This window comes from Dama dama, chromosome 2, assembly GCF_033118175.1.
Source record: "Dama dama isolate Ldn47 chromosome 2, ASM3311817v1, whole genome shotgun sequence".
Lineage (NCBI taxonomy): Eukaryota > Metazoa > Chordata > Mammalia > Artiodactyla > Cervidae > Dama > Dama dama.
Window position 1 is genome coordinate 44,558,599 of NC_083682.1, and position 288,358 is coordinate 44,846,956.

At 38.9% G+C, this 288,358-nt stretch overlaps 6 protein-coding genes, 2 long non-coding RNA genes and 1 pseudogene across 12 annotated transcripts; 4 read left to right on the plus strand and 5 right to left on the minus strand.

Moving 5' to 3' along the window:
* The first annotated feature begins 496 nt into the window (after nt 1-496).
* On the plus strand, nt 497-5,706 carry LOC133068711 (tripartite motif-containing protein 64-like). The gene is made up of 6 exons (XM_061159759.1): nt 497-907; nt 1,400-1,495; nt 2,161-2,404; nt 3,210-3,219; nt 4,526-4,623; nt 5,207-5,706. Exons 1-6 carry the CDS (start codon nt 497-499, stop codon nt 5,704-5,706), a joined length of 1,359 nt encoding a protein of 452 aa, XP_061015742.1.
* A 5,098-nt stretch (nt 5,707-10,804) lies between these two features.
* LOC133068727 (tripartite motif-containing protein 43-like) lies at nt 10,805-16,775 on the plus strand. Its single transcript, XM_061159760.1, is given in 6 exon segments — nt 10,805-11,215; nt 12,083-12,178; nt 13,422-13,652; nt 15,049-15,317; nt 15,929-15,945; nt 16,276-16,775. Coding segments are annotated over 6 exon segments (1,524 nt in total).
* A 2,800-nt stretch (nt 16,776-19,575) lies between these two features.
* LOC133068743 (MAU2 chromatid cohesion factor homolog) lies at nt 19,576-20,964 on the minus strand (annotated as a pseudogene).
* A 626-nt stretch (nt 20,965-21,590) lies between these two features.
* Nucleotides 21,591-22,832, minus strand: UBTFL1 (upstream binding transcription factor like 1). The gene has a single exon (XM_061159761.1). The coding sequence runs from the start codon at nt 22,818-22,820 to the stop codon at nt 21,591-21,593; it is 1,230 nt and encodes a 409-aa protein (XP_061015744.1). The 5' UTR covers nt 22,821-22,832.
* Nucleotides 22,833-37,372: 14,540 nt separating this feature from the next.
* LOC133040599 (uncharacterized) lies at nt 37,373-48,300 on the plus strand. 2 transcript variants are annotated; one of them, XR_009689015.1, is made up of 4 exons: nt 37,373-37,759; nt 39,730-39,884; nt 41,553-42,289; nt 44,923-48,300. It is a non-coding gene; the product is annotated as an uncharacterized LOC133040599 (long non-coding RNA). The 2 variants fall into 2 exon arrangements; XR_009689014.1 differs by having other exon boundaries at nt 37,373-37,755.
* Nucleotides 40,297-49,205, minus strand: LOC133040596 (tripartite motif-containing protein 77-like). The gene is made up of 6 exons (XM_061120507.1): nt 48,364-49,205; nt 47,067-47,162; nt 44,230-44,460; nt 42,903-42,925; nt 42,111-42,208; nt 40,297-40,852 (listed from the first exon to the last, which is right to left on the minus strand). The coding sequence occupies exons 1-6, from the start codon at nt 48,817-48,819 to the stop codon at nt 40,359-40,361; spliced, it is 1,398 nt and encodes a 465-aa protein (XP_060976490.1). The 5' UTR covers nt 48,820-49,205; the 3' UTR covers nt 40,297-40,358.
* Nucleotides 49,206-83,392: 34,187 nt separating this feature from the next.
* Nucleotides 83,393-88,827, minus strand: LOC133040620 (uncharacterized). The gene is made up of 3 exons (XR_009689017.1): nt 88,731-88,827; nt 85,592-85,694; nt 83,393-83,424 (listed from the first exon to the last, which is right to left on the minus strand). It is a non-coding gene; the product is annotated as an uncharacterized LOC133040620 (long non-coding RNA).
* A 7,117-nt stretch (nt 88,828-95,944) lies between these two features.
* Nucleotides 95,945-145,263, plus strand: NAALAD2 (N-acetylated alpha-linked acidic dipeptidase 2). 3 transcript variants are annotated; one of them, XM_061120543.1, is made up of 20 exons: nt 95,945-96,067; nt 97,031-97,142; nt 105,663-105,849; nt 107,336-107,437; nt 108,118-108,243; nt 111,901-112,087; nt 116,734-116,827; nt 117,943-118,041; nt 122,706-122,791; nt 123,222-123,341; nt 123,446-123,528; nt 126,714-126,777; nt 128,277-128,344; nt 128,912-129,003; nt 130,656-130,746; nt 132,541-132,805; nt 135,740-135,821; nt 136,985-137,077; nt 143,694-143,894; nt 144,418-145,263. In XM_061120543.1, exons 1-19 carry the CDS (start codon nt 95,986-95,988, stop codon nt 143,881-143,883), a joined length of 2,223 nt encoding a protein of 740 aa, XP_060976526.1. In that variant the 5' UTR covers nt 95,945-95,985; the 3' UTR covers nt 143,884-143,894; nt 144,418-145,263. The 3 variants fall into 3 exon arrangements, with proteins under 3 accessions (XP_060976526.1, XP_060976517.1, XP_060976534.1); XM_061120534.1 differs by having other exon boundaries at nt 143,694-145,263; XM_061120551.1 differs by having other exon boundaries at nt 95,960-96,063; nt 143,694-145,263.
* Nucleotides 145,264-177,189: 31,926 nt separating this feature from the next.
* On the minus strand, nt 177,190-201,027 carry CHORDC1 (cysteine and histidine rich domain containing 1). Of its 2 annotated transcripts, none has more exons than XM_061120582.1 (11): nt 200,786-201,027; nt 197,363-197,412; nt 194,637-194,693; nt 193,246-193,403; nt 189,918-190,021; nt 189,216-189,271; nt 185,546-185,616; nt 184,475-184,580; nt 182,618-182,737; nt 181,881-181,943; nt 177,190-181,599 (listed from the first exon to the last, which is right to left on the minus strand). In XM_061120582.1, the coding sequence occupies exons 1-11, from the start codon at nt 200,847-200,849 to the stop codon at nt 181,453-181,455; spliced, it is 996 nt and encodes a 331-aa protein (XP_060976565.1). In that variant the 5' UTR covers nt 200,850-201,027; the 3' UTR covers nt 177,190-181,452. The 2 variants fall into 2 exon arrangements, with proteins under 2 accessions (XP_060976565.1, XP_060976557.1); XM_061120574.1 differs by having other exon boundaries at nt 189,216-189,274; nt 200,786-201,026.
* Nucleotides 201,028-288,358: the final 87,331 nt, after the last annotated feature.

Consider the following 288,358-nt stretch of genomic DNA (forward strand, 5'->3'; position numbering starts at 1 on the left):
TCACTGTCCATGGCATTTCCCAGGCAAGAGTACTGGGACCGGTTGCCATTTCCTTCTCCAGGGGATCTTCCCAACCCAGGGCTCCAACCCACATTTCCTATGACTCCTAAATTGTCGGCAAATTCTATACCCACTGAGCCACTGGGGAACTCCAGGTGCAATCGTGGTAAAGAACCCACCTGGCAATCCAGGACACATAAAAGACATGGGCTCAGTCCATGGTAGCAAACATCCCCTGCAGGCAGGCACAGCAACCTACTCCAGTATTCTTGCCATGAGAATCCCATGAACAGAGCCTGGTGGGCTATAGTCCTTAGGGTCACAAAGAGGTGGACACAAGGGAGCGATTAAGCATGCAAGTTAGTGTTGGGTTTAGCAAATATGGAAATTAGAGCTCAAGACAGGACTGTGCCAAAAGTTTAATTTTCCCTGATCAGGGCAGAAGAAAGACTTTTCTCTCTTACCATTTCTATTTCTATCTTTAATTTTCAGAAACATGGATTCAGATGAGCTGGAAGCCTTCCAGCAGGAACTCACCTGCTCCATCTGCATGAACTGCTTCCTGGACCCCGTCACCATAGACTGTGGGCACAGCTTCTGCCGTCCCTGTCTGAGCCTTTGCTGGGAAGAAGGCCAGACTCCAAGGAGCTGCCCTGAGTGCAGGGGAATAGCAGAGAGGCCCCATTTCAAAACCAATATTGTTCTCAAGAGGCTGGCCTCCCTTGCCAGACAGGCCAGAGCCGACCACGACCACCGCTCTGAGGAGCAGATCTGTGAGACACACCAGGAAGCCAGAGGCCTCTTCTGTGAGGCTGACCAGACCCTGCTCTGCGGGCCCTGCTCTGAACGCCCCGAGCACGCAGCTCACAGCCACAGTCCCATACACAGGGCTGCTGAGGAGTCCCGGGTAGGTGATGCCTCTAGGGCAGTTTGGGATCGAGAGGCTCCTAAGTCAGAGAGAAAGATGAGGGTGCTATGATGGTGATGGGATGGAGACAGTGGAGGTGGGATTTCTGAATGTGGATCCTCACATATAATGTGTCCTGTCAGGGTTGTTGCCCAGTTGTCCACATGCGTGGAAACGCAGCCTCCCGGGGCGGGTGGCACCAGGGACACAGGCTTCTGCTGGGAGCGTGAGGCTTTCTTAATCAAACTATATAAATATGTGAGTCTCAGTTTCTTAGGGATTAGATTTCATGATCTGTAACATTTCCCCAGTTCTGTAGCATACACTTTGTCACTATCATCTTGGTGTTAGATTCAGATTAATGTGGGAAAATCTGACCACAACATTCTAACTCAAGGTTTCTGTGTAACCAACAAGTGCCTTTGTTCACGAATAAGGGGATGGAATTTACAGTGTCATCTTCTCTGTCTAAATCCCCTGGGTATTTTGCAGGAGAAACTTCTAAAGAGAATGGGCTCTTTATGGAAAATCAGAGAAGAAATGAAAATCATTCTGAACCAGGAAGCTAAAAAAACAAGGTCATTTAAGGTAAGAATAAAAACGCTCCTATTTATTTCTATAGACAGTGATATAATTCTAGCTTTTAGGTCTATTTACATTCCCATCAAAGAATATTGATCTCTTCCCTTGAAAAGGCGTGGTTTCAAAGAACCTATCAGTAATCACAGGTGGAACAGGTCAATACATGCTAGTTCAAGGAATCCTAGTACATGGGAAAAACCTCGGCATGAAAAGTGTTCCTAGGCCAAATTTTGAGGATTTGAATAAAACTCAGAAATGGAGTATAAGACAACACTACACCAAGTGTTACTCTGTAGTAAAAGAGAGGAATATAGGAGTACCTAGAGGGAAAATAGAGCATCTTTTAAAACTATACAAAATGGGGTTTACCCCATTAAAGAATATTTAGAAAAATCAGGGCAAGGAATAAGAGAAACACGATCCAAATTAAAGAGAACATAACTGATAGAGTAAGAACCCTGAAGAATCCTTCTAAAGGGAGAGCTTGGGACCCCTCAGATGGCTTGATTCAAACAGGGAAAGACACTAGGAACTCAGAGAAACCATGGACAGGAAGATACTTGAGGCCAACAGCTTGTTAAGAACGTTCTTGATGACATCAAGGAAATAATATTTGAAGTTTTCTTTTGAATGTGAGCATAAGCAATACTTCGAATACACTGTCCCCACAGGACTATGTGGCCCTAAGGAAGGAGATGATTACAGCTGAATATCAGAGGATGCTTCTGTTGCTCCGGGAAGAGGAGCAAGTGCATCTGGAAGCCCTGGACCGAGAAGCCAAGGAGATTTGTGAACAACTCAAGCAGAGTGTGCTCAGAATGACTCAGTACAGAGAACATCTGAAAGACATATACAGAGAGCTGACTGCGATGTGCTGCAAGCCGGACAGGGAGCTGCTCCAGGTGAGAAAGGAGGGTCCGTCCTCAGAGAGAGAAACACTCTTCTAGACGAGCTGCTATGACACTGAAATATTGCCTCATATATGGTTACTCTCAGCTGAGGGATGGTGCTCCTTGACCCCCTTTATTCTATTTGTCCAGTCCCCTAGTTCAACATATTTGGTAATCTTTGCAAGATTTTTGTCCATTTCTTAGCTAAAATAGGACTATATTTTTCCAGTGTGATCAGGAGTACTATCCAGACAGATGATCTAAAAGCAGCAAAATTCTGTGACCAGTGGAAAGTTAACTTTCTTGGAGTAAATCTCAGTATGTGTTCCCCTAAACCTTTGTCACTCCCCGTTATCCCAAATTTTCCAGAGACACTGAAGTTTCACCTGTTCTCTAGGCAAGGCTGTTAAAACTAGTCCTCAGTTTCACTCTATAATTAAATTCGGTTCCCTGTTTTCGCTATTGCTTTGTTAAATGGTGAGCTCTGTCCTTGAGAACAGCGCTGGCAGAGGGTGATACTGGAATCCTAGATGTTGCCGCATCATTACACAGACTCTTCTGACCTCCTCCCTTCCATAATGTGCCCTGAGGAAGTCCCCCAAGTTTTAGCTTAGGCTGTGTTATTAGGATGCCTTCTGAGTATTCCTTAGAAGATGATTTAAAAGACAATACCTTATGGAATAAAGAATAGAGAGGAATATGCAAAACAACAGAAGTCTCATGATTAACATGATCTTTGTTTTTCTTTGCAGGTCTTGGTAAATGTATTGAAAATGTGAGTATACACTAATTTGTTTATTTCTGGAAATGTTGTTCTCTTTTTGGTGAAGTAGATTCACGGTGCCATGGGAGATTGTTTTTGGGTCCTCCTCAGTATTTAAATTCCAGGATGCAGGATTCCTCATACAAAATGCCATAGTATTTGCAGTTAACTTACAAGTATACACTTTGTCATCTCTAGATGACTTATAACAACTAACACATACAATGTAAATTAAATGCGTTGTAAATAGTTCCCTGGTATGAGGCATTTTCAAGTTTTACGTTCTGGAATCTTTTTCTGAATATTTTCCATTCAGAACCAGGAGTAAGGATGGGGGAAATGGATAGGGTGGGACTCTGGGGTTGACATACATACACTGCTGTATTTAAAATATATTTAAAATAGTTGATCCAAGAAGCACCTCCCATGAAATAAATAAACGTGTAAATAAACAAGTACATAAACCAATAACTGCGAATTTATAAACTGAATCCATGTGTAAATCCATAGGTGCAGCACCCTCATATATAGATGACCGATATTGTCTTTTTGGCTATTTTCTGTTTTATTTCAAAAGAATTTCAATCCTTGGCCTCAGAAGTTTCCTTTTCATTTGGCTGAAATCCAATATACCTGAAAACATTCTGACATTCTGGGCTTTATTTTACCCACTCACTCCATCCTCTCCAACCTCACCAAGTTAAGCTTAGTGAAGGGATTTTCTAAGATATCACAGAGGAAGCACCTATGCTAATGAGTTGGAAAGTGGAAAAGGCCTGAAAGAGGCAAATTCCCTAAGAATGAGAAAAGAATTGTCCTTTTGTTTGGAGGAGTAGCAGTGACTCAGCTTGTTCCATCATTGCAAGCTCCCTTGTAGGCAGAACCTCAGAGGGAGTGGCTTTCTGCTGCCCACTGAGCAGGTAGACTTTTTGGACCAAAATAACCAGGTTGGATTTGGAGTCCTTTGCTGGGCTGACAAGAGCAAACAGGTCTGGCTCAATGAACTCTTCCTTGTAGACACTGAATGTATCCTTGGTGACTACTTACTGACTGAAGTCTCAAAGGCCTAGCCGGAATTTTCTGTCTGTAAAATGCCCAGTATCTTTGACTACCTGATATGGAATAGAGGACGGTAATGAGGTGAAATGAGTTGAAAACTGGAATAATATCTGAAAACAATGGGGAAGTTTAAATTTGATATAATTTATACTTAGAAAAAAATCTGGTAATGTTTTTATATTCCAAACTGTGTAAAATATATTGTATATGCAATTAACCAAAAATAGAATTCTAACAAAATTTCCTGGGTTAAAAACTGCTTTTTTTGTAATGGTCATGTGATTGGCCTTTGACCTTGACATGTCTGTATGTCATTTGTTACAGGACTGACTTGGCAGAGATGCAGAAGCCTCAGCCAGTGAACCCAGAGCTCACTTGCTGGCCTGTCACTGGAATCCTAGACATGCTGAACAACTTCAGAGGTGAGGGTCAGCCCTGTGGTGATCAGGACTGAATTTCCTTAGAGCTTCCTAGGAAGGAGCCTCCTTTTAATGTTATTTTATTTTTATCTGAAATGATGATACTATATGATTTTGTTGCAAGTTGTTGCATCTTTTCTGCCTGTACATTTGTATTGCAAAGATCAAGGCTGCACTTTCCAATCTATAGTTTAATGAAAACGCAAGTCATATACATATATTTAGTTACATCTGACATAGAGTGAAAGAGAGCAATCAAGTTGCTCATATGGTTATAAAGAAATAGAATATTCAGTTTTCAGAGTGATCATCAAGAGACTGAGATTAAATCAGACTTCATGCAGTTCATGATATATCTTTTTCTTTTTTGATATGATTTGAGGTGTTTCTATATGCCATATATATAGTAGTAACTCCTCCTCTTCTTAGAAGGGCAGTCTGAACTCACTTTGCTGTCTTTGTTTTGGGTTTCCCTGGAAGAGGGAAAATGAAAAAAAAAAATCTCAGTGGGTAGGGAACCTCTGCCTTCTGCCTCTCAAAGACGTGGAAATCCCACTTGCTAACCTGATTTCTGCTCTTTCTGCAGTGGATAACATTCTGAGTCAGACAATGACCATTCACCACATGAGCCTTTCTGAGGATGAAGATGATGCAAGTGTGATGTTCAGAGATGAGCACCACGGCGTGTCCAGACAACCTCAGATTGTGGAGAGTGTCGTGTCCTGGGGAGCTCGGGCCTTCACCTCTGGGAGGCATTACTGGGAGTTGGATGTGACGCAGTCCTCCAGCTGGATTCTGGGCACCTGCAAAGATATCTCGATAACTGAAACTAATATCAGCATTTATTCTGAAGAAGCATGTGTTCTGTTTTCCAAGAAGGTGAACAATCATTATAGTCTCTTCACCAACACCCCACCCTACATTCAGTATGTGAAAAGGCCTCTGGGTAGGATTGGGGTGTTTCTGGATTATGACAATGGAGCCGTGAGTTTCTATGATGTTTGCAGAGGATCCCTCATATACAGTTTCCTTCCTTCCCCTTTTTCCTTCCCTCTGAAGCCTTTCCTTTGTCTTAGGTCTCTATGAATTGTCAAATTCTGTGACCATTATTTTTACTTCTCCTCTGAGGTAATTGCTTTCCAAAACCTCATGTGAGGCCACAGGATAATCCCTGACTATCTCTGAGCACGTTGTAATTTAATGAAACATAGTGACTGTATGTTTATATAAAATGGCATGACCATGTTGAATGTATAAGTTTGTTAATTAAATTTTCTTCTAATAAAAATTTATTATGGAGTGTTTCATAGAATATAATCAATTGCTTTTCTCTTTTAAATAATAGTTCTATTAACATAAAAGTTACATACCTTAACGATTACTACCTTTAAAGTACATAATTCAGTGTTTTTTAGTAATATACAAAAATTTGTGAAACAAGAACTGTCTAATTTCAGAACATATCCATCACTCCAAAAAGAAATCAATGCACATATTTACTCCCCATATCCCTTCCCCTGTCTTGTCACCCCCTTAATCCAGTTTTATTTTTCACGAATTTTTCTATTATATAGTTTCAATTAAATGGGTTCACACAATTTATGACTTTTTATATTTGGTTACTTTCACTTAATGCTTTCAAGGTTCTTCTACATTGTAAGCAGTGTGCTTTACTTGCATAAATGAACCAGACTGGGGTGCAGGAATGAAGTGGTATACTTATTTATATCAGGTTAGTAAACAAAAGGAATGGTGTTTAGTGTATAGTTCAAATCATGGTGGAACTTGTGATATCCACTCATCGGGGGCTTCTTGGGCTTTCCAAGGAATTATATAAATCTTTTGACCTAGCAACATCATCTCTAGCATTCTTTCCAATAGAAATTATAACAAACAAGGATACATGGACCAAAGAATGTACTACATAGCATTTTCAATAACTAAATCAGTAAATAGAAAATCAATCAAAATTTCTTAAATGTGGGATATCATTGAACAAATTATGCTACATATTAAACTATATAAGTAACAATAGTTTGTACTTAGTCTATGATGTCCTGTATATTTTTTCACTAGTTAATATTCTAAAACAGTTGACTCCATATGACAGCAAAAAATACTGAAAAACAATTCACCATACTGAATGTTATAAGGTTAAAAATAGAAATCTACTGAAATCAGTCAAGTTGGCAAACAGTAATCTTAGTGGACAAAATTTTAGCTTCTTTCTCTTGCATTCAGAAATGTGTATGATCAAATATGATCAATTTATTGAGTTCCAGGCTATCTACCTAGTGCACTTATTCAGTGTGATCTTCATAGTAAACTTAAAATGGAACAAGGAGGTGTTTTTATATTTGATAAATTCTTTGGCATATAAACTCACCATGACTTTGTGACATGCCAACTTGGCAGGGCTACATGACAAAGGGGAAGTGAGGGCAGAAGCCAAGTTGAAACATGCCCACTGGGTCACCGTCTATGATTATTCACACAAGCACTAAGCGAATCCAAGGGCTATCCTGAAGGGAGTTTGCAGACATAAGTCTCTTATCCTGATTCTAAACTAGAGAGCTTACACTAATTTATCTTCCTAGCTGCTGTCTGAACAGCCGACTTTTTTTAAGTATATTTTTAATTGGAGGATGTATATGTGTATATATATATATATATATATATACATATATATATATATGTATGTATGTATGTATCTCCTCTCCCTTAAACCTCATTCCCACCCACCCCACAGCAGGCACAGACTTTTCATTGAACATGCACTTACAGGCCTAATGTCATCCACTTCTGAGAACTCTGGGCTAACACCGTCATCAAACTCTTCCACTAAGGAGATCCAGAGTACCCATGTCTTCCAAAGAGAAACTATACTTGTGTCTGGTGCCCTGATTTTTGTGACTGCTGCAATTTGTAAATACAGAAGAACAGAAAGATAATATAAAATCACCTTTATGTCAGCATTCCTAAAAACTCTTTATGACTAATTTGGAACACAAAATATTATTGTAGATAGTAACCTATACTGCCATACTTCACTTACTAAAGAACGGTGCTAGGGAAATTGGTTAAGAATTGAAAAATAATGACCTGGTGGATGCTTATAACAATTGTGGGACCCCATAAGACAGTGGTTGTGCTTTTGCAATTCAAGATCATTTTCATTTTAAAAAAACTTTTTATTTTGCATTGGAGTATAGCCGATTAACAAACAATGTCGTGATAGATCCCAGTGAACAGCAAAGGGACTCAGCCATACATGTACGTGTATCCATTGTCCCACAAACCCTCCTCCCATCCAGGCTGCCACATATCATTGAGCAGGGTTCCGGGTGCTATATAGTAGGTCCTTGTTGGTGATCCATTTTAAATGCAGCAGTGTGTACCTGTCCATTCCAAACTCCCTGACTATCCCTCTTCCTCCCATTCTTCCCCCTGACATCCATAAGTTCATTCTCTAAGTCTATGAATCTTCAAGATTATTTTTAAATGCACATTCATAAACATTTAGGAGCATCAACGCCTTACCTGCATGCATGTTCCATCATTTCAGTTGTGTCCGACTCTTTGTGACCCTATGGGCTGCAGCCCTCCAGACTCCTCAGCCCATGGAATTCTCCGGGTAAGTATACTGGAGTGGGTTGCCATTTCCTTCTCCAGTGGATCTTCCCGACCCAGGGGCCAAATCTGTGTCTCCTGTGCCCCCTGCATTGCAGGTGGATTCTTTACCACTGAGCCACCTGGGAAGTCATCAAGTCCTTAAAATGTATAGAAATAGTACAGGTGTCTTGAAAGAGTTAAAAGCAGGGTCCTGATTCCCACTCTTTCCAAAAGTTCTGCATTCTCCAGCTGATTGTCCAATGGGAAATATATCAGGACAGAAAGGTGAGGATATGTGTTATTTCTTCAAAATATGTCTTTGTCCTAATTTTCCCACTGTGGTCACTAATGTTTGCTTTGTTGCAAAGCAACCTTCTAATGTCATTGGCCTGAAGGGGTGTCTGAGCTGGGGCCTTTCTCTACTGTCCCGCATGAGCTGGGTGGGGAGCACCAGGCAGAAACCCCTGTGCTGTTGTTGCTGGGGGGCACAGGGGGCTTGAGGGGCAAGAGATGTTTCCATTCTGCAGTGGTGACCACAGGAGTTCTTACATTACAGTGTTCCTTTAAAATCCAAAGATCAATCAATTGATAAAATAAAGCTCCTCCTCCATGACAGAACATATTTAAACTAACTTCAAAAAAACAGATTTTCAAGATTTCCAAGACGTTAGCTAAACTCTCGAAGTGATGAAATTATCTTTCCAACTTTTTTGGTAAATTAAAAATAAAAATGATTAATATTCAGAAAGTCACAATTCAATATATTTCAGGGTGGGTTTGTAGTATAGACAGTGACTTTTGACAAGAGGATGTTTGCAGAGACTTGTTTATGAAGATAAGCCGGGGTGTTAAAGCAATCTTATCTTGTTTCAGGGAATCTCATCACCCGTATTAATCCCATTGGAAGACTGATGAAATACGGTCATTTGGAACAAATGGGTGGGGTTCAGAGATTCAGTATAAAAGGAGACTCCAGGAGCCAAAGTTTTCTCCAGCATGGAGAGGGAGCTCACCTGGATCTTGAGACTTCGGAAAGCTATCACAACCACATTGGAACTCTTGATCCTTAAGTCAACTTTACATTATTCTCCAGGGCGAACTGTTTCTACATCTCCTTAGGTGAGTACAAAGTATATCACAGAGCAGCTCCTGGGAATTTCTTGAGAAAGGGAGAGAAAACAAACAAACAAAAAAAAAAAAACCACAATTTACTAATTTTAACAGAAAACTGAGGTTGTTTCATTGAAGTAACTGTGTGTGCCAACTTAGTAAAATTATTGTATTTCTATATTGTCTAAATGGCATACATGTTGGAATTAATGGTGACTAATTTTAGTTCTCTAATTTTGTTCATCTCTTAGTTATTCCTATGCATTATGAGGACTCAGAAAGTGGTATAGATCCTAAAAATAATTTTTAGAGCTATTTATCTCCATGTGTAATACCTACAATGGTCTACTTTAAAAATGGAGTGTGCCTGTATACACAGGAGAGATAATACTGTCCACTATTGTATTCTATTGAACTAGGTAAGGATTGTAATAATTTGAGAAAAATATTACTTTAAAGTGAAGTAAATGTTTTCTCTTCAGAAATGTGAGTTTTTATGGCTGAAATTTTAAAGAAACTAGGAAATAATTTAGCAGGCAGAAAAGTGACACTTGAGATGTCTGAGGAATTTCTGTACTTAACTAGTACAGACACAAGGATCTGATATTTTAGGAAAGTCAGTTTTAAAGAGTATGATTTGTTTCTTGGTGCTGATTATCACCATTACATGCAAACTGCATCTTACCACAGGATGAAAGGGGTGTCTGATAATAGTTTTAAAGACTTGGAAGATATAACTCTATGGTTTCATTTTTGGTTTGATTAATGAGTGTGATGCAGATTAAACAGGAAGGCAAAGGCAACCAATCAGAATATGTTACAATTCATGAAGGGCTTCCCTGTGGCTCAGAGGTAGAGAATCCGCCTAATTAGTTTATGTCAGTAGTTTCTGTTACATAGGATCCTGTTTGACAAAATTTCGTCTCATCTTCATTATTTCTGAACGTATTCAGAAAGTGTTTTGGAGAGGAAAGAGTGATTGTGGATGTGAATTTAGACTGAGATAAGACAAAGGACATCCAATCACAGGAATACTGACGATCACAGGAGGTAATAAAATACGAGCTTAGTCAAGTGTCTTGTGCTAAATCAAGGACTGGCACAGAGTATTGTGACTGATTGCTTAGGGCAGTCAAGACCCGCAACAAAGAGCTATAAATTAGGTCAAACTCCTGACGCTCATGCTACTTAGACGAAAATAAGACCTCAACAAAATTGACGTTCTCTTCTAGGTAGAGGAAAGTGGGTAGGAAGTGGACAGTGTTGTCTGGCAGTCAAGAAAATTTCCTGCAGCTCTTGAGAGCTCTCTCTGTCTCAGTTTTCCATTTGTGTCAAAGCAAACTCCAGTCTCTTCTGTTCCCAATGCAGTTCCACAGGTGAGTCATCCCCTAAGTCTAATTTGCTTGTTCCTTTATGTCTTGGGGAAAGAGGAATAAACTCCTGATATTCTTCCCTCAGGAAAATGGACTCAGAAATCCCAGAAGCCTTCCAGAAGGAGCTCACCTGCCTCGTCTGCCTGAATTTCCTTCTAGACCCAGTCACCATAGGCTGTGGACACAGCTTCTGTAGGTCCTGTCTTTGTCTTTTCTGGGAACAAGCCGAAGCCCCTGCCAGTTGTCCGGTGTGCAGACAATGATCAGAACAGACAAACTTCAAAACCAATTTTCTTCTGAAGAATCTGGTGTCCACTGTCAGAAAAGCCAATCTCAGGCAATCCCTGAAGTGTGAGGAACAGCTGTGTGGGACCCACAAGCAGACAAAGACGATCTTCTGTGAAGCTGACAAGAGCTTGCTCTGTTTGGTCTGCTCTCAAGGTCAGGAGCACAAGACTCACAGACATAGTCCTGCTGAAGAGGCTGCTGAGGAATCCTGGGTGAGTGATGCCTCTGAGACATGTAGGAAGCTTGGGGATGGTACACCTAGAGACTGAAAGGATATTATGATCATGATGATGATTAAATCTTCTTTTTACTGAGTGCCAGTACAAATCTAGTTAGCAGTGATAAAGTTGTGAAGAAAATGCCATAGTTCACCTGCCTTTAAGGAACTTGTATCCACTGGCTTGGTTATGAAGTCAATTTATTGTAAAGTCATGTCTGACTCTTTGTGACCTCGTGGACTGTAGCCCACAAGGCTCCTCAGTCCATGGCATTTCCCAGGCAAGAATACTGGAGTGGGTTGCCATTTCCTTCTCCAGGGGATCTCCCTGACGCAGGGCCTGAGCCCACATCTCCTGCATTGGCATGTGGATTCTTTACTGCTGAGCCACCGGGAAGCCCCCATGATTATTTGGATGATGCATTATTATGCTCAAGGCTCTGTAAAGCCTTCATTTTGAGAAAAAGTCTTTGACTCTAAGATCTACAAGCGTAAAAAGTCTTTTCCATTGGATTGGTTCCCTAACCCTGGACAAAGAAGGGAGATACAGGATGTTGGATTTAACAGGGGACAAGCATCACTAGAATCACACTCTGATACAAGATGCCACAGTATCTGAAAATTAGCTATCTTCAACAAAACTTTGCTCCTTTCCCTAAACGGATGATTCCCTGGGTGTGGTTCTGTGGTGCGGAAACTCCTGAAATTGATCATTAGTGAGGAAGAACAGGGAAATGTGGTGATCTGTCATAGCCTTGCTAGTCTTCCTCCAGTTCCTGTATCTGATATTCCCTAGTACACTCCCTCATTTGAAGTCTGAAACCTCATTCTTTTCTGGCACTAAAATTTAATTCTTTTACAGGAGAAGTTGGCAAACCAAATGAGATCTTTATGGGAAAAGATACAAGATGTTGAAAGAAACCTCAAAAAATATGACGAACGAGCTGATGCTTGGATGGTAAATAGGAGAATGCATTTGTCTTTGGAAAAGTTCGAGGCATACATGCTAGAAACTTGTCCCTTAATAGACTGAGGTGAAATAATCATGTGCTAAAAAGTTCAGAGAATGGGTTGAACACTATCTAGAATAATATTCCATGTACCATTTCAACCTACATTCCCAAGCCTCTTGGGCTTTTTGGAATCTAATGGATCAGGAACTACAGCAAAAGATCCATTAGAAGCACGTGGCACAAGTGCTAAGATGGAGACACAGGATGGGACGTGGACAACTCCACACCCGGGACTCAGGATCTCAGGGAAACTTCTCAGGTTTAAGATCAGTTCTCATTCTGAAGATCAAGGGGGCATTTAAAAATTCCTGGGTTATTTCAGGCACAGATTTCTGTGTAAGTCATACATTCTAGGAAGTAAGGGACATATTATTGAGAAACACAGGTATTTTCAATCTGATTAGTGCATGAGCTCAGGTGGATACAAAGGAAATTGAACTGCAATGTAAGGGGTGTGAATATCATGGTGAAGAGTGACAGCTAGCGAGTAAGCAAAAAATGTGACATGTTAAAGAAAAACCTCAGGAGGGAAAGGAATAAAGAGAAACAGATAAAGAGTGAGAGAGTGAATTCATCAATACTGGGAAGGAAGGAATATGCAACGGAATGAGGATGAATGACCTCCTTAACAATGTGGGTAGGAGTCTGTGACCTTACAGAACCTGCTTGTAGAGAAAAGGAGGGCAGAAAGAAAGGACTGGGAGGATGAGCATCTGTTTGAGGGCAGTAGATGAAAATCTGAAGTTCTTTCCTTAGGATACCAACCCCGAGGGTAAAATGGAACATAGCTGCTCAGAGAGAAGTCAGGTTAGGGAGTTTGGAAGGTTTGAGATGAGACATCAGTTTACTTCTTAATATTGAAATCAGGATACTGCACATGATGCATGAATTACCCATAGATTTCAATTGCTTGCACGGGTCTTTCAGATTTGTTAGGAGGCATATGAAAGAAATGACCCATGAAAAGATTTTCTCCAGCTATTTCAGAAACATCTGTATGAAATGGATGGAAGTTATTTGAGAAAAGGGTGGGTTTGACTCTTGACCTAGTCAAAAACCATGGAAAATAAGTGAAGGAAAGAAGATTTCTGAGAAGAGGGAAGATATGACTTTAAGATGGATGTAGCTTCTTGGTAGACAGAATGAGTCAGAGCAAACTAAATGCTGTTGAAACCCCTCTCCCAACAGTTTTCTGTGAATGGACATGGAAACATGATTAGGAAAACTTATCAGATGTTAACTCCAATTCTTCAGGAGGGAGAAAATTACTACAAAGGGTTTATTACAAAAGAAGGCCAAAAGATTTATAAGCAAATCAGAAAGAGACAAAAGGAACTGAGTGGAAAGAAGACAGATCTCAAAATAATATACACAGAATTCAAGAAAATGTCCTATAAACCAAATGTGGAGCTGCTCCAGGTAAGGACCGAGGGCTGAAAATATATTATCTGAAGCTCACACTTTCGATGCCCATTAGATGGTACCAGGAGTCTATTCTTTCATCTCTTTCATCCTAAGGTTGGAGTCTCTCCTAGTGGGAAATATTATAGAAAAACTGCTACTCATGCAAATCATGATTAAGCAAGCTTTGCAGAATTGTGATGATGGAGACTCCTCAGGGAATATTCCCTTCTCAAAATCTTTTGTAAATTGATTCTGTAAAAACCAGAAAGGAACAACTTTTGCACTGCCATTCAATGTTTTGATCTCCAATTGGGCAATGGGAGAAATTTTAGATACATTCATAACTTTTCACCTCCTGTTGGAATATGCCAGGTTTGAGTTGCCTTTAGTTTGGGGCATAATAAGCTTTTAGGACAAGCCCTAGGAAACATCAATTTACAGAGAGCTGAGGGTTGTCCAATCACTACCCTTGTACTTTCTCTCTCTTCTTCTCCCTCCGAGTTTCTTAATTGATTGAGAATTTGGATTCTCTCAACAAGCTGTGTCAATTTCCTTTGGGGAGAAAAAAGACAATGGGTTTCCCGACTGTTTCCTCATGGTGGTGATAAGAACTTTTCTGAAGTTTTCCCGACACAAATATTGGTTGGCTATTTATGAAGAGGTCTTGTCTTATGTTTCCTTATTTTATTTTTGACAGGAATTGGGAAACAAACTGAAATGGTAAGTCTGATCTTGCGATGCTGATGATGGCACTGTGAAGGCTGTGTAAGAGATCAAGTTGCATTTAGCAAAGGGAACACGTAGCGTGTCAGACATACTACATTACTTGTGTGTATATGTATCTATGGGGCTTCCCAGGTGGCGCTAGTGGTAAAGAACCCGCCTGCCAATGCAGGAGACACAAGAGATGCAGGCTCAATCCCTGAGTTGGGAAGATTCCCTGGAAGAGGGCATGGCAACCCCCTCCAGTATTCTTGCCTGGAGAATCCCACGGACAGAGAAGCCTGGCAGGCTACAGTCCATAGGGTCACACAGAATTGGACGCAACTTAACACACACATATCCGTGTCTGTTTTGTTGAATATAATTTCCTGTTACACTTGAGTGGAAGTAATTAATAGCATATTTTGCTCCTGTGGCTGAGGGAGGTATGTGTTGCCATGCCCAATGCAGACTTTTCCAAAAGACCAGTTTTTACTGATTTAAAATTTCAAGATCATAAACATGTTGAAGCTCAAGGACTAGTATTTCCAGGCATTAGGTGAGAAAAGTAAGTACCTCTGGAGGATAGGAGTGAAAACAGACAATGAGAAAAAAATGTCCCAAGAAGAGCCTGGTCCTATCCCATGCTTGTGGGGAAAAGGACTTAGATGAAGAGTGTTGAGCTGAAGGATGCTGTCTTATCGTAAAGGCTGTGTTCACGAAGCCCTGGGCAGCAGAAGGATGGACTGCATCTTCCTCTTACAGGGGTGAGTCAGCACAGCTGCACGTGCCTCAGCCTCCGCTCCCAGGACTCCCTGCGCGACCCGTGGCCGGGCTGATGGACTGGCTCCACCGCTTCCGGGGTGAGCGTCACCCCGCCGGTGCGTCTTCCCTGCAGGGTCCCTCAGTGTTGGTTTCTGCAGACAGTCTTTCCCGCTTCATCTCTCAGCCTGTGCAGAACAGCCTGCAAATAGGCAGGTACAGACATGTGCGGTCACAGAGTCACGAAAATCCTCTACAGGATACACACAGGCTGGTGCAGGGGCTGACGCGATTCATGCCTCATCGATTACTTATAAATTTGAATAATCTGTATAATGAAGAAACGGACATACTCCAAAAATGGCTCCTGGGTCCCTAGAAATATCATCATGTACCTTGTCAGTTGTTCCACTGAAAACTGGTTATTAATCCAGGATATTCCAGTTTCAGAGTTTAAGTGCAGTTACATAGAGAAAGTTTCTTAGCAATTGAATGTATGATGTTTTCCCATTGATATAATCCAGAAAAACATATAAGCCTCAAAAAAGTATGGAAACCACAGGGAAGCAAATGGTTGGTGGATGGGCCCCACAGAGCTCCATGATAAACCTCCTCCTGGAGGGTGATTTGTCAGGAAGTGGAAGATTCCAGACCTTAGGCTGGAACCGCAGATCAAAAGCAGAAAAAAGCCTATAAGGAAATCACTTATAAGAAACCATCCTTAGGTTTTGTTTCCTCAATGTCCATTTGCTAATTTAACTGAAATGGAAGAATGATCATCAATTCTCTATTCTACAATGTATTTTTTTTTTTTTTCCCTTGAGCAGGAGTAATGGAGGTGGAGGTAAGATATACTGTCATGATCTTGGAGATGATCAATGCCTGTTGTCCAGTCTTTTAGATGTAATAAAAAGTACCCAGCCAGAAGTAGACATGACCTCCCTATTGTTTACAATCTCTGAGTTTTTAAGCAGTTTTTTCCATGGTAACTAATAATCTATTTCCTTGGCAGATATCCTGGCAACGTTTGAATTCAATGTTTTCCAGTTAAAACTACATTTCTAATAACCTTAAGACTTTTCACCCAGTGAGACTCTAGATAAACCCTCTTCTCTCATAGATCATTTTATTTTAATATTCATTTTGACTGGCATTTTCTGTCATCTCTCCACAGTCAATTTTTCTTTCAATAAGGAAGTAAGCAGTCAGCACATCAGGCTGCTCGATGATGCAAGACGTCTGACGTATGAACATTCCAGCCTCCATGCATCTTTGGATGGTGAAACATGGAAGTATTTTGCTGCATGGGGAGACCAGAGCTTCACCTCTGTCAAACAGTACTGGGAGATGCTCGTGGACAGCTCTTGGGACTGGGCTGTAGGCGTCTGTAAGGATTCCTGGATAAGGAAGGACGATGGCATACTGGACGAGTCCAACAGGGACAAGTTTCTCCTTCTGTGTGTGAAGCAGGATGACCATTACCAACTCTGGACCACCGCCCCCACCACGCCTCTGTACATAGAGAGACCTCTGGACAGGGTTGGGGTGTTCCTTGATTGTGACAGTGGGAGTATTAGTTTTGTGGATGTTACCAAGCACTCCCTCCTTTGGAGGTATGATGATGGCGTGTTCACTTTCCCTGTCAGGCCCTTCATCTGCACTGGCCACAGGTGAGGAGGCTGAGTCACGGCCCAGATAGGATGCTCAGGATCCTTCTCTGTGGGAGCTGCAAAAGAATCCTTCATTGTCTTTAGGCTCTTTCTACTGTAATGGACACTCCTTTTTACTGCTGTGTTATAAAGCAGGTGTCAACTGCAAACTTTTGTTGGTTTCTACTATCATCTTGACAGTGAAATTTTCCTTTATAGCCATTTGTCTGGAATATATGAAATATATTCACCTGTGTTGTGAGCTTGCTGGACTCAACAAAATATGACCTTGTGCTTCCCATTTCCTGCCCCCCAGGCCTTAAACAACATGGACAGACCTGGTCCCTAACCAGATCCAGGTCAGCCTCCAACCTTCTTCTCCTTCCTCACAAACTACTCTGTCCTACACATCTATTCACCCTCCGGGAGAAAACAGATTTGCAGGGAAATCTCCACTGACCCTGGAGACTGGGATAAGCATTTCTTTCAGAGAATCCAGAATTAGCAGGTCCTTTTTTTTGTACAATAATAAAAAGAAAGTGCTTCATGAGGGGCACTGGAGAAATCTTTGCCTGAAGAAATTAATAAATACTCCTGATTGGAAAAGAGTTTTGCAGTAAAAGTTAGGGACAAGAGTCTAAAAGTTTAAGCTTTCAGAATTTAAAAGTGGATGTTAAAAACTAGATTACACACATTGAGCCTAAGTGTATTTGTATGTTGGAGGCTCTGTTAAGTGTAGATATTATAAGTGTGGGGGTGACTGTGGGCATTGCAATCATACTGGTGGTATGTTACACTTTTATATTATTTTAATTTAGGATTATCACCTGGGCATGAAGGATGGGATGGGAGCATTGTCTGTTCCCATTTTCCAATCATACAATAGAGCACTTTTTCTTTCATTTAAATATTTTTGCCTCACACTGAATTACATATTCACCATTGTATTTCTAGCACTAAAGATAGTTTCTAAATATATATTGATAAGTTTTTCAGTACTGGTTAGTTAAACTTACTCTCTAGCTCATGTTGAAATGTTGCCGAAACCAGCAGTCGAGAAACCAAGCACCATCCTGGGAGAGTTGGAGAATCAGGTTTATTACACCGGCGGGTCCAGAGGAGTTAACACTCCAAGCTCTGAGCCCAGAACAAAGGGGTTACAGAGTTTTTATAGACAGACTGTAGTGGGCAACACTAGCTGTTAATAGGCTGGTTTAAACTAAGGGGTTTTGCCTGCAGGAACAGCGGCCAACATGGGGAGGGGGATGTCTGACCTGGACAGGCATGAGTAAGCAGGTTGGCAGGGGCTGGGTGACTGCAAAGAACAGGACAAGGGTGGGTGAGATAAACTCCAGTTCCTAGTATTGCAAGTCCCCACTTTCTGAGACTACATGACCTATGTGATCTAGACTTTGCAAGGGGCAAGCGGAGTTACAGAGGCAGAAGGAGGAGGAGGTTATGTAAAATTTTAACTTTTCTTCTTCAATAAATCTTACTACATCTTAGTAGCTAGAGTCTCCTATATTACCTGCTATTTGAAATAAAAAGAATCATGTCTTAGGTGCTAATTTTACAAATTTCATATTGAGCAGAGAAGCAAATTATATAATTTGCAGCATGGTTTTCCAAATACATTCAGCATTTCAACCATTTAGAATTCATTTAAGTACAGATATTACCTCATAGCCATGAGAATGAAAGTGTGTTTTTCTATTTACCACAACACCAAAAGCACCTACAAGAATTGGGGGGGGGGGGGGGGGGGCGGAGAAGTACTTCATTTTATTTTTTCAATGGCTGCTTCAAGTTATCTTACTTGGAACACACAGAAAAAAATCCACAAGTGAGAAGTTGTGTTCTATGGTTATGTCTTTTAAACAATATTTTGTATTTACAATTTTTTTTTCCCTAATTAAAAGCACCAGCTGCAGATACAGTCTGCTAAAAACGTAAGACATTACAAATCCATTGAAAGACAGCTTGCCAAACGTGACTCAATGGACATGAATTTGAGCAAACTCCAGGAGACAGTGAAGGACAGGGAAGCCTGGCGTGCTGCAGTCCACGGGGTCGCAAAGAGTCATACATGACTGAGTGACTTTCGCTTCACATTAGCTGTATGAGACTGGCTGTAATGGCTCCCTGGGGGCTTGCTTGCTGTCTGTTTTAAATTCTTATGATTAAAAAACTGTGAGGCACTGAACTGGGACTCATCGGATGGTATTTACGACAGCTTTACATAACTGAAAGGTGAAGAAAAGGCTCAAAGTTCACACAAATGTACACATGCATGTACTCTTGGGTTGGCCTCTGTGAAGCTAGAGTGGAATATTAAATATCAAGTACTGAATTTTGGCGGGGGGCTTCCCAGGTGGCCCAGTGGTAAAGAATCCACTTGCCAGTGCAGGAGACATGGGTTCGATCCCTGGATTGGGAAGATCACCTGGAGGAGGAAAAAGCAACCCACTCCAGTATTCTTCCTGAAAAATTCCAGAGGATCCTCACAGGCTACAGTCCACAGGGTCACAAGTTGGACACAATTGAGTGTCTGAGCACCCAGGCACAGACTGAATTTCTAACTGTACACTTGAGAGCTTATCCCTAACTTTACACGTATGCAGATAACAGAATGGTCACCACAAGCAATTTCATATCAAGACAGGTGTTAACTGTTAAGGTTCTTATTTAATCGGCTCTACATACAAAGTGCCCTAGAAGCAAAGAAAGGCTTAAACATAGATAAACATGATGGAGAGCGTGTCTGACCTCCTTGTATCGGCTCTGGAGGAAGGAGAAGAGCACACACAGGTAGAAAAGCCACACACTCAGAGGTAGTAGGAGCTGGCAGCCAGGCTGTGGTCTGGACTGACCCTCTCCAGCGAACTGTTCGGTTCCCTATGGGTGTCTGTTTCCCTCCTTTACATACCTGCTCACCAGGTTGGTGACGATGAAGGCCCACAGCTCCCAGTCACTGGTGAGCCTCAAAGCTGTGGTGAACTGGGCTTCAGCGCTGTCCATGCCGTTGGCAGAGACACAGGCCAGGCCCGGCAGGGTACGCAGCTGAGCTGTGTGGCTAGGAGGGTGGGAAGGCGGGGGTCGCATTGCCGGCGCAGCCAACAGACCTGGGAGATCTCCTGCAGCCCAGCGGCCCATATCCTCTGCCCAGCCTGCACGTGCCAGGGTACTCACGCAGGATTATTTGGAAGGAGGACAGGACGGGCTGGAATCGAGCATCTTAAGCTTCTCCAGCCGCAAGAGGACAAGTCTGCGTGCTTCTGCGCCTTCTCTCGGTAGCTGGCTTGCATGGAGTGCATGTTTCCACATTGACAAGTGCGCATGCATGCTCCTTGGGAAACGGGTGGAAGAGGTCGGCGGGTTTGCTGGATCTGCAGGATCAGCAGGATCTCTTCGAGCACAGTGTGGTGACGACGGTCTAGATGCACTGCTGTTGCTGCTTCTTACTCTTTACCTGCCTGGCATCAGGAGCACCTACCTGGAGCACCAAGAAGAAGATACACAGAGCCTTTCTGAGTGGGGTTCCCTTGTGGGTGCTCTATCTGTTCACCGAGGATCAACAGTGGGTGGACTTCCTGCAACAGCAGCCACATCCCTTGCTGAGCAGGAACAGCACCCGTGTGTACTCAGATCTCATCACCCGGGCGTTCGCGGCCCCACACGCAGGAGGTAGCAGGCTGATATGGGGTCCTTCTCAAGTGTGTGCAGTCGTGTAACCTGGAAGACCAAGCTTCAGTGCCAGGACAGGCTCTGCGGTGAGATCTAGGTTGCTTCTCACAGCAGCGACTTTCTTGAATCAATGGACGTCTCTTGACAGCATAATTCAGACAAAAGCCTTGCTGCTTCAGATTTAGCATCTTTGAAACAGCGGGTTTTGCTGCGATGTCAGCCTGCCCTCTCCAGGTGGCTACTTGCCTGCTCTCTGTTCTCAGTGTGAAGGCAGAGCAGGGAGCCAAGCTGCAGGTGCGTTTGGGCTTCAGTGGGTTGCAGTGACTTTAAGGAGAACATGGCCTTCAAGCAGTGCATGCACAGGGCTGAAGTGCTCCTTGAAGCCCAAGACTCCAGGTACCACTACTCAGCCTCCAGGCATCATCAGTGGAAACCCTGCCTTAATGCTTTGGAGCATCAGCTTTAAAGTCACAATCAGGACAATAACATAGCTTCACTATAAACATCACTTTAGACATATGGCAAGACATAGTGTGAAATAAATTTCAGGTATAACAAGTGTAAATATTATCATTATTTCTGGTATTATAATTGTTTACTGAGAAACACAGTTATGAACAATAAAATAAACCTCTAAGATTTCTAGCAACAAAATTAACACTCAAACCTATTTTTGCATATATAAAAGATGCAACTATTTAGTAAATGCAAGTTTTCATGAAAACAAAAAATGAAAGAAGCCAGGAACTTTTAGGGGGAAAAACAGAAAGAATAACGAGAGGGCATTAACCTTAAACAGATTTTCAAATATATCCTGGTTCACAGGAGGAGGGGTGGGTGGTATTGGAGGTTGGAGCAACACTAGTTCATATTTACAGTTATTTTCCCAGCAGTGTCCACTCCTCTCGTGTATATGACTTGATGCAGTGAATACTTCTCAAGTTCTCTTCTTCCCAACCTGTCCTCCTTTAGATGGAGGAGAAAGGGAAAGGAAAGAGAGAAAGAAGGGAGGAAGGAAAAGAGGGAAGGAAACAGGCAAAGAGGAGACTCCACACTCCCTTTGACATAGATTCCCTAGAGTTTTGCTGGAAAGTCCTTTGTTCCACCATTTAAGGGATAAAAAATGAATTTTGGAGTCTGAATCAGAGGAGTCCCCTTAGGAAGCCGAGTTAGAGACAGTGCTCTCACCATCACAATCTTCATCTTCATCCCCACTGCTTTCAAATTCACAGCCTTCATCTTCTCTGCACTGGTCTGAGGAGTTAGTGGCATCCTCCTCTGCATCTTCCTCATTTTCTTCTGATCTCCCTGAGGCAGGAGAATGTTCTCCAATCGTGTCTGATGATGCTAACTCTGCAGCCTGAAGCCCCAGGTCCTCTCTAAGCATTCCTTGCGGAGTCCCTGATGATGGGGACTGCAGCTCCATCCTTCTAATCTTGGGGTTTGGGTCCCCCGTCACGCTCATGTTCTTACGCTTAGCACAGGTCGCCTCTCTGTAGGCAGTGTATTCTTCAGGAGACAGAGTTCTGAGCCAGAGATCAAGGTCCACCTTGTACTGTGTCTGCAGTTCCTCTGCCTGCTTCTTATAAAGCTCCTTCTGGTCCTGGGGGACCCGCTGCCAGCGTCTACTGATCTCCACCATGCGCTCCCTCGGGGGAATCACTTTCAGCTCCCTGCTCGACCAGAGATCCTGGTGGAACTTGTGATAGCCATTCATCGGGGGCTTCTTGGGCTCTCCGTGGAATTTCCTTTCCATGGATAATTTGTTTTCTGAAGGAGACTTTACTTTTTGCACATTTTCCTGAAACTTCTTTGGCACTTTGCTTTGACTTCCTTTGGGGACATAGGGTTTCTTGGAGTTCTGGACTAGATCAGGGTGCTGTTCTCTGAACAGAGCCATTTTCTCCAGAAACTCCTGTTTCTCTTTCTGGAAATCTTTAAGGTATTTCAGCTTGAACTGTTCCGGCAGCTTCCTGTATTCCTCAGACAGAACCTTGGTCAGCTCCTGGTTGCTCATCTTGGGGTGTTTTTGGAGGTACTGAGGTCTCATCTCTTTAAAAAAGCGGAGGTAAGCTGTCAGGGGCTTCTTGGGTAGATCAGGATGTTTCTTGTGTTTTCTGCTTTTGGAATTGTTAACATTTTCCTTAGCTTCCAGGACTAATTCTTTCAAAGTGCGAAACTTTCTCAAGTTATAGGAAACCTCTAACCATTTAAGTTTGCACATTTCCCCAGAAAAATCTTTAAAAGCTACTTTACCCCAGTCCATCACTGACTGAGTTGTTTTGAATGTATGCCTGTCATTGGATGGAATGTTTTTCTCCATACATTCTAGTAACTGCACAATGTCTTCCTTGGACCAGTCATCTTGACTTTTAGGCATCATCATTTCTGGGTCTTTGGGACACTTAAATGGTCCCAGCAGTTCAGACACCTCAGCAGAATTTTCAGCTTCGTCACTCCCAAGATTCAGCAGGTGAGTTATTTCTGAAGACTGCAGTGTGCAATTCTATCTTTCTGTGGAGAAAGAAAAGGAAAGTTCTCCTATGTGATACATGAAAGAAGCATACCCCACTTGAGATATATCCTTTCTATCATTTCATTTACCCTGAAGAATGTAAATGAAAACTGGCCCAACCTCTGAGTTGAGACTCTTATTGAACCTTATGAAGCTTCTTTTGCATAATTAAAAATCCTCAGGCGCCTTCCCAACATGCTTTCCAATCAGTCTTGCCACAGGTTGTTTTACATACAAATGAACAAAACAAAAGACCGGTTCCCCCCTCAGGGGCAAATAATAAGTGAAAATGAAACAAAATTTCAAAAATTAAAATTCCTGAAAAGGAAAGGACTTTAAAATACCAATGAGATACCGTGGTACATGTATTGGAATGTCCAAAATCCCAAACAGTGACATTACCAAATCCTGGAGAGAATTTGGAAAAACAGAAAGTTTGATTCATTGTTAATGGGAATGCCCAATTATGCAGGCATTCTGAAAAATAATAGGGAACCTTCTTATAAAACTAAATATCCTCTTAATATTATTCAGTAATCATATTTCTTTGTATTTAACCAAATTGGCTGAAAACCTGTGCTTCTAAAAAGAAAAAACTGCACAGAGATGCTTTAGCAGCTTTGCTCATAATTGTCAAAACTTGAAAGCAACCAACATGTCTTTAGATAGGTAACTGGATAAAGAAATTACACTACCTACAGACAATGGAACATTATTCACTGCTGAAAAGAAATGAGAGATGAAGCTAGAAAGAGACATGGAGTATACCTGAATACATATCACTAAGTGAAAGAAGCTGATCTGAAAAGGATATGTATTTCATGAGTCCAACTGTAAGGCATTCTAGAAAAACAAAAGTATGGAGATGGTGAAATAACTTGTCATTTTCAGGAGTTTGATCTTCCCAGGTGGCACTAGTGGTAAAGAATCAAATACACCCGCCAATCCAAGAGATGCAAAGATGCCAGTTCGATCCCTAGGTCGAGAAGATCCCCTGGAGGGGGAAATGGCAACCCACTCCATTATTCTTGCCTGGAAAAATTCCATGGCAGAGGAGCCTGGCAGGTTACAGTCCATGGGGTCGCATAGAGTTGGACACGCCTGAACACACATGGTGATGATAGTGATTTCAGAGGTTTACGGTGGGGGATTGATGAACAGGTGATCACAAAATAATTTTAGGGTGGTCTAACTCTTCTGTATGTTATATCTATTTGCTCTCTCTTTATATATATAGGCCTATATTTTTATATAGGTCTATATTTTATAGGTCTTTATATATATATAGGTCTATATTGTATATTGGCTTAATTCAGAGGAATTAAGCCAATACAAAGGAGGGGGGAAATGCATGTTTTTCTACAAATGGTGCAGGAAAAAAAGATAGCACATATCAAAAAAAAAAAAATCTAAGCACAGATCTTACACCTTTCACAAAAATTAACTTAAACTACATCATAGATCTGGGGCATCCCAGGTGGCACAGTGGTAAAGAATCCACCTGCAATGCAGGAGACCTGGGTTCAATGGGTTTGGAAGATCTCCTGGTTGAAGAAATGCCAACCCACTCCAGTATTCTTGCCTTGGAAAATTGCATGGACAGAGGACTCTGGCGGGCTACAGTCCATAGGTCAGAGTTGGACATGACCAAGTGCACACACATGCACATACACACATCATAGATCTAAATGTAAAACTATAAAACCCTTTAGAAGATAACAGAGAAGAAAATGTAGATAACTTTGAGTATGTTGATGACTCCTAACATGTAATGCCAATGGCATGATACATGAAAAAAATAATTCATGGGGTAGATTGCATTACATTTTAAAAACGTCTACCCTGCAAAGGACATTGTCAAGAGGATGAAAACACAAACCAAAGACTGAGGGAAAGTGTTTGCAAAGAACATATATAACACAGCACTTTCAAAAAAACGCAAAGAACTCTTAAGACTCAACAGAACTCAAATGAAAATAAACTTATTTAAAAAGTGGCGGAGGACCCGAACAGTCACTAAACCATACACGATATACCAATGGAAAGTAGCATGTAAAACAATGTTCAACAGCATGTATCACCAAGCAATGTGTCAGATTAAAACAATAAGATACCACTACATACTTCTTAAAATGATGAAAATGCAAAACACTGGCAACAACAAATGCTAGCAAGGATGTGGAGCCACAGAAAAAAACAGAAATTCTCATTCATTGCTGATGGGAATGGGAAATGGTACAGCCACTTTGGAAAAAGAGTTTGGCATAGAGTTTCTCCATGGGGGCTTTAGTTAGAAAACAAAACATAAAGTTAGCATTCAATCCAGCAATCATACTTCTTGGTGTTTACCCACCATGAGTCAAAAGCTTATGTCCACAAAAATACCTGCATGTGTAGGTGTGTAACAAGTTTATTCATAATTGCCAAAATTTGAAAGAAATCAAGAAGTCCCTCAGGATAGGTTAACAGATAAACTGTGGTACATCAAAACAATGATATATAATGCAGTGCTAAATAGAACAAGCTATTAAGCCAGCAGCAGACATGGAGAGATTTTAAATGTTATTGCTGACCCAAAGAAGCCAACCTAAAAAGACTTAGGTTAATTAAAATTAACATAAATGGATTAAATTTACCAGTTAAGAAATGCTTTCTTTTTTTAATGTTGAACAAAAAGAAAGTATATATATATTTGTGATATATATTTATAAGAGACACTAGTACATGATAGAGAAAACTTGAAAATACAATAGTAGAAGATGGTAAAGTGAGAGAAAATTAACAGTTTTGATTTGCCATCAGATAAAATATTAAACATTTAGTGTGTCTTGAAAGGTGAATACACAATAAAAAATATTCAATTCAATAATATATATGAAATAGAAACATGTAGACAACTGATAGAATGAAAAAAAAAAAAAAAAGAAAGATAGAGGGCTTCCCTGGTGGTTCAGTGGTTAAGAATCCGCCTTGCAACGCAGGGGTCACTGGTTTAATCCCAGGTCCCAGAGATCACAACATTGAGCCTGTGCTGTAGAACCTGTGAGCCCAAACTACTGAGACCTAGCACTGCAACTACTGGAGCCTGCGTGCTCCAGAGACTGTGCTCCACAGCAAGAGAAGCCACTGCAATGAGAAGCCTGCCCTTTGCAACTAGAGAAGAGCCAGTGAACAACAGTGAAGATCCGACTCAGCCAAAAATAAATACATAAATAAAAACCTGAAAAATCACTTTAAAAAACTGATAGAAACAATGGCAATAAATCAGTGTATCCCAGTTTATATTGTATATTAAGCAATGAACATATATCTCATTTATGGATAAATTAAGCTGGGAAAAAAGTTTCAGTAAAGACATTAAGGAATTGAACTACTCAGTTAACAAGATTAACCTTATTAACAGAAACAAAATCCAATAGTTACCAAATACATTATTCTAAACACATGTTGACAATTTCCTAAGACCTAAAGGAAGTCTAAAACAATATGACATATTGTCACAATAAAAACTTTTAGAAAGGTGTGAATAAAAGGGAATATTATTAAATCTGAGAAAGTATAAGATTAAAATAAATATAACTAATGTCATTGTAAATGGGGAATCACTAGCAGCATTCTCTTTAAAACCAGAAATAAGATCAAGGATAGTCACTATCACTTTGCTGGTGTCTCAGATGGTAAAGAATCTGCCTGCAATGCAGGAGACCTGGGTTTGATCCCTGGGTTGGGAAGATCCCCTGGAGAAGGTAACAGTTACCCACTCCAGTATTCTTGCCTAGAGAATTACATGGAGAGAGAAGCCTGGCAGGCTACAGTCCATGGGGGTCACGAAGAGTAAGACACAGCTGAGGGATTTCACTTACAGCCACTGTCACTGATTCCACGCAATTCTCTTGGGAGGTCCAAGCTGATGTAATCTATAAAAATGGTGGTGGGAAAGAGAAGGAAACAAAATTATAGTATTGAAAAGAAAACTGTGCATAAGATGATATCTGTAGGGGACCTTATAAGGAAGAAAAACTATTATACCAATAGATAATTTTTCAAAAGTAGCAAAGAAGTATGAATACATAGTCAAGATTAAAATACTTTTTGAGTCTAACAAAACTCTGAATATTTAGGCCTTTGTTGGTGATATTTAGTCATGTTCAACTCTTTTGCAACTCCGTTGACTGTAGCTGTCAGACTCCTGTGTCCTTGGGATTTCCCAGGCAAGAATACTGGAGTGGGCTGCCATTTCCTTCTCCAAGGTATCTTCCCGACATGGGGATCAAACCTAAGTCTCCTTCATTGGCAGGATTCTTTACCACTGAGCCACCAAGGAAGCCAGTTCAGCCTTACTTACCTCATTATACTTTTGTTTTCTTGCTCTGTTTGACTCAATGGCTTTTTCAGCCATGTACGGAAGAGTATCAAAGCTCTTTCCCACCTCAGGATCTCCACCCACCCCACCCTATTTATCCTTCAAGTCTGTCTTCAGATGCCACTCTCTTATGCCACTGCCTTAAGTTTATACTTCATTATGTATTCCTTTAGCACATTCCTTTTCCCCCCTTACACTGATCCAAATTGTAACTAGAATTCCTATAGCTTTTATTCAATTCCTTGCTCCCTGACTATAATCTTCATAAAAGTAGGAAGGATGTCTGTGTTGTTCATAACTGCCCCTTGGTACTTAAAACAAATGTTAATACATAAGCAACAGAATAACCCAAGAATGCATTCAGATGTGTTATTCACAGTATTGAAAACATGTTTACAGACTGAAAGGCAAAGTCTCAAGTCAAAGTGACAAAATCTCAAGTCAAAATACTGTTGGCTAGTAGATGTGAGTTTAATAATCCAGAGTGATTTCAAGGAATTCCACATAAATCTTAGGCAAAAAAAAAAATAAGTTCTCTTTAAAGTCTTAGCTTTCCATTTATTCAGGACTTTTTACTGATTGCCTGTTTCTTCAGGAACTGACTAATTAAAAGTCTTATTACTAATCCACGTTAAGATTCTCTAGCTCAGGGATTTTCTAAAATCAGAACAACGACATTTGGAACTGCTTATTTCTTTCTTGTTGGGCTCTCCTCTGCCTTGTAGGCTGCTTAACAGAATCCATGGTGTCTACCCATGAAATAATAATAACATCCAACTGTGACAACCTAACATTTACCACATATCAACAATTGCCCTCTGGAAGGAAAAATCACCCCCAATTGAAACCACTGCAGCGTAAAAGGTAAATGAGACATTGCTCATGATAAAATTTGTATTTTTAGTTATGACGAGAAAATTTAAACAAAGTTCTCTTCCAGTGTTCATCTGGGCCTGCTCCCTCCTTCCCTAGTGTGCAGTGTCCATCTGCATTCCACACTAACCAGATCTCCTCAAAGATGCCGGTGTCCACCCGACCATAAAGAAATTTCTTTTCCCTTTTTTCTAATGCTAGTAATGTAACTTCTTTGAAAGTGTCAGTCCCCCAGTCGTGTCCGACTCTTTGGGACCCCATAGACTGTAGCCTGTCAGGTGCCTCTGTCCACGGAATTCTCTAGGCATGAACACTGGAGTGGGTAGCCGTCTCCTTCTCCAGGGATCTTCCTGATCCAGGGATCGAACCCAGGCCTCCCACATTGCAGGTGGATTCTGAGCCACCAGTGATGCTCATAGTCTAGGTAACAACACACAAAATGAGTAGCAAGTCATCATGACACCCCGATACAGAGCTGGGAAAGAACACTCTTCTTTAAAAGGTTACACTTCTAGTGTTAAAGAATGGGGTTCTCCTACTGTCCCTCAGATGGTAGAGAATCTGCCTGCAACATGGGAGACCTGGGTTTAGTCCCTGGGTTGGGAAGATCCCCTGGAGAAGTGAATGGCAACCCACTCCAATATTCTTGACTGGAGATTCCATGGACAGAGGAGCCTGGCAGGCTATATTCCATGGGATCGCAGAGTCAGACATGATAGAGTGACTAACACTTTCATTTTTCACCTGGACTATATATCTTTGGTGAACTTTATATAAAATATCAATATATAGTTTTAATGTCTGTTACTTTGTCTTGAAAGATTTGTGACTGTGTCTTCCACTTCTAACAGGCAGAATAATTCTCAGAGCTTCTGCAATTCTGTCTCCTGAGTTATACTCCTCAGCTTGGCTTGAGTAAAATGCTCTTTTTTTCCCCTTGATTGTTAATTGAATTTTCAACAACAGTAAGATCCATAACATAGTTTAGATATGTTGATATTTAAAACTGTAAAATCTAAAGCATGCAAGGCAACAGTACAGAAGCTAGTGAATCAAATAAGTAATAACATGAAAGAGAAATACAAAAACGGGACTTCCCTGGGGTGGTCCAGTGGTAAAGAATCTGTCCCTGGTCCAGGAAGACCCCAGGGCAACTAAGCCCCTGAACCACAATTATTGAAGCTGCAGCACCTAGACCCCGTGTTCTGAGAAGCCACCACGAGAAGCCAGCCCACTGCAACTAGAGTAGCCCCTAGTCACCGCAACTAGAGAGAGCAAGACCCAGCTCAGTGAAATAAATAAATGAAATGAAAAGAAGAAAAGAAATACCAAAAAAATTTATATAGTCCAGTCACATATTTCCTAATATTCCCACTTTTCATACACACAGAATTACAGATTTGTGTTCAAAGATAAGATGTTGAGGGAAATAATAGACTCTATGGTATCTTCTTACCTGGTTGATGAAGAACAATATTTGTACAAAATCATTGAGAAATGCTGTTGGATTAGTAAACTTATATGGAGGCAATCCTTCCCTTACTCCATGTAACTTCTTACTTCTTTTCTGGATTCTAGCTCTCTAGAAACTGTGTTGATCTTCCAACCACAAATCAGGCAAATTTTTTCTCCATGTCCTTCTTTGATTCTTACTGGGCTGCTTTCTTTCTGTAAATGGAAGGAAGATAAATATTTTTCTTCTTAAAAGGATTATGTTAATACAGTACTTAGTTGTGGGTGTTTCCCAGGCATCTTTGGAAATGAACTTTTAGTGAGGAGAAAAACTCATCAAGGAAGATTTCCTAGTAGCTGGGGATAAAGAAACAGAATGAATGAATGACAGTTTTTCCTAAAATGAGATTGAAGGGAACAACTGCTACTAATCTCCTTTCAACATAGCAATAACTTGTCCCTCCTCCCAGTTTTTTTGCAGATCTTATGCCTATCTTTTCAAAAAAGAAATTTCCTTTATTATTTTCTCTAGTAAGAAAACAATAAACTCAAGCCCTTCCCTTTAAAACAATGGCATGCTTGTAGAATTCAGAGTCCCCCTCCCCCTCCAAAGTTTGAAAGTTTCCATAGTCTAAAAGACCACTGTTTTAGGTGACTGGAAATTAAATCCTATTAAAGGGACAGAAACTTAGATAAAATGCTTAAAAAATGTTTTATTAAACATGCAATAAACAAGGGACTTCCCTAGTAGTTGAGACCCCACCTTTCAATGCAGGGGCTGTGTTTGGATCCCCGGTTGGGGAACTAAGGTCTGAAGTGCCATGAAATGAAGCCAAATTTAAAAAGGAAAGAAAAAAAACTTTTTTGTAATCAAAGAGATATGAAGAAGTTTGACCAAAATCATACTTACATCAGTAGTAGAAGTGGGGTCAAAAAATCACATTTTTCTGCACTTTTCATTATCTAATAACAACAGTAACTATATTTAACATAGTCTTGAATTCTTAGTCACTAGTGACAAATCAAAGAAAAGGTGACAGGAGGAGAACCTGGGAAGTACACACTCTGATTCATTTAAGTTTGGGGGTGTTAGAGAAAATTAGCCTCTCCTCTAACTTGTTTGAGAGCTTTTCACTTGCCTGAAATATATGTAAGAAGTGAACTCCCGGTTTCATGGAATTTAACACATTACAAATTGTGTAATTTTTTCACATTTCAGTCATCATTTATCCCAAGGCCATGTTGGTATTCAGTCGCTAAGTCATCTCCAACTCTTTCTGATCCCATGGACTGCAATACCCCAAGCTTCCCTATCCATCACTATCTCCTAGAGTTTGCTCAAATTCCTTCCTTTGAGTCAGTGATGCTATCTAACCATCTGATTCTCCGCTACCCTCTTCTCCTTTTGCCTTCAATCTTCCCCAGCATCAGGGTCTTTTCCAATGAATCAGTTGTTTGCATGAGATGGTCAAAGTGTTAGAGCTTCAGCATCAGTCCTTTCAATGAATATTCAGAGCTGATTCTCTTTAAAATTGACCAGTTGGATCTCTTTGCAGTCCAAGGGACTCTCAAGAGTCTTCTCCAGCATCACAGTTCATCATCAATTCTTTGGCACTCAGCCTTCTTTATGGTCCAATCCTCACATCCATATATGACTCCTGGAAAAACCATAGCTTTGACTAGATGAACCTTTGTAGGGAAAGCGATGTCTTTGGTTTTTAATACACCATCTTGTTACTCAGTTGCTCAGTCATGTCCAACTGTTTGCAACCCCACCTACTGCATCACACCAGTCTTCCCTGTCCTTCACTATCTCCTGGAGTTTGCTCAAACTCATATCCATTGAGTCGGTGATGCCATCCAACCATCTCATCCTCTGTCGTCCCCTTCTCCTCCTGTCCTCAATCTTTCCCAGCATCAGGGTCTTTTCCAATGAGTCAGCTCTTCGCATCAGGTGGTCAAAGTATTGGAGCTTCAGTTTCAGCTGCAGTCCTTCCAATGAATATTAATATGCTGTCTAGGTTTGTCATAGCTTTCCTTCCAAGGAGCAAGTGCCTTTTAATTTCATGGCTGCAGTCACCATCTGCAGTGATTTTGGAGCCCAAGAACCAAATCCCAAAGCATTTTCTTTGCTCTTCTTTCTTGTGAGGCATGTTATCATTTGGTTTATAGAAATGTGAATTCTCAGTCATGTGCATCATTCTTTCAAAAGCAAATCTGTTTTGTTTTTTCAATGTGTAATGTTTATATCATCTAAAGCTTTAGTAAGGATTCTTTTTTTTAATATTTGCTTATTTGGCTGTGCTGGGTCTTAGTTGTGGCATATGGGACCTAGTTCCCTGACCAGGGATCAAACCTGGACACCCTGGATTGGGAGTGCAGTCTTAGCAACTGCTACCAAGAAAGTCCCAGTAAGTGATTTTGTATATATGCCTATTTAAATCCTGACTGTCTGAAGGAAGACAAATATCATATATCACTTATATGTGGAATCTAAAAAAGGGGTACAAATGAACTTGTCTCCAAAACAGAAATAGAGTTATAGATGTAGAAAACAAAACTATGGTTACCAGGGGTAAGTGTGTCTGTGGGATAAAGTGGGCTACTGGGATCAACATACACACACTACTATATATAAAATAGACACCTAAAAAGGACCTACTGGATAGCACAGGGAATTCTACCCAGTATTCTGTAATGACCTATATGGGGAAAGGATCTAAAAAAGAGTGTATATATGTATAACCAATTCATTTCACTGTATACCTGAAACTTAATTACATGACACTGTAAATCAACTATACTCCAATAAAAACTTTAAAAAAAAAATAAAAATCCTGACTGTCTCCTTCTAAGTACTGTTTTCCATTTTCTTAACCACTAGGAACATTATCTTCCATAATATATATTTGCCATCCCTGAAAGTGAAAGTCACTCAGTCGTGTCAGACTCTTTGCGACCCCATGGAATTCTCCAGGAAGAATACGGGAGTGGTTACCTTTCCCTTCTCCAGGGGGTCTTCCCAACTCAGGGATTGAACCCAGATCTCCCACATTGCAGGTGGATTCTTTACCAGCTGAGCTACCGGGGAAGTCCAAGAACACTGGAGTGGGTAGCCTATCCCTTTTCCAGTGGATCTTCCCAACCCAGGAATAGAACTGGGGTCGCCTGCATTGCAGGCAGATTTTTTACTTACTGAGCTATCAGGGAAGCCCATCCCTGAGGAAATCTCAAAATCAAATGTGTAGAATAAAATTATAGTATAATCATTTCAGATCTCAAAATAATGGAATTTCCTTGGCCTATCAATCTGGAAATCAATTTATGACTTGACTTCTGTTGACATTATGCTTTATTATTTTCAATCCTATTTTGTTAGCTACATTTTGGAAAACTTTGTTAATGCCAGAATAATATTGTTTATATTCACTCTTTCATTCATTTATTTATTTACTCATTCATTCACCACATTTTTATAGTATTCTATGTTCAAAGCATGTATAAGATAGTGGGAATAATAAAAAGTATTTTCCCTACCCTCTTGGGATTTTCAGTCTAGTAGCATCAAAACGGGGCTTCCCTGATAGCTCAGTTGGCTAGGAGACCCCACTTCGATTCCCAGTTTGAATCAGGGAGAACTGATTTGACCCAGTTCGAGTCAGGAGAACTGCAGGTTATGCAGTTTCCTCAAGGTTACAGCCCACATTACCTACACTCGTCACACACTCTGGTTACCTGCTCAGCTGGGTCTCCTGCTGAAGCCCCGTCCTCTGGTCCCAGAACCAAAAAGCACCTTCTGCCTTAACCCTGCATAGCTAACCCCAGGGAAGCTCCCAGACCTCAGAGGAATCAGAGCAGTGGTCCCCAACCCTGAGGCGTGGACGGAACCAGCCCATTGGCTGGAAGGAGCCAAGCCACGATGCAGGAGGCGAGCAGTGGGTGAGCAAGCAAAGGTCGTCTGCCCATCCCATCCCTCACCTTACCGCCTGCACCATGCCCCCTCCCAAGTCCATGAAAAACTGTCTGCCATGAAACTGCCCCTAGCACCGAAAATGTTGGGGACCTCTCCCCAGGATGGAGGCTTTTCTGTGCTTCCATTTCTTGTAGGCATGAAGCCAGCCTCATGTTCCCTGAGTTTCAAAGGGCTGATTCAAACAGTTGCTAATCAAGGGAGGAACAGCCAAAAACCATCTAGGTAAGATTAAAGGGACTGGAGAAGCTCATTAAGATTAGGAGACAGACTAGCTGAGAGGAGATTAGATGAGAACAAGCTTTGCTCACACCCTAATTTTGTCAGACCCCACCTTTGATCCAATGTTATAAAAAACCCTTCATCAAATCCTCTGGGGTTTAGGCACATAGTTTATTGAGGCAGAAGCCTGGTATGTCTCCCTTTGCCTGGCAAGGCAATAAAGCTATCCTTTTCTGCTTCACCGAAAACTCTGTCTCTGGGATTTGATTTGGCACAGTTATTCAGAGGCCAAGCTTTCCTATAACAAGCTGAGGTTGTTTCTATGTAATGATCTCATTTGTCAAATTTTTAAAAGTATTACATTCTTTCAACCTTTCTATAAATTAAACCATTTTGCCATCTTGTCTTGCTATATATTTTTGGAATAATTTGATGATTAATTTTAAGTCTGTTATCCATGAATTCCTTGGTCGTTTACATAGGTTTTAAGGACTCAGAAAGTAGTTTCCAGGTACTGTTTAGTTTTCTATTTAGTGTAGCTCCTGAAAAGGGCATCCTGCTCTACTCATATAAATATATTACAAGTGGTAATATGTGTGTGTTAAAAAGAATGTTTAGCAATAGATAAGGAGATAGTGCAGTAAATGATTTGAGAAAAAAAAAGAAGTTGGTTTTGAGTGTTGGCAAATGACTCTTCAGAAAACTCTGACTTGGAGCAAGCAATAACGAATGTATCTATAGGAAAGTGACATTTGTAACTGTGCATAAATATGAGAAATTAAAGTGACCATTCATGGGATGTAGAAATTAAGATCAAGAACTGATGGTTTTGAACTGTTGTTGGGGAAGACTCTTGGAGTCCCTTGGACAGCAAGGAAATTGAACCAGTCCATCCTAAAGGAAGAGAAAGAAAGAAAGTGAAGTTGCTCAGTCATGTCCACTCTCTGTGGCCCCATGGACTGTAGCCTACCAGGCTCCTCCATCCATGGGATTTCTCCAGGCAAGAGTACTGGAGTGGGTTGCCATTTCCTTTTCCAGGGGATCTTCCCAACCCAGGGATTGAACCTGGGTCTCCTGCATTGTTGACAGGTGCTTTACCATCTGAGCCACCAGGGAATTCCTCCTAAAGGAAATCAACCCTGAATGTTCATTGAAAGAAGTGATGCTGAAGCTGAAGCTCCAGTAACTTTGGTCACCTGATGCAAAGAACTGACTCCTTAGAAAAGACCCTGTTGCTGGGAAAGATTGAAGGCAGGAGGAGAAGGGGACGACAGTGGATGAGATGGTTGGATGGCATCACCGACTCAATGGACATGAGTTTAAGCAAGCTCTGGGAATTGGTGATGGACAAGGAAGCCTGTCGTGGTGCAGTCCATGGGGTCCCAAAGAGTCAGACAGGACTGAATGGAACTGAAATGTTTTTTACAAAATAAAAGGTTAAAAGGATTTGTTTTCTGGTATTGCCTGTTAGGAATGAGAGTTACATCACAGTGGGGAGGAATTCTTGATAACAGTTTCAAAGAACTTCAGAATAATCCCTTCTCCTCAACATTTTGTTTTTAAATGCAAAGGTGTCAATAATAAAGATAGAAGGGAAAATTTTAAAATGTAGCTCTACTCATATAAGAAGACTTTAGTTGAAATCTAACCCACTTTTACAAAAATTAATCCCATTAATTCATATATTCAGAAACTGATTTTTAATGACAAATTCTATTTGAGATAAAGGACATCAAAGGAAACCATAGTTTGTGACTATATCTTGTGTATGCACACTTTCCTGCATTTTAATCAGTGGGTTGCAATCAAGGCATTTTTTACATTTTTTTTTTATGTTACTTTATTTATTTATTTTATTTTGGCTGTGCTGAGTCTTAGTTGTAAGCACACTGGAACTTCGATCTTAGTTGTGGCATATAGGATCTAGTTCCCTGACCAGGGATGGAACCTGGGCCCTCTGCATTGGGAGTGAGGAGTCTTAGCCACTGTATCACCAGAGGAGGCCTTTAAGCATTTTCTAGATCATGGATGAGGGCAGAAGTACAGATCAGTGGCACTGTGTACATTTCTTCATTTTAACAGCTGTGTTTTTTTTTTTTTAATCTCTGATTATCTCTTATAAGAATGTTGTTTTATTAACCATTACATCCTCAAGCTGGTAGATTGTCCCTTGAACTGTCAACTTGCCAGAAAACACTTAGTGATTGAATTAACATAGTTGCTTAGAAACAACATGTTGCTTGTATTTTGCCTGATCTAGGAGACTTGATGACTTGTGGATTTTAATTTGGATCAAAAGTGATTTCTTACTCCCACACTTCTCAGCAGGGTGATTTTGAACAAGAAATCCTGCTTGGATGGTTGTGAAATTTAAATGAAATAATGGAAGTAGAAAAGTTTAGTTAACTACTCTTTGTTAAACCAGTCCCTGGCTGGTACTATAATTGTTTGATTTTTCAGACCAAATAGGACTCACCACCTGGAGCTATAGGATGAATCAAACTGTGGAAGTCCAAGCTATTTGGAGGAAACTAACACCAACAACAAAACCGTATTTTTATTTTGTTTTGTGTTTTTATACAGGAGGAGAACCGTTGGAGAGGGGGATGACTCTTAGTTAGGAAACCTTTATAATAATTCAAAATCTGACTTTGACTGGAATATTCTGCTTTTGCCACAGTGGCAAGTTCCTTCAGTTAAGAAATAACCAGTCACAATACCAAGCTGTTTAACAATGTGAGAAATTTGAGGTGTGGACACGGCCAGCAATATCTTTGAATTCTGAAAGATCTAAACAGTTTTTTGATACTGTCTGCTGTATTGTTAATTGATTATTACTGTATTACTGAATTGACGCCTTCCAACTGTGGTGCTGGAGAAGATCCCTGAGAGTCCCTTGGACAGCAAGGAGATCAAACCAGTCAATCTTAAGAGATATTAACCCTGAATCCTTGTTGGAAATACTGATGCTGAAGCTCCAGCATTTTGGTCACCTGATGCAAATAGGCGACTCACTCTGAAAGTCCCTGATGCTGGGAAAGATTGAGGGCAGAAGGAGAAGAGGGCGTCAGAGCATGAGATGGCTAGACGGCATCACCATGAATGATCACGAATGGGCAAACTCCAGAAGACGGTGGGGGACAGGGGGCTGGCGTACTGCCATCCATGGGGTTGCAAAGAGTCCCAAACGACTGGGCCCCTGAACAACTGTATTGCGAAAGAAAATGTTCCCCTTCTTTTTAAATTGAAGAATAGGTGGTTTGGGGTTTCCCTGGTGACTCAGATGGTAAAGAATCTGCCTGCAATGCAGGAGACCTGGGTTGGATCCCTGGGTGGGGAAGATCCCCTGGAGGAGGGAATGACTACCCTGTCCAGTACTCTTGCCCGGAGAATCCCATGGACAGAGGAGCCTGGGAGGCTACACTCCATGGGGTCACCGAGAGAAGGCCACGACGGCAGTCAAGGAGCACAGACGTTTGCGCATGCGTGCATAGGTGACCGACAACCTAGTAAATTCTTCCGGGTGCGGGGAAGGGAGGCGGCCAGAGCGGCTGCAGCAGTCACGGGGCGCATGGCGGACTCGGCCGAGCACAGTAGACCGAGCCGGCTCAGCGGGGACCTCACGGCGCCGGGACTCAGACAGCGGCCGCGACGCTTACCGAGCCCTGGGGCGGCGCGACGCTCCGGGAGGAGCGGAGAGGCCGGTGGCGGGGCGCGCCCGCCTCCTAAAGGGACCTGAGGCCGGCGGGGGCCGCTGGGAGCCGGGAGGCCTGCCCTGGAGGTTCTCTGACCAGACAGCGGGCGTCTGTGTGTGACCTTTTGCTGCATGCTCAAGTTGTGCAGACCAGAGAGCGCTGTCTCCCTTCCTTTCAGTCAATGCCCGCAAAGAGAAGCGGAAAAACAGTTCCACAAAATCCAACTCCATTGTGGGTAATGATTCCAGTTTTAACTTCTCTCATTTCACTTTCCACTTTTAATTTTTCGCAGTCCTCACACAGTTACTGTTTATAGTCGATTCTGAGTTTTCAGTTATCTGTACATAAGACATACTATTGGCAATTTATCCCATTTTGGCCGGTGCCAGAATCAATCTAAAAAGTTTAGGTATGCAACAATTTTTGGATCCCTTCCAAAAATAACGGCATTGTGCGTGTGTGCTAAGTCACTTCAGTCGTGTCCAACTCTTTGGGACTCTATAGGCTGTCGCCCGCTAGGCTCCTCTGTTCTTGGGATTCTCAGGCAAAAATACTCGAGTTGCTGCGCCCTCCTCCAGGGATGAACCCTCATCTCCTTCTCCTGCACTGGCTCGCGGTTTCTTTACCACTAGCGCCACCTGCCCGCAAAGGTCGGTCTAGTCAAAGCTATGGTTTTTCCAGTAGTCACGTATGGATGTGAGAGTTGTACCAAAAAGAAAGCAGAGCGCCTAAGAAATGCTGCTTTTGAACTGTGGTGTTGGAGAAGACTCTTGAGAGTCCCTGGGACTGCAAGGAGATCCAGCCAGTCCATCCTAAAGGAGATCAGTCCTGAACATTCTTTGGAAGGATTGATGTTGAAGCTGAAATTCCAGTACTTTGGCCACCTGGTGCAAAGAACTGACTCATTGGAAAAGACCCTGATGCTGGGAAAGATTGAAGGCAGGAGGAGAAAGGGAGGACAGAGGATGAGGTGGTTGGATGGCATCAGCGACTCAATGGATATGAGTTTGAGTAAACTCCGGGAGTTGGTGGTGGACAGGGAGGCATGGCGTGCTGCGGTTCATGGGGTTGCAAAAAGTCAGACAGGACTGATCGACTGAACTGAACTGAGTGCCACCTGGGCATTATTAGATTGCTTTAAGTAATCCCTAAGCAAATACTTGAAACTCTAATTAAAGTTTATTTTCAGCTACAACCTCATAGAAATACATTTAATGCGGAGATTATTCCCTAAGCCACTTTCTCTGTAAAGAGAGTGAACAAAAGATGCAGAGATGGAAGAAAGAAGAGTGGGAAGAGAAATATTTATATGTGTATATATGGGCTTCCCTGCTGGCTCAGCCAGTAAAGAATCTGCCTGCCATGCAGGAGATTCCAGTTCTGTCCCTGGGTTGGGAAGATCCCCGGGAGGAAATGGTTACCCACTCCAGTATTCTTGTCTGGAGAATTCCATGGACAGAGGCTACAGTACATGGGGTCAGAAAGAGTTGGATACAACTGACGGAATCAGTCAGAGTCAGACTATAGAGTGACTAACACTTTCACACTCCACTTCATATATATATATATATGAAAATAGAAGAAAAAAGAAAAAACATTCTTTATGATAAGATCTCTTAGAATCTACTCTTTTAGCAGCTTTCTTATCCATCATACAACAGTGTTAACTAGAGTCATTATGTTGGGCAATACATCCCCAAAGAGATGGATTTCAATGTCTGATTATTTTGCAAAGTTTTAATCTCTAAGTCAGTAACACTCTTTGAGATGAAATTTGTTGACAGCTTGGATGTTTTGTATATGTGAGAAATAAAGTTCATTGTCCATCCTTGAAAATATATATTCAGAGGATTTTCACTCTGTGTGTCTTCCTTGAAAATACTGCAGATTCCAAGCAGCTAAGCCTTATTAGCTGTACTTCTATTGCTCTGGTAAAAATATGTATGTATTCCTGAAAATCTGTTCATCATTGAGAACTACTAAGAGCAACACTGAGGGAATCAAATCATACACTAAATCTATATCTTGCCCATTAAAATGAATTTCTGAGCCACGAACCTGGACAATAACTTAATTCACTTCTTTAATGTTTCTCATCACTTCTTGAGCTACTGACTGTGTCTACACGATAGTAAATGTTTTTGGTTATATAGCCTTTGCTTTCAATGTTTTTCCTACATATTCATTTGTTCAAATATTTTTCAGATGTCTTTCATATCCTTAACCTGGTGTTTTGTCCCTGGAATGTGGTTATGAAGAGGATGGATATCGTCCTTCCTTTTTTGCAGTCTGACCACTACAAAAGAAGATCCAAAATCTACTGTGAGCTTTGCAAAGGGAAAGAATAAGCTGTTCTTGAGGTCATATTATAATTGATCTACTTTACTTAAGTAAAGCGAGGATTAAAGGGGGAATAGAATTTAGCCAGATGAGTGGAAGGAGAGGAAAGTTCTATGCTGCCCTTGAGTTTTGACAAGGATTCTCTGGAAGAAGAATCCTCTGTGCTTTGCATTCATGCATTTGACTGGGTTTCCACACCCATGTGTTCTTTGATCTCTAGCAAGTTCAGATGGCAAATGAAAAGTGCCTATATCCTACCCAATAAAATAAAAGTGATTGCTTTTATTTAAATAAAATATAAAAGACAAATGGACATCATTAACATTACCACCGCTTTAAAAAATGATACAGCCATTGTAAGTCCTAAAGGTAAAATGCAGTTAAACACAGTGAAGTTATAATTGATTTTCCCCATTCTAGAAGTCACCAGGATAGGAGCCCCCTCAGCTACTAGAATTACCAAAACCTTGGTCAGGTTTGTGGCCTGTTCCTGATCATTTGGGTCCACACCAAATGAAAGGTCTGAGAGGGAAAGAGAAAGATCGTGAGAGGAAATTACAGATGAGGGAACCTCTGGCAACATTAATAAAGCTTATCATACCACATTCATAATCTAGAAACACCCCTATGTAGCCCTGGGGTCTTTGAATATAGTGGGGTAAGAACGGGAAGGTAGAAAAGAGACTGAAATGGCCATCCTTCCTGACACACAGAAGTAGAAAAATGTCCTCAGAGGTCAGCAGCATATCACTCCTGCCTGTCCAGGACTCCTTGCAGAGTCCTATAACCCAATCACAGGAGTTGCCCACATTCACCTCCCAGTAGTGTTTGCCAGTGGTGAAGGTCTGAGCACCCCATGTAGGAGTGTTCTCTGGACGTGCTGGGTCCCAAGGCACATCTCGATGGACAGGACTGCATTGTAGACATCTCAGGGCTTCAATCAGAGGCGCGTGACAGTTTCTTATTTTACCATCCAACGTAATATACACTTCAGTAAAACGAAAGCAATGAAGTCAGGGAACAGCAGTTTCAAGTTCTGAGGAACATATAAGTGCAGTGGTGTTGTGACAAATGTTTAGCAACCAAATCTCTGAAACGAAGCAAAACTGATTTGTCTTATTTGCTGGGAATATTTCAACCCACCATGACCAGTTTCAAGGTGCCAATCCTTAAGTAATTGCTTCTAAAATTCTGGAGCTTGTAACAATTAGCTCCCACGAGTGTGGCAATACTGGCTAGTTCCAGAACCCTTTAATCACAGATATTAGAAACCCTGTGTCACCACACCCTTTTATACAGAGTGTGTGCTGGAAATACATAGAAAGAACAGGAAGGGCTTCTTATCTATCTAAAGAGCCAGAAAATCTCTAATTGTACAACTGAAGAAAGGAAAACTTTGAGAATACATAAAGATAAGGATGTCAGACTCTTGGCTTATTTTCACTACCTCACCAAAAATTTGGGAGTCCATTCATAGATGTCAAGAAAATAGCAAAATGGCCCTTAAGTCATCTCATTAATCAATCATCACAAAATTAAAAATAATCATAATAAATATATATTTCATATGACATTGTTGCTATTTTTAGTCCTAAATAGGGATCACATTGCCTAGGCTATAAGGGCTTAACATTTAAGGAAGTAAAAATAAAATAAACCAAATATCTATATGTGCTCTTTTTTTGCAGTGATTTCTCTCAGAATTTCTAATGGAGTCTCTGCTAAATCAGAATCCAACTCATCCCATCTTAGTCCAGCTTCTCCTTTGTCCACTGGGCTCACCTCCAATTGCATTTGTCTCAGGGAGGCCTCTACACAATGAATTAAGGATTGTTTTCAAGCTTTATGAAAGGCTTGTGATTTTTCACATACAATCATTACCTTTAATATTCAGGTAAAAATTTAAATAACAGCATTAAGGTGATTCTAGGAATCTCAATATCCACATAAATACACTGAATGGATATGCATTTTTATAAGTCAAAGTGTTCTTTTTATTATTATTTTAACTCACTGCAAGTAGCTATATAAAAAACTATGTGTCATATTCGATTGTTTTTGACAGGCTTCAGTTAACTTTTCTAACTGATAATTAGCAATAAAATAAATAAGTTATAAGGGTTTGCATATGTACCTGCTCCCCTGTTCTCTACAAAGAACAGACAGAGTGATGAAGAGATATCATCAATGTGTTATCTACTCATGTAGGAAATGTGATTGCCTTCACGCAGAGTGCCGCCTCTCACCTCGGAAGCTGTTAAGCCTTTCCAACATCCCAGTGATGGTCCATGTACTGAGCTGTGGCTCCAAAGGCTGGGGAATGTACAGCTGCATTAACTGACTCCTGTAAAGAGAAAGGCCCAAAGGTGTCATTAGCAACCCACTGATGATGCTTCAACAGAATCCTCATAATTACCTTTAAAGGGTATGAATTTAACTGCTCAGGTGGAGGAACACCGCAGTTGCTATTATATTTTATAATCTGCTTCCTTGCTTTTGACATATCAAACCTAGTAGAATGTGACGCCTCAATCAAAACTGTGTCTGTTTCCTTCCTTCTAGCTCCCCTAGGAGATCCACACAGCAATTCTCATTTAATTCCTAAAATCTAATAGGCGGAAAATTATTGGAACTTGCCATTTAATACATATGAAACGTCAGCACTATTGTATGTTCTTTCTTGATGAATTCTACCTCACTCCTTTTCTCAGCATCCTTCTACCTACTCTTTCTCTGAGTTTATCTGCCTTTCCCATGGATGACTAGGAATAATCCTTGGATAACTAGGATTTGGAAATTAGGGGCAGGAAAAATCGTCTTTTTGCAACTTCTACAGAAAGCCTTGCAATAGAAACTGCGCTCCTCTCAAACATACTGTCATCAAAGGGTAGACTATATAAAACCTGGCAGACTATTAGAGAAGGAAGGAATAAATACAGAGAGAAAGAAACTTCTCATTGAAAGGGAGGGTTCATCTTAGCAGAAATAGCCTGATCACTGTCACAATTATCATGATTTAAATAGAGGGGCAAACTTACCTTTTCATTGTGTCTTCCACACCCTATAAAGAAAAAGAGAGGAAGGCTTAGTTTTCAGCACAAACTCTCCTGTTAAGTCTAGTTTGAGGATATGAGATTATACTGGGAAATTGATTATTTCCAGTTTTCTTCCTTGGATAAAATCATTTGTCATTTCTCTTCTCCTTATAAATATGAAATCCAGTCTCACATTTACATACACTTGACAAGATCATAATCTTGACAAAACTGAAAGTCAAATGTTCTTAGGGTGCATAAATGACTGTTCTTTGTCTTGATATACAGAAGTATTCACAGGGGTTTCCCCAAAGTTCTTTGGTGTGTGGACTCCAAATCTCGAATTTCACAATAGAAAGGATGAATGCACCCTACGGTTACATGTTACACGTATTATCAAGTGCAAATATAAATTATCTGTTTAACACAGTCATCCCTCATCATATGAGGGGAATTCATTCTAAGATCCCCCTTGGATACTAAAATCCATCAGGTGTTCAAATTCCTATATACAATGGCACAGTATATCCATATAATGTATACACATTCCTGTATACTTTAAGCATCTCTAGATTATTTAAAGGCTTCCCAGGTGGCTCAGTGGTAAAAAAATGTACCTGCCCAGCTGGAGACAAGGGTTAGATCCCTGAGTTGAGAAGATCCTCTGGGGAAGGAAGTGGCAACCCACTCCAGTATTCTCCGGGAGTTAGTGAAAGACAGGGAAGCCTGGAGTGCTGCCATCCACAGGGTCGCAAAGAGTCGGATACAACTTAGCAACTGAACAATGAACAGCCAGTTTTCTTGCCTGAACAGAGAAGCCTGGCAGGCTATAGGTCATGGGGTCGAAAAGAGCTGGACATGACTTAGTGACTAAATAACAAGATTACTTATAAGATCTAATATAATGTAAATGCTATGTAAATCATTGTCAGCATTGGTAAATTCAAGTTTTTCTTTTTTGAAATTTCTGAATTTTCTTTAAAAATATTTTCCATCAGTGGTTTGTTGAGTCCCCAGATGCAAAACCTGTAGAGTTGGAAGGGCAACTGTATGGTAGATGGATATAAGAAGGTTTGGGAGATTTTTTTCCTGTCTCTGTTACTTGAATCTTTCCACATAGCCCTCCTTCTTCCGTAGAAGGCAAAACTGATGTTTTGTCTCCAGGTTATGCTGGAGGAACAAAACCTGCCATCACAGAGGTAGAAGAGTCAGAATCTGGACTTTGGAGTCAGAAAAATAACGGAAGTCAAAGAGGATATAATGTCAAATGATATAAGTGCTTTCCAAGCAGGTTGCTGTTCTGCACCCAACATCCTTCCTTAGTCCTTACCTGGAGCATGTCCACATCTGCTTTAAGGCACATTTCCTTCAGTTCCTCATATATTTTTCTCAGGAGTTTCCCCATATGAATCATTCTGGCTACGTTTCTATGGAGTCGCTGAAAAATAACTGTGCCTTCAATTGCCAACATCTCTAAATGTTTTTGTTTTTCTTCCTGGAGATACTGACACACTTTAGGGTATTCAGCTCGTATCATCACCAGTCGTAGATTTATAAAACCCTGCAGTGACATTGGATTAATTAGATCACGTATTTGGATGGTTTTATTCTTCCCTTATCATCTGTTGTCTATGTGTTATATATAGAATGCTTGTCTTAGTTCATTTGGACTACTATAACAAAAGTACTAAAGACTGAGTGCTTATAAATAACAGACATTTACTTCTCACTGTTCAATAAGGTAAGAAATACAAGGTTAGTGCCAGCAGGTTTGGTGTACAGTGAGAGCCCACCTCTTAAATAGGCATCTTTTTTTTCCCACTTAATAATAATTAAAATATACTCCACTTTACAAAGCACATTCACATACTTGGTTTTCTTTTTTTACCATATGCATGTATTTTTTGTTGAAGTATTATTGATTTTCAATATTGTGTTAGTTTCAGGTATACTGTAAAGTGATTCAGTTATCCATATACATGTGTATAGCTATATTCTTTTTTCTAACTCTTTTTCACTATAGGTTATTACAAGATATTGATTGTAGTTCCCTGCTGAGTGCTGAAGAGTTGATGCTTTTGAACTGTGGTGTTGGAGAAGACTCTTGATAGTCCCTTGGACAGAAGGAGATCCAACCAGTCCATCCTGAAGGAAATCAGCCCTGAATATTCATTGGAAGGGCTGATGCTAAAGCTCCAAAATTTTGGTCATCTGATACAAAGAGCCAACTCATTAGAAAAGACACCGATGCTGGGAAAGATTGAAGGTGGAAGGAGAAGGGGATGACAGAGGATGAGATGGATGTGAGTTTGAGCAAGTTCTGGGAGTTGGTGATGGACAGGGAAGCCTGGCATGCTGCAGTCTGTGGGTCGCAAAGAGTTGGACATGACTGAGCGACTGAACTGAACTGATAGTCCCCTGTGCTATAAAGTAGGTCCTTGTTGTTTATCTATTTTTATGTAGAATAGTTTATATATGTTAATCCCAAACTCCTAATTTGTCCCTCCCCTCACTTTCCCCTTTGATAACCATAGGCTTGTTTTCTGTGACTCTTGGCCTATTTCTGGTCTGTAAATAAGTGTAATTGTATCATTCTTTTAGATTCCATATGTAAGTGATAGCATATGATATTTTCCTTTCTCTGATTTACTTCCCTTAGTATGATAATCTCTAGATCCATTCATGCTACTACTGCAAAGGGCACTATTTCATTCTTTTTCATGGCTGAGCAGTATTTCATTGTATAAATATACTACATTTTCTTTATCAGCTCATCTGTCAATGAACATTTAGGTTTCTTCTATGCCTTGGCTAGATAGCCATTCTCTGGTTGTGTCCTCACATGGCAGAAGGGGCAAGTCTCTACTAAGCTGCTTTTTTTTTGTTTAGGGCTTCGTTTATAAGAATCCCATTAAGAAGGATTCTTTCCTAATGACCTAATCACTTTCCAAAGGCCAAACCTCCTAACACTATCATTTTGGGGGTTAGAATTCAACATTTGAATTGGGGGGGACCCAGACTTTCAGACCATAGCTTCTGTCTTCTGTGCTCCTGAAGGATGTGTTCTCAGAGAGCTTCTGGCTCACTACCTTTGTAATCTTGTAGATCTCTACCCGGATGTAATCGTCACGATGGGTGTTCTCTGGCCAGCATACATCCCCCAAACCTGTACTATTTATATATATATATGCTTTAATTTTCTTCCAAGAACTTTACAAATGTGATGTATTATAAATGTTATTCTTCTTTATTTGTTATGTGACTCCTCTTACAAGATTATATCCTACTGAAGTCATTGCTTTGTTCCTTTTTGCTCATTCCCATATCTCTCTGTGGACCTAGAACAGTGAGCAATACATCACATGCCCTCCTATGAAAGAATGGTTCATTACGAAAGCCATCCTAAATGATCAGGGTAATTTTGTTATTGCCCAGTATTTTTACAGTACTACATACAGAATATTTACAGAAATATTCTGTAAAATAGCCTGCAGATATGTCTTCTTTAGAAGTGACTGAGTTCTTTGAAAATGAAAATGTAGTTAAACTTCTTTAGTTTCAGGTTCTCCGTTCATAAATGTGAATCAATAAATAATAAAACCCCAAATCCTTAGCTTGGCATCTTGCCATGGCTATAATTACCTTGCCGGCCATGTCTCTCACTGCCTACCTCACAGCCTGTATACTAATTAATAGGAGCTATCTACATGCCCCAGATAATTCCATGATTTTTTCTCATATTTAGCTTTCTTGTACCTTAGGTCTCTATGTTATGAATTTACAGGTTCTACTAAAACATTAGCTTCAGGATGATTTTTATTTGTTTGAGAAGCTTAACATTCAAAGTTTGTTAAGCTCCTACAGAACTCTTTTTTTACCTCCATCTGAGTGACCATTGCATTTTGTTTTGTGATACTACATTTTCTTGTCTCTGCTGAAATATTAGTGGTAGATATTGCTTTATCAAGAAAATCAGGAAAAAATTTTTAGTTACTTATTGGGGTCATTCAACATGAAATCATACGTTGAAGGTCATGTTTTTCCATATGCAGCTCTCTCTGATCACCCTCTCAGGCGACATTATGATTTAATTCAAGTTCTTCCACCGTAAGTTACCAGGATATTTGTTCCAAACTGGCTTCAAGGGATTCAGGGTCTGTGACTTACCTCCCATGCTCTGAATATGTTGGTCACTTTTTTTATATTTTGTTGATTTTCCTGTTTCTTTTTCCAAATAGACTTCATTTGCATCAGAAGGTGCTCCTGCAAAATAACTATAATTTGGAGCACTAGAAAAGCAAAGTTAGTACATTTCAGATACCTAAAAGAAGATATAAAGGGATGAACATGGGACAAACAGTAAAGAGAGCAGAGAGGTCAGTGATTTTCCTTTGGAATACTAACTCCTAAATCTGAGGAGATCAAGCAAAGATAGAATGTCTAAATTTGAAAAATGTAATCCATTATCTGAGGAATCTAGCATTGAATTTATAATAACCTTGTCAATTTTCAGAAGTGAATCTTGCTTTTGTTTTGTTTTTTTCACATTATGCATTCAACATGAACAAATTCCTAGAAAGACACAAATTACCAAAATTAACTCAAGAAGAAATGTGAACAGACCCATATGTAGTAAAGAATTGAATCGATAATGAAAAATTTTCCAACAAAGAGAAGCCCAGAATCAGATGGTTTCACTGATGAAATGCACCAATCATTTAAAGAAAAATCAACACTAACCTTTCTCCAACTCTTCTAAAATAATAGAAGAGGAAGGAATACCTTTTAATTCATTCTGTGAGGTCTCTTGCTTTATATTTAATTGTGAAATATTAGCCCTCAGTTTTCCTGTGGCACTGTTAGAAAATGTTGGCCAGTGTTTCTAAATCTGCTGTAGTTATAACGGGCTCATTATAATCATGTTTATAGTAGCCAATGACTCTTACTGAAACTAGATATTTATCTCCCACATTGTGTGCATGCTTAGTGGCTCAGTTGTATCTGACTCTTTGCAACCCCATGGACTGTAGCCCACCAGGTTCCTCTGTCCATGGGATTCTCCAGGCAAGAGTATTAGATTGGGTAGCTCTTCCCTTCTCCGGGGGATCTTCCTGACCCAGGGATCAACCCCAGGTCTCCTGTATTGCAGGCAGATTCTTAACGGTCTGAGCCACCAGGGAAGCCCATCTACCACATTACTTCTGAAATACCACCATCCTAATCTTCATCAATTTCATAATCATTCCTCTCAGCCCAACAGAATTTAAACATCAGGAGAGCAAGGATGTTACCTAGTTTCTTCACTGCTTTATCTCTAGATTTCAGAATAGTGCCTGGCACATGGTGTTCAGAAATTGTATTTGTTAATAGCATAAAATGATAATGGTTATTAACCAATTATCCTCAGTGCCTATCAGATACAGGGTCCTCCACATTTTAAAGTGCAGTCAGAGATATTACTTACCCTGTAGTGCTCTGCAACCTGCATTATTGAATGGTGTTCGTGAGTGGCATGCTGTGCAGAACAAGAGCAGAACAGACACAGCAGGCTTTTGTCGGCTTCACAGAAGTAGAGCTTTATCACTTGGTGTGTCCTACACATCTGCTTGGCAGAGCCAGGTAACTGGCAGACAACTGAGTTTCCAGTAGAATGAATATGTTTCTTAGCAAGAATAATGCTCTTGAGGTCCATTTTCGGAGACACCGCCTTGCACACAGGACAGCAAGTAACTGTTGGGGCATCTTCCCATAAGAGACAGAGGCAGGGAGTGCAGAATCGGTGCCCGCACCTAATGGTGGCAGGGTCTGTGAACGTGTCCTGGCAGATGGGGCAGATGATCTCACTGGGGAGACACTGTGCCGAGGCAGATGCCATGTTTCTAAGGAAACAAAAGGAAAGGACTGTGTTTACCCTTGGCATGTGAGCTGAGCTTAAGCTTTCTCTCGCTAATGCACATATGTACTGTAGGAGGACAGCCCGTGTTTTGAGGATGGTGAGGAAAAGAGAGTCCTACAGACCAGTAAAATGCATTATTATTTTCCATCATTGGCCTCCAGCACTACTTCTCATTTCCCTATTGGAAATCCAGTGTTTTCCACATATGTTATCTCTTTTTCAAAGACAAAGAAATCAGAGGTTCTGGGCTCATTCCTAGGCAGCGGGTCACATTGTGTCCAAAACTATCACAATTTTCCCCTTTTTTACTCTCTCTGATTGGTTAGCACTAGGTATTTGTTCCAATCCTGGCCAATGAAATAAGACACTAAAACTCCTAGGACAATTTTAGGAAAAATTTTCTTGTTCCAGAGGAAATGCATGGAATAAACAGATGGCTTTTTCTGTTTCTGGACATTTTGCAGATATAATGCCCACTTGCATAGCCATTTTGTGACCACAGCATGAGCCAGCCTGAAGAGAAAAGCCAATAGTCTAAGCATAACAAAAACATAGAAAGAAACAGTTTTTGACAATGGCATTGAACAATAGTTACCTAATTCTGGAGAGGCCAATTCCAGACTAAATTAACACAAATCTCTAAACTTAAAATCCTAGCAGAAGAAAGTTTGTGTTTACCACCGCATACAAAAAGAACCATACAGTATCTACGGCCATATATAATATGTCAGGGGTTCAACAAAAATCATGAGGCATGTCATAAGGCAAGAAAAATTTAGTCTAAACATACAAAGCAATCATCAGAACCAGACTTAGATATAAAACAGATATTAGAACTACTAAGATAACGAAGATAGTAATGATGACCCTATATGTGAGACAGCAAAAGAGACACGGATGTAAAGAACAGACTTTTGGACTCTGTAGGAGAAGGCGAGGGTGGGATGATTTGAGAGCATAGCATTGAAACATGTATATTATCATATGTGAAACGGATCGCCAATCCAGGTTTGATGCATGAGACAGGGTGCTCAGGGCTGGTGCACTGGGATGACCCAGAGGGATGGGGTGGGGAGGGAGGTGGGGTACACCCATGGAGGATTCATGTCATTGTATGGAAAAAAAACCACTACAATATTGTAAAGTAATTAGCCTCCAATTAAAATAAATAAATTAATTAAAAAATAATAACTATGATTAGTATATTAAAGACTTTTATTAAAAAAATATTGACAACATGCAAGAAAGGTAATTTCAGGAGACAGATGAAAAGTATAAGACAAGCAGATAGGCTAGATATAACATATGCAGAGAATTTTATGTTTGGGTTCAGAAGTAGGTGAAATACAAGTAAGAAAATTATCAGTGAGCACGGCAGTATGTCAGTGTAAAATACAAAAACTAAACACAAAATCCAAGGGTAAAATGTTACAACAGAACAGAGCATCAAAGAGCAGTAAGACAACATTAAATGTTGTTTAACATTGTTTAACATCTGTGTGATTAGATTTCCAGAAAGAAAATGAAGATATAATGGGGCAAAGTGAAGTGAAAGTCACTCAGTCATGTCCGACTCTTTGCGACCCCATGGGCTATACATACAGTCCATGGAATTCTCCAGGCCAGAATACTGGAGTGGGTAACCTTTCCTTCTCCAGGGGATCTTCTCAACCCAGGGGTCAAACCCAGGTCTCCCACACTGCAGGCAGATTCTTTACCAGCTGAGCCACCAGGGAAACCCAACAGGGCAAAAGAAGCATTTAAAGAAATAATGGTAGAGGCTCTTCCAAAATTAGTGTCAGTCACAATAAAACAGATCTGTGATATTCAGAGACTATCAAACAGGAAAATACAAAACAAATAAGCAAACAAAAACACAACTAGGCAAGTTATATTGAAACTGAATAAAAACCAATAACAAAGAGAAATTCTTTTTTTTTTTTTTTTTTTACAAAGAGAAATTCATTAAGGAGCCACAGAAATAGGAAAAATAAAAATAAAGATTATGCACAGAAAAATAAAGATAAAAATTATAGCAGAAAACATGCAAACAAGAAAACAATTAAGTGACATCTTTAGATTGCTGAAAGAAAACAAGTATTAACCCAAAATTCTCATAGCTAGTGAAAATATACTTCAAAAGTAAAACACTAGAATTTTTCACAAAGAAGAAAGAAAACTTGAGGGAATCCAGTGCTATCAGGTCTAATCTACAAGAAATACACAAAGAAGCTCTTGATTTAAAAGCATATGATACTAAGAAGAAAATTGATCTACTCACAAAAAACAAATGACACTGGAAATTGAATACAGGCAAAACATAAGCTCTTATATTTTTATTTCTTTAACTTACTATTTAAAGCAATAGTTAACAATGTACCATATGTTTATGAAACTTATGACAAAAATGACACAAGAAATAGAAAAGAGGAATTGGAAATATTATATGGATTTTACATTAAATGAAAAGCAATATAGTATTACTGAAAGTGGACAAAGATTATTTAAAGAGGTATATTTTGAACGGGGCTTCCCTGGTGGCTCAGTGGTAAAGAAACTGCCTGCAAAGGAGGAGATGCATTTTCCTGATCCTTGGGTCAGGAAAATTCCCTGAAGAAGGAAATGGCAACCCGTTCCACATTCTTGCCTGGGAAATCGCATGGACAGAGGAGCCTGGCAGGCTACAGTCCTTGGGGTCGCAAAAGAGTCGGACATGAGCTAGTGACTCAACAACAATATTTTAAGCTAACTACGTATATTCATAGATGATAGGCTATGAGTGTAGAAAATCCCAAAGAATCTACTAAAAAACATCCTGGAAGTAATAAGCAAATTTATCAAGGTCAGAAAACAAAGGGTCAATATATAAAAATTGATTTTAATTCCTCATACATGTATGAAAAATCTGTATTTGAATTTTTAAAAACCTTACATTTATAATAACTTCAAAAAATGAATTAGCCAAATGCAATAAGTTCTAGAGATTTTATAAACAACATTGTACCTATAGTTAATGATATTGTATTGTATCATTAAAAAGGTGTTAAACTAGTAGATCTCATGTTAAGTGTTCTTACACTACAACTTAAAGAAAAGGGCAAAGGAAACTTTCGCAGGTAATGCATTGTTTGCATTATGTTATGCATTATGCATAAACATAATGTTTATGTTCATTATCTTGATTTTGATGGAGGATTTGTAAGTGTATACATGTATCAAAAGATTGTCAAATTGTACATTTTAAGTACGTAGAGTTTATTTTCTGTCAATTATGTCTGAACACAATTATTAAATTTTAAGAAAATGAAGGTGGCACTAGTGGTAAAGAACATGTCTGCTAATGCAGGAGACACAAGAGACGCAGAGTCAATCCCTGGGTCAAGAAGATCCCCTAGAGGAGCATGTGGCAACCTACTTTAGTATTCTTGCCTGGAGAATCCCATGGACAGAGAAGCCTGGGGGGCTATGTCTATAGGGTCACAAAGAGTTGGATACAAGTAAAGTGACTTGGCACATGTGCATGCCAAAAAAATGAAATAACTAGTTATAATTTTAATAGAATATCAATGGAAGAAAAGACTTAAGATCTAGATAAATGGAGAATTATATCATGTTTATACATTGGACAATTTAATACTATTAAAATGGCAATCTTCCTCTGTATGATCTATAAATTTAATGTAATCTCTAATAAAACTCTAGAAAAATTTTATGGTATATACAAACTGGTTTTAAAATGTATTGCTGCTAAGTCACGTCAGTCGTGTCTGACTCTGTGTGACCCCATAGACAGCAGACCAACAGGCTTCTCTGTCCCTGGGATTCTCCAGGCAAGAACACTGGAGTGGGTTGCCATTTCCTTCTCCAGTGCATGAAAGTAAAAAGTCAAAGTGAAGTCGCTCAGTCATGTCCGACTCTTAGAGACCCCATGGACTGTAGCCTACCAGGCTCCTCCATCTGTGCGATTCTCCAGGCAAAAGTACTGGAGTGGGTTGCCATTGCCTACTCTGTTAAAATGTATTATGGCCTACCAAACAAATAGAATAGCCAAAACAATCCTAAGAAATAAAATCAGAATACTCACATTACTTGATTTTAAAAGTTAGTAGAATTCTATAGTACTAAAACACACACAGTATTGGGAAAAGGAAAGACATAGTGATTATTAGAACTAAACTGAAAGTAGAGACCTGCAGAGATATAGTCAGCTGATTTTTTTTTTACAAGTGTAATGGTAGCCAGTATTCTTGGGCTTCCCTTGTGGCTCAGCTGGTAAAGAATCCACCTGCAATGGGGGAGACCTGGGTTCCATCCCTGGGTTGGGAAGATCCCCTGGAGAAGGGAAAGGCTACCTACTCCAGTATTCTGGCCTGGAGAATTCCATGGACTGTATAGTCCATGAGGTCGCAAAGAGTCGGACACGACTGAGCGACTTTCACTTTCACTTTGATCAGCACTTCACCGAGAAAGAATAGCCTTTCTCCAGATAAAACACCAAAAGCACAATCCATGAAAGAAATTAACACACTAGGCTCCTCTGTCCATGGAGTTCTCCAGGCAAGCGTACTGGAGAGTGGGTTGCCATTCCCTTCTCCTGGGGATCTTCCTGATCCAGGGATCAAACCTGGGTCTCCTGCATTGCAGGCAGATTCATTTCACTCCAATGTATTTATCCAAATGAACCGAATAGACTGGCAAGACAGAAGATAAGACTTCTCTGTATCCACAGAGATTACAGAGGTATCTCACTCTTCCTATTAAACCTGGAACTGCTATGTAGACACAGTAGAGGTTTCTCCCCTAAGAGTCAATAGGGAGGGAGCCCTTCAGATTCTCTCCTGGCTTCTTTAATCCTCAGCAAAACCTAACCATGAAGACATTGGGTCTAACTGAGAATTAAGGGACTGTATCCCAAAGAAGCTGGGAGAATTATCCAGTGTGCACTGGCAGAGATTGTGAGTTCCCTTAGGACTAGATTTTGAAATACTTGATCAAGGGGCTGGGATATAAAACAGAATAAGAGAGAGTTTACTGGTCTGGGGACACTTCCTCAGAATACAGAATATAACAGTCTGACAAGGACATTAGAAGATGGGGCACATTTGATGCTTGCAGGCTCCTACAAGTCTGGAAAAATGATGGTCCATGCTTAACAATGAAATGCAAAAATTGCTGTGTAAGATGGGACAGGGCAGAATTTAAAAGCAAAAGGGCATTTTCATGTTGAAGTGAATATGTTATGAAATCAGAAGATCAGTCACAGCATTGTGTTTATCTATAAAGCCAAGAGGATACACTATCCACCCAGATTGTCACAAACGTGCTGCTGAGAGAGATCTAGCTTCAGGATGAAGTTCAATGGTAGCTGTCCTCTCCAGCATTGGCATGGTGATAAAAGTATTTACAGAGCTTGGCTACTGATCTCAATCAGATGATAGGGTATTTAACTGCCAGATGCCAGCAGACTGCATCTGTGTAATGACTAGCAAGGGTTAAGCAGGAACCAAGATGACTTGAGCCACATGGAATTGCAGAGATAGTTAATAAAATGAATAGCACCCCCAGGGGCAGAAGAGACACAAGAGCAGCCCAGAATACTGCTGTAAGATATAAACAGAAGAAATCAAGAAAGCATTATCAGGAGGCAGAGGGGTTTTTTTCTGTAATTAATCATCCTTCTTTCCAGACTGAGATTATTTTCAGACTTAGAGCTCCTTGATTGATAAGGTGACCACTCCCTAGGAGTAAGTTCTCTGTGACATCATGACAAGTATGTACTGTAGAGATGACCCAGTCCTTATCCAAAGGGACCTATGGTCAATGACTAAAGTGACTTAGGAAAATGGGAATATGCATACAATTTGATTTCACACAAGGTAGGAGTTTTAATTGATACTTGAAGACCTGAAGCATAATCCTCATCTCATGTTAGACTAAAGACAAATGAGGATCATTTAAGAAGAGCAGCTCTGGAAGACTCCCGGGTATCCTGAGTCTCTTGGGTCTATAGACCCACCTAGTAGTCATTCTCTTGGAAGCTGAACATGTACTAGAAACACGAAAGACCTCACTCACAAGTCTGGCAGATGACACCATCTGGGTTGCCTCTGCTGGGGCTGTTGCCCAGAATATCTCCACCTAATCATTCACGTAGCTTCATGGGCTTCCTCACAGCCTGGTAGTCAGTTTCCTAGTTATTTCCATCCCAATATTGTCAAGAGGAATTGTGCAACTCAGAGTATCTCACCTGTTGTGGTCATAACCCTACCCAGATTCAAAGGGATGGGACACCTCAATTGTGAGCAGGACTGAAGTTACATTGTAGGAAAAGAATGGGAAATGGGATATTGTTGAGTCTCTTTCGGAATGAGGAGGGGAGGAATAAGTCTTGCTATATCTGCTCTTCCTGATAAGTTGACCTCAGGGATCTGGATCCAGAGAGTGAAGGCCCTGGATTCAATGAGTCTTTTATAGATCTACCTTTCAAGCTCCAGGTTTCTATTAAATGGTTCTCTAGCTCTCTGGAAATTTGGCACAATAAATATTTTTTATTTAGGAGGGTCCTTTAAGGGTTTGGTGTCAACTGGACAGTCACTCTGAATACAACACAGTAAAAGGCATACTGATACAGATAAGCACAATACTGAATGGGAGAGATGTTCCTCTCCTCACAGGGCACCAGGAACAGACTTAGTAATTCCAGGCCAATGGAGTGAAGAAGGTCAGAACCTCTCTTCAGCAGGAAGCCCCTTCTGATGTCTCCATATTTCACTAGAAAGTCTCATCAATACAGGTCTTGGGGCTTCCCTGGGAGCTCAGTGGTAAAAGAACCTGCTTGCCAATGTGGGAGACACAGGTTCAATCCCTGGTCCGGGAAGATCCCACATGCCAAGGAGCAACGAAGGCCAGGTGCCACAACAGTGGAAGCTGGGCTCTGGACCTGGGGAACAGCAACTCCTGAGCCCATGCGCCAAAACTACTGGAATTCATGCTCCACAGCAAGAGAAGCCACCGCACTACGAAGCCACACACTGCAACGAAGACACGGCACAGACAGAAATAAGTAAATAAAATGATAAAAAAATAAAAAGACAGGCCCTGTGGACTTCTGTCCATGTGCGTCTTCCTGAGGAGAGAGTGGCATATCCTGCCTGTAACAGACAGATGTTCAAAACCCGTAGCTGACCATCCCCTGGACCTTCCCAGTCAGTGCGGCCTGCAGAGCTTGAAACGTGGCCCCATCTTTAGAGACTGCTCTGTTCACACCGTCTCTGTGTCTCCCATACTCTGAGGGCCAGTCAGGCGAGTGCTTCTGACCTCCCCACTCTTCTGGGCTGTGGAAATTTCCACTGCGGTCTCTGAGACGTGGCATCTCTCCTAAAATCTAGTGTCTGTATTACCATACTGCTGTGAAGGAACAGGCCCCGTCCTTGCCACACTGTTTTGACCATGTTACTATGTGTATCTCTACTCTGGTCCTACCGAACCAGGATGTTTGACAAAGCCACCCTGCAATCCTCTCCCTTCTCCTCCATCCCCTGTCTGACCCAGACCTCAGCAAAAACCTCGTGCCAGGGCTCTGCTCTTGCTGTTCGCTCTCATAACATAAAGTGTGCTGATCATCTAAAAAATCCCAGAATGAGGAATCAGGGCCGCCAGTTCTTACCTGAGAACCAGCAGTAAATACGTAGGATCCTAAAGAGGAGATGGCAAAAGGTGAAGCTTTCCAGAATGTTCAGTTTTTTTTTCCTATGATGTGACTTCAAGAAACTGGAGTGAAGGTTCTGTTCTGACTGATTCCACAAGCATGTGAGGAGGTCGTGACTTACAGGACAAGGGATTTGGGGTATTATATCATAGGAAGAGAAGAAGAAGAAAATATAAGTCCAAAGGATCAGAGATGAGAGTGAAACAAAAGAGATACCGGGAGTCGAGAGGCACTTAGAGAAAGCAGTACAAAAAAAAAAAAAAAGTAATTGTAGAGAAAGTTGTGTAAAAGGGTTACAGTGACCTTGCTGGCAGTTATAGAGAAAAAGGGGTTCAAACAGTGCCTGGTCCAAAGTAAACTGCCCTTGTTTTAATTGATAAACCCAAGAGAAAGATAGTCCTTGGGCAATATCAGCAAAGTTGTAGAGAATAAGAGATACTGATAAAGGAGGCAACAGGCAAAATTTTCTGCACATTTCAAAACTATTCTCGGTGGTTAATGTTTAGTTGCTGAGTTGTGTCCAACTCTTTTGTGACCCCACGGGCTATAGCCCACTAGGCTCCTCTGTGCATGGGATTTCCCAGGCAAGAATACTTGGAGTGGGTAGCCATTTCCTTCTCCAATTCTTGGTGGTAGAAAACTCCCATTTCAAGAAGTTGGCATGAAGCTTCTGCAGTTTTTGTTTTTTTTTTTTCCCTAGTACACAAGCTCTTTTTATTTTTTTTATTTTTTTATTTATTTATTTTTTTATTAGTTGGGGGCTAATTACTTCACAACATTTCAGTGGGTTTTGTCATACATTGATATGAATCAGCCATGGATTTACACGTATTCCCCATCCCGATCCCCGCTCCCACCTCCCTCTCCACCCGATTCCTCTGGGTCTTCCCAGTGCACCAGGCCGGAGCACTTGTCTCATGCATCCCACCTAGGCTGGTGATCTCTTTCACCATAGATAGTATACACGCTGTTCTTTTGAAATATCCCACCCTCACATTCTCCCACAGAGTTCAAAAGTCTGTTCTGTATTTCTGTGTCTCTTTTTCTGTTTTGCATATAGGGTTATCGTTATCATCTTTCTAAATTCCATATATATGTGTTAGTATGCTGTAATGCTAACAAACACATGAAAAGATGCTCAACATCACTCATTATTAGAGAAATGCAAATCAAACCCACAATGAGGTACCATTACACGCCAGTCAGGATGGCTGCTATCCAAAAGTCTACAAGCAATAAATGCTGGAGAGGTGTGGAGAAAAGGGAACCCTCTTACACTATTGGTGGGAATGCAAACTAGTACAGCCGCTATGGAGAACAGTGTGGAGATTTCTTAAAAAACTGGAAATAGAACTGCCATATGACCCAGCAATCCCACTTCTGGGCATACACACTGAGGAAACCAGATCTGAAAGAGACACGTGTACCCCAATGTTCATCACACCACTGTTTATAATAGCCAGGACATGGAAGCAACCTAGATGCCCATCAGCAGATGAATGGATAAGGAAGCTGTGGTACATATACACCATGGAATATTACTCAGCCATTAAAAAGAATTCATTTGAACCAGTCCTAATGAGATGGATGAAGCTGGAGCCCCTTATACAGAGTGAAGTAAGCCAGAAAGATAAAGAACATTACAGCTTCTGCAGTTTAACACCCAAAGTGAAAAAGACATTAGAGACCACTGTGGTCTGTGGTTAAGAGTACAGATTCTGAAGTTAAATTGCTGAGTTAGACCCATTGTTCTCTAGACCCTGCTGTCTTGAGAAGATTCTATATCTCCATTTGCAAAACAAACCAGGTACCTATTTCAAAGAGGGGTAATTGGATCAGCGCCTTGTAGAAGAGTTAATTGCTACTATTATCAAGTATAAAATGACAACAAAAGAGAGAGGGAGCACAGTCACAAGAAAGACAAAAATGTAAGAATTGGAAGAAAAGTAGAGAGGCTTAAGGAAAAGCTAATAAAAATAAAGCAACAGAGAAAAGAAAAACCAAATTTGAGATGGTAGTTGATGAAAGGAAAACAACCTCATCAAAGGGTAGCTGAGTTCAGGAAAAGCATTTAAAAGATTTTTGAAACTTCTAAAATTTATTATAGAAGAATGATGTAGGAAAACAGATATATCTGTGTTTATAATCCAGGTTGGAGATTTCATTTGTTTTCCACACTCAGGGTTCTAAGTTCCTGTATTCAGGGATGATTGATGGACTATGGGTCTCATCAAGAAAAAGGAAAGCTGAATTCTGATTGTGGGTTGAGTTGGGTCTTTGGGGAAAAGAGGATCTTGTGCTGTACTTGGTCGCTCAGTTGTGTCCGACTCTGTGAGCCCATGGATTATAGCCCACCAGGCTATTTTTCTTCAGAGACAAGAGTCCCCTCAAAGATGACAAAATCTTTTGGAAAGGTGGGAATATCAGACATTTAAAAACATTATTTAGTGGAGAAGGAAATGGCAACCCACTCCAGTATTCTTGCCTGGAAAATTCCATGGACAGAGGAGCCTGGCAGGGTTACAGTCCATGGGGTTGCAAAGAGTCAGAGACGACTAAAAAAAAAGAAAAAAAAAAAAAACATTATTTAGATATACAATGGAAAAAAGACAACCTCTTTAACAAGTGGTGCTGGGAAAACTGGTCAACCACTTGTAAAAGAATGAAACTAGAACACCTTATAACACCATACAAAAAAACAAACTCAAAATGGATTAAAGATCTAAATGTAAGACCAGAAACTATAAAACTCCTAGAGGAGAACATAGGCAAAACACTCTCCGACATAAATCACAGCAGGATCCTCTATGACCCACCTCCCAGAATATTGGAAATAAAAGCAAAAATACACAAATGGGACCTAATTAAACTTAAAAGCTTTTGCACAACAAAGGAAACTATAAGCAAGGTGAAAAGACAGCCTTCAGAATGGGAGAAAATAATAGCAAACGAAGCAACAGACAAAGGATTAATCTCAAAAATATACAAGCAGCTCCTGCAGCTCAATTCCAGAAAAATAAATGACTCAATCAAAAAAATGGACCAAAGAACTAAACAGACATTTCTCCAAAGAAGACATACAGATGGCTAACAAACATATGAAAAGATGCTCAACATCACTCATTATCAAAATGCAAATCAAACGCAAATCAAAACCACGATGAGGTACCATTACACGCCAGTTAGGATGGCTGCTATCCAAAAGTCTATAAGCAATAAATGCTGGAGAGGTGTGGAGAAAAGGGAACCCTCTTACACTGTTGGTGGGAATGCAAACTAGTACAGCTGCTATGGAGAACAGTGTGGAGATTTCTTAAAAAACTGGAAATAGAACTGCCATATGACCCAGCAATCCCACTCCTGGGCATACACACCAAGGAAACTATATTTGAAAGAGACACTTGCACCCCAATGTTCATTGCAGCACTGTTTATAATTGCCAGGACATGGAAGCAACCTAGATGCCCATCAGCAGACGAATAGATAAGGAAGCTATGATATATATACACAATGGAATATTACTCAGCCATTAAAAAGAATTCATTTGAATCAGTTCTAATGAGATGGATGAAACTGGAGCCCATTATACAGAGTGAAGTAAGCCAGAAGGATAAAGACCAATACAGTATACTAACAGATATATATGGAATTTAAAAAGATGGTAACAATAACCCAATATGCAAAACAGAGAAAGAGACACAGATGTACAGAACAGACTTTGGGACTCTGTGGGAGAAGGCGAGGGTGGGATGACCTGAGAGAACAGCATTGAAACGAGTATACTATCAAGGGTGAAACAGATCACCAGCCCAGGTTGGATGCATGAGACAAGTGCTCAGGGCTGGTGCACTGGGAAGACCCAGAGGGATGGGATGGGGAGGGAGGCAGGAGGGGGGATTGGGATGGGGAACACATGTAAATCCATGGCTGATTCATGTCAATGTATGGCAAAAATCACTATAATATTATAAAGTAATTAGCCTCCAACTAATAAAAATAAATGAAAAAATAAAATAAAACATTATTTAATCCCTAGAATATGTGCTTGGGTGTTTATTGGAAGGACTGATGTTGAAGCTGAAGCTCCAATACTTTGGCCACCTGATGCAAAGAGCTGACTCATTTGAAAAGACCCTGATGCTGGGAAAGATTGAGGGCAGGAGGAGAAGGGGATGATGGAGAATGAGATGGTTGGATGGCATCACCAACACAATGGACATGAGTTTGGGTGGACTCTGGAAGTTGGTGATGGACAGGGAGGCCTGGCATGCTGCAGTTCATGCGGTCGCAAAGAGTCGGACATGACTGAGCAACTGAACTGAACTGATAATGTGCTTCAGAATTTTTCCCAAGAAGGATATCAACCCTATAACTGATTTCACACCATGAGGATCTTTTCTATTTATCTTCCCCTCAATCCTTATTTCAATATATGTGAAGGCAACCTTACCAGTCCATCTCAGTAAATTTTGTTGGCTAATTTTTTTACTAAAACTTTCTCCAATGAAACACAAAATTAAAATAAAGAAAATACTCATACCAAAAATATTAACAAACATTAACAAAATCACTAATAGATGCTATTTATGTATTATGAGTTAAAGTAGTTTATTTTTGTTATTTGATACTTTACAAATTTGCAAGTAGCAAAAATATGAGTGCAAGACTGTATTAGGAAAGAGGATGTAAATGGCTGTCTCTGCGGTATCCACAGACCTTAGAATGAACTGTAATGAAGCCTCCTTCATTAATGGAAGCAAACTCAGAACCACTAAGGCATCCAGAGGGCAGTCTCCAGGTGCAGAGAGCAGCTCTCACCACAACTCCACTTCTTTGAAGATTTTCTGGGTAACCCCCATTGAGGGGACCACGGGTGGTGGTGTTCCACATAATATGATCCTGGTTTCATTTTTATTCAAACAAGGATCAGAGAGGAGGCTGAAACTTTAATTTACAGGCTTTCTTAAAAGCTCAATGAAAACTACAAGGAAAGACAAACACTAACCAAAAGCAAGGCAGTCTTGTTTTATACAACTCACATTTCTCACCTTTCAGTTGGTGCTTCTTCTCAAGGAACCGCTGTTGCCTGATTTTGTCTGTCCCCAGCACCAGGAACTGATTCTCTGTCTCTGCCCCCTGTCCACGTTCAGGAAGGCAAGGAGACGAGAGCGAGGAAGAGAAGCTGCCCTTCCCAGCTATGCTGCTTCCTTTCTGAGAAGGGATGCTAGGCCGGTTTGATGTTAATCGTCAAGGCTGACGTAGCCTAGTAGGTACATCAGAATCACCTGCAGGGCTTCGTGGACCACAGGCTGCTAGTCTTCAGCCACAAAGCTTCACAGAGTTTGCATATCTAATGAGAGGTGAGTTTGCATATCTAATGAGAGGCGAGTTTGCATTGCTCACAAGATGCTGTTCCAGGACCAGTGCTGCTTCCAGGACCATAATTTGGTGCTGTTTCCAGGACCATAATTTGAGAATCTCTGACTGAGTCTACGTCTATTACAGGTGATACTTTTAGGTTGTACAAGGAAGGATAGTTTAAAAAGAATCTTATTGGAAAGCACAGGCTGGAAGCACACTGTGACCTTGCTACTGTTGCCTTTTATAGTCTGTGGTGGAAAGAGTGAAGTGGCCAAAAATGCTGGCTCTCTCGCCCATATAGCTACAGGGCCTCGGGAGGAGTGCAGGAGTACCACCGTGGATCCTTAGCTTGCAGGGCCCAGAAAATCAAGCAACAAGGTTCAGGCCTCTTGTCCAGGGGCCCAGGCAGTCCACCTCTGGATCATTCCCTTCCCTATCCCGACTTCACAGGAAATACGTCCTTATTTCATAGGTTCTCAAAGTGTGGTTATGAGAACTGTGGGAGTCTGTGAGGTCAAAATTATATTTAAAATAATATTTAAAGAATATTTGTCCTGTGGCCTAGGTGGTTCTATAGATGTTATTTTAAATTAGTAAATAAATATTTAGTTATTTTTAGGTTTAATTTCTAATACAGCGTGTGTGTGTGTGTATGTGTTAGTCTCTGTCGTGTCTGACTCTTTGCAAACCCATGGACTGTAGCCCAAAAGGCTCCTCTGTTCATGGAATTTTCCAGGCGAGAATACTGGAGTGGGTTGCTATTCCCTTCTCCAGGGGATATGGCATGGTCTGACATTTAAAAAAAAAAAAAAAGGAGCCCAGTTAACAAAAAGCTTTTGGGACTCCACAATAATTTATTTAACTGAGGTACAATTTATATACCATAAAATTCACCCACCTAATAGGTACAGTTTAATGACTTATAATAAATATTTAAGTTTATTTTATTCAACCATCATCACATCCACTTCTAGAATACTTCCAAAAGATCTTTCCAAAAGGCCTTTGCAAAAGATCCCTCCTGATCTTTCACAGTCAGTCCCTACTCCCATCCTCAGCTCTATGCAACCAGATAACCTGCTTTCTGTCTCTATGGTTTTGTCTTTTTAGAATCATCACATGTATGAAATCATACTACACATAGTCCTTTGTGTCTGGCCCCCTTCACTTAACAAAATGTTTTGAGTCTATTATGCCTTTTTCATAAATGTAGTTTATTCATTTATTCCATTTTAGCTAAGTAGCCTTGTATTTTATGAATATATTGTAATTTACATAATTATTCATTAAGTGATGGGCATTTGGATTATTTTGAGTTTTTAGCTAATATGAATAACACTGCTATGAAATTTCACGTGTCTTCCATTTATTGTGGGTAGATACTTATGTGTGGAAGTGCTGAGTTACTTGTTTTATATATTTAATCATTTAAGAGCCTATAAAACTGTTGTTCAGGATAGCTGGACCATTTTATTTGGGAACCATTTTATTTTGCTACCAGCTATTTATAAGAGTTCCAGTTCCTCCACATTCTCAGAAGCATTTAGTATTGTTTGCCTTCATTACTTAAGCCATTTCATTTTTTACTCTGTAGTGGGATCTCATTGTAGTTTTAATTTGCACATGTATTACTAATAACTTTGACTGCAAGGAGATCCAACCAGTTCATCCTAAAGGAGATCAGTCCTGGGTGTTCATTGGAAGGACTGTTGCTGAAGCTGAAACTCCAATACTTTGGCCACCTCAGGCAAAGAGTTGACTCATTGGAAAAGACCCTGATGCTGGGAGGGATTTGGGGGCAGGAGGAGAAGGGGATGACAGAGGATGAGATGGCTGGATGGCGTCACTGACTTGATGGACATGAGTCTGAGTAAACTCCGGGAGTTGGTAATGGACAGGGAGGCCTGGTGTGCTGCGATTCATGGGGTCACAAGGAATCAGAAACAACTGAATGACTGAACTGAACTGAACTGAAGGATGTTGAGCATCATTTTATGTATGCTAAACTAGATGTCTGTTTCCCTCAAAATTCATATGTTAAAGCATAATCAGGTTTCCATGGTGGCTCAGACAGTAAAGAATCTGCCTGCAATGAAGGAGACCTAGATTCAATCCCTGGGCTGGGAAGATCCCCTGGAAATGGGAATGGCTACCCACTTCAGTATCTTGCCTGGAGAATTCTGAGGACAGAGGAGCCTAACAGGCTAATCAACATTGTGATACTTGGAGGTAGGACTTTTGGAGATGACTAGGTTATAAGGGTGAAGCCATCATGAAAAGAATTAGAGTCCTATTAGAGAGAGACCCTTACTCACTCTAACATGTGAGGACACCAGAAGACCCTGTGAACCAGGAGGCAGGCCTTCAGCAGACAGCAAATCTGCCAGCATCTTGACCTTTGACTTTCCAGCCTCTAGAACTGTGAGATATAAGTTTCTGCAGCTTAAAAGCCATCCAGTCTATGGTATTTTTGTCATAGAAGCTAGAACAGACAAAGGCAATGTTCTTATTTGCCATCTATACATTAACACCTTCTTTGATGAAGTGTCTACTCAAGTCTTCTAGTTTGTACAGTGGTTTCCTTTGAATTATTGGTCTTATCAAATTGTAAGTGTTCTTTTGGATGCAAAACCCTTAGCTGATATTTGTTTTGCAAATTTTTTCTTTCAATCTGTATCTTATCTTTTAGTTTTGTTAAATACCTCATTTGAAGAATGAACATTTTAATATTGATGAATACAATTTGGCAGTTTTTTATTTTCTGTTTCATTTTGGTGCCATGTGCAAGAAATCTTTGTTAACACAAGGTCACTAATTTTTCTTTTTTATAAATACAATTAGATCAACAATCCACTTTTAGTCAAATTTTTGTATGGTATAATGTGAGGATGAGGTTCATTTTGCATATAGTCCCAATGTTTAAGCTCTATTTGTGGAAAATATTTATCCTTTCCATTTTTTATTTATCTTGGTATCTTTGTTGAAAATTAATGGACCATTGTGTTATCTATTTCTATTTCTGGATTCTAACTCTGCTTCATTGTTGTACATATTTATATATCTCACTTTATGCTAACACCGCATTCTGTGTTCATTAATAGTCTTCATTACAGTAAATGTATTGTACATTTTTAAGCTGGGTAATGTAAATCTTCTAACTGTTATTTTTGAAAAATATTTTGAGTACATTAGGACTTTTGTATTCCATGATGATTTTAATAATTTATTAGCATATCATTTTTACAGAGCGCCCAGAGAACCCAGAATCCCTGACCTGAGTTTTCCTACAAATACTGATGAGACCAATTATAGGAATTTAACAAGTGAGCACACTCGTGCAAGTAAATGACTTTTTATTTCTTTCCTTTAAAAATTAAAAAAGGAATTTAACTGTCAGCAGGCTTAAGACTTTCCTAAGCAGATTTATATGGTTAGTAAAACTTATGTAATTACTTTCACTTAACTCTGAACCATAGGTTTTTATCTGTTATTGTTTTGACATTTACAAATTTATATGTTTTCTTTAATTTAATTTTGATATCTAAAGAAAAGTTCTAGATTTTGTGTAGTTTTGTATTTAGCATTGGAACCTAAAAGTTAACTGTTAAATGAGGAACAGTTAAGCCAAATAAAATTATAAATGTTCTATAATTCTCATTTGGTCCGTGACATTTGAAGGGAGAAGTACAGTTCATTAGAAAGCATTCATACTCCTGCACAAGGTCCTATATATATCAGTATATATATATACTGAATAATCTATATATCAGTCATTTACTACAAGTTTAGTCTCAGTCATAAGAAGACCACGGTGGGATGCATCTGTGGAGGAGCTCCTTGGCTTGTCACATTTTATTTATAACTCACACCATCAGTCATGGACACCTGGGCAGCACTTAGAAGGTGGCCATACTCAAAGTACTAGAGAACAAAGGTCTTTTCCCTTTTAGCTCTTTCTCTTTTCATTGTATATTCTTATACTTCTTCCCCAAGTATAAGGGTGGTGTGGCCATAGACTCCCCAAGTCTTTTTGTGCAGCAGAGTCATTACTTTGCCAACAAAGGTCCATCTAGTCAAAGCTATGGTTTTTTCAGTAGTCATGTATGGATGTGAGAGTTGGACTATAAAGAAAACTGAGCACCGAAGAACTGACGCTTTTGAACTGTGGTGTTGGAGAAGACTCTTGAGAGTCCCCTGGACTACAAGGAGATCCAACCAGTCCATCCTAAAGCAGATCAGTCCTGGGTGTTCAATGGAAAGACTGATGCTGAAGCTGAAACTCCAGTACTTTGGCCACCTGATGTGAAGAGCTGACACATTTGAAAAGACGCTGATGCTGGGAAAGATTGAAGGCAGCAGGAGGAGGGGACGACAGAGGATGAGATGGTTGGATGGCATCACCAATGCAATGGACTTGAGTTTGAGTAAAACTCCAGGAGTTGGTGATGGACAGGGAGGCCTGGCGTGCTGCCATCCATGGGATCATGAAGACTTGGACACGACTGAGCAGCTGAACTGAACTGAACTGAGCTTCTTAAGAGAGCAGCCAGTTTTTGGTCTTACTTAGTTGTATTTAAGACAGAACCTGGTGAGGTTTGGCAGAAGGCAGGCTGGAGTGGAGGGTGATACTTTTGAAAAGTGCAAATGTGGCACATGAAACTGAACATCAATTTCAATTTAGAATAGGCAATATTCCATTTATATTGTTAGGGAGATTTAATTATACAAGGGACATAAGCCAAGTGGGGTTGTGATCTTGTCATTCATTTCCTCTCTTTCTCCTCAGAAATATGAAATTACACATACACACTTCCAAAAATAATTCACCTGCTGGTTTTGAGAATGAAGACGTTTGAGCTCTTACTGAAATGTCTGCACAACTGGGATCTTACAAATGGCCCAAATACCTAAAGATAATGTCTAACGGCCAAGACCAGTGCTCCAAAGAAGACATTATAAAGTCACTAGTATACGAGGATGTTGGGAGCCACCAGGATGAGAAAGGAACCTGCAAGGCAGCTCTTCCCCTCGAGGTTGTCCCAGGGGCCCGGTATGTCCCTTTCTTCCTTCTATCTTACTGTTGTTGGGCTTTCTATTAATTTTTGGAAATTATAATATATAGTAATAAGGCCTCACTGGAAAAGTCCAAGCCTTTTTGGAAATGCTTAAGATTGCTCTGGCTCAGGACACGACCATAAACATCAAGTCATAAAAGAAAAGGCCACAGGTATAGTTTGGCTGCTTGCTTAAAAGATTATAATGTTCTAGAATAGAAAAGAGTAGAGGTGTTTAGATTTAGAAGTAGATATACTGCTTTAGTTTACTTTCTCCTTGGTTGAAAGGGTTTTCACTATTGCTATTTCCTTGCTGCTACTTGTTCATTGTTTCCCCTTCTTTAAACAACATGGGATATTATGGGTATTTTTGTAAAGTTAGAAAATGGGGTATATAAGATTTTAATAGAAGATTTATTATAACCAGCTTTACTGCCATTATTTTACTATTAATAGAGGTGTTTTGCTGCTTTAGAGGTGTTTTCGCTGTTTAATAGTTAATCGTTGTAAATTGAGATTTTGTGGTTTCAGGTAAAGAAAAATATCAGGTTTTTCTCATGGTACTATTTTCATTTTTTTTTTTTTTTTTTTTGGTACTATTTTCAGAAATGTCAAACATGTTACTGTAACCCTTCCCATGTATTGTTTTATTGTCCAAAGAATCTACACTATACCTGAGATTTATGAAACATTGTTTTTGTTAGAGTGAGAATGTTAGGCCATTAGGCAAGAAGATTATGTACGGGATATTTAAGTATAAACCCTGTAATTGGAAACATTCTAGATGAATGCTTAGGGGGAAAACATGGAGAAAAAAATATTGACAGAAGCATAAGCCAATATCTGATGTAATATGTGGTGATTTAAGGGGGAGGTAACATTCATTCTATAAAAACTGAGCTATCCTAAAAATAAAAAAAGAAGCTACCTCTTCTACTCAATGTCTCTGTGTGTCTGTCTGTCTTCTCTCGCCGACGCCATTCATCCTGAGGGTTCCCTTGGATCCTGCTGGGGCTGGACCCCGCCACGAGGAGAATAATCTTCCAACCAATGACAACCACTTCAAGTCTACACAGTCACTAAGGGACTGGGAAAAAATACCTTTAAATTTTTTTTCTGAACAAACATGCAAACTTAAATAGTTAGACTTATAACCTGAGAAAGTTTCGCTCTTTGACAGAATTAGTTCTGGAGGCTTAAAAAAATGTTTAAAAAATCCCTCCAGAAGCGAAACACACAAGAAGCATTGAGACTTGAGTAGGGAGCAAGTGGGAAAAGGGCTGGCGGAAGTGACGTCCAGACAGAGGATGCGGCACGTCCCAAGCTCACAACAGGGGAGGACGTCTGCAAGCGAAGCAACTGACAAATGATTCATCTCTGAAATATACAAGCGGCTCATGCAGCTCAATATTAAAGAAATGAACAATCCAATGAAATAATGGGCAGATACGAAGATGGCAGAGGAGTAAGTGGATGTGGAGTACATCTCTCTCCACGGATACATCAGGAATACAGCTTCAGACACAGAAGTGCATGCAGAATGCCAGCTGAGATGGGCAGGAGGACCTGACCAGTGGAAATGAATACATAGAACACACAAAACTCAGTAGGACAAAGGAACTAGGGGGAAAAACAGGAGTATTAGTAGGACTGGACCTGCCCTTGGCAGGTGGGGGAACTGAAGCAGGGGTCCAATCCCCACATCAGGGCATTTGTCTGAGTCAAAGGAGAAACATTTAAGGCTGAAAGTGAAACAGCTGATCTGTGGCAGCCTAAATGGAATGAGAATCAGACAGTCCTTGCCGCAGCCGTACATACAGTCAGTTCAGTTCAGTCACTCAGTCGTGTCTGACTCTGCGACCCCATGGACTGCAGCACGCCAGGCCTCCCTGTCCATCACCAACTCCTGGAGTTTACTCAAACTCATGTCCATTGAGTCGGTGGTGCCTTCCAACCATCTCATCCTCTGTCATCCCCTTCTCCTGCCTTCAATCTTTCCCAGAATCAGGGTCTTTTCAAATGAGTCAGCTCTTCGCATGAGGTGGCCAAAGTACTGGAGTTTCAGCTTCAGCATCAGTCCTTCCAATGAACACCCAGGACTGATCTCCTTTAGGATGGACTGGTTGGATCTCCTTGCAGTCTCAAGAGTCTCCTCCAACACCACAGTTCAAAAGCATCAGTTCTTTGGTGCTCAGCTTTCTTTATAGTCCAACTGTCACATCCATATGACTATGGGAAAAACCATAGCCTTGAATAGATGGACCTTTGTTGGCAAAGTAATGTCTCTGCTTTTTAATATGCTGTCATATTATATGTTGGTCATAACTTTTCTTCCAAGGAGCAAGTGTCTTTTAATTTCATGGCTGCAGTCAACCATCTGCAGTGATTTTGAAACCCAAAAAATGAAGTCAGTCACTGTTTCCACTGTTTCCCCATCTATTTTCCATGAAGTGATGGGACCAGATGCCATGATCTTAGTTTTCTGAATGTTGAGTTTTAAGCCAAGTTTTTAACTCTCCTCTTTCACTTTCATCAAGAGGCTCTTTAGTTCTTCTTGACTTTTCTGCCATAAGGGTGGTGTCATCTGCATATCTGACATTATTGATATTTCTCCCAGCAATCTTGATTCCAGTTTATGCTTCCTCCAGCCCAGCATTTCTCATGATTTACTCTGTATATAAGTTAAATAAGCAGGGTGACAATATACAGCCTTGACTTACTCCTTTTCCTATTAGGAATCATTCTGTTGTTCCATGTCCAGTTCTAACTGTTGCGTCCTGACCTGCATACAGATTTCTCAAGAGGCAGTTCAGGTGGTCTGGTATTCCCATCTCTTTTAGAATTTTCCACAGTTTATTGTGATCCACACAGTCAAAGGCTTTGGCATAGTCAATAAAGCAGAAACAGATGTTTTTCTGGAACTCTCTTGTTTTTGTCTTTGTTTTTTATGATCTTACAGATGTTTACAATTTGATCTCTGGTTCCTCTGCCTTTTCTAAAACCAGCTTGAACATCTGGAAGTTCATGGTTCACGTACTGTTGAAGACTGACTTGGATAATTTTGAGCATTACTTTACTAGCATGTGAGATAAGTACAATTGTGTGGTAGTTTGAGCATTCTTTGGCATTGTCTTTTGTAGGGATTGGAATGAAAACTGACCTTTTCCAGTCCTGTGGCCACTGCTGAGTTTTCCAAATTTGCTGGTATAGTGAGTGTAGCACTTTCACAGCATCATCTTTTAGGATTTGAAATAGTTCAACTGGAATTCCATCACCTCCACTAGTTTTGTTCTTCATGATGCTTCCTAAGGCCCACTTGACTTTGCATTCCAGGATGTCTGTCTCTAGATGAGTGATCATGCTATCATGATTATCTGGGATCTGAAGATTTTTTTGTATAGTTCTTCGGTGTATTCTTGCCACCTCTTCTTGCCATACATACAGCAGACAGGAACTGTGGTCCTCTGGAAGGCGCAGCGACTGGGAGCTGGAGTTTGGGGTCATGGAGCAATCCCAGGGTGCAGGCTGCTGTTGACTGTGGAGATATGGATTGTGGGAATGTGAGGGAGGAGATGGTGGTGGGAAATGCCTGAGGAGGAAAGCCAGGCAGACATGGAAGCAAGCTGATAATTTGAGCCACGCTTAGAGGGTGGAGCCATCACCATAGCCTCTCTCTCTCCACACTCCAGCATTGGCAGCAGAACAATAGAGAGGCTGGCCCATCAAACGCCTGACGCACAGATCTACAGAATAGGACCCCAGCCAGGGGAGCCCCTCTATGTGCCTGACACACCAAACAACAGAGAAGGACCCCAGGCAAGGGAGCCCTCCAAGTGCCTGAACGGGTGGAGCTATGGAGAAAGACTGGCCAAAGAGGCCTTCTGATCACCAGCTACAAGAGGCTGGAAGAAAGACTCTGATCCAGCCATAACTCCTGCAGTGGAGACAGCCTGTGGCCCTGCACGCTTGATGCCACCAGGGTCCCCACAAGCCAAGCAGCTGCCCACATTCACAGTCAACCCTCACTGGGGCAGAGCTGCCACAGGCAAGAAAAAAACTCTTGTGTCTACGTGCTCAGGGTCATTTCTGTCGTGCCCAACTCTGCAACCCTGTAGACTGTAATCTGCCAGGCTTCTTTATCGGGGGGGGGGGGGGGGGGGGGCGGGGTCCTCCAGGCAAGAATACTAGAGTGTATTGGCCAATACTGGTTTCCATACCCTTCTAGAGCACTGTATTTCCTGCTGCCCTAGCCACCCACTCCCCTGAGTACCTGGTGCTGCCAGAACCCCTGAGGCCCAAGCAGCTGCACCATCTCCACACCTGGCCCTCACTGGGAAAGACCCAAGTCCTCCAGGGCAGCCTCAGGAGCAAACCCCAGTGGACGACCCGCATGCAGAGGTGGAAATAAAACTACAACTGAAATCCAGGGGCAGTGGGGCTAAGGAAGAAGACCCAAAACCTTCCCACCAGCTGTACAAGCTGCAGATTAAATCCACACGATCAACTAGGCAGACTCTGTGTCTATGGAATATATAAAAGGCCTTTGAGAGCTCCCACAAAGGAAAATGAATTACTTCTGATAGCTGTGGACATTGGAGGCAAGAACACACAGGGGTAGGACCAGATTAGGCTCTGAGCTGCCCCCACAGCAGGTCCAGAGATCAGCAGAGTGTTGGAGGGCATCATAGGGAGGTGAGGTGGGCTGTGGCTCCCAGTGAGGGAAAGGACTCAAAGCAGTCACTCAAGAAAAACATTTATTATTATTATTTTTTGAATTATTCTGTAAATTCTTTTGGATTTTTTTTCCTTTATCTTCCCCCCCCCCCCCGCCCACCCTCTGTTGTAGTTGTTTATTTTATTGACACTAAGAAATCCAGTTAAGCTTTTGAGCTTTTTTGTTCTCAGTCACATTTTTTATTGTTGCTATAAACCTCTGCCTCTAAGTTGGGCTTTTGCAGTTCTGTGGAGTTTCCCACACCTCCCCTTTTTTTATATTTCTCATTTTTAATTTTTCAGACCTAATATTATTTTTTCTACATGTATTCCTTTGTTTTCTTTTCCTACTCTTCTTTCCCTCTTGCAATTAATCTTTAATGTGCATAAATCTTCTTTACCTACCTCTATTTAACTTTGCATATCTATTCTTTCTTTCTTTTCTTTCTCTCTTTTCCTCTCAACATATTTATTAGTTTTATTTTCATTGCTTTATTCCCCAATTGGCACCTTGCTTTAGTTTTGTTTTCCAGTTTGTGCTTTAGTTAGTTTCGTTCTGGTAGATATAATTTTTGGTTTCCTTTGTTCACTAGGTCAGTCTATTGTACTTTATTTTTGTTGGACTGTATTGATTTTAATTATGGGTATATATGTATACATCTATATTCAGTCACATTTTTTATTGTTGTTATAAACCTCTGCCTCTATGTTGGGCTTTTGCAGTACTGTGGAGTTTTCCCTTTTTTTTTTCTCTGTATTTTTTTCTTTTCTATTTCTTATAATTTTAATTTTTAATTTTTTAAACCTATTATATTTTTCTACAATTATTCCTTTGATTGCCTTTCCTACTGTTCTTTTCCCTTTGCAGTTAATCTTTAACATATATAAATATTTTTTATCTACCTCTATTTAAATTGTATATCTATTCTTTCCTTCTTTTCTGTCTTTCCTTTCCTCTCAACATATCTGTTGGTTTTGTTTTCATTGCTTTATTCCCCACTTGGCACCTTGCTTTAGTTTTGTTTTCCAGTTTGTGCTTTAGTTAGTTTTGTTCTTAACTGGTAAATATAATTTTTGGTTTCCTTTGCTTGCCAGGTCAATCTACTGTACTTTATTTTAGTTGGACTGTTTTGACTTTGCTTATGGGTGTATATGTATATGTGTATGTTCCATTAATTTAATTATTATTTTGTAACTGCCATTTGCCTGGGATTTATCTTTGGTTTCTTGTTTTTGGGTATTTGTTTCAATCTCACTTAATGCCATAACAAACCACTTGTGAAATCTTTGTTCCTGACCAGAAATCAAGCCCTGAGCCTTTGGAGTGGGAGCACTGACTCCAAGGCCCTAGATTACCAGAGAATTAACCCTAAGGAGTATCAAATAGTGAGAACTCACATGAAGGAAACCACTTGAAAACAAAACCCAGCATCACCCAACCACCAGTAGCACCCTGTTCAGGATGCCTCATCTAAACAACAAACGAAACAAAAACGCAAACCCAATCATCAGCAGATAGGATTACTACCTAACTCAGCTTTGCCCAACAGAGGAAAAATAAACAAGCAAGCAAACAGAAACTCAGCACAAATCTCACCCTATATGAAGCTCACACAAACCACTGGACCAATCTTAGGAGGGCAGAAACCAAAAGGAAGAATTCAACTTTCCTCAAGGAAAGAATTCAACTTTCCTTGAAGCCTGGGAAAAGGAGACCTCAAACACAATAACTTAAAAAAATAATAATAATAATGAAAAGGCAGAGAAATACTACACAAATCAAGGAACAAACTAGAAACACAGAACTTCAAATAAATGAAGAGGAAACAGGCAAACTACCTGAAAAAGAATTCAAAGTAATGATGGTAAAAATGATAAAAAAAAAAAAAAAAAACAAAAAACCCTGAAAACAAAATGGAGAAAATGCAACAATCAGTTAACAAAGACCTAGAAGAATTAAAGAATACAAAACAAACAACACAATTACAAAAAATAAAAATACTCGAAAAGGAATCAATAGCAGAATATCTGAAGCAGAAGAACGAATCAGTGAGCTGGAAAATAAATGGTGGAACTAACTTCTGAAGAGCAGAATAAAGTAAAAAGAAAGAAAAGAACTGAGGACAGTCTCAGAGACCTCTGGGACAATATCAAGTACACCAACATTTGAATCATAGGGATCCCAGAAGAAGAAAAGAAAATTAAAGGATCTGAAAAAAAAAATTTGAAGAGATTATACTTGAAAATTTCCCCAACATGGAAAAGGAAATAGTCAGTCAAGTCCAAGAGGCACAAAGAGTCCCATACAGGATAAACCCTAGGAGAAACACTCCAAGACACATACTAATCAAACTAACAAAGACTAAATACAAAGAAAGAATATTAAAAGCAGCAAGGGAGAAGCAACAAGTAACAGCAAGTGAAACCGCATACACTTAACAGCTGATCTTTAAGCAGAAACTCTGCAGGACAGAAGGGAATGGCAGGATATATTTAAAGTACTGAAAGGGAAAAATCTATAACCAAGATTACTGTACCCAGCAAGGATCACATTCAAAACTGATGGAGAACTAAGATGTTTTTCAGAGAAGCAAAAGTTAAGAGAATTCAGTACCATCACACGAGCTTTACAACAAGTGTTAAAGGGACTTATATAGTCAAGAAATACAAGAGAAGAGAAAAGATCTACAAAATCAACCCAAAATAATTAAGAAAATGGCAATAGGAACATATATATCAATAATTACTTGAAATGTAAATGAATTACATGCTCCAACCTAAAGACACAGACTGGCTGAATGGATACAAAAATAAGACCCATATACATGCTGTCTACAAGAAACCCACTTCAGACCTAAAGACACATATAGATTGAAAGTGAGAGGATGGAAAAACATATTCCAAGCAAATGGGAAGCAAAAGAAAGCTGGAGCAGCAATCCTCATATCAGACAAAATAAACCTTAATATAAGGAAGTTTATAAGAGATAAGGTAGGACACTACACAATGATCAAGGGATCAATCCAAGAGGAAGACATAACAATTGTACATATCTATGCCCCCAACATAGGAGCACCCCAATACATAAGACAAACACTAACAGACATAAGAGGAGAAATTGACAGTAATACAATAATAGTAGGAGACTTTAACACCCACTGACACTAATGGACAGATCATCAAAATGGAAATTAATAAGGAAGTACAAGTCTTAAATGATATGTTAGATGAGGTGGATCTCATTGATATCCTCAGGATTTGCATTCCATCCAAATGCAGAAGAATACACCTTCTTCTCAAGTGCACATGGAACATTCTCCAGGATAGACCACATCTTGGGTCACAAATAAAACTTCAGTAAATTTTAAAAAATGGAAATTGTATCAAGCATCTTCTCTGACCACAATGCTATGGACTAGATATCAATTACAAGAAAAAAAACATAAGAAACACAAACACATGGAGATTAAGCAACGCATTTCTAAATAACCAATAGGTTCCTGAAGAAATCAAAAGGGAAATCAAAAAAATTCTATAAACAAATGACAATGAAAATATGACAACTAAAACCTATGGGATGTAGCAAAAGCAGTTCTAAGAGGGAAGTTTATAGCAATACAATACCTCAAGAATATAGCAATACCTCAAGAAACAAGAAAAATATCAAATAGACAACCTAACTTTACACCTAAAACAACTGGAAAGAAAAGAACAACAACAAAAACAAAAACAAAAAAAACCCAAAATTAGTAGAAGAAATCATAAAGATCTGAGCAGAAATAAATAAAAAAGAAATGCAAAGAAACAATAGTAAAGATTAATAAAACTAAAAGTTGGTTCTTTGAGAAGATAAACAAAATTGACAAACACTTAGCCAGACTCATAAAGAACAAAAGAGAGAAGAACCAAATCAACAAAATTAGAAATGAAAAAGGAGAGGTTACAACAGACAATGCAGAAATACAAAGGATTATAAGAGACTATTATGAAAAACTATATGGCAATAAAATGGATAACTTGGAAGAAATGGACAGATTCTTAGAAAAGTTCAATCTTCCAAGACTGAGCTAGGAAGAAATAGAAATTATGAACAACCCATTGCAAGCACTGAAATTGAAGCTGTGATCAAAAATCTCCCAAAAAACAAAAGCCCAGGACCAGATGGCTTCACAGGAGAATTCTATCAGACATTTAGTGAAGAACTATCCTTCTAAAACTCTTTCAAAAAATTGCAAAGGAAGAAACACTTCCAAATGCATTCTATGAGACCACCATCACCCTGATATCAAAACCAGACAAGACAGCACAAACAAAGAAAACTACAGGCCAATATCACTGATGAACATAGATGCAAAATCCTCAACAAAATTTTAGCAAACAGAATTCAGCAACACTTCAACAGAATTTAGCAACACATCAAAAAGCTCATACCCTGTGATCAAGTCAGGTTTATTCCAGGGATGCAAGGATTCTACAATATACACAAATCAATCAATGTGATACACCATATTAACAAATTGAGAGATAAAAACCATATGATCATCTCAATAGATACAGAAAAAGCCTTTGACAAAATTCAGCACCCATTTATGATTAAAACTCTTCAAAAAATGGGCATAGAGGGAACCTACCTCATCATAGTAAAGGCCATATATGATAAGCCTACAGCAAACATTCTCAATGGTGAAAAACTGAAAGCATTCCCCCTAAGATCAGGAGCAAAACAAAGATGTCCACTTTTACCACCATTATTCAACATAGTTCTGGATGTCCTAGCTACAGCAGGCAAAGAAAAAAAAAAAAAAAGAAATAAAAAGAATCCAGATAGGAAAAAAAGAAGTAAAACTCTCACTGTTTGCAAATGACATGATACTGTACATAGAAAACCCTAAAAATACTATCAGAAAATTACTAGAACTAATCAGTGAATTTAGCAAAGTTGGAGGATACAAAATAAATACACAGAAATCACTTGTATGTCTATATACTAACAATGAAAAATCAGAAAGAGAAATTAAGGAATTAATCCCATTCACCATTTCAACAAAAATAATTAAATATCTAGGAATAAACTTACCCAAGAAGACAAAAGAACTATACAAAGAAAATTATAAGACACTGATGAAATAAATCAAAGATGACATAAACAGATGGAGAGATATTCCATGTTCCAGGGTAGGAAGAATCAATATTGTGAAAATGACTATACTACCAAATGCAATCTACAGATTCATTGTGACCCCTGTCAAATTACCAGTAGCATTGTTCACAGAACTAGAACAAAACATTTCACAACTCATATGAAAGCACAGAAGACCCCGAAGAGCCAAAGCAGTCTTGAGAAAGAATGGAGCTGGAGGAATCAACCTTCCTGACTTCAGGTTATACTACAAAGCTACAGTCATCTAGACAGCATGGTACTGGCACAAAAACAGATATATAGACCAATGGAGCAAGATAGAAAGCCCAGAAACAAACCCATGCACCTATGGGTACCTTGTTTTTGACAAAGGAGGCAAGAATATACAATGGGGCAAAGACAGCCTCTTCAATAAATGGTGCTGGGAAAACTGGACAGCTCCATGTAAAAGAATGAAATTAGAACATTTCCTAACACCATACACAAAGATAAACTCAAAATGGATTAAAGACCTAAATGTAAGACCAGAAATGATAAAACTCTTAAGAGGAAAATATAGGCAGAACACTTGATGACATAAAGCAAGATCCTCTATGACCCACCTCCTAGAATAATGGAAATAAAAACAGAAGTAAACAAGTGGGACCTGATTAAACTTAAAAGCTTTTGCACAGCAAAGCAAGGTGAAAAGACAACCCTCAGAATGGGAGAAAATAATAGCAAATAAAACAACTGACAAAGGATTAATTTCCAAAATGTACAAGCAGCTCATACAACTCAATGGCAGAAAAACAAACAACCCAATCAAAAAGTGAGAAAAGACCTAAACAGACATTTCTCCAAAGAAAACCTACAGATGGCAAACACATGAAAAGATGCTCAACACTCCTCATTATTAAAGAAATGCAGATCAAAACTACAATGAGATATCATCTCACACTAGTCAGAATGGCCATCATCAAAAAGTCTACAAACAATAAATGCTGGAGAGGATGTGGAGAAAAGGGAATGCTCTTGCACTGTTGGTGGGAATGTAAATTGATTCCAGCCACTCTGGAAGATGGTATGGAGATTCCTTAAAAAACTAGGAATAAAACCACCATATGACCCAGCAATCCCACTCCTATGCATATACCCTGAGGAAACCAAAATTGAAAGAGATACATGTATCCCATTGTTCATTGCAGCACTATTTACAATTGCTAGAACATAGAAGTGACATAGATGTCTGTCATCAGATGAACAGACAAAGAAGTTGTGGTACATATACACAATGGAATATTACTCAACCACAAAAAGGAAAGCATCTGAGTCAGGTCTGATGAGGTGGATGAACCTAGAATCTATTATACAGAGTGAAGTGAGTCAGAAAAAGAAAGATAAATATCATATTCTAACACACATATACAGAATCCAGAGAACTGGTACTGAAGAATTTATCTACAGGGCAACAATGGAGAAACACACAGAGAGACTTACGGGCACGAGGAGAGGGGAGGAGAGAGTGAGATGTATGGAAAGAGTAACATGGAAACTTACATTACCATGTGTAAAACAGATAGCCAACAGGAATGTGCTGTGTGGCTCAGGAAACTCAAACAGAGGCTCTGTATCAACCTAGAGGGGTGGGGTGGGGAGGGAGATGGGAGGGAGGTTCAAGAGGGAGGGGTATATGTACACCTATGGCTGATTCGTGTTGATGTTTGACAGAAAACAACAAAATTCTGAAAGCAATATCCTTCAATAAAAAATAAATATTTTTTTTAATGGGCAAAAGACCTGAATAGACATTTCTCCAAAGAAGGCACACAGATGGCCAACAAACACATAAAAGGATGTTCAACATCACTAATTATTAGAGAAATGCAAATCAAAACTACAATGAAGTATCATCTCACACTAGTCAGAATGGCCATCATCACAAAATCTATGCACAATAAACGCTGGAGCAGGTGTGGAGAAAAGGGAACCCTCTTACACTGTTAGCAGGAATGTAGATTATTACAGCCACTGTGGAGAACAGTATGCAAGTTCCATAAAAAACTAAAAGTAGAACTAACATATGACCCAGCAATGCCACACCTGGGCCTATACTTAGAGAAAACCAGCTGTTGTTTTTCAGTCACTCAGTTGTCTTTCTTGACTCTTTGCAACCCTACAGACTGCAGCACGCCAGGCTTCCCTGTCCTTCACTATCTCTCAGAGTTTGCTCAAACTCATGTCTGTTGAGTCGGTGATGCCATCCAACCATCTTATCCTCTGTTGTCCCCTTCTCCTCCTGCCTTCAATCCTTCCCATCATCAGGGTCTTGTCCAATGAGTCAGTTCTTTGCATCAGGTGGCCAAAGTATTGGAGCTTCAGCTTCAGCCTCAGTCCTTCCAATGAATATTCTGGACTGATTTCCTTTTAGGTTGACTGGTTGGATCTCCGTGCTGTTCAAGGGACTCTCAAAAGTCTTCTGCAGCACCACAGCTGGAAAATATCAATTTTCAGGGCCCAGCTTTCTTTAAGGTCCATCTTTCATATCCCCTACATGACTACAGGAAAAACCATAGGTTTGACTGCTGCTGCTAAGCCGCTTCAGTCGTGTCCAACTCTGTGCGAACCCATAGACGGCAGCCCACCAAACTCCCCCATCCCTGGGATTCTCCAGGCAAGGACACTGGAGTGGGGTTGCCATTTCCTTCTCCAATGCATGAAAGTGAAACGTGAAAGTGAAGTCGCTCAGTCGTGTCTGACTCTTAGCTTTGACTAGACAGCCCCAATTCGCCCTGCAACAGAAGGCTATTTGCATAAGAACTCTCTGACTTTCAAAGATCTGGAGAGAGAGGAGGAGTGGTATATTTGCTGGCCAACTTCGCAGGCAGAGTAAAATTAAAAACAACAACAACAAAGAAGAGCCAGGAGAGGACCCGGGAGCTCATCTCGCACCAGGGCGGAAAATGAGGGACCGCTAGAGGGAGCCCGAGAGCCGGTGAGAGGGGTGGGCAGGCAGACAGGGAGCCAAGACGGTGGCCAGAGCTTTGTGCTTCTGGTGACCCTACTTGGCTCGGCAGATCTTCATTAGGGGGAGGCAGGGTCTTCCCAGCCCAGCAGTCCAGAGACCCTTCCTTAGAATGCTGAAGTTAGTGATGGCATAGAAAAAGATGAGTATGCTGATGCTGATTGCCTTACGGTATCCAAAAACAAGGGCTTCCCGGGTGGCACTGGTGGTAGAGAACCCACCTGCCAATGCAGGAGACGTAAGAGATGCGGGTTCGATCCCTGGGTTGGGAAGATCCCCTGGAGGAGGGCATGGCAATCCACTTCAGTATTCTTGCCTGGAGAATCCCATGGACGGAGGAGCCTGGTGGGCTACATACAGAGCCGAGTAGGATACGCTGAAGACTGTTAGCACAGCACACACATCTGAAAACCAACCTGGGATCGAAGGACCTAACTCAAACACTACTCGGAGTGGGTGTATCTTAAAAACAAAACCAAAATTTACAACTCAAAGGCCTAACTAGGGTCAACGCCTTGCCAACCTTTCCTCAGGATTTCTCAGACTTGGTAAAATGACTGGCCAAGAAGCACCAGCTCCTTCCGATCCTCGTCCATTCCAGGTAATTATGAATTTCTCTTAATGGTAATGATAACTCATCCGATTTTACATGAAAATGCATTCTGAAGGATTTCTTGTCAGCCTGGGGCTTTGGGGCATTTGATTCTGGGTACTGGGAGGAGGATAGACGAATGAACAAAGAGAAGCTGACAGAGGCAATTGTCCCTCAAGAAACATTTTTCATGCACATTTTCATACAAGGGAGAAGAGTACTGATTCCCCTAAGTCACGCATACTATGTCACTTCAGTTATGTCTGACTGTTTAAGACCCCCAGGGACTATATCCCTCCAGGATCCTCTGTCCATGGGATTCTCTGGGCAAGAATACTGGAATGGGTGGCCATTTCCTCTTCCAGGGGATCTTCCCAACCCAGGAATCAAACTTGCGTCTCTTATGTCTACCTACGTGGGCAGGTGAGTTCTCTACTACTACCACCACTTGGGAAGCCACCTCTCAGTCACAGAGAAAATAATAAATCGACCAAACTTGGAAAGGAAAACAGACTGTTTGTCCAAGATATTGGGTTCAGGAGCCAGGGCGATCTGGCCTCTGACATTACTGGCATCTTCATGAGAGCTGCTCAGCTATGTTAAAATATATCTCGAGGGCTGGAATTTTCACCTCTTTGGCAAAGTGCTGCAGCTCTTACAAAGACAGGGTGGGAGAGAGAAGGGAACAAGAAGAAAACATAATAGGAAAGGAGAAAAAAATGAAAAACTATGGAGACACAACAAAAATACCCATCCTTTCTCATAAGGCTTCATAGATTCTGCAGCAGTTACAGGCAATCTTTCTCCCACTTACCTGTTAGACGAGGTGCAAAATTTCTCTTCTCTTCACTTCCATGAATTTATTCCTCTATGGTTAGTATCCCCATTTTAACTTTTTTAAAAATTATATTAAAAAAAACTTTTTTGACTTTTTCAAAATTTTTATATTATACACTCTAAATATGTGCAATGTTACTGTATGTTAATTATCTGTCAATAAAATTGTTTTCAAAAAACTAAAATCGAAAACCACAAACAAAAGCCAGGGTCTGCATGGTCAGCTGGGAACTCAACCAGGAGACCCCTGCCAGGTCACTGGGAACGCGGCGCCCCTGCAGCTCAGGGTGTGTTCCCTGATCCAGCTTCTAATGACAGGAAGAAATCAAGCAGGAAGCCAGGCAGGACAGTGAGAAGCCTGGGGTTCACATCCTGTCCGCGCCGGCATCAGCACCAGACTCTCAGCTCTGTCTGTTGTTCAGTCGCTAAGTCATGTCCGACTCTGCAACCCTAAGGACTGCAGCACGCCAGGCGCCCTTGTCCTTCACCATCTCCTGGAGTTTGCCTAAACTCATCTCCATCCAGTCGGTGATGCCATCCAACCATCTCATCCTCATCCCTTCTCCTCCTGCCCGCAATCTTTCCCAACATCAGGGACTTTTCTAACGAGTTGGCTCTTTGTATCAGATGGCCAAAATATTGGAGCTTCAGCATCAGTCCTTCAAATGAATATTCTGGGTTGGTTTCCTTTAGGATGGACTGGTTTGATATCCTTGCTGTCCAAGGGACTCTCAAGAGTCTTCCCCAGAGCCATAGTTTGAAAGCATCAGTTCTTCGGCACTCAGCCTTCTTTATAGTCCAACTCTCACATCCATATGTGACTACTGGAAAAACCATAGCTTTGACTAGACGGACCTTTGTTGGCAAAGTAATGTCTCTGCTTGTTAATATGCTGTCTAGGTTGGTCATAGCTTTCCTTTCAAGAAGCAAGCATCTTTTAATTTCATGGTTGCAGTCACCATCCACAGTGATTTTGGAGCCCAAGAATAGTATACAGCTAGAAAACATGAGTAAAATACAAACAACAACAGAAGAATTACAAGAGAATGATTTTATTCAAAAAAGAAAATTATTTAGAAAGTATAATTCTATTTGATTAACTTTTAAAAAAAACCTGCAAACTAAGCAAACATCGTATTAAAATTATTTAAAAAACAAAAATAGTCAAACAATACTTAAACATACAGCCTACAATGGGCATTGTTAAGAGTGTGAAAGAAGAGATGTAAATAGCAAAACTCACACACAGGTGGCCTCAAAAGTACTTTAAACATCTAGTTCTTGGACTTCCCTGGTAGCCCAGAGGATGGGTATCAACTTGGCCTCGCGGGGGACCAGGGCAGGGGACACAGGTTCAATCCCTGGCCTGGGAGGATTCCACCTGCTGAGGAGAGGCTGAGCCTGGGCACAACTGCTGAGCCTGCGCTGTAGGGCCCGAGAGCCACGCAACTGAGCCCGCGCGCTGCACCGCCCGCTTCGCGCGGGCCTGGAGCCTGTACTCAACCGGAGGGGCTCGGAAACAAGAAGCCCGCACACAGAAGCCACACCTGGAGAAAGTCCAGGCACAACAGCAATGAAGCCTGCTTTTATAGAGAAGAAATTTGAAAAGGAAAAAAAAAAGCAAGTCAACTTTTTAAAAATATTTATTTATTGTTGCACTAAAGAATCCACCTGCAATGCAGGAGACCCTGGTTCGATCCCTGGGTCAGGAAGATCCGCTGGAGAAGGGAAAGGCTACCCACTCCAGAATTCCTGGGCTTCCCTTGTGGCTCAGCTGGTAAAGAATCGGCCTGTATTGCTGGAGTTCGGTCCCTCGCTCCAGTATTCTGGTGTAGAGAATTCCATGGACTGTATAGTCCATGGGATCGCAAAGAGTCAAACATGACTGACCGACTTTCACTTCACTTCACTTCCCTTCATTGTTGCACTGGATCTTGGTTGCTGCGCACAAGCTTTCTCTCCTTGAGACAGGCGGGGGTTGCTCTCCGCTTGCAGCGCCCGTGGCTCATTGCGCTGGCTTTTCCCCGTACTGGGCACAGGCTCTGGAGATCTCAGGGGTCAGTAAGCGCAGCAGGTGGGCTCGGACTCAGCAGGCTGGCTCACGGGCTCAGGTGCCCCGCAGCACTCGGGATCTTCCTGGACTGGGGACGGAACCTGTGTCCCCGACATTGGCAAGTGGATTCTTAACCACTGGATCACTGGGACGTCTTGGAAAATCAACTTTTAATAAAAATGCAGAATAGAGCAAAATCAATTTCTAAGACATCTGAACTTTTTCGCATTAGAAATAAAATTGTACAAAATTATTATTACTTTACGTTTGTAAATATTTGCAAATTTGATATGGAGGAATTTGCAAAATTGTCAGTCTACATTTTTTGACTTAAATTGGACAGACGTGAGTAACTCCGGAATCTCTTGCCTGTACTTTTCTTCCCTATATTATTGCGTGTGTATGAGTGTGTGTTTTGAGCAATTTCCTCTGATTAAAAGTAGACTGAGTTGGAAGTGAATTGCTTTTTCTCTTCAATATGAATAAAATTGCACTTCTCTTAAACTCCTTTTTAGAGTTTGTCACACAGGCTTTATGAATAAGGCAGATTGGGATTCCATCAAATTCAAGGCTTGAGCCCTTGACGATAATTTTCCTTACCCAGAGGTCATTCTGTGGAAGCATGCTATCTGTTGCTCACCAGAAGAGCAAAAACCACTGAATTCCTGTAAGTTGATATCTTCTTCTAAACACAGGATTTCAAAAATTCAACAAAAGACTTTGCTGGCAGTTCAGTGGTTAAGACACTCCAGGGGACACAGGTTCATCCCAGGCCAAGGGAACTAAGATCCCCCTCATGCCGTCTTGGGGGCAGCCCCACCCCCCAAAAAAAAAATCAACAAAAAGAATAAATTGAGAAGAATGAACTGTCACATTACATAAATTTTGAACAGTTTACTAAACTATATTCTTATAGGACAAATGCTAGTAATTACAAATCCCTGTCTATTCGGGTGTTAGTAGGAAAAAAACCTTAGTTCAGAGTGTCTTTAGTACTGTCTTGTCTTCTGAGAGTCTTGTTTAGGCCCTCTTTCTTTCTTTTTTAACAAAGGCTTTATTAAAAAGCTGTATTTATTTGGCTGCACCGGGTCTTAGTTGCTGCATGCAGAATCCTTAGTTGCAGCATGCGGTCTTAGTTGCAGCATGTCATCTCTTACATGTGGGATCTAGTTCCCTGACCAAGGATTGAACCCTGGCCCCCTGCACTGCGAGTGCAGAGTCTTAGCCATTGGACCAATGGGGGAAGTCCTTCTCTTCCTTTGCTTATCCTCAAATTCTGATCTGCTTCTGTGTCCTCTGACATGCACATCCTGAACTGGTGATAACACAGTATCAGAGCTGATACACTGCAGAGATGACTATAATAGAAACTTCACTTAAAACTATTTGATTGAATTTGAAAGGCTCACAAACATACAAAAAGTTGCAATCTAGTGCAACAATTATTTCTTTTTTCCAGAATCATTGAAGAGTAAGCTGCAGACCCCATTACCTTTGAATACTATAGCATATATTTCCTACAAGGATGTTCTGTAAGGATGTTCTCCTACATAACAATACAATACAACCATCAAAATCAGACACTTAACAGTGATGTGTTACTGTCATTTTATTTGAGCACCATCAAGACTTGCCAGTTATCCCAATAATGTCTTTTATAACAAAAGCATTCGATTCAGAATCTCAAGTTGCATTTATTTGCCATGTCTCTTTTGTTCCTTTATTTTGTAACAGCTCCTCAGTCTTAGCTTTCATGCCCTTGATACTTTTCATGATGAAAGACTGGACTTTTTCTTTTTTGGCCACACCATGGGGCATGAGGGATCTTAGTTCCCTGGCCAGAGATTGAAACCGTGCCCCCTGCATTGGGAGCTTGGAGTTTTAACCACCAAACCACCAAGCAAACACCATGGTTGGATATTCTGTAGAATATCTCTTAAAGTAATTTTATCTGTTTCCTCAGGATTAGAAATAAGTTATGGATCTTTGACCAGAAAAATCACAAAAGTGATGCTGTTTTTATTGCATTCTACCTCATGTTGCATGATTTTGATGGTGGACCCTCTGTTGATGATGATCGGCGATCCCCAACCTTTTTGACACCAGGGACCGGTTTCATAGAAGGCAGTTTCTCCACGGACCCGGGGGGAGGAGGGGCTGGAGATGGTTCAGGTGACGATGGGAGTGATGGGGAGCAGTGGGGAGCCGCAGATAAAACTTCACTCCCTCTCAAGCTGCTTACCTCTTGCTGTGTGGCCCAATCCCTAACAGTTATATCACTTATTTAAGGTGGTGTCTGCCAGCTTGTCACACATGAAAGCTGCTTTTTCTTACCCGGGGAGTTCCCTGGTGGCCTAGTGTTTAGATTCCAGGCTTTCACTGACAGGGCTCAATCTCTGGTAGGGTAACGGAGATCCCAAAAGCCTTTCAGCAGAACCTAAAAAAAAAAAAAAAGAAAAGTAACTTTTTCCCTTTTAAATATATTTATGCCTAGGTTCTTGAAAGGTATGCAAAAAGCATATTCCTCATCAAACATTAAATCTATCCACTTATATCATTTCAATTTATTCATTCATTTATAACTTTGGACTCATGATTTCCAGTTCTATTCAGTAAGTTAAAATTAGCTACAAGCATTATCTTTTCTTGTTAATCTGCCCCAGATTTGATCAATAGCATCCCTTCAAGATGTCCTTTTGATGTGTGTCCATTATCATTCTTTTTTTTCACAATATTTATTTATTTGCTTGGCTGTATCAGGTCTTAGTTGCAGCATGTGGGATCTCTGCTGAGGAATCTTTAGCTATTAAGCAGGGACTCTCCAGTTGTGGCTGTATGGCTCATGGGTTTAGTTGCCCCATGACATGTGGGATCCTCCCGGACCAGGGATCGAACCTGTGTCCCCCACATTGGCAGGCAGATTCTTATCCACTGTACCACCAGGGAAGCCCTCAAAGCAAATTTTAAAGCAGAAGGTAAACAGGAATCACCTCACTCTTAACTGTATTTTTATATCAGTTTTAAATTTGATTTCCTCAAAACTAATAAAATAAGGAAAGGTATAAAATTTAGGAAAGCTGATTGGTCATGAAAGTTGAGTTTTTCTCCTTGATTATATTTTGCTGGGGTGGAGTGGGGTCTCTTCAGGCCAATAAATTGCAAGGACAGAATCTTTCTTCCCTAAGCAATACTGAAAACGCAACGTTTTGATGTTAAGATACTGGTTTTACAATATTCTTGCTTACCACACAAAAGAGACAACAGCAATTTCCACAATTATGGCCCTGGGATCTAGCTATCTTCTAAGTTGATGTTTGTTAATACTTTTGAGGAAAAACTTGTAACAACGTACAGCTGGCTATAATCATCCTTCAATTTTTTTTTTTTTTTAACACATTCTAAGTCCATCTCTACTTTTTTGTTTAGTTTTAGGGCCTTCTATCCTATTTTCAATATGGAAGCTACACTAAGCTATTTTGATCCAGCTTAAAGGAATTTTGTCAATTTTCAGTGTTAGCTGCATATTTAGTTTTGCTGTGGAAGGACAACCTGTGTTTTAAGAAATGGGATAGATGGACTGTTAAAATTTTGGTCTTTCTGAAAGCCACAAAGTATTCACTGAACATTATTTCATGTCCCCTTGGACCTGTGGCTCTTCCCTTGATCTCACTACTATGAGCTTTCATGTAGAACATCTTTTTTTCTCATAGTAAGGTTATTCATGAATAAGTGAAAGAGGTTTTCAGATGATTGAGTGGTGAGGTTATTGCAGACTCTGGTTCAAACATAGAAAGAGGGTGAAAGAGATCAAAGCTTAGTCAGGTCCGACTCTTTGTGACCCCATGGACTGTAGCCTGCCAGGCTCCTCTGTCCATGGGATTCTCCAGGCAAGAATACTGGAGTGGGTTGCTATGCCCTTCTCCAGGGGAGCTTCCTGACCCAGGGATTGAACCTGTATATCCTGTGTCTCCTGCATTGCAGGCAGATTCTTTACCCACTGAGCCACTGGGGAAGTATTAATAGTAGTATTATTAAAAGTAATAATAGCAGTGTCAGGCAAATGCCTGACAGCCTTTCTCAGGGTGGTCTGAGATTCAGAGAGCAAAGAATAAGCACTATATCATCAAGACTGTCAATGCTGTTTAGAAAAATATAGAGTTGATCTTTATTAAGGATAGGGCTTGCAGAATATGAATTATACTGCAATTATTATAAATTGTCCTTGGTCACTCTAGCTGGTCAAGAAGTATCAGTTCACTGGAGGAAAAACATGAAATAATTTTAGCTTTTCCAATTATAAAACTTTTCTCCAATTATAAAATTGCTGACTGCCCCCTTTTCTGCTGTTTTGTCTTGTTAGCAAACCTTGGGCAGTACTGTGGAAGGAGGCAAGGGATGCTCTTAGCCGCTGGCATTGACCAAGGCCTTCATCTTTAGCCTAGGCTGTGCTGCACTAGCATGGGAGAGCACAGTACCACAGGCCTCCCTTTGGGATTGCCTGGGTCTTTGTGATGCTGTAGTCTCTGTTGATGTGGTTGTTTCCTGGTCTCTCTGCATGTGGTCTGCATCTGTTTCCTTAGTGTTGCCTCCCCTTGAAGGGAGGCAAGGTCCAAAAGCTAGATCAAGTAGGTTTAATTGCCACTCTAAGGAGTCTGAATTTTGTTTTTAAGTTTCATGAGAAAGCTCTGAAGGATTTTAATGATAACCTGATCTGATTGACTCTGTAGAGTCTTCTTCATAAAGCAGCAAAGAGTGTTGGTGCAGGAACAACAGTTACATGGGGGCTGTTGCAGAAGTCCAGATGAGAGATGACTATGGCTGGGATTAGACGAATACTAGTGGGCAGCTGACTCATGATGTATTTTGATTGCAGAGCCCATAGAACCTAGTGGTGGATTGGGAACAAGGTGTGAAAGAAGAGAATGCCAGAGGTATGCCAAAAATCTACAAGACAGCTGTTAAAACAACGGCAGAAAGCTGGGACAGCATTGTGGTGCTCACTTGGAGACAAGAATGTGAATAAGAAGCAAAGAATGCAATCATAGGGCAGCAACGTCAAAAGAGAGCTTGTGCTGAATAATGATGTCAGAGCAAAGGCCCATCCTTCCTCTCTGACGAGTACCAATGAGACCATTCCTACTTCCCCATGAAGTGAAATTTTTTCTGGTTTTAGGACAAGGGGTGTCATCAAGTAAAATAGATATCTGGTAAAATGGAATAGAGAAAGTGCTGTTAGAAGGAAGATCAAAAGTCTAGAGAGATTTGTTCATAATCTAAAGATATTGAAGGTACACAGGGACTGAGGATGTAAATGAGGACAGAGGATGAGAGTGTTGGAAGGAAAAGCATGAGGGGTCCTCTGATCCTAGCACTATTATGTGAAAGCTGTCATGGAAAATAGGCTAAGGTGCACGTTAATGATAAGGAATGAGAAAAGGAAAACATAGCTTTAAGGCCAAATAACATAACTTACCACTGTGAGGAGTCCACCTGGAATGTTAGCATCGTGGTACACATACTCTCTGTTGACAGGATGACGCGGGTGGTGGTCCTCTCTGTTTTACACTCTAACTTGGATCTTTTCTAGCTTCTGCATTTACTGTTGAGTAAAGTAATTGTGACATCAGGAGGAAATCATCCAATCATGGTATTCTGCTTTTCTTTTAAAATTTCTTCTCACTTATTTATATTAATCGCTTATACTTTTCATACTATATTCCTGTCTCACTTCTCACCCATTCTACAGGTTATGGTATACTGTAAAATATATTAGCATAGCATTCTCAAATTTTACTTTAAGTTCTAAGCTACTTTAGGGCAGTTTTTGGACCCAGGATTTTAGAAATGCTCAATAGGAATACATTTATCATGAATCTCAGCCATCATGACATCAACTTTTCACTTTTTTGGAAAGGGAATGTTGCTATCTGGATGACCAGATTATCATATCACCCTGTGACATCATCATATGGGCTCAATAAAGGACAGAAATAGTATGGACCTAACAAAAGCAGAAGATATTAAGAAGAGGTGCTAAGAATATACAGAAGAACTGTACAAAAAAAAAAAAAAAATCTTCATTATCCAGATAATCACAATGATGTGATCACTCATCTAGAGCCAGACATCCTGGAATGTGAAGTCAAGTGGGTATTAGGAAGCATCATTATTAAGCTAGTGGAGGTGATGGAATTCCAGAGAGCTATTTCAAATCCTAAAAGATGATGTTGCGAAAGTGCTGAACTCAATATGCCAGCAAACTTGGGAAACTCAGCAGTGGCCACAGGACTGGAAAAGGTCAGTTTTCATTCCAATCCCAAAGAAAGGCAATGCCAAAGAATGCTCAAACTACAGCACAAATTGCACTCATCTCACACACTAGTAAAGTAATGATCAAAATTCTCCAGGCCAGGCTCCAATAATACATGAACCATGAACTTCCAGATGTTCAAGCTGGTTTTAGAAAAGGCAGAGGAACCAGAGATCAAATTGTCAACATCTGCTGGATCATCGAAAAAGCAGGAGAGTTCCAAAAAAACATCTAGTTCTGCTTTATTGACTATGCCAAAGGCTTTGACTGTGTGGATCACAACAAACTGTGGAAAATTCTTCAAGAGACTGGAATACCAGACCACCTGACCTGCCTCTTGAGAAACCTGTATTCAGGTTAGGAAGCAACAGTTAGAACTGGACATGGAACAGACTGGTTTAAATAGGAAAAGGAGTGTGTCAAGGCTGTATATTGTCACCCTCTTATTTAACTTATATGCAGAGTACATCATGAGAAATGCTGGGCTGGATGAAACACAAGCTGGAATCAAGATTGCTGGGAGAAATATTAATAACCTCAGATATGCAGATGACACCATCCTTATGGCAGAAAGTGAAGAAAAACTGAAGAGCCTCTTGATGAAAGTGAAAGAGGAGAGTGAAAATGTTGGCTTAAAGCTCAACATTCAGAAAACAAAGATTATGGCATCCAGTCCCATCACTTTATGGCTAATAGATGGGGAAACAGTTGAAAGAGAAGCCGACTTTATTTTTCTGGGCTCCAAAATCACTGCAGATGGTGACTGCAGCCATGAAATTAAAAGACTCTTACTCCTTGGAAGAAAAGTTATGACCAACCTAGACAGCATATTAAAAAGCAGAGACATTACTTTGCCAAAAAACGTCCATCTAGTCAAGGCTATGGTTTTTCCAGTGGTCATGTATGGATGTGAGAGTTGGACTATAAAGAAAGCTGAGTGCCGAAGAATTGATGCCTTTGAACTGTGGTGTTGGAGAAGACTCTTAAGAGTCCCTTGGACTGCAAGGAGATCCAACCAGTCCATCCTAAAGGAGATCAGTCCTGGGTGTTCATTGGAAGGACTGATGTTGAAGCTGAAACTCCAACAATTTGGCCACCTGACACGGAGAGCTGACTCATTTGAAAAGACTCTGATGCTGGGAAAGATTGAAGGCAGGAGGAGAAAGGGACAACAGAGGATGAGATGGTTGGATGGCATCACCAATGCAATGGACATGAGTTTGAGTAAACTCCGCAAGTTGGTGATAGACAGGGAGGCCTGGTGTGCTGCGGTCCATGGGGTCACAAAGAGTGGGACACGATTGAGTGACTGAACTGAGCTGATATTTATACAGTGAGCATCTAGGTGATCTCTCTTTTGTGAAAGATAAAGCAACATCTTCAGATGAAACATATAATTAGATGCTAAACATTATTTCTTTTCTATAGAATCCTAATTATTGGCATGTTTCTTAAGGAATTTACATATAGTGCTTTATTAGTACACAGGTCACACTTTTTCAAACCTTGCTGTGACCCATTTGATGGGATTTGGACTTTGAAGTTACAAGATTACCTCTTCTAGGATGGTAGAAGAGGGGGAAAAAGATTATATAGGAACAGTTTCCAGGTGGCTCAAGTGGTAAAGAATCCACCTGCCAAAGTAAGAGACACAGGCAGGAGACACAGGTTCAATCCCTGGGTTGAGAAGAAACCCTTAAGAAGAAAATTGCAACCCACTCCAGTATTCTTGCCTGGGAAATCTCATGGACAGAGGAGTCCAGCTGGCCACAGTCCATGAGGTTACAAAGAGCTGGACATGACTGAGTAACTAAACTTTAGGAATGAAAAAGATACTGAGTTTTGCCTTGTTAGAGTCCCTGAATACTGAGCAGAACAAATGTGATAATAGTTTTACTGAGAGATTGATTTTTCAATACTTAAACTTTCCTATACATTTTTTTTCTCCATTTTTTAGCTGAAGGAAAGATCAAAAGGGGTTAGTATACATCAACAATGTTGCTCTGATATGTGTGCTTTGTAAGATGCAAATATCATCTAAGATGCTAATAATCAGAAACGGTGATAGCAGCATTCTGTTATACGCTTAGTTAAGAAGATGGAATAATGAATTTCTATCTATATTTTTAGAAAAGGCCAAAGCCCTGCTGAACTAGCTAACTGGACTTTATACAATGAATTGCCAAGATAAAGAATGCAGATGCCACCATTTAAGGCATAGACAACCTTCATATTTAAGGTAACACTGCTCCTTCTTAGAACTGTTTATGTTTAATTATGTATTCAATATTTGGCTTCTCATTGTTGTAGGCTTTCTAAAGGCAAGGACCATATATTCAGAATTTTTCACAATATCTGGAATGCTGTAGCCTCATCGAATGAGTGAATAATCTAATTTTAATTTGGGAAGATTAATTAAATTGGGAAACTCTGTTAATTAACACACTGATCTCTTCTATTAGCCAACATTTAATTATCTATAAAGATTGAGATATGAGTATGAAAAAACAATTTTCACAAATAACCTAGTAATTTTCTTCCTTAAACATGAGAAAATCAAACAAAATTTAATAACACATATATACATGGGAGAGGGCTTCCCAGGGGGCTCAGTGGTAAAGAATCTGCCTGCCAATGCAGGAGATGCAGGAGACACATGACATTTTCGATCCCTGGGTTGCAAAGATCCCCCCCTGGAAGAGGAAATGGCAACTCACTCTAGTATTCTTGCCTGGAGAATCCCAAGGACAGAGGATCCTGGTGGTCTACAGTCCACGGGGTTGCAAAGGGTCAGACACACCTAAGCAACCTAGCTCACATGCATAGATAAGAGTGACCCAGAGGAATTGAGTAACTCCCCCAAATGGTCAAAACCCTCACCTTAAATACCATCCTTAGCTAAAGCCATTGGGGGCAGTGGTTTGGGGACCTCAAAGTTAGGGAGAGGGGAAGGCAACTCACATGGAGATAGAAAGCAAAAGATTAGTAAAAAAAAATGTAGGGCAGAGACAATGGGATACAGAGAGGAATTTTAACGGCCTCTCCCTCTGTCTACCATACCAATGAGTTCATCCTAAGGTTATCTATGGTGATGGCTGCATTCCTGGGTCAGCTCCTCTGTTTACAATCTTTTAGACAGTTAGGGGGAAGATCAAAGCTAATTCCTGAGCCTCCGGGGCCTTGATTTTCAGCTAGAAATCGTGTACGGACCAAAGGTGGCAAATTTTGCTCTCCTACAGTCCTACCTTCGAAATTTTTTTAAAGACATTTCATAGTCCAGAAGTCGATGGATTGCTTTATCTCACCAAGTCAGTTTCTTAGTTCTGACAATAAAGTCATGTCAGTTCCTCATTTCAGGAAGCACTGATGGAAGCAGGCTCTTAAGGTTAGGTCTACAGGACACAGGCAATCAAGTATTTAATAAGATGCATTTCTATGGAGACAAAAGTAAAACAAGGTTCAGTGATTGGTGGGAGGTGGTTTACTCACTCAGTCATGTTCGGCTCTCAAACCCCATGGACTGTAGCCCGCCAGGCTCCTCGGTCCATGGGATTCTCCAGGCAAAAATACTGGAGTGGGTTGCCATTTTCTTCTCCAGGGTATCTTCCCGACCCAGGAATCGAATCCGGGTCTCCTGCATTGCAGGTAGATTCTTTAACGACTGCACTGTTAGGGAATGATTGGAGCAAATTATAAACTCAATATCAAGTCCTGAGAGTTTCTACTTGAGAAGATTTGGACAGGGAAGACTGGCAAGCTGCAGTCCATACAGTCGCACATACACAACTAAGTGACTCAACAACAACAAAAGCAAGGAGAACAGGCAGCTCATGCTCAAAAGCACCAAATTCCCCATTTATCTGGGGAAGTTTATATGGGTAACATTTGGGGTGGGGGCTACAGGTGTGTGGCTTTGTGCTGATCGGTTGGTAGTGAGGTAACAGGGTGGGCCGCAGAAATCTGGCCCTCGGCCAGAAGTAGCCATCCTTCGCCTGGGTGGGGGCCTTCAGGTCTCAGAAGAATGTAAAGGTGTTGTTATGTATATTCCTTCGGGAGGAGCCAGGAACCTGCCCCAAGGGGCACTGCTGTTTCTAGACTGTCCTCCCTTGTTTCTGTATTCCCTCCCTTCCTTAGGTTGCTAGTGTTCAGTCCTTGAGTTTCAGACTCTGCAACCCCCTGGGCTGCAGCACGCCAGGCCTCCCTGTCCTCCAGCATCCCCCGGAGCTTTCTCAAACTCATGTCCATCAAGTCGGTGATGCCATCCAACCATCTCATCCTCTGTCGTCCCCTTCTGCTCCTGCCCTCAATCTTTCCCAGCATCAGGGTCTTTTCCAGTGAGTCTGCTCTTCGCATCAGATGGCCAAAGTATTGGAGCCAACTGTTTGAACCTGCCCTTTGGAACTCAGGGAAGGTCATGGAGGCTGAATGAAGCCGACTTCCTACAAATAAGAAATGGGGGCCACAGAAAGGATTTGTACCCCGAAGCCCCACAGCATCCTGCTCCATTTGATAACAGGAGATATACTGTCCTTTTAATGTTCTACTCAGTGGGCACCTTTGCTCTGGCAGCAAAACTGCTTTGAATAGGAGGCATCCAGTCATGAATTGCTAACGATTGCCTCCACAATAAAAAAGGGTAGATTCAGGCATCCTGATTACAAGGACGGCTGCTTTGCAAACCTTGATACCACTTTTAAAGAGATAGGCTAGGGAAAACAGGACTGGAGGGAGAGGTTAGGCAGGATAACAAGAAACTACCATCAGTTAGCGTACAAGGCACTTTCAGTGGTGAATCTTATTAATTTGAACCTATAACATTCATGGCAACCCACACCGGTATTCTTGCCTGGGAAATCCCTTGGACGGAGGAGCCTGGCAGGCTACAGCCCATAGGGTCGGGAAAGAGCTGGCCTTGGAAGGAGGAGCCTGGCAGGCTACAGCCCATGGGGTCGGGAAAGAGCTGGACAGGATGTAGCAACTAAACAGCAACATTTTAGTGAGAGGGGGTTGCAGTTGCAACCCAGTTGCAGAAGAAGAAACTGACAGTTACAAATATTTGGAGACTTGTTCTGGTAAAGGAAAAGAAGAGAAAATCCCACCAGTTTCCATGTTGTATGTGGTTAAGAAACTGATGTGTTAAAATTACTTGAAAATTGCTAGTTTGTGCAGAATGTGAATATCAACCAAGGCCTCAATATAGATGAAAGTCAAAGTGAAAGTCACTCAGTCATGTCCGACTCTTTCAGACCCCATGGACTGTAGTCCATGGAATTCTCCAGGCCAGAATACTGGAGTGGGTAGCCTTTTCCTGCTCCAGGGGATCTTCCCAACCCAGGGATCAAACCTAGGCCTCCCACATTACAGGTGGATTCTTTACCAGTTGAACCACCAGGGAAGCCCAAAAAGGCGTTCTGCATGAAAGCTTATAGGAGTGAGTGTGCCTAGCTGTGTCCGACTCCTTGTGACTCTTTGGACGGTAGCCTGCCAGGTTCCTCCCTCCATGGGATTTTTCAGGCAAGTATACTGGAGTGGGTTGCCATTCCCTTCTCCAGGGACTGAACTTGTATCTACTGTGTTTCCAACATTGTAGGCAGATTCTTTACCCACTGAGCCATCAGTAAGATAACAGATAGATGTTATCAAAATGGAAAATACGAATCCCAAACAAAGCACATCATAGTCAATTAGCCTATAAGGAAATTAGTAGTAGGACTTTTATCTGTTTAAATTTATCTCATCCTTTAAATTAAAATTAAAAAAGGTTTATTTTTCTGAATGTGTCACCATATACATGTTAGTACAGTGGTGCCTATATACAATATTTGAATGAATAAACATAAAATATAAGCATTAAAAAAAAAAAAGAAATTGATGCGTTATCACGGAGCAGGCAGAACCAGAGATGCTTCCCAAGCGTGGGCAGTTAGAAATTAGATTTCGGCAGGGGGTAATCAACAGAGAAGTCAGAGCTGTAGTTAAATATATTTGACTGCCGAAATTCGGAAATCCTGCAGTTCCTGGAAAGAGGTTGGTCAGTAGAGTTTCTTTAGGGGGCATTTTTCAGCGGCCTCCCCGCGAACGCAGACTTTGCCCGGGGTGGACAGAGCGGACGGAGCCTGCCACCAAGAAGGATGTCTCCACCCCCCGCAGGGTCGCCTCAGCCCCGTCGAGGCCCCCGGGCGACCGCAGGGACCGCGAGCTCGGGGCCGGCGTCCCTACGCCTTCGGAGCCGCGCGGAGGCCGGCGGGCCCCTGAGGACCGGCCGCGGGGACCGCGCTGGGCGGCCGCCTGGTGGGCCCGCGCGCGCCCGGTCGCGCGCCCCCGGCTAGCCCGCGCCCCCGCGGCGCGCTCCCGGCTCGCCCGCGCCCCCGCGGCGCGCCCCTGCGGCCGGCGCCTCCCGCTGCTGCCCGAGGAAGCCATGGCCCGAGACGCGCGCGGGCCGTACCTGTGGATATGCCTGGCCGCAGCGTTGGCGTCCTTCCTGGCTGGATTTACGGTGGGTAAGTGTGCCGACCCCTGTCCCGGGCGCCAGGCGCCCCTCCACCCTGCGGCCTGCGTGGAGAGAAGCCCGACACCGCCGGGGACGGCCGCGGCGCCGCGTCCCAGCCCGACTGCAAGCCGAATGCGGTGCATTCCGGCCTTTCTAGTAAAGGGTGGCTGCAATTCAAGTCTTTCACATGCCGAGCTCGGGGCTTTCCTGGTGGCTCAGCTGGTAAAGAATCCGCCTGCAGTGCAGGAGACCCCGGTTCCATCCCTGGGTTGGGAAGATCTACTGGAGAAGGGAAAGGCTACCCACTCCAGTATTCTTGGGCTCCTCTGTTGTCTCAGGCGGTAAGGAATCCACTTGCAATGTGGGAGACCTTAGTTCGATCCCTGAGTTGGGAAGATCCCTTGGAGAAGGGAACGGCTACCCACTCCAGGATTCTGGCCTGGAGAATGCCATGGCCTATACAGTCTACGGGGTCGCAAAGAGTCGGACACGACTGAGCGCCTTTCACTCAGTCAGGGTACTGTTGTAAAGAAACTTTAGAGTTGCCATTATTCGCAGGGGTCAAGGAGTTTATTCCGTTTCCAAGAGTCGAAACTTACAACTGCCTTTCTGTGATCATTTATTGCAAAAATCTCTGGGAAATCCTCCCCGTGTGTCAGCCGCTGCGCTGTGAAGCAGACCTCGGTGGGCGAACGAGAAACAGAGGCCCGTGTTCTAATACATAACACGGGGAAATGACAAGATTCTCTCTCATCTAAAACTCCTTTAACCAACTCAGAATTACAAAGCGGAATTTGAAGATTTTCTGCATTTAAGTTTGAATTTTTTCTAATGCTCCCCATGATCTGTTTCTCTGCTGAGGGCTCTTTGTGTTGGGTGGGGGGACTTTTAGTTTTTATAAAAGTCAAAAGCACTTATTGTGTATGTAATATGCATGTGTCTATGTATCTGCTCCCCCCTCCCCCCGCCACAGGTTGGCTTAGTAAGCCTCTCAAAGATCTGGGCACTTCAGCAGACAGTCACCAGAATCTAAGGTGGAAACTGATATCTGAGATGAAAGCTGATAATATAAAATCATTTCTTCGGTAAGTTTGTTTTAAATAATTGATCTTAAAAATAAGAATTTTGAAACAATGCAGAGTGAGAACTGTTTGAAAACTGATTATATTCATGTGGGTAACCTTCTTTGTGTGAAATGATATAATATCATATTAATTCCTGATAGTTTAAATGTCCGTTTATACAACTCTTAAGAGTAAAATCTATTTGAATGTTGCAAAGTCTTTCTTCCCTAACTTCATGTGCAGAAAAAGTCTTTGGTTTCTTTATTAAGAGATGTTCCAACTTCATGTACTTTGGACGGCGGCTGAAGGTTACTCTCTGTTCCCCAGGCCTGAGTTTAATCAGGGAATTTATTTAAATGTCACATTCTATCAGGAAGACTCAGATGGTGGTAAACTTTGATTTAGAGAGAAAGAGATTAAAGTTTCAGATTCTGTTCACCACAAATTAAACCTTTGTCCCATCTACAAACTTAAGGAACATAAAGAGGACAGAATGAAAGCAAAAGGATCAGTGCAAACCCCCCAGTGTCTTAGCAAGAGAAAGAATGACATTCAGGAGAGTGATTATGAAGTGCTTGAAGGCAGCTATTGTGACATTTATTTCACTAAAAACAAACAAACAAACAAAAACAGTTTTATTGAGGTATAAGAAAATTAGAGATACCAAGGGAACATTTCGTGCAAAGATGGGCTCAATAAAGGACAGAAATGGTATGAACCTAACAGAAGCAGAAGATATTAAGAAGAGATGGCAAGAATACACAGAAGAACTATACAGTAAAGATCTTCACGACCCAGATAATCACGATGGTGTGATCACTCACCTAGAGCCAGACATCCTGGAATGTGAAGTCAGGTGGGCCTTAGGAAGCATCACTACGAACAAAGCTAGTGGAGGTGATGGAATTCCAGTTGAGCTAGTTCACCTACTAAAAGATGATGCTCTGAAAGTGCTGTACTATTTGGAAAACTCAGCAGTGGCCACAGGACTGGAAAAGGTCAGTTTTCAACCCAATCCCAAAGAAAAGCATTGCCAAAGAATGCTCAAACTACCAGACAATTGTACTCATCTCACACACTAGTAAAGGAATGCTCAAAATTCTCCAAGCCAGGCTTCAGCAATACATGAATTGTGAACTTCCAGATGTTCAAGCTAGCTTTAGAAAAGGCAGAGAAATCAGAGGTCAAATTGCCAACATCCGCTGGATCATCGAAAAAGCAAGGGAGTTCCAGAAAAACATCTATTTCTGCTTTATTGACTATGCCAAAGCCTTTGACTGTGTGGATCACAATAAACTGTGGAAAATTCTTCAAGAGACTGGAATACCAGACCATCTGACCTGCCTCTTGAGAAACCTGTATTCAGGTTAGGAAGCAACAGTTAGAACTGGACATGAAACAACAAACTGGTTCCAAATAGGAAAAGGAGTGTGTCAAGGCTGTATATTGTCACCCTGCTTTTTTTTTTTTCACACATACATACAAATTTTTCTTTAAATTTCAGGGACTTCACAGAATCCCCCACCACAGATCCATAGTCCCCACATTCATTCAACTCCCTCAGGTTGCAGATGAGGAAGCTGAGACCCAGAGAGGGAAAGGTACTGGGCCAAGGTCACACAGTGTATACTGGCAGAACCAAGGGGCATATTTCTCCCCATGCCTCTTATAGCTGTATTCAGAGACTTGTCATCCTGGCCAAAAGGTGGGGTCACCTGCATACAGCCTCACCTTTGCCTCCTACACCTGGGGAAATCCTAATAGCTGAGCATCTCTCCAACTGCCACAGCCCTTTTCACCACTAGGTGGCGCCTGCACCATGTGTTAGGCTGAAGTTAACAAACATTCTGGAAAATTAAAGGTGCTCCAAAGACCTACCCCTCTTGATCTGTATCTGAAGCCGGTGAGCCTAGAGACTGTGCTTTGCAACACGAAAGCCCACGCGCAGCAACGAAGACCCAGAGCAATCAAAAATAAATAAATAAATAATATATAAAAAAAGAATCTGTGCAGCATCAGACCTTTCATAGTTTCCAAACTGGCGAAAGCACTAGTCCTTTGATAACCTGGAGAAATTCTGGGGAAGCCCCCAGCCAGCAGGGCCAGAACTGGAACTCAAACCAGACAGGTGTCCTGACCTCAGGCCAGTGCTGTCACCCTGCTTATTTAACTTATATGCAGAGCACATCATGAGAAATGCTGGGCTGGAGGAAGCACAAGCTGGAATCAAGATTGCCTGGAGAAATATCAATAACCTCATATATGCAGATAACATCACTTTTATGGCAGAAAGTGAAGAAGAACTACAGAGCCTCTTGATGAAAGAGGAGAGTGAAAAAGTTGGCTTAAAGCTCAACATTCAAAAAACTCAGATCATGGCATCCAGTCCCATCTCTTCAAGGCAAATCGATGGGGAAACAGTGGCTGACTTTATTTTGGGGGGGGCTCCAAAATCTCTGCAGGTGGTGATTGCAGCCATGAAATTAAAAGACACTTACTGCTTGGAAGGAAAGTTACAACCAACCTAGACAGCGTATTAAAAAGCAGAGACATTACTTGGCCAACAAAGGTCCATCTAGTCAAGGCTATGATTTTTCCAGTAGTCATGTATGGATGTGAGAGTTGGACTATAAAGAAAGCTGAGCGCCAAAGAATTGATGCCTTTGAACTGTGGTGTTGGAGAGGACTCTTGAGAGTCCCTTGGACTGCAAGGAGATCCAACCAGTCCATCCTAAAACAGATCAGACCTGAGTGTTCATTGGAGGGACTGATGTTGACGCTGAAACTCCAATACTTTGGCCACCTGATGCAAAGAGCTGACTCATTTGAAAAGACCCTGATGCTGGGAAAGATTGAGGGCAGGAGGAGAAGGGGACGACAGAGGATGAGATGGTTGGATGGCATCACCCACTCAGTGGACATGAGGTTGGCTAAACTCTGGGAATTGGTGATGGACAGGGAGGCCTGGCGTGCTGTGGTCCATGGGGTCGTAAAGAGTCAGACACGACTGAGCAACTGAACTGAGCTGAACTGAATTTTCATAAAATATACTGCATCCATATAAAGTTTACAATTTGAGAGTAATGACATATGCATAATATACTCAGCCAACCTCCTCAATCAAGAGACAGAAAAATTATATCAAGGCTTTGCGGTTATTCCTCCTTCACTCTCTTACTATGGATTCCTTTTTATCTTCTAATATTTTATATAAATAGAATCATACAGTATGTGCTTTTTTGTGTCTTTCACTCAGCATCATGTATGATTTTGGAATTCAGCCAGGTTGTTGATTATATCTGTGGAGTACATTGCTTTTTATTGCTGAGTGTTATTCTGTTGTATGGATCAGTTCAGTTCAGTCACTCAATCTTGTACGACTCTTTCCATCCCATGGACTGCAGCACACCAGGCCTCCCTGTCCATTTCCAATTCCCGGAGCTTGTTCAAACTCATGTCTGTTGAGTTGGAAATGCCATTCAACCATCTCATCCTCTGTCGTCCCCTTCTCCTCCTGCCTTCAATCTTTCCCAGCATCAGGGTCTTTCCCAATGAATTAATTCTTTGCATCAGGTGACCAAAATATTGGAGTGTCAGCATCAGCCCTTCCAATGAATAGATTTTATAGATAGACCCCAATATGTAGTTGATGGGTATTGGGTTATTTCTGGTTTTTGATCATGGTGAACAAAGTTGGAATGAACATGTGTTTATGTATGTTTTCATTTCTCTTGGAATGGCTGTGTTGGGTGATAAGCATATGTTTAACTTTTTAAGAAAATGACAGATTTCAAAAGTGGTATATCATTTTATATTCCTACCTTAGTAATATTGGTTGTTTCATTTTAACCATTTTAGTAGGTGTGTATTAGTGTCGGGCTTCTCAGATGGCACTAGTAAAGAACTCGCCTGAATGTGTGTGAGACATGAGAGATATATGTTCTATCCCTGGATCTGGAAGATCCCTATAGGAGGGCATAGCAACCCACTCCAGAATTCTTGCCTGGAAAATCCCATGGACAAAGGAGCCTGGCAGGCTACAGTCCATGGGGTTGCAAAGAGTTGGACATGACTGAAGTGACTTGGCACGCATGCATGTAGCAGTATCTCATTGTGGTTTTAATTTATATTTTCTTGATGGTTGGTGATATTAAGCATCTTCTTGTGTGCTTATTGGACATCTGCATATCTTTTATATGGTCCCTGTTCAATGTTTGGTTTTTTTTTTTTTCATTTAAAAATTATTTTGTTTTGTTATTGAGTGTAAAAGTTCTTTATACATTCTTTTGTCAGACATGTGAGTATTTTCTTCTGTCCTATGGTTGGCCTTTTTTATTTTCTCAGTGGAGTTTATATGGGGCAGGGATTTTAAATTTTGATAAAGTCCAGTTGAACAATTTTTGTCTTATAGTTCATACTTTTGTGTTCTATCTAATTTAGCCTATGAGAAGTTGTGAAGATTATTTTTGAAGTTTTATGATTGTAGCTTGCACATTTAGGTCAGTGGTCCACTTCAAGGTAATTTTTATGTGCAGTATGATATGAGTTGATGATTTTCTAAATACAAATATGTAATTATTTCTATAAGATTTGTTTAAAAAACTTCCCTTTCCCATTTGAATAGCTTTGATATCTTTGACTAAAATCACTTGACCATAATGGCCTGTTTTTGGATATTATATTTTCTTCTGTCGTTGTGTCGCTCAGTCATGTCCGACTCTTTGCAACCCCATGTACTGCAGCCCACCATGCTTCCCTGTCCTTCACTATCTCCTGGAGTTTGCTCAGACTTGTGTCCATTGAGTCAGTGATGCCATCCAACCATCTTATCCTCTGTCACTGACTTCTCCTCCTGCCTTCAATCTTTTCCAGCATCAGGGTCTTTTCCAATGAGTTGGCTCTTTGCATTAGGTGACCAGAATATTGGAGCTTCAGCTTTAGCATCAGTCCTTCCAGTGGATATTCAGGGTTGATTTCCTTTAAGATTTTGTTTTGGTCTTGCTGTCCAAGGGGCTCTCGAGAGTCTTCTCCAGCACCATGGTCCGAAAGCATCAATTCTTCACTGCTCAGCCTTCTTTATGGTCCAACTCTCACATGACTGCAAAAACCACAGCTTGGACTTATATGGACCTTTGTCAGCAAAATATTTTCTTCTCTTGATCAATCTCAGTACCATGTTGTCTTGTTTGGTATAGCTTAATAGTAAGTTGAAAATAAGATAGGGTTGATCCTACATATTTTGCTTTTTAAAAATTGCTTTGACTATTTTATTTGCATTTCCAAATAAATTTTAAAATCAACTTCTTAATTCCTACCAAAGAAAAAAAATGCCTGCTGGAACTTTGATTAAAATTGCATTGAATTTGTGAGCAAATTAGAAAGAGTCTTTTAATCTCTTCATTCATTGTAGGGATGTACTGTGTGTGTTAGTTGCTCAGTCGTGTCCAACTCTTTGTGACCTCATGGACTGTGGTTCAGTCCCTGCCAGGCTCCTTTGTCCATTAAATTCGCCAAGCAAGAATACTGGAGTGGGTTGCCATTTCCTTCCCCTGGGGAACTTCCCAACCCAGGGATCGAACCCAGGTCTCCTGCATTGTGGGTGGATTCTTTACTATCTGAGCAAACAGGAAAGCCCTAGGGATGTACTACAGTTTCCTGAGGAGATCCACCTGCCAATGCAGGAGACACAAGAGAAGCGGTTCAGTCTCTGGGTCAGGAAGAGCCTCTGGAGGAGGAAATGGCAACCCACTCCAGTATTCTTGCCTGGAAAACTCCATGGTCAGAGGAACCTGCTGGGCTGCAGCCCACTGGCTCGCAAAGAGTAGGACACGACTGAGCAAGCACATACACGCATGCACATGACCGTAATATGTCTGATAAAATAGGAGAAAAATTTAGTTGAGATCCACTACAAAGTTTTCCTCTGTTGAAAGGAACACAAAAGAGGAAATAACTTCTCCTGAACATTGTAGCATGAATATATGATGTGTGGAGCTGCAGTGCCCGTCTTGGGACCATAAGGAGAAATTCAGTAAAGTTATTCCTTGATACTTTTTTTTTTGCACTTCTTTCGTTTCAGCGGGTTGCTGAAAAGGTGAGAGGCAAACCTTAATGATTAATCCTTCACCTTAAATGAAGGGAATATACTTACCTTACCCCCCTCCCCAGCTGTAAGAATATTATTTATTCACTAAAGGAAATAAAATAATAATGAATTATATGTAGTAGAATTTTAAATATCCCCAGCCCCAGTGGTTTTCTTATGCAAAAGCTTCTGTCTGCAAACACATTAATACTTTTTAAAAAAAATTAGTTTATTTTGCTTGATTGCATCGGGTCTCAGTTACAGCCCACAGGCTCTTTTGCAGCACGGGGGCTTCTCTAGTTGTGGCGTGTGGGCTTAGTTGCCCTGTGAAACATGGGCTCTTAGTTCCCTGACCAGGGATCAAACCGGCATTCCCTGCATTGCAAGGCGGATTCTTTTTTTTTTTTTCTTGGCTTTCCCTTCATGGGTCTCTGTATTCAAGACCTTTGTTTTGGATTGTCAGCAACTGGCTTGGCCCCTTGAGGCTTCCTATCAGGAATGCTTTAAGTCGAAGTGCATGTGTGGGAAGGTGGATTCTTAATCACTGGACCATAAGGGAAGTCCTGATACTTTTTTTCCCCCCACAAATATTGTATGGTATTAAATATCAGTAACTTGCAGCTTTAATTAAATGATAATAGACGTGGAAAGCTTCACAGAAAAGAAAATGATCGAAGTATCGTAATAAATGGTTAATAGCTTACAGGCAGGGAAGGTAAATGACTAGGAGTGGTGTACAGGGATGTTTACGTAAGTAGGATGATACTTTTGTCTAAGAGGAGATCTTGTGCAAAGGCTAAAAAGGGTGATGATTTTAGGAGACCAATTAGCATATTAAAGGATAAGAGTAAAGAAGTTTATAAGGTGAGTGGTGAGAAATGAAGCTGGAAAGTGGATCAATGAAAAAAAGGGTCCAAATGCTATGTCCAATGTGAACTTTATAATGCAGAATATAAGGAACCATAGAAGGATTTTAAGCAGTTGATCAGTATGATCAGATGAATGATTTAATTCCTCAATTAAATCAAACCCAGGAATCAAACCCAGGTCTCCTGCATTGCAGGCAGATTCTTTACTGACTGAGCTACGAGGGAAGCCCTACTAAATTATAAGCAACTTATTTAACTGCTCTCCATTTCCTCATTTGCAAAATGGGGACAATGGAAGAAGGGTGATCAGGATTAAATCAGAAAGCCCATGTGAAATACCTCATCAGGTTACTGGCATATAGTAAGTTTTCAGTAAGTACTGATTTTGCTCTACTCTGTCTTTTTTGGTTGTTCTATGATTGACTAAAACACCAGTGTGTAGAAGTATAATTGCCCTACTTACAGAGGGAGGGGGTTTGGGAAACTTTTAAAATATTTACCTCAAGCAAAGCGAATTTCATTTGAAACTGTATGTGAAGTTACTTAACTGTTGCGAATCATTTAGACTCAGAATAAAGAGATCATTCCCCAAACTCAGTTCAGTAAATCTGAATTATGTGATTCCTGGATAACAGGCAAGTACTGAGCCTTTGGAAATACAAACATAAAGCTGCATGGACTTGAACTTCAATGGGATAAATAAACAACTGTATACAGTCAGGTGAAAACAGCGCCACAAGTGCATGCTAGCACGGCTGCCCGACTGTGTCTGGCAAACATGATGATCTTTGTTTGAGAACATCTTCACTTCCTGATAAGCAGCAAGAAGTTAGCACCGGTGGCGTGGGGATGTGCCGTCCTTGCATCGTGTTTTCTCGTCCCCGAGTCCCTGCTCGGGATGTGTTCTTTTCTGAGGAGCACTGTCAGGACCAGCCCAACAGTGAACCAACCAAAGGAGCGGAGCCATAGAAGAATAAAGGAAAAAGAAGACTCAGAAATGAAGTGGGGGACCAGGGGACTGATGCCATTCACAGGCAAAAGCCCAGATCCTAATCCTTGCATGCCTTTTATTATTAACTTCTCCTTCCTTGTTTGGGCCCTAGAGATATCTGTTCTTTACAATCTCAGATGTCAAACCTTCAGGCCTTTCATGCTTCTGTTTAGCCCTTCAGCTAGTGACACCCTTTCTCAGAAACCCCCTCAAGGCTCTGGTCACTACTGGTTTCCCATTAGTCACATCAGTACTTCAGCATCTTGTTTTCAAGATGTCTTTCCATGATGTACTTTTTACTGCTCCCAGCCCTTCACCTGGGGGTGATGAGAAAGTCATTCTTATTTTTCAAAGAAGCCCAGTAAATTATAGTACAGGCCTGTGCATAGCATGTTTCCTGCAAGCACAATGTAAAAACTGTAGTTACACACAAATATTTAAAAACTGGCATATCTAGAAATCCCTAGCTGTGTCTTTTATATCTTGATTATAGAAATGATACTTGTGTAAAATATGAGTTATGCATCTAGAAGAGTTCCTAGCACATTTTCTGAATATAGTCTTTGAATCCCACTTTAATTTTATTTTCATTTCAGTTCGTTTACAAAGTTACCTCATCTGGCAGGAACGGAACAAAATTTATTGCTTGCCAAGAAAATCCAGAGTCAGTGGAAGAAATTTGGACTGGATTCAGCCGAGTTGGTGCACTATGACGTTCTCCTGTCTTACCCTAATGAGACAGATGCCAGCTACATATCAGTCACGGATGAACATGGAATTGAGGTGACCGATTTATAATATTGTATTAGTTTAGGTGTACAGCAAAGTGATTCCATTTTATGTAAATTTTTTTCAGATTATTTCCCATTATAGATTATTATAAGTTATTGAATATTGTTCCCTGTGTTACACAGTAAACCTTCGTTGCTTCCCTACTTAATGTATCTGTTAATATCTGTTAATGTATCTGTTAGTGTATCTGTTAATCCTATAGTGCGTGCTAAGTTGGTTCAGCCGTGTCCGACTCTTTTTGACCCTATGGATCATACCCTGGCAGGATACTCTGGCCATGGGATTCTCCAGGCAAGAGTACTGGAGTGGGTTGCCATTTCCTCCTTCAGGGGATCTTCCCAACCCAGGGATCGAACCCGAGTCTCTTATGTCTCCTGCCTTGGCAGGCAGGTTCTTCACCACTAGCACCACCTGGGAAGCCCCAGAATACGGGAGTAGGTCGCCATTTCATTCTAAGGGGATCTTCCCAACCCAGGGATCAAACCTGTGTCTCCTGCCCGTGTCTCTTGCATTGGCAGGTAGGTTCTTTACCCCTTGAGCCACCTGGGAATTGTGAATCCTTTACTCCTATTTTATTCCTTCCCCCAGTGCTTCTCTGGTGGCTCAGATGATAAAGAATCTGCTTGCAACGTGGGAGACCTGGCTTTGATCCCCGGGTTGGGAAGATTCCCTGGAGCAGGGCCTGGCAACCCACTCGAGTGTTCTTATCTGGAGAATCCCATGGACAGAGGAGCTTGGCGGGCTACAGTCCATGGGGTTGCAAAGAGTTGGACACGACTGAACAGAGCACATCCCTTTCTTCTTTAGTAATCATAAGTTGTTTTCTATGTCTGTAAACCTTTCTCTTTGTGTATAGATGGATCCGTGTTATTTTTTATATTCCAAATAAAAGTGATGTATTTGTGTCTCTGACGTACTTCGTTTAGTATGATATTCTCTAGGTCTACCCCTCTTGCTTGCAAATGGCAGTATTCAATACTCTTTTATAGCTGAGTAATATTCCATTGTATATGTAAACCAAATCTTATGAAACCAGTTGTCTGTTAGTGGGCATGTGGCTTGTTTCCATGTCTCAGCTATTGTAAATAGTGCTGTTTCAAATCTTTGGATGCATATACCTTTTCAAATTAAAGTTTTTGTCTTTTCTGTATACATGCCCACGAGTAGAATTGCTAGATCATACAGTAGCTCTGTTTTTAGTTTTTTAAGGCGCCATCACACTGTTCTGTATGGTGGCTGTACCAATTTACACTCCCACTAACGGTGTAGGAGGGTTCCTTTTTCTCTGCACTTTTTCTAGCATTTGTTCTGCATTCCTCTGATGGTTAGCAATGTTGAGCATCTTTTCATGTGCCTGTTCACCATCTGTATGTCTTCTTTAAAGAAATATCTATTTAGGCCTTTTGCACACAAAATGTATTATTATTTAATAGCAATCTGAAATGCTTCTAACTTTATGTGTTTCAATTCTTGCTAGATTTTCAATACATCATACGTTGAGCCACCACCAGACGGATATGAGAATGTTAAGAATATTGTACCACCCTACAATGCCTTTTCACCCCCGGGTGAGCCAGAGGTAAAATAAAAGACGCTCAGTTCTTTAAGCCTTTACATAAAAATACTTATGTAAAGGACTAAAACCAAGGAAATTAGGTGGATCATACATGTTAATTTATACTTTGGGATTCCATCCTCTACATAACCTCCCTAAAAACAATTTTTAGAAAAGAAAAAAAAAATAAATACTTGAGAACCAGACCCTGTTAAGCACATGCCACTCTTTGAAATAACTAAGAAACTGCTGAACATGTCTCAATTCAGTAAGGGCAGTAGATAGTTTTCAAACGTTTTTCCTTTGTTCATTGTCTGACTTTGTAGATCTGAATTGATAAATCATACCACAGAAGTTCTTAATACTGTGGTTGGAAATAAATACCATGGTTGGAAATAATGTAGCTACTTTTATTTATACTATTTCCCATAGCTCAGTGTACAGTAGTAATTTCTTCAAACATTTAAACACTGTTTAAATATCTTACATATTGTCTCTTCTTTTTTTTGTTAACTTTCAGGATATTGAAATATTTTAAAAGACTTTTCCAGAATTAGCATGGGTCAGTTTATTAAGCCCAAGACAAGAAAGATAACTTTTTATTATGATGCAGTATTTTGGAGCACACTTCTACATTGGTTTTCTCTTTAGCAGTGTTTTGTATTTTTGTTGTTGTTGTTTGTTTTTATTTTTATTTCCAACAGGGGGAGCTTGTATATGTGAACTACGCTCGTACTGAAGACTTTTTCAAACTAGAAAGAGAGATGAACATCAACTGCACTGGAAAGATTGTTATTGCAAGATATGGGAAAATCTTCAGAGGAAACAAAGTACTTTGTTATTTGCTTTTCTAAGGGAAAAATAATATATAACCAGTAAATATAAATGATTTACATTATTTGCATTATGGTTTCCAAAAATTGCCATTGGTTGGTGGAGTCACTAAGTAGTATCTGACTCTCGTGACCCCATGGACTGGAGCCCGCCAGGCTCCTCTGTCCATGGGATTCTCCAGGCAAGAATGCTGGAGTGGGTTGCCATTTCCTTTTCCAACACTGCCATGTATATATTTATAAATTTGTTACTTTCATGGTTGCACAGAAAAATCCTGGGGTTTATTTGTTTGCTTGTCTTTTGTCGTTGTTGTTTTTGCTACCTCGCCTATCTGGAAAGGGAAATTATTCTTCTTAGTTTTACTACCAAAGCTATGTTTTTTTTTTTTTATTAAAATGAAGAAATTTTATATAAAGTAAAAAATGAAAATCCATATTTTACTCAATTCATTCATTGCCCAGACATAATCAATTCTTAATAGATCTTTTCAGGCCTAATTTTGTGAAATATGAATGTATGTCTTCATATACTCATTTTACGTAATTTCTTTTTTTTTTTTAAACAAAGAGGGCATCAGATACTACATATTGTATGAATTTGTTTTTTCACTCAATAGTAACTCAGAGGTCAGCACATTGAGAGTTATATAATCAAATGGTTAAGAGCATAGGCTGCCAGATCTGTGTAACCTGGCTTCTTGTTTGGTGTGGGTTCCTGGTGCTCTAGATCTTTTACTGTGAGCAAGTTACTTAACCTCTCGGTGCCAGTGTTTCTTCTTACGTGAAATAGGAATGCTAATAATAACATTAATCTCTTAGAATCCACAGTAGGATTTATCAACCTTACATTTGAAAGCACTTAGGATAGTTACTGGTACTGAGTAGTTTCTTATAACTGCTTATGAAGTAAATACCTCATTTTTAAAAAATCTTTATTTGTTTGGCTGTACCGAGTTTTCGTTGCAGCACACGGGATCTCTAGTCACGGCGCTTGAGCTCTCACGAGCAGCATGTGGCATCTAGTTCCCTGACCAGGGATCACGCCTGGGCTCCCTGCATGGGAGCTCCAAGTCTTGGCCGCTGGACCATCAGGGAAGTTCCTCCCTCGTCATTTTAGATGGCTATGCAATATTTCACAGAATTATTAAGCAATTTATTTAACCATTCTGCTTGTCTTGTCTTAAATTTGTTACCATTACAAATATTTATATTGTGAGCATCTTCGTCCATATGTACTTGAACATTTGTGTGAGGATTTTTGTAATATAGATTCACTCCTAGAAGCTGAATGGCTAAATCACAGTGTACAGTTGACTCAAATCTATGACAACATAGATTTGAACTATGTGAGTCCACTTGTACATGGATATTTTCAATAGTTAATAATAGTATTATTACTATTGCTACATGTCAAACCAATTACTACATGGCTTCCCAGGTGGCACAGCGGCCTGCTAATGCAGGAGACACACAGGAGGTATGGGTTCAGTCTCTGGGTCAAGATCTCCTGGAGTAGAAAAGGGCAACCAGCTCCAGTATTCTTGCCTAAGAAGTCCCATGGACAAAGGAGCTTGGCAGGCTACATAGGGTCACAAAGAGCTGAACAGGAATGGGCAACTATGCATGCATTCACACAGTTTCTACAAGGTCAGAGGTTGGTTGAAACCACAGATGCAGACAAATGGAGACTACAGAGGACCAAGCCTAAGTTATTCTTGGATTAACCCCACATTGTTCAAGGATCAGTTGTACATAATTTCAAAAGTCTGATGGGCATCATCAATTAGTATTTCAAAAAAGTTGTATCAGATTTTGCTTTTTCTAATCTTTGTCTGAATACTGGGAAGTGTTTTAGCTGATTAATGGTTATCTTTCTTTCATTATACTACTTATGGTAATCAAGAATTCAGTATCTTACAGGATACATTTTCCTATTTGTGGTCAGTTTGAATTGTTAGAAACATTTACAAAACACTGGGCGATGTTTCAGACACTAAGTTCTGGGTAGATTTTCTTCTCTTCTTTCTCTTCTCCTCTTCTGCCCCGGGCTCTCTGCAGTGAGATTATGGAGTGTTAACCATTGGACCACGAAGGACTTCACCTATGTAGAATTTTAAATTAGCTTTCTTAGTTCCACAGATATTTACATCATCTTTAAGTCTATGGTCTGGAGGAAGCACAAGCTGGAGTCAAGATTGCCTGGAGAAATATCGATAACCTCAGATATACAGATGACACTACCCTTATGGCAGAGAGTGAAGAAGAACTAAAGAGCCTCTTGATGAAAGTGAAAGAGGAGAGTGAAAAAGTTGGCTTAAAGCTCAACTTTCGAAAAACTCAGATTATGGCGTCCGGTCCCATCACTTCAAGGCAAATTGATGGAGAAACAGTGGAAACTGGCTGACTTTATTTTCCTGGGCTCCAAAATCACTGCAGATGGTGATTGCAGCCATGAAATTAAAAGACACTTACTCCTTGAAAGGAAAGTTATGACCAACCTAGATAGCATATTCAAAAGCAGAGACATTACTTTGTCAACAAAGGTCCGTCTAGTCAAGGCTCTGGTTTTTCCAGTGGCCATGTATGGATGTGAGAGTTGGACTCTCAGTGAAGGAAGCTGAGCACTGAAGAATTGATGCTTTTGAACTGTGGTGTTGGAGAAGACTCTTGAGAGTCCCTTGGACTGCAAGGAGATCCAACCAGTCCATTCTAAGGGAGATCAGTCCTGGGTGTTCATTGGAAGGACTGATGCTGAAGCTGAAGCTCCAGTACTTGGGTCATCTGATGTGAAGAGCTGACTCATTTGAAAAGACCCTGATGTTGGGAAAGACTGAGGGCAGGAGGAGAAGGGGACGACAGGATGAGATGGTTGGATGGCATCACTGACTCAATGGATGGGTTTGGGTGGACTCCGGGAGTTGGTGATGGACAGGCAGGCCTGGCGTGCTGTGGTTCATGAGGTCACAGAGTTGAACACGACTGAGTGACTGAACTGAACTGAAGTCTGTGGTGTTCTAAACATTGGAGAGTGTGCATGCTCATGTCCAACTCTTTGGGATCCAATGGACTGTAGCCCAGCAAGCTTCTCTGTCCATGGGAGTTTCCAGGCAAGAATAGCGGAGTGGGTTGCCATGCTCTCCTCCAGGAGATCTTACTGACCCGGGAATAGAACCCACATCTCCTGCGTTGCCTCCATTGCAGGCAGATTCTTTATCACTGAACCACCTGGGAAACCCCAAACACTAAGGGGTAGATAGTTAAAGTGAGTTAGACAAGGTCTTTGTTCTCAAAAATAGTAGTAGAGAAGAAAGATGTTTAAAAGTTATTTTACAGTGGTTTGCTCCATCTTGTAATATAATCATGCACAAAATACAAAAGATGTATAGAAAAGAGAGACATTAATTTTGCAGTTTTAGGAATAATAGGAATGCTTCACAGAAAAGGTAATAACTTGTTTGGAGTTATGTTGAATAAATGTGAGTTGTTAAGACTACCTAGGCAGAAATCGAATTCAAGCCAAAAAGAGCTGATTGTTACCAGTGTGATAATAAAACTGTCTATAAGTTTCCTTATGCTGTTAAATTGGTTTTATCTTACATGGGTAAGTCAGCCTTTCGCTGTTTCTACATTATGGATTGCTTATTGCCCCTGAAGGTTAAAAATGCCATGTCGGCAGGAGCCAAGGGAATCATCTTGTACTCAGATCCAGCTGACTACTCTGCTCCTGGGGTACAGCCATATCCCAAAGGGTGGAACCTTCCTGGAACTGCAGCCCAGAGAGGGAATGTGTTAAATCTGAATGGTGCTGGTGACCCCCTCACTCCAGGCTATCCAGCTAAAGGTAACAGATGAGCCTGTTATGGCCCACTCATTTTTGCAAAAATATTACTTGTCCTTACAGAAGGCATAAAAGTAAGCATCTATAGAATAACATTAAAATTGTGCACAATTGTATTTTGGATTGCTACTGCTAGGAATATAAAAGAATTTCACTTTTATTATTTCAGCTTTAAGTTTCCATGAGGTGTGGACGTGAAGAGGAGGAGTAGACAGTTCAGTTCTCTTCTGCCTTTAGTAGAGGTTGAAGAACACATGTCCAGAGTAATACTATTCTTAGCAAACTAGAACTTAGGGTTTCTGAACTGTGTAATGATTTTATTTTTCTATAGATCACATATTTCTATTTTTGAAAATACCAATGAGATTTTTGTGTGATTTAATATGTGAAGTAGAAAAGATTTTCACATTTGTGTAACCATATCCACAATCAAGATAATGAATGTGTCCATTACCCCAAAAAGTTTTATCTCATCTTTTTGTGATGCCTTCCTCTCAACCCCCCTCCCTCCCTGCCAATCCCTAGGAATCTTTGTTTTGCCTTCTGTCTAGTATAATTATTTTGAGCTTCAGCTATGTTGATGTCTGTGTCAATATTTCAGTTCTTTTTGTCCTGGTTGTTGAATGGTATTCCATTGAATATTCTACAGTTTATTTATTTGTTCACTTATTCTTGGGAATTTAGATTGCTTTGAGTTTTGGAGATATTACACATAAAACTGCTATGAACAGTTGTATGCAAGTCTTTATATGTATATATACTTTTGTCTCTCTTGAGTAAATGAATAGAAATGGCATGGCTGCATAACATGATATATGATTTTCAAATTGTTTTCCAAAGTGGTTGTACTATTTTGCATTCTAGCAGCAGTATGTGAGTGTTCCATTTGCTGTATCCTTGTCAGTGCTTAGTATGGTTGATCTTTTTAACTTTACATTCTAATTGATATGAAAGTCTCCAAGTTAAAATTCTTTTTCAAAGTTTTGGTAGCTATTCTGGTTCCTTCCCATGTGAATTTTAGAACTGGCTTATCAATTTCTACCGAAAGTCTCCTGGAAGGTTGATTGAGGTTGAATTAAACCTATAGCTCAGTTTTGGGAAAATTGATACTTTAAAATATGGGATCTTCTGACCCATAAACATGGAACAGCTCTCGATTTACTCGGGTATCCGTAACTTTCTCTCAGCGCGTTTGTTGTTTCACTGTACAGACCATGTGTCTTTTTCACATTTATCCATAATAATTTCATAGTGTTATTCTTTTTTAAATTACATTTTAAATTTCGGTTTCCAGTTGGCCATTGTTAGTAAATGGAAATGTTTTTTCTAGAGGAAACATACTGATCTTGTGTATTGATCTTGTATTCTGTAAACTCATCAGTAATTAGTTCTGCTAGGTTTTTGTGGATTCCATCAGCTTTTGCATAGGTGATCATGTCATATGCACATAAAGAGTTTTATTTCTTTGTTTCTATTCTGGATGCCTTTTCTTTTTCTTTTCTTATTGTAGTATCTGGTACTTCTAGGACATTGCTGTAAAACGTTGTTAGAGCAGATATCCTTGCCGTGTTTCTGCCCGTGTCTTTCTCTGTTAAGTAGGATCTTAGCTGTAGGTTTGTTTTTTTTTCAGATTTTTATAGATTCTTTTTTTATCAGATTGAGGAAGTTCACTTCTATCTTAAAGTGCTATAAATTTTTATCTTAGTATATTTATCTCATTTGACTAGCAATGTGTACTGAATTTTGTCAGATTCTTTTACTGTACCTAATGAAATGATCTTAAATTGTTCTTATCTATGTTTTTTTTTCAATTATACATATTGATTGGAGTGGGGGGGTGCACCCCATGCAGCTTATTGGATGTTCTCGAATAAGGTATTGAAGGCAGGCCATGGTTGTAAAGACAGAATCCTAATCACTAGGCTACCAGGAAATTCCCCAGATTGATTTTTGAGTGTTAAACCGAAACAATGTTCTAATGGAACATTCTTTTTTTTCCTTTTAATTATTTATGACTACGCTGAGTCTTCATGGCTGTGTGCAGGCTTTCTCTAGTTGCAGTGAGCAGGGGCTACTCTCAAGTTGCAGTGCACACGCTTCACGTTGCCGTGGCTTCTCGTCGCGGAGCGCAGACTAGGTACATGAGGTTTAGCAGCCTCGGCATCCAGGCTCAGTAGCTGTGGCTCAGGGGTGTAGTTGCAGCATGTGCGACCTTCCTGGACCAGGGACCGAACCCACGCTGCTGCACGGGCAGGCAGATTCTTAACCATTGGACCACCAGGGAGTCCTCATTGTAGTATTCCTCTATGCAATATTGGTGTATTACTGAATTTGTGCTAAAAATTTTGCTAAGAATCTGTCTTTAATGCTAACGGATATTGTCCTATCAATTTACTTTCTTGCAGTATCTCTGTCTCATTTTAGTAGCGGTAACATTGACTTCATGGAATGAATTAAAAATTACTTCATCTTCTTCATTTTTCTGCAAGTGTTTGTGTAGAATGGGTTTGATTTTTTTCTGTAAATGTGGCTCAGTGGTAAGGAGTCCACCTACCAATGCAGGAGACTCCAGAGATGCAGGTTTGATTCCTGGGTCAGGAAGATCCCCTGGAGGAGGAGATGGCAACCCACTCCAGTATTCTTGCCTGGAGAATCCCCTGGAGAGAGAAGCCTGGTGGGCTATAGTCCATGAGGTCGCAAAGAGTCAGATGTGACTGAGTGACTGAGCGTGACATATGGCATGATGTAGAATCCTTCAGTGAATTGATACGGGCCTGGTATTTTGTTGGTAGGAATGTTTTTAACTGCAAATTAAATTTCTTCAGTAGATATATGGCTGTTTAGGTTACGTATTTAATCTTGAGTGAGATTTGCTAGTTTAAAATTTTGTCCATTTCATCTAAGTTGTTAAATTTATGGGCACATAGTTGTTTGTAATGTTCTTCCTCTCTTCTCTCTCTTTCTTTTCTGCAGGTACTGGAGTGCTATTCTCTTCTTTATTTCTGATATTGATGGTTTCTATCTCTTTTTCTTGATTTGTCTTGCAAGGGATTTATCAATTTTGTTAATCCACTCAGGGAACCAGCTTTGGATTTCATTGATAATTTCTATCATTTGTCTGTTTTCTATTTCTAACATTTCTGTTCTGGTCTTTAGTAGGATATATCCTTTCTCCTGCTGATTTTTGCTTCCTTTGCTCTTATTTTTTCAGTTTCTTAAAGTGGAATCTGATGTAACTTGTTTGAAACCCCTCTTTTTTATAAGATAGTAGTTTTAATGCTCTAGAAAACTCTGTTTTGGGTGAAACCACAAGTCCCAATTAGAATTTAAGCCTGACAATACTTTTCATCTTCCTTTAAGGAGTATATTGTTATTATTTGAGTAAGAAATTTTCACTTATTCCCAACACCACTTAGTTCAGTCACTCAGATATGTCTGACTCTTTGTGGCCCCATGGACTGTAGCACACCAGGTTTCCCTATTCATCATCAATCCCGGAGTTTACTCAAACTCATATCCGTCAAGTCGGTGATGCCATCCAACCACCTCATCCTCTGTCATCCCCTTCTCCTTCTGCCTTCAGTCTTTCCCAGCATTAGGGTCTTTTTCAGTGAGTCAGTTCTTCGCATCAGGTGGTAAAAGTATTGGAGATTCAGCTTCAGCATCAGTCCTTCCAATGAATATTCAGGACTGATTTCCTTTAGGATGGACTGGTTGCTCCAAGGGACTCTCAAGACTTCTCCAACACCACAGTTCGAAAGCATCAATTCTTCAGTGCTCAGCTTTCTTTATAATCCAACTCTCACATCCATCCATACATGACTACCAGAAGAACCATAGCTTTGACTAGATGGATCTTTGTTGACAAAGTAACGTCTCTGCTTTTTAATATGCTGTCTAGGTTGGTCATAGTTTTTCTTCCAAGGAGCAAGCATCTTTTAATTTCATAGCTGCAGTCATCATCTGCAGTGATTTTGGAGCCCCCCAAAATAAAGTCTGTCACTGTTTCCACTGTTTCCCTATCTGTTTGCCATGAAGTGATGGGATCAAATGCCATGATCTTAGTTTTCTGAATGTTGAGCTTTAAGCCAATTTTTTCACTCTCCTCTTTCACTTTCATCAAGAGGCTCTTTAGTTCCTCTTCATTTCTGCCATAAGGGTGGTATCATCTGCATATCTGAGGTTATTGATATTTCTCCTGGCAATCTTGATTCCAGCTTGTGCTTTATCCAGCCCAGCATTTTGCATTCCCTTCAGTTCTTTTTTTACAGTTCTTTCTAGTTTCAGAATCTGGGACACATTTTCCAGGTATTTAGTTAACTGAAGCTTCTCTAAAAAGGATTCAGGATATCTAAGGAAATAAAATATTCTTGGAAAATTCAAGAGAATTACATGAATTGTCAAAGCAAATATGAGAATCTGTAATCCCTGTAATTTATTTTACATTAAAATGTAAATGATTTAATTTTTTACTGTCAAATTAAATAGGCCCCATATTGGATAAAACAGTCAGTCACTTTGGGGGAACTTTAAATTTTGGATATAATATCAAACATATAGCAAATCTGCATTAGTAATAGCAAGAATTCCTTTATACCCTTTGCTCAGATTCCTCAACTGTTTTCCTCTTATGCAATTGGTTTCTGCAGAGTATGCCTTCAGACTTGATGTTGAAGATGGAGTGGGAATTCCCCAAATCCCCGTACATCCCATTGGATATAATGATGCAGAAATACTATTACGGTATAGTTTTCTAGTTGCATTTGAGAATAAGATATATTACACTAAACATCTATTTTCTCTTCTAAAACTTATGTTAAAAGTGAAGTCTTGTATCAGAATTGACTCCTGAAATAGGAAATATAGAACACATCTTTTTTTCCATAAGGAAAGAGCAGTTTAATAACTAGGAAATAATAAGAAAACATTCCTGTATTTGCTACAAATCAAAGTCCCAAAAGGAAAAACTATGTCCAAAGATAAAAATATTGACTTGAGATTTTTCAAGCAGTGAGGTTATCTTAGGTATTTGTATTTGACCTGCATTTCAAAAATGTGGTGATGCCCACAACTCACTAGATGTATAAACTTACACCAGTTATTAAATCTTTCTCTGATTCAGGTTCCTTCTCTGAAATGAAGACAGAACTAGTTTCTGCCTGATAGAGTTATTATAAGTAGATGAAATCATTATATAAATATCATATGAAAAACATTCAGTCAGTGTTTGCTATTACTGTATTGTATAACTTGTTGGTTCCTTTTCAGATTTCCTAATGTCTATTTTTTGTAATGCAATTCAGTAATTGCTTTTTGAGTGGCTACTGTGTAACCAGCAGCTTTTCTAGAAATTAATTTCTTCTTCTCCTTAATTTCATATGTTTAGGATTTCTTGAACCTAATGCTTCCCTATGTAAATAATTAAAGTAAGAAGCAGAAAGACTGATGCACTGATGTTTCCCATTTCCCCTCACTATTTTGGTTGTTTTTTCCTTAGCTCTTTTTTTTGGTGGAAGGCTGTGCTGTGAAGCACATGGAATCTTAGTTCCTCGACCAGGGCTTGAACTCAGGCCCAGGCAGTGAAAGGCTGACTCCTAACCTCAGGACCGCCACAGAATTCCTCTCCTTAGCTCTTAACCACTAGCATATAAACATTTTACTTACGTATCTCAGTTATGATTCTCTCGCTAGGCTGTAAGCTCTGCAAGGGAAGGAAATTTTAGTTCCCAGCACTTAGTAAATCCTCAGTATATATTTGTTAAATGTTTGAATAAAACCTCGTCAGCTTACTTTGTGATTTCTTTTAGAAATTGTGGTGCTCAGCCTTTTTTTCTGTCATTTTCATTTTCTCTTGACAGCTATTTGGGAGGAATTGCTTCACCAGATGAGAGCTGGAAGGGAGGTCTTAACGTGAGTTACAACATTGGGCCTGGCTTTATAGGACATGATTCTTTCAGGTAGTTTTACGTTACTTTAGTATCCTAGAAAAAGTTTACATATTTAATGGAAAAATGTCAAGATAAGTGTTCTGCCAGTTTTGTTTTGCTTATCTTATTTTTCTCATTTTTCATAGTGAATAATTATCATTTAGAAGTACTTAGAGCTTCCCTGATGGCTCAGATGACAATGCAGTAGACCCGGGTTCGATCCCTGGGTCGGGAAGATCCCCTGGAGAAGGAAATGGCAACCCACTCCAGTATTCTTGTCTGGGAAACCCCATGGACACAGGAGGCTGGCAGCCTCCAATCCAAGAGACCTGCAAAGAGTTGGACACGACTGGGTGACTAAGCAGAACTACTTATGGAATGATGTATTAAATTCTTCCAACAGGGCTATCACAACATTTGTTTATTACATCTCAAAAATTGCTACATTTGAGTTACAGGTTTAACATTTTAACTCTCCTTTTTTTATTCGAAAGTATTTGTTTGGCTCTGCCAGGTCTTGGCTGCAGCAGGTGGTACCCTCCCTGATGGGGGGCTGAGCTGGGGCTCCCTGCACTGGGAGATGGAATCTCAGCCACTCGACCACCAGGGGAGTCCCTTCACTTCCCTCTTTACCTAATGTTTCTAAATAGCTCTTCAGATAGTTGTCAAAATGCTATGCACATGAAGCACTAGCTTAACTTAAGGGAAGGAGTAAAAGAGAGAACGGTTCCAGCCTTTTACTGATCACTTCCTGTGTGTGGGGGTTAAATAAGTTAAAATGGGTATGCACGTGACTGCTATAAGGCTCTATACACTTTTTTTAGTTATTACTGTTATCAACCGTTGTAGCACTTTTGAGGAGGTGTGATCACAGAATATGTTTCATTGAGCTTAATTTTACAGAAAGAATAAATTTTCCAGTGGGTCAAATTAGGCAGGAAATGCCGGTAGCAGAGAACAGCTCATCTGGAGTTGTAGAACATCATGGCATGATCAGAACTTTAAGTACTCTGATTTGCTTGAAAGGTAGAGAGGAAGGGAAACTTAAAAACTGATGAATTGGAGAAAATATAGCTGTATTAAGACAAAATTATTAAGTCAGTCTTGTTTGCTAGAAATTTACTTAACAATATGAAATTGTATTCTGAGAATGTCTTTTAATTTCTGTTAAGAGTTTTATTTCAGAACTTTTAAATTACTGCTGCTGACAAGTGTTCAGCCATGTCTGACTCTTTGCAACCCCGTGGACTGTACCTTGCCAGGCCCTCTGTCCATGGGATTTTTCCAGGCAAGAATACTGGAGTGAGCTATCATTTCCTTCTCCAGGGGATCTTCCCAACACAGGGATTGAACCTGGGTCTCTTGCATCTGCTACATTGGCAGACAGATTCTTTACCACTAGCACCACATGGGAAGCCCTTTAAAGTATTAAGAGTTCAGTTTTATTTTATAGAAATGTTAGAAATATTTTTATGTACGTGCTTATTTATCTCTGTCTCTCAATTAGAATGGACATCTTTTAATATAAGAGACTTTATTATCTAATTATTAATATGCTCTGGAGGTATACAATGAAAGAAATTAACCTTTCTGATTTATAAACAGAAACATACAAACACAGATAAATCAATAAACACATAGCTACAGTCACAGTTCAAGAGTAAGCTCAGAAACAGAACATCTCCCTGGTGAAGATATCAAAAAGCTTTCAACCATGAGCAAAAAACCCTATTTGAACTCAAAATGGGCAAATACACAATTTTTTAAAAAATAATTGCTAAAAACAAGACTCTGTGTCATTTCTCATCTAAGAGATCTTAATAATAATGTATTGATCAATTTAAGATTACCAAATGATAAGACCTGAAACCAAATTCTTTACCATTGCCACCACAAATGGGGTGTAACTTATCTGCTGTAAGCAAACTAGAAACATAAACAGGACACAGAATCAGTAGAAAAAAATAAGTTGGAGATACAGAGATTCAGCCAAGTTAAAATTTTATTGCTGCTTGGAATTTACATCTGAGAGTCAAGGAAGATATGTCTGGGTTTAAGCTGCCCATTCTTGACTCTCCAAGAAGAATCCATTGTACATCTCAGTGGGACTTCCAGAAATGATAAAGGATGATTTTTTTTAAGTAAAACCATAATTATCATACAAATATAAAATGAATTTGTATAAAAATTTTATTTAATGCAATAAGGGAACCCGAAAGGAGTTAAAAGCTGGTTCAAAGGAGAATTCAAAGATGATACAAAAAATGAGCTCCTTAGGAATGCTGAAGTGAGTATGCTTAATAGCTGAAAAACTGATTTCTTCCACATTAGGAAAGGAAAGTTTATGAGAGAAATTGCTCATTTCAGTGGACATGAATTATTTGTATTATCAGATTTCCACAAGTTAAATTCTGTTTCTGTAGAGTTTTAAAATAGTCTTAAACAAAGACTTTGATAGGCAGAAGTAACTCTGATATGTGAGCTGAGTTTTTTCTCAGATTTCTCCTGTTTTTCCCTATATAGGAGGATATTCATTCCTTTCACAGTTATTTCTTGAGCATTTACTGTACCCTGGCACCACCTGGGCACTGGGGATTCAGCAGTGTACAAAACAGGCAAAAACCCCTGCCCTCTGGAATCTATTCTTGAGTTCAGTTTATTTGGAACGTAATGAGTTTGAAGTGGTAGCAGGACATTATGGGCCATTGCGTATCATTTAATCTTATAGGCAATATCCCTTTAGTGATTAACTTGTAATAAAATAGGACATGTTCTTCCCTGTTACAAGGCAGGGAAGGAAAAGGCCCATCTGAGTCAAATTGCCCCCAGGGCAGGTCTTGTGGCAGTCCCAGATTGGAGGCTCAGGTTTTGGAAAGTTCAGATACAGCACAGGGGTTCCTTGTGTCTGTATGGCTGCACCCCTGGCTGATGTCACTTTTACTCAGATTCCTGGCCAGCCAAATTCCCTCAGCGTAGAGTCCCAAATTGAAGATCAAATTCCTCTGGAAATCATTTATGTCGATGGTGAAGTAGGAGATGCCCCAAAGTCAATCTCCCAAGTTGTCCAGAATTTCAGGAACTTCATTTGCAGAGCCCACAACGTTCTCGCTGACCCCCTGGAAACCATAGCAATACCTCTCTAGGTAATTCAGGTACTTCTGGAGTCCGTGATACTAAAAACTAGGAAAATATAGAGATTAACGATGTAGATGAGCTTCTTTGAGAATCTGAGCAGATAGCTAGTTTATTTTCCGTTTAGATTAAAATAGCTTGTCTTCTCTCATTCCTCATTGTTACAGCATTCTTTTATTTTCTTCATTTAATTACATATGTCAGTGAAATTGGGTTTCTTACTAATATATCTTAGGCTTATATATTTAGAAACATGCTAAAGAATACTTTTGCTTTTTGCTATTAATTTTTATCATTCAGAAGCAAAAATAAAATCTTTTACCAAATGTCTTAAAATGCAGAACAACTCCCATTGATTAGTTTTCCCCTAAAGGCACTTTTTAGTTGAATACTATTCATGAATTATATACACATTCAGAATCACAATGTACTTTTAGGGGGAGAAACACCAGAATCTACTCTTTACAATATACGGGATTTGACTTGTTAGTTCTTGCATTCAAAAATGAACTAAAAAGTAGAAAGTTCTGGGGTTCCGTATGCACTTCCTATGAGCCTACCATAGATTAAAAATTTTTGTTCCCCTCTGATAAAGAGGCTCAACATTTTCCCATGTCAGTTTGGCTTTACAAAATGTGAATGGCATTTTTTTATGATTTTTTTATCTTGATTATACTTTCCTGTGAATTCTCATTTGGTTAATTACAATTGATGAATGAATATTTAAAAGGCAGGCCCAGATCAGAAACAACAGTGATGGCTTGGAAGAGTTTCATCATATAGCCGTCTTGTACATTCTAGCAGGTGTTTCTCAAACTGCCATTTAACAGCAGAGTTTATCATGTTCCTTGTAGGCAGCACTCAGTCAGCTCTTTAACAGTATCCTGATGGACCATTTTGATAATCTTGGAAAATGTTAACTGAATATCAGGAATTGATATTACTATAAAATAAATTAAAAATAAGCTTCTCTGGAGACTTCCTTGGTGGTCAGTGGCTAAGACTCTGAGCTCATAATGCAGGGGGCCCGGGTCCAGCCCCTGATCAGATCTCACATGCCACCACTAAGATCCGGTGCAGCCAAATTAATAAATATATATTAAAAAAATTAGGCTTCTTTGACCTTTAATAGATAATAGGCTCTCTCCCTTATTTTTGTAATTGTGTAGCATGTATTTAAAAATTTTAGAATTAACGCACAACCTAATATTAGAATATTTTGAATAATAATAGAATAGAATAATAGAATATTTTGAACTTTAAATATTGACAATAGAGCTATGAGGGAGGAAAAATATAAAATATTGATGTTTGGTTTTTAAAATTTGAATTTAATGTGGATGCTTCAGTACACAGGAGTAAGATGTCATGATATCTGCAACTTACTTGCAAATGGCTCAACAATATTACAATTATTTGAGTTTGTGTGGTGGGTATTTGGGAAGTTATTGCCCTGTCATACAATTTTCTGTACTTTTGAGATTTCTTATAATAAAACAGTGGAAGAAAGCTGTTAGACATAATGCTCCATGTGAAGTAATTTGTCCCCTTTGAAATTCTAGGAAGGTTAGAATGCATGTCTATAATATCAATAAAATCACAAGGATTTACAATGTAATCGGAACTATCAGAGGATCTGTGGAACCTGGTAAGTTGATGGATTATTGTAGATGTTTGGCTTTACAAGAGTGCAAGAAGAATTTAGTCCACAGCTAATTTTTTCTGGCTGATGTGAAATGACTAACTTTGGAAGAAAAAAGTATAATTCTAAAAGAAGACTCTACCTTATGGTGTTCATTTCTGTGGGGAAACTCGAGGGAGTTTTTGTTTTTTCCCCCCTCGGATTAGAACATAACATTTTTAATACGCTTTATTTTTAGTGCAGTTTTAGGTTCAGAATGAAATTGAGTACTAGGTACAGAGAGCTCACATATAACCCCTGCTCCCCTCAAACCCCACATGTAACATCTTGTACCGTGGTGGTACATTTATTAGAGGAAGAAGTTAATTTAAAAACATAAATTGTACTCTATAAATGTATTCAAAGTTGAAGTTCTTTTGAACACATTTTTTCCCAGACAGGTATGTTATTCTGGGAGGTCATCGGGACTCCTGGGTATTTGGAGGCATTGACCCAACCAGTGGGGCTGCTACTTTGCAAGAAGTTGCCCAGAGTTTTGGGAAACTGCTGAGTAGTGGTAAGTAGTGTTTCTGTGGTAGGTGGTGACAAAAAGTGACCAACTGAAATTTCCTTTGCTTTTAGGCAGATAAACCTAGTTATGTGTGTTAACAATGATTACAGGCTGGAGACCAAGAAGAACAATCATTTTTGCCAGCTGGGATGCAGAAGAATTTGGACTTCTGGGTTCTACAGAATGGGCTGAGGTAAATAAGACAGAAAAGTTCTTGTTTTCTTGGTCAACAGGCAACAAATATTTATATCTCATGACTGAAGCAACTTAGCATGCATGCATGCATTGGAGAAGGAAATGGCAACCCACTCCAGTGTTCTTGCCTGGAGAATCCCAGGGACGGGGGAGCCTGGTGGGCTGCCGTCAATGGGGTCGCACAGAGTCGGACACGACAGAAGCGACTTAGCAGCAGCAGCAGGATAGTCACAGATAGGTTCCATTACCTAATATGGTTTTAATTTTGATAAATGCTCAAGAGAATTTAGGAATTAGAGTTTGTTCTTACTTTCATAGCAGATTGGCAAAACAGAATATCCTCTTAATTACTGGACTGAACAAATTTATTATTGTCAAAATATTTTAGTTTGTTTTGTGAAAAATCTATATGTTCAGAAAGCAGTTAAAACTAGCATGCTGTTTCTGACAAATGAATTAACTTATCTAAAAACTGATATAGATCCTTGGAGTTAATTTTCAAGTTTCTGACGTTTCTTTGGATTTCTTCTATCTAAGAAAACATAAGATGTTCTATTATGGTGACTATATTATAATTTCACATTTATAGATTTGATACATAATTGTAAACATGGGTTTATTTTACCATTCATGAAAGTGCCTGATTGTGGAGTATAAGATGATAATTTTGTAAATTGACTTATTTTTTGCTTCAGCTATGATTAACTCTGTCACTGACTCGTGATGCTTTAAGCGTCTCTCCTAGGCTCCCCTCTGTCATCCTCTTCCCTTAGCCTCCCTCTCCGATATCTCTAAGTTCTTAAATGTGCAAGGTAAGCTCAGAAGGCAAGTGTGCCGAAAGCAGTTTTCCTCACCCATCCTCTATTTATGAGAGTCCAGATTTTATAGAACTGCTTTAAAGCATGTCATGTATTTCTTGCCATCCCTTGTTTCCTTCTGACTCCTTTCCTCTTACTTTACTTTACAATAATATGAATTAAATAAATACGGAAGTAAAAACACACACACACAGTTACTTGGATCACTTATGCTTTGTTCCATTTATATTGTGAAGTTTTATTATTATGCTGGTACTGTGAATATGTATTTTGGAATAGGCTTAACTTTAGATGAATAATTTCTTAGGAATACATGCATATAAGAATATAAATATATATATATAATATGCCTTGCATTAATTTAAATACATGTGCGTTAAAAGACAGTTTCGATACTGTTTCTAGTTTTCTGCCAGATTCTTGATCACATTCAACAGCATCCTTACCTTCTTAAATATAGTATAGGAATCTTCTTTATTTCTACTATAAGTCTGTTATAATGGGGACTCTGACTATTTATCTATAGCAGAGTCAGCTGTCACCTGACCTATGTGGGCAGCTACAGAGACAAGAATCCTCATTTGTGTAATAACCACTCACAGCTTTAAATGTTTTTATTGTGACATGTTCTTATATGGTAGCAAGCTAGAGAGAGAAGTAGAGAGGTCTCTCAGCATACTCTCATATGTGTATGACACTAGTCTTTCTCTGCTTTATCTTACAGGGTGAGTGTGTGAAAGAGAGAGGAAAGAATATCTTGTTAGTCCTGTTGTCCATCCTCTCTCCCTCTAGTTTTTTTCTCTATTCTCTGCTTTTTTTGTTCTTTTTCTTCATCATACCTTAAAAAAAGTTTTAGATAAACGGAAATTTTCAACTACTCACTTTAAATGATAAATTTACATGGATATATCCAGTTTCAGTGGATCTCACACTTCTATGTATGTAATGATTGCTAGAGATTCAGGTCAGGCTGGATGAGTCAGCTCTTCGCATCAGGTGACCAAAGTATTGGAGTTTCAGCTTCAGCATCAGTCCTTCCAATGAACACCCAGGACTGATCTCCTTTAGGATGGACTGGTTGGATCTCCTTGCAGTCCAAGGGACTCTCCAGAGTCTTCTCCAACACCACAGTTCAAAAGCATCAATTCTTCGGCGCTCAACTTTCTTTATAGTCCAACTCTCACATCCATACATGACCACTGGAAAAACCATAGGTTTGACTAGACGGACGTTTGTTGGCAAAGTAATGTCTCTGCTTTTTAATATGCTGTCTAAGTTGGTCATAACTTTCCTTCCAAGAAGTAAGCGTCTTTTAATTTCATGGCTGCAGTCACCATCTGCAGTGATTTTGGAGCCCAGAAAAATAAAGTCAGCCACTGTTTCCACTGTTTCCCCATCTATTTGCCATGAAGTGATGGGACCAAATGCCATAATCTTAGTTTTCTGAATGTTGAGCTTTAAGCCAACTTTTTTACTCTCCTCTTTCACTTTCATCAAGAGGCTCTTCAGTTCCTCTTCACTTTCTGCCATAAGGGTGGTGTCATCTGCATATCTGAGGTTATTGATATTTCTCCCAGCAATCTTGATTCCAGCTTGTGCTTCCTCCAGCCCAGCATTTCTCGTGATGTACTCTGCATATAAGTTAAATAAGCAGGGTGACAATATACAGCCTTGACATACTCCTTTTCTTATTTGGAACCAGTCTGTTGTTCCATGTCCAGTTCTAACTGTTTCTTCCTGACCTGCATACAGGTTTCTCGAGAGGTGGGTCAGGTGGTCTGGTATTCCCATCTCTTTAAGAATTTTCCACAGTTTATTGTGATCCACACAGTCAAAGGCTTTGGCATAGTCAATAAAGCAGAACTAATGTTTTTCTGGATCTCTCTTGCTTTTTTGATGATCCAGCATATGTTGGCAATCTGATCTCTGGTTCCTCTGCCTTTTCTAAAACCAGCTTGAACATCTGGAAGTTCACGGTTCACATACATTGTTGAAGCCTGGCTTGGAGAATTTTAAGCATTGCTAGCGTGTGAGATGAGTGCAGTTGTGCATTAGTTCGAGCATTCTTTGGCATTGCCTTTCTTTTATTCACTCACAGGGCATCAAGGAACTGTACTCTGAAAATGCTTTTGCCTCAGGGCTCACTGCTATTGCTATAAACAGTAACTAAGCCTCATAATGTTTTTCTTGTTTTAAATGTATTAGTGTTGTCAACCAACCAGTTAACAACATTTTCTCAGAAATTATTGTCAAATTCATGGGTTTTATAAAGGTGTTTTAGACTACTCTTATACTCAATTAATCTATTTTGTTTATATTCCCACAAAATACTGTGAGTTAAGTAACAACTTTGCTTCAACTATAGGAGAATGTAAAAACACTCCAGGAGCGAAGCGTTGCTTATATCAACTCAGATTCATCTATAGAAGGTAAATTTTATTTTTGATTGTTATTAAATAGTATACTATCATTTAAGTCTGTACATTCCATTTGTAAACCAAGTTTATTCTCTTCCTATGAGATACCTCAATACCTTCATTTTCCATTTTACTAGAGAGAAAATCATTATAATTCACATGAATCAATGTGATTCATAACTAAACTATTAATCCTAATTTCTTTATATTTACTGTTTGCCTATTTTGAATTACTAGTATTCAGCAGGCTTGATGGGAGGTGGAGAATGGATACATGTATATATATGGTTGACAGTCTTTGCTGTCCACCTGAAACTATCACGACATTGTTACTTGGCTTTAATATGTTTTTTTTTTTAAAGAATATTTTTATTAAAATCACTGTATGTTATGAATATGTCAAACCTAAGCCTTCATGTTTGTACTTTTAAGAAAATAATGAAGAACTTCTTTGGAGAGGAGTTAAAATATTGACAATAAATTATTTTTGCTTTCAAAAAAAAAATCACTATGTGTTATGAAGATATGAGATAGTTTAGAGGGTGGTTAACCTTTGTATTGAATAACATTGAATTACTGAGGCGCCAAAAAATGGAAAAGAAAATCTCTAGTATGTCATTACATTCTTCATGTGGAGATAGTAAAAGGACTGGACTAAAATATTTTCGAAGAAATATGTAACAGAGTATTTTATACAGAAATACTTCCTGAATGTAATGAAACAGATTGGAAGGGAACAAAATCTGCACACTTGTGACATTTGTATCTCTAGGCTTTTGTTGTTATTTCTAGATAGATGTCAGGGCTCACTTCCCAGATGCTGACACGCTCTGGTCTACCGTCTGCCGTATAGTTTTGTATTAATGAATGAAGGAATTCCCAGGTGGTCCAGTGGTTCGGACGCCATGCTTACACTGCTGTGGGCCTGGGTTTGATCCCTGGTTGGGGAACTGTAAATGAAGAGAATGAATACTGCACCTTACCCCTTCATTGGCCAAAGCCCCCCTAAGTGATGCTGCCTTAGTGAAGAACGACTCTGACTGTTACTGTCGGAGCTGCCGCCTTAGCAAACTCCAGTATCCTGAGTGTGTCCTGCAGCCTCTCTGGCCACTGAAGAATTATTTCCATCCTATTTTTGTTGTTGTCTTAAATAATAGCCTTTATTTTTACACAAAGCACTGCAAAACGAGGCAGTTCCCCAAGGGTGACTGGGAGCTGGAAATTCCTTCCTGAGTGTGAAAGGGTTAGTCGTTCAGTCATTTCCGACTCTTTGCAACCCTGTGACTGTAGCCCACCAGTCTCCTCTCCATGGAGTTCTCCAGGCAAGAACACTGGAGTGGGTGGCCATTTCCTTCTCCGTTTCCACCCTATTTTTAATTCTCTGGGAATGATGCGTTCAATTTGAAGTTTATAGTGTCTTGTTTGCATTTGGAAAATAAAGTTAGAATTAAATATAGATTGGAGTTTCATTTGGAAGTATTAAAATACTTTGTGTCTTGTGTATTTTTCAGGCAATTATACTCTCAGAGTTGACTGTACACCCCTTCTTCATCAATTGGTGTATAAACTGACAAAAGAGGTATGTAGTAGATCTGTCTTAATTTTTTCTGAGGAACAGTAAATAGCTCTTCTTTTCTAAATTGGTGATGCTTAGAGTGGAGAAAGGAACGGAGAGTGTACGTTTGTATGTGTATGTTTAGTGAGGATAATAAAAAACATTTATGTGTGTATCCCTCCATAAGTTCTTACAGTCCCCAGCTAGAAACCTGAGGTCATATAGCTTATTAAAACCCATTGAGTTCCAACATTGTTTAAACATAGACTTTCTGAAATTAACTGCTCCTTTTCACCCCACCTGCCCTGCAAAACCAGGACTCGTTGACAGTTTCAAGCTCAGCTGTTTAATGTCTGTCTGTTGTTCTAAGGCCTCACTGTAGATTGTCTTGGACAGTCTCCTAAGTGCATGGCCAGATTATTAACAAGTACAAATTATAAATGAATAGGAAGTTGGGCTGGGATAAAGAGTGTAATACACAAATGTTCATGTAAATAAAGGTAGAAGTTGATGTGAAATAACATGTGGTTTAATATTGGCAAAAATTTAATTGTTCTGCCTCTTTTCTTAATATTTGACTTATCTTTTCAGATCTCCAGCCCTGATGATGGTTTTGAGAGTAAATCTCTTTATGAAAGCTGGTTAGCAAAGGACCCTTCATCAAAAAGTAAAACTTTGCCTAGGTAAATCACTTGTATGCACATTTTCTACCACAAGATCAGTTGAGTTCCCCTTTGCTTCTTGTTCCTTCAGACATTCAATTCTCAGATGTCCCAGGTTGCCAAATTTGAGAATATTTTTGCAAATATTTAGTAAAAGATTATTAGATATTACTTTGCATTCTTGTATAAAATTACATTCAGATATGTATTAAATAAGGCCTTCCCAGGTAGTGCACCCTGCCAGTGCAGGAGACGCAAGAGATGCAAGTTTGATCTCTTGAGTTGGGAAGATCCCCTAGAGGAGGAAACAGCAACCCACTCCAGTATTCTTAATTGGAAAATTCTGTGGACAGAGGAGTCTGGCGAGCTACAGTTCATGGGGTCACAAAGAGTCAGATATGGCTGAGCACATGAGTTATATGTATTAAATATATTAATAAATATAATTTCAAATGGTAATGATGAAGTAAAAAAAAATGATGGATTATTTATCTCTAAATTTATTAGGGTGCATTATCAGCAACCACCAAGTTATGTCTTTACCTGTAGTTAGTTTAGAATTTATGTAAGAATTAATTTTTATTTCTCATTTATACAACAGCTGTCTTGCACTTATTTTGTATTTATATTTGTTTTCAACTGCTATGCTATTTCTAAAACTAGCTGTTGGTAACAATTTATAGCAAGTAAGGCTTGTGAGAGTGTAAATGTATCTTCATTATGTTTTATTTGCTTATTCAAAAAAAAAAAAAACACTAGAGTAAAAGATTAAAAAACATCCCAAAGTCTCAGTCTCAAAAGCCCATCTAATAGTTTGGAAGTATATAGTTAGTTTCTTAATGTATACATAATTTTATATTCTGTTTTACTGACATCATTTTGAGTGAAAATCTTCTATGTCATTACATTATATATAAATATATATGCATGTATGTAGTGGCTTCTTAATTGAGCAAAGAAATTAATTAGATTTATTTCTGAAATATACTAGGGCACATTTAGAATCTTCATGATCTTAAATGTAGACTTTCTCATGGCAGTTTTCATACTAGACCACAGTTCTCTGAGGGGAGAGATCATATCTTATTATTTGTTTTTCCCTCAAAAAATGCCTAAGTGCTGAGGCCATAGTTACCAGGTTGCCAAATTTGGTGTCACTGCCCAACTCTGCTTGTAATCAGTGCAGAGTTATAGGTTTATCATAGGTATAAGTGCGTGTAATAGGAAAGTTCTTTTCTTCTCATATTTTAATCAACTTTATTTTCTAAAATTTTAAAATAAATTTTAAAATAAACTAAAGTTTATTATTATTTTAAATAATAAAATAAAAAAAGTTTTCATTGTTTAAAATCAGCTTATCATCGGGGTGTTGTTGTTGTTGTTTAGTTGCTCAGTCTCGTCCAACTCTTTGCAACCCCACGGACTGTAGCCCGCCAGGCGCCTCTGTCCATGAGATTTTCCAGGCAAGAGTACCTGTTGTGGGTTGCCATTTCCTTCTCCAGGGGATCTTCATAGGAAAGTTTTCTTGAGGGTGGTATACCTTTTGTAATTTTTATAAATGTGCCATACACTTCCTTGCAGTTGTTGGGACAGGATTCACTGTCCCATCTATTTACATTATCTATTTTTGCATTTACTTCTTCGTGTGTGTGTCTGTTATATTATACATTTAGAATCAGCAAGCTGGGATCTGGAAGTGATTTTGAAGCCTATTTTCAGAGACTTGGGATTGCTTCAGGAAGAGTCCGTTACACTAAGAATAGGGTAAGCCATTTTCTTTATTTTGGATACAAAGCACTTAATCCACATTATTTTGTTAGGAATTCTGTCATTTAATGGTTGGGCACCGGGCACTGAATGGACATGTGCCCTGGGAAGGATGCCAGGGATAGAGCTAGACTGCAGGTCCCACTGTAGATAGGCTGAGAAATAATTTGTGTTATTTTGTGAATGTTCACTGCCAGGGTTATTCAGTGAAGTGGTAGTTGACACAGTAATGCCAGGTGCTTAGCTGGCTATCACTGCCAAGAGGTTTGCATCCTTCTTCTGATGCAGGTGTTGTTGGAAAATTTAATTCTTTTCTGATCTGCCCCATAGCTTCTCCAGCACATTGATGGTATGCAAGTATATGGGTTATGCAAACCTATACCTATATTTTTGTCTATGTTATAAGTTATGTCATAAATCATACTGAAGATTACATCAGTACACTTAGGTTTGTCAAAGATTTTACTAATTTTCTGATAAGTGCAATACACCAACATCACGCTTGTCTAGAATACATATCCCTTGCAAATTTGACTATCCAGAATACAACTAAGAACAGGGAAGTAAGCAAAAACAGCTGTAGAATAACCCAAAATAAGTGCGTAAATCAGTATACTGATACTCATTATACTTCATTCATAAGAGATGTACTTTTGGGAATTCCCGTCAGTCAGACTCCATGCTTCCCCTACAGAGGGCACAGGTTAGATCCTTGGTTGGGGAATAAAGATCCCACATGCCATGTGGCCCAGCCAAAAATTTTCTTTTAAAAATTAAAAGACAAAAACAAAAACTTAATGTACACTTAATGTACACTTAATGCTGATGAATGTTATTAAATTACACTTCATTAAAGCTGCCTTTAAAAAAAGAAAAGAGATACACTTTACCCTCTTTCAAAGCCTGTTCACTTTTATACTCTGTCTCATTCTGAACAAAATGATCTAGTTTCTAAGACAACACAGATTAAGAGCAGAATGTTAGATAAATGGAAGGAGATAGATACAGGGAGAATTAAAAACAATAAGAATGATAGGTTTATATCAAAGAAGCAGATAGGTAAACTAACATTAAGAAAAGCAGATTTAAGTACTCAAAAATATTTACATGGAGTACCACCCTGTAACAGTTTATGTTTATAATGATAATCCTTAATTTTGTAACAAAGATTAGGTGGCATGTGGATATACACTGCTAGGGAATGCAGGCAAAGGGCTTAAATGTATAGCTGACCTTTAAACAACTCAGGAGACAGGGGTGTTAACCCCTGGAGAAGTTGAAAATCATGTGTAACTTTACATTTGGGATCCGGTAGTACTGTAGTACGTATTTATTGAAAAAAAAAAATCTGTGTATCAGTGAACCCCTGCAGTTCAAACCCATGTTGTTAAAGCATCAACTGAATTACCCTCCGGTTATTTATCAATACTGAGCTGCACAGAACCTTTCACTGTCAATCAGTTGATAGATAATTTCTAACTGTGCTGATATTCAATTTGAGTATCTACTCCTTAACTGTCATCAAAACAATGAGGAAAATTTTCAAGACGCAGCATTTTGAATGAAGATTATATGAATTATTAAGTGAATAATGGTAAAATTTTAAGTTGGTGAACATTTCATGGTGAAGTCTTAGTGAATTAGTCTTAACTTTTTCCTTCATTGTGATGAAACTCATGGTACCATATGTTTTTTAATGGAAGCATTTTATAATTCCATAAAATATTATAATTTGAATATTTAATATTTTTCTATACTTGATCCCTCCCCAACTTTTTTTTTTTTTTCCAGAAAACAGATACTTACAGCAGCTATCCAGTATACCATACAATTTATGAGACATTTGAATTGGTAGAGAAGTTTTATGACCCCACGTTTAAAAAACAGCTTGCTGTGGCTCAGCTACGAGGAGCATTGGTTTATGAGCTTGCAGACTCTAAAGTCATTCCTTTCAATATTCAAGACTATGCAAAAACTTTGGAAAACTATGCAAGAAGTATCTATAACTTATCCAGGAAACATGAGCAAGCATGTAGACACCATGGAATATCATTTGGTAAGAAGTGGTTGGGCAGGTATTTTACAGTCCTCAAATTAGAGCTTTAAGATATCATCTCCTGTCATCATCAGTGCATAAAGTTTCATCCTAGAATTTATCCCCACTTCATTTCACCATCCTGACTTCTAGACAAAGAACTTTAAACACCTATTAAACAGTGCCATTTAGTTTGATATGTGTAGGATGAATCCATTGTGCTAAGTTTGTGCTGCAAACATTGGGCTGATAAATATTTTCCCTATATTGCTGCCTTTAAAAATGTTTTTATTTTTATAAGAACAATACTATTGTAGTGTAACAATATTACAGAAAGATTGGGAAGTAGAGAAAGCCACAAATTCTACCACATATATGTATTATAGTTATTATCATTATCATTACAGCATTTACCTGTTAGTGTTTTCCTACATGGAGGATTTTTTTACATAGTTTTCAGCATTCTTTCCTTTTCTATCTTGCCTTTTGGTGGTTGCTGTTTCACACCAAGTCTCTTCTGCGAAGCAGGGATGCAATTTATTATAGCATAGTGTAGTATAGGAGCATTAAGCATTGTATCTTGAAGCAGTTTTCTGGCTCAGATCCTGACTCTAATATTCAGTTACTGTCAGACCTTGCAAAAGTTACTTAACATCTCTACTGTCTTATTATGAATAAAATAGGAAAATATGTTTCCAAGATTGTTGTGGAGGTTCAGTTGGTTGGTACATAGAAACAATGGTGACTGACACTCAGTGCTCAAAATGTTAGCTGTTATTACTGTTTTATTGTAACCATTTTCTTTTATTATTCTGGGAGTACATATTCTTTGTACATATCAAAGTTAACAAATATGTACTGAGTGTCTACTATGTACCAAGTACTCTGTTATTTCCTGGATGATAGAAAGAAGTTTAAGAAATAGTCATTGTCCTCACAGAGCTTACATTCTCGTGGAGAAGGAGAAGACCAAACTCAGAAGATAAGCTATCAGGGGGGTGCACGGAGGGTACTGTAAGGGCCATGAAAATGCATACTGGATGATCAGTAATGGCTTCTGAATATAATCACACAGCAATTAGTAATCTTCAGAAAGAGGATTAGCAGCAATACTAAGATCTAGAAATTGAAGCCAAGAAAAATTTAGAAAATTGTGCTTATCATCATTATGATTGTACAGTCACTGCAGTGATGGGGAAAATGAAGAGAGATGAAATGAAGAAATAAGGAGATCTTGCAGCAGGATGGGTGTTTGGAGTCCTGTGGCCGTCCAGCATCTATGTCTCTTCGTAAATGTCCCGATTTCTTTCTGGTGAATTAGCCTTTACTAATTTTTATTATGTAGGGTCCAGCTGAGAGACAGATTAAACAGTTGCAGCAGAAGGACTGTGCACAAAGTTGATGGATCCATCCTTTCTCTGTCCGAGGGCCCTAGGCTGATCTATAAATGCTTTTCTCCCCCTTATTTTCAAGCTCTGTATCTTCCACTGGTGCCTCTCCATCAACACTGAATATTCTCATATCTTTTCTATCTTAAAAACATTCTTCTGTGCGATTTGCCCTCCTTCCTTCACAGTTAAAATCCTTCATTTAAGGTCAGGCAACAGTCCCTCAGAAACGTTTTAATGAAGGAATGATGAATGTAACGATGGATAGATGGATATACAGTTCTCTGCTGCTGCTAAATCGCTTCAGTCGTGTCCGACTCTGTGCGACCCCATAGACGGCAGCCCACCAGGCTCCGCCGTCCCTGGGATTCTCCAGGCAAGAACACTGGAGTGAGTTGCCATTTCCTTCTCCAATGCATGAAAGTAAAAAGTGAAAGTGAAGTCGCTCATTCGTGTCTGACTCTTCGCTACCCCATAGACAGCAGTCTACCAGGCTCCGCCGTCCCTGGGATTCTCCAGGCAAGAGTACTGGAGTGGGTTGCCATTGCCTTCTCCAATACAGTTCTCTACATTCTGCTTATCAACTCATTGCATTCTTAATGTTCCTAAGACTCTACTAAAACTGCTCTTTCCAAAGGTTTCATTTACTTGTGCCACTAAATCCTAGGGACACATTTTGATTTTTCTCTATTAATATTTTGACTTTTGTGTTTCATTTGAAATTTAAAGTTTCTTCAACACTCTTTTCCCTTAGCTTTCATAATATCTTCTATTAGATTGATTTGTACATGATATTAAAAGCAGCAACAATAATTGAAGGCCAAAAAAGACCTTATTTCTTCTACTGAATGTACTTATACTGAATACATTACTCATTAGCTTTGTTTGGAGCTGTAATGCTTTATTTATAAAATGAATATTGAATCCCCTGCATTATAAGATTAATGCAAGAAGCAAATCAATAATGTATGGTAGTGTCCAGTTTAGAAAAGATGGAAAATGATGAACAGGTTGTTATTAAAAATATGATACACTTTCCTAATCCCTTTTCTTAGAAATTTTGTGAACTAAAGATTGACCAGACCAAACTGGATCTCAGTTCTCAGAGTTTAAATATATCAGCTTGTCTGTCACAGGTTGCCTTAAATAAGATCTTAAATGTACTACTTAAAAACTAAAAATGACATTGTTTTATCCTGTAATAATTATAGGAATGAAGCTCATTTATAGCATCTGGTATACAGTTGTCCCAATAAATAAGTATTGAAAGAATAATTAAATGAATGCTGAGTTTCTGATAAATAAAGAGGAGTTTTTATGTCCTAGACTCTTGAAGTTTGTTATTTCCTTAAGAACCAGTTTTGCCATTTTCAATTTTATACATTATTGTTTTGTTACAAGATTTCCTAATACATTCCAAGGATCTGCAAAACGACTCAGTAGAAAAATAGTTTCAACACCTATTGAGTCATAGCAAGCTAGCATGGGGACGGCAGGAAAGTGAAACTTTGAAATATGAAGCATTGTACTTAATAATTTCACCTCTATTGTTCTATTTTTTAAAAAGAGTCCTTATTTTCTGCTGTGAAAAACTTCTCAGAAGCTGCTTCAGATTTCCACAGAAGACTTTCACAAGTTGATCTGAATAAGTAAGTTTCAAATGTAAAGCTATCTACTCTTTTTAAAAGCAATGTGGTTAGTGGAATGAAGCATTCGATTCAGAATCATTGCTACTTAAATTATGGTCTTCCAACCAGCAGCATCAGCCTCACCCGGGAGCTTGTTAGAAAGGCAGAATATCAGAGCTCATGCCAGACCCGCTGAGTTAGAATTCTGCAGTAGACTCTCCAGGTAGTTTGTATTCACATTAAAGTTTGAGGCGCGTTGCTGTTGAAAGATAAAAAACCCATCCCATGGCAGGGGCTAAGGAGACATGTCTTTTGAAGTTTGCATGGTAAGAATTCTGACTGCTGCTGGTAATTCATAATTCTGTGGGTTTAAGTGCATTTGTAACCCATTTTACTACAGGCCCAGATGGTCCTGTGAACAGTGTAGAAATTCTCTCTTATACTTTTTTTTTGCATGTCCTTTAACCTCTTGCCACTTGAACGTTGAAAAATAATTTAAGTTACACTCAAAGCATTATTTAACAAGCATAAACTGTACCACCTCACAGTTCATATCACTTTTCTTAATATTTTTTAAATTCATTCAAACAAGTTTTCCCACCTCCCATCCAGGCAGAAAGCTGTGTCAGTCATTGTGAGGGGCCTTTCGCTCTCCCTGGGGTTGTAGGATAACCTAGGGAACTTGTGCGGCACCCCAAAAGATTAAGTTGGCAGCTTCCAAGTGTGGAAGGGACTGCCTGCCCCCGAGGTACAACTGTCTCTCTCCCCGCTTGGAGACCCTTGCAGACTCACTTCATTCTGTGTTTTTTGTTCTGCTACTTTCCTCCAAGGTGGAGCTGAATGACTTACCAAGAACAGCGTGGCAGTCCACGCTGTCTATCTTTGCAGGGGTCCTGGCTCTCCTACAAATAATTAATAATGTCTTTCACTTCTTTCTGGAAAGTCTGTGGTCTTGAAGAGGAAATCAAACCATTTCCCAATCAGTCTCCTTGCCTGTTATAAATAATAGAAAGCTGCGCCTGCTGTTATATGCAGCTTACCATATGAGCCTGGGTATTTAATATTCATTTTCTTAAAAGTCTGTGATTTAGAAGTTTATTTTCCCCACGCCTTATCCTTATTTAATAGTTTAAAATGCAGCTTCATGGTAAGGGTTTTAATTATCTATTTTTTCATTCTCAAAGCCCCATGGCAGTGAGAATCCTGAATGACCAGCTGATGTTTCTTGAAAGAGCGTTCATTGATCCTCTTGGTTTACCAGGGAGGCCGTTCTATAGGTAAGGAGGCGACAGGTATTGTACTAAAGGACGCCAAGCATGTCACTCTGACCCAAAGCAGCTTCCCCGACGTCTGCTTTAAACTACTGTCGGATGGGTGGAAAGTGGATGTGTATACTGAAGGAAACACGGGTGAGATTATGCAGGTGGCGCTAGTGGTGCGGAACCCGCCTGCCGATGCAGGTAGACGTAGGAGACGGGGATTCGACCCCCGGGTCGGGAGGATCCCCAGGAGGAGGGCATGGCAGCCCACTCCAGTGTTCTTGCCTGGAGAACCCCATGGACAGAGGAGCCTGGCGGGCTACAGTCTCTAGCATTGCAGAGAGTTAGACACATCTGAAGCGACTGAGTATGCATGCATGACAGTGTAATTTTCATTTATTCGGCTGTGCCGGGTCTCAGCCCCGTCCCGTGGGCCCTCTCTCTGTGGCACGCAGGCCCTCCAGTTGTGCCACGCAGGCTCAGGAGCGCGTGTGCGCCGTAGTTGGGGTGCGGAGGCTTCCTTGCTCCACAGCACGTGGGATCTTCACTCCCCCACCAGGGATTGAACTGCTGTCCCCTTCATTGCAAGGCTAATTCTTAACCACTCGACCACCAGGGAAGTCCCATAACAGTGTAATCTGTAATATCAGAAAAATTAATTTCATATCTTGTATTGCTTTGCTACAGATATAAATGGCAGATGATAGTTGAAAAAGACTCTTTGTGGCAAAATCTAAAAGACAGAATCTTAAAGGGGATCTTAGAGCTCATGTGGTTCAACTTTCTACATGAATCGTTTCTGTAGGATTTCAGGAAAGTGGTTATCCAGCTGCTGTTTGAATCTTCCAATGATGGGAGACTTGCTACCACATGAGGAAGTTCATTCAATTATAAGGAAGATCTACTTAATAGGAAGTTTTCATCATAAAGATATATTTCCCCATAGTTTTCTCCCTCTGACCCTGTAGTGCTCTCCAAGTCAAGTAGAATAGTCTCGATCTATTTCCATATAGCGTTTAGGGTTTCAGAAGACGGCACCATAGTTTCTTGTAAAGAATTGTACTTTTTTCTCAGTGTTGGCTGCTTGCGGATAGTCTCCAGTTTTTCAAAGTGCCTTTTAAGCTGTGGTTCCTTGGTAAAAATTAGAAAGGCCCTAGAGTCAGAAATCTATGTTCTAGTTCACTTGGCACATGTCTGATTTACAGCAAGTCATATCTAGGGCTTGCTTATCTGAATTAAGAGGGTGATAACAAGCTATTTTACAAGGCTGTTTATAGTCAAAGTGACACAAACAAAAGATAGCTCTACATATTACATTTCTCATAAATATTAGTAATTAGTGTTCACATTTAACTGATTCCTAGACATTTAGAACCCATCTCTGCCAAATACCAAGTGTCACCTGGGCAAATTACTTCTCCAAGACTAAGATTCCTCAGCGGTAGATGGAGATTACTGTGCTTATACCCTATAGGTTTATAGATTTAAGGCTTGCAGGAGATTTAGCTCAGAGAGGGATGTACTGAGTAAATAGTTGCTGTTTTTAGTATGTGTGTTGTCGAAGTGAGCGCAGTAGTTGCTGTTTTTATAAAATCTTAACATCTTGTGAAGATAAATGTTTGTTGGTACAAATAAAATAGCAGTAAGTTTTTATATAAACCAAAGATTGAAAGCCAGTTTATAGATTAATCTTTTTTTGCCTATGAGTCCATCTTTATATATATATTTTAAATTTATATGATTTATAAGCAGAATATCTCATTTTCAAATTAAGGCTCCATGGAGTTACATAAAATAAAAAAGGGCAGTGCCAACACCTAGATGTTTCTGTTATTTCCTTCAGAGAAAATCAGAGATAAGAGTTTGGTGTTAAATTTTGAATGCAGTTATGTACATGTTTGGTTGTTTATTCATTTGTGTTTACATAAATGGGACCATATATCACCTTGCAACTGCCTTTTTGGGTAACAACTAATCTTAGAGGTTTTTCTGTGTCAGTATAATATCTTTTAGCTATTCTCATCTGTTTCATTGTTTTCCATTATATGGCTTGCATGTGTAAATTTTTAGTCCTTACTGAGTCTTTAATTAATTTGTTTTTTCCCCTAATTACTTACTGTTAGAAAAGTACTGCTATAAAATGTCCCCAAGACCTACTTGAACATTTAATATCTCTATAATCAGTACCTGGATTTCAGTGTCAAAAGGTTAAACACATTTTAAATTTGATTAAGTAGCTGACAAACTGTCCTCCAATTTAAAAAACGTATTGGGAACTGTTCATTGAACACAAAGGCTGTATTCTAAAGTGAGGGAGAGGTAGTTCAAGACGGTGGGGTAAGGAGATGCAGACCTCGCCGCTCCCAGACACAGAGTCGACGGCTACAGATGGAATGGTTTCCTCTGGGGAGAAAAACCAAAACCCTTGAAAACCAACTGAGCACCTCTTTCACCTCAGGCGAAGGAGAAGAAGGCTGTGTGGGTGTGAAACGGGTAGAGGAGGCTACTGCCCAGTCTCCCCGCAAATCCCACTGCATGGTGTGGCTGCGGCAGCCGGCCGTCAGGAGGGAGCTCACAGACCCGGAGCTTCTCTCTGGGGAGCAAAGGGTTTGTCCCCAAATGAGCCACCTCACCTCACCTGTGCCTGAGGGTGCGCCTCCCTGATATCTGGCTTTGAGAACCAACAAGGCTGCGTCCATGAAACCAAAGGGATGCACAGAAGCTAGAAACGGCTCAGCTTGAAAGGACTCCGCTAGAGTTACCTGCCACCAGCCCCAGCACAGAAGCAGCCCTTGAGTATCCCCCAGATTTTATGTGAAGGAGGTTCATTTGTTGATCTTAAAGCACTGGCTTGAGGGGCGGGGACCGGTTAGGACCCTCTCTGGGGTGGAGGCTGGTGGGTACTCTGCTCTTCCTCTGCCTTGCTGAGGCTGGTGGGCACCATCTTTCCCCACTTCTTCCCCAAAGGCGATGGTCCTCATGCAGTCCCTCTGCTGAGCTCCAGAGCACCAGTATCTCCAGAGGGAAGCTTTTATCTGCATGTGCTACGCTGGCTTCTGCATCTGGTGTCCTGGTTTTTCCAGCTGTCGCCGGCAGACACTCCTTGATTGCTTGGCTCAAGGTTGGGAGGGTGAGGGGGGCTTGCATCCCTGAATCCCATGGGGCTGTAACAATTGGAGAGACAGTTCTTGCCAGACCACCACCCCCAAGGCATTGTGCAGACAGCAGACTGAAACACATCCCGGGTCTTTCTGAGGAAGAGCCTCCTTTGTCTGGCCAAGAGCCTCAGCCTGAACTGCACGGTTTTGCTCCAGCATGCTTCTAGAAGTCTGCAGGGCTGCCCTCTGGTAGTGAAGGCTGATGGAAGCGCTCTCTGCTCCTCCTCTGCCTCACTCCAGCTTGACCCTCTCTCAGAAGGGAGCTTATACCCTTTTCTGGCCCTCCGATTTTTGAAGCTGCTACTGGGGACGTCTCTACATTTTCTGACTCTGTGTGACCAGAGGGAAGTATGCTTGCAGCTCTTAAGGGGGTAGATAGGAAAAGAGAGGCAACAGACCCAGGGGCTGTCTTCTGGGGAAGGAGGCCCATAATCCTGTAAGCACAGCTCCAGGCTGAGGGGCAGGATTCTGATTCCACCCAGGTAAGTGCCGGCTGTAAGGCGGAGACCCAGGAGGGTGGTGCTGTCTTTACGTTCTCTCTCTGCCATTGTCCAGGAAGCCAGCATCTCTCGGGAGAGCTCTTATAGATGTCTGGAGCCTCCGCTTCTGTGGCTGCTGCCCACGGGGTGCCCTGATCCTGTGGCTCTGGTGGCCAGACAGGATTGCTTCCCTCGGTCCCACAGGGTTACGACGATGATCTGAGGGTCAGTTCGTGGGAGGCTACCACCGGCAGTCACTGCACAGATGAAACACAGCCCATCTTTCTGTAAAAGAGGCCTGTTGGCTTGTCCTAGAGCTTCATCCCAAGGCATGGGTTTTAGGCTTCCCAGGTGGTGCTAGTGGTAAAGAACATGCCTGCCAGTGCAGGAGATGTAATAGATGTGGGTTCAGTCTCTGGGTCAGGAAGATTCCCTGGAGCAGGGCACAGTAACCCAGTCCAGGATTCTTGCCTGAATTCCATGGACAGAGGGGCCTGGCAGACTACAGTCCATGTCGTCGCGAAGAGTTGGACACGACTAAAGTGAGTTGGCACACATACACCAAAGAGAAGGCATGGAGTTGAAAGAAAGAGTACGTTAATGGAATTGAGAAATGCACTGGTGGGCTCACTAGCAGACTGGACAAAGCAGAAGAGTCAGTGGCTTGGAACACAGGCAGTGGAACTCACGGAGCAACAAAAAGTAAGAAGGGTTTTCTAGAAGTGATGACAGTTGAAGGGACCTCTGGGACAACATCAGGTGAAACAATGTGTGTCTTATAGAGGTTCCAGAAGGAAGGAGAGAAGGGGCTGAAAACGTCCCTAACCTGGGGAAGGAGACAGACATCAAGATTAGGAAACCCAGAGAGTATGAATAAGATGAGCTCAGAAGAAAGCCATCCTAAGACAAACTGTAATTAAAATGTCAGAAAAGGTGTTAACAGGAACAGTGGAACTCCCCTGGTGGGCCAGTGGTTAAAACTTCATGCTCCCTCTACACGAGGCATGTGTTCTATCCTTCATAAGGGAACTTAGATTTCGCGTGCCACGGCAAAGCTGATTTAAAAAAAAAAAGTCTCAACAAACTGGATACAGAGACAGTGTATGTCAATATAACATAGCCCGTATATGACAGAACCACAGCTGCATAAGCTCAATAGTGAGAACCCCAAAGCATTTCCTTTAAGATCAGGAACAAGGCAAGTATGCCCACTCTCACCATTTTTATTCAACGTGGTATTGGAAGTCCTGGCCGTAACAGTTTGGAAAAATAAACAAAGACATCCAAATCAGGAAGAAGTAACTGTCATTACTGCAGAAGAAAATCCTAATGATTCCACAAATAAACTGTTGGGTTGGCCAAAAAGTTCATTCAGGTTTTTCTGTAAGGTCTGTGGAAAAACTCAAATGTACCTTTTGGCCAAGCCAATATTAGAATAAATGAAATCTGTAAAGTTATAGGACACAAAATCCATGTACAGGAATCTATGGTGTTTCTATACAGTGATGATCCGAAGAAAAATTAAGGAAACACCTCGTTTATAATTTTATCAGGTTTTCTTGATTCCTGAGTCAATAATATTGTACAATACTCTCCCTCTACAGTTCTCCAAAAGATGTCATATGTATTAAGGGATACCTGTGACCTGTATCTCTAGTATCTCAGCTTATATATAGGTCAGACTATTAATGTTTATAAACAGTTCAGCATGTATACTTGTTTCATTAAGGATGATCCACTTAAGGCCATACTAAAATTCAAAAGCCAAAGCAATAAATCCTGATATACTCTGGGAAATCTAAATGATGACATTTTAAATGTCTTCAATCATTAATATTTACAGAGAGTTCTATATTTTGTCATACGGTAGCTTTACATTCTGAAGCAGCTCTAGGGTTTGACTATTAGGCCTAATTCCTTGTTTTTTTTTTTTTGAAGAAGGGATCTGAAGCACTGCCCCCGGCCGCCCGCAGCTGCCTTTAATTTACTTTGTCTGCAGTGGGCGGTCACTGCTGCGAGCAGTGTTTCTCTGGTTGTGGCAAGGGGGCCCCCTCTCTGGTCGCGGTGCCTGGCCTTCTCACTGTGGTGGCCTCTATCTCGTGGAGCATGGCCTCTGGGCTGTGCAAGCTCAGGGGTGAGTGTGGGCTCAGCAGTTGTGGCACACGGGCGTGGTTGTCCCGCAGCGTGTGGAGTCTTCCTGCATCAGGGCTTGAACCCACGTCCCCAGCGTTGACAGGTGGATTTCCTTAATTACCGGACCACCAGGGAAGTCCAGGCCTAATTCTTGATTAGAGTGATTAATCCAATATGTCCCTTTCTGCAAGGTAGAATTCCACACAGTGGGGAGAGAAGTGGCTTGATCTCCTGAGCTACTTACGAGATGAAGTAGGAAATCAGGTGCAGACTTTCCTTCTAGAACGGAATAAGTGTGTCTTTGTGGGCAATCCATATAGAGCTGCTTTACCTTTGTGGAATGGGCTTCATTATCCTTACTAATTATGATATTTTTGAAATACAAGCTACTTTGCTTGTTGCTTTTTAATTCTGAAGAGTATTGGGAATAAATCATTCTTGTGGAATCTTAAAAAAGGCAACACAAATGTAATTATTTTTTAATCTCTTATTAAAAACTATCCATAAATTATCCATGCTTTATGGATGTCTGTGGATGTCTAGGCAGTTAGATAACTAATGCCTGTAACTTACAGGGAAATATCTGCTTATTTCCAGCTGCTTGGGTTGATAACATGATATGATTTGCTAGACACATCTTATCAATTCCTTTCTTTGCTTGAAATTATACCATTGCCTAAGTGCCTCAAACCGACAACATAAGGTTTTACTTTGGAATAACAAAAGTGGATATCAGGAGGAGACACAGTATTTCATTATGAATGTAATCTAACAAAGACACCAGAAAAGAGAAAGGAAGAGCAAGTGAAATGTAATGTATGAGTACTCTTTAGCTCAGCCTGTTCTCTGTGTTTTTTCTGCTAGGCACGTCATCTTTGCTCCAAGCAGCCACAACAAATATGCTGGTGAATCATTTCCTGGCATCTTTGATGCTATGTTTGATATTGAAAATAAAGCAGATCCTCGTTCAGCCTGGAAAGAAGTGAAGAAACACATTTCTATTGCAGCCTTTACAATTCAAGCAGCGGCAGGAACTCTGAAAGAATCCTTATAGTAAAGTCTCAGGTAACTGGCTGCCATTAAAGGTCTGAGGATAAAGTCCATCTTTCTGATAACACATGAAGCCAGAGTATGCTAAAATTTTGCTTTTCATGTCACGTTTTGACTTTAGACTTCCAGCTTGTTCATCTGTAAAGAGATTTTTGGCTCTGAAAATTTAAAACTTCATCATCAAAGTGCTAATCCAATAAAACAAACCAAAGAACTTCATCAGTTGTAGTAGAATGGAGTAAGAAATGGCAACCCACTCCAGTGTTCCTGCCTGGAAAGTACCACGGACAGGGAAGCCTGGCTGGCTACAGTCCAAGGACATGACTGAGCACAGATATGCATATGGAGAAAGAGATAAAGTAAATGAAAATTCCCCAAAATAAAATATGGCAAGGAACTTCAACTCTTTAGACATTGTTGTCTAGAATGTAAAACAGTACAACCACTTCAGAAAACAGTCTGAACTGTTTTTATAAAGTTTTTATAAAACTTTTTTATAAAGTTAAATATATACTTATAGCTCAAATTCTACTTCTAGGTATTTACTAAGGAAAAGTAAAAACATGATCACCAAGACTCTTGGCATGTTCATTGCAACTTAATGTACAAATAATTGTAAGGAAAGATTGAAGGCAGGACGAGGAGGGGATGACAGAGGATGAGATGGCTGGATGGCATCACCGACTCAATGGACGTGAGTTTGAGTAAACTCTGGGAGCTGGTGACAGACAGGGAGGCCTGGCGTGCTGCAGTCCATGGGGCTGCAGGGTCGGGCATGACTGAGCAACTGAACTGAACTGAATGTAAACGTCCATCAATAGATGAATGAATAAACTGTTGAATGGACTATGACTCAGCAATAAAATGGAGGAATTGCCAGTCCATGTAACATTATTGGCAGACATTGTCGAGGGCAAGAAGCCAGACGCAAAAGAATGCTTAGTATGAGATTCTACTTAATACACGAAGAAGCAAAACTAATCTATGGTATTAGAAATTAGATCAGTGATTGCATGGGTCAAGTAAGGGTCAGGGAGGTTTGCAGCACAGAGGGAAGTTTCTGGCATTATGGGACTTTTCTCTATCATGATCTGGATGATGTTTACACAGGTATACACATTTGTCAAACCTCATCAAATTGTACACTTAAAATGTATAACAATGATACCTTAATAAATGTTATTACCAAGAAAAAAAATCTGGCAAGGAAATTGGAATAGCTTAGCTTTCCATCTATTCTCATAATTTTTAGTTTAGAAAAAAGTCAGTTATTGAAGAAAACATTGGAATTTTGCCTTTCTCTCTGCATTACCAGATCTAATAAATATCTTAAAATTTAGCAGAATACATCATTTTTTCCTAAAAGCAAAGTAACTGTATTGTCTTCTAGCTTGCTTTCTCTGTATCTTAACATTTAAAAATAAAATTATATAAATATACATGTAATATATGTATATACACATATATAAATATGTACATTTTTAAGCTTTAAAAATCCTTCTGTGAATGGAGAGTTTGGCTAAATTTACACCCTCCCTGCCTTCCTCCCACTCCCTTACCTTCTCCTGTGAAACCATCATGGAGTACAAATGGTAAAGAAAAGTGTAATAGCTATGCTTTTGATAGCTTCAGCCCTACTGAATAATATGTCTGATAGGTGAAAATAGTTGACCCTTGAAGAACATGAGGGTTAGGGGTGCTGACGCTGTGCGCCTGGAAACCCATGTGTCACCTGCCAGTTGGTCACTCCATAGCCTTGCTTCTGCATGCATGCATTCAACCAACTTCATGCATTCATGAAGTACTGTCCTATGTATTTAGTGAAAAAATCAGGTAAACAGAGCTATGCAGTTGAAACCTGTGTTGTCCACAGGTCCACTGTAGTTGCCACAAATCTTCATACTCAGTCCTGTTGAACAGAATCATACCAGCTTGTACAAACTTTCATGAAGAAACTAATGACTCAGAATTGTGGGTAACTAAGATGAAAGCTTCCTAAAGCTTGATTATTCAATTATTTTGCCAAAAAGAGAATCAAAATTAGATGAGCCCTCATAGGCAGGCAGGCACACTGACTACAATTAGAAGCTTTAAAGGGCAATGAAAGGTAGTACGTATGAAATATAAATTTATAAAGCATATTAGACCTTTGTAAAAATTGTTTTAGCAAATCTAAGGATTTAACTTTCTATGTTACCTTAGCACAAAACTCATATTAGGCCACAGGAGTAATTGTATTTTAATTTTCTACTTAAAGCACTGTATTGTAGAGACAATATTTGGTTATGACCCACAAGTCACTTTTCTACTGTCCCAGGTGAGTAAATCACTATGTAGAAGACATGTATTACCGAAACATCACATGTGGTTAGTACTATGAGTTTAGAGGAAAATAGTAACCTTTGCAACTTACTGTTTACTTAAGTGGTAAGTTATTTTGTTTCTATCATCTTTAATCAACAATTGATTATTCCAACAGAACAATGCTTATTTTCATGCAATGTAATAAACTAAGAACATTAGATAGTGAATGTGTATAACCACATGTTCAATTCACAAAGTGTTTGTTTGAACTACTTTTTTTTAAAAGTCTGTTTTTCCTGTAGGTTATTTTATCTATGAGATGTTCATACTTTCAAAACTATATAGAAAAAATTTATAGTAGTCACAAAACATGAAAAATGGGGTAGACTGATCAAATCACCATGGAAAATCATCATCTTACAAAGGTAGACAGAGTGAAAAAAAGATGGCAGTAAGAAGTACTTAAGTAGCAATAATCACTCTGAATAGAATAATTCAGTTCTCTAGTCAAAGGCACAGAGTGGCTGGATGGATTAAAAAGACCTAACTTTTTCAGTTCTAGAGTTACACATAGGCTCAGGGTGAAGATTTGAGTATAAGAGGATATTCCATGCAATTGGAAATAAAAAGAAAGCAGGTATAGCCAGACACAATATACTTGATGCCAAAAATGATAAAAGACAAAAGGTTGCTGTATAATGATAAAAAGGTAAAAACATCCAGAAAATACAGCAGTCATAAATATAAACCCCACATTGGCACAATGAAATATGTTAGGCAAATTCTAACAGATCAAAAGGGAGAGAAAGATAATGCAATAGTACTAGAGGCTTTCAATATCCCACTGATAAGTGACCACTGATAATCCACATAAAATCAGTAACAAATACCGAAATTTAACCATACCTATAACAAATGACCTTAATAGACATATATAGCATTTGAAACAAGAGCAGCAGAATATACATCTCAAGTGCACACAGAACATTATCTAGGATAGATCATATGATGTGTAAAGAAATGAAAGCAAAAACACATCTCAACAAATACTGAAATCATGACAACTGTCTTTTTGGATAGCAATGGTGTGAAACTAGAAATCAACAGTAAGAGGAAAGCTGGGAAATCTATACATACATGGAAAATAAACAAGACACTCCTGCTAAACAACCAATGAGTCTGAGGGGAAAAAAAAAATTATCTCACAATAAATGAAAATGGAAATATAACCTATCAAATCTTATGGAATGCAGGAAAAGCAGTTCTAAGAGGACAGACTATAGCAAATAATTTCATATATTAATTAAATCTCAAAAAAAAAAAAACAAACACCCTAACTTTACACCTCAAGGGTCTAGAAAAAGTTAGCAGGAGGAAGGAAGGAAATAAGATCAAAGTGGAAATACATGAAATAGAGACCAGAGGGGGGAAAAATAGAATTAATAAAATTAGAGCTGATTCCTCGAAAGATAAACGAAACCAACAAAACCTTTAACCAGATTAGAAAAGAAAAGGAAGACACTACAGAAATATTAAAGACCATATGAGACTATTATGAACACTTATATGCCCACAAGATAGCCTGGAAGAAATGGATAAACTTCTATAAACACAAACTACCAAGACTGCATCAGGACAAAGTAGAAAATGTGAACAGGCCAGTAACAAGCAAAGAGGTTAAATCAGTAATCAAAAACCTCCCAACACAACCCCAGGATTGGATGCCTTCATTAGCAAATTCTACCAAACATTCAGAAGAAAATTAATATCAGTCGTTCTCAAAGTCTTTCAAACAGTGAAGAGAAGGAAATATTTCCATATTCATTTTTTGAGGCCTCTATTACCCTGATTCTAAAGCTAGATAAGAACACTTAAAGAAAACAATAGAGCAACATCTCTAAGGAGTTTAGCTACAAAAACATTCAACAAAATCTTAGCAAATAATTCAAGAAGACACAAAGGGGTTACACGTCATGATCAAATGGGATTTATTCCTTGTATGCAAAGATGGTTCAACATGTAAATCAATAAATGTAATACATAACATTAATAAAAGATAAAAACTACATTATTATTTCAGCAGATGCAGAAAAGCATTTGATAAAATATAACATCCTTTAATAATTAAAACTCCCTAGGCAGACTGGGTATAGAGGTACATACCTCAACATAATAAAGGCAATAGATAACAAACCCACAATTAACAAATACTCAGTGAAGAAAAACTGAAAGCTATTCCTCTAAGATCACGGAAACAAGGCAAGGAGGCCCACTTTCACTATCCTTTTTCTATAAGGGGTCTCCTGCCCTGGCTAGAACAGATCATTAAGAACCTGAATAGTCAAAACAATCTGAGAAAGAAGAACAGAGCAGGAAGAACCACACTCCCTGACTCCAGCCTATCTTTGTGACCCCATGGACTGTAGCCCACCAGGCTCCTTCCTCCATGGGATTCTTCAGGCAAGAGTACTGGAGTGGGTTGCCATTTCCTTCTCCAGGGAATCTTCCCAACCTAGGGATCGAACCTGGGTCTCCCATATTCCAGGCAGACACTTTAACCTCTGAGCCACCAGGGAAGCCCCATATTACAAAGCTACAGTAACCAAAATAGTACGGTACTATCAGAAAAACAGACAAAACACATAGGTCACTGGAACAGCATAGAAAACCCAGAAATAAACCCATGTACTTATGGTCAATTAATCTATGACAAGGGAGGCAAGTGTATACAATGGAGAAACGATAGTCTCTTCAATAAGTGGTGCTGGGAAAACTGGCCAGCTACATGTAAAAGAATGCAATTAGAACACTCTAATGTCATACACAAAAATAAAGTTACTAAAAAAATAAACTCAAACTCTTTGCATTAAAGACCCAAATATAAAGTTGGATACCATAGAATTCTTAGAAAAATATAGGCAGAACACTGACATAAATCACAGCAAGATCTTTATCAGTCCACGACCTAGAGTAATGAAAATATAAACTAAAATAAAGAAATGGATTAAACTTAAAAACTATTGCACAGCAAAGGAAACCATAAAATGAAAAGATGATTAGAATGAACCATTATCTTACACCACTTGTAACTTGAAATATGTCAAAGATTTAAACATAAGGTCTGAGAGTTTAAAATTCTTAGAAGAAAACATAGAGAGGAAACTCCTCAACACTGGTGTTAGCAATGATTTTTCTGGATGTGACAACACAAGCAACAATCAACAAATAGGACTCCATCAAATGTAAAAGATTTTACACAGAAAAAAAAAAAAACAATAAAAACAAAAGAAAAGGCAACCTACAGAATGACGGAAACTTTTTGCAAATCAATTATGATAAGGGGTTAATATCCAAAACAGAGAGAGAACTCACATAACTAAGGAACAAAAATGCAAACAATCTGACTTAAAAATGGGCAGAAGCCCATGAGAAAGCAGCACTGACATATATACACTATCACGTATAAAACAGATGGTGGGAAGTTGCTAAATAACACGGGAGCCCAACTTAGTACTCTGTGATGACCTAGAGGGGTGGGATAGGGGGGTAGGGGGAGGGAAGAGAGGTTCAGGAGAGAAGGGATATGTGTGTGTGTGTGTGTATATATTAATATTTATATAATTATGACTGATTTGTGTTATTGTAGAGCAGAAGCCAACACAAATTTATAAAGTGACTATCCAATTAAAAATTAATAACTTTTAAAAAATTAATAAAAGTGGGCTGAAGACCTACACAGACATTTTCCCAAAGACATACAGATGGCCAACAGGTACATAAAAAGATGCTCAGTGTCATCAGGGAAATGCAAATTAAATGACAATGAGTAGTCATATCTGTTAAAATGGCTATTATTGAAAAAACAAGAGATAACAAGTGCTGGTGAGAATGTGGAGAAAGGGAATCCTTGGTATACAGTATGGAGGTTCCCCCAGAAATTAAAGGAAGGACTAACATGACCCAGCAGTTCCACTTCTGGGAAGAAAATGAAACCAATAACTTGAAAACATACGTGTACTCCAATAGTTATGGCCAGATCATTTATAATAGCCAAGATATGAAAAAGCCTTAGTGTCCATCAATGGATGAATAAAGCAAACTCTGCCATTTAATACATATGTAATGGGATATTATTCAGCCACAAGGGAGGGCATACTGCCACTTGTGAAAACATGGATGTCCTTGGCACATTATGCTGAGATGTCAGACAGAAAAAGACAAGTACTATGTGTTATCACTTATGTTTGGAAGTTTTAAAAGTCAAACATGCAGAAACACAATAAAATAGTGATTAACTCAACAAGGTAAGCAGTGGACAAAACTGTTGCTTAGGGTACAAATTTACAATAAACAGTAAAAAAAAATCTCAAGATATAATGCATGCTACAGTATATTACAATATGATCATCAAAATTGTAATGATGACAATAAACTGTGGAAAATTCTGAAAGAGATGGGAATACCAGACCACCTGACCTGCCTCTTGAGAAACCTGTGTGCAGGTCAGGAAGCAACAGTTAGAACTGGATATGGAACAACAGACTGATTTCAAATCGGAAAAAGTATAGGCTGTATATTGTCACCATACTTATTTAACTTATATGCAGAGTATATCATGTGAAATCCTGGGCTGGATGAAGCACAAGCTGGAATCAAGATTGCCAGTAGAAATATCAATAACTTCAGATAAGCAGATGACACCATGCTTATGGCAGAAAATGAAGAAGAACTAAGGAGCCTCTTGATGAAACTAAAAGACGAGAGTGAAAAAGTTGGCTTAAAGCTCAACATTCAGACAACTAAGATCATGGCACCTGGTCCCATCACTTCATGACAAATACATGGGGAAACAGTGGAAACAGTGACAGACTTTATTTTTGGGGGCTCCAAAATCACTGCAGATGGTGATTGCAGCCATGAAATTAAAAGATACTTACTCCGAAGGAAACTTATGACCAACCTAGATGGCATATTAAAAAGCAGAGACATTACTTTGCCAACAAAGCTCTGTCTAGTCAAAGCTATGGTTTTTCCAGTAGTCATGTATGGATGTGAGAGTTGGACTATAAAGAAAACTGAGTGCCAAAGAATTGATGCTTTTGAACTATGGTGTTGGAGAAGACTCTTGAGAGTCCATTGGACTGCAAGGAGATCCAACCAGTCCATCCTAAAGGAAATCAGTCCTGAATATTAATTGGAAGGACTGATGCTGAAGCTGAAACTCCAATACTTTGGCCACCTGATGAGAAGAACTGACTCATTTGAAAAGACCCTGGTGCTGGGAAAGACTGAAGGCAAGAGAAGGGGACGACAGAGGATGAGATGGTTGGATGGCATCACTGACTCGATAGACATGAGTGAGTAAATTCTGCGAGTTAGTGATGGACAGGGAGGCCTGGCTTGCTGCAGTCCATGGGTCATAAAGAGTTGGACACGACTGAGCGATTCAACTGAACTGACAGTATATTATAATACAATCATCAAAATTGTTAGAGAATTTATTCCAACTTCCAAAAAAAGGATACTAAGGAGACAGAGGTGTTAACTATCACTACAATGGCAATTATGTTACAATGTCAGTATGTATCAAATTAACATTTTACGCTTTAAATTTACATGTTACATATCAGGTATGTTTTGCAAAAGCTAAACAACAACAACAAAACACTCTGGAAGAGGATGGTGCCTGATTTCAGTACTTCACACCCAGAACAGCACTTCCTTAAGTCAGATTTACACTGTCAAAAAGAACGTACAATAAACTCCCATTTATCTATCTCCCAGCTCAAAGAATCATCCCCCTGCAAAAAGAAAAAAAAAAGTTTTTTTTCCCCTAAGCATATCCTATTCAATGGTCCACATCCTGAGTAAGAGATTCTCATAAGGATACTTGTGAAATAGCAAGGAAATAATTTGCTAGTGACAAATGTTTTGCCTGTTTTATTCAGTTCAGTTCAGTCGCTCAGTTGTGTCTGACTCTTTGCGACCCCATGGACTGCAGCACACCAGGCCTCCCTGTCCATCACCAACTCCTATCCATTGAGTCGGTGATGCCATCGAACCATCTCATCCTGTCATCACCTTCTCCTCCCGCCTTCAATCTTTCCCAGCATCAGGGTCTTTTCAAATGAGCCAACTCTTCACATCAGGTGGCCAAAGTATTGGAGTTTCAGCTTCAGCATCAGTCCTTCCAATGAACATTCAGGACTGATTTCCTTTAGATTGGACTGGTTGGGTCTCCTTACAGTCCAAGACACTCTCAAGAGTCTTCTCCAACACCACAGTTCAAAATCATCAATTCTTCAGCGCTCAGCTTTCTTTATATTCCAACTCTCACATCCATACATGTCTCCCGAGAAAACCATAGCTTTGACTAGATGGACCTGTGTTGGCAAAGTAATGTCTCAGCTTTTTAATGTGCTGTCTAGGTTGGTCATAACTTTTCTTCCAAGGAGCAAGTGTCTTTTAATTTCATGGCTGCCATCACCATCTGCAGGGGTTTTGCCTGTTTTATTATTATAATATATGTTTTTAAGGCCATGCTGTGGGGCTAGTGGAATCTAAGTTCCCCCAACCAGGACCAGGGATCGAACCTGAGCCCTGACAGTGAAAGTGCTGAATCCTAACCATTGAACGGCCAGGGAATTTCCTATTACTGACTTTTAAAATTTTTATTATTTTTTTCAGGACCAAAAGCATTTTCTATTGGCATATAGCCAATTAGCAATATTGTGATAGTTTCAGGTGCATACTGAAGTGACTCAGCCACACATACACATGTATCCATTCTCTCCCAAACCCTGCTCCCATCCACGCCGGCACATAACACTGAGCAAGTTCCATGCGCCATCCAGTATGTTTTTCTTGGTTATCCATTTTAAATATAGCAGTGTGTACATGACCTTCCCAGAGTCCTTAACTGTCCCTTCCCCCCAGATCCATGAATTCATTTTGTAAGTCTGTGAGTCTCTTTCTGTTTTTTAAGTTCATTTGTATTTCTTTCTATATTCCACAGATAAGGGATGTCATAGGCTATTTCTCTTCTGACTTCACTCAGTTTGACACTGTCTAGGTCCATCCATGTTGCTGCAAATGGCCTTATTTGATTCTTTTTGATGGCTGAGTAATATACCAGTGTGTGTGTGTCTGTGTGTAATACACCACATCTTAAATCATTCCTCTGTCGATGAACATGTAGGTTGTTTCCATGTCTTGGCTATTGTAAACAGTGCTGCAATGAACATTGGTGTATAGTATCTTTTGGGGGCCATGTTTTTCTCTGGATACATGCCCAGGCATGGGATTACAGGGCCAAAGGGTAGCTCTATTTTTAGCTTCTTATGGAACCTCCATGCTGTTCTCCCACAGTGGCTGTACCAATTTACATTCCCATGAACAGTGCAGGAGGGTTCCCTGCTCTCCACACCCTCTCCAGCCTCTGTCGTTTGTGAATTTTTTTGATGATAGTCATTCTGACCAGTGTGAGGTCACTATCTCATTTGATTTCTGTTTCTCATAACTAGCAATTTTGAACATCTTTTCATGTGCCTTTTCACATCTCTTCTTTAGAGAAATGTCTATTCAGATCTTCTGCCCATTTTTTGAGAATGTTGTTTGTTTTGATGCTAGTAAGTGACATAAGCTGCTCATAAATTGTGGAGACGAATCCCTTATCAGTTGCATCATTTGCAAACCCTATTATTAACTTTTAAATTCAAATTTAGAAAAGCCACGAATTTCTATAACAATAATCTCATCATTTAAACATGTTTTTATGTTGAATGACATAGAAGTAAACCAATAAAAAGCATGTGAAAGGTAGGCATATAATGTTTTTTTTCTCTCTCTCTCTCTCTTTTTTCCATTTATTTTTATTAGTTGGAGGCTAATTACTTTACAATATTGTAGTGGCTTTTGCCATACATTGACATGAATCAGCCATGGATTTACATGTGTTCCGCATCCCAATCCCCCCTCCTGCCTCCCTCTCCATCCCATCCCTTTGGGTCATCCCAGTGCATCAGCCCCGAGCACTTGTCTCATGCATCCAACCTGGGCTGGTGATCTGTTTCACCCTTGATATTATACATGTTTTGATGCTGTTCTCTCAGAACATCCCACCCTTGCCTTCTCCCACAGAATCCCAAAGTCTGTTCTGTACATCTGTGTCTCTTTTTCTGTTTTGCATATAGGGTTATCGTTCATCTTTTTAAATTCCATATATATGTGTTAGTATGCTGTATTGATCTTTATCTTCCTGGCTTACTTCACTCTGTATAATGGGCTCCAGTTTCATCCATCTCATTAGAACTGATTCAAATGAATTCTTTTTAATGGCTGAGTAATATTCCATAGTGTATATGTACCATAGCTTCCTTATCCATTCGTCTGCTGATGGGCATCTAGATTGCTTCCATGTCCTGGCAATTATAAACAGTGCTGCGATGAACATTGGTGTGCATGTGTCTCTTTCAGATCTGGTTTCTTCAGTGTGTATGCCCAGAAGTGGGATTGCTGGGTCATATGGCAGTTCTATTTCCAGTTTTTTAAGGAATCTCCACACTGTTCTCCATAGTGGCTGTACCAGTTTGCATTCCCACCAACAGTGTAAGAGGGTTCTCTTTTCTCCACACCCTCTCCAGCATTTATTGCTTGTAGACTTTTGGATAGCAGCCATCCTGACTGGCATGTAATGGTAGCTCATTGTAGTTTGATTTGCATTTCTCTGATAATGAGTGATGTTGAGCATCTTTTCATGTGTTTGTTAGCCATCTGTATGTCTTCTTTGGAGAAATGTCTGTTTAGCTCTTTGGCCCATTTTTTGATTGGGTCATTTATTTTTCTGGAATTGAGCTGCAGGAGTTGCTTGTATATTTTTGAGATTAATCCTTTGTTTCTTCGTTTGCTATTATTTTCTCCCAATCTGAGGGCTGTCTTTTCACCTTGCTTATAGTTTCCTTTGTTGTGCAAAAGCTTGTAAGTTTAATTAGGTCCCATTTGTTTATTTTTGCTTTTATTTCCAATATCCTAGGATGTGGGTCATAGAGGATCTTGCTGTGATTTATGTCAGAGAGTGCTTTGCCTATGTTCTCCTCTAGGAGTTTTATAGTTTCTGGTCTTACATTTATATCTTTAATCCATTTTTAGTTTATTTTTGTGTATGGTGTTAGAAAGTGTTCTAGTTTCATTCTTTTACAAGTGGTTGACCAGTTTTCCCAGCACCACTTGTTAGAGAGGTTGTCTTTTTTCCATTGTATATTCTTGCCTCCTTTGTTGAAGATAAGTTGTCCGTAGGTATGTGGATTTACCTCTGGGCTTTCTATTTTGTTCTATTGATCTATATTTCTGTCTTTGTCCCAGTACCATACTGTCTTGATGACTGTGGCTTTGTAGTAGAGTCTGAAGTCAGGCAGTTTGATTCCTCCAGTTCCATTCTTCTTTCTCAAGATTGCTTTGGCTTTTCGAGGGTTTTTGTATTTCCATACAGATTGTGAAATTATTTGTTGTAGTTCTGTGAAAAATACCGTTGGTAGCTTGATAGGGATTGCATTGAATCTATAGATTGCTTTGGGTAGTATAGTCATTTTCACAATATTGATTCTTTGCCGGGGTCCAGCCTTGGCAGGATCCAGGGGGTACCCTCAGGATGAACGGCGTCAGAGAGAGAGAGAGAGAGAGAGAGAGAAGACATGTGAGACCAGCCTTGATACGGCCAAGTCTGTGTTTTACTTTTTGACAACCGGTTTTATACCCTTTCACAGAATGTTTTCAAGGTACAAGATGCTTACTCATGATTACACAGGATTAGTATTACATCATTTTGTTTTTTAGGAAAAGCAGGATTTTTTTGCTTTCTAATTCTATAGTAATTCTTAGCACATGATCTTCTGGCCTTGGGGCTATTAACATTTTATGCAGGTCAGGTGAATGTAAACCTATTTTCCGTTTTTATGATGACCTTAACTGAAAGGTAACAGTCTCATAGAGAAATAGTACAGAGTAGAATTATATTCTTGTTAATACAAAAATTAATCCTTCTGCAAAAGTTGTCAGTTGTGTTTATCTAAGAAGTTTACCCCATTCTGACTCTGCGACTTTGGTGAGGCAGCTTCTGCCTAGCACTCCTGGCTGACAGTTAACAACCAACTCATTGTTACCACACTAGGGCTAAGTCCTTATTTCTCTAGATCTTTAACTATATTAACAATGGTTTCTAATAACACAACCTTAGCACATTAAAAGCAAAAACACAGCAAGCAAAACACAGCAAGCAAATCTCAACCCAATAACCACCTATAGAATAATTTTTCTTACGTTTTCTATAGGACTCCTTTACCCCTTAAAAAGGCTCTATGTCTATTAGGGCTTTTATATAATCAGGTTCTTTATGTTATTTTATGATTAGGATATTATAAGCAATCATGCCTATTAGTACCAAGGGCATAAATGCATTTGGCTAACAAACTACCAGCAAAGGAGTTTAAATTAAACTTACTCCTTTTACCCTGAATAATCTCATAAAATACCACCACCTGGGAAACTTATTGATTAAAGTTCTAAATTGATTCTTATTTGGGAAGAGATCAGGGAAAGCCTTCTGCCTGTGTCACAGAAATTAGGGAGTAGTTCATTGAGGCAGGCATCAGAAAGACAGATATCATCTTTAAGGTGAGCGCTGGGGGCAGCTTTTCAAAACCCCTGAAAACCTGATCCGCCTTGCCTGTCAGGTTTTCTCCCTCATGGCCTTGTTATGGGTAGAGCCTCGTGTGTTGGCTCCCGGCAATTCTTCCAATCCATGAACACTGTATATTTTTCCATCTATTTGTGTCCTCTTTGATTTCTTTCATCAGTGTTTTATAGTTTTCTATATATAGGTCTTTTGTTTCTTTAGGTGGATATACTCCTAAGTATTTTATTCTTTTTGTTGCAGTGGTGAATGGTATTGTTTCCTTAATTGCTCTTTCTGTTTTCTCATTGTTAGTGTATAGGAATGCAAGGGATTTCTGTGTGTTAATTTTATATCCTGCAACTTTACTATATTCATTGATTAGCTCTAGTGATTTTCTGGTAGAGTCTTTAGGGTTTTCTATGTAGAGGATCATGTCATCAGCAAACAGTGAGAGTTTTACTTCTTCTTTTCCTATCTGGATTCCTTTTATTTCTTTTTCTGCTCTGATTACTGTGGCCAACACTTCCAAAACTATGTTGAATAGTAGTGTTGAGAATGGGCACTCTTGTCTTGGTCCTGACTTTAAGGGAAATGCTTTCAATTTTTCACCATTGAGGATGATGTTTGCTGTGGGTTTGTCATATATAGCTTTTATTATGTTGAGGTATGTTCCTTCTATTCCTGCTTTCTGGAGAGTTATTATCATAAATGGATGTTGAATTTTGTCAAAGGCTTTTTCTGCATCTATTGAGACAATCATATGGTTTTTATCTTTCAATTTGTTAATGTGGTGTATTACATTGATTCATTTGCAGATATTAAAGAATCCTTGCATTCCTGAGATAAAGCCCACTTGGTCATGATGTATGATCTTTTTAATATGTTGTTGGATTCTGTTTGCTAGAATTTCGTTAAGGATTTTCGCATCTATGTTCATCAGTGATATTGGCCTGTAGTTTTCTTTTTTTGTGGCATCCTTGTCTGGTTTTGGAATTAGGGTGATGGTGGCCTCATAGAATGAGTTTGGAAGTTTGCCTTGTTCTGCAATTTTCTGAAGAAGTTTGAGTAGGATAGGTGTTAGCTCTTCTCTAAATTTTTTGTAGAATTCAGCTGTGAAGCCATCTGGTCTGGGGCTTTTGTTTGCTGGGAGATTTCTGATTAGAGTTTCGATTTCCATGCTTGTGATGGGTCTGTTAAGATCTTCTATTTCTTCCTGGTTCAGTTTTGGAAAGTTATACTTTTCTAATAATTTGTCCATTTCTTCCAAATTGTCCATTTTATTGGCATAGAGCTGCTGGTAGTAGTCTCTTATGATCCTTTGTATTTCAGTGTTGTCTGTTGTGATTTCTCCATTTTCATTTCTGATTTTGTTGATTTGGTTCTTCTCCCTTTGTTTCTTGATGAGTCTGGCTAACGGTTTGTCAATTTTATTTACTTTTTCAAAAAACCAGCTTTTAGCTTTGTGGATTTTTTCTGTGGTCTTTTTTGTTTCTTTTGCATTTATTTCTGCCCTAATTTTAAAGATTTCTTTCCTTCTACTAACACTGGGGTCCTTCTTTTCTTCCTTCTCTAGTTGCTTTAGGTGTAGAGTTAGGTTATTTATTTGACTTTTTTCTTGTTTCTTGAGGTAAGCCTGTAATGCTATGAACCTTCCCCTTAGCACTGCTTTTACAGTGTCCCATAGGTTTTGGGTTGTTGTGTTTTCATTTTCATTCGTTTTGATGCATATTTTGATTTCTTTTTTGATTTCTTCTATGATTTGTTGGTTATTCAGAAGCGTGTTATTTAGCTTCCATATGTTTGAATTTTTAATAGTTTTTTTCCTGTAATTGAGATCTAATCTTACTGTATTGTGGTCAGAAAAGATGACTGGAATGATTTCATTTTTTTTTTTAAATTTACCAAGGCTAGATTTATGGCCCAGGATGTGATCTATTCTGGAGAAGGTTCCGTGTGCACTTGAGAAAAAGGTGAAATTGATTGTTTTGGGGTGAAATGTCCTATAGATATCAATTAGGTCTAGCTGGACCATTGTGTCATTTGAAGTTTGTGTTTCCTTGTTAATTTTCTGTTTAGTTGATCTATCCATAGGTGTGAGTGGGCTATTAAAGTCTCCCACTATTATTGTGTTATTGTTAATTTCCCCTTTCATTCTTGTTAGCATTTGCCTTACATATTGCTTCCTGGTGGCTCAGACAGTGAAGCGTCTATCTGCAATGCTGGAGACCCGGGTTTGATCCCTGGGTCAGATCCCCTGGAGAAGGAAATGGTAACCCACTCCAGTACTCTTGCCTGGAAAATCCCATGGTCAGAGGAGCCTGGTAGGCTATAGTCCATGGGTTTGCAAAGAGTTGGACACGACTGAGCAACTTTACTTTACTTACATATTGCGGTGCTCCTTTGTTGGGTGCATATATATTTATAATTGTTATATCTTCTTCTTGGGTTGATCCTTTGATCATTATGTAGTGTCCTTCTTTGTCTCTTTTCACAGCCTTTATTTGAAAGTCTATTTTATCTGATATGAGTATTGCGACTCCTGCTTTCTTTTGGTCTCCATTTGTATGAATTTTTTTTCCAGCCCTTCAATTTCAATCTGTATGTGTCCCTTGCTTTGAGGTGGGTCTCTTGTAAACAGCATATATAGGGGTCTTGCTTTTGTATCCATTCAGCCAGTCTTTGTCTTTTGGTTGGGGTGAGGTAATTATTGATAAGAATGGTCCATTACCATTTGCTTTGTTGTTTTGGGTTCGCGTTCATACAACCTTTCTTTGTTTCCTTTCTAGAGAAGATCCTTTAGTATTTGTTGAAGAGCTGGTTTGGTGGTGCTGAATTCTCTCAACTTTTGCTTGTCTGTAAAGCTTTTGAATTCTCCTTCATATCTGAGTGAGATCCTTGCTGGGTACAGTAATCTGGGTTGTAGGTTATTCTCTTCCATTACTTTAAGTATGCCCTGCCATTCCCTTCTGGCCTGAAGAGTTTCTATTGAAAGATCAGCTGTTACCCTTATGGGAATCCCTTTGTGTTATTTGTTATTTCTCCCTTGCTGCTTTTAATATTTGTTCTTTGTGTTTGATCTTTGTTAATTTGATTAATATGCATCTTGGGGTGTTTTGCCTTGGGTTTATCCTGTTTGGGACTCTCTGGGTTTCTTGGACTTGTGCCACTATTTCCTTCCCCATTTTGGGTAAGTTTTCATCTATTATCTCCTCGAGTATTTTCTCATGGCCTTTCTTTTTGTCTTCTTCTTCTAGGACTCTTATGATTTGAATGTTGGGGCATTTCATATTGTCCCAGAGGTCCCTGAGGTTGTTCTCATTTCTTTTAATTCTTTTTTCTTTTTTCCTCTCTGCTTCATTTATTTACACCATTTTATCTTCTACCTCACTTATCCTATCTTCTGCCTCTGTTATTCTACTGTTGGTTCCCTCCAGAGTGTTTTTGATCTCATTTATTGCATTATTCATTTTTTTTTTTGCATTATTCATTTTTAATTGACTCTTTTTTATTTCTTCTAGGTCCTTGTTAAACATTTCTTGCATCTTCTCAATCCTTGTCTCCAGGCTGTTTATCTGTAACTCTATTTTGTTTTCAAGATTTTGGATCATTTTTGTTATCATTATTCTAAATTCCATTTCAGGTAGATTCCCTATCTCCTCCTCCTTTGTTTGGCTTGGTGGGCATTTTTCATGTTCCTTTACCTGCTGGGTATTTCTCTGCCTTTTCATCTTATTTAGATTGGTGTGTTTGGGGTGGCCTTTCTGTATTCTGGTAGTCTGTGGTTCCTTTATTGTGGAGGTTTCTCCCAGTGAGTGGGGCTGGATGTTTGGCTTGTCGAGGTTTGATGGTTAGGGAAGCTTGCATTGGTGTTCTGGTGGGTGGAGCTGGATTTCTTCTCTCTGGAGTGCCAGTAGTGAGTTTTGAGATGGGTCTATGGGTTTGGTGTGACTTTGGGCAGCCTGTATATTGACGCTCAGGGCTATGTTCCTGCGTTGCTGGAGAATTTGCATGGTATGTCTTGCTCTGGAACTTATTAACTCTTGGATGGTGGTTGCTTTCAGTGTAGGTATGGAGGCTTTTGGATGATCTGTTATTGATTAATGTTCCCTGTAGTCAGGAGTTCTCTGGTGTTCTAGGTTTTGGGCTTAAGCCTCTTGCCTCTGGATTTCAGTCTTATTCTTCCAGTAGCCTCAAGACTTCTCCATCCATACAGCACTGATAATAAAACTTCTAGGTTAATGGTGAAAGATTATCCACAGTGAGGGACACCCAGAGAGGTTCACAGAGTTACATGAAGAAGAGGAGGGAGAAAGGAGATAGAGATGAGCAGGAGGAGAAAAAGGGGGATTCAAGAGAAGAGAGACAGATCTAGGCAGTCCTCTGTTACCTAAGTGTTCTCCATAGCCCAGAACACCCACAGAGATTCACAGAATTGGATTGGGAAGAGAAGGGGGAGGGAGGAAATAGAGGTGATCTGGGGGAGAAAAAGGAGAGTCAAAAGGGGGAGAGAGTGATCAAACCAGTAATCACACTCCTGAGTGAAAATGGGTACCGAAGGTTGGATTCTTAAATGTCCAAAACTGATATCAAATACTGAAAAACAAAGATTAAAAACCTAGAGTAGAGGTTAGACTCTTAAAAATACAATATTAAAAAAAACCACAAAAACACAAAACATTTAAGAAGTATATATGAAGTTTGCTTTAAAAATAGGGTCCTTTTTTTTTTTTTTTTTTTTGGCCAGGTTATAGTGGGTTATAAAAATGAAAATTTAAGGAGTAATAGAGGACTTTTTAAAAAAAGAGAAAAAAAAATTTTTTTTGTAAAAAATAATAGTAGTAAAAATATATCTAGGAATTTCTCTTGAGCTGTTGCAGGCAGTGTGGGTTCGGTTCAGTTTCAGATAGCTCCTTGTTCCAGCTTACACTTCTCGATATCTATAGGCCCCTTCTGGTGTAGTCGGTGTCAACTACGGGATTTTAATCCGTTGCCCCTGTCACTTCTGAAGCGGTTCCCTTTGTTTATTTGGCTTCTGTTTGCAGGTCTCTTCAGTGTCTAATTTGCGCCCTGACACAAGCGGGCGGAGGTGGTCTCTTGTTTAGGTTCGCTTGTTCAGTCGTGCTGTGGGGAGGGAGGGGCGCTGCAGACAAATATCACTGGCGTGTGTGGGGCACACTCGCAGTGTTCCAGCCACACTGGGTTTGCCCCCACTCGCGGCGTGTGTGCTTTCCCCGTCTACACTGCTCAGGCTCCAGGCTGCTCTCCAGGGAGCGGGCCCTGAATTGCGTGCACTTTGCAGCCCTAAGCCGCTCAGGTTCAGGTTTTCGGGTACTCCACAAAGGCGCAGACTTGGTTGGGCCTGCGTTTTGTGCCTTCCCCTTCCGAGCAGCTCAGGCAGCCAGGAGCTTGACGAGCGCACTCTCCCCGGGTGCGGTGCGCCTTCTCCCCTCCGCGGTCCCAGCCTCAGTTTCCGCTCACCGGTTAGGTGCACCTTCTGGGGAGCTGGTTTCTGGCCGTGACCCTCCCGGTGGATGTCAACCATCCAGAGTCTCAGGAAGTCTTTGGTTAGAGACTGGAAGCCTGTTTGCAGTTTGGTAGGGGATGCCATCTCTGGGGCTGAGTTTGCCCCTTTCCCCTCCCCCCTGCCTCCTGTCTCGGGGTGGGGGGGGGGATGGGCTGGTCCGCACCTCTCCTCTGGTGGTGGCGGATGTGAGCGTCTGGGGTACTTTTCTGCTGGGAGTTGTTTTTAGGCATGTAATCTGTCGGTTTTATTTATTTTTCCTCCCAGTTAGGTTGTCCTCCGAGATTCAAAAACTTCCCCCAGACCCACCGGTGTGAGGGTTTCCTGGTGTTTGGAAACTTCCTCTATTAAGACTCCCTTCCCGGGATGGATCTCTGTCCCTAACTCTATTGTCTCTCTTTTTATCTTTTATATTTTGTCCTACCTCCTTTCGATGACAATGGGCTGCTTTTCTGGGTGTCTGATGTCCTCTGCTAGCGATCAGAAGTTGTTTTGTGGAGTTAGCTCAGCATTCAAATGATCTTTCAATGAATTTGTGAGGGAGAAAGTGGTCTCCTGGTCCTATTCCTCTGCCATCTTAGCGCCTCCCCAGGCATATAGTTTAATTTAGAAATTCTAAAAATTTATTCTAGGGAAAATTGGAAAGAATGCCAATATATGTGACAAAGATAGGTCCTGCAACGTTTCATCCTAGTAAAAACGTTAGCTAAATATTCATCAGTGGGAAACTGGTTATCTTCCAGTATAATAATCATAAGACTGAAACGGTTTTCCTTTTTTTGGAAAGTTGTTCATGAGTTATTTTTGAGATAGAAAATAAAATCTTGATAAAATTAACGGTTAAGACGCCACACTAAATATCAGCAGTGCTCACACTGGGGTGGTGGGCTTTTACTCTTTGTACTTTTCTGCATTGCTTTAATTTCTTATAATACAAACTACAGTAAGGCTGTTTTCATTTTGAAGAAAAGTCCATAACGTTGAGGATGCAATGAAGCTCAAAGATAGAAACTTCTTTTTGTATCTTTGTAATTTACTAGTTTTTCAATTCTGCGGACATAAATAACACTCATTTACAGAAGCATACATGGGCTATTTTAGTGTTTTTCATATTAGCTCAAAATTTCAAAACTATCAATTGACTTTCAGACTTTCAAGTTTATACATTAAAATGAGATACAAGAAAATAATTACTTCTATTCGACTTTCAAAGAACAGAAATGGTTTTGGTAAAACAGTAACATCAGAAATAATTACAATACTATAATAGATTTTAATCTTTGTGCCGTCGTTGCTTTTTAATGTGAGTGTGTCATCCGTTCCGTTTCCTTCTTTTCAGTAACTCCTATATTCATCTGCTTCTGTCAATCCCAAGGGCAGTTATTCTAAATTCAAGCCAACAATATCTTTCACTTAAATGATGTAACAACTTCCTTTCAAATCACCCACTTCCTTTCCCCTATTGTACTACAATTATAGTAACTTCAGCCAGAATGAACTTCCTAAATGTGATCATGCTGCACTCTGCAAACCTTTCAATACGGACTTCCACACTCCCAGGAATGATATAGTTGGTATAGGTAGGCAATCACTGCAGTTTGAACAACTAGAAAAAAATTCATTGAATGCATGTTTTTAGAAATATCAAAAAGCTGTGGAAGCGGTGAAGACTAAATGTATTCAATACTAAAAACTCTCCAAGTACTGCTGACAACTACTGATTGCTTCCCTGGGGGCATTTGCCAATTCTAGTTATGCACTAGTGATCAGATTTGGCCTAGATTAAAGCACTTTATAGGAGAAGGAAATGGCAACCCACTCCAGTATTCTTGCCTGGAGAATTCCGTGGATTGAGGAGCCTGGTAGGCTACAGTCCAGGGGGTCACAAAGAGGCAGACACGACTGAGCAACTTCACTTCACTTTAGTATAAAGCACTTTATAAGGGAACATCAGCAGAGCTTCTAATAGTCACATTCTAGTACCATCACAATGTACTAGAATTTAGAGTAACCCAAAACCAAAAGCTGAGATGTTTGCTCAGGGGCGAGGACAAGACAGAAAGCTTGAGGGTTCAGTGGACTAACAAGAGTTTCCTTGAGACCGTCGTCATCCCTCAATTTCAGGTCTTTTCATCTCTTTCTCCCCCCTCTTCTATTTGGTTAAATCCTGCCCATTTTTTTCAGGATGCTGGTGTCTGCCCCTCTAAAAATCTATGTATAAAATCTATCAAATATGCTCTCACAGCCACTCTTTACAGGATTATTTTAGCATAGTTTTTATTGGATGACCTTTTGCTTTCCTTGATGGAACTTTCTCTGGAAGCAGAGGCCCGTGTGTTTGGTCAATTATCCCCAGCACATAAGAAGTGGCTAAAAAAATATCTCCTTAAATGAAATAAAATAAGCAAAGGAATGGCTACAGTACTTAAAGATGGTCACAAACTTTTCTATTTTATCAAAAACTTTAATAAAATCTACAAATGTCATTAACTACCAACAGAGAACAATTCCTTGGGACAAAGAAATATTAAGAAACCGAGCCTTGAGATGACCTGACAAAGCAGAGTAATATATAAAAGATCACGCATGCATGGCTACAGCTCTCTCTTTGGAAGAAGTGACCTAAAATTTATAACACAGTAATTTTATGTGTGGTCCTTGATTCATTGAAACACTAAAGCTCAGGTTTAAGTGTTTCTCCTTGTAATTTGATGAGACAGGTTCTCTTAACTTTTCACAAAGGAAATCCTAGCTTTACATGACTGAAATAAGTGAATTTGTTTGCCTAATGCACTAATAATTCTTTTTAACTTATGATTTCTTTCATCCCATTACAGTTCAGTCACTCAGTCGTGTCCGACTCTTTGCGACCCCATGGACTGCAGCACGCCAGGCCTCCCTGTCCTTCAACAAACTCCTGGAGTTTGCTCAAACTCACATCCATCAAGTTGGTAATGCCATCCAACCATCTCATCCTCTGTCGTCCCCTTCTCCCCCCACCTTCAATCTTTCCCAGCATCAGAGTCTTTTCCAATGAGTCACTTCTTCGCATCAGGTGGCCAAAGTATTGGAGTCTCAGCTTCAGCATCAGTCCTTCCAATGAGGAAACAGGACTGATTTCCTTTAGGATGGACTGGTTGCGTCTTGTCACGGTCTTTGTAGACCAGGACCTGGGGACTGGAGTCGACGAGAAGAGGGACGCAGGGGACCCAAGTCTCGAGTGAAACAAGGGTGTTTTATTTGAAGAAATTCACGTTTATGTATCTTCATACAAGGCAGCTTTAGGCAGTAAAAAAAAAAAAAAAAAAAAAAAAACTGAGCAAAAACAAAGCAAAAGCAAATAACAATCTTCAAAGGGCCAGAAAACATTCAATATCTTGAGTTAAGAGGGGCATAACTGAATAGATTACATTTAAGTAAAAGGTCACTGAAGGGTGTCACTGAAGGAAGTACAAGCAGGTGCCCTTCCTCATGATCTCAGTCCTGAGAACTGCGTGCAGCTCTGCTCGCTCCTGTTTTCCAGGAACTGATAAGGAACAGAGAGTCCTTGAGAAACAGCACACAAAAGAAGAACATATTGGATCCCTTCAAGTTGAACGTCCCCTGACAGGATCTCCTTGCAGTCCAAGGGACTCTCAAGAGTCTTCTCCAACACCACAGTTCAAAAGAATCAATTCTTCAAAGCTCAGCTTTCTTTATAGTCCAACCCTCACATCCATACGTGACTACTGGAAGAACCATAGCTTTGACTAGACGGAACTTTGTTGGCAAAGTAATGTCTCTGCTTTTTAATATGCTGCCTAGTTTGGTCATAACTTTTCTTCCAAGGAGCAAGCGTCTTTTAAAAATTTCATGGCTGCAGTCACTATCTGCAGTGATTTTGGAGCCTCCAAAATAAAATGTCTGTAACTGTTTCCACTATTGCCCCATCCACTAGCCATGATGTGATGGGACAAGATGCCATGATCTTAGTTTTCTAAATGTTGAGTTTTAAGCCAACTTTTTCACTCTCCTCTTCCACTTTCATTAAGTCTCTTTAGTTCTTCTTCTCTTTCTGCCATAAAGGTGGTATCATCTGCATTATCTGAGGTTATTGATATTTCTACTGGCAATATTGATTCCAGCTTGTGTTTCATCCAGCCTGGCATTTCACATAATGTATTCTGCATTTAAGTTAAATAAGCAGGGTGACAATATACAGTCTTGACTTACTCCTTTCCCAGTTTGGAACCAGTCTGTTGTTCCATGTCCAGTTCTAACTGTTGCTTCCTGACCTGCATACAGATTTCTCAGGAGAGAGCTGAGGTGGTCTGGTATTCCCATCTCTTGAAGAATTTTCCACAGTTTACTGTGATCCACACAGTCAAAGGCTTTGGCATAGTTAATAAAGCAGAAATAGATGTTTTTCTGGAACTCTCTTGCTTTTTCGATGATCCAACAGATGTTGGCAATTTGATCTCTGGTTCCTCTGCCTTTTCTAAATCCAGCTTGAACACCTGGAAGTTTACGGTTCACGTACTGTTGAAGCCTAGCTTGGAGGATTTTGAGCATTACCTTGCTAGCATGTGAGATGAGTGCAATTGTGTGGTAGTTTGAGCTTTCTTTGGCTCTGCCTTTCCTTGGGGTTGGAATGAAAACTGATCTTTTCCAGTCCTGTGGCCACTGCTGAGTTTTCCAAATTTGCTGGCATATTGAGTGCAGCACTTTCACAACATCATCTTTTAGGATTTGAAATAGCTCAACTGCAATTCCATCACCTCCACTAGCTTTGTTCATAGTGATGCTTTCTAAGGCCCACTTGACTTCACATTCTGGGATGTCTGGCTCTAGGTGAGTGATCACACCATCATGATTATCTGGGTCATGAAGATCTTTTTTTGTATAGTTCTTCTGTGTATTCTTGCCAACTCTTCTTAATAGCTTCTGTTTGTTAGGTCCAACCATTTCTGTCCTTTATTGAGCCCATCTTTGCATGAAATGTTCCGTTGGTATCTCTAATTTTCTTGAAGAGATCTCTGTCTTTCTCATTCTATTGTTTTCTTCTATTTCTTTGCATTGATCACTGAGGAAGGCTTTCTTATCTCTCCTTGCTATCCTTTGGAACTCTGCATTCAATAGGTATATCTTTCTTCTTCTCCTTTGCCTTTAGCTTCTCTTTTCTCAGCTATTTGTAAAGTCTCCTCAGACAACCATTTGGCCTTTTTGCATTTCTTTTCCTTGAGGATGGTCTTGATCCCTGTCTCCTGTACAATGTCATGAACCTTCATCCATAGTTTTTCAGGCACTGTGTCAGATCTAATCCCTTGAATCTATTTATCACTTCCACTATATAATCATAAGGGATTTGATTTAGGTCATTACCCAGATGCTCTAGTGGTTTTCACTGCTTTCTTCAATTTAAGCCTGAATTTGACAATAAGGAGGAGTTCATGGTCTGAGCCACAGTCAGTTCCTGGTCTTGTTTTTGCTGACTGTATAGAACTTCTCCATCTTTGGCTGCAAAGAATATAGAGTCTGATTTCAGTGTTGACCATCTGGTGATGTCCATGTGTAGAGTCCTCTCTTGTGTTGTAGGAAGAGGGTCTTTGCTATGACCAGTGCATTTTCTGGGCAAAACTCTGTTAGCCTTTGCCCTGCTTCATTCTGTACTCAAAGGCCAAATTTGCCTGTTACTCCAGGTATCACTTGACTTTCGCCATTCCCTTCTCCAGTGGACCACATTTTGTCTGAAGTCTCCACTATGACCCATCCATCTTGGGTGGCCCTACACAGCATGGCTCATAGTTTCATTGAGCTACACAAGGCTGTGGTCCATGTGATCAGATTGGTTAGTTTTCTGTGGTTGTGGTTTTCATTCTGTCTACTCTCTGATGGATAAGGCTGAGAGGCTTATGGAACCTTCCTGATAGGAGAGACTCCCTGAGGGCTAACTGGGTGTTGTTCTGATGGGCGGGGCCATGCTCAGTAAATCTTTAATCCAACTTTCTGTTGATGGGCTGGGCTGTGTTCCCTCCCTGTTGTTTGACCTGAGACTAAACTATGGTGGGGTAATGAAGATAATGGCAATCTCCTTCAAAAGGTCCCATGCATGCATTGCTACACTCAGTGCCCCCAGTGCTGGAGCAGGCCGCCGCTGACCCACGCCTCCACTGGAGACTCCTGGACACCCCATTACAGTAATATGTTCTTCGCTGATGTACATTTTTTCCAATGATCTATACCTAAGAATACAGATTTAGAAAACTTCCAAATGATAAGGCCAGATTCTAGATTCCAAAGGATTCATATCAATGTATGACAAAACCCACTGGGAAAAAAAAAAAATGATAGTAAGGCCAACAAAGGACACATTAATTGCCAAGGGCCTTTTACGTTCATTTAGCTCTGCAAATGCCATCCGTAATTCTTGTTAATAGCCCATCAGCCCTATAGAAGTCCTTATCAAGAAAGTTCATAGCTCAATTAACTACATTTATCTTTTCACAATAATTCATACACTTGATACTAAGAAAGAAAACACTAAACACTAACAGAGAAATGGCATTCCCAATTTTAGATTCTGTCAACTACAAATTGGCAGCTGCCATCTACCACTACCACCATCCAAGGGCAGAGAAGCCCCATTAAGACAGTAGGTGCTGGAGCAGCTGTGAGCAGATACCCAACATCCCAGGGCAAAGGAGAAGCCCCAGCAAGATGGTAGGAAGGGCTAATTCGCGTTTCAAATCAAACCCCATTCCTGCCAGAGATGCTCCCAGGGCTCAAACAAACCTTGTGCACACCAGGACCCAGGGACCCCATGGAGCCTGAGACAGAACTGTGAGTGTCTCCTGTGGAGGTACGGGTCAGCAGTGGACTGCCGCAGGGGCAGGGGCTCTGGGTGCAGCAGACCTGGGTATGACAAGCCCGCAGGAGGAGGCTGCCATTAACCCCACCATAGAGCTGTCAGAACTTACACTGGACTGGGAAGTAGACTCTTAGAGGGCACCAGGACCAGGAGAAAGGAGCAGTGACCCCACAGGAGACTGTCCCGGACTTGCCTATGTGTGTCCAGGAGTCTCTGGCGGAGGAGTGGGTCAGCGGTGGCCTGCTGCAGGGTTGGGGTCACCACGTGTAGCAGTGCATGCATGGGAACTTTGGAAGGAGACTGTTATTATCTCCATTACCTCCACCATGGTTTGGCCTCAGGTCAAATAACAGGGAGGGAACACAGCCCTGCCCATCAACAGAAAATTTTATTAAAGATTTACTGAGCATGGCCCCGCCCATCAGAACAAGACCCAGTTTCCCCCTCAGGCAGTCTCTCCCATCAGGAAGCTTCCATAAGCCTCTTATCCTTCTCCATCAGAGGCCAGACAGACTGAAAACCACAATCACAGAAAACAAACCAATCTAATCACATGGACCACAGCCTTGTGTAACTCAATGAAACTATGAGCCATGCCGAGTAGGGCCACCAAAGACGGATGGGTCATGGTGAAGAGTTTTGACAAAATGTGGTCCACTGGAGAAGGGAATGGCAAACCACATCAGTATTCTTGCCTTGAGAACCCCATGAACAGTATAAAAAGGCAAAAAGACAGGACACTGAAAGATGAACTCCCCAGGTTGGTAGGTGCCCAATGTGCTACTGGAGATCAATGGAGAAATAACTCCAGAAAGCTGAATAAAGAGATGGAACCAAAGCAAAAACACCACCCAGTTGTGGATGTGACTGGTGATGAAAGCAAGGTCTGATGCTGTAAAGAGCAATATTGCATAGGAACCTGTAATGTTAGGTGCATGAGTCAAGGCCAATTGGAAGTGGTCAAACAGGAGATGGCAAGACTGAACATTGACATTTTAGGAATCAGTAAACTAAAATGGACTAGAATGGGTGAATTTAATTCAGATGACCATTGTATCTACTGCTGTGGGCAAGAATCCCTTAAAAGAAATGGAGTAGCTCTCATAGTCAACAAGAATCCAAAATGCAGTACTCGGGTGCAATGTCAAAAATGACAGAATGATCTCTGTTCATCTCCAAGGCAAACCATTCAATATCACGGTAATCCAACTCTATGCCCCGACCAGTAATGCTGAAGAAGCTGAAGTTGAACGGTTCTATGAAGACATACAAGACCTTCTAGAACTAACACCCCAAAAAGATGTCCTTTTCAACATAAGGGACTGAAATGCAAGAGTAGAAACTCAACAAATACCTGGAGTAACAGGCAAATTTGGCCTTGGAATACAGAATGAAGTAGGGCAAAGACACAGAGTTTTGCCAAGAGAACGCACTGGTCATAGCAAACACCCTCCTCCTACAACACGAGAGGACTCTACACATGGACATCACCAGATGGTCAACACCAAACTCAGACTGATTACATTCTTTGCAGCCAAAGTTCTATACAGTCAGCAAAAACAAGATCAGGAACTGTGGCTCAGATCATGAACTCCTTATTGCCAAATTCAGACTTAAATTGAAGAAAGTAGGAAAAACCACTAGACCATTCAGGTTATGACCTAAATCAAATCCCTTATGATTATACAGTGGAAGTGACAAATAGATTCAAGGGATTAGATCTGCTAGACAGAGTGGCTGAAGAATTATGGATGGAGGTTCACGATTAGTACAGGAGTCAGTGATGAAGACCACCCCCAAGAAAAAGAAATCCAACAAGGCAAAATGGTTGTCGGAGGAGGCCTTATTATAGCTATGAGAAGAAGAGAAGCAAGAGGCAAAGGAGAAAAGGAAAGATATATGAATGCAGAGTTCCAAAGGATAGCAAGGAGAGATAAGAAAGCCTTCCTCAGTAATCAATGCAAAGAAATAGAGAAAAACAATATAATGAGAAAGACTAGAGAAGTCATCAAGAAAATTAGAGATATCAAGGGAACATTTTATGCAAAGATGGGCGCAATAAAGGACAGATATGGTAGAGCTAACAAAAATCTTCAAAGCCTTCAAAATCAGAAAAAGATAAGGAGTCCAGAAAAGGAAAAGGAAAAAGTTCAAAGAAATGAAACACTTTTTCATGGTTGACAGCTACTTTTTGCTTACCCTGCTGACTAGTCTCAGCTGGTCTTAGAGAATATCTTGTTTTCCCAAAGGAACCATGTTTTAGTGTAGTGGGACCTCATGGTCGCATTGCAAATAAATGGTGGTACAGCTAGAAGGATGTAACCAGTAGGCTGATGTACACCTCTTATAGAGTTTAATAGGACCGCATAGGTCCTCCACTGTCCCCATCAGTCTAACAAGATTGTACTTCAGAATGACTGTATAATCAGAATTAGAAAACTACATGTGGGCTTTGGAGTCAGATTTTTAGTTAACAGTAATAACAGAAATAGAAGATCTTAAGAGATGGCAAGAATACACAGAACTATATAAAAAAGATCTTCACGACCCAGATAATGATGATGGTGTGATCACTCACCTAGAGCCAGACATCCTGGAATATGAAGTCAAGTGGGCCTTAGGAAGCATCACTACAAACAAAGCTAGTGGAGGTGATGGAATTGCAGTTGAGCTATTTCAAATCCTAAAAGATGATGCTGTGAAAGTGCTACATACAATATGCCAGCCAATTTGGAAAACTCAGCAGTGGCCAAAGGACTGGAAAAGATGAGTTTTCATTCCAATCCCAAAGAAAGGCAATGCCAAAGAATGCTCAAACTACCGCACAATTGCACTCATTTCACATGCTAGCAAAGTATGTTCAAAATTCTCCAAGTCAGGCTTCAACAGTATATGAACCATGAACTTCTACATGTTCAAGCTGGATTTAGAAAACACAGAGGAACCAGAGATCAAACTGCCAACATCTGTTGGATCACTGAAAAGCGAGAGTTCCAGGAAAACATCTTCTGACTTACTGACTATGCCATTGACGCTTCTGAACTGTGGTGTTGGAGAAGACTCTTGAGAGTCCATCAGACTGCAAGGAGATCCAACCAGTCCATCCTAAAGGAAATCAGTCCTGGGTATTCATTGGAAGGACTGATGCTGATGCTGAAACTCCAATACTTTGGCCACCTGATGTGAAGAGCTGAGTCATTGGAAAAGACCCTGATGCTGGGAAAGATTGAAGGCAGAAGGGGACGACACAGGATGATGGTTGGATGGCATCAGCGACTCAATGGACTTGAGTTTGGGTAAACTCCAGCAGTTGGTGATGGACAGGGAGGCCTGCAGTCCATGGGGTTCCAAGGAGTTCGACAGGACTGAGCGACTGAACTGAACTGATCTACCACTACAATTAAACTACATGCTGCTGCAGCCACTGAGTTTCAACACACCCTGAAAGAATTCAAGGTGGAGAGCAGGAATGAGGCACTCTGTGCTCTGGGAAACTTGTAGGTCTTCAGATAGGTATTTTCATGAGCTGATTTTATGAGCCCAATTCTTGCATCTCCTTTAGCTAGAAAAGCACCAAATTCCTTCATCGTGACACCTGCTCCTTATGATCAGCAAAACCTTCTTCAAAAATACGTGCTTGATCACATAAAATTCCCCTTCACCAAAGTCACATATAGCTTGGTCTTCCCCCTGCTTGCCTCTTTGGGGCAGTCAGAGGACTCTGAGGGGCTGCCTCCCGGGCTGCAGCCCTCATTTTGCCCCAAATAAAACTTAACTTGCAACTCTCAGGTAGTGAATTATTTTTTAAAGTTGACAGTTTTGCAAGATGACTCATATCTTTAGTGTCATGGTGAAGAACTTAAACTGGACTTTGAAGTTGAAGGCCCTCATTTTAAAATCTAATTTCACCATCTGCTATCTTTTTTGACCTGAGTTAAGTTATGTGGCTTTCCTTTGCCTCTGTTTCTCTATCCAATGCACGTATAACAGTATATAATTGTGCAGGTGCTCTGAAGATAAAATGAAAAGCTATCAAAAGAACTCAGCAAAGTCCTTGGCACATGTTACTTGCCAAGATGCTGAATTAAAAATCAGTCATTATTATTTCTACAGTTTCAAATTAATTGTAACTAATACTTCCTAATTTTCTAAGCCTAAATCACATAATTTATGAAGTATTTTAATCTGATCAAGTGAATTTTAAAGCCCTCTTACTACACATTTCCTTAAATGGGACTAGAGTTCCACCTAAGTATCCTTCAATTCTGATTTTCATTATCTTGACACTGGCTTCGTGCTTCCTTAAACTGGTTTCCATCCTCTGTCCCCAACCCAGCCTCTTGATGATAATTTAAGTAGCATTATGGGGAAGAGAAAGTGAGGATGGGACTGCAAGGAATCATTAAAGTGACAAAAACAGTCCAACTTGGTCGCTACTATGGTTGGTCTAGGATCTGTCTGTTAATGAAATCCATTATTCGGATGCCTTTTAGAACTTCATAAATTGAATATTAACTATAATGAACCCACCAATTTTAACAAGCCTAATGCATCAAACATAGCAACCCACTCCAGTATTCTTGCCTGCAAAACCCCACGGACAAGAACTGGGCAGGCCCCTTCCATGGGGTCACAGAGTAAGACACGACTGAGTACACATGCCTCACCATATTTGTCGACAAATAAACTTTACATTTTCCTCTACCGTAAGGGTGTATCATGCCTAACACTAAAATGATTAGTGCTTGTACTGACAGAATTCACGGTGATTTCTCCACCAAGCCTTCCTTCCAGTCTCCAGTAAAGAACTCTCATCGAGGAGAGCCATTATAGGTGGTTTAGGTGGCACATTGTGCCTATTCACTGTGTAAGCCTCAACACTTTTTCAGCTTATTTATTTCAATGCCTGTGTATCCCTACATGACACAAAGAACATGAATTGTCACTGTTTTTGAATTAAAGTCAGATGACCTCCAAAGTTCAGAATAGCATCAACTTTGCATCCTTAAAGTTAGCAAAATGGTGTATTTGCACTACCGCCTATTTACTTACGACTTTCAAATCCTGAGCCAGACACGGGCTCACATTGGGACTTACCAATGGCTTGGACTCCTTCGAAAGTGGAAGTCACTCAGTCGTGTCTGACTCTTCGCAACCCCATGGACGATATAGTCCATGGAATTCTCCAGGCCAGAATACAGGAGGGAGTCGCCTTTCCCTTCTCCAGGGGATCTTCTAGAGAAGATCCCAGGGATCAAACCCAGGTCTCCCGCATCACAGGTGGATTCTTTCCCAGCTGAGCCACAATGGAAGCCCTTACCGGGACTTGGTCCTTGGACACAAGGGTCAAGGACATAGGTTCCTTGGACTCAAAGGGTCCTATGTGAAAAATCAGTTCTTCCAAAAGCTTTTTTATATAATCCTTATCTCGTTTAGATGGACTTACCTGGTGGCTCGGTGGGAAAGAATGTGGCTGCCAAGGGAGATGTGGGTTCAATCCCTGGGTCGGGAAGATCCCCTGGAGAAGGAAATAAACCTAGGAATTATTCTTAAAATCTCACCCTCTAATCTCTAATTCCTTTGTGTTCAAGTTAAGTCTATTCTTTTCTCTTCCTACTGCTTCTGTTGTGTTTCATGCCTTCATCCTAAAGGGTCTTTCTCCTTAAACCACTTCTAATTGTACCTTTCATTACAATGATCTATTTAGATAACTTCTATATATATACATTGGCTGTGCCACTTGACCTGGGGGATCAGAATTCCCTGACCAGGGATTAAAACTGGGTCCCCTGCCGTTGGAAACTTGGGAGTCCTAACCACTGGACTGCCAGGGAATTCCCTACAATGATCTTTCTAAAATAAAATGTCTTATGACAAATTAATGAAAAAAAATCTCAAATACATTAAAAAACCTCAAAAAAGAAGTGAGGGGAAAAAATTGTCCAACTAACTCTGAGACTGCAGGAGTCTAGAAATGAATGAAGTCTACAGACAGAAAACTAGCTAAGCACTGCTCCAAGTGATAGATCTGTTTTGTATGGGAGATTAGGTTAAAAATTCTGATACTGCTGTACATGTATGCTGAAACTGAACAAGTAAATGGACAGTGGATGCTAGAAGCCACGGTTTTTTGCTGTAGGAATGGGAAGATACAGATAAGCTAGGGGAGGAGGCTGCAGTGATCCCAGTGGTAAAGGATTAGTGTTGGAGAACTATGAACTCATTTACTTTCATATAGATACAAATTGCTACTTACAGAAATAATTAGATACGTTAGTATATACAAATTTATTTCCTTGCTATCCGCTTGAGTTTACCTAGACACAGAGATATGTCAGCAGTGAATACAGCTAACACCCAGATACTGGTTTCTAACACCATTTCCCAAGAAGAAGAACATAGAATCTTTGGGGAAATGACTGACTGGAGCAAGCTTAAGCGACAGAAAGAATGTGCTAACACATAAAACCAAAACCAAGCCAAACCAAAAGCAAACCCACAGTGATAGGCCAGGGGTGTGACAAAGGAACGCAGAGGCAATGAAAGGCTACAATAACCAACGCTGGGCAATCTGAGAAACAAAGCAACACGGACTATAACTCAGAGTCTAAACACGAGTCTATACAGGTATATATATATATATATATATGATTAAATAAATCAGGAGGAAACAAATCCTCCAGTGCACAAAAATCCTAAATAATTTATGTAGATACTCTACCCTTCAGAGATGGAGCATAACTCCCTACCCTTTTTAAGTGTGGGCTGCACATGACTAAAAGAAGACAGGACAGAATTCACTTCACGCTTTCAAGTCTGACAAACACCTCGGCCAGATCAAAATGGTAAGCCACGCTGACAGTACCTACTCTTGACACCACCTGCTCACCACCACCAATGAGAACGGCACTTTACCTCTGTGGTTTTCCCTTCTCAAAACACATACCTTTAATCCTAAGGAAAACATCAGACAATTCCCGACTGACAGACATTCTACAAAATACCTGACCAGTACTCCAAATTGTTAAGGTTTTCAAGAAAGTTTGAGAAACTGTCAAAAAGAAGAGACCAAGGACACATGACTAAATGAAATGTGGTGTCCTGGATGGGATCCTGGAACAGAAAGAAAGACATTAGGTGAAACTAAGGAAATCGGAATGAAGTATCGACTTTGTTCATAATAATGGATCAATACTGGATCATTAACTGTAAAAATGTACCACAGAATGCAAGATGTTAAAAATAGTGGAATATATGGGAACTCTGTACTATCTTCACAATTTTTCTTTAAATCCAAAATGGCTCTTAAACAAAAAGTTAACTTAAAACAAATGAAGCTGATGAAAAGAAAAAAACGCAAGCCTAATTAGACATCCACACTGCTAGTGTTTTCCCATCATAGAGTAAAACAGAAATTCTTCCGTAAACTTTTGGACACCACTCCCGGAGCTTCTGATTTAGTAGGTCTGACATGTTGGAGACCAAGAATTTCCACTGGTAGCAGATTCCAAGATGCGGACACTGCTAGCCTAGAAGTGGTATTCTGATGACCAGCAGTTCGGACTAGAAGATGAACACCAACTACTCAGAGTCAAAACCCAGCAAATTCCTTTCCTACTGATCCCATATTTACAGTCTTATCCGTCTTTCTCTGCATGTGTTATGCTCCAGACCTAAACTGCTTCAGCCAATTCTTACACTAATGGGGAAAACTAAGGTAAGCTTAATGCTGTTTCATGACATATTCTATCCAACACACAGGAATAAATTCTTGTCTACAAGCTATATGCAAAATACATGACAATCAAAATGACAATGGCAACTTTTTTGAACTGAGGAGGACTCTGAAATTTCTTTGGAAGCTGTTTAAAAGAAACTAGAGACCTTAAGAGTTGTTAAATCATAAATGATAAGTTTTTAAGCCAGCTATCATTAGAACCAAAACCATACAAACAAAAAGACTACATACTTTATTTTATAAATTTATTTTCTAACAAAACATATGAAAAAGTAAGATTTTTCCTGGTAGCTAAACACAATGGTACTTGTTTTCCATGCAGTATATGCCAATGTTTCATGGAACCCATTAATTCAACTGACAGACACAAGCTGCATGAAACAGTCAGGAGCACAGAACACAAAGCCAGAGGCCTGCGTGTGAAATCTCTACTCCACAGCTCACTAATTTTGCCATTGGGCAAGTTACTTAACTTGTGCCATAAATCAGTTTCCTTGCCTGTAACAAGAGAATATACCTCACAGGGTGTCATGAGGGTTAAGTCCATATTCATAAAAGTCCTTAGACTGGCCTATAACAAGTGCTACATGCCTTGATATTTCTAAGAGCCAACCAACATGCCAAGTACTATACTAGAAAACAGGGATATAACGGTTGGCCGAGACACAGTCAAGGTTATATGTGGTCTATAAAAGGATACAAACATTAACAAATTAATCATACAAATAAATAATTAATAAATATGGAACTCTAAACTGAAATGAGCAACATGAAGGATGACAGTGTTTAACGTTAATACACTCATCTAGTCTCATTTTTGGAACACCAAGAATTAACAGGTTCAGGGAGTAACAAGCATTTTGACAGATTGATTCCCTCTTCCAGGCTTAATCTTTCTTAGCAGTCTTAAAAGCATAGTTTAACAACACACTCATCTGGACACTGTTATCTGCTGAGTCAAAAAGGATTAGCAAATAAAATTATTTTGCCACATAATCTTTAAGCAACATAAAAATGTTTAAGGCTGTCACTTCAGTAGACATTAAATGTGGCCTACTAAATTGGAAAAATAAGAAAAGGCATTAATTGGCATTTAATAAAATCATGCTCTTTAAAAGTAACTGTTTTTTACGGAATTCTTCACAACTAAGAGCTATACAAAAACTTTAAAAAAAAAGTAAAAGCAAATTATGCAAAAAATAAAAATAAAAAAACAAGCAACCTTTCCAAGTCCAATATTTTAGAGATAATGTCAAAGGCATAAAGTATAAAGCACCATGCATCTATACTTAAAAAAAAAAAACCAAGCCACACAACAACTCCAGAGGAGTTTAACTTGTAAAAGATTTGGGCAGAAAGGAAGCAATCAGGTAAAACACCAACTTCCCAGCTACCCAAAAAACAAAAGAAATGAAACTTAGAAACTTAGAAACCTAGAAACAAGCAGGACTTAGTTTGCATTCCAGAACTGAGGCTAAAGAATTATAACATAGGCAAAAGAATGAAAATAAGTATGAAAAATGAATACCAGGTCAAAGTAATTTGAATAAAACAAACCGAAAAATTCCTTAACTTTCTGATAACGAAAAGTACCTGGCTATTACAAAGAAAAAGAAAGGTTACAGACTTCATAAGTGAGCTTTTAATCCTTTTTTTCTTTGCTCCAAACCCGACCCCTGCAGTAGAAGCACAGAGCCGAATCCACTAGACCACCAGGGAATTTTCACTTTCAAGATTTTCCATTAATTTACTTATTACAGGTGTATGTATAATGTAATTTTCAATCTGGGTAACGATTTTTTTTTCCCCATAGCAAGGGGCAGTAGAGCAATAACCCAAAGTCATCTTAAGAGACTGGCAAGAACTCTTTAAGGTTCTGTTCACCCTTAGATTTCTAAAGAACTGTCTAAGGAAAACCAAACAAGTTTTACTTAATAAGAATTAAAATCTCTAGCATAAAAGATAAATTTTAATAAAACAGATCACTGCAGTACTTTGCCAGTATTTGGTTACAATTGTCTATGATAGGTGGATTTCAATTTATATTTTTAATGGCTCACAAATTACTGGTTCTAATTACTATCAAAATACTAGGTCTCAAGAACTACTCTGAAAATAGTGTTCCACTAAAAACAAATAATCAAAACTAATGTTCAACATTAGTTGATGGTATTTTAGCAAGGCTAATTCTTAGTTTTGTAAATGTTCTAATGATATGTAACATTTTAGCAGTTGGGGAAGACTAATATAGGACATAAAAAAACCTGTACTGTTTTGCAACTTTTGTAAATCTAAAATTATACCAAAATAAGAGTTGTTAAAAGGTAGTAAAAGTTCAAATTCTCAGCACTTTTCTTCCTTTATATTAGCGAATGTGCCAAGCAAGAAAAATGCTATTTTAGGTTTCCCTAAAATGTTGATTTAGCCATCAGATTAGTTATCAAGTGTACAATAAATCTAGCTTTATTTTGCTACAGTTATTATGAATACACTTAGATAGATGAAGCTTTTCTAGAGAAATAACTGAATAAAGTTAACAAGCATTTTGATCCAGATAATTAAAACTCATTCTACTTAATTTTAACTGTTATGTGAGTTTAAGATAATTGTTTATATTTAGATTTTTATTTATGTAACAAATTCAGAGGTTCATAGGACTAACAAAGGAAACAGAATGGTCCCTAGTATAACCAGACTAAATACAAAAACTGTTGAGTATATAATGTATAGATAATACATTATATATAAAGGTGACTGGTTTGTAACTAACTCTTACATGAACAATACTCTTGCTTTATTACGTATTGCTTAGGGGGAAAAGTCTCAAGAAGGAATCATCAGTAACGGGCCTAGTAAACATTACCTCAAATCAAATCAATTATCAATCCTTCCTCTAAATAATAAACTAGATTTCATGGCTCTAAAAGAACTCAGGTTCCAAAACTATGAAAAGTTAAAAAAATTTAAATACAACCCCAAGTACTAGAAGTATATATTTCTTTTGGGTCCAATCACCACTGCAAAAATTTCTTGCCATGGTATTTTAGTGTCATAAAAGCTGGCTGCCAATTTTTCTGTCTTTATATGTAACAAAACCAAACCATTTAATAATTACATTAACTACATCTAATATTTATTTGTTAAGGTAATAGACTTGAGAAATACTATTAACTAAAACTGTACTTCTGGAAACTTTTCTTTTTAAGTCCATTACTACCAAGAAAGAAAAACACTCAAGAAGCTTAAGAAATCATTATTTTAATCTACATAAACATAATTCATATTCCAATGTATTAAGTTTTGCCATAGTTTCTGCCTTCATAACATGTCTTAATTTCAGTTTCCTTTGTGAACTCTGCACTGCCTCAGAAACTAATTATCCTTTAATGGGTTCAATTAGCATAAACTATCTAATTCTGTGCTACCTATGTTTAATTAAGTACAATATATAATCAACACTGCATCACCTAGAATTGTCAAGCTGTTTGTGAAAATGTAAAAAAAAAAAAACTTCAAAAGAATAAGCTATTTTGTTTATTTCACATGTAATAGCTGTCATAAAGCAAAGTTTAAATATTTACTTTTCTGATACCCTAATGTATTTCCAAAAGTCTTTTAGCCTGGAATTTTACAGACAGTTTTCCACCAGGGAGGCCAAATAATATATATAATTTATCTTTATAACTAATAAAAGATTCTAAGAGGGCACAGACTATAAATTAGGTACAATTCAGTCATAACACCATCCAGAGACCTTATGAATAATTAGGAAAGAGATGTTTAACACTACTGTTTAGTCTTATAAAATGGTGAATTTTAATCAAATTGATACCTTTTTATTCTTATTTATGATGTTTCCTATATTCTTAAGATCATACTGCTTGGCAAGTATACAGGTACTGATGTAATTTTTAATCCAATTAGCTGTAAATGAATTCTGATTTGTTAATTAATGTTTGTATTTCCTTGCTACTACTTATGTACTACACTACCGTGAGTTAATCCCCCTACAAAATGTTATTGTTGAGTGGAAAAGCAATGCAGAGCTTCATCTCTTCCTTAAAGATTTTCAAGTATCATAGGAACACAAATTCATGAAAAAGCTAATTAAAAATCTGACATTCCATCTTGCTTTAGTGATTAATTATAGGATAAAAGAAAGAGATGTAAAAACAAATGTTTCTTTACATTTCTCTGATTAACACAGTATTATGCTAAGAAATATTGTAACTGTTATGAGCTATTTTCTAGCTTCTTCAAGTACAGGACACAACTACAGTTCTATTAGTGAGGAGAAATGAATAATTAATTTAGGTAACTCAAAAGCGATACGGGAGGCACAAAAAGATAAACCGACTTTGGCTTGAACCTACTGCAGACCCTGAAATGCCAGATTCAACAACAATAACAAGAAAACGAGAGTACAGCAGCAAGTCACCACTTCACGCAGGAAGAATTCTGAAACAGCCAGTGACATTTCTTTCCCTTCCCAACTCATTCTGTTGTCTCTTCCTTTTGTTTTTCGTGGGTTTTTGCTGCAGGCAGTTCAAGGCTTGCCCACTGCATAGGTTCAGCTTTTCTCATTGTGATCTCAATCTTTGTTGCCGTCATAGTCACGTAGCTTCGTTTTACATCAATCACCTGTAACATATCAAAGAGAATGACAGTATTCTGGATGGTTTTACTAATTTTAGAGGCAAGCATGTTTAAACGATAAGTAGACTTCATGTCTATGCCAGCTGCTAACAGTCAGAACTCCAAGCTTCTAAGGTCGTCTCTAGCCTTAGATGTAAACTCCTGGGTAAGAAATAATGGTAAGTTATACATCTACTCTATATCAATGCTTACCTAAAGTACTATCTTTTATTATAAATGGCATTTTAAAGTCTAAGAAAAAATTCTGCTGGATTTATAATACTTACACCCCATAATTTCACATTTTGATGAAATTCCTTCTCTCCTTCAAATACAATGTGTACATTTAACTGAAAAAAAAAAAAAGATTAATTGATCAAAACCAAAGTAAAGATTTATGATATTAAAACAGTGATTATAAAAATAAAGACACGGATAAAAACCATTTAAGTTATTTTAAGGCACTGCCAATATTATACTTTGAGAAAACCATTAACAGTGAAAAAAATATTAACATGGAGTTTCATATTGAGAACTAAGGCACTGCCAATATTATACTTTGAGAAAACCATTAACAGTGAAAAAAATATTAACATGGAGTTTCATATTGAGAACTAAGTATCATTATTATCTGATAAATCTAAGCCACTACAGTACTTCCAGGGTGCTTCAGAAATAACTCGCTGAGAATGTTCACTTAAAGTAGTTTCTATGAAAGTAATTTCAAATTAATTTTTCAAATGGGACTTTTTAAATCTTAAAACAGCTCAAGCAAGATCAACATTTTATAATACAGTAAGAATAACGTTTAGTGACTTCCCTCGTGTTCCAGGGAACAACACTGGAAGAACCCGCCTCCCACGCAGGGACGCAGGTTCGCGCCCTGGCTGGGAGCTAAGACACACAGGCCGAGTGGAGAGGGCCCGGGGGCGCTGCACGCTGCAACCGCGACCTGGCGCAGCCACGGAAAACACACACACTTAGGACGAGCAACATGCAAGCCAGAGACGCTGAGTGTACTCACCAATGTGCTATTTGCTTCTACTTGGCTAAGCTCTGGAAGTGAATTTTTTGCATATACTGAAATGGTGACTTCACCCCCAGTCTGATGCCAGTCATGTCTACATGGAACAACCTTTTTCCCCTGCAATGTAAGACAAACTTTATGAATTTACAAAGTGCCTTAATTAACCTCTTAAAAAGAGTAATTTGACCCATTAAAATTGAGAAAAATACCACATAAAATCGAGCCCTTAATATTTTTAAGCATAAACAATTTCTAAAGCCCCCATCAAGAAGTTTAACCAATGAAACAAAATACTAGCTTTACGACTTGAGAACATACTTTTAGACTAGAGATATTTGCTTAACAATATAAACCGGACAACATCTTAACATCATGCATAAAACTTTCCAGTTATTTTCTACAGACTGAAATTTGAGAAAAAATAATTGACTAGTTATAACTGTCTGTTGTTCTTACTGAATATTTTCCTCTTACAATAACATGAAAAAAAGGTAAGAATTTGTGGAAGTAATCTTTTGATTACTATTATGGAAATAAATTATTACCTATGAATGATAAATTGCTATAACAATAACTACTTGAAAGATGAAGTGTGATGTGTCTTGTAACTGAGGGTAACTTAATGCATGAGACTGTGAGACACTATTGTTTGAAAAAGCAATATTTATGTTTTTGTGTAATTATGCCAACTGAATTTAAATTACTTACACCACTTAAACTTTTCTGCCCTTAAACACCTGGCTTAGTCACTCAATAGTTGACAACTATATGCATTAAAAAATAAAACAGTGTTTTTCACCAAGGGTCATACTATGAAAACTTAAGCACACAAAACAACATTTTATTTTTTCAAAGCAAAACTTTCAAATTTTTGTACCTTGGAAAAAATACAGGGATATTTCACGTTTTACTAATAAAACACTCCTAGAAGTTTTATGGTAGACAAATTATTATAACTTAACAAATATATTTACAGTATCTAACCCATGTGTAATTAGAAAGCAGACATAATACATGCTAACATACACTAAATGAATTCCTAACGTAATCTGAACATAAAGAGGCACACACTGAAAACATTCATTGTCTCGGGGTTTTTAGTGCCCATACAGCACATAAAATTAATCTAATGTATTACAAGACACGTTAATAATAGCTAACAAATATGTATTTAGCAAGAATTGCTTGCCATCTTACAGTTTAATGGGATTTTCAGAGATTATTTGCATAGCTACAAGTCATTTTAAAATGCTGTTAGGGAAGTAGGAACTGATGCTTTCTCTTTTCTTTTGATCAATTTCCTGGTAGCAAGCAGAGGCTGATTCATGTCAATGTATGGCAAAAACCACCACAATATTGTAAAGCAATTAGCCTATTAAAATAAATTAATTAATTTTAAAAACACAAAAACAATCCCAAAGAAACAATGCTACAATTCTACTGTTTGGCCACTAGATGGCGTGTCTGTAATGTGTAAATGGTTGAATGACAGTAAGGGGCCAAAAGAGCATCAGAGGTCTCAACGGTAACTCAAATGAGCAGAAAAGTGATTTTTAACAGAAAAAGTCGAAATAAAGTATGCAATTACAGAAAAATATGCTTCAATTTAGACTAGCTTATGTATTTCACAAAAATCTACATATTTGCAATCAACATACACAATCGTTATTCTGATCAAAGAGTAGTGCGTTAAGAGCTTGACTCATATTAATTTTAGATTTTAGTTAGGTTCATCAAACTTTACTGTGAGGAACTTTTTTTTTTTCTTAAATATAAAGACAGAGTAATCTCAAATGTCTTCAAAATGACTCAGATAAACACACCCCAGTAGGCCATTTTTAAAACATTACTTACAGCATCCTTTTTAGTCCACATGTGTTTCCCTGTTGTACAGCCTTCTTGGGCTAAGAATGTATTAAAATCAGAAGTTTTTCTTCTACAACAGCTCCAGTATTTCATCCTTTAAATTATCATATAAAAATTTCAGAAATAAAATCTGACAATCAATTAAATTTGGAAGTGTTATAGTGGTAAGTAACTTAAAAAAATAAGCATGTAACTTTAGTTAATTTTACAAGTGTCTAAGTTGCTAAACAGTTAAAACTACCAGAAGACTAATAACCAGAATGCCATTTAGTATAGCAATTCTGGCATTCCTGAATGAAGATGCTTAAAACCATCACAAAATCCAAAATTAGCTTTTCACTGATAGTTTGCATTTCAGTTTCCTCATTAAGCTACTATGAAATAGTAATGATCAAAGGTTGAAGACCTTCATATTTTAAAACACCAGGAAAGTGAGAACATGCAAACAAACTAAAAACTAATGTTTACATAACCTGTGATAGTCAATCCCAAAGTAAGTGAAAAATTAACTTGAGAAAAATCTAACACTATTTACTTAAGAAAGATCTAACACTGGAAGACAAAATTACAGTAAAACTTTGGGTTTGAGTCCTGAAGACAGGGAAACAGAGTGGAAGACTCTCACAGTACTGTGCTTCCATAAACTACAGTGTAACCTAACGAGAGAGGCTCTCAGTGGAGTGCTGTGGGAAAGTCCTGGTTTTCTCAGATACCACAATGTTGGCGTCTCAGTGTCCCAGGGCCCAAATTCCAAATGCCCTACCAATGGCCAGGACAGCCCTTCACAACACAAGACACCTATTCAGCTTAAAGAAAAAAAGTATCCTATTGTAATATAAAGGAATATAAAAAACATGAGGTATGAATCACAATGGTCACTTCAACTGTAAACTCATTTCAGTTTTCCCATGTGCAGAAAGAAGACAAAATTCACATTTCCATGTTATTGTACAGTTTATATGACAATGTAAGTAAAACACCTAATATTGTTGCATGGCAAATAATGTTTAAAGGCATATTAACATTTCTAACATCTACCATAAAGTTTTCATTAGTTACCCTTCATGGAAAATAGGTACTCCAGAATGATATACACAGACTTCTTCTAGACTCTGTGGACCCTGGTATGTCTACAAGAGAAAAAAAAAGAGGGAAAAAATTAGTTTCATATCTCAGTGTTACACTTCACATGTATTTGTAAGTACTGGTGACCTCTATGAACTATGAAAATGCCCACGAGGTAACAATTACCTAGAACATTCATAAATTCACCTCAGGCCATTCCAATAAGGAATGAAAAAAGATTCCTGTTTGGATATGCTTAAATTTCAGTTCCCTGTGAAAAAGGTAAATATTAAAGTAGGCAACAGGATGTATCAGATGTTTTTAGACTTTTGGGTATGAGGACACATCCCAACATATTCCAAACATATTCAGGCATGTTCTATAAATTTACAGGACAATACTGAGACCAGGAGATTAGTGTTCTCATCAGAAACATAGTTATAGCATGACTATGTGCACAGTAAACTCTGTGAGCATTACGAATTAATACGGAAAATCTAATAAGCAATTCTGAAGTCCAGAGAGATGACTTCTTATCCCTACGAACGGTAAAATGAGCTGCAGACCTATATATATATCCAGGGTTTGTCTGGAAGATCCGGGCCCCATTGCTGCTGTAGATGAAGGCTCTACAGATGAATTCACAAAAAGTTATGTTAATAAAACATAGATGCAGCCAGTAGTATATTTTCTGTCTACTTTGCTATTTACAGCAACCATCCTACAGTTACAGAAAATAAAATTCTGTACATTCACTTTTTGTAAATTCAGATTACAGCGTGTGTATAAGATTCTGAACGTCTATCACTGTTGTTCCCCAGAATTCCTGCTATTCTTCCCAATCTTATCTGATGGCTCCATATCCACTGAGTCTCTCAAAGGAGAGATTCTCCAAGTTCTCTTCAGTGTCCCTTTACCTTCTACCTTCATGCAGTCTATCACAAAATCCTGTCAACCTGAATTAGAAAAAATCTTACCAGTTTAATTTGCTAAACTTTCTCAAGATCACTAGCAGATTCCAGGCAATGAAACTCTGCTAAAAGAGTCTGATGAATTTCTCTGCCTTCAGTTTCTGGACTCTACCATCTACTTAAACATGGCCCATTTTCTTGTTTAAAGTCCTTTAAATACCGCTACCTCAAACCATATACAATAATCAGTGGCAGTGGTCTGCACATTTAAATGTGCCTCTAAGCCCTAAAAGAAACAGATTTCTTAAAGAGGACACAGAAAGCCCATCATGAAGGAAAAGATGAAGAAAGTGAGTTTCATTAAATTTAAAGAGACTCTTTATCAGAAGCCATTATTAAGACAGTGAAAAAGTATAGTCTCTCTGACAAAGGACGTGCAGATAAAACATATGAAGAATTCCTAAAATCATTAAGAAAAAGTCAACTTAAACCAGATACAGATTTGGCACAGCGTCACAGAGGACATCCAAATGGCCAATAGGCATACAAAAACGTAGTCAACATCATCATCAGGAAAGTACAAATTAAAATCACAATGGGAACAGTCCACATTCACCCGAGTGGCTAAACATAAAAGACTGATATTACAAAAATGTTACCAAGGTGTAAAACAAATGGACCCAGCCTCATATATCACTGGGAAGAGTATAAACACAACCACTTTATAAAATTAGGTGGGAGTACCTCCTAAAGCTGCACACACACACACGCACACACACTGAAGAAGCAACACTATTTCTCGTCATCTACCTAAAAGAAATGTGTAAACATATCCCCAAAGTCATGGACAAATATGTCCATAGTAACATGAGTCAAAAAACTTCACAGGACAGTAGAGGATAAACTGATTGGCACATTTAAACAATGGTATGCTTTAAAGCTATGAAAACGAACAAATTACAGCTGAAACCAAGAGAACAAAAAACAGTTAAGCAAAGGAAGACAGACTTAAGTACCTGTTCTATGATTCTATTTACAGTAAGTTCAGAAGTAGGCAAAACTAATCAATGTTGAGAGAAAAAAGTAGTTACCTTTGGAAGACGAAATAATGAATGAGAGGAAGCATATGCACTCTGCTTAATAAACTTTTATTTATATAGTCAATGGTGTATTTCAATGAAAAAACTTTAAAAACATTTCTTCGATGGCCACCGTGACCTAAAGGAAGGCCTAAGCTGTGAGCAGCAAGCCTTTCAGGATCTAGTCTGACTTTTCTTCTAATCTCAACTTTACATCAGCAAATTCTGTACCATTATCATTGACTATTTTTGATTTTTGTCATTATTGCTCTCTCCTTGGAATATCCTTTCCCATTTTGTCCATTTACAGAACTGTCATTCACTTCTCAAAATTCTCCTGGGGATACCTCTGCTCTGACATGCCTACAGCATGTCACAGACCTCACCACCTGCACGCACCTCCCGCACCCAAAGAATTAATTGTTATCTACCACGTCTACCTTAAATACACGGGAATGCATCTGTATTTCCATCTCTAAATGAACAAGGTGATCCCAAACTCAGCATGAGAGAAGACCGCAAACCTGCTCCCAACCCGAACTCCCATCTCTCCTCCTCAGGTAACGGTGCGCTGAGACGCTTCACTTCTAGTTTACCAGCAAGTCCTGCTAATACTTCAGGTGTCACTCACTCTAACACGTCTGTCACGTGCTGGGCACTGTTCTAAGCGCTCAGGACAAGCAAAGAGAAAATGGCTTCCTTTTAAATCTTACATGAGTGAAGAAGGGAAGCAAAATCTGTAAAGTAAGTAGTATGCAATAAGGGGTAAGCGCTGTGGGGAAATCAGGAGAGTATGGAAACGGTGAAGAGGGTGTAATATTACATAGAGTAGGCAGAAAGAAGCCTCAATGAGATGTCTGATGACATCTTACATGTAACTACTACTCTAAAACATGTGCCAATGCCTGGTCTTTCAAAATAGCACCCTAGCTGGTTTTCCTTCCCTTGATTCCACTCCTGCGCCATTAAATTTACCACTTATCAGCCAAAGATATCCTTTTAAAGTCCCTCCTTAAACAAGACAACGGCTTTATGTTACACTTAGACCAAAGCCTCAACGCCTCACCGTGACATACAAGGACCTCTATAACCCTGCCTGCCTTTCATACCCTGTTTCCCACCCGTATCAACCCTCCACTGACTTCTATAATTTCCTGAGTAGCCAAGCTCTAGAGCCTCTACACATGCTGCTCCCACACCTACTCCAAGGTTTATACAGCGCATCTGCTACATCATTCAATTTCCAACCCAGTGTCACCAGATCAAAAAGGACCTCCCTCTGTATCTCCTTGTCAGCGTTATTCTTTTCAAGTCTACCTAAATTCACAGCACTTAATAACTTATTTGTTGTCCTCCCCCAGAATCACAGGATCAGCTCCACAAGAACAGGGATTTTTGCTTTATTTAGTACCACATTCCCAGCCCCTAAAACCATCTCTGGCACACAGAAGTGCTCAGTAAATGCTGACAGAACTAGACCTGTTTATTCTTGTGATCTCTCAGACATGCTCCTCAGGGACAGGCACTTATCCATGCTCATAGTCCTGCTCCATGGAACAGTGCCCAACAAATAACAGGCACATAAACGTTCGTATCTAATTGAGTCAGTAAATTACTCTTTTCTCAAAATTAAAATTTTACTTCTAGATTTAACACAAATTTTATAATATATACCTTTGAACACCCTCCATTTTTACATGAGGTTCCAATCTTAATTTCATCACTGTCTTCTTCTAAAAGAAAGAAAAAATAAAAACATTAGAACACTTTTACTATAGTGTTATTCGTAGAAAGTACCATTTTCTTAAAATGAGTATTTAAAATAATAATCTAAATACAAAAAAACTGCTATTTTACAATGATTTTAGTTAAGTTTTCTGTGTGACCTTTCATGTAATACACATCATTCAGTAAAAGTGAATCAGAAGCCAACTCCTGTGATTAAGTCTTGCCTATAATCCCAGAATGACACATGACATGGTGCACTTCTATTCTACAATGCACCCCATATCCAGTAAATTTACCTTATGTAAAAGAGAAATCATTTCATGATTTTTTTCCCCCAGATAACAGGTATGGATCAGAGAATGCTGAATATATTTTATATCATGCACAATGAAACAATTACAAAAAAGCTTAACTCACTGTTAATAAGTAGTGAGTAACAGAAGAAAAAAAATTAACAGGTACTCCTTTCTAATAAAGACAAAATGAATCACAAATTCATTGTGTGGTTTAAAAGGCATTCAATAAACAAAAAAGTTCTTTAACACAAAGTACTACTTTTTTATATTTATATGCTGCAAACTATACTGCTCCTGCTTCTTTTAACTAATTGGCTAACTAAATAGAAAAATATAAAAAGCAAAATCTTACCTTTCTTATTTTCTTCATTCCCCGATGACAGTTTAAGTTTATCAAGTGCTTGTTTTAGGGAGGCAGATATCTTTAATTCCAAATTTGTCATTGGTTCATCCGGGCTAGAGATTTTGGAAACTTTATTACCATTATTGAGGTACAAAAATATTTCTTTGTACTAAAATTAAATGTACTTGAGCCTACTTATGATAAGCCAAAAGCTTTGTGAATCAAGTTTTTCTAAAAAAAGAAAAAGTATTTTACAGTAACTGCTGTAACACAATTACATTTCTAAGTTTTAGCAGAAAAAAGTTGATACTAAATATCAAATAATCATGATACTTTCAACACAATTTATGAATCAGTAGGACTAACGGGAAGGACACAAAGACTAAGAATCCAAATTTGCCAAGATGAGCAACTCCAAGGAAGGGACCGTGAAGCACCTTCACATTCCACACCCAAGGCAAACACCGAGCAGCAAGTACGGACGACGTGAACAAGCATGCGCGAAGTGATTCACTCAGCAGGGCGCGCACACGGCCAAGCCCCGGGCAGGTCTGTCCACCGTACATGCAGTTAAGCTCAGGCTGAGGGAGCCACACGTCCTCCTTGTGCCTTGGCATGTAGCGTTCGCACTGTGGCACAGTGGAATTCTCTCAGGGAATCGTCATTGTCAGGGAGTCAGTTTGAGCTGAAAACGAACTTGGAGGCTTTCCTTTCCATTCTACCACTGTTTGTTGAATATTTTTTAAGACATTCTTCATAGCAAAACATTTCCTTTCAAAAACTCTAATGAAAAATTTTATTTTAAAGCAGCTCATTTTATCATTACATCAGTACATAACTGAATAATTACGTACTAAGGCAATAATTATGTAGGAAGTGAATCCATATCCCTACCGGTGGAGACGGTTCACTTCACGTGGACACTAGTACACGCACCTATTAATTCAGACAGTTATATCACAAGGGAGCTCTAGTAAGGTTAAAAAAACAGTAACAACAATGGCCCCTAACATTTTGTAAAGTGCTGTATGTAGAATTTAAGGCATTCAGTAAGTATTAAGAATACTAATAAATGCAGCAATAAAACGAAAAATCCTAGGTTATTCATTCTACATACCTAATGAAAAACCTACTGCATAGGAGGCATTAACAAAGTACATAAAAACTCATATCCTCATAATCTCTATAATACCATCCAATGAATTTAGGATAAAATACTTAATTTCTCTTTCTCTTAAGTGAATTTATTAGTAATCCATTATTTTAAAAAATATTACCTCATACTGTCAATTACAGTAGACTCAACTATAATATTTAATAATGATCCATGTCAAAATTCTTGTCTTTTTATGACTCCCCCCCACAACTGGCAAATCAGTCAGTTAAGACATTTGATAAAATTTCTCATGATTATGAATAAGGTGACTATAGAAAAAAATCACCCAAAGTAGTCTGGTTAAATAAACAAAGTAAACATCAGAAAGTCCCTGAGGGTGTTTTCTTTGTTGGATATTAGTCAAGATGCTATAAACTTAGTTATTTAAGATCAATAAAGAAAAAATTGGGGAAATCATGAATCCATAATATGAATATCAACAAAGGTCATGTTTGAGGCCAAAAACCATCTGTTTTTTTTTAAGTCCTGTATTTTGATTCTGAAACAATTAAGTACTCAAGTGCTATGTGAAGAAGACCTGGTATAACAGTGATATCCAACAATAATCCCAGCACTCGTGGGATTATAAAATGTAGTGGGTCAGAAAGTGAATATGAAGAATCTGTAATTCTACTGAAAAGTGAGCAAAATATTTTAAAAGTACTTTAACAGATATGCCATGTAAATCAAATACATTAAAAATTGATCAGTAATGAGACTAACAGTTTTCAGATAACTGGGGGGTAAAAGATAAGTGACTAGGCTTATTCTAACTGGCAAAATATGGACAAATAAATAGAATTTGACCTGATGCAAAGAAAAATTATATACTCAATTAGCAATGATAAGCTGCTTTAAAATTCATTAGAATTTTTGAAAGGAAATGAAAAGTTTTTCTACGAAGAATGTCTTAAAAAATATTCAACAAACAGTGGCAGAATGGAAAGGAAAGCCTCCAAGTTCTTTTTCAACTCAAACTGACTCCCTGCCAATGACAATTCCCTTAGAGAATTCCACTATGCCACAGTGAAAACGATACATGCCAAGGCACAAGAAAGATGTGTGGCTCCCTCAGCCAGAGCTTAACTGCATACAGTGAACCAACCTACCCTGGAGCTTTGCTGTGTGTATGCCCTCAAGGGAACAGAAGCAAAAAGGTATTATCTAAGAGAAAACTTATTTAATTTATCAGCAGAGTACATCATGAGAAATGCCAGACTGGATGAAGCACAAGCTGGAATCAAGATTGCTGGGAGAAATATCAATAACCTCAGATATGCAGATAATACCATCCTTATGGCAGAAAGTGAAGAACTAAAGAGCGTCTTGAGGAATGTGAAAGAGCAGAATGAAAAAGTTGGCTTAAAGCTCGACATTCAAAAAACTAAGATCATGGCATCAGGTCCTATCACTTCATAGCAAGATGGGCAAACAATGGAAACAGTGACAGACTTTATTTTCTTGGGCTCCAAGATCACTGCAGATGGTAACTGCAGACATTAAACTAAAAGACATTTGCTCCGTGGGAGAAAAGCTATGACCAACCTCGACAGCATATCAAGAAATACAGACATTACTTCTAGTCAAAGCTATGGTTTCTCCAGTAGTCACGTATGGATTTGAGAGTTGGACTATAAAGAAAGCTGAGCGCCAAAGAATTGATGCTCTTGAACTGTGGTGTTGGAGAAGACTCTTCAGAGTCCCTTGGACTGCAAGGAGATCCAACCAGTCCATCCTAGAGGAAATCAGTCCTGAATATTCATTGGAAGGACTGATGCTGAAGCTCAAACTCCCAATACTCTGGCCACTTGATGCGAAGAACTGACGCACTGGAAAAAAACCTGATGCTGGGAAAGACTGAAGGCAGGACAAAGGGGCAACAAAGGGTGAGATGCCTGGATGGCATCACTGACTCAATGGACATGAGTTTGGGGAGACTTCAGTAGTTGGTGACGGACAGGGAGGCCTGGCATGCTGCGGTTCATGGGGTCACAAAGAGTCAGACACGACTGAGCGACTGAACTGAACTGAGTGACTGAACAGAAGAGAAAACAAAATGGTTCAAAAGTTGGTTAACTACACAGTGACTATGAATGATATGATGCAAAATAGTAAGAGGTAATACCAGGAACAAATGCTGTTATTAAGTGTAACACCGGTATATAGCTATATAAAGTGTACCTTGGCCTTTTTATTGCTTCTACTGGTTTAGGGGCCTGAATGATGTGCTCCTGAAATTTGGGTTTCAGTTCAGAAAGCTCTTTCTTCTCAGTAGTCTTGACTTCAGGTTTGACTGGCTCAGGTGGCTTCTCACTGTTATGCCTTCCTTTCGTACAGCCCTGTTGGTGAAAGGTATTCATTCACTGAGAACGATCCTATTATCTATTTCACATGCTGTGACAAATACTAATGTTCACTTCTTAGTTCATAAATTCAAGTTCATGTTTTCTCCACTTTTAACACACTGACTTATTTTAAGAAACCAAAAGCAGAACTCCAAACTTAATGTATTTGCAAATGAGTTCTTACATGTGAATAATGCATTAAAAAGAGGCCTCTAAATTATACCTAATAAATATCTACTTTAATTATTCTATTAAAGGTATAGCATAAACTTGTTTACAGGAAACAAATTCTGGCAATTTTGCAGAGAATTCTACAAATTATTTATACAAAAGGGCCTCAATCTCAGTCTCAGCTGTGCTCCTAGCTATATGATATTGAACAAATTAATCTTTTTAAACTTGTTTCCTCATCAGTAAAATTGAGGCAATTTTTGAGGATTAAACAACAAAAATACAATACTTCCTTATCTGGCAGGTGGCAAACATTCAATAAATGCTAGCTACCTTTTCTATATAACATTGACATATATTTTAACGTCCCTGAAATCATAAGGTCAAAGATATATCATTTAATTAGCAACTTTAGTTTTCTTTCTTAAGGGTACACAAAATAACAGTGCAACTTAATGGTATCTTAGATATGATAATTTATTGTTCCTAACTGAATATGATTTAAATTGTTACCTCTTCATGGAGTTCTTTTAAGACTACTAACATCAAATAACAAGGAATTACTGTATAGCACAGGGAACTATATTTAATGTCCTGTAATAGCCTGTAATGGCAAAGAATCTGAGTAAGAAGAGGTATACATGTCTATAAATGAGTCACTATGCTGTATATGTGAAACTAATATAACACTGTAAATCAGCTGTACTTCAATTAAAAAATAAAAAGCTAAAGAAAAAATAAGCAGTAGGAAAAAATTCTAGAGTGTAATTGTGATGTATATAAGTAAATTAGAAATGAAAAAAAAAAAAAGACTAACATCAAAAACAAACACAAATTGACAAGTAGTTAATTAACATCTTGAAACTTTAATCTCTAAAACAGATAAACACTTTAAGTGCCACAGAAGGGAGGTGACCTCCATTTTAAAAGAAAGGGACCATCTGTAAGTTAACAAGGACTAGACAATAGCTCTTCAAAATCAGACTCCTCAAATTTGGAGCTTCCTGTAATATGCACTTTGGGGGGAAATAATCTAGGAAAAAAATTAATACTTACTACAATACTTAAAAAATCAGAAAAATCAGTTGTTCTTCTCTTACAGCAAGACCAACCCTAGGAAACATAAGAGCCAAAAGAAGAAAACAAAGTGAAAACTCTGCTTGTAAAAGAACCGCAACTCACTGAAATACCACTTACACTTACCTCCTTGAGTCGCAAAGTGACCTGTATATATATAATTTTATAGTATTAAAGTGCTGTAGATAATTAATCAAGTGAAATGCTTAGTCTTTGACTAAAAAAAAAATAATTAACCAATGTTGTTGTGATCCATCATAAAAGGAAGCACCTTACAATATGGAAACAGAAATTGCTTCTGTTTTAGAATAGCATTTGATTTTCAGAACAAAAGCATTTTATAATTTATAAAACTAGATATTTTAAGGGATCTAGAGTGCAAGTGAAGTGGTTTACTTTAAAAACTAAGTTAGATTAAAATCCAGTAAGTTAAATAAAATAAAATAAAGTCCAGTAAGTTAGAGATAATAATTATAATAATTCAGTTTCTAAACAAACTCAGCATAGTTGTTTCTCAACAATAAGCATTCTATTTTCAGAAAAACAATTAATGTGGCTGCTTAAGCACTGTTAACATCTTTCAAGGTTACATGAGCTTTTAAGTTAGAGGCATACAAATATAGAAACTGTAAAGTAGTATGAGATTGCTAAACAAAGTATCAAGTAGCTAACTAAAACCATGGGTTTAAGTTGTCACCTACAATTCCAATGTAGTACAAAGAAAAAAGAAATAAAAATCCAGTAGTCCCAAAGCTTGGGATGTCTCAAATTCAGACTAAGGGCCAGCTTTTCGCATACCCATCTGGGCCTCACTGTTTCTCTCAATATATCCATGAAGAATTTGGCAGTGTCTTTTTTTCACAATACCCAGTTAAACGTTTTTAAAAAAAGAAATGCGAAATATTCTACAATTCATATTTTCCTTTGTTCTGAAATTTCATTTTCTTTTACTCTGAATTGAAATATAGACGAAAAATAACCAGTACAAAATTAAAGGTTTAATTAGTATAGATAATATTGTCACTATTCTGCATGAAAAAAAAGTTTATCTTAATTCCATATAAAGAATTAAGTATTCTGGGAATACTGGGACATATACATGACACAGATTAGTTGTTCCCAATGCCCACCTGAGATGGTATGGTTGTCCTCAGTAAAATGTGAAAAGGAAATTAAAATTTAAGTGTGCAAGTACAGGGTCGCAAACTATCTTTTCTTAAGAACTGTTCTTTTCCCTCAATGTACCTCTTCTAGTACGAATAGTTTGGAAAAGGAAATGGAAACCCACTCCAGTATTCTTACCTGGAAAATTCCATGGACAGAGGGGCCTGGTGGGCTACAAGTCCATGGGGTTGCAAAGAGTTGGACATGACTGAGCATGCATGCACAATTTGAATAGTAAAATGTTTTTCCTTCTGCTCATGCAATGTTTAATTTTTTACTTGGCTAAACAGAAAACTGACAACAGTATACAACCTACTGATTTATATATTTTGCTTAAAATCTACTGGGCTGTGAAATTCCTAGTACTGGGAAGTCTAGGTCTTCAAGAAATGTTATAAAAACAGTAACAAACAGAACAAAATTAGAAAAGAGAAAGAAAAATACTTCCAAGTAAAATCATTAAGTTTAATCAGAGTAACAGTTGGATATAAAGAGGAGCAATGGACTGAATGACTAGAAAGTTAGTGGCATCATTATTAGCAGCAGCAAAGGCAGGCTATGTTTGGAATAAGGGGTCACTTCAGAACTCATCTGTAGTTGCCAAATACATTGTAGAAGTGAAGTAAGGTCAAAATAAACTGAACAAGAGAAAAAAAGGAAGCCAAAACTGAGAAGTGAAGTGAAGTATGTCCATGGTTAGAAGGTATGAGGAAAAATATCATTGGAAAACAAAAAGATGTAAGGAGTCAGGTCACAACTTGTAGTAACGAACATTTGTTCTGTTTTTCTCACTTAGAAGTAACCAGATTAATATAGGCTTGTTATTTGCTCATATATCACTGTTTACACTTGGCTAACAGCTAAACACCAAGGTGGTCTAATTACTCCCTGAAAGGTAAAATTAGAAATTCAAAGGACATCGATAAATATAAACAGGAAGGACTGCTTATGTTCCTAGGAAAACCTAAAACCAGAGCAGCCATGTTACAACCTTTTATTTTGAGATACACAATGGAAAATGTACCACATTATCATAAATTTTAAAAGACCAATAAACCCAGCACAAAAATCCTCATCAAACAATATTCTGTTATGTCTCTAACTCTTCAGAGCATCAAGGAAAACTGGTGGCATCTCTTTTCTGTACTGTGTTACTCTAAACTCAGACGTCTGTCCTGAGTGGCACTCTTAAGTGTTTGTAACAATCTTCCCTAAAATTCAGAGCTACTCTTGTGAGCCAATAGCTGCCCGATATGCTGAAAAACTAAGAATCAGTACAACTGCTTTCATTTCCCCTCAAAGTTAGGTGAAGAAATGGCGGACAGAGAAAATGAGAGTTGGGATAAAAAACAATAATTTTATAACTGGAAAAACTCTTGAGATTGCCATCTACTGTCTTCTTTGACTCTAGTGGAACACTTGTTTAAAGCACTCCAAAATGGTCAGTAAGAAAGCATAAGCTGAGGGGGTAAAAAAAATCTAGTATTATACCTCTGAATTTACTATATAAATGTTAAGACAGAAACGTATCAAGCTCCTACCTTTAATGCATCATGAAAGACTGGAACGCCTGGGTGGTATGTACAAGCATCTGGTCAAAAGCAAAGAAAAAAGAAAACACTTTATAATGAGGAAAACCCATTTTCCTTCAGTGTTAACATATAATCCTTTTTCCATATGCAGATAATACTTCACTAATGCTCGAGTTTGATGCATGACACACAACGCTTAATATAACATTGCATTAAAACAGTAAAGGTTAAAATTCTAATTTGAGTATGACAGCTATAAATAAAAATACACATAGTTCAAGTATAACCAATTATATTTTGTATTCTTCTCATCTTTACAGTAAAATCTATTTAGTACCCAAACTTAGTATCATATTTCAATGTTGTGTTTACAAAAATACTATCAAACTTAACTGTTTTTGTGTGTATTGATCCATAAAAGTTGCCCAAGAGATGCTCTAAAAAGACATTTTTTGAAGAATAGGTTCAATTTAAAAAAAACTGATTTATCAGTAATATCTAATTGCTAATTTCCCTAAGTAGGTGTCAATTCCTAGATATAAACGTCATTAAAAAGAGGCTTAAATTCTACAATGTTTTCAGGTTTGACACTGATTGTTAGTCTATTATTCCCTAACTCCTCACCATTACACCATCAATTTTTACTTAACTCTCTTATGGAAATGGACTTCTTATAGCCTGCAATATGGAGCCTTACATTTAAAAAAAAAATGATAATGGACACACTTACTCCCTAGTTAGAACCAGGAGCACAGAAAAAGGTCAGCTCCACACCTGTGCAATTTTCTTACAAGGGTCTCTGCTCAAACTTTCGTGTCTGTTTAGCTCTCAATTGGCTACAACCTCTGATTCCTGGAATCACCTTAAAATGATTAATTTCTGGTACTCAGAGAAAAATCTCCCTCTCCCTGTATTACGTCAGTATGGTTTCTTTGCTTAGTAACCAGGTACTACACAGACACCATACTAGCTAATAAAGCAAGAAAGTGTCAGGTTCATGGTATAGTACCTAAGCCCAGATTCAGAAGATCTACTAATTAAGGGTAGTAGTGGAATTGAGAGCTGGAAAAGCAGATTCAAAGTAGAAATGAATATGCAGAGAATTTGAGTGGAGTATCAAAGTAAGAGAACAGAGTACGTGTTTCATATCAAATGTACATACAGTCAGAGGCATACAGCGCGTAATGTCTGACACAGGCATATATAATAATGGACATTCTGGCAGCAGAGTAGCAAGAGTGAGTCAGGTCTTAACCATACAACTAGTATAGACAGTATCTGAAAATCATTGCTAAATAACATGCAGATGGACATCTTCCTCTCTAGTCCTTTAAAAAAAAAATCAAGTTTGACACTTTCGCTCAAGGTAATATTTTATGGGTAAGAAGCTACAAGACAGCAATGGTTAAGAACCAGGGCTTTTACCATTGAGTCTGACCCTGGCTCAAATTTTGGCTCTGCCTCTCGGTAGCCGTTTGTTTCCTTAAATGTGTGAACTGAGTAAAATACTGTTAGTGAAGACATGCTTCTTCTAGAGAAGCTATTTTAACATACGCAAATCACCACACCAAAACACTCCTTTAGCTTCTGTATCTCCATTTTCCATCAATCAACCTACCGGTAGTATTTTAAGTCCCTACAATAACCTCAGGCTTCCCTGGTGGCTCAGACCTTAAAGAATCCACCTGCAATTCAGGAGACCTGGATTTGAAAATTCCGGATCAGAAAGATCCCCTGGAGAAGGCAATGGCACCACTCCAGTATTCTTACCTGGAGAATTCCCTGGACAGAGGAGCCTGGCGGGCTATCGTCCACAGGGTCGCAGAGAGTCAGCCACGACTGAACAACTAATTTTGTTAAAGCTAATAAACTTTCAGCAACCTTAAAGGCGTTCCCTACTTAATTCAGTGCTGCGGATGCTCAATCCTTGAGACGTCTACTCCGCTGGCTTCCCCTGTCTCTTTCCTACGCACTGTATCATTTCACAAACACACACAGAGCTGACTTCCAAAAAATTGGCTGTATCTCCCCTTAAAATTAGGCTGATACCTAACACCCTATAAATAAACATATTATCCCATTCAAACGACTTTCCTCTTTAATATTAAAGTAGAATAGGCATAGCCACTAAAGCAGTTTACTTTTTACATAGGCTACCAACAGCAAAGGGCTTTGAAACTCATTCCTTGATTTTTTTCATCCACTGAAGACTCATAATTTTCTCCCTGAAAAACTTCACATTAATACTGTAAAAATGATTTTAAAGTATTGATTTTAATTCCCTACACAATGAGAAACCTTGTTGCTAACTTGTTGCTGTACTTCACTCATTAACTGGGTATAATAAACACTTCACAGGGTTGTTGTAAAGATTAAATGAGATTAACTAATAGATATTAAGTGGCAGACCAATGTCTGGCATACAGAAAACATACAATAAATGCTACTGGAATATGAGAAAGTGTTGTAACTGCTCAGTTTTCAAGGAATCAAGTCAGTCCTTTACTTCATTCACCTACCAAAATTCAAATCCACTGGTCAGTTTCTATCATTCACCTAGTCAGTAACTCTCAAGTTTACATCCTTAATTCTACACCTGGGTCCTGGAGAGCTGCTTTAGGGCACCTGGGCCCGGGAGGCAATTTTTCCACCCGCCGGCGGTGGGGGTGGGGTGGGGGAATGGTTTCAGGATGATTGAAGCGTTACATTTATTGTGCACTTTATTTCTACGATGACTACATCAGCTCCGCCTCAGATCATCAGTCATGAGGTCCTGGAGGTCGGGGATCTCTGCTACAGAGGACATTCAAGCCCAGTATTCTGCACACGGCGCAGTACTTAGACGGGAAGGCCATCCAAAAATACCCAAGGAACACGGACGGCTACAAAGTAACGGATGACGAATCTACCTCCCACTGGAACAGATGTATCAAAACCTAACAGCGTAGCCATTCAAAATAATCTGAACCAAGAACAGGTTTTTTTTTTAAAAGTATGGTTAAAACAGTGAGTCAAATGAATGATAGGATAACCCGCCAGCGGCCCAACCCTGCGGTCCACGTCTGTCTCTGACACACACACAAAGACACGCGCGCACCCACCGCACGGCGAGCCCAGGGCACCTGACTAACTTCTCACCGCTCCGAGAGGCCCGGGGCGGGGACAACGATGCTCTCAACCCGGCCCGGAGGGACAGCGGACGGCCGGGGAGCATGTGCGCCGAATGCTGTGCCGAGGGCGGGCGCCGGGTGCGGATCCCGTCGCCGGGTCCCGCAGAGCGGGCCCGCACCCGGGGGCAGTTCGGGACGCGGCCCGACGGGGCCACCCGGGGAGGCCCCGCGAGGGGATGCGGCGGCCCGGGGGGATCAGCCTGCGAGGCCCCGGGCGTCCCCGGGAGGAAGTGGAGGGGAGGGGCGGCGGCGCCTCTCTCACCGTCGGAGTTGGTCTCGGGGTCGAAGCGCTGGCCGCAGCCCCGGTTGTAGCACAGCAGGGCCATTCTCCTTCCCGGACGCCGGAACCGCCACTCGCCTCCTCTGCAACCTCCGGCGCGCGACCCGAGCCTGCAGGCGCGCAGGCTGCCGGCTTCCGGGAACGGCCAGCTCCGCCTCGGGAACCTTCGCGAAGGTTCCGGCCGCGCAGGCGCAGTGGCGATAGGAAGCGGCGGGCGGGGGCCCTGCTGGTGGGGCTCCGCGGCGCGACGGGGCTGCAGACGCGACGGGAAGCGGCGGGGGAAGCGGGCGGGACCCCGCAGGTGGGGCTCCGCGGCGCGGCGGGAAGCGGGCGGGAGGTCGGGGGCCCCGCAGGTGGGGCTAGGCGGCGCGGCGGGGCTGCAGGCGCGGCGCGGGGACTCGGGGGACAGGTCTTGCAGGCCGGAAGCTGGGCCTCCGGGCGCGCCCCGCCTCCCTCGCCGCTGTGGACCGCCCCGCTGCTCGCCGCCGTCGCCCAGCAACCTCCTTCCTCTTCGGACCGGGGTGACGCGTCTACGCGCGGCCGGGACGTTCGCTCCGGAGCGGTCTGAGAACGAGCGGAGGGTCGTGCAGCCTTTCTGGCTCCTTTTCCCGGAACCTGCTTCCTTAGTAACTGAGCGGGATGTTGGACGAATCCCCCTCCGTCTCCACTGTTCCGATCTCGGAAGCGTGGAGAAGGTGTAGGCATCGGGAGCGGTTTCAATAACGGAGTAGTTGAGGGCAAATCATACGGAAAATACAAAGTACTTTAAAATCAGAATATCGAAGAAAAATGTTCAGTGACAGTGCTGAAATGGTCACTATTGTTCGAAATTGTTGTTTAGTCGCTAAGCTGTGTCAGACTCTTTTGCGACCCCAAGGACCGTAGCCCGCCAGGCTCCTCTGTCCTTGGATTCTCCCGGCAGGAAATACCGGACTTGGTTGCATTTCTTTCTCCAGGGGATCTTCCTGACCCGGGGACTGAACCTGCGTTTCCTGCACTGGCAGGCAGATGCAGGTTTGTTTTACCAGTGAGCCGCCAGGAAGGCACTGTCGCTTTAAGATGCTGGGGTGATTGTTACTACTTCATTTTAACTTCCGTTTAATCAGGATGCAGTGCTGGATTTTCCAATCCTGGATCCTCTACTAAGACTTTTGGTACTCTTCATCAAGAGTATCAAAACTGTAGTGCTACGTTAAGGGGCACATGCAAACAGTCCTAGCTCCAACTTGTATATTTCCCAAACTTGGTGTATTTGAAATAAAAGCAAATTCTTCTTGATAACAGATATACTGAACAATCAAAATGTCAATGTCAATACGTAACGTTGATATTCCTATGTAATTAATATCAGTGTTTCTTAAGTGGCTAACCTGGTGATTCAGACAGTAAAGAGATTCTCCTGCAATGCAGGAGACCCGGGTTCGATCCCTGAGTTGGGAAGATCCCTGGAGAAGGGAATGGCAACCCATGCCAGTATTCTTGCCTGGAGAATTCCATGGACACAGGAGCCTGGTGGGCTATAGTCCATGGGGTCCTGGAATCAGAAACGACTGAGCAACTTTCACTTTCAAAAAGCTATACAACGTCACAGAGAGTTGTATGTATGTGTATATGATTTTGGATGGGGAATTCATGCAGTCAGGTACATATCTCAATAAAAGTGAAAGTTGCTCAGTCAGGTCCAACTCTCTGTGACCCCATGAACTATATAGTCCATAGAATTCTCCAGGCCAGAATACTGGAGTGGGTAGCCTTTCCTTTCTCCAGGGGATCTTCCCAACCCAGGGATGGAATCCAGGTCTCCCGCATTGCAGGTGGATTCTTTAGCAGCCGAGCCACCAGGGCGGAATCTCAACAAAAAACAATTGCTAGTCAGGAGGAACAGGCATCTCAGTTAATGATTTTAGTGCTTTCTTTTTCGTTTCCATTATGTGGAAAGATGCTAAAATTTGGTTTCATTAAAATTCTTGCTGAGACACCTGTCTATCTAGTGGGCGTGTTTTGCCAAAGCACAGAGTGCCTCAACCTGTTCCTTATCTTTAATCCTTTCAGGGTGTACTGCTGGCCAATGACTGCAGTGACTAAGACATGGTCCTTCTAGAACTGGATGGTGGGCAACATTCTTTGTTTTGCAAGGGCTTAAGCCTCTTAAGCTTCCCCGGTAGCTCAGCTGATAAATAATCCATCTGCAATTCATGAGACCCTGGTGCAATTCCTGGGTCGGGAAGATCCCCCGGAGAAGGGATAGGCTACCCACTCCGGGATTCACAGGCTTCCTTGGTGGCTCAGATGGTAAAGAATACATCTGCAATGAGGGAGACATGAGTTTGATCCCAGAGTTGGGACGATGCCCTGGAGGAGGCCATCACAACCCACTGCAGTATTCTTGCCTGGAGAATCCCCATGGGCAGAGGGCCCTGGTGGGCTACAGTCCATAGGGTCTCCAAGAGTCAGACACAACTGAGCGACTAAGCACAGCACAGCACAAGTCTTTTAAAAGTCTTTCAAAGTGGCTCAGTGGTTCACCTGCTAATGCAGAAGAAACAGGAGACTTGGGTTCAATCCCTGGGTGGGGAAGATGCCCTAGAGGAGGAAATTGCAACCCACTCCAGCCCTCTGGCCTGCAAAACCCCATGGACAGAGCCGCCTGGCAGGCTATATATAGTCCATGGGGTCGCACAGAGTGGGAGGCAACTGAACGTGCACATGCACTTGCAGTCCTTTTAAAATAACTTCAGAACTTTAAAGTATCTACTGTCAGTTGTTTCCAATGGTAATATTAATTTGCTTTTTCAACAGCCATGGGTGAGTGGAGAGATAAAAAGGGTTTAAAAAGTTTGGGTTGTGGACAAATCTGTTTTCTGAGTTTCCTAGCATCATTGATGCTGGGAAAAATTGAAAGCAGGAGGAGAAGGGGATGACAGAGGAGGAAATGGTTGGCTGGCCTCACCGACTTGATGGACATGGGTTTGGGTAAACTCCAGGAGCTGGTGATGGACAGGGAGGCCTGGCGTGCTACAGTCCATGGGTTCGCAAAGAGTCAGACACGACTGAGCCACTGAACTGACTGACTAGCATCATTATAACATTGAAAGGTCTATCAGTAAGCTAACTCATTTAAATGGTTTTAATGCTTATTGTCAGTTGTTTTCAACTATAGCATTTTACAGTCAGAAAATAATAAATGCTTATAATAGATAATTTGAAAATACAGAAGTACTAAAAACCATCTGTACAAAAAACAAATCAAGAATAATTCTACTTCTTAGCAATAAGTACTGAAATCATTAAAATAACTGATAAAATTGTTTCCAGTGATTCCCCCTTCCTCCCCACCCCCACCCAGGCAAGTAATGGTAGAAGTGTTAAGAAACAATAAAAGGTTGGATTCATAATGTGTATATGGAAGTTTATGTTCCTCTTCTGGGTATTTTAATAAGCTATACAATTAAATTATTCTTAGTAAGAAAAGTCTAGAGACCGTGCATTCCACTCCACCCCCAATCACGTCTGTCTCCACTCCCACACACCAGTGGTCACTGTGAGGAATGGTTCAAGAAACTTTGTGGTGGTAAACGTGCATAATTTATATAGCTTTAAATCCAGCTTTTACCCATCCCATCCCAACCCTCCATACACTAACATACTATCTTGAGATTTTTCCCATGTTACAAAAGCAGTGCTATAAAATAGATACAAGTAGAACTTTGGGGGCAGACCTAACTCTGCAAAATAGAACCTAAAAGACTAATCATTTCAGGAAAGCTCTCGACTTCAATGTTCTCTTCTGTCAAATGAAATAATAATAATTATAAAGAGATCATGTAAATGTTAAAAGCATGGGAATCACTTGTAAGGCCCTTTAGTACATTGCCTTGCCCATGGTAGGTGCTCAATTAATGAAAACTATTTTTACTTAGAAATGTTCTACAGAAATAGTGGGCTTCCCAGGCGGCTCCGTGGGTAAGAATCCCCTTGCAGTGCAGGAGACATAGGAGACGGGGGTTTGATCTCTGGGGTGGGATCCTCTGGAGGAGGGCACGGCAACCCACTCCAGGATTCTTGCCTGGAGAATCCCGTGGACCGGTGAGCCTGGCGGGCTACAGTCTCTGGTCTCAAAGGCGCCCACGACTGAGACGAGCACATCCAGAAACAGTGTGACGGATGGCATCCGATTTTACTGCCACCCACAGATACCAGTGTTCGTAGACAATAGGCATTCTCTGTAGTTGCGCATGAATGTAGTTTCCAATGTTTCTTTTTTGTAAATAAAAATATGATTAGCATCCTTACATACAAATATTTGTATCTCCTTTTTTCTCAGCCTAGTTTCATGAAAGTGGAATTTCTAGCAATACAATACGAACATATTTAAGATGAAATATACACCTATGTTACTTTCTAGGTAGAGTACACACATTTACACTTCCAACAGCAATACATGAAAGTCCTAAATTCACAGCATCTTTCTAGCATTAAATACTATAACTATTAATAATTTTGTTTTCTTTGTGTTTTGTGAATTCACTACTCATATCATTTACTTAGTTATCTATGGAAAACTAAAGATTTTTATTTTGGTTTTAAAGAGAATTTTGTATAATTTTAAAATATAAAAATAAACATTAAAATATTTATTCATAGTTGACCTTTCTTATTATCACTTTTTGATACATGGAGCAATATTTAATTTTTATGCAGTCAAATTTATTTATATTTTTCTTGGTGTTATTTTTTCCCCAGTGTTTTTATACTTAGGATCATTAAGTCAACTACTCCCATAATGCTATTTATGAAAACACAGATATATGTACTCTGGTTTATTTTTAGGTTTTCTATTCAATTCTATTAAATTATTATCTTCTCTGTTTCATGTATTATTTCATCTGTTTTCCTTAATTTTATTTTTTTATTTTTTTAGGATAAAAGCTTTAATTTCATTTTTCTTCCTTGTTCACTGATGAAATAATTTAAGGCTGTAAATTTGCATTCACATATTTTAGCTCCATTTCACAAATTATGTGGTGTTATTATTTTGCTATTTTACTAAATAACCTGAGGTTATATATACATTTTCATATCACATATCACAAGAATATGAGGTCTAGGTGTTTAGGAACTTGAAGTTTGCAATGATAACCTAGCTTTTAAATATAGCATATACATTTTATACAATAGAATAAAGGGTGACAATATGAATACCTGTTTTGTTGGAGCATAACATCATAGCACAAACACTGTTCTTATCAAATTCAGAAATTTATGAGGCACAAATGTATTTGGACTTAGTGATTGTGCATGTACAATTTTATTTACTTAAGCTGTGATGGTGTACTAATTAATTAGAAAACTGATTTTCAGAATTTGCAAATTTTCTTACATGGAATAATTGAATTCTTTTTTTTGTAATGAAGCCTATGTTGAATCAAAAAAAAAAAAAAAAAAGGCCAACCTTATTATATCTGTTTCTCTTTTTGCTTCCCTGCATCAATCACATTTTTAGAAATGTCCTGAATTTATTTCACTACTTTGGAAACCAGTATAAATACCATACAATTATATTGCATATTTTGTAAATGATTCTTCCAAAATGTGGTTACATTTTTCCAAAGAGGCTGAACATCTTTAACTGAAATAGTTTTAAAATTTGGATTCCCAGAAACCCTTCAGCTTTTAAAGGGTTTTGAAAATTGCAATTAAAAAAAAATGAAGATTAGAAACAAAAATATATTGAAATCATCCCTACAAAACAAAGGAGGGAACAAAATAGAAACAAATATTGAGAAACCTGAAATGATAATTTCATATATTAAATATGATCGCTTTATGTTTATACTCTTTAGCATGTGTGAGTTATTTGAACTGGTGTTAGCATTACCCATATTTGAATTTTCATTTAGACTGCAATTCTTGATGGAAGTAACTTATTAAATTCTCCCATCAAAATTTGAAAGTACTTTTTCTTATAATAAATTCTCCATTATTTGTTTTTATTTTTTAAACTCCCACCAAAGGTGGTGCCCTTGTTAGTTTCAACAGCTTCCTGAAATGAAAGGTGAGACATGCCTGTTTCATGCCCCACCGCACACTCTCCTGGCCCTTCATTGTATTCTAGTCACTGTGGGTGCAACTCAATGTCTTACTTCATCAGAATCACGTTTCATTCTCTAACCTCAGATTTCCCTGGCGCTGACATGTAAAATGCCCAGGGGAATCCAGTCACCCCTTCTGTGCTTACCGAACCTGAAAGTGGCAGGAATAAGCATGCAAGGGTGCCACACTGATCAAGTGTCAGTGGCTAGTGGAAATGTGCGCCTGAGTCTGTCTTAAGTGGACGATTCTGAAATGTAGCCTATGAGGCTTCTTGGAGGAATTGACCCCAATTATTTATCACAGTAATCATTACTGCTCAATAATACATCCTAGGATTCAATTTTCTTCCTCTCCTCCTTTTTGCAGTTTCCCCCTCGTCTTCTTTGGAGTAATTCCTAAAAGAGACTTTTTACAAGCTTTTGTCTCCAGCTCTCCTTTTGGAGAGGACCCAGACTAAAACAAATTGAAATGTGTTGAAATGTGTGCATTCCCCCAGAATATCTTTTTTTCCCCCTTATTTTATAAATTAATTTATTTTTTAATTGAAGGATAATTGCTTCACAGAATTTTGGTGTTTTCTGTCAAACCTCAACATGAATGAGCCCTAGATGTACATATATCCTTGCTCTCTTAAACCTCCCTCCCACCTCTCTCCCCATCCCACCCCTCTCGGTTGGTACAGACCCCTGTTTGAGCTCCCTGAGACATGCAGCAAATTCCCATAGGCTATCTATTTTACACACGGTGATATAAGTGTCCATGTTACTCTCCTTACATCTCACCTCTCCTCCCCTCTCCCCATGCCCATAAGTCTGTTCTCTATGTATGTTTCTCCATTGCTGCCTTGCAAATAAATTCATCAGTACCATCTTTCTAGATTCCATAGATATGTGTTAGTATACGATATTTATCTTTCTCCTTCTGACTTGCTTCACTCCGTACAATAGGCTCTAGGTTCATATACCTCGTTAGAACGGACTCAAATGTGATCCTTTCTATGGCTGAGTATTATTCCATTGTGTATATGTATCACAACCTCTTTATCCATTCATCTGTCAATGGACATTTAGGTTGCTTCCATTTTCTAGCTATTGTAAATAGTGCTGCAATTAACACTGGGATACATGAGTCTCTTTCAATTTTGGTTTCCTCAAGGTATATGCCTAGGAGTGAGATTGCTGGGTCATATGGTGGTTTTATTCCTAGTTTTTTTTCCAGTTCCTAAACTTCAAAATTTTGTATGCAGGGTCCTAATATTGAAGTGTTCTAGCAGAAAGCAAAGAAGAACTAAAGAGACTCTTGGTGAAAGTGAAAGAGGAGAGTGAAAAAACTGGCTTAAAACTCAACATTCAGAAAACTAAGATCATGGCATCTGGTCCCATCATTTCATGGCAAATAGATGGGGAAACAGTGGAAACAGTGACAGACTTTATTTTGGGGGGCTCCAAAATCACTGCAGATGGTGACCACAGCCATGAAATTAAAAGATGCTTGCTCCTTGGAAGAAAAGCTATGAACAACCTAGACAGCATATTAAAAATCAGAGACATTACTTTGCCAACAAAACTTCATCTAGTCAAAGCTATGGTTTTTCCAGTAGTCATGTATGGATGTGAGACTTGGACTATAAAGAAAGCTGAGAGCTGAAGAATTGATGCTTTTGAACTGTGGTGTTGGAGAAGACTCTTGAGAGTACCTTGGCCAGCAAGGAGATCCAACCAGTCCATCCTAAAGGAGATCAGTCCTGAATATTCATTGGAAAGACTGATGCTAAAGCTGAAGCTCCAATACTTTGGACAGCTGATGCAAATAACTGACTCATCCTGATGCTGGGAAAGGTTGAAGGCAGGAGGAGAAGGAGACGACAGAGGATGAGATGGTTGGATGGCATCACTGACTTGATGGACATGAGTTTGAGTAAGCTCTGGGAGTTGGTGATGGACAGGGAGGCCTGGTGTGCTGCCATTCATGGGGTCACAAAGAGTTGGACATGACTGAGTGACTGAACTGAATAGAACTGAGACGCTATTTTCTTTCTTTTTTTTTTTTTAAATTTATTACAACATTTTTTATTTTTTCTTTCAGTTCCTTAAAACTGTTTCAAATAACAGTCTTCAAGCTTTGATTCCTCTTAGTTAGCTTCATTTACCTTCTACATTCAATGTGACGTAGGTTCTATAATAATATTTTTTAAAATGTAGTGTTGTTGCTTTACATTATATTAGTTTCAGGTGTACAGCCTGGTCGTTCAGTACGTTTACAGATAATACTCTATTAAAAGGCATTACAAGATAATAGCTATAATTCCCTGTGCTGTACAATATGTCCTTGTTGCTCATCTATTTTATACATACTTTACATTTTTTTTTTCCCCAATTATTTTTATTAGTTGGAGGCTAATTACTTTACAATATTGTAGTGGTTTTTGCCATACATTGACATGAATCACCCATGGATTTACATGTGTTCCCCATCACGATCCCCCCTCCCACCTCCCTCCCCACCCCATCCCTCTGGGTCTTCCCAGTGCACCAGCCCTGAGCACTTGTCTCATGCATCCAGCCTGGGCTGGTGATCTGTTTCACACTTGATAGTATACATGTTTCAATGCTGTTCTCTCAGAACATCCCACCCTCGCCTTCTCCCACAGAGTCCAAAAGTCTGTTCTATACATCTGTGTCTCTTTTTCTGTCTTGCATACAGGGTTATCGTTACCATCTTTCTCAATTCCATATATATGTGTTAGTATACCGTATTGGTGTTTTTCTTTCTGGCTTACTTCACTCTGTATAAGGGGCTCCAGTTTCATCCATCTCATTAGAACTGATTCAAATGAATTCTTTTTAATGGCTGAGTAATATTCCATGGTGTATATGTACCACAGCTTTCTTATCCATTCATCTGCTGATGGGCATCTAGGTTGCTTCCATGTCCTGGCTATTATAAACAGTGCTGTGATGAACATTGGGGTAAACGTGTGAGATGCTATTTTCTAAGAAGAAATTCCACTTTAGTGACAGTTTCTTCTATATTTTCCTTCCTTCCAAATTGGAAACTTTATCCAGTTTATTAATACTGTATAACAAAGATGTTTTCAAAGAACATTAAGACAAATAAATCCACTTTATATGTCTAAAATGTAAAATCCTTGAAAGCAGAGATTTTGTCTTTTATTCACTACCATATCTTGAACACTTAAAAGCATTACTGACAAAAGATATGTACTCAGTATGTATTTATTAAATAAATTGAATGGACTCATGCACTTAGAAAGGAGCTAAAAGGCAATAAATTCACAATTAGTTTATAGCTGACAATTTAGCTTGTAGAATTTGGAGGAAAAATGAATAAAAATAAATTTAAATATAAAAATTAATTTAGAAATATTTATATTATAATGAATAAGACAGCATTAGATTCCAAAAAAGATATAGATTAAAAAGTCCATGTAAATTGAAAAGTCAGTTTACATAAAGGCAGAAGAAGAAATAGTTTTAACCGTTAAGGGTTAAGTTGAAATTTATTATTTTTTAAAAGACAAGTTTACTTCAACTTATCTTTTTAAAGGTTACTTTTTAAAAGACAAGTTATAACTTTAAAAAAAAAAGTTGAAATTTATTATTTATTATTATTTTTAAAGAGTGAATAATTACAGGTTCAGTGAGTCTTGCTGTTGCTGCTGCTGCTAAGTCGCTTCAGTCCTGTCCGACTCGGTGTGACCCCATAGACGGCAGCCCCCAGGCTCCCCCATCCCTGGGATTCTCCAGGTGAAAATACTGGAGTGGGTTGCCATTTCCTTCTCCAGTGCATGAAAGTGAGAAGTGAAAGTAGTCACTCAGTCGTGTCCTACTCTTTGCGACCCCGTGGACTGCAGCCCACCAGGCTCCTCCGTCCATGGGATTTTCCAGGCAAGAGTACTGGAGTGGGCTGCCATTGCCTTCTCAGTGAGTCTTGGCAAAACTTAAATGGTATAAAGTATAAAGTTTTTCTCCACAGGATGGCAGCAATGGTTTATTTTAGAATCACTGGACACCCTCGGTCATCACACCAAGTGATGTATATCTTTAAAAGCTACAGCGTATCAGGAACGTTGGGGATATTTTTTATTATCCCTTGGAGGCACCACTTCGTCAAAAATATCCTTGTATTGGTGGCTAAGGTTTCTGTGATTCCTTATACTTACCTCCTCTCTTTTAAACACTCCACCTGTCTTTCATTTTTAATATACTTCCCAGTAAATTAACTTATATATCTGAATATGTCACTCCTTAACTAAAATAAAAACAATTCCATAAACCATACAGAATAAAGAATAATGTTTTTAGTTTATTCATTCAGTCAATTCAGTAACTACATTCTATTTACAAAGCACTATAATAGGCCCTAGGATTTGAAACAGGATATTTCATGAAGCTTTCCAGTTTGGGAATTGCAAATATGTGAAGATATAGGTGCAGGAAAGCAGTTCCCTAGAGAAGGGTACTATCTGGGGACTGTTGAGGCACAAACGAAGAATAGGGGAGGGAGTTGAGTATGACTAAGGTCACCCAGGTTTGTAATTCAGGGGAAGATTTGGGGCTTTAGGGAATAATTAGCATGTAAGTATAATTAAACAGGACTTCCCTGGTGGCTCAGACGGTAAAGCATCTGCCTACAATGCAGGAGACCAGGGTTCAATCCCTGCACTGGGAAGATTTCCAGGAGAGGGAAATGGCAAACCACTCCAGTATTCTTGTCTGAAAAACCTCACGGACAGAGGAGCCTGGGTAGGCTGCAGTCCATGGGGTCGCAAAGAGTCAGACACGACTAAGCAACTTCACTTTTTCCACTTTCTATAATTAAACAGCACGTAAATATTATTGGCAAATTTACACATTAAAAGCTAGAAATTATTAATGTGAGATTCACCCAGAATCTCTCTATTGCCTTCTAGCATTTTGATATACACATATTTACAGACTTGGCTTACACAGACACACTCATACATGCATACTGTAAATATCTAAAGATACAAATGCATCATAAATGGACCATAATATACACTCTGTTTTTGTAACTTCAATTCACTTAACAGTAAGTCATGAAAGGGGAGTTGGATGGGACACCAAATGAGACCAAAAGGAACAGTCAGGAAGCAGTATGAGAATGGGGAGAATGGTGACATGCGTCAAAAGAATGCAGCAACTCTGAGGAATGGAATAATTTAGCATCAAATGCTGTAGAGCGATTAGCTAAGAACCTCTGAACAATTGACTGGATTTGGCCAGTAGTCTCCTGGTGGGTGACCTCTGCTGGAACAGCCTTAGCTCATCTGCTGTGGGAGCAGGAGAGATGCGATGGAAAGAAGGGATGAGCTATTCCCTGGAGAAGTCCCTTCCAAAAGACAGGATGGGATAGCAGCTTAACAGAAAGTCTGAACAGAGGAAGAGTATTGATTGATTGTTTTGCTTGTTTTAAACGGAGGAGATTAGAGCAAGAATATAATTTGTGAAGAAACAACCCAGTAGACAAAGAAATGGCTAAAATATAAGAAAAAAAGGGAATTGCCAAAAAAGCAAGATTCTGGAAATTGTCAGATGTGCTCAAAATCTATTAATCTGCTAATAGAGGAAGCACTTGTTCATACATGGAAAGAATATTGCTTTTTATTTTTCAGAGTCTGAAAGGAATGATGTAAAAATGACTTTAAGTATAATTCAGTTTTTAGGTGTAGGGTGAAGAATCAATCTACATTCAAGGATCTTCACACCATGGTCTCTATCGTTTATGATTACACTTTGTGTGACTTACGCATGAATCAAAGTGAATTCCTTCCTCTAGTTCTGAGGTGTCCAGCAGTTTCCACAAGGCTTTGTTTAATTCCCATTTGGCTCTTTTCCAATCTCTTGTTTAAAGCTTATACATTCTTTGTTGTTGTTTAGTCACAGTAGTCGTGTCCAACTACCCATGGATTGGGATTTTCCAGGCAAAATACCAGAGTGGGTTGCCATTTCCTTTCTCCAGGGGATCTTTCCCACCTAGGGATCAAACTTGCCTCTCCTGCATTGCAGGCAGATTCTTTACCACTGAGCCACCAGATACATCCTTAAAATTAAAAAAAAAGTAAAAATTATACTTCTTACTTGGAGCTATCCTCACTGTACAATGCAGTTCAAGTGTGACTTCTCATATCTGAAAGTTACAAGTTAAATAGTCAATGTTACTTTAGGAAACACAACCAGTATAGAATACTGGAGGCAAACAAGACACACATTAGTGTGTGTGTGTGTGTGTGTGTGTGTGTGTGTGTGTGTGTGTTGGGAAGGGAAGTGATAAGGGAAAAATCTTTCAGTATATGATCTTTCATGGTCTGACAACATGAGAGAATCTTTTAGGTAGTGGAAAGGGTTCTTTGTTTTAATCTGGTGCAGTAGTTTCTCTTTTTTGTTAAATGTAAAATGTATATTTGATTTGCTAAAAAGTAAGGAAATGTTTCTTTTTGTTTTGTTTCTGTTTAAGTTTCCCAAAGGTAATTCTAAAATTTTGTTAAATTATTCATATATTTTTATGTTTTTATCAATTTGTAAGAAAAATAAAATTAAGGAATATATAAAAAGCAGTTGATAACAATATAGTAATAAAAAAACTAGTCATTCAAAAAGCTTAGATTTGGAGTGAGAAGCCCCAACATTGAATCCAAATATGTCGTCTTGGGCATGTTGCTTTACTTCTCTGGTTCACATGGCTTCTAACCTAACATTAGGTTATTAGGAGTATCACTTGAAAAAAATTTTTGAAAATGTGTTGTGAATAATAAGGTCTTGAAAAAATATTAGTAAGTTTTTAGAGGCATTCATGTAAAACTATATCACAGTTTTATTTAAGGATCTTTACTATTATTACTGTATATAATTTTCTCTAAGCTTTACAGATTTTGATATTCATATTTACAACATTTGCTTCTTATATTGAAGCACAAGTTGATGATTAAAAGTCCCTCAGCAATTTTTGTCAAATGAATTAATAGTGAATATTTGGTTCTATCCTGAGTCTTATCAAAATAATTTGTTTTTATTTTTTAAAATCAGAAGATCTTTAGTATGTTTTAAATATAGATAATGATTATCTATATATACTGTTTTAAGCAAATAGTTTAAGCAAATATAACTTTAGATTTTGCTCCTAAGATCATTTTGCCTTTTGTTCCTAAATGTAATACATTTTAATCAGAGTTATAACAAAAATTGATTTTTTTTTTTTGGTAAGAATATTTGGAGGAAAATAAAAATATATTTGGCTGGGTGGATGTCATTATGTCAGTTTAATCTGTTGACCAACATCCAGCTGACCATTCAGCGTTCTGCCTTTCCTTTCAGGTGGATGCACGGATTTTATTTCTGGCAGTGTTTGGTCTTTGCTGCTGTGCTCAGGCGTTCTCCAGCTGCGAGGAGCAGCGGCTGCTCTTAGGGATGCTCATCGCAGCCGCTCCGCTTGCAGGGCGCGGGCTCACGGGCGCGTGGGCTCCGGGGGCTCCCGCGTGTGGGCTCAGAGTCGCAGGGGCTTGAGAAGATGTGGCGCGCAGGCTTAGTTGCTCCGCAGTGTGTGAAATCTTCCCGAACCAGGGACTGAACTCGTGTCCCCTGAATCAGAAGGCAGGTTGTTATCCACTGTACCACTAGGGAAGTCCAGTGATTTTTTAAAATAAAGGTTTTAAACTAAAAGTTGATCCATTTACTGGCTTTTGTCTGTATAAAATAGTATCATTTATAACTCCTACTGTTGGAAATTTTATTTGGTCGTCATTATTTCTACCAACCCAATGTGCTTGCATTAAATTTTATATATCATAATGTTATAACCAGAGTTTTATCTGTTACAAATTTATTTCTCTTTCATTTGTACCAGTCGTAATCATAAAAATTTCAAAGACTGCAAGTATGTATTTATTTCTTGGCTAATCTTAGAAAAAAATATAGAGAACAATTACCTTCAGATAATTTAAGATTAAGCTAATGTCTATGGCTGGTTTATTGTATGGATAAGCCAATTCTTCCTTAATTTTTCAATCGTTCTGTGTCCTAGTAATGTTTCTAACTCAATGTTTTGCTATATTTGTGACACCTTTTCTTAAAGTCTGCAAAATGAGTCATCAATAGATATCATTTAAGTAGACATTTAAAAATAATATGTTCTATCAATTATCTGTGATTCTGAGTAACATATCCTTATGCTTTTCTCCATTTCTTTTAGCAGTTGAATTAATATTTATTATTTTATAAGAAATATTAGTGATAAACTACTCAGTTGGTCATGAGATAATTGAGGAATTCATAAAAATCAAAACAGAATGTGTTTAGAGGACTGATGAAAACTGAGATAATATTATAAGAACAGAAAGTTTTAAATAGAGTTTCAGGGAAAATATTCTAATACTAAAATCATGCTATGAAATATCTTCCAATGGGAAATGCAAACACATCAGTTATTCAAAAGCAATCTGGAAACAACATTAAAAAAATATACCCTAGGGAGTAATTTTATACAGTGGTTGAGCCAGGTAGGAGTCTAATGGCCCTTACTCCAGCTACTTGGTGTGACAAGTAAAATAGCAAGTTTATATAGTACTTGTCATTGGAAAATAGAAATTATAAAGTAATATGACCAGCACAGGTAACTCGATTCTGTTAATAAAATGCAGTCACATTTTACTAACCTGTAAAATAATAGGAGTAATGACGACCTTCAAAAAATCTTGAAAGTAAAAAATGTTATGAAGTGTTGTCAGACTCTATTATATATTCTATCGACACATATTGCTTCTCTGGAAAAATAATTCAATAAGCTGGAAAATGGGAAAGAAAGGGAACTAATATAACGAAGAGGGAAAAAAAATAAATAAGAAGGAAAGCAGAAAACATTTGCTAGGCACCCTGGTGGGTGTCAGGCTGCAATAGGACCTGTTCAAGGATATTTATTCATACTAAGATAGAAAAGAAATCCAGATATTTCTCTTCCCAGTGTGTTAAAGACCTTAACACTCTCTATTTTTGCAAATACTGATCTTTTACTGGTAGCAGTGTCATTTTCAAAATCTCATGTACAACTATTTCTTTGGTTAAACTTTTGCATATCTGTTTCATAATATTTCAGTTCATTTTACATCATTAAAAATAAGTATGTCTGAAAGACAATGACTACAGCTACAACTCCAAGAGCTGAGTAGAGCTGACCATTGAACACCATGGATTTGAACTTTGCAGGTCCGCTTAGCAGATTTTTCCATAGTAAATACTACAGTACTACACAGTCTGAGATTGGTTGCATCATTCATTGGGAAGCTATAGATATGGAGGGACTCCAAGTACAGAGAGCCAACTCTAAATTATACTTGGACTTTTGACCATGCAGAGGGTGAGAGGCCCTAACCCCCAATCCACATTGTTCAAAGGTCAGTAGTATTTCAGTCAGCATATATTTTTGTAATACTCACAGCATTCCATATTTATTTTCTAAAATCATGGCTCTTTAAAAATACCAAAAGCCAACTAAATAAGGTCTAAATATGTGCATGCTTATACTTCAATTGAACCATCCAAATATGATTTCTCAGTTTTTAGTAAAAGCTGAGAACATGGGATTGCTTTGTTCTTTTACATTCCTTACCATCTCCAACAACAAGAAAAATTCAGTACTTACTCTGCTCCAAGCTCTTTATATTAAATAACCCTCAGGAAAACTGCAATAAATATTTTATTACCCCAAGTTTTCAGATTAGGAAAATGAGGCATAAGGGAGTTAGCTTACTTGCCCAAGTTATCACAGCTGGTAGATCTCAAAGGCTTGATTCAAACTCATGCATTCTGAATCCAGAGCTCATATTCTGGGGCTTTGTCTAAAGCATTTAGAATAAGTTTCGTCTACAGTATCCAGGAGTTATGGAGTTAGCACAGCAAAGTTCTAAAATGTTTTATAGCACTTGTATAATTAATTTGAAGACACTTTCAGATGGATATTGGCTATTACTAGCGGCTCGGTACGTGTTCTCTTGTTGCCAGAGTTAAGTCTTACTTTCATTGCTACATGCCTAGTACAATGTCATTACATAGGTCTGGGGATACACAGTGCATATTTGTTGAATAAGCTATGTATTAAAATTTCACAGAGAAGGCTGCTCAAAAAAAAAAGAGGGGGAGGAACAATATTTGAAAGATACTTTTATTCTATGGAGCAAGCTTTTAAGATCATTAAATTTTATTTTGTGATAATTGAAGATTAACATGAAGCTGTGAAAAAAACAATATTGGGAGCTCCCATGTACCTTTACCTGGTTTGTCCTCATGATGATATCTTGGAAAACAATAGCACAAATGCCGTGATGAGGAAATTGATACGGATACAATCCCATTCATCTTATTCAGAATTTTCCGGTTTTACATGTACGGATGGTCCCTGACTTACAATGATTTGACTTACAATTTATCACCTTTACAATGGTGCAAAGGGGATGTGCATTTAGTAGAAACTGTACTTTTTAAAAAATAATTTACTAGAATACAGTTGGTTTACTATGTGTTAGTTTCTGCTGTATAGCAAAGTGAATCAGTTATATACACCTTCACTGTTTTCTGAATTTTTTCCCCATGTAGATCACTATAGAGTACTGAGCAGAATTCCCTGTGCTATACAGTAGGTCCTTATTAGTTATCTATTTTATATATAGTCGGAAGGCATGGCAACCCACTCCAGTGTTCTTGCCTGGAGAATCCCATGGACAGATGAGCCTGGCAGGCTACAGTCCCTGGGGTCGCAAAGAGTAGGACACAACCGAGCACCTGAACTGAATGAATTGAACTGACTGATGGGGCTGAATGTCATGATCTTAGTTTGTGGAATGTTGAGTTTTAACCCAGCTTTTTCACTCTCCACTTTCATCAAGAGACTCTTTAGTTCCTCTTCACTTTCTGCCATAAGGGCGGTATCATCTGCACATCTGAGGTATTAATATTTCTCCTGGCAATCTTGATTCCAGTTTGTGCTTTATCCAGCCCAGCATTTCTCATGATGTACTCTGCATATAAATTAAATAAGCAGGGTGACAATATACAGCCTTGATGTACTCCTTTTCCTATTTGGAACCAGTCTGTTGTTCCATATCCAGTTCTAACTGTTGCTTCCTGACCTGCATACAGGTTTCTCAGGAATCAGGTAAGGTGGTCTGGCATTCCCATCTCTTTAAAAACTTTCCAGTTTGTTTTGATCCACACAGTCAAAGGCTCTGATAGTCAATAGAGCAGAAGTAGATATTTTTCTGGAACTCTCTTGTTTTTTTGATGATCCAACGGATGTTGGCCATTTGATCTCTGGTTCCTCTGCCTTCTCTAAATCCAGCTTGAACCTCTGGAAGTTCTCAGTTCATGTACTGTTGAAGCCTGGCTTGGAGAATTTTGAGTAACTTTGCCTAGCATGTGAGATGAGTGCAATTGTGTGGGAGTTTGAGCATTCTTTGGAATTGCCCTTCATTGTGATTGGAATGAAAACTGACCTTTTCCAGTCCTGTGGCCACTGCTGAGGTTTTCAAATTTGCTGGCATAATGAGTGCAGCACTTTCACAGCATCATCTTTTAGGATTTGGAATAGCTCAATTGGAATTCCATCACCTCCACTAGCTTTGTTTCTAGTGATGCTTCCTAAGGTCCACTTGACTTCGCATTCCAGAATGTCTAGCTCTAGGTGAGTGATCACACACCATTGTGATTATCTGGGTCCTCAAGATCTTTTTTGTATAGTTCTTCTGTGTATTCTTGCCACCTCTTCTTAATACCTTCTGCTTCTGTTAGGTCTATACTGTTTCTGTCCTTTATTGTGCCCATCTTTGCATGAAATCTTCCCTTGGTATCTCTAATTTTCTTGAAGAGATCTCTAATCTTTCCCATTCTATTGTTTTCCTCTATCTCTTTGCATTGATTTTTTTTTTTTTTTTAACTCATCAAAGTTCTTTGGAGACTTATCCAAGTTGTTGCACGTAGCAACATTGCCTTTTTATTCCTGACTAGCACTCCATAATATGTATGTGCCATAGCCTATTTAATTTTTCTCCACTGAAGAACATCTAGGTTGTTTCCAGTTTTTATCCATTTACAAATGAAGCTACTGTGAACTTCTGCCTACAGATCTTTGCATGAGTTTAAGTACTCATTTCTCTGGATAGTTGTCCAAGCATGCAATTGGTGGGTCATATGGTAGTTGGAGAAGGAAATGGCAACCCATTCCAGTATGTTTGCCTGGAGAATTCCATGGCCAGAGGAGCCTGGTGGGCTACCTACCCACCAGGTAGTCCATGGGGTTGAAAAAGAGTTGGTCAGGACTCAAGGAACTTTGCGCATGGTAGTTGGATATTTAGTCTTATAAGAAATCCACAAACTGTTTCACTGTAGCTATACTATTCTACCTCTCCACTGGAAATGTAGGAGTGATTCAGTTTCTCTGCCTGCTTGTAACCATTTGCTATTGTCATCATTTTAAATATTAGCCATTCTGGTAGATATGTCGTATCATCTCATTATAGTTTTAATTTTCATTTCTCTAATGGTAAGCCATGTTGAAGATCTTTTCCCATGCCATCAATTATCCTTTTTGGTGGTATATAGAGGGCAAATTTTATTTACCATTTACATCTCCTCTTTTTTGAAATGTCTGTCTTTTGCCTATTTTCTAACTGGACTGTGTTTTACTGATGAGTTTTGAGAGTTCTTTATATAATCCAGATACTTATTTTTGGCCTTTTATGTATTCTAGATACTAGTCCTTGTGTAAGCTTTACTAATATGTTCTCGCAGATCACAGTTCATCTTTTAAATTTCTTAACAGAGTTTTTTATAGAAAAAAAGTTTTAAATTTTGATGAGATCCAATTTATCATTTTTTCTTTTATGGATCATGGATTTGGATAAAGTATAATAGTTCTTCCCATAGCTCAAGATCCTGAAGATTTTTTCCTAAAAGTTTTACAGATGTATTTTACATTTAAGTTTGTGATGAATTTTAAATTAATTGAAAAAAATTTACATAACATTTAAGGTCTAGGTTGTAGTTTTTTTTTTTGTTTTGTTTTTTGGACTATGCATGTTCAGTTGATCCAAGACCATTTCTTGAAAAGATTATCTTTCTTCTGTTAAATTGTTTTTTTTTTTTTTTCTCTCCACCTTTGTTAAAAACCTGTTGGACATAATTTATGTTGATCTATTTTTTTAAATTCTCCATTCTGTTCTGTGGAGCTATGTGAAGATATTTTAGGTATGAACAAGAAAAAATTCTAGAGTTGTGGTTAGCAAATATTTTCGGTAAAGATTTTTGGTTTTGTAGTCTCTGTCAGTCTGAACTACTTAACTCTGTTATTCAGGCAGAAGCTGTCATAAATAATACAAAATGAAGGGGTGTGGCTGTGTTCCAATTAAACTTCACTTACAAAAATATGTAGCAAGTTAGACTTGGCCCAAAAGCTATGGTTTTTGAAGGATGTGGCATTTGCCAATGTTTCTTATAAAGAAGAAAATAATAATCAAGGTGAAAATCTCATTGTCCAGAAACAATTCAATATTTTAAAAACACTGCTAAATTCTTTCTAGCCACTACACTGTTTCTGATGTTAATGGCCTTGTTATCATCTTAATCAGTGTTTCTCACATAAGAAATGTAAGGAACCATTTTAAAGAGAAAGCACTCATGTATATTGCTAATGGTTATTTAAATTACTCTTCACTACTGTATTACTTAAATATGTAAAGCATAGGAAGAAGTAAAATTTTCTTTTATTTAAAGTTCTTAAAGGTTTCCCTGGTGGTCCAGTGAATAAGACTTCCCTTTCCAATGCAGGAGATGTGGGTTTGATCCCTGGTCACAGAGCTAGGTCACAGATCCCACATGCCTCACGGTCAAAAACCAAAACATAAAAACTCTGTTGTATGTTGTAATTGTGTATTAGATTGGTGCAAATGCAATTGCAGTTTTTCCATTGTTACAATTGACCATTTGATATTGGAATGCATTCTTAATAGATGTAGTTATGTTATACATCATTTTAATATACATTTCTTGTTTTTTTTGCTAATAACATTCCTTGCTGTTTATTTTATGTTTATTTTAGACTATGGAAATGATGGGGCTTCCCAGGTAAAACTGGCAGTAAAGAACCTGTCTAACAATACAGGAGATGTAAAAGACGTGGGTTCAGTCCCTGGGTCAGGAAGATTCCCCTGAGGAGGAAATGGCAACCCACTCCAGTATTCTTCCCTGGGAAATCCCATGGACAGAGGAGCCTGCCAGGCCACAGTCCATAGGGTCACAAAGAGCCGGATGCAGCTGAAGCCACTTAGCACACGGAAATGATGTTAGAGAAAAAGCAAATTTGAGTGATTTTCTTATTCGAGTTCAGAATGAGTCACAAAGCAGCAGAGACAACTCGCAACATCAACCAGGCTTCTGGCCAGGAACTGATAAGGAACGGACAGGGCAGTAGTGGCTTGAGAAGGCTTGCAAAGAAGATGAGAGCCCTGAAGACGAGGAGCATCTGAAGCTCCTCAAACTGCGGGCGTCGTCAAAGCTGATCCTCTTACAACTACATGAGAGGTTGCTGAAGAACCCAACGTCAACCATTCTATGGTCATTGGGCATTTGAAGCAAATTGGAAAGGCAAAAAAAGCTCGATAAGTGGGGGAGCCTCTTGAGCTGATTGGAAAAAAAAAAAATCATCATTTTGAAGTTGTCTTCTCTTATTCTACGGGCTTCCCTTGTGACTCAGCTGGTAAAGAATTTGCCTGCAATGCTGAAGACCTGGGTTCGATTGGTGGGTTGGGAAGATCCCCTGGAGAGGGGAAAGGATACCCACTCCAATATTCTGGCATGGAGAATCCCATGGACTGTATATCCATGGGTCGCAAAGAGTCAGACACGACTGAGAGACATTCACACTTTCTTTCTTCTCTTATTCTACACAACAACAATGAACCGTTTCTGGATCGGATTGTGATGTGTGACAAAAAGTGGATTTTATATGACAACCAGGGATGACCAGTTCAGTGGCTGGAAGGAGGAGAAGCTCCAAAGCACATCCCAAAGCCAAACTTGCTCCAAAAAATGGTCACAGTCACTGTTTGGTGGTCTGCTGCCCGTCTGATCCACTACAGTTTTCTGAATCCCAGTGAAACCATCACATCTGAGAAGTATGCTAGGAAATCAATAAGACGCACTGAAAACTGCAATGCCTGTAGTGGGCATTGGTCAACACAAAGGGCCCACTTCTCCACAACAACGCCTGACTGCATGTCACACAACCAATGCTTCAAAAGTTGACAAGTTGGGCTGTGAAGTTTTGTCTGATCCACCATATTCACCTGACCTCTTGCCAACAGACTACCACTTCTTCAAGCATCTCAACAACTTTTTGCAGGGAAAATCTTCAACAACCAGCAGGAGGCAGAAAATACTTTCCAAGAGTTCATTGAATCCTGAAGCACGGATTTTTATGCTACAGGAATAAGCAAGCTTATCTCTCATTGGCAAAAATGTGTTGATTATAATGATTCATATTTTCATTAAGAAAGATGTGTTTGAGCCTAGTTACAGTGATTTAAAATTCATGGCCTGAAACCACAATTACTTTTGCACCAACCTAATAACAATGGTCTTTAAAAATGGTCCACATCAAAAAAAAAAAAAACCTCTGGTGTATTTGTATAAGCAAAACTATGAAGCCAATAAAACTAATATTAACACAATTCATTTGATGTAATGAATGAATGTCTTGTTCAAAATAAACAATTTTCCCAGGTTGAAAATGGTATGAAGTCTTTTAAACAAGGAATACTTTTAGTTTGAAATGACTATGTGGTGACTCAAGTCACCATAACTTTTTCCTGTTGAACTACTTGGAATATTTTTTGTAGTCAATACACTGACGTAATTGGCTTTTACTTGGCACAACTTACTAATTATATATAAATGGCCACTTTTTTATTATACTCTGACAATTAAAAGCTCTTTCTTGTTATACTATTTTCATAAACATCAAGTGGTACTGAGTTTATAAAGCCATTCTTACATTTAAGATGGTTTTCACAAGACATGAAATACACTTACATTAAATATCATATAAAAATTAAATCACAGAGTTAAAAAAATCTTATAGACAATAATCCTTATAAATACATAAAACATCATAAAAATCATTTGGGGAATGCTGATCTTGAATCTTTCTGTTTAAAGTTGGCACAGTCTTTCATGAAAATAATATCTGTCTACACTTATCTACAGACTTTTGGAGAAATGGGTACGTGTAATTTACCTACAGGTGTTCACTTTTGTATAATTATTCTGAAGGATTTACATAGAAGCCTTGTCATCAGATTCTGAATTCTAATTAGTAATATAATGTTCTTCTGAGATATAACACAAAGCATTTTTGTACTGTTATTTAACAGGCATTCCTGGAGGAGGAAATGGGAACCCACTCCAGTATTCTTGTCAGTCAGGCTGCAGTCCATAGGGTTGCAAAGAGCTGGACATGACTGAGCATCTGCACATTAACAGGTGTTTGTTGAATATCTACTGCATGGTAGTACTGGAAATGAAAGTAAAATTAATGCTTAGTCCCTGCCCTGGAGCAGTTTATTAACCAGTTTAGAAAACAAGACATTCATATTAAATTTGTAGTATCAGTTGCTAACAGTTATCAAAAGCTTACTATTAAAATTTCCAGGTTCTATTCTAGGTTCTTTACATGTGTTAAATCATTTACTCATACAAATAAGCTTACAAGGTGAGTTTTATTTATTATTTTCCTTCCTTTATAGAAGTAACTAAAAGACAGTTTAAGTAATTTGCTCAAGATCTCACAGCTAATAATTGGTGAAGCTACCATTCAAATCATAGCACATAGATGGGGAAAAAAATGGCAGCTGGGACAGACTTTATTTTCTTGGGCTCCAAATCACTGCAGATGGTGACTGCAGGCATGAAATTAAAAGACACTTGCTCCTTGGAAGAAAAGCTATGACAAACCTAGACAGCAGAGCCATTACTTTGCTGACAAAGGTCTGTCTAGTCAAAGCTATGGTTTTTCCAGTAGTCATGTATCAATGTGAAAGTGGGACCATAAAGAAAGCTGAGCACTGAAGAACTGATGCTTTCAAACTATGATGCTGGGGAAGACTCTTGAGAATACTTTGGGCAGCAAGGAGGTCAAACCAGTCAATCCTAAAGGAAATCAGTCCTGAATATTCATTGAAAGGACTGATGCTGAAGCTGAAGCTCCAATACTTTGGCCACCTGATGTAAAGAGCCAACTCATTTGAAAAGACCCTGATACTGGGAAAGATTGAAGGCGGGAGGAGAAGGGGATGACAGAGGATGAGATGGTTGGATGGCATCACTGACTCAATGGACATGAATTTGAGTAAACTCCTGGAGTTGGTGATGGACAAGGAGGCCTGGCCTGCTGCAGTCCATGGGGTCACAAAGAGTCAGACATGACTGAGTGATTAAACAACAACAAACCATTCAAATCAATCAATCTAACTCAATAGCCTGTGACTTTAATTCTTACTCAGTATTGTTTCCTCCAAAAGGAAATTAGTATCATCCAATTGGCTGGTCAGAGCCAATCTTTTAGTCAATTGATTCTACAGGTTGCATTTTTACCATCTAATATGCCTTTGCCAATCCAGTCAGTACACTAACACAACCATTTTTGGAAATTATACATAATTGGGGAAATTATCTAGTCATTATAATGACTAAATTTGATTGCATTTTTGGGAAAAACTCCACTACCTAAGCATTTTCAATTGTCTTTTGAGAGGCTCTTTCAGGATGACTGGCCTTTTTATGGATTTCCCTAGGTTGGACTGGAAAAGGTATTGAATTTAATGTAGAGATTTTATTTCCTGTCTAGCCATGTTGAACATAAAAAAGAATCAGGAGCTAAATGTATAGAAGTCAAATAAACCTACTAGAGTTGGAAATTATTTGGCTTATATTGATATACTTTAAAGATTGTTTCTAAATATATTTAAGTGGTCACTTGACACTTTTAACATTCATGAATTAGTCCAAAGAGGATAAGAGCAGTTTTGTTTGTTTGATTTTTAATAACTTCAAAAATAATATTGACAAAACAAAAGAAAACCCTCAGAATGGGAGACAGTATTTGCAAACAAAGCAACCAATAAGTAATTAAGCTCCAAAATATACAAACAGCTCATGTAGCTCAATATAAAACAAAAAAACCCAGTCAAAAAATGGGCAGAAAAATCTAAATAAATATTTCTCCAAAGAAGACATGCAGATGACCAAAAAGCACATGAAAAGAAGCTCAACATCACTATTCATTGGAGAAAGGTGAATCCCAGAAAATACACTGAGGTAGCACCTCACACCAGTCAGAATGACTAGCATCAAAAAAACTGCAAACAATAAATCCTGGAGAGGGTGTGGAGAAAAGGAAAGTCTCCCATAGTGTTGATGGGAATGTAAATTGATATAGCCACTATGGAGATTCCTTTAAAAAGCTAAAAATAGAACTATTATATGACTCAACAATTCCACTCCTGAGCATATACCCAGAGAAATCCATAATTCAAAAAGATACATGCACCCTAATGTTCAATGTGTGAACATTACATTAGCCATGGAACCAACCTAAAAGTCCATCAACAGAGAGATGGATAAAGGAGACGTGATGCATTTACACAACGGAATATGACTTGGCCATGAAAAGAACAAAATAATTCCATTTGCAGTCACACTGATGGACCTAGAGGTTGTAATACTGAATGAAGTAAGTCAGACCCAAAAAGACATATGTCTATGATATCACGTATATGTGGAATCTAAAAAAAAGGTACAAATGAACTTATTACAAAACCGAAGGAGAGTCATGGATGTAGAAAACTAGCTTACGGTGTTCAGTGGGTGGGAGAGGAGGCGTAAATTGGGAGATTGGGGTTGACATATATACACTACCATATATAAAGTAGATAACTATTAAGAGCCTGCTATATAGCACAGGGAACTTTATTCAACACTCTGTAATGGCCTGTATGGGAAAAGAATCTAAAAGAAAGTGAATGTATGTATGTGTATAACTGATTCACTTTGCTGTATATCTGAAACTAATACAACATTATAAAATCAACTATACTCCAATAAAAATTAAAAAAATAGATCAATAGAACTTAAATTTGATGAAATATTCTTCACTGAATGCATTTTTATCAATACTAGTTAGTAAAAAAATTGCAAATATAAAATTTAGTTAACCTTTTTTTAGTGATGACTTGATAATTTAGGCTTTTTCTTCCTCTAAATCTGAGCCATTTAAGTAACAGCATGTCACTATAATTTTATATTTGCTTGTCCCCATAACTACTAAACCATAGAAACCAAATGTTTATAAAATAATACCTTAGTTACTTTAATAAAATAATACCTTAGTTACTTTATAGTCTTATTTGTTGTGCCTATTTAAATGTTAATATAACAGTGAGGATATACAAATATGATTTGTTTGGTTAAAATCCTCAGAGAAGAAATGGCATACACTTGATCCTTTAAAAGATTTACTTGTTTAGTGATTTTAAAACCAAAAAGAATGGTAGCCTGAGGGCAGAAGGAGTAATCAGAGTGATGAAATTGGTGGAAATAGAATGAATTTCAGTAAAATGTGAACACTTATAACTGAATATAAAATTTATATATATCAATATATAAAATCTATATATTTATATATAAATATATATACATATATATGTGTATGTTTACAGCCCAAAGCTGTATTATCTAATTCTAATTATCTAATATTACCTAAGTTCTAATCACACACACATGTGTATGTGTGTATTCAGTTGTGTCCGACTCTTTGCGATGTTATGGACTGTAGCCCACCAGGCTCCTCTGTTATGGGATTTTCCGGGCAAGAGTACTGAAGTGGGTTGCCATGCTCTCTTCCAGGGGATCTTCCCGACCCAAACTTGCTCCCATGTCTCCTGCATCACTGGTGGGTTCTTTACTGCTGAGCCGCCAGGGAAGCCCCTGTTATATACACGCACAAGGTAATGCATGTGAATGAAATTATTTTAAGTTACATAGCAGTTTAAGGAACAATTGTTCAAAACGTTTTTTATTCTATGCAATTTTAGTAATTTAATCAGATTTTAGTAAGGGACATTTTTAATTTGACTCAAAGAAACATTGTCTCCACATTTTAACTTTTTTTTTTCTTCACATTTTAACATTTTGAAATTGAGGGGCATTGTATAATCGCAGTTTCATTCACAGCCCAATGACTAAACTTGGTAAAGAAATAATTTGTCACGTTGAAATGGAGCAGGATCGTATGGTCCTTGACACACCCGCACCCCCCACCCTGTCCTCTGTCTGCCTTTTGCCTGTGAAACACTTTGGTTAAAAAGTGTGCTTAATCAGAGAAGTGAGAAATGCTGAAACAAAGGAAAACAGTCAAAGGAGACTAAATAATACTAACGTGAGCATTAAGCATAGTCATGGACCTTTAGTTCTTTCTCAGGGTTATAGATAATATTCTGAGCCACATCCTGTGAGCTGTCTTATAGATACCAAAATACCAGGTGGAAAAGTTAACTACCTGATGATCAGATTGTACCCAGGACATGAGCTGCCACAATTCCGAGAATTGACCCCAAAGAAATGGGAACAAATGTACCTTGGAACTGAAGATTAACTGTACCTAAGACAACAGATGATATTGTTCAGACCACTGACGACCAATTTGAAGATGACTGTTTGAGATGACTGTGCTGCTTCTGCATGTAATCCCCCGCCCTCCAACTCGGTCACTAAAAGCTCTCAACCTCTGCTAGTCAGAGGGTTATTGGCCTTTGGACCGATGTCCACCACCCTGCCCTCCTCAGTTGCTGGCATCTGAAATAAAGCAAACTTTCATTTTCACCAATCTGGCCTATCTATTGGCTTTGGAGCGGCAAGCAGCCAGACCCACAAAAACATACATCTTTCAGTAACAATGTGGTCCACCTTGCCTGTGAACCCAACGCTGTAGGTGTAAGTGTATATTTATCTAGTTGTTTACTCAGCTAGGATATTTGCAAGTGGATTGAAATTCAAACAGAAGATTGAATTTTAAATTAATTTGGAACCATAATTATAGCCCCAAATTCATACAAATTATTATATTGGGATGCAACAACACTTAAATGAAAAATATTAGATTTAAAAGAGCAGAACATAGATCTGTAGGATGAAAATTTATTACAAACTGAGCAAGTATTTGTTGCTAGAGCATTATCTGCCTATTTTTAAAGTATCAACCAAGTAATTTACAGAACCTACTTAGAAAATACACAAGAAGATAAAGCTGAGTTTTGTTTTGTCATTGAGACATTTAAAAAAGGGTTTCTGGTCACACTCCAGGCAATGCAATTAAAGAGAAGAGAAATTGCCAAATCTCTTGGAACATATCACAGAATTTTCAAAGCTAAGAAAGGTTGGTGTGATGACTCATACATCATGAAAATCTATTCCTCAGATACTGAACATGTAACACTCAAAGGCTTCCAGCTGACATCCAAAAGAAGCTGTTAACTTCCAGGGATACATAAGTCCTATAGGGAGAAAAGGAAACCTTGAATTTAACTAAATTGGAAATGCAGAGAAAATCTTGATATTCTTTGATATGCCAGAAATTATACAGTCCGTCTTAAGTGTGCTGAAGCAGTCAGGTTCATGAGCATTGAATAGAAAATGCAACATTTCTGTTTTCTGTAATTGCATATGCCTGGAAGTGATTCAGGAGAAGCTTTGAATTCTGAATTATTGTAAATATTCCTGTATTCTCTGGGATAGGAAGACTTATTTCACAGCTAATGTCCAAAGGCTTCTAGCTTATAAATAGGACATTTCTCTTGTCTCCTAAATCAAGATTGTAATTCAAACAATAAAAGGGAGACCTAGAGCAAAGCCTGAAGAATGAAGTGTGCTGTGATGTCACTTTAGTCATGTTCAACTCTTTGTGACCCCCAACTCTTTGTAGCCTGCTAGGCATCTCTGTCCTTAGGATTCTCCAGGCAGGGATATTGGAGTGGGTTTTCATGCCCTCCTCCAGGGGATCTTCTTGACCCAGGGATCCAACTCAGGTCTCTTGCATCGCCTGCATTGGCAGGGGGACTCATTACCATTGGCTCTACCTGGGAAGCCCAAAGAGTGAGGAGGAGATGCTGAGAGAGAAGAGTGAAGTGAACGGAGGGCCTCCCGTGCTTGAGAGTCTGAAAGGGGAGCCCCTGAAAACAGGCTGAAAGGAGGTAGGCAGAGAGAAGGGAGGAAAACCAGTGGAATGCCGTGTCAGGAAAGCAACGCAAAATCAATGTTTCAGAGAAGGAATATTCAGTCGCTAAAAGCTGCGGAGATACTGAGTAGTGTGAGGCAGAAATGTGTCCACTGAATTTAGTTACAGAGAGTTAACGGAAACTCAAGAAAGTGGTTTTCACACGGAGTAGGACAGTAAAAGCTTAAATTGATCTGAGAAGTTAATTGGACCAAGAAAATGAAGATTAATATAACTTTTCTGATAAGTTTAAATGAGTGAAGGACATGACCTGAAAGAATATTGGAGATAAAAGTTTTTTTTTTTTAATTTTTAGATGGAAAGAATTTAAACATAAATTTGTATGGGAATAGAATAATTCACTGTGGTTTGAACTCTAGGTTATGACTTGTTAATGTGTTGTAACATTAATTCAGTGAGTGGTGACCAGTATTAATTTAAAAAAATGATAAAATATCAGTGTATCATGCCTAGTAAGGTAATTTTATCTTGTAAAAATTTTTTTTGGTACAAACTGTCAATTGCAAGCCACAGTGAGATATATTTTATATATTTATACATGATATTTATATATTGTGTATATATGATGTGAATGGGCTTCCCAGGTGGCGCAGTGGTAAAGAATCCGCCTGCCAGTGCAGGGGACACAGGAGATGTGGACTCGATCTCTAGATCAGGAAGATCCCCTAGAGAAAGGAGCGACCATTCACTCCAGTTTTCTTGCCTGGAGAATCCCATGGACAGAGGAGCCTGGTAGGCTACAGTCCACTGGGTCGCAAAGAGTTGGACACAACTGAGCTTGCACACACATAATGTGTTTATAATAGTCGCAATATGATACCTTGTTGCGAGTCTTAGTAAAGAAAAAAAAATACCCTGACAATAAAAGCATTAAACGTTAGCATAGATTCTGAAGAATGTGGGATGAACTGAGACTCAGATTACATGCAGAGGAACTGGCCTTCAAGAAGAAGAGAAATGTGTAGTTCTTTGTATCAGAAAGGCACAAGGAGATTGTTACACATGCAGATTAACCACAGATTTGGCAGCCTAATATTGAAGGAATCCCTGTCTGATGGCTTCAGGCATTTCACTTAAATACAATGCAATCAGCTGCTGAGTCTGAAGTGCATGGACAAGGTATGAGAGTTTATAAAGAATATAGATGTTTGGAATATATGTTATGGAAATTAGATCAAGATGATCAGCGAGTTACACTGACTGTGTGTAGGTGAGGTTGTTGATTGAATTGATCAACCCATTTATGTGTTACCAATCCGTATATGAGTGCTTAGTTATCTGAGAATAGATAGGGACACTGATAACAAAGATGGATGAATTTGGGGTTGGGACTTTCCTCACTGGAGACTTTAAAAGGATAAATGGACAAGGGAGGTTAGTGCATTGGCACCAAAACGACTGATGTGAAAGACTAGAAAGGTGTATGAAGTTTGATATTTGGAAGAAAGGGAGTGATCAATGGAACTGAAGGCTCAGAGATTGAAAAACAGTGAGAATTGGGGTTCTGAGTAGGCAAGTGGAAATTTCCATAAGAGAATGAAATGTTTATAATTTTGAAAGTGGACATTTTTTTCAATAAATTATAAGGGATTGGTGGAGTTGGTCTGAAATATACAATTAACAGTAAGAAAGTCTGGAAATGATTAAAATATGGTGTTGGATAGATTATCTATGTGGATATTGAATTTCCTGAGATGGTGGTAGGAATAGAGAAGGAATGGAATACCCTGAGCTGGGCACCAAAATCTTTAGTGAATGAGACAAATTGCACAGGGGGTTGGTAGATGAAAACAACAAAGAACAGGAGTTTTGAAAAGTGGCTGGGAGAGCTTCTGTGAAACCAGGCAGGCAGTGAGAACAGTGAGAACTTGCGCCCCACTTCTAACCCGTCAGGAGAAGACATTGCCTGAGAGTTCCAGCTTTGGGTCCAGACTGCCTGGGTTCCACTGCTGGCCTCATTGCCCTCTACTTCTATGACCTGGATTAACCTCTCTCTGTCTCAGTTTCACATCTCTAAAATATGAATAAAATGCTTACCTCATAGGATTGCTACAATAATTATATGAAATATGGCTATGAAATTAAGTCATGAATTGAGTCCATGTACAGTAGGGCGTACATAGGAAGTATACACTAAATGCTTGCTATTATTATGGCTATTATTTTCTAGAAAGTTTGACAATTTCTACTTGAGAGAGCTGTGGAAGGTGTCTCACTAGTAATCCAGTTTCAGTTAAACTAATATTTGGGGAAGCTGCCAGGATCGCAGGGGTTTGCTGGTTTCACCGGGAGTGTTCCAGAAAGGACAGCGGGGTTGTTTTGAAAGGAAACTTAAGTGTGAGGAGGATGGCAGGTGAAGGATCAGACATACTGAGTATCACAAAGATGAGCATAGAGCTAGGAATAACTTAAAGTTCCTGTGGCTTCATAAATACAATGAGGAGTCACAGTCACTACCACAACGGCACATCATTCACACAAACTCTAACAGAAACTGCGGTAAAAACAAGGATATGAGGCACTTAGTGAATTTAGTACCAACAGTTTTCTGAAAGAGGAAAGATATTTTGGCCTTACAGAATTCATGCATGGGTGATACATGAAGGAAGGGAAGTCTTGTAAGCGTGCAGTGGGGTGAAATATTTCCTTTCCTCCTGATGTCATTGTGAGAGTAAATGTGACTGGGACTTTGAGTAAATGAGCACAAGTCACACTGACTCTCAGGGAAGTAAAACAGGATGTATTTTGACTATGATTTCCATGCATATGTAGTTGATATAGCTACCCATCCCCCTAATCAAAACTGTTTCTGTTTCTAGAGAAGTCATTGCTCAGTTGTGTATGACTCTTTGTGACCCCATGGACTATAGCCCACCAGGCTCCTCTGTCCATGGGGTTTCCCAAGCAAGAATACTGGAGTATTCTTGTAGAATATAGGCCTATCAGGCATATACCCTGAGGAAACCAAAATTGAAAGAGACACATGTACCCCAATATTCATTGCAGCACTATTTAAAATAGTTAGAACATGGAAGTAACCTAGATGTCCATTGCCAGAGGAATGGATAAAGAAGTCATGGTACATATACACAATGGAATATTACTCAGCCATAAAAAGGAATGCATTTGAGTCAGTTCTAATGAGGTGGTTGAACATAGAACCTATTATACAGAGTGAACTAAGTCAGAAAGAGAAAGATAAATATCGTATACTAACATATATATATGGTATCTAGAAAGATGGTACAGAAGAATTTATTTGCAGGGCAGCAATGGAGAAACAGACATAGAGAATAGACTTATGGACATGCGGAGAGGGGAGGACAGGGTGAGATGTATGGAGAGTAATGTGGAAACTTTCATTACCATGTGTAAAATAGATGGCCAACGGGAATTTGCTGTATGTCTCAGGGAACTCAAACAGGGGTCTGTACCAACCTAGCGGGGAGGTTTGGGGAGGGAGATGCGAGGGAGTTTCAAGAGGGAGGGGATATATGTATACCTATGGCTTCCCTGGTGGCTCAGATGGTAAAGCGTCTGCCTGCAGTGCAGGAGACCTGGGTTCAATCCCTGGGTCAGGAAGATCTCCTGGAGAAGGAAGTGGCAACCCACTCCAGTATTCTTGCCTGGAAAATCCCATGGACGGAGAAGCCTGGTAGGCTACAGTCCATGGGGTTACAAAGAGTCAGACACGACTGAGCGACTTCACTCACTTCACATGGCTGATTCATGTTGAGGTTTGACAGAAAACAACAAAATTCTGTAAAACAATTATCCTTCAATTAAAAAAAAAAGAATAGGAAATAGAAAAAAAAAAAAAAAAAAGAACACTGGAGTGAGTTTCCCTTTCCTCCTCTGAGGGATCTTTCCGACCCAGGGATGTAATCCATGTCTCCTGCATTGCAGGCAGAGAAAGGTTTACTTTCTCGTTTGCTTATTTATTGAATGTGAAGTAACAAAAAGCAACACTTCTGTCTCTTGTTTACTGTAGCATCTACAGTACCTAGACAGTCACCATTATTTCTTAAACAGAGAAGATCCTCCATTCCTTTCAATCCAGGTAATTTACACAATTCTGAGGATGCTATTCCTCGGTTTAATCTGTGAAGTTATTTTGCCTTTCAAAAATTTCATACTGCTGTTAAGTGCCTACTACTTGGTACAATTTCCTCTTTTGAATTTCTCCTTCTTATGATACAAATACTGGAATCATGATGAATGACTAAGCATGGTTATGTTGTACCATGGTATACATAATTATATTCAGTCTAAATTTAGAACTATTTTCAGTGAAACTTCATACATTTTGTTCTTTTTATTAGTCCTCAGCAAGGAAGAACATTTGGCTCTTCCAAATGTTCTTTACTTGAAATGTGCTGTACTTGAAAGGAGGTGGAGGAAGTATGACAACTTACTGATGATTTTCTCTCTAAATTGGCCTCTGCTCTGTAACAGCCCTCCCTGGCTTTCCCTCATTGCTCTCGAGATGAATGGAAATTAGTTTCAGGACTGAAAAGTCCAGTAGCTTTTTGAAGAATTCAGAATCATAGCAATTTATTTTTTTCTTTTCTGGGAGCAAATGGTCAACTGGAAACCTTTCCTCAGTGCAAGTGAATAGACATTTCAGAAAACACAGCTTTCTGAATAATAATAAAGTAGTGAAAGTGTTGGTTGCTCAGTCATGTCCTACTCTTTGTGACTCCATGGACTGGAGTCCTCCAGTCCTCTGACCATGGAATTCTTCAGGCAAGAATACTGGATTGGGTTGCCATTCTCTTCTCCAGGGAATCTTCTCAACCCAGGGATCAAACCCATTGCATGCATATTCTTTACTATCTGAGCCACCAGGGAAGCCACAGCTTCCCTGTGACGGTAAAGAGTTTGCCTGCAATGCAGGAGACCCGGGTTTGACCCCTGGGTCAGGAAGATCACCTGGAGGAGGGAATGGCAACCCAATCCACATTCTTGCTTGGAGAATTCCATGAACTGAGGAGCTTGGTGGGCTATAGTCCATGTCTCTCAACTCAATAAAGTAGTACTTTCATGTTAATATATATATTTGCTTTGACAGTCCTAAGGGATTGAAGATTTTTGTTTTTGATAGCAGAGACCACATTTAGCATTTTGAAATTAAGCATCTCGTAAGACTCTTTTTTATTATTCACTTTTTTCAATAGCATTATAATGAATATTAACAATTCCTATATTTTGTCTTATACTTTGTTCCATTTCAGTCTACTTTGTTGATGTTCCTTAGGACTTGATATGGGTCTTGCTAAGTTCTCTGTCTGCATTCACCTCTTACCTGTTCTAATTTCAACATACATATATATACATAAATATATTTATAGAACTTCCCAGGTGGTTCAGTGGTAAAGAATCTGCCTGCCAGTGCAGGAGATGCAAGACATGTGGGTTCAATCCCTGGGTTGGGAAGATCCCCGGGAGGATGAAATGACAACCCACTCCAGTATTTTTGCCTGGAGAATCCCATGGACAGAGGATCCTGATGGACTACAGCCCATGGGGTCATAAAGGGATACACACACACACACACACACACACACACACACACACATATATATACATATATAACTATAGTTCATACCTTTCTCCTAAGATTCAGATTCATGTATGCAATTGTCTTACTGACATATTCACTCAAACAGGCTTAAATTGTTTCAAATTTAACAAGAATGGATTTAATTGATTTTCTTATTCCCCAAATCCAGTTTAGCTTTCTTTCTTACACCTTTCTTTGGCACCACCATCCATTCATTCTCTCTCATAAAACAAAGTATGAAGTGTTTTTCCTTATTGTTTCCATCTTTTCCATTAGGAAGGCCAGTCAAATCTACTTCAAAGATATGTTTACAGTTAGCCCTCTTTTCTCTTTCTCCTTCTGTCCCTCTATATCAAGTCACCATCCTCTCTTTTAGATTACAGTTGACTTTTGAATAGTGCAGAGGTTAGTGTCTCCAACTCTCTACACAGTAGAAGACCTGAGTGGAATTTCACAGTTGGCCCTTTGTACCCGCGTGACACGCCTGCACATTCAGCCAACCGCAGCTTTTGTGGGACTGTGCTCAGTCGTGTCCGACGCCTCGTGACCCCATGGCCTGTGGCCCACCCGGCTCCTCTGTCCATGAGGTTTTCCAGTTAAGAAGAGTGGAGTGGGCTGCCCAGGGATTGAACTCCCGTCTCTTGTGTCTCCTGCATTCGCAGGAAGTTTCTTTATCATGGTGCCACCTGGTAAGCCCTTTGTAGTACTTTCTATGTATTTATTGAAAAAGAAAATCCACATGAAAGTGAACTTGTAGAGTTCAGACCCACTGCTGTCCCACAACTGCTGAACCCATGTACCCTGGAGTCTGGGGTTCGAAACAAGAGGAGGCACTGCAAGGCCCCAGCACCGCAGTGAAGAGCGGCCCCCACTCCCCGCAACTGGAGAAGAGTCTGCAGGCAGCAAGGAAGACACAGCGCAGCCCGGAATATTTACAAAGTTATAAAAAGCTCTATAAGAAATACTCACTCATGGTTTCCATTGCATTTAGACTACTTCTCCAGCACCTTTTATTGTCCATTAGACCGTGAGATATCAGGAACATGGTCACCCTTCCCTCTCATTCCACGCTACTAACTCCCTCACGCACTTACACTCTTAGATAAAAGTTCTTTTTGTGGCAAAATTATTTTCCCACCCTAGGACATTTGCACTTGCTGTACCCTCTTCCTGGAGACCTCTTGTGCCTACTCTTGCTATCCTTTTACTTCTTATCCCTCATGTCACAGTGCAAACATTACTTCTTGAGAGAGGCTCTCTCTGCTACTCACAGCCACACTCTTAATTTTCTATTATAGAGTTTATTTCTTTTCTCCTTATGCTTCTGCCAAGCTCTAAACATTAGTTGCTATTGCATATATTCCTAAATGAAATATAAGCTCCATGAAGAGAGGAATTAAATTACTAGTTTTTAAAACTAAGAACTTACCACAATCTCTCTGGGTCAATATAGTCTGAGGGCTATTTATGCCACTGTTCATTTTTTATATCTTCTTACACAGGTCGCTGCAATATTGTGTAATATTTGTAGTATCTAATTGCTTTACTATTAAAGTTTTATAATGTGTATTCTATACCAGCATCAACACATTTCTCTTTTTTGACTCACTCAGATAAAATAATTATTTTCCTATATTTAAAAAATGCCTTTTAAAATATGTATCACTCATCTCTCCCTCCCTGTATGACTAAATTATATTACATTCCTTCTCTACAACATATATATCTAATTTTATCCATTTTAAAATCAATATATCCTCCAGTTATTCTGTCATGTATGCTTTCTTTTTCTGATTTCTTTACATTTTCAATACCTTGCAAGGTCTGAATGGGTGATATTTAGAGTCTAGATGATAATTCATGAAAATATAAAATAAAGTAATAGGATATCTTTTAAACTACCAAAGGTAGAAGGGACAGAATATAAATGTTTCTATTTGTGAAACTGAAAGTGAAGTCGCTCAGTCGTGTCCGACTCGTGTGACCCCATGGACTGTAGCCCACCAGGCTCCTCCATCCATGGGATTTTCCAGGCAAGAGTACTGGAGTGGGTTGCCATTGCCTTCTCCAGGGGATCTTCCTGACCCAGAGATCGAACCCGGGTTTCCCACATTGTAGGCAGACACTTTACCATCTGAGCCACCTTGGAAGTTTCCGTTTGTACTGTGGAATAAATTCAACTAGAAGTGTAGAAACTAACAATGTTCAGTGTATAGACAATATCTGTAAATATGTCAGAAAGAAGAGGCTAGTGATATTTTAATTGGACTGAATTGTACAATTATAGTCATATGAGACTCTGTCCATTCCTTTTGTGAGACATAAGACTTTATTACTTACTTTTAGAGTACATAGAATATAATTTTTGCTAAATGGTAATATTATTAGTAAAAGTTAAATAATAGAATGCTTTTAAATGAGAATTATGTAATTTACCAGATGTTAAAAACTTTTAATGATGAACTAGAGTATAAATTACTTCTTAGAAGTGGGTGTATGTATCAATTTATAATTTTTTGACTTAAAATTTAATGTGAAAGCTATTACTATAATGTATAGCTCTCTTATTAACATTTGTATGATCTGTATTTCTCAGCTGGAAATCAAATAGTTGTCAGGGGCTATGCAGTAGACATGTGGAAACAAGTCCAGTGGCACAATCCCATGGAAGAATCAATAATCAGCAATTTCAACAAGGTACCAAGAACTCTTGCAATGATGTGGTCAGGCACAGGAATTAAAGGAACAGACAGGCATTGTGTGGCAGGGGACAGTGTTCAACTTCACCAATAATAAAATGGTTTTTTTATTTTTTATTTTTATTTTTTCCAGTGGGTTTTGTCATACATTGATTGTATGGTAGATTTCGTCCAGGTAATTTTTTAAAGTACCTTTCTACTCCTTCCAAAAGCAGTTGCATATTTGTTAGGAGGTAAATCACCTGTCTGGGGTCATGATACCTGGATCCTTATAGTTTATAGAACTGTGCTTCAGGTGTTTCAGAGCTTATCAATAACTTAGTACTAAAAGCCTTCATCTGATGATTGTAAGGGAGCTCAAAGACAATATAATCTTTTAAAATTACTAGACTTTATCTTTTAGAGCAGTTTTCGATCCATAGAAAAACTGAGCAGAAATTATACAGAGTTCTCATACTGCTCCTCTCTTTCTGCACAATTTCACCTGTTATCATCTTTCATTGCTTTTAATGTTTCCTTAATTCTTGTGCCAGACAACCTGAAGGATTTTAATATGATCTCTATAAATAAAATTTATTCCAAGCATCTCTAGATCTACACATTTGGAGTAGTGGTTGAATGTATGGTCTTTAGTATCAAATAGTTGCATTTGTGATCAAATTCTGGTTCTGTTGCCCGCTAGCTGTGGTTTCTTGAACAAGCCCCTTATGGTTTTTGAGTCTTAAATCCATTGTCTGTAACATAGGAGTAACAATATCTGCCTTGATAGGTTGATGTGGGAACTGAACCAGGTTGTAACACAATATCTATGTTAATAAAGAGTGGGTGCTGTTGTTTTTATTACAAATAAATCTCCCTCTCTCTCTCTCTCTTTTTGTTTTACAGGTAACATTATGGAACTTCAGAACATTGAAGGAAAAATTTTTAGGAAAAGTACAGTAGTGTAGTACAAAAGAAAAATCAGAGGCTTTGAAATGAAACTGTTTGAAACTGGGTGACTTGGGAAAAATAGCTTAAATAGCCTGGCCCTCTATTTTTTTCAACTTAAAAACGGAAATAGTGTTAATTATATTTTCTCTTGATAATTAAATGAGATGATAGATGTCAAGTATCTCCCAAAGTGTTTTTAACATAACTGGCCAAAATATATGACTATGTCTGTATAAGGAAGATGCATATGTAGTCTTTTCAGATTGTCTGAAATAATAAAATATAAATATGGTAAGTGTGGGGCTTCCCAGGGAGCGCCAGTGTTTAAGAACCCATCTGCCAATGCAGGAGACATATGATTCAACTTAGGTTCAATCCCAGGGTAGGGAAGATCCCTGGAGGAGGAAATGGCAAGCCACTCCAGTATTCTTGCCTGGAGAATCCCATGGACAGAATAGCCAGGTGGAGTACCATCCATGGGTTGCAGATTTGGACACGACTGAAGTGACTTTGCATGCAGGCATGCGCAAGACCTAGTATAAGTTATAATAAGATTTTTGACTGTGCAGAGGGACATTGTGCCAGCGTTGTTCAAGGATCAACTGTAATTTAACATTTTTAATGACAATATTTGATAATATATGTAGGCTTTTGTTTTACAAATAGCACTAAGTGATGCAATGGTGTCAAATCTAAGTTCTGAGAGATTTAGAGGCAAATAAAGACGTTGACTTTTAGGTAGGTTAGAATTTTGTTTGAAATCTTACAACTCTTAGTGACCAGAGCTTGGACTGGAACCCAGGTTTCCCAGCCAACTGCTTTTCTCAGGAAATCATGCTGAAAAGTAGTAGGTGACATTCTATGTTATTAAGTGCAGAAATACATTTGCAGAAAAATGCTTCCAACAATATCCAGAAGCATAAGTATTAAGATTTAAGTAAGCATTAAGTTTTCAAAAGGAATGTTTTACAACTGCTGAAAATATTTGAAGAGTGATTACTCATAGTTGCTTGGGAATGGATCTGTCTTTGCAGAACTTGAAAGAGGGTGAAAGGGAAATTTCTACATGAATAGGTTTATTGGTTTGGGCCCTCAGCTTGTATACTGGAGTGGGTAGCCACTCCATTCTCCAGGGAATCTTCCTGACCCAGGAATCAAACCTGCCTCTCCCACACTGCAAGCAGATTCCTTACTGTCTGAGCTACCAGGGAAACCAAAAAGTTCCATTCTTTTTCTGTCTGGAAGCTACGCACTAAAAGATAAAGCTCTGAATGATTCTAGTAAGATGATCTTTTTCTATTTTCCAATCAGATCAACTGTTTGATAGTATTTAAAAAAAATAGGGACTTCCTTCATGGTCCAGTGGTTAAAACTCTGCACTTCCACTCGGGACACCGTTTGATACTTGGTTGGGGAACTAAGATCATGTGCTCATGGCCTAAATAAATAAAGATTAAAAATACATCAAAATACCTATTTAATGAGTTTCACAGTTTATTCAATGTTGAACATTTTTGTAATATCTCACAAAAATGTAAAATTCATGTGTTTATACATTTAAAATATGTACATTGTGATTTTTTTATAAACATATTTTTTTAGATGTGTAGAAATAGATAAATGCATGAGGAAAGGAAATGAGCCATAAACTCATTGACAAATCATGAAAAATGACTGTTTCACACCAGTGCATATTACCCAGAATACTTTAACCAAAAAAAAGCATTTCTTAAAGCATAATGACATGTAAATATAAAGAACAGTAAAAAAGAAAGCAAAGTACCGAACGCTCTGTAAATGAAATTTTCATAATCTTTAATGACAAGCATTAGAATATTTGCTGAGACTAGATCACTGGCATTTCTTTAAGTGCCTAGCAGAGTATCTCTCTAAGTAGGAAATAAGTACTTTACAGAGTGTCACTAAATTTATTATTATGCTGGTTTATTTCCTGTCTAGCATTTATACTTGGTATTTGAATTTCAGTTTACATTTAGTAATGTACTCAAAACACTCAGTTTTGCGCTCAATAGAATTTTTCTGGATATAGCTTTTGCTAATGATGGCAGGGAAACATTGCATATCAACAAAGTGTGACTTTGTCAGGGTCGGTCAGAATCTCTCTTCAAATGTTGCTGCTCATACTGCACTGAATATCACATTTATGTGGTTCAGGCAGACTGATGCCTCTAATCACTTGACAGCATTGCTTATTCACAAAAGATTGCATCTTCCATTCACAAAAGATCGCTTTCTCCAATGCTTTCATCTCAGTCTTGGCCCACTTGGTTAACTTTCAACTAGGCTCTTTTGATAATCCTGATTTCCTTATTTTTCGTTTATAGCTTTTCCAATTTTCCAATGTCCAACCTAAGCGAGATCATAAATGCATTTTTTTTTTTTTTTTTGGTTCTTACTCCCAATCTTGAAAGCATTCATGGTTTCAGCCACAAAATTGGCCTGATTAATGTTGAGTCCAGTTTATCTCCTTTGTTAAGTATGTATGGGTCAATTCTAGAGAAATAAAAAGGAAACTAGTATAGTGTATTGAGGTCCTGTCAAGTGACTGGCCTGGGGTCGATATTTAACACATATTTTTAATCAATTCTATCTGCTTCCCTGGTGGGTCAGTGGTAAAGAATCGGTCTGCAGTGCGGAAGCTGTAGGAGACATGGGTTCAGTCCCCGGGTTGGGAAGATCTCCTGGAGGAGGTGATGGCAAACCACTCCAGGTGTCTCGCTTGAAAATTTCCATGGACAGAGGAGCCTGGTGGGCTACAGTCTATAGAGTCGCAGAGGGTCAAACATGTGTGAAGCGACTTGGCACAGATGCATGCACAATAGCTATGAGATTCACCTCCTTCTCTTCTTTACCATTGCCTCTACACAGATTAAGGATCCCAGTTATTCTTGGATTATTGGTTTATTACACAAAACCTGTAACAAATTGTCCTATTTCCAGGATATCTATTTAGATTAATTTTAGATGTTGCCCTCAGATAAATCTTTCTGTGGTATAGTTACCACATTATGCTTTTGCTTCAAAATTTGTCATGGCTTGCCATCATCTTACAGTACATCCCAAAGAAGCATGAGCATATTTAAGTGAAAGCACAGGCACTAGGATATGGAAAGAACAACACTAAAGCTTTATTTGTATTATTCTAGTAATAAATAATCTATATTTTATAAATAAGTAAATAAATATAAAAGCAGGGGGTGAGATTCTTCTAATACAGTTTCATGATTATTAATAATTGGAAACTGTCATGCCATAGAATGATATCCAGGCATTCGTTTCCTCTGGAACCTTTACCCCAACCATCACTTTCATGCTGTGTCCTCATTCAGTCTTTATTATAGTCAAACGCAAGTTACATTTAGCCACAGAAATTTGCTACTTTCTTAAGTGTTTATTCTTTTTACCTGGATTGTCTCCTTTCATCCCTTTAGGCTTCAGCCTTGACCATTTTTCAAATTCTAGCTCAGACACTCCTTTGTGAATTTTTTAGCAGTTAGAATGGAGAACCACTCCAATTGGTGTGATTAATATAAGAAATAAAGGCTCACGCCAGTGAAATATTAAGGTAAGAGAAGACTCCAAGAGTAGTTTGTCAGGCCCCCAAGCCATTTCTTCATGTGGGTTTTCTCCTCAGGTTGGTTTTCTCTGTGGTGACCCAGGTTGCAGCAGTTGGAAGCCTCACAAGTGCATTCCACACCACACAGAGCAGGCCGGGGAGAGATATGCCCCTCAGTCCCCACCAGCGGTGCCCAGTTCAGTAAAAGCCCTTGACTTCACGCAGAAGTAGCTTAGGTCATCTTCTCACCAAAGAAATGCTGATTAGATTCGGTTAGCCAGGCCCTACATCTTTTACTTTCATTTGAAAATACTTGTTTGTTTATCTGGCCACACTGGGTCTTTAGTTGCAGCATGTGGGATCCAGCTCCCTGACCAGGGGTCGAACCCAGGCCTCCCGCACTCGGGGTGCAGAGTCTCAGCCACTGACCCACCAGGGAAGTCCCAGCCCTGTCTCTGTGTTAAGCTAGCCGGGTTCCCCCCACCCACTTCTCTCTCTTCCCCTTACCTCCCCATCTCCCCACCCCTCTCCAGCCTGCCCAGAGTTTGTAGGTTATCAATTTCATGCTGCTTCATAATGGAAATAAAACATATTCTGAGTAGGTAAACAACAGTATCCACCAGAAGTCTTAAGTCATTTACCAGCTAATAGTGGGCTTTTCATCTCTTGAATTACTACGATATTTTATTTATGCACTTTCTTTTGTTATTATTTCTTCTTATCATTTCAATTTTTCTTTCATATCTATCATGTTTTAAGCCTCTTGAGGAGCAAGTACCAATGCCTAATTCATCTTTTTATTCAACTTCCCTCTGTCTAGCATCTAGCAAAGTGTTTTGTTACTATATGTAGAACTAATGGAGAAATACATAAATGAATAAATAAATGCATGGTTGAATGATTGTGTAAAATTATTTCCTTGAAATATAGGTTCTCTTTTATTAGAAGAATTCCAGCAAAGTTTGGCGTAACATATTCAGATATGTTTGTCATAACATATTCAGATATTCAAGAAAGGACTCATTCATTTTTAGAGAAAAGCTGGATACAATGATCTTTAAGACAACTTCCACTTCAACAATTCATTTACTTCTTGAAGATTTGGTCTTTTGAGAGGAAGAGGTATCTTTTAAATAGATTCTTCTTAACTGCATATCTTTTGCAGTCCGCAGCTAGTTTGTTAAAAACAAACAAACAAACCTCTACTTGTGCAGAAAAACAAAGGGAAAGTATGAAGTGGTTGGGAGGGTTGGAAAGCTGTTGTTCAGTCACTAAGCCAAGTCCACCTCTTTGAGACCCCCTAGACTGCAGCACACCAGGTTCCCCTGTCATCCACTATCTCCTGGAGTTTGCTCAAATTCATGTCCATTGAGTCAGTGATGCCCTCCAACCAGCTCATCCTCTGCCAACCCCTTCTCCCCTTCTCCTTGTTCTTACTTGTATTTAAATGTTCTTACTCATTCTTACTTGTGTTTAAATGTTTTATGTTCACTTAAAACTATTATTAGATAAATTAGTTAATCTTCTCTTGAAAAGGCAGTTTCTTCTCATTAGAACTTTAATTTAATGACTAAAATGTACATAGTTTTTAAGCTTCCAGATTCACTTTGGTTAAAGTGAACATAAAAACTATTCTTAATGATCACCAAATATGGAAGCTATAGTTAATGAAAACTATTTTTAAATATGTTTACTCAGACACCTTGCTTCAAAATACTTCACTTGAGGATAACGCATTAAATCCAAACTGATCTCAAGAACTCATAGTGGCTTGTTTGAACACTCCATGTTGGTGCCTCACAGTCAGAAAGTGAACCTATGATCAGCCCCATCAAACCAGTTTCTCTTCTAAAGTTATCTGTCTTACTACGTGACTTTTTTCATTCACTGAGTTCTTTTCAGAAACCTGGGAATCATCCTTGACATTCTCTTTCCTTCACTCCCTTATATCCAATTCAAATCTTGTCAAGTCTGTCCCCAAATGTGCAAAATGTCTTGATTGTGTTTACTTCTCTCAGCTGCTCTTATTGCTACTCCAAACCACCATGATCAAGTGCCCGGACTTGGACAAATAACCTCCTAATTTTAGTTTTCCTGTTTCTATTTTTGTCTTTCTCCATTTCAGTACTCACACTTTCACCAGGGAGCTAAATCCCCCATTAAAAGCCTTTAGTAGCTTTCCATTGCTCTATGGATAAGCATAAATTCTGTAAGATTTAGATACTATTGTTCCTGCCTGTTTCTCCACCCTCATCTCTCTTCCGCGCTTGGCTCTATCCACACCAACCTTCTCTGCTTCTCAAATGTGTTCTTTTGTTTTTATAGTCTTGCACATCCTATTACCTGCCTATGAGGTATTCCTTTCACCTTTTTCTCTTCCTGTCTGCCCCCACCCTGATACACACATTTTTTCTAGCAAAGCTAACTTCTACTCATCCCTCCATCCTTCAATGTCTCAGATGAAAGCTTTGCCAAGGAATACATCAGATTTTAATTTGCCAGGGAATATTTCTCAGAATCTCTCACCAGTTTAGGTTAATTCCACCTACTATATAAACTTTGATAGTCCCCTGTATTTTTACCTAGTATTATGTATAATGGTCATATTAAATACTTATTTGTGCAATAATTTCTCAAACATATATTGTCTCTTTTACACTAGAACTGCCATGAGGGTAGTCACTTTGTCTATTTTGTTCATTATTATTGTCCCACTACATGCTGCAGTGCCTAGCATTTAGTATACATTCAGAAAATATAAAATATGTTTCATAATGAAAGCATTACCAAAGAAAAAAGATTTACTAACTGATTCTGTTTATCAAAGGGTAGCTCATAGAGAAAGATAAGATGTGGCCAGCTAGGAAGGGAAAGTGTGAGGCAACAAGTCATAACAAATGTGTTGCCCACTTGATTAAAAAAAAAAATTTTAGCTTATCTATTTTCAGTTGGAGGATAGTTTCTTTACAATATTGTGTTGGTTTCTGCCATATGTCAACATGGATCAGCCATAGGACACATGCGTCCCCTTCATCTTGAGCCCCCTTCTCACCTTCCCCCGCATCCCACCCTTCCAGTTGTCACAGAGCCCCAGATGTGTCATGCAGCAAATTTCCATCGGCTTTCTAGTTTTATGTATTATAATTTAATGCTTACAGTCTCTATGAGCAATGCTTTGACAAACAGAATCTTCTGAAAAATCTCCCCAAAACATCTTTCTACCCCCAAATCGTATAGCGCTCTGATGCCAGATTAGTCTTTGTAGAGCAACTTTCTTCATGTCACCCACAGTTCAGAAGTCTTTGTTCTTTGCCATCTATAAACCTTGGCAGCTTACTTTGGCATTCATTGCCTTAGTCTCATTTTTTTTCATCTGTTTCTTATGTAAATTATCTGTATCTGTAGTCACACCATATATTCTCACCTGCACAGTTTTGTTCATTTCTTTTTTTCCCTTCTTCGGAAAACTTTCTTTCCTACTTTACATTGTTTTTTGTTTTTTTTTTTTTACTTCAAATTGTATTTCCTGATTATTCCTGCTGATAGCTATGTACTTTTTCCTCTGAAATTTATTCTCATCTGCATTATAGGATAATCACATAGGATAATCTATGTAATATTTTCTATCATTTATTTTATTATAATGTACAGGAGCTGAACCCCCGACTGAATTGTTAATCATCTGAGAATTTTATTGAAGTGACAGCGTCTAGAACAGGAACATCTAGAACAGTAATAAATCAATTGAAATTTCTTATAACTCATGGTAATACCAGCACTTAGAATATTTAGCACATAATATAGCCTGATGAATATTTAGTATTGACCATAATGGAAATCACTTAGTGAACGGAGGTGGGCCAGATGAACAGAATATCTCAAGAAATACCAAACATGCAGAATATTGCTAGTAGAGGAGCTATACAGTTTTTAAGCTTTGAGATTCCTAATGTTTTGTTGGTATCAGCATTAGCTGAGTTATTCCCTGATGCAAGAGAGCATGAACAAAGGGCATGTCAATGGAAAGAATGGCATACGAAAGGCTCACGTGTATGAAAGATGGATTAATTTGATAAGAAGGAGAAATTGCTCACCCCATGTGGAGACCATTAGATTATTATCCATTTTATTTTTTTTTTTTTGGTAGGAGGAGGAAAGTCAGCTATATTTAAATGAAAAGAAAACCTTTGTAAAGCCTACATAAAAAGAATCTTCTTTTCTATACCAAGCTATTTTTTAGATAGTGAAAGTGAGAGAATTTTGGCCAAGAAAAGAAGAGAACTGGAATATGTGTAAGTATGTAGCAAACTAGGTAAATAAAATGATACAAACTGAAAAAAAAAATCTGAGCCAATTTCCCATGTTCTTACATCCACATTTCAAATTGTATCTCATTTTCCTGAACAGATAAATAAACTATTTCTTGATATTGATGTATAGTAAATATTGTTGCTTTACACATCGAAATGACTACTTTTATAATTTGGAATTTTTCCCCCTTGCTCAATGAGTTGTTCATATTAATCAATATTTAACTATAAGAGAGAAAAGTTAAAATCCTTGGAATTCAGTAAATATAAAAATTATCTTCTATTTTCTTAAATTTAGGGATGAAAAGTAATCTGTTAGATCAATAACTAATGAAAGTAGATTTTTTTCTGGTTAAGAGAAGTCTAGCACATCAAAACTATATAAATTGATTTCTTAATGGTAAACTAATATCTTGCTCTAATATTCAGAGGGGCATTTGAAATTTGATACACTCTGTTCCTCTAGTCCTTAATACAATTTGTTTATATATTTACAAACCTTTTAGATGTTACCATGTTGATCAGAGAGGCTTGAATATTAAATTTTTTTGCTCTGCAAGTAACTTGGTCTTTTAAGATTGCTTTCTCAGGGTTTTGTTCTTTAAGTTTTGTCTTGATTTGTTTTGGTTTTGATTTCACTTACTTGAAAGATCTTTGCTGCAGGACATACTAAGTAATGGAAGAGTGAATTATGGAGAGCAGACAAGCAGGTGATTTTGTTTTCTTTTGGTTTTGCTAAAAGTGGAGCTTGGGGGCTTTCAAAACAGATCACCAGCCTAGGTTGGATGCATGAGACAAGTGCTCAGGGCTGGTGCACTGGGAAGACCCAGAGGGATGGGATGGGGAGGGAGGCGGGAAGGGGGATCAGGATGGGGAACACATGTAAATCCATGGCTGATTCATGTCAATGTATGGCAAAAACCACTACAATATTGTAAAGTAATTAGCCTCCAACTAATAAAAATAAATGAAAAAAAAAATTATCATGTGGGCGGCTTAACCACAGATACTCTAAGACAGAGACCTGTAAAATCATTCACATCATCTTGATATGCCTCCATATTTACCTGTAGTGACCAATGTCACATGTAGTGACAAATATGTGTTTGTCAATTGCCGAATTTTTAATTCTATAGTCATAGTCAAGAATATAATGAAAAAAAAAAAAAAGAATATAATGATGTAGGACAAAGCACAGAAGTAAGGTGTGTGAAATCATGAAAATCCCTCCTCAAATTCATTCAGCTTTTTCCTTTGTGACCTAGCAACCTATGAATCACTTTTTATATTGGAGCAGGAAACAGTGACATTGTAACATCACTCGTATTTAGGTGGTCATATCATTGTGTATTTAATGAGTAGCTGTATGAAGTTGAAAAAACCACCACTTCTCGAAGCTGTCATGGTGAGAAAGTGAGGAGACCTTGAGAAAAGTCGAGGCTTCCTTGGTAGACAGATTAAGTCCCAACGGTGTCCTTCCTCCAAGTATGAGTGTTGGAAGGCAGAAATAGTGTACAGTTTTGCTTTTTGTCACAAACACTCATTGCTAGCTGAGTAAAATATTTTCTTTGGATTGATTTGAAGAACTTTGGAAAGTACTGGTAATGTATATTACATTTCCAGTGGCCTAGCTGACATTACTATGGTCTGGACGGTTGAATACATTGAGTGCCCATTTAAAAGGACCTAATGATCCTAGAAAGATGGATCACTGTTTCTGGTTTGAAATTACATTTTAATAGAATCCCAGAAAAACAATATACATTTCAATAAGTTTTATGAAAGGGCAACATTTTCAAAATGCAAAAGAAATAGCAAGAGTGATAGAACTATTTGACCCAGAATATGAAACTTGAAAGTTCTGGGAAATTATGACAAGCTACAGAATGTGTAAGTTGTATTCTGGCTATACCTTCATAGTAATAAAGAAGGAATTTGAAAGATTTATAGACAGGGTCTCAGACACATAAGATGTACACTATCAAAAAAGGTTATCCTAATGCTGGGGTGATAGGGGAGAACATAGGGAACAGACCATGAAGTGGGAGAGGGAAGAATTGCATGTGCATTGTCATGGAACACAGACTATGGTCTGTGAGCAGTGTTTCACATATTCTGGTTCTCCTGCTATATCCCCATTATCTCTGCATATGTTTAGATCAAGAGTAGGCAAATATTTTCTGTAAGGGGACAGATGGTAAATATTTGAGGCTTTCTAGGCCATATAGTTACTGCTGCAACTACAACCACTATAATCATAGACAATATTTAACAAGATGGCTGTGGCTGTGTGTTGACATAACTTTATTCCATTTTATTTCAAACAATGTTTGTTTATTTATTTGGCTGCACCAGGTCTTAGTTGTGGCACTCAGGATCTTTGATCTTTATTGCACCATACGAGATCTTTAGCTGTGGTGCACAAATTCTTAGGCGTGACATGCAGGATCTAGCTCCCTGACCAGGGATTGAACTTGGACTCCCTGCATTGAGAGCATGGAGTCTTAGCCACTGGATCACCAGGGAAGTTCTTCAACATGACTTCTTACAAAAGTAGGTGGCAAGCTGATTTGCCCACTCCTTGTTTAGGTTCTTGCTCACCAGGTCAAATTTTGCCCAGATCATGACATTAGTTTCTTTGCTATTTGTAAATACAGTCTTCATCTCTTTATTCATTTATTCAAGAAACTATAGAACATCAAGTACATACCATATCTCATATCATATACTGGGATACAGTAGTGAAAGAAGACCATTTCTTCTTGAAGTTTTTATTTCTAAGAAATAGATGATAAATAAAGAAGCAAGTAAATGAGTTAATAAAGCTAATTTTATTACAAAGGAAATAAAGACTATGATATAAAAGAAAGTCTTTGGAGGTAGGAACCCAACTTTTAATAGGATAGTTAAGGAATGCTTCCTGAAGGTGACATTTAAGCTGAAATCTGAATGATGGAGAAAACTAGGCATCTCATGAGCCTGGGGAAAGAGTATTCCAGGAAAGAGAAATAAAAAGTATAAAGGCTCTGAGATGGAAAGATGCTTGGTATATTCTGAGAACATAAGGGAAGACTGTGTGTCTAGAATATTGGGTATAAAAAGAGACTGCAGATGAAGATAGTATCCAGATCAAGCAGGGCCTTGAAGTTCATGGTATTGTGTGTGAAATGTTCCCTAACTGCAATGAGAAGTTCCTGAAAATGCTTTATAAGTAAGTGAGTGGGATATCATACTTTTTTAAAAAACATTCTGGCTGCTAGATAATAAATGAAAGAGGAGAAAGAGAAGAGGTAAAGAGATGAGAAGTTTCTGAGTGGTTCAGAAGAACGGTTGTGAAAGGGTTGGATGGGATATGCACTGAGCCCCAAAGAATTGATGTTTACAAACTGTGGTCTGGAGAAGACTCTTGAGAGTCCCTTGGACTGCACGGAGATCAAACCAGTCAATCCTAAAAGAGATCAACCCTGAATATTCATTGGAAGGACTGATGCTGAAGCTGAAGCTCCTATACTTTGGCCACCTAATGTGAAGAGCTGACTCTTTGGAAAAGATCCATATGCTGGGAAAGATTGAGGGCAGGAGGAGAAGGGGACAACAGAAGATGAGAAGGTTGGATGGCATCACTGACTCAGTGGACATGCATTTGAGCAAACTCCAGAAGACAGTGATGGACAGGGAGGCTGGCATGCTGCAGTCCATGGGGTCACAAACAGTCAGACCTGTCTTAGTGACTGAACTGAATTGAACTTGAAATACAATAATAGGAATACTAGTGTATTGGGTATGATGGTGGAGGAAAAGATGAATGAAAGATAACTCAAGATTTTTGACCTGAACATCTAGGGGTCTGGTGGTGACATGTTACTGAAATTAAGAGAAATGGGTAGGGGATGGGTGAATCAAGAGTTTGCTGTGTGCTTTGGATAAGTTGACTTCTGCTCTGAATAAACTGGGTTTAGAATGTCAATGAGAACTTAAGGAAACATAAAATGGGAAATTGGATATATATTTGTAGTTCAAGGGAGAGTACTGAACTAAAATTTTAATTTTTAGTGGAATTAGCATATACATGGCATTTAAAACATTGTGCTAGGCATCTGCTTCTGACCACATGGGTATACCTCTACACCTCTAACAAATAAAAATAGGATGAAAATATAAGAAACAACGGTTTTTCAGAAATTGAACCAACAGCATCTGAAAGAAGGGAAACAAATGATGTGAATCCCAGTATTCATCCAAGGTATTGCCCTAAGAGAATCTCTGGGATGCAGTGCAGAGGGAAGGAACCCAAGTGTACCCTCACAGTTTCCCTGAGTTGAGGAAACAGAGCTGAGGGTGTAGAGGGAAATTTAGAGGGCAGTGCACAGAAAAAGGAGTTACGTGGAGGAGAAGACAGAGCTCCAGAAGTTGGAAAAGGCTTCCCCTTGAGCCTTCCACACAGTATTGATCAGGCTTGATCTGAGACTGGGGAAAGAGGCACACACACTTTGACACTCTCTCCTTCTTCCAGAGGTGGAAGTAAAAGAGGAGAAACCTGGGGCTATAACCTTTGTCAAGTGACTGAAATTAACACCAGTAAGAATACATATTGGTATTATACACCTCCCTGATGTGACATGCTCTGTCATGCACTGCATGACCCCCTGCAGAGGAGGGGTCATTTCCAAAAACCTGTAACACCAATGTCATCATGAGGAAACATCAGACAGACTCAACGTTCATGACTAGTGTTCTTCTGAAGTGTGAAGAAAAGATAAAGAAAGACTAAAGGATGGCCCCTGGAGAAGGGAATGGCTACCCACTCCAGTATTCTTGCCTGGAGAATCCCCTGGACAGAGAACCCTAGTGGGCTATAGTCCATGAGGTTGCAAAGACTTGGATATGACTGAGCAACTAACGCTAACTACAAAACAGTCAGAAATTAGAAGAGATTAGAGACATAACCACTAAATCCAATATGATATCCTGGAATAAAAAGTGTATATCAGTGGGAAAGCTGGAGAAATAAAAATAAATGTCAGTAGTATTATAGTAACGTCAAATTCTCACTTTTAATACTTATGCCTTGGTTATGTGAGATGTTAACATTAAGGAAAAACTGAATAAATGTTATAAGAGAATTCTCACTACAATCTTTCAACTCTTCCATTAAGTCAAAAATTATTTCACCATTTTTTTTTTGTTTGTTTGTTTTTTTAAGGAGCAAGATTAAGACTACAAGTAGCAAAGCAGAGCACTGACACGTCACTGGTTGGAAACCTCTCTAATTAACCACACACACGCATACAAACCAATGATGTTCATTCGGAGTCCTTTAGTATAAATGTACTGGGGATCTATAATGGACCAAGCACTGTGAGGTTTATAGAAGCAAATGAAAGATACATGTTCTTTTAGTTGTCAAAGGGGATGATAAGTGTTATTATTCATGAGTAGAGGGAGGCTGAGAAAGTTTGAGTTTGCAAAAATGAAATTGGTTTGGGGCTCATTCGTAAGAGTCTTTGAATCATCCTCAAATTTTGGTTATCTTCAAGGTGGATGTGTATTGGGAAAACTAACATTTCATAGGAAAATAACAAAACCATGTAACTGATATACTTCTAATCTCTAATGGTTGTGCAAGAACTCTTTTTTTCTGGTCTTTGATGATGACATGTACCATAGGCTTCTTCATTACCTGAATGAGTTTTGGGTTTAATTTGAGTCAGTAGTACAGGTATTGGGCGCCTATGGTGGCTCAGATGGCAAAGGATCTGCCTACAATGCAGGGACCCAGGTTTGATCCCTGGGTCAAGAAGATCCCCTGGAGAAGGGAATGGCAATCCACTCCACTATTCTTGCCTGGAGAATTCCATTGACAGAGAAGACTGGTGGGCTATGTTCCATGGGGTTGCAAAGAGTTGGACCTAACTGAGCAACTAACACACACACACACACACACAGCTATTAAGGCAGGCTTGCCAAAATGTCTCAGGTGTATGCCAAACATCATTTTTCTTTAAAGGTTAAGCAGTTTTTTATTATTTTTAAATAATGAAAAAAATTAACACCCAAAACATTTTATATTGGGGCATAGCTGATCAACAATGTTTTGGTAGTTTCAAGTGAACAGAGAAGGGACTCATATACATATATTAATCAGTATTAACGTTGTGGAATCAATATCCGTATGAATATTTTTTTACCACTTCCAATATTCCTGTTCTGCAGCTTCTATTAAGGAACACATTTAACAGAACTACTTTTTAATCTTCTCTTCATTAGTTTGTGAATAGTAATATTTAAGGGGATTATATATATATTAAAATAAGTAGACTGAATTTTGAATGAGTGAAGAAAGAGGTATTTACAAGATTTGTATGCTTCTGGAATCCTCCTGGGAGCTTTTGCTGGCAGCGTAGCCTGAAAATATTTAATATTTTCCAGAAATTATTCTCAGAGGCTCAATCCATTAACTCAAGAGCATGCTACAAAACAGATTCATATACTATTGACAGTACATGAACAGAGGAAGGAAAGAAAATGGAATGATTTTTCTACCGAGTGGCATGATTTAGTCATCTCTGTGTTCTGTGGATTTAGTTCAATTCTTGGCAGTACTAGAACTTATATATCAATTTTGCTGAAATTAGTGAATAAATGAATGAACATATCATCAAAAGCTTCACTTAAAGAGCTTAAAGCATCACAATCTTTTTCTTTTGTCTCCTGGAGTGTCCTTGGCAAAGCCAATTTCAAGTGCAGTTCAATTATTTCAGGATTGTTTCCCATATACCAGTAGATGGCAGTCCCTCTTCACTTCTCATTTTTATTTAACAGAGAAAGGAAGGAAGAGATTGAAAAAGAAAGGGATGGAAACGAAAACAGATAAAGATAGATTTTAAATTCAGCACATTGTGTTTATTTAATTTTTATGAATGGATTTTTTAAAGTGAACTGTTAAGAAGAAGGGACAAGTAAAATATGTCTTAAGTTAATATGAATAAGTCATCACACAATTGACTTTGTGCTAGCTCATCAAATTTCATACCAATGTGTTATATTTTGATTAAATAATATTGTGTATTTTCTTCTGAAAAGTAAGCTCATTAAGAGTCATGTGGAATATATGTTTTTTCTGTGTAAATGACACCTAGTTTCTTACCAAACTGAGTTGTCTTTTAGGATTTTGGGGGTCCACTTTGTCATCAGCCTGATACCTTGGACAGTGCTTAGGAAACGCCTCAAACTATTTTCCTCTCCAAAATGTTTGAAATTCGTTGAGCAGCTCAGGATGCTGCTGACACCCAGGCAAATACATGCCCTAGCACTGAGGCATAATAAGGAAAACTGTCCCAACAGGAGGTCATTATACATTTTCACGGAGATTCCCAATATGTGAAACACATTGATGCATTCAAATTACATCTCTGCTACAGTAGTTGCTAGGGAGCAAACTGAGATCACCAATTTCATTTCCTTTAGAAAGTGTCTTCACTTGAAACTTAAATCACGAGTTCCAGAATAATTTCCTCAACTTCTTCCCCTCATTACATTCATCATTCTTCCATCTACTTCAACCCTCTCATGCTGACCCTACACCAATATGAAATAGCACGACTGAAGCCTGGGGAACAATTCAGAATTTTAAATATCAGATCCAGTTTCAACTTGATTTTGGCGTCCTCTTATTTAGCCTATATTACAATTTGTCAATAGCTAAAAGCACAACCACCTTAAACATTTTTCTAATCTATAACCATTTTTAACTGAAGAACACAGTCATGGGAAAATACATTTTTCTTAAAGAGCAGTGTCTTCTCATTTATTTCTCATGAAATTCGTTCATCTGAAAGTAAACTGCTACAGGGATAGTTTGAACAATTTTATATTGTATTCAGATCTGTATTTTATCTAGTTGTCAATATTTAGGGGATATATAAAACCAACTATATAGTTTTAGTAGAAATACAAAATAAATAAATTGCAAAGGATGCAGAAAGATACTTCGTGTACACAATGAACACATGTGTTTTCCCTTGATTGACCTGGAAGTAACAGAATGTGTGCACACAAGTCGATCACAGCAGTTACCTACTCTATTATAATTTCTGATGTTTGTGTATGTTTTCCCATTAGACTTTAAGACAGTTGAGGGCAAGAAATATTCACATTAATTTATTTATGTAATCATGTTTTTATCAATCATTTATTAGATACTTAATATGCAACAGATTGGGGTTAAAATAATGAATAAGATATAACATCAGCCTTTAAGAAGTCTAGAGTATGCAAAGGCAAAGCAGACACATAAAAGTAAGGCCAATAAATCACAGGTGCCATGATGGAAGTATGTATTGGCTGCAGTGGAATAATAAAAGAAAAATATTTTCTGTCTATTCGAATCTAAGGTGGAATGATGGAAAGCCTCATTAAAGAGGAAGTCAAACTATTTTGGAAGTTGTATAGGAGTTCACTAGATTGACTATTTGTGAAGTATAATAATCTACACAGAAGGAAAATTGTGGAAATTTTCAAAGGGTGTACACAGTGTGGTTTATTTGAAAATAGAAGATTTGTGTGAGAAAGTGCAAAATATAGTAAATGTGGATAGCAAAATGATCAGGAAAGCCTTTCATGTCATGTCAAGAAATTTGGACTTTATTATCTGGGTACTTAGAGTCAAGAATGAGTTCTAAGAAGGAAAGTGACATCTTAACTGCATTTTTGAAATTTCACTCTGACAGAGTGTAGTGGATAGATTGAAGGGTGGGAACTGGGGAGCAAGGAGATAAGTTGGGAAACTTTGCAGTAGTTTAGCAAGAGATGGAGAATGTGATGAGTCCAGGAGAAAAAAAATAACAAGCTCAGTTTTGGATAGATTTCAGTTGATATGCTTGTTGAGATTCCAAGAAGATATATATAGCAGCATTTGGAATCAAGGGAAAAGTCTGGATTAGAACTGTGGCCTTGGGAATCTATCCACGTATAAATACCTGCCAAAGCCATGGATATGGATGAGATCCTCTAGTGAAAATGAGAAAAGAAGAAAGGCCAATCCATTGGAAAATGTAACATATAAGTAAATGAGTAAAGCAGAGCTCTAAGACGAATAATGTAAGAAAGGTGGGAACAAAAGAAGGAGAAAATGGCCTTGTGGAAATAAAAGTAGAAACATGACAAATGCAGAAGGGAGGTAAAATAGGGTAAAAATTGACAAGAGTCTATCGAGTTTGGCAATAAGAAAGTAATGAGGATCTTTCCCAGAGTGGTTGATATGGAGTAATAGGCCTGAGGGTTGAAGACTGAAGAGGGAATGGCAGATGAAGAGGAGGAGATAAATGTATAGATTATTCTTTCAAAGAACTTGATCAAGGGAAAATGAAAGTGATACCAACTGAGGGGTTATTACTGTATATATTTGGAATTGACCTTACCAGGCTACTTGGTCATCATTACAATACTGTTTGCAGACACAGGTGTGACCCATGTAACACTCAGAAACATTTGTGTTCTATAAGTGGATGCAATTCTCAGAAAACTTACTGATATAATCAGGTGGAACAATCAAGGTGTAGTCTGATCAAAGATGAAAGCTTATGGTCATGTAAGAGGAAACAGTGTGGCATTCCTAGCTCTACTTTTGAAAATTCTCTTTGAGTTCATCAGATGGATGGGATTTGTTTTCGCTCAGCATTGCTTGGTACTGTGAGTTGGAAGCAGATAATTCCATGAGCTATTTAAATGTATGACTAAATGGAACAAAGTATGTGTGTGCTAAATCACTCAGTTGTGTCTGACTCTTTGCGATCCCATGGGCCGTAGCCTGCCTGGTTCATCTGTCCATGGGATTCTCCAGGCAAGAATACTACAGTGGAGTGCCATTTCCCCCTCCAGGAGATTTTCACAACCCAGGGATTGAACCTGCATCTCCTCCATCTCCTGTAGTTCAGGCGGATTCTTTACCATTGAGCCACCTGGGAAGCCCAATGGAACAAAGAGGAGCTGTTAACTCATAAAATGTGAACGCTGGAAAGGTCCTCAACAGTCATCTGACCACAAAAATGCCTGTACTCCAAAAACTATAAGAAACCATGGTGAAAGAAATTGAAGTTGACACAAGCAGATGGGAGGATATACCATATTCTTGGGTTGGAAGAATCAATATTATTAAAATGACTGTACTACTCATGGCAATCTACAGATTCAATGCCACCTTCATCAAATTACCAATGACATTTTTCACAGAACTATAATAAAAAAAATTAAAATTTGTATGGAAACACAAAAGACCCCAAATAGTCAAAGCAATTTGATAAAACAAAAAAAGTTAATAGTCTTATTAATAGAATCTTGTTTTCCTAAATAAATTTCTGTAATGCCAATATACAACACTGATAAAAGTGGAATTTAGTTCAAATTTACACATTTAGATTTATAATAGTTACATATTTTGAACTTAAGGAAATTAGTCTGTTTTAATGAACACAAATGTCTAAAAATCTGAATATGAAAGTTGTAATTATATTATCACACAACATCCAATTTATTTGTATATTTTTCTTTGATTGTGCTCTTCAGAGGAAATCCTGAATCACATGGGTAAGTTGTTATAAATGGAAACAATTTTTATTTTATTTTATTTGTTTTTTGGAAACAATTTTTAAAACAGATCATTTTGGAATCTTGGGAAACTCATAAAATAAACTATCTGGAAGGAAAGGGACCCTTAATATTTGTCTATTCATACACAGATTATAATTAAGACTATTATGAAGCATCCATTAAACATATTTTAATATATGAAGATGTTTGAGCCTTGTTGTTCAGTTGCCAAGTTGTGTCTGACTCTTTGTAACCCCAAGGACTGTAGTATGCCAGACTCCTTTATCCTCCACTGTCTCCTGGTGTTTGCTCAAATTTGTGAGCAATAGTCAGTAAGACTATTTAACATCTGCCACTCCCTTCTCTTTTTACCTTCAATCTTTTATAGCATCAAGGTCACTTTATTTTAGATACTTACAAATATTTAAAAAATTAAAGAGATATTTGTATACTTGTGTTCACAGCAGTATTATACAAGATTGTCAAAAGGCAGAAGAGACTCAAATGTACATCAATGGATAAATGGATAAATAAATGTAATATATAAGTGTAGTATATACATACAGTGAAATATTATTCACCCTGATAAAGGAAGGAAATGCTGACACATGCCATAACAAGGATGAAACTTGGGAACATGTGACATGGAATAAGCCAGTCACAAGAGGACAATACTGTGTGATCTCTCTCAGATGAGGTACCTAGAGTAGTCATTCTCATAGAAACACAAAGTAGATTGGTGATTAACAGGGGTGGGGGGAAGGGGACATCAGGAACTCTTTAAAGGGTATAGAGTTTGAATATTGCAAGACGAAAAACTTCTGGAGGTTTGTTGCACACCAGTGTGAATACACTTAATACTACTACACCATGAGCTTAAAAATGGTTAAGATGGTAAATTTTGTTATATGTATTTTATGATAGTTAAATATGTACATGTATTTTAGCAATAAACTAGAATAAATGATTAATGGAATCTCTACAGCCACTCTGAATACAATTTAAAAGCCATTGCAGGGCCGGAATAGATGCAGATATAGAGACTGGACTTGTGGACCCAGCAGGGGAAGAAGAAGCTGGGGCAAGCTGAGAGAGCAGCATCACACGACCAAGTGTGAAACAAGCAGCTGTGGGAGGCTGTAGTGGAGCACGGGGAGCTCAGCTCGGAGCTCCGTGAGGACCTAGGAGGGCGGGGCGGGGGTTGGGAGGCTCTAGAAGGAGGGATGTTTGTATGCTTAGAGCTTATATATGCAGAGTACATCATGAGAAACGCTGGGTTGGAAGAAGCACAAGCTGGAATCAAGACTGCTGGGAGAAATACCCATAACCTCAGATATGCAGATAATACCACCCCTACAGCAGAAAGTGAAGAGGAACTAAAAAGCCTCTTGATGAAAGTGAAGGAGGAGAGTGAAAAAGTTGGTTTAAAGCTTAACATTCAGAAAACTAAGATCATGGCATCTGGTTCCATCACCTCATGGGAAATAGATGGGGAGACAGTGGAAACAGTGTCAGACTTTATTTTTTTAGTCTCAAAAATCACTGCAGATGGTGACTGCAGCCATGAAATTAAAAGATGCTTACTCCTTGGAAGGAAAGTTATGACCAACCTAGATAGCATATTAAATAGCAGAGACATTACTTTGCCAACAAAGGTCTGTCTGGTCAAGGCTATGGTTTTTCCAGTGGTCATGTATGGATGTGAGAGTTGGACTGTGAAGAAAGCTAAGCACTGAAAAATTGATGCTTTTGAACTGTAGTGTTGGAGAAGACTCTTGAGAGTCCCTTGGACTGCAAGGCGATCCAACCAGTCCATCCTGAAGGAGATAAGTCCTGGGAGTTCATTGGAAGGACTGATGCTGAAGCTAAAACTCCAATACTTTGGCCACCTCATGCGAAGAGTTGACTCATTGGAAAAGACCCTGATGCTGGGAGGGCTTGGGGGCAGGAGGAGAAGGGGACGACAGAGGATGAGATGGCTGGATGGCATCACCGACTCGATGGGCATGAGTCTGAGTAAACTCTGAGAGTTTGTGATGGACAGGGAGGCCTGGCGTGCTGTGATTCATGGGGTCGCAACGAGTCAGACACGACTGAGCGACTGAACTGAACTGAACTGAGCTCAGGTACATTGTTGTGCAGCAGAAACACAACGTTATAAAGCAATTATCCTCCAGTTAAAAACATAATCTATGATAAACTATTATGGAAAAGAATATTAAAAAATGTATATATGTATGTGTAACAGAATCACTTTGCTGTACAACAGGAATTAACATAGTAAGTCAACTAAACTTCAATTAAAAAATAAGAAAAAAAAAAAAAAAAGCCAGTGCTTTACCCCAACCACTTAGATTTGAAACTTTAATGTAGAGCAACTAACCAAGTTGCCCATGTGTGCCTACAATGTTTGTGGAATCTTTACACATGACTCTGAGTTGAGTTTTTTCTGAAATAAAATACCTTTTATAAATTTCACTTTGTCCTAAGAAAGTCTATTTCTATCACTAGCACTCCTATAAAGAAAATAAGTATCTATTATGTCTGTTTTGATTTTTTCCTTTGTTGTGGCAGATAGAAAACATACTATATTTGACTCTTGATTTTGAAAAAAACACTAGAAAAATGCAGACCCCAAATATATATTCAGATTTAAGAGATATATGAATTCATTTCCATATTAATAATTAAATAAGAGTATCTTTATAAACTTGAATATCTTTGCTTCTTGTGGTATATGCGCTAATATATTTGTTTGATTTCTTTGAGGTTAAATTGTGGTCTTAAACTTACATTACAAAACAAATGAGCAAAAACTGGATTTTACATGGGGCTTAATTATTGTATGAGAAGTTTTATGCCATTTTAGAAATGAGCGGCACCACAGTCTACAAATACAGCATCTTGTAAAACTAAATGGCAGAAAATTAAAAACAGATTGAGAACATTTTTAAACTAAAAAAAGCCCTTATACTCCAATACATTTAACCGTGCAGATTAACTCCGGGGAAACCTATAACTAATGCAATTTGCTTAGCTGTGTTCACATGCCATGATATAACCAGAATGAAGTCTGCAATTATGCAAGTAGTGAATGTAACAGCCGTCCTTGAAAATCAATTGTACATGTCATAATATAATAGCATATACTCAATTCATTTTGTCTATATCAATAACTATATGTGGATTTGTAAAGAAAAGCACTTTTTTGTTGTCTAAATAGTAAGACCTCTTAAGCAGTATAGTGTCACAATAATTACAATACATTGTAATGCTGCTAAATGTATTGCAATGCAGGAAGTGTTTTGAGGCTTAAAGTTGGCTTAATAAAGGATCTCCCCACAAACGGTTAATGAAGGAGAAAGACTAAATATTTCTCTTCGTGCCTTTCCTTGATTCACTTTAACTTTTGCATATTTTTTCTTCTCCCATCCTCCTGCTTTTCTGCTTTTCATATTTGATCTTGTTACCTGTTGCCTCTTTCCTGTTCATTCTTTTCATTTTTGTACTCATGCCCTAATTATACAGTTTTTTCCTTGATATACAAATGCTTTATTTGTTCTCTGTGACTGAGTGTAAGAGACAATTAAATTTGAGAAGTTAAGAGAGCGAACAGTGGCAAGTGGTAGATAATTGTGTGAAGTGGCTGAAAAGATTGAAGCTTTTCATCTGAGTCATAAGAAGGTCACTAGTTACCTTTGTAGTTTAAATATCTAGTGTTGAGGAGAATGCTGCAAATAGATGTTTGAGAGATGAATTTGAATGGAGGAATAAAAAATAGATATTGATCTTTGCCTAGAAAATGTAACGAGCAAATGGGAAAACAGTGCTCTACCAAATGTAAAGAGACAAACTCAATCCATGTTTTTCTACAAATATTGTTAATTTTAACAAGAAAAACATTGAGAAATATATATTTTACTATATCTGATTCTAAGATTACCATGTTTCCCCCAAATTAAACATCTAATTATTTAAATTTAAATAATTAAATTTAGAATTTAAATTTTATAATGGTATAATAAATCTGCATTTTCCCAGAATGATATATGCTAAAGCATTTTGACTAATGGAAAGTTCTTGTTAACTAAGTCTTGCCAAAGAGCTCATATTTTTCACTGGATCCTAATGTTTTGAAATCTGTACCTTCCATAATTACTAGTTCCTTACCAAAACTTCTTAAACATTTAAAGTATAGATTTAGATTTCTTCAGACCTCTGTGTTGTGTTCCATCATCCTTTAAACATATAACAAATTTAATGAGAGTCACAAATACATTTTTAAAGAAAGCTGAAGGACGGGGAGGCCTATCATACTGCAGTCCACGGGGTCACAAAGAGCTGGACACAACTGGGTGGCTGAACAAGACCAATAACTACAGCAACTTTACAATTACACAGTTGCTTTGTAACACACACCTCATTCATGACCATCTAGTGCTTTTGTAAATTACACAGCTCCTTTGTAACACACACCTTATTCATGACCATCTAGTGCTTTTGTAAATTACACAGCTGCTTTGTAACACACACCTTATTCATGACCATCTAGTGCTTTTGTAAATTACACAGCTGCTTTGTAACACACACCTTATATGACCATCTAGTGCTTTTGTAAATTACACAGCTGCTTTGTAACACACACCTTATTCATGACCATCTAGTGCTTTTGTAAATTACACAGCTGCTTTGTAACACATACCTTATTCATGACCATCTAGTGCTTTTGTAAAACACTGTGTACGTTCAGCTCTGAACATCTTGATTGCAGGGACTTAAGTTGTTCCTCTTTGAATCCTCAGCATACTTCTTTGCATGTAACAAATAGTAAACATTTATAAACTGATTGAACTTGTGACTTAGGGCTTTTCATTCTGACACAGGAAAGAGGCAAAAATCCTAGAAGCCTACCTACTGATGATCCTCTTGTTGAGGGTCACCTGGGCTCCAGAGCTCAAGCTCAACAGTTGTGGCACACTGGCTTGGTTGCTCTGTGGCACTGTGGGATCTTCCTGGATCAGGGATCCAATCTGTGTCTCCTGAATTGGCAGGTGGATTCTTTACCACCGGGCTTCCCTGGTTGCTCACAGTTCAGTTCAGGTACGTGGTCCTGTCCGACTCTTTGTGACCCCATGAACCCCAGCAAACTAGGACTCCCTGTCCATCACCAACTCCCAGAGTCCACCCAAACCAATGTTCACTGAGTCAGTGATGCCATCCAACCATCTCATCCTCTGTAGCCCCCTTCTCCTCCTGCCCTCAATCTTTCCCAGTATCAGGGTCTTTTCAAATGAGTCAGCTCTTCACATCAGGTGGCCAAAGTTTGGAGTTTCAGCTTCAGTATCAGTCCTTCCAATGAACACCCAGGACTGATCTCTGTTAGGATGGGCTGGTTGGGTCTCCTTGCAGTCCAAGGGACTCTCAAGAGTCTTCTCCAACATCACAGTTCAAAAGCATCAATTCTTTGGCTCTCAGCTTTCTTTTTTTTTTTTCCGCCATTTATTTTTATTAGTTGGAGGCTAATTATTTTACAATATTGTAGTAGTTTTTGCCATACATTGACATGAATCAGCCATAGATTTACATGTGTTCCCCATCCTGATCTCCCCTCCCACCTCCCTCTTCATCCCATCCCTCTGGGTCTTCCCGGTGCACCAGCCCTGAGCACCTGTCTTATGCATCCAATCTCAGCTTTCTTTATAGTCCAACTCTCACATCCATACATGACCACTGGAAAAACCATAGCCTTGACTAGATGGACCTTTGTTGACAAAGCAATGTGTCTGTTTTTTAATATGCTGTCTAGGTTGGTCATAACTTTCCTTCCAAGGAGTAGTGGCTTTTAATTTCATGGCTGCAATTACCATCTGCAGTGATTTTGGAGCCCCGCAAAATAAAGTCAGCCACTGTTTCCACTGTTTCCCCATCTATTTGCCATGAAGTGATGGGACTGGATGCCATGATCTTAGTTTTCTGAATGTTGAGCTTTAAGCCAACTTTCTCACTTTCCTCTTTCACTTTCATGAAGAGACTCTTTAGTTCCTCTTCATTTTCTGCCATAAGGGTGGTCATCTGCGTATCTGAGGTTATTGATATTTCTCCCAGCAATCTTGATTCCAGCCTGTGCTTCATCCAGCCCAGAGTTTCTCATGATGTACTGTGCATATAAGTTAAATAAACAGGGTGACAATATACAGCCTTGACATACTCCTTTACCTATTTGGAACCAGTCTGCTGTTCCATGTCCAGTTCTAACTGTTGCTTCCTGACCTGCATACAGGTTTCTCAAGAGGCAGGTCAGGTGGTCTGGTATTCCCATCTCTTTCAGAATTTCCCACAAATTATTGTGATCCACACAGTCAAAGGATTTGGCATAGTCAATGAAACAGAAAAAGATGTTTTTCTGGAACTCTCTTGCCTTTTTGATGATACAGCAGATGTTGGAAATTTGATCTCTGGTTCCTCTGCCTTTTTTAAAAGCCAGCTGGAACATCTGGAAGTTCACGGTTCATGTATTGCTGAAGCCTGGCTTGGAGAATTTTGAGCATTCCTTTACTAGCGTGTGAGATGAGTGCAATTGTGCGGTAGTTTGAGTATTCTTTGGTATTGCCTTTCTTTGGGATTGCAATGAAAACTGACCTTTTCCAGTCCTGTGGCCACTGCTGAGTTTTCGAAATTTGCTGGCATATTGAGTGCAGCACTTTCACAGCATCATCTTTCAGGATTTGAAATAGCTCAACTGGAATTCCATAACCTTCACTAACTTTGTTTGTAGTGATTTTTCCTAAGGCCCACTTGACTTTACATTCCAGGATTTCTGGCTCTAGGTGAGTGATCACACCATCATGATTATCTGGGTCGTGAAGATCTTTTTTGTACAATTCTTCTGTGTATTCTTGCCACCTCTTCTTAATAGTTTCTGCTTCTGTTAGGTCCATACCATTTCTGTCCTTTATTGAGACCATCTTTGCATGAAATATTCCCTTGGTATCTCTAATTTTCTTGAAGACGTCTCTCGTCTTTCCCATTCTGTTGTTTTCCTCTATTTCTTTGCATTGATTGCTGAGAAAGGCTTTCTTATCTCTCCTGCTATTCTTTGGAACTCTGCATTCAAATGGGTATATCTTTCCTTTTCTCCTTTGCTTTTTGCTTCTCATCTTTTCACAGCTATTTATAAGGCCTCCTCAGACAGCCATTTTGCTTTTTTGCATTTTTTTTCTTGGGTATGGTCTTGATTCCTGTCTCCTGTACAATGTCATGAACCTCTGTCCATAGTTCATCAGGCTCTCTGTCTATCAGATCTAGTCCTTCACATCTGTTTCTCACTTCCATTGCATAGTCATAAGGGGTTTGATTTAGGTCATACCTGAAAGGTCTAGTGGTTTTCCCCACTTTCTTCAATTTAAGTCTGAATCTGGCAATAAGGAGTTCATGATCTGAACCACAATCAGCTCCTGGTCTTGTTTTTGCTAGTTGTATAGAGCTTCTCCATCTTTGGCTGAAAGAATATAATCAATCTGATTTCGGTGTTGACCATCTGGCGATGTCCATGTGTAGAGTCTTCTCTTGTGTTGTTGGAAGAGGGTGTTTGCTATGACCAGTGAGTTCTCTTGGCAAACCTTTATTAGCCTTTGCCCTGCTTCATTCTGTACTCCAAGGCCAAATTTGCCTGTTACTCCAGGTGTTTCTTGACGTCCTACTTTTGCATTCCAGTCCCCTATAATGAAAAGGATATCTTTTGTGGGTGTTAGTTCTAGAAGGTCTTGTAGGTCTTCATAGAACTGATCAACTTCAGCTTCTTCAGCATTACTGGTTGAGACATAGGCTTGGATTACCATGATATTGAATGGTTTGCCTTGGAAACGAACAGAGATCATTCTGTCATTTTTGAGATTGCATCCAAGTACTGCATTTCGGATTCTTTTGTTGACTGTGATGGCTTCTCCATTTCTTCTAAGGGATTCCTGCCCACAGTAGTAGATATAATGGTCATCTGAGTTAAATTCACCCATTCCAGTCCATGTTAGTTTGCTGATTCCTAGAATGTTGACGTTCACTCTTGTCAGCTCCTGTTTGACCACTTCCAATTTGCCTTGATTCATGGACCTTACATTCCAGGTTCCTATGCAATATTGCTCTTTACAGCATTGGACTTTGCTTCTATCACAAGTCCTGTCCACAACTGGGTGTTGTTTTTTCTTTGGCTCCATCCCTTCATTCTTTCTGGAGGCTCTGCTGGTAAAGAATCTGCCTGCCAATGCTGGACATGCAAGAGACATGCCTGTGATTGCCAGGTTGGGAAGATTCCCTGCAGAAGGAAATGACAACCCACTCCAGTATTCTTGCCTGGAAAATTCCATGGACAGAGGAGCCTGGCTGCCTACAGTCCATGCAGTCACAAAGAGTAGGACATGACTGAACACACATGCCTTCTTACCACTGAGACACCAGGGGAACCCCTAGTCTAAATTTTTGAAATAGCCACATTTGGAACTTTTGGTTCTCAGCCTTAGGAATACTGGACCTCGGTGAAGACAATTTAGAGAAAGTACACATAACTTTCATTAGTAGAGATCAGAAAGTATAGGCTTTAATTTGATCTTGTTATAAAAAAGTATCTTACATTAAAACTGAATAAGAAGCCTAGAGGAGAAAGTAATTTGAACCTTATTTTCCTCTCATGACATTAAGTATTTAAGTGACTGTGAAACTTCCATTCTAAGAAAAAGGAAAAACAAGAACACATTTACATTTCTGTGATTATAATGGTTCTACAATTAAGAGTTATATTGGAACAGTAGCCAAATTGCTATGGGATTACTTAAGTAAAAATCTATACATCCTACATTTTCTATCATGATTATATGAGCTTCTCTATGTTTGCTGAGGAGAGAACAGTCCAGGATATTCAGCTATTTAACTATATTTTTGTGATTAATTTCCCAAGATCATAATATACATAATGTACACAAGGTTTGTGATGACTAGAAAACTTATATGTTTGTCATAGGTTTTTCTATTTATTCACTCAGTCAAATAGAATGCTTTTATTTAATGGAAAATTGGATTTTCTAAATTAGGCTATAAATGAATTTATTAATTTTGAGAAAATTTACTCAGTGATTTATAAATGAATACCATCATATAATCATCATGTGTGGATTTTCTGGTTAAAAAGAACATTTGACTAGCTTTCTTCCATACCTGTCAAAAATTAGTATTCCTTTGATAGATCTAATTTGAATACAATGTGAAACTTGGAGCATTTTACATGGGTGACAACAGCTTAAAATTTAGGACTTTTAGTTAGAAAACATAAAATCTGGGAGTAGCAATCACCTAAGGTTCATGAAAATAGTGGATATTGTTAACGTTGACTTATTGACTTGGAAACACTCAAACTTTAAAGAATAAACCTGAGACAAATGAGAATATGCAGGTGAATACTAAGAAATGTTAAAGGCTTAAACATGAACTAGGCCAAGATGATATTAGTTCAATTAATGACAGATGAAGTCAAGATTAAGGTAGGTGAATATCACTAAACCTTCTGAATTTGTATTCAGAAAAATTACTCTGCTTCTTCACCAAAACATCTTTATATGCTACCATCAAAGTATTATTGGATTAGATAAAATAGATTATTCTATCTAGTGTTTGAAATCTATATTTGTAAGAAATACATTAAATATTTGCAATTAGATGATAATTCTTACAATATTTAAAAGCATTCTAATATAGTTACCATATTATCCTGCAATCCTATTCCTGGGTATATATCTGGAGAAAACTCCAGTTTGAAAAGATGATTGGGCCTCGACGTTTGTAGCAGCACTATTTATAATACAATAGCTAAGACATGCAAGCAACCTAAATGTCCACCAACTATAAATGAATAAATAAGATGTAGTATATATACATATACACACATATATATGCATATATATTAATATAAATAGAATATTTTGTCCTCAATCACTCAGTCATGTCCAACTCTGTGTGACCCCATGGACTGCAGTCTGCCAGGCTGTCCATTCATGGGATTCTTCAGGCAAGAATACTGGAGTGGGTTGCTATTCCTCCTCCAGGGGATCTTCTCAACCCAGGGATAAAGCCTGCATCTCCTGCATTGGTAGGCAGATTCTTTACCACTGAGCCACTTGAGAACCTTTAATAATGGAATATTACTCAGCCATAACATGAGTGAAATAATGCCATTTGCAGCAACATGGATGAATCTAGAGATTATCATATTAAATAAACTAAGTCAGATGGAGAAAGACAAACATTGTACGATATCACTTGTATGTGAAATCTAAGAAAAAAGAAAACACAAAAACTATACAAATGAACTTATCTACAAAGCAGGAAAAGACTCAGAGATGTAGAAAACAAACTCAGGGTTACCAAAAGGTTAGTGGTGGTGGGGGGAGATAAATTAGGAGTTTGGGATTACATATATACAGTGCTATATATAAAAAATATAAACAGTAGTAACCTACTATATATCACGAAGAACTATTCTCAGTACCTTGTAATAACCTATAATGGAAAAGGATCTGAAAAAAAAAATGCACAATTGAATCACTTTGCTGTACATTTGAAAGTAACACATTTTAAATCAACTATACGGTAATGAACAAAACATATTCTAACTTTTACCTTCTAACACACTCTTTGTTTCTTTCCTGTCTCAGGCAATTCCATAAATTTCTTGTCATATTTGGATTAAAAAAAGGCTACTTCAGTAAAGTACAATCTGAATCAGCTGAGTAGTTTAAGGTCATATTCTTCCCTCTGAATAACTCTTGCTAAACCTTGCCTGAGGGACTCATTGTAAAGGTGGGTAAAATCAACTCTTTAACTACGCTCCTGCCTTCTTCTAGGATCAGAGATCAGGAAATGGGCAGAAATCGTGTGGCTTAATTGATGTCCTTCCAGTCTTCGTGGTGTTCAATGAGATGGATATGGCCAGCATTTAAATGGTGACTCTTTCTTGGAGATCCGGTGAGATCATCTCAGATTTTGGAGGTTTTTCCACTGAACAGGTTCAAAAGCCATCTTTTCACACCTTCCTTCAGCTCTCTCTCTCCACAGTATATTCTTCTTTTGCTGCTGAAATCAGCTTCTGAATTGACTCCCAAGCCGATTTACCTTTTTATCTGGTTCATGGGAAATTCCCACACCCTTATCATGCCAAACAGTTGAAATGTTGGGTGTCTCTCTGCCATCTCCACTCTTTGCTTTACATGATATCTCCATTTCTCTCTTCTTCCTTCACAAATAACCTTGAGGGCCATAGACAGAGTCCACCTAGACACTGAGATGTTATCTTGTCTTCTTATGTAAACCCCAGTAAGTAGTTCTCTGGGAGCCTCTTTACTGGGATGAGAGAAGCAACCTTTATCCTCCCTTTGTGAAGGGAGGATATAAAATTTTACTACAAGATCTATACTTTCTGGGGCTTACTTCCCTCGTAGCTCAGTCAGTAAAGAATTTGCCTTAAATGCAGGAGATGCAGGTTCAATCCCTGGGTTGGAAAGATCCCCTGGAGGAGGAAATGGCAAGCTACTTCAGTATTCTTGCTTGGGAAACCCTATGGAGAGTAATGGGCTTTATTTTATTGGGCTCCAGAATCACTGTGGATGGTGACTGCAGCCATGAAATTAAAAGACACTTGTTCCTTGGAAGGAAAGCTTTGACAAACCTAGACAGTATATTGAAAAGCAGAGACATTACTTTGCCAATAAAGGTCTGTATAGTCAAAGCTATGGTTTTGCCAATAGTCATGTATGGATGTGAGAGTTGGACCATAAAGAAGGCTGAGTGCTGACGAATTGATGCTTTCAAATTGTGGTGCTGGAGGAGACTCTTGAGAATCTCTTGGACTGCAAGGAGATCAAACCAGTCCATCCTAAAGGAAATCAGTCCTGAATACTCATTGGAAGGACTGATGCTGAAGCTGAAACTCCAATACTTCGGCCACCTAATGTGAAGAGTCAACTCACTGGAAAAGACCCTGCTGCTGGGAAGGATTGAGGGCAAAAAGAGAAAGGGGCGGCAGAGGATGAGTTGGTAGATAACATCACTGACTCTATGAACATGAATCTGAGCAAATTCTGGGAGATAGTGAAGGACAGGGGAGCCGGGCGTGTGCTGCAGTCCATGGGGTCGCAAAGAGTCAGAAATGACTTAGTGACTGAACAACAACAACTACACTTCCTACAACCCTATTAATGGACTCTTGTATTTTATTTTTTCCTCTTCTATGGTCTTGGGGGATACCAGTAGGGTTGATGGTATCTACTTCCCTCAGTTAACACTCTCATAAGCCTTCTTTAGAATACTTGTGGTTGTACTTGAATGCAACTCTAAAGCAATAGGAAAAGTCAGATTAACAACTGATTACATATATTGAGCTGGAGATTTGCAGGAATACTTTTTATCCAATTTTTTTATTCTCCCCCCTCTCCAATTTCTAGACACAATAAATTACTTGAAGAAGGTGCTCTTCAATGAAAAAGTAAAGACTTTAAAATCATTCTATCCTCCATACTTTCTCTCTTTAAACCTGGAGAAGATTCATCTATCACTCAAAATTTAAACCCCTTTTTCCAATTTCTCATTAAATTAATTATTCATATAAATAGTTCTCAACTTCCTATCCTTGGAGACCTATGATTATATTATGATAAAAAATAAGTTTATCACTGTGAATATTTTTTATAACTAATATTTATTTAAATGGTTGGAAGAATTGTAGTTCATCTCTATCTCACAGACATATAAGGGCCAATACAGATTATGTATATCTATGGGAAAAAGAGATTAAATTCATATATACTTCATGCCTGAAAATTATTTTTATTAATGCTTTAATATGTATTTTATAGTGTTCATAATTAAAATAACTTTCCTCTCCTTTCAAAAAGAGTCTATTTCTAAGGAGACTAAGCTAAGAACGTTTCTTTCATTTGAAGATAAATTTTTGTTTCGAAAAGTAAAATATGATCGCTTATTAAAAATTCAATTTGTTAAATCTGATTGAAGACTCAGTCCAAAGCTGCTTTGAAAGACTAGTATTTTAACTTGTATGCTATAGCTTTTTTATGCATTTATTTTATGCAGCTGTCTTTCTGTTTTGTGAAACAGTCAAGCAGTTGTTGATAGGTATATTGAATTTAGTAAGACTGCCTTCCTTACTTAAATGATGTATTTCCATTGAATTGTCAGTTAAAGATGACCTCATGCTTGCTGACATATTATTAGTGATTGATTGTTAAAGAAATGTTGATATTTCCTTATGCTGTTTATTTTGTTTCTTCATATATCATGTTGACCTTATTTTTTTTTGTCCTTTGCACACTTTCTATTTTCTCCAAGATGGACACAGACAAATGTTCATAAAACAAGTTATGAATTATATCATGGAAAAATCCAAATGTGAATTAGTGGCTTTAGAAATCAAAATTTCTCTGCTAAAATATAAGAAGTAAAATCTCCCTTTTGTAGGTCAAAATTTTTTCTTATTTATGCTATTTATTTCACCTTTGAGTTATCATTACTATGTACTTAACATGAAAGACTTTAAAGTTTTTCTAATATTTTCTTATAACACATCTAACTGAAAATATTTAAAAAAATTTTAATTGAGTTGGTAACATCTTGGAATCACTTAATTCATTCATCCTTCTATTCAGAGTCTTTTTCTAAACACCTGTCATGTGCCAGCATTGGGCTAAATCCTAGAGATACACCAGTAAACCAGAGACAATGTCTCTGCCCTTGTAGAGCACTGCAGAGCCTGGTTATAGAGAAAGGAAAAGAAAAACAACTAGAAAATGTATAAACTAGAAAATTAAACATTGATGAGCATCTGAAGAAAACAAGAGGCACAGGGTTCTTACAGCTCTTAGTCTAGTCCATTGCAAATTTGCATGATAAACTCAATTATTTGATGTCAGGTATGCAAAATACAGATGCATACACTTTCACTTTCCCCCAAATCACTATAGTTTACTTGAACTTTAAAAAGATTCAGCCAAATATAATTTTTCAACTATGATAGCTTTGTTATTTAAAAAAAAAACTACATATTCAAAGGTGAGGTAAAATGGACACTTGACAAGAAATTTAGTTTTCATGAGTTGTCTGTGACAGCTATGAACAACACCGGATACATGTGCCCCTAGAAAGAAGCCTAATTCTCCAGGCTAACTCCCACTGCTCTTCGGTTACGCTTCCCCACTCATGTTCCAGTCGTAGTGAAGTCCTTGCAGGTAAATATATTTTGTTCTTTCTTGCCTTTGGCCCTCTGAATGTACCATCTATATTTTCTACATTCCCTATACTTTCTCCCTCTCCCTCCCCTTACAGAGCTATCATGTCTCAGTTTAGATAAGAATTCTCAAGATGTGGTCCCTAGAGCCATCAGTATAACCTGGTCTTGTTAGAAATGCAAAAGCTCAAGTTCCACCTGGACAATGGACTAGGGCACTCTGAGGTGGGACCCAGTAATATGTGTTTAACAAGCCTTTCAGGAGACTGACACACAGCCAGTATTACTTGAGCAATCCTGGCTTAAACTTTTTTTACTGTCTCTGCAAACCCTCCATGGACAAGTGAGCCTGTATGCATAGACTCATGTATATTTCTAACACAGCGTTGCCCAAACTATAGCTCTCCCCAGACCAAATCAGCTTGCAACTCATTTTATTTTAAAATAAAAGTCATTGGAATAAAATCACATCCATTTGCTGTGTTTATGGCTCTTTTGAGTTATAATTACAGGAGGCAACAGAGACTGTATGGTCTCCAAATCCTAATTCATTTAGGATCTGCCCCTTTGCAGAAAAGAAAAATAAGCCTGAATCCTGCTCTAGTAAGAGTAGCATAACACTTATTGCACTAATTTATCCTTAGCTGTTTACTTACTATTCCTTTATTGCCACGTACTTTTCTGAGTTCTGGGATGCATTCACCTTCATACTTACATTCTGGTATGGTTGGGATAAATGGTGAAAAAATAAATATTATTCCCTTATTCAGTAACAGGATGGGAACTGTGTAGTTTCACCATGGTGTCTAGCCCAGTGTCTGGTCCATAGTGGACCTTTCATAAATATCTATTTTTTTCCATTTTTAATAATTGAAGTACAGTTAACAAGAAAATTAAGAGGTACCAAGGGAACATTTCAGGCAAAGATGGGTTCAATAAAGGACAGAAATGATATGGACCTAACAGCAGCAGAAGATATTAAGAAGAGGTGGCAAGAATACACAGAAGAACTGTACAAAAAAATCTTCACGACCCAGATAATCATGATGGTGTGATCACTCACCTAGAGCCAGAAATCCTGGAATGTGAAGTCAAGTGGGCCTTAGAAAGCATCACTACGAACAAAGCTAGTGGATGTGATGGAATTCCAGTTGAGCTATTTCAAATCCTGAAAGATGATGCTGTGCAAGTGCTGCACTCAATATGTCAGCAAATTTGGAAAACTCAGCAGTGGCCACAGGACTGGAAAAGGTCAGTTTTCATTGCAATCCCAAAGAAAGGCAATGCCAAAGAATGCTCAAACTACTGCACAATTACACTCATCTCACACGCTAGTAAAGGAATGCTCAAAATTCTCCAAGCCAGGCTTCGGCAATACGTGAACCGTGAACTCCCAGATGTTCAAGCTGGTTTTAGAAAAGGCAGAGGAACCAGAGATCAAATTGCCATTATCCACTGGATCATCAAAAAAGCAAGAGAGTTCCAGGAAAACATCTATTTCTGCTTTATTGACTACGCCAAAGCCTTCGACTGTGTGGATCACAATAAAATGTGGAAAATTCTGAAGGAGATGGGAATACCAGACCACCTGACCTGCCTCTTGAGAAACCTGTATGCAGGTCAGGAAGCAACAGTTAGAACTGGACATGGAACAACAGACTGGTTCCAAATAGGAACAGGAGGACATCAAGGCTGTATATTGTCACCCTGCTTATTTAACTTATATGCAGAGTACATCATGAAAAACGCTGGGCTGGAAGAAGCACGAGCTAGAATCAAGATTGCCGGGAGAAATATCAATAACCTCAGATATACAGATGACACCGCCCTTATGGCAGAAAGTGAAGAGGAGCTAAGAAGCCTCTTGATGTAGAGGATCATGTCATCTGCGAACAGCGAGAGTTTCACTTCTTCTTTTCCTATCTGGATTCCTTTTACTTCTTTTTCTGCTCTGATTGCTGTGGCCAAAACTTCCAAAACTATGTTGAATAGTAGTGGTGAGAGTGGGCACCCTTGTCTTGTTCCTGATTTCAGGGGAAATGCTTTCAATTTTTCACCATTGAGGGTAATGCTTGCTGTGGGTTTGTCACATATAGCTTTTATTATGTTGAGGTATGTTCCTTCTATTCCTGCTTTCTGGAGAGTTTTAATCATAAATGGATGTTGAATTTTGTCAAAGGCTTTTTCTGCATCTATTGAGATAATCATATGGTTTTATCTTTCAATTTGTTAATATGGTGTATTACATTATATAAAATTAACACACAGAAATCCCTTGCATTCCTATACACTAACAATGAGAAAACAGAAAGAGAAATTAAGGAAACAATACCATTCACCATTGCAACAAAAAGAATAAAATACTTAGGAGTATATCTTCCTAAAGAAACAAAAGACCTATACATAGAAAAGTGATGAAAGAAATCAAAGAGGACACAAGCAGATGGAGAAACATACTGTGTTCATGGATTGGAAGAATCAATATTGTCAAAATGACTATACTACCCAAAGCAATCTATAGATTCAATGCAATCCCTATCAAGCTACTAACGGTATTTTTCACAGAACTAGAACAAATAATTTCACAATTTGTATAGAAATACAAAAAACCTTGAAAAGCCAAAGTAATCTTGAGAAAGAAGAAGGGAACTGGAGGAATCAACCTGCCTGACTTCAGACTATACTACAAAGCTACATTCATCAAGACAGTATGGTACTGGCACAAAGACAGAAATATAGATCAATGGAACAGAATAGAAAGCCCAGAGATAAATCCATGAACCTATGGACACCTTATCTTTGACAAAGGAGGCAAGGATATACAATGGAAAAAAGACAACCTCTTTAACAAGTGGTGCTGAGAAAACTGGTCAACCACTTGTAAAAGAATGAAACTAGAACACCTTCTAACACCATACACAAAAATAAACTCAAAATGGATTAAAGATCTAAATGTAAGACCAGAAACTATAAAATTCCTAGAGGAGAACATAGGCAAAACACTCTCCGACATGAATCACAGCAGGATCCTCTATGACCCACCTCCCAGAATATTGGAAATAAAAGCAAAAATACACAAATGGGACCTAATGAAACTTAAAAGCTTTTGCACAACAAAGGAAACTATAAGCAAGGTGAAAAGACAGCCCTCAGATTGGGAGAAAATAATAGCAAGCGAAGCAACAGACAAAGGATTAATCTCAAAAATATACAAGCAACTCCTGCAGCTCAATTCCAGAAAAATAAATGACCCAATCAAAAAATGGGCCAAAGAACTAAACAGACATTTCTCCAAAGAAGACATACAGATGGCTAACAAACACATGAAAAGATGCTCAACATCACTCATTATCAGAGAAATGCAAATCAAAACCACAATGAGGTACCATTACATGCCAGTCAGGATGGCTGCTATCAAAAAGTCTACAAGCAATAAATGCTGGAGAGGGTGTGGAGAAAAGGGAACCCTCTTACACTGTTGGTGGGAATGCAAACTAGTACAGCCGCTATGGAAAACAGTGTGGAGATTTCTTAAAAAACTGGAAATAGAACTGCCATATGACCCAGCAATCCCACTTCTGGGCATACACACTGAGGAAACCAGATTGAAAGAGACACGTGCACCCCAATGTTCATCGCAGCACTATTTATCATAGCCAGGACATGGAAGCAACCTAGATGCCCATCAGCAGATGAATGGATAAGGAAGCTGTGGTACATATACACCATGGAATATTACTCAGCCATTAAAAAGAATTCATTTGAATCAGCTCTAATGAGATGGGTGAAACTGGAGCCCATTATACAGAGTGAAGTAAGCCAGAAAGATAAAGAACAATAAAGTATACTAACGCATATATATGGAATTTAGAAAGATGGTAACGATAACCTTATATGCAAAACAGATAAAGAGACACAGATGTACAGAACAGAATTTTGGACTCTGTGGGAGAAGGCGAGGGTGGGATGTTTCGAGAGAACAGCATCGAAATATGTATATTACCTAGGGTGAAACAGATCACCAGCCCAGGTGGGATGCATGAGACAAGTGCTCGGGCCTGGTGCACTGGGAAGACCCAGAGGAATCGGGTGGAGAGGGAGGTGGGAGGGGGGATCGGGATGGGGAATACATGTAAATCCATAGCTGATTCATGTCAACATATGACAAAAACCACTACAATATTGTAAAGTAATTAGCCTCCAACTAATAAAAATAAATGAAAAAAAATGATAGAAAAAAAACAAAAAAAAATTCAAAAAACCTATTAATGAAGATGAGAGAGGAGAGTGAAAAAGTTGGCTTAAAGCTTAACATTCAGAAAACTAAGATCATGGCATCTGGTTCCATCACCTCATGGGAAATAGATGGGGAGACAGTGGAAACAGTGTCAGACTTTATTTTTTTGGGCTCCAAAATCACTGCAGATGGTGACTGCAGCCATGAAATTAAAAAACGCTTACTCCTTGGAAGGAAAGTTATGACCAATCTAGATAGCATATTAAAAAGCAGAGACATTACTTTGCCAACAAAGGTCTGTCTGGTCAAGGCTATGGTTTTTCCAGTGGTCATGTATGGATGTGAGATTTGGACTCTGAAGAAAGCTGAGCGCCAAAGAATTGATGCTTTTGAACTGTGATGTTGGAGAAGACTCTTGAGAGTCCCTTGGACTGCAAGGAGATCCAACCAGTCCATCCTGAAGGAGATAAGTCCTGGGTGTTCATTGGAAGGACTGATACTGAAGCTGAAACTCCAATACTTTGGCCACCTCATGCGAAGAGTTTACTCATTGGAAAAGACCCTGATGCTGGGAGGGATTGGGGGCAGGAGGAGAAGGGGACGACAGAGGATGAGATGGCTGGATGGCATCACCAACTCGATGGGCATGAGTTTGAGTGAACTCCAGGAGTTGGTGATGGACAGGGAGGCCTGGCATGCTGCAATTCATGGGGTCACAAAGAGTCAGACACGACTGAGAAACTGAACTCAACTGAACTAACTTACCATGTTGTGTTAGTTTCAGGTGGACAGAAAGTGATTGAAATATATATGGCTATATATACATATCCAAAATCTTTCTTAGATTCTTTTCCATCATAGGTTACTATAAGATATTGAGTATAGTGCCTTGTGCTATATACAGCAAGTCCTTGTTTATCTGTTTTATATACATAGAGTGTATATATATTAGGTAACTATAAGTTTGTTTTCCATGTCTTTGAGTCTATTTCTGTTTTGTGAATAAGTTCACCTGTGTCATATTTTTAGATTACTCATATAAGTGATACCTTATGATATTTGCCATGGGCTGACTTTCTTCACTTTATATGATCATCTCGAGGGTAAATATTAATTAAATGAATTGCCAAATGTATGAAAAATGTCACAGAGTGACAGAAAAGGCAGTTCTGCTTGTACATTGAAGGTCAGAGGACATGTAACTGACCTGTCTTGGGATTCCCTTACTCTTCCCTGTTCATAGTTAGCATCCTGGGATTCTACATCCAGTGAGTCTCAACCCTCATTTCGTATTGATAGCCACAAAAAGTGTTACTTACTCTGAAAGTGAAAGTTGCTCAATTATGTCTGACTCTCTGTTACCTCACAGACTGTAGTGCATGGAATTCTTCTCCAGGCCAGAATACTGGAGTGGGTAGCCTCTCCCTTCTCCAGGTGATCTTCCCAACTCAGGGATTGAACCCAGATCTGCATTGCAGGCAGATTCTTTACCAGCTGAGCCACTGGGGAAGCCCAAGAATACTGGAGGGGGTAGCCTATGCCTTCTCCAGCAGATTTTCCTGACCTGGGAATAGAAACTGGAGTCTCCTGCATTGCAGTCAGATTCTTTACCAACTGACCTATCAGGGAAGCCCTGTTACTTACTTTAGACAATATTAAAAAAATAAAATAAGCTCAGCTTTAAAAATTTTAAAGTAAACATTCCTTTAGGAGAGTAAGCAAGGTTCATATATATGGCAAGCACAGCGACTCATGAGCCATTTCTGCAACTCCTATAGTTGGGAAATACTGTATTCTTCTTCTTTTTTTTTTTTGGTCTCATCTCATGATATGTGGGATCTTAGTTCTCTGACCAAGGATCAAACTTGTGCCTCTTTCAGTGAAAGGGCAGAGTCTTAACACTGGAACACTATGGAAGTCCTGGGAATTATCACATTCTACTTTGTTATGGAGTTTTAAGATATAAGCTACAAATATGAAAAGATACTTTGGATCTTGGTCACATAGTTCACTATTTGAAGCACAAGGATATTCTTCTGTAAAATAATATTTATCTGTATTGGGAGAGTAGCCATTTTACTTTATGTTGTTTACATCAAGAGAAAAATTAATCTCAAATCACTACCAATTATATATCAATCATACTGATGATAAAAATTCTGATCCACACCAGCCCAGGTTGGATGCCTGAGACAAGTGCTTGGGCCTGGTGCACTGGGAAGACCCAGAGGGATCGGGTAGAGAGGGAGGTGGGAGGGGGGATCAGGATGGGGAATACATGTAAATCCATGGCTGATTCATGTCAACATATGACAAAAACCACTACAATATTGTAAAGTAATTAGCCTCCAACTAATAAAAAAAAAAAATGAAAAAAAAATTTCTGATCCAATGTATTACTTTGTTCAGTGGCAAATTCTATCCAATATGACCAAATAAGAAGGGGTTTTATTTTATTTCATCTGTATCAAAGGCAATGAAAACTGCTGCAAAAGTAAATCAGGAGCTTTAAGTGGTTAGTGAATTTCAGGTGGAAATAAGAAAATCATGAACAGCTAAAGATTTCCCTGCGTTTGGAACCAATTACTAACACTACCTATGAAACTAGTGTTGACAACCAGCCATTGAAAGTACCAGATTCTTTGTACCTTAAAGTACCTATTTTGATTTGTTTTTTGATTAAACAAAATGGAGGAGATATTCAATGTGTTTTTCTAGTGGCCATTTCTAATTATGGGACTCAATACTCCGCCTGTTCACAGAAAGACCCCAGCAATGAGATATACAGCCCCTTAGGTGAGGGAACTAGGGAGATGGAGGGGCTTGGCCCTTTATCAAGCACATGGGTATTCAGCACGAAGTTGTACATATGAAATCCATACGAAATACTTAGCACAGTGCTTGACAGGCAGTAAACAGTCAGTAAATTATGGCCATTATTGTTAACCAGAATCCAAAAACTGACTTTTCAGATGGACATGTTTTCTGATTCAGAGGTGAGAGAGAACATCCCAAAGATTTCCTGTCCCTGAACAAAAAAGATTCACAGAGGGATAACACTAGAGGTAAGTCATATAAATAATAGTTAATGTTTGAGAGATGTAGGTGTCTATCTACATCTCTATTTCGGCTGCTTTCTCCTTCCCCTTAGAATTACTCACTCTGAGTGGAGCAGCTTCCAAAGAAAACAAAGCCTGCAGAGGGATAACAGGGTCTTGCCTTTGCGGAGATCTGGGAGGAAGCACATACATAGGACTTAGTTCTTATCCAGACCTGCCTAGATAATACAGAGAAGATCTCTTTTTGTACCAACTAGAGCTCCATGCTTCCTGAAAAGAGGCTGGCCCACGAAGATCTATGGAGTACAAAGAAAAAAGCTAGAACCTGCCCATCTATATTTGCTGTAAGAACTTATTGGTCCCTAAGTAGCTCCCACATTGATGAAGAATTTGGAAAATTCTCTTTATCACTTTTATTAGAAAGCCATTAACCATTATAATTCATGGGAGTAGGGGGATTTTCTCTTTCAATCTCAATAGGTGGTCAAAAAACCTCAAGCTGATACATCCACTGCTCAGAGGACCAGACACAGTATGTTTTCCATCAGTTGTGGGATTAGCATCACGTGGGACTGAAAGCAATGTGAGGGGAATGCATTAAAGAGAGTGCCCCTGGAAAGGGATGGGTAACCATTATTAGATGCAAAACTTTAGTAGAAGCTCAAAACTGATGAGAGGAAAAAGATAGAGGTAATTTGATCAAAGAAGTAAAAAACAAGTATGAAAAATATAAAAGAGAAAATGTATAATGGTAGAGAAATTATTGAATAAATTATGCTGCATCTATGCTTTGGAACTTTATGCAGCTTTAAAGAAAATTAATACAAGCTATATAATTTAACCCAGAAGTCAAATTTCTATGAGGCATTCATGAAAAATTTGTAGAGAATTATATATAATGTGATCACATTTTTATAAAACAAACAATGGAAGATCTAGATGATTCTGTTTGTGTATGCAAATAAATTTGGTTGGTTGCTGTATGATTATACAAGCATGAAGAATAATGTAGACTAATAGATATTAGATTTCTAACATGACTTATAGGTTGAGAGGTAAGAAGGGGTTGTATTGACAGGAGATAAGTATAAATACATAGAAAGAGCGGGGGTGCTGAGGGAACCAAACAACACAGGAACAGGATAATTAGCAGTAATTTGATCAAACAAGAAAAAAATAGGCTACGGTTTAGAAAATTCACAAAAATGGAAAAAAAATTATGCAATTAAAATAATACGAACATGTTTATATGTGTTTTCAAAGGAAAACTCGGAATGGGTGAAGGTGTACCAGACAAATTAGAACCAAAGAAAGGCAGGAGAAGCAAAACTGGTATTAGACAAGTTAGGAATTTTAGGTTGAATAGGCTAAAAAGAACTTTGTGAAATAATAAAATGTAATTTTTTATGGAAAAGAACAGTAATAAACTTGTATTTTCCAAGCAATGCAGCAGCCAATTATATGAAAACAATTTATTAAAAGACAGGAGTATTTGATTAAAAGATTAAATTAGGATATTTGGGTTCACCCTTATAGATTATGCCAAACCAGGTAAGCAAAAAGCAGTTAAGATAGGAAGAAACTGAATAATATAAACACTCTTGAGAGTATGTGTGTGTGTGTCTGTAGGGAGAAAAGAGAGAGAAAAAAGAGAGAACTTTGCATCTCACAAGTAGGAGACAAATTTTTCTTACATCCATGGAATATTTTTAAAATTAATATTATGCTTGTTGACAAAGAATAAATGAAGACATTTTAAAGTAGAGATTTTATAGATCACATTCTCTGGTAGTTAATCTTATAATCTAGAAGTTCTGAAAAATCAGTACTTTGAAATTAAGAAACATTTTCTTAGATAACCCTTAAAGGAAAGAGTAATTCAAAGTGAACTTATAAACTGTTTAGAAAGTTATAAAAGAAAAACTCTTTATAGCAAAACCCATGGGACACAACTAGAGCTATTTTCATTGAAAAACCAACATTTTAAATGTTTCTTCAAAGGAAGAAAGATAAAAAATATGGGAACTTAGTCTTAATCTTGAGAATTTAGACAAACCAAAAATATGCTAAAATAAGCAGCAGAAAGAATGAAAAATGCCATTTGCAGCAATACGGATGAACCTAGAGATTGTCATGTTGAGTGAAATAGTCAAAGAAATATCATATCATATTGCTTATATGTGCAGTTAAAAAGAGAGATAGAAACAAAGTTATTTACAAAACAGAAACAGACTCACAGACTTAGAGAACTAACGCAAGGTTACCTGAAACTAACACAACACTGTCAGTCTGTTGTTTAGTTGCTAAGTCGCATCCGACTCTTTTGCAACCCCATGGACTGTAGCCTGCCAGGCTCCTCTATCCGTGGGATTTTCCAAGCAAGAATACTAGAATGCGTTACTATTTCCTTCTCCACGTGATCTTCCCAACCCAGGGATCTAAATCTTATCTTGTGCATTGCAAGTGGATTGTTTACCACTGAGCCACCAGGAAAGCCCATTAAAAAAAAAAGATTTATAGAAGACTGGTTTATACGCTGGAACAATAAATCACCTGCATTTAAGAAGTATTATTTCTGCTTTACTTCTGAGTTAACACCGGGGTTTGAAAAAGAAAGATTTTCATTATGTGTTTGTAATCCTCTCCCCAGCTCCAACCTACATTGGCCTTCTAACAAGTATATACTCCAGTATATACTCCAATATAAAATAAAAAGTTAGGAAAAATTCCTATGCTGAGTATGCAAGCAATAATCCTTTCTGAAGCCCAGTAAAATAAACAAAAGAAACTTTCTTAGGATGTCCTGTCTTAGGATAGGATAAATAGTTTTTACTTGTAAACAATGAGAAGCCCACTTAGACTATTATTATTTACTTTAAACATACATCCTAGCAAGTGCAATAAGAAAGCAACAGTAAATAATCTGTACTAATGATGGAAAGGAAGAGTAAAATTATCCATATTTTTGATAAAATAAAGCTAAGAAAGCTAAGCCTGCTGGTCCTCTTAATGGAAAGCTTTCAAAGTGGCTGTGTACATCATAAATAAGCAAACATTAATAGATTCTTCTTTATATTTTATATAACCAGCTATAAATGAAAATGAAGTTAATTTATTCAAAATGGCAACAAAAACTATAAAATAATGAGAAATAATTTTAACAAGACCAGTATAAGACCTATATCAAAAGATCCACAAAATATTTCTGAAAGAGACTAATCAAAATACAGACTAAGGAAAGATTTACCATATTTCTTCATAACACAATAGCAAAAATGTAACAGTGCTTCTCAAGTTAAAACATGAATTATGAGAAATGTTAGTAGAAGGCCTAATATATATTTTTTGGAGTTGGATTAAAGTTATCTACAATTCTCTTGAAAAAATATTCAAGAATATAATATTGGCTTAGAATGTGTAAGTAAGTTAGTAAAATGGGAAATAAAATAATAGGTTACAGAGTACGTTTGTGAATATGTGTGCATATGTATGTGTATGTATGTGTAAGGTAAAGATAGTGTATCTGTTCACTGTAAAATGATGATCTTTTTTGTTTGTTTGTTTGTTTTTACAAATAATGCTGTTAAAATTGTCTATCCTCCTGAAAGAAAAGAGAATTGGATCTCTCTCCTAAGATTATACTCACATACATTCACTGGCACATGAAGTTAAATAAATAAATGGATGAATAAATAAAATTATTGTAAGTTAAATATGGAAAAGTCATCATAATCTTAGGAAAATTGCTAGTATTAATAGAATATTTCTATATCCTATGAGACTGAAGACTCTTAAAATAACATATCCAGAATCCAAAGAGAAGTACATATTTAAGTCTGATCAAGTATGTGCTTGATTGTTAAGAAAATTTCAGGGCACATAAAAGATATAGCATTAATACTTATTCCATGTAATCAGCTCTTACATTTGATAGCATGCAGATGACCAACCATAAAAATAGGCAAGGGATTGGTTAAAACACACAAATGACCAAAGAACAAATTCAAATAAGCAATAAGCACATAAAAAGATTCTCAGACTTACTAATAGGAAAATGCAAATGAAAATAATAATGAAATATCTCTTTTTACCAATCATAATGGCAAAAAAATCACTTTGAGACTGGACAGCAGTTGTGTCCTTTTACAGATGAAGCCGTGGCATTTTCTCTATCAACCAGACAGGGCACAGGACCATTTTGCTCTCTTAAGAGCTAAGACTGTGCTTGTATATCCTAGAATGACTAGCAAATTTCTCACACACAAAGTTGAGTATCCAGCAATGATTAGATAGCTGAGTTCAACTGTTTTTATTGTTTATCATCTGTACACTGTCTTCCCAGTTCCTCAAGAGAGTGACTACATTAATCTGCAGATATGAATAATCTTCTCCATTAACTCCTAATCATTTGGAATTTTTTTTACATAAGTTTCTTAAGGTCAAATGAGTATAAATCTGTCCACCAAAAGTCAATCCTTATAATAACTTTTTTCTTCTTTTCTCCCCTTCCAGTTTTATTAAGCTATAATTGACATATAACACTGAATATGTTTAAAGTGTATAGCATAATGATATGACTTGCATACATAATGAAATGACTACCACAATAAAGCTTAGTGAACACCCACTATCCCATATGATACAAAATTAAAGAAATAGAAAAAAACATTTTCTTTGTGATCAGAGCTCACAAATTTACTGTATTGATAATATTCATGTATAGCATACAGCAGCATTAATTATATTTATCATGTTGTATGTTATATCACTAGTACTTATTTATAACTGGGAGTTTGTACCTTTTGACCACCTTCATCCAATTTCCCCTTTCTCGACCCCACACTCTCCACCTTTGGTAACCACAAATATGAACATTTTTTCTATAAGGCGCTTTGGTTTTTAAGTATAATCAACCTACTTATAATAGATATGCAGATGACACCACCCTTATGGCAGAAAGCAAAGAGGAACTGAAGAACCTTTTGATGAAGGTGAAAGAGGAGGGTGAAAAAGTTGGCTTAAGCTCAACATTCAAAAAACGAAGATCATGGCTGCTGGTCCTATCACTTCATGCAAATAGATGGAGAAACAATGGAAACAGTGACAGACTTTTATTTTATTGGGCTCCAAAATCACTGCAGATGGTGACTGCAGGCAGGAAATTAAAAGACAGTTGCTCCTTGGAAGAAAAGCTATGACCAACCTAGACAGCATATAAAAAGCAGAGACATTATTTTGCCAACAAGGTCCATCTAGTCAAAGCTATGGTTTTTCCAGTAGTCATGTATGGACATGAGAGTTGGACCATAAAGGAAGCTGAGTACTGAAGAATTGGTGCTTTTGCACTGTGGTGTTGGAGAAGACTCTTGAGAGTTCCTTGGAATGCAGGAAGATCAATCCAGTCCATCCTAAAGGAAATCAGTCCTGAATATTCATTGGAAGGAATGATGTTGAAGCTGAAACTCCAATACTTTGGCCACCTGATGTGAAGAGCTGACTCATTTGAAAAGACCCTGATGTTGGGAAGGATTGGGGGCAGGAGGAGAAGGGGACTACAGAGGATGAGATGTTTGAATGGCATCACTGACTCAATGGAAATGAGTTTGAGCAACCTCTGGGAGTTGGTGATGGACAGGGAAGTGTGGCGTGCTGCTGTCCATGGGGTCACAAAGAGTCAGACATGACAGAACGACTGAAATTTTAACCCCCTGTAAGACCTGCACTCCCGCCAGCCCATCTGTTACCTGTCTTCCATCACCACTCTACCACTTTGCTTCATCTCCAGTGTCCTCCTGGTTTACTTAGACTGTATGAAAACTGCTCTCACTAAATGCACTTGTTTCCTCTACCTAGAATGCTTTTCCCCACTCCTTTCAGGTTTCTCTCCAAACACTTTCTTTCTAGTGGAGAGATCATTACTGACTCCTTTTAAAATAGTAACAGTAATGTCACCTCACTTGTCTCTTTGCAAATTACTCTGCTTTATTATTCTATTCATGTACAAAAGTTCACAAGCACATGAAAAGATGCTCAATATCACTGATCATTAGTAAATTTTAAATTAAAACCATAATGAAATACTATTTCATACTCACAGAAATAGCTATAATCAAAGAAACAGATAATAAGGGTTGACAAGGATGTGGAGAAAATGGAAAAACTGCTGATGAGAATGTAAAATGCTACTCTCACTTTGGAAAACAATTTGGTGTAATATGGGAAAGTTAAGGCATAATATGGGGAAGTTAAACATAAATTTATTGTACAGTTCAAGTATTCTACTCTTAAGAATCTACTTAAGATAAATGAAAAAAATATATTCACGCAAAGTCTTGCACATAAATGTTATATAGCATTATTCAAAATAGTCCAAAACTTGAAGCATTCCAATATCCAAATGGTGAATGGATTAAAAATGTGGTATATTTTTACAAAGGGATATTATTTAACAATAAAAAGGAATGAAGTTCTGTCAAATGTCACAGCATGAATGAATCTCAGAAATATGTTAAGCAAAAGAAGCCAGATGCTAAATACTACATGCTGATTCCAGTTATAAAAAATGTATAAAAAATAAAATCTGTGGATACAGATATCAGACCAGCAATTAATTACCCAGCAAAAAATAAGGGGTAATGGGAGTGCTCTAAAACTGGATTTTTGTGATGCATATACAATTTAGATTGCAGAGTATTGAGTAGTTCCCTGTGCTATTCAGTAGGTCCTCATTAGTTATTTATTTTATGTATAGTAGTGTGGCATCATTGACTCAAGGACTTGTGTTTGAGCACACTCTGGGAGATGGTGTGCTGCAGTCCACGGGTCACAAATAGTTCAACATTACTTAGTGACTGAACAACAACAACAAATATTAATATGTTAATCCCAATCTCCCCATTTATCCCCCCTTCACCCCTAGTAACCATTAGTTTGTTTTTACATCTGTGACTTTATTTCTGTTCTGTAAATAAGTTCATTTATACCACTTTTTAAGGATTTCACATATAAATGATACGATAATTGTCTTTCTCTGTCTGACTTCCTTAACTCAGTATGACAATCTCTAGGTCCATCCACGTTGCTGCAAATCACTTTATTTCATTTTTTTTCATGACTGAGTACCATCCCATTGTATGTGCGGATCACTTCTTTATTCATTCCTCTGTTGATGGGTATTTAGTTTGTTTCCATGGTCTTACTATTGTCAATAGTGCTGCTATGCAAACCTGGGGAGCATGTATCTTTTTGCATTATGTTCTCCCCAGACAGTTGTCCAGGAGTGGGATTGCAGGATCACATGGTGGTTCAGTTTTTAGTTTTTTAAAGGAACCTACATACTGTCCTCCAAAGAGGCTGTGTGGTTTTACATTCCCATTAATGAATGGTATAGGAGGGTTTCTTTTATGCAAAAATGCTCAACAAAATACTAGCCAACCAAATACAACAATACATTAAAAGAATCATATACTATGACCAAGCCAGATTTATCCCAAGTACACAAGAATTTTTCAGTATCCACAAGTCAATCAATGTGATACACCACATTAACAAATTGAAGCCTAAAAACCATACGATCATCTCAATAGGTACAGAGAAAGCTTTTGATAACATTCAAAATCCATTTATGATAAAAGATTTCCAGAAAGTGCACATAGAGGAACCTACCTCAACTTAATAAAAGCCATGTATGATAATTCCACATCTGACATACTCAAAGGTGAAAAACTGAGGGCTTCCCTGGTGGTCCATGGTTAAGAATCTGCCTTGCTATGCAGGGACACTGGTTCAATGTCTTTTTGGGGAAGATCCCACATGCCGTGGAGCAACTAAGCCCATGTGCTGCAACTGCTGAAGTCTGCGTGCCTAGAACCATTCTCTGCAACAAGAGAAGCCCCTGCATTGAGAAGCCCATGCACCACAGCAAGGAGTAGCCCCCACTTGCCCCAACTAGAGAATGCCTCTGTGCAGCAAGAAAGACCCACCACAGCCAGTAAACAAATCATTCTTTTAAAAAGGCCAAAAGTGTTTCCTCTAAAGCCAGGAATAAGACATGGAGGGCAGTTCAAAACTTCTTATGACAAAGCCAGAGCAGGGTCTCCTTGCTCACATTCTTCGTACTACACTTGTGTTAAGTGCTATAGGCATAAGAATTTACCAGAAATTTAACAAATAGATTAAAAAGTCATATTTTATCACTGTCATTTTCAGACTAACTCATGTGTATGTATGGCCAACATTCATGTCACTCGAGACAATAGGCATTGAGAGAGCTTAGGGGCTACAGGAAATTCACCCGACAACATTCTCTTCCATATTCAAAATGGAAAGCATCCTTAAACCTTATCACATGCTCCTTCACTTTTCCCTACAATGTAATTTCATCCTTGTTAGCTAGAAATATTATTGAAGGGAATTGAAACTGACAAGCCTCCTTGGTAACAGTTTAGGAAACTAGATTAAACATTCATTGATTAGCAAATGAAACTTCGTCTGGCACTTCAAAGTAAATCATTCAATAATCTTGTAATAAAAGTAGTCCAGACACATAAATCCCCTAAACCATGCAATGTAACATGTGAAGAGATCAAAGTATGAGGTATCTTAGGAATAACAAAACAGAAACACTTTTTCCCTATATTAGAAATTGGGTTCTGTCAATATCCATGCTTCCACTGAGGATAGGGGACCAGTCAACATAAATTAGGCATTCGTGCGGCGACTGTGACAGGAATGCTCAGACTAATAGACTGAGGCTTTTTTTTTTTAGTCTTCTATCTTACATATGGAGAAGGAAATGGCAACCCACTCCAGTATTCTTGCCTGGAGAATCCCATGGATGGAGGAGCCTGGTGGGCTACAGTCCATGGGGTCGCAAAGAGTCGGACACGACTGAGCAACTTCACTTATTCACTTATCTTACATATATTTAAGGTAAATTGCAAATATATGAAATGTTTTAAAGGGATTTGAACATTGTCTTCACAATGACTGAATTGATTTCAGGGTGTATTTTAGTCACCGGAAGAAGGTATGTAATTTTTTTTAAAGAGCAGTTCAAACTTTGGTAATCTATCTGATTTTTAAAAACTTGCTCTGGGACTTCGCTGGTGGTCCAGTGGCTAAGACTCCGAGCTCCCAGTGCAAGGGGCCCAGGTTCCATCCCTGGTCAGGGAACTAGATCCCACATGTGCTAACAGAAGATCACTCAGCCACAGTGAAGATCAAATATCCCGTGTGCCGCAGCTAAGACCTGGCACAGCCAAATAAATAAACAAATAAAGTATTTTTAAAATGTGCTCTGATTTCAGAATTCTTGTTATTAAGAAATAAGAAAACTATTGACTATTTGCTATTGACACCCCTCCCTCTCTGCTGGGCTGCACTCACCCCAGATTTAAGACTGAAGAAACAGCTGGCTGTCAGTGACAGAAGCACAGTCCTGGAGCAACACCCCACAGCATGCCCTGGGCGACTGGCAAGAGCTGGCTTCAGTTTTTACTCCTGGAGGGGAGGGGGAGGGCCTGTTATAGGGGAAATTGACATCGGGTTAGCTCATCAGTTACCAGGGAAACCAACAGAGGGCCAAGCCCACCACTGCCTCTTTGATAAGCCCTCCAGGTGGAAATGTTCTGATCTAAAGGTTAGAAAGGGCTTCAGGAGACCACCTGCAATGCAGGAGATAGGGGTTTGATCCCTGGGTCAGGAAGATCCCCTGGAGACAAAAATGGCAACACACTCCAATATTCTTCCCTGGGAAATCCCATGGACAGAGGAGCCTGGTGAGCTACAGTCCATGGGGACGCAAGAGTCAGACATGACTTAGTAACTGAACCACCACCAAAGGTTAGGACAAT

Coding starts and splice junctions, on each gene's coding strand:
- NAALAD2 (XM_061120534.1), top strand. CDS start 95,986: ATGGCCCGAGACGCGCGCGGGCCGTACCTGTGGATATGCCTGGCCGCA. Junction 123,529..126,713: donor GTTCTACAGAATGGGCTGAG/GTAAATAAGACA, acceptor CTTCAACTATAG/GAGAATGTAAAAACACTCCA. Junction 128,345..128,911: donor TGTATAAACTGACAAAAGAG/GTATGTAGTAGA, acceptor TTATCTTTTCAG/ATCTCCAGCCCTGATGATGG.
- LOC133040596 (XM_061120507.1), bottom strand. CDS start 48,819: ATGCCAAGGGTAAACACAGTCCTTTCCTTTTGTTTCCTTAGAAACATG. Junction 42,926..44,229: donor CAGATGTGGACATGCTCCAG/GTAAGGACTAAG, acceptor TTTTCTTTATAG/GGTGTGGAAGACACAATGAA. Junction 40,853..42,110: donor AAGGCTTAACAGCTTCCGAG/GTGAGAGGCGGC, acceptor GTTTTACTGAAG/TGTATATTACGTTGGATGGT.
- CHORDC1 (XM_061120574.1), bottom strand. CDS start 200,849: ATGGCCCTGCTGTGCTACAACCGGGGCTGCGGCCAGCGCTTCGACCCC. Junction 194,694..197,362: donor TCTTTCATGATGCATTAAAG/GTAGGAGCTTGA, acceptor TATGTTTCCTAG/GGTTGGTCTTGCTGTAAGAG. Junction 190,022..193,245: donor GAAGCAATAAAAAGGCCAAG/GTACACTTTATA, acceptor CAAAATCTCTAG/CCCGGATGAACCAATGACAA.
- UBTFL1 (XM_061159761.1), bottom strand. CDS start 22,820: ATGATGATGCCTAAAAGTCAAGATGACTGGTCCAAGGAAGACATTGTG.
- LOC133068711 (XM_061159759.1), top strand. CDS start 497: ATGGATTCAGATGAGCTGGAAGCCTTCCAGCAGGAACTCACCTGCTCC. Junction 908..1,399: donor GGGCTGCTGAGGAGTCCCGG/GTAGGTGATGCC, acceptor GGTATTTTGCAG/GAGAAACTTCTAAAGAGAAT. Junction 4,624..5,206: donor CATGCTGAACAACTTCAGAG/GTGAGGGTCAGC, acceptor CTCTTTCTGCAG/TGGATAACATTCTGAGTCAG.